The following is a 264,119-nucleotide window of genomic DNA, read 5'->3' on the forward strand; positions in this document are numbered from 1 at the left end:
CGGTTGTGTACTTTGTGAACATTCGTGACTTTATGAACATTCGTGACTTTGTGAACATTCGTGATAGGGACGACATATATGATTCCCAGTGTTCATAGTTTAGCGTCTAGAAACATAATTTGAAGCCGTTGGTTAACCATATAAACTGGACTTTGAACAGTATATACATGATGTCCGTCATTATTTGAACGTGCATGATGTCTGTCGATAATAAGGGTTACTGCTCTCAGTAACCTGTTTTATCGCTGCATCATTTACTAACCACACGTCAAATATCAGTTGTGTGTGACCTACGCATAATGTACCGAAAGAAATAATGACGTAACTTCCTTCTCCTTTTTGAAATTCTCTCAAACGGTAACGCATTTTATTCCTCCTCCAGAAATCGACCCGCCCAAAGCCCCTCGCGTTAGTTTTATATCCCTGCAGTTATATACCCAAGCTAGAAAGTTAAAACTATTGACTAGTCCTTTAGGTTACACACCACCATTGTCATTTCCTCTATAATTCAATGTGAAATGATTATTTTTAGACAACATTTAAAGGCATTTCGAGCGAATGCAGACTATGATAAACATATATATTCTTAAAGTACAAGCTTTAAATTACCTTTTAAGCCAATAAAAAACCGGGGTCAAGTTATTCCTAAGAAAAATCTCTCCACTTGAAAAACAAGCTCTTAAAATTGCACAGTCCGCCATGACAGTTCTTCCAAAATGACCGATCAACTATAGGGCAGCAGTTTATGCTTAAATCTCTATTCTAAATGATAAATCAAGCAATAATAGATACTCAAGGTATAAAAGTTTCTGGAATAATGATATTTTTGATTTACAGTGTATTGAGCATGTAAAAACATGTCTATCAGTCATAAAAACATTATTTTTTTATTGAGAATTTTCCACACAACGGAAGTACATATGACGCAATGGTGACGTCATACCTTTACTCTCGAGCCTGTAAGTTCTTATGGGTTATCATTAGCAATATCATAAAGTAAAGTCAATATAGCTACAGACCAGGTGGTTAAGGGTATCAGATGATAGTAATTGAAGCATTATTTGTTGGACCAAATCTGCGCTGGTAGTTTTGTCGTTTATTTTCAGGGTTACTAGGGGCATGACACATTTCCACTCGCGTCGTACGGCTTGAGTCTACTCGTGTCAACGAGGGCTCAGGACAGCGCCAAACCGCCATACGGAGACTTGCACCGCTGCGAAAGCTGGGGACGGGGCTCCAATCACAACCATTCTGAAAAACACTTCACCTATTACCATGCCGCTGCTCACCAGGGTCGGTTGAAGAAGGGCGGCTTCGATGTGCCAAAACATTTTACATAATTAGGAAACCGCCTTACGCAGTCCGGTACCGCTGATTACCAGGGTCCGCTGCGGACGGTGATTCTAAGTTTCAATACGTTTGTGACTTTGTGATCGGTTGTGTACTTTGTGAACATTCGTGACTTTGTGAACATTCGTGACTTTGTGAACATTTGTGACTTTGTGAACATTCGTGATAGGGACGACACATATGGTCAAGTTACGACCCCGTCTCCCGCTGTCCTTAAAACGCCGTGCATTATTTTGCCAAACCTTAAGATTAATAATATTCATATAAAGACAGTATCAATTAACATGTGTAGCCTTTTATAAATTAACTGTTAAGATATTTTGATGTGTAAGTTTGTATAATAAATACATACTGTGATGTAACGTGAACAGTCTTGATTTCTAGTGATCATAGTTTAGCGTCTAGAAACATAATTTGAAGCCGTTGGTTAAACCATATAAACTGGACTTTGAACAGTATACTAGTATACAAGATGTCCGTCATTATTTGAACGTGCATGATGTCTGTCGATAATTAGGGTTATTTCAAATCAAATTTGTGGAATTATGTAGGTATGACAGATTATATTGATTTAAAGTAAAAAAAAAAATATCGTAGCTTTATCACATCTTTTTTTCTTTTTAAATTTCCGAGGAGCCACTGTAAAATATAAACTTACCTTGATAACATTTTTTTTGGTCACAAAGCCTCTTTTTATAAAATACAAAAGTATGATATCAATATCGGTTTTCTACGATTTCAAGAAATCGATCGACTAACACCGGCACCATCAATTGTAAATTCTTATTCAGGGGCGATACCATGAATTGACGTGAGAGGGGCGTTTCTTATGTGCGCAACATGCGCCCCTAACATTTTGATCTGCACCCCTTAAATCAAAACCGAAATGTATATGGCATACAATGTTTGCACGGGGTTAGGGATTACTCCCCAAGAACGTTTTAGCCATTGTTTGTCCGAAATGGTTTATTTTAAGCGTATTTTATTACTTTTTTTTGATAATGACTTAAAAAGTCAACTTGGTCGATTTAAGTAGGCACCGGGCGCTCCGCTTCGCCAAAAGCCGTAAGTGCTTATTGGCTTTGCGCGACTACCACCGCACGCCGCTTTGACACGTAGCTTTAATTGCTTAAAATAATAGGAATACTTGACAAATGTGATTTGTTGGAAAATATGGAAAGGTATTGAAGCAAAAATAATATTACAATCTGCTTTCTGGCTTGTACATTTGGCTTCACCCTATCTTGAAATCGTTATTTAAGTGACTGCAATGCTTTAAATTCATGAACATTCATTCGAAAATTGTAGTTGGTCCAAAATGACAACGTTTGCATATACATACATGTGCATGCGTATATTTTCTGAAGTACTTGTCAGTAAATAATCAATTTATTTATTAATCTTAGATATAATCGAGTTAAATATTCTTCTATATGTGTTTTTTTAGGGATGGCAACGAGTACCCGAGTACTCGATCGATCGTACGAATACTCGAGTACCAAATCAATACTCGAGTAATCGGAAAAAAATTCTATAAAAATCACCAAATACACGATTTACAGACGAAGTAACAGATCTGGTTAGTTGCCAAGAGGACAATATACGGTCCCTCTAATCCCCGCTGTGTACACAATTGACCCTAATAAATTAGTTGAGATTTGCAAACTGTCAACAAAGGGCCCTATTTCCAATTAGAACTGATGTCAATTAGCGAAGTTTTGATAGCGGAACTTTCACCTACACAATTCTATTGTTTACATATTAGAGACCTTTCGTCAAACAATGGATGTTAACGAGCGAACGAGTAGCGACCGTTACGAGCATTGAATTCTTAATGGGCGTATTTTAACTATTTTTGTAATGATTATCACAATTGATTGGTTGATATCTTAAATCAAGAATTATGAATATTAATGAGGTAAACAACAATAATACAGTACTATTAAAGGCAAAATGTATCACGCAATACAGGCAGTTTATAAGAATGTGACTTGCTGCGTCAAGGTAAATGGCATGCTGTCAGAATGGCTCAACATAAAACTAGGTTTAAGACAGGGGTGTATTTTGTCCTCAATTTTATTTAATTGCTTTATGAAATTCTGATTTAAAGATGAAATTGACCAATAATACGACCAATGCACAATATACGCCATGCACGATACATGTATACACGATCTTGTCTTTCCCAAATACGAATTCCTTTTTTCCGAGTAATCGAGTACCCGAGTACTCGATCGAAAGATTGTCTGAGTACTCGAGTACCAATTTTACTACTCGTTGCCATCCCTAGTTTTTTACTCTTACTGTATCTAAACGTTACTACAGGCTCAGTTTTAGTTGCTTAGTTTTTCAATACGCAATATAAATGACGAATGTCAGCAAACATGATAAAATACGTCATATTAACGAGTGCCTGAATTTGGCAAGGCCAATGTAGTCATAGCTTTCAAGGGGTACCGGGAACCGGGTGATGTAGTCAAGAAAATAGAAAACCATTACAGTAGAAACGACCTTTCTGACATGTCAGCTCCATTCCGAATATGTGAATTGAGTCAGTCCATTTTGTAGCAGATTTCAATGAAAATCATAATGATCCATGAAACATACCTGGAATAATGTTTGATTTGCAAAATAAGTTAATGTTTTGTTAAGAGTGTGTAATATTTTGCGTATATTTACAGTTAACACACTTATAAAACACGGATATGAAAGGGAGAACTCCTATAAACTGGGAAACTCCTGGCAGTTTTGGATTGGATCTCATTGGAATAAGATTGTATAATAATTCTAAAAATAAGGTACTATAGGGGATGGAACTCCGATAAACAGTTTATAATTAATTCAATGTGATTTTCTCCCTTCTGTACTGCTTTAGCAGTGAAATTAGCTTAATGATGAGTGAGTGAGTGAGTTTTGCGGGAGCACAACGAGCGAGAATCCAATAGCCGGAATCGTCGCTCAAGCCGTTCATCACTATCAGTGCTTTCATGTTTATAAGACAACACCAATGTAGATTGAAAACTAATTGAAAGGCCATTTACTGTTTAGGGTACTGCAGTAAAGTCGCGGGGTATTGAAGCTGTTACATAGTGTGGCAGGCTGCTTTCATGTACTGCAAATGGAGAAACCCATGAAATATAAATGCTCCAAAAATAATGTGGTACGGGAAACAGGTACAGTTGTATGTCCAATTACAGTTTATAATAAAAAAATCATGATAAATCAGAATATATATTTATATGTGTAACCTTGTTTGAACACTGTCATGCAAAAGTTTGAATAGAAGTATTAATAAATTTCTTAAGAAACAACAACAGTTGAATATTACATTTGAACAGACAAACTCGATGTCACATTATTTGTACATGATCCTCAGATGACACAGGGTATGGAGCATTTTCTCTCCCACTTACGCAACTGAAGATGCCATCTGAAATGACATATAGTTTGTTTCGGTTTCATACAGACCAAAAAAAAAGGAAGATATATCGAGAGGTAAAGGTATGTCGATAACCTGATATGGATAAACAAATGTCCAACTTGCCAGAGATGGATTGGAAACACCAGTGTTCCCCACTGACTGAGCACATATCTCATACTACAAACAAAATATCTAAAAATTTAACGACTGCAACCTTACTTAATCAGTCGCTCTACTAACTCGTTAGTCTAATATTCTTACTACAATTCCAACTCCTGTCCAAATAGTCAGTACTATTCCTGGCATAAGTAATCATGAAATAGTTCAAATTCAATTCAACACTTCTGTATGAATCCTTTCTTTGAAACCATATACATGTATCTCTACAATAAAGCAATTTGGGATGGGATGATGTAGGAACTTGAAGTGTACCATCAGGAAATGCTTGAAAAGTAAATACTCTTCTCTGTTGAACAGTTATGGGATGAGTTCCATTCCATGCTTACATTTCTTTTGAACAAATATATCCCCTCTAAAGTCTCTAGCACCAGAAATAATCTTCCTTGCATCAATAAAAAACTAAAAAACTTGCTAAATAAAGAGACAGAGCTTACCGAAACATTATAAACCAGGGAAATCTGAAGGTTCAAAGTGGCTTCTATATCTAATACCCCTACATTGGAAATCAATCAAACTATCATACAAATGCTATCTTGAAGATATTTTTAATTTTGCTTCCAATGATAAAACCTCTAACCCTAACACGAAAAAGACCATTAACGCTTCTCAAGCATTCCAAATAAGAGCCAAACTCACATAAACATAATTCTGTCCAAATAGACGATACTGCAAAGACAACAATCTTTAATGAGTGATTCCATTCAGTTTTAAACCCAAAGTATCCCAATAGTCTCAGGTAACATGAAACCCCAATGTGCAATACCAGTCATAACAGTCACAACAAAAGGGATTGAGAAACTGCCCTCAAACTTAAATCCACACAAAGCCTCAGGCCAGGGTCAGATTGAGCCTATTATCCTGTAACACTTTTGGAGTTCACTTTTGGCATGACACCAACCATCCTGAAATATCTTTTCAAGGGTCCCTTGACTTTGTATTTTTACCCCCCCCCCCAGTTTTGGAGGATGTAAATATGGCTCCTGTTTACAAAAAGGGTGAGCGTTCAGACCCTGCTAACCACTGGCCCATTTGGCATACGTGTAGTATATGCAAACCATTAGAACAAATAATCGCATCCTTACTAAGAACAATGCCTTCTATGAGCTCCGACATGGCTTTAAATGAAGCTCCTGTTTACACAGAGGGGGAGCGTTGAGACCATGCTAACCAAAGGCCCATTTTGCTTACGTGTATTCTGTGCAGAACATTAGAACATATAGTCGCATCCTTACCAAGCTCAATACCTTCTATGAGCTCCGATATGGCTTCATGGATAAGCGTTATTGTGAACCCTAGCTCCATATGCTGGTTGACGATCTTGTCATATTCCTCCATAACAAACAGCAAACTGATCTAAATTGCTTGACTTTATCGTGGCTTTTGCAAAGTGATTCACGAAAAATTTGCCCTCAAACTGATAACCGACGGCCGACTGTTGTTGTTAACAGGTCTTCATCAGAATAATACCTGTATTATCTGGATTCGACCAGTGATCTCTACAATGGTCATTACTCTTTCTTGAATACATTTACGTATTATACCAGGCACGCCTAAGACTCTCATATCCCCAGCTAAGTAAGTAATCTACAAACGTCCAGGATAGGTTTGTATATGGGCATTTATTTAATGCCGTAACAAAATTATACATCATTTGTATAAACAAGGTAAAAGTTGATGACATATGTGGCGGCAAAACCCACCACCAATATGAAATATGGGTAATCTGCTGGTCACCCCAACCTAAATTTCAAGTTTGAAGGCCATGGGTGCAGGCTTTGTCGAGTTGTCACACAGGCAAGCTTTTTGAGTTCAATGTCTCTGTGACAAATCAATAGGGCTCACCTACTGGTCAGGCCCAACCACAAAGTCAAGTTGTTGAAGGGTCATGGGTGCAGGCTTTGTCCAGTCATTATTAGAACAACCTTTAAGCATTCAAGGTCGTTTGACCCAATGACCCGTTAAATCAATATTTCATTCAATTGTCCAAATATCATTGACAACATGGCACTAATTAATGCTGCAGGTTTGAAGTTTAGGACATTAGTTTGTTTTTTCTTCAGCACCATGCAGATTTATTTCCACTTTTATAATAAGAACAAATTTGAAAACAAATTTTGAAGATATTAGTTTTTTCTTGGTATGATGCAACAGCACCATGCAAATTTATTTTCACTTTTATATCAAAGAAAGTAGAACACAAATTTTGTAGATATGTGGAATCTGTTGATAGAAGTTCTGGGAGGCATTTTTAGATTTGAAAGAGCACCATTTTAAAGTTTTATTTTTATTATGTCCCTTGAATCTTGGGTATAGTTTGTATTGTATTTGCATTTTAAAGACATTGGCTTCAACAGATCCTAATGAAATGAAGGCATGCAATTGCTTACTGAAACTGTTATAAGCGACGTCAAATAGCATATATTAAAAGCATTTCTAACATAATGAATATGCATTTAACTGATTCAAAGCGTTTCAAACTTAGGAAACTTGAATTAAGAATCGTGTAGGCCATTGGATACATGATTAATTAGGGCCTATATTTGTGCTTATTATGATCACATTTATCATTCTTCATCTACCTTAAAGAGTGTTCATCATTTGTATGAACTGATTTGATCACGTTTCATTTGAAAGAACTTAACGGTAGTGTTTGCTTGCTTCAGTTACATCACCGACAGTCTTGCAGCGCTTTCAGCGCTTTGATTTAGCGTTTCACGCAAAGCTTGTTCGCTGAAGATAAAGAATAATGGCGATAGCGATTTCATTGGTTTGTGAAAGTCACGTGATACCCGTCCTACAAGCTGATTGGTTATGAAGCCAGGTAAAATATAGTCTGGAGTTCCTTCCCCTTTCTGCTACGCAAAAACTGTATGATTAGATGCCGGGAACCAGAACAGGTAAAATAAGTCCGGCAGCGAGACCTCAAAGAACATTAACGCTTGTTGTTACCACGAAACAGTAAACTTGCCAAACCAATAAAAGAAATGACCAAGCAAGCTAAATAACTCTTATGTACCATAAATGTTATTTATTACTTTCCTCAGAATGTGTTATCCAAAGTCAGACTCCTTGCTGACGACACTGCCATTTATATAACTACCCAATCAGAGATTCTTTAGAAAAATCTTGATATCTTTAAACATTGGAGCCATGGGTGGGACATTGAATTTAACCCATCTAAATATCCTGTCGTTTACATAACAAGGGCCAAAAACCCAAAGTACACCCCTTCACTATTGCTTACTAGAATCGGTATCTTCAGTTAAATATCTGGATGATGACCTCTCCTCACATTGGGTTTTCTGAGGAGAAGCATTTAGGTACACTCTGAACCACTCTTCTGCCTTTTTATCCGTACCCACTTGAATATTGCTCCAAATATTGGTGACCTTTCACCGATACCCATATATACTAACTTGAATCCGTCCAACGTTTGTCTGTATGATATGCCAACTATGACTTCGGACAATCATCAAGTGTCACAGACATGATACCATTGCTACAGTGTTGTTAGCTTTGTCAAAGAAGAATAGATAACAGGCTCTCGTATGTACAGAATAACACATAACCTTATAGCCATCCCCATCTCTGGCTACCTTATCCCACCGACAAGACCATCTTTTCACATCTCCTATTACAGACTAGTATCTGCTACCACCGACTATTACAAATGCTCCTTCTTTCTGAGAGGTATCTTTTATTGGAACAACCTCCCACCTAATATTGTGGCCTACCCTACACTGGAGCAGTGCTATCAGGCTATCGGTCAGACTGAACATGTCTCGCCATATGGAGATATCAACTAATTTTATTTTGAGCCTAATCTGAACCTGTTATTGTTAACTTTTATAAGTTTGGTTTCTTTCACAACTCTTACCAACATTCTTGTAGAAACGCGCGCAAATGTCCTGTCCCAAGTAAGTGTTTGACATTAATGGAAGATATATAGATAGTTAGTAATACAGACTTGAAGACAAACGCGAAGCGTTTGTCTGTGCAAGCCCTCTTACGGTTTGTACGTGTATGCAAGGGACTACTTCTTTTTGCCGGAGTGATAGGTATGAAAAAATTTGGGCACCACTGAACCATGAAAATGACAACCAGAAAAGCTTGCCATACATTGTTCACTAATTTTATTTTGAGCCTAATCTGAACCTGTTATTGTTAACTTTTATAAGTTTGGTTTCTTTCACAACTCTTATCAACATTCTTGTAGTTGCGCGCGCAAATGTCCTGTCCCAAGTAAGTGTTTGACATTAATGAAAGATATATAGATAGTTAGTAATACAGGCTTGAAGACAAAACGCGAAGCCCTCTTACGGTTTGTACGTGCATGCAAGGGACTACTTCTTTTTGCCGGAGTGATAGGTATGAAAATATTTGGGCACCACTGAACAATGAAAATGAGAACCAGAAAAGCTTGCCATACATTGTTCATATAAAGCGCGTGCATGCCGGCAAGCAAATTGTACATGTTTTGGGCGGGGTTTGACCTCCGTAAACCAATGAAAATTCATCATGGAAACACACGAGGTACATGTACTTTTTAGATCGGAACTTCCATATATGGATATGAGTTAAAAATAGTACTGCATTTAATATGTAGAAAAATGGTTTTTGTCATTGAAGCAGTTATTACATCCGACAAAATCACTAAGTATCGCTGAAACTAAATGCTTATGGAATCAAACTTGAATATATTAATTCGCATTTCACGCTACAATGAACTTTATGAAGATTTCAAGAGAGCATTGAACGCCATTTTGTTTATAAGGAACACCAACAACAACAAATGGAGCAATAAACAATTCCTTAGAACTCCTAGTTTGGAAGCCGAGCAAATAAGTTTGATTTTATTGTAAAGGTGAGTTCATCTGAGATGCATGTTTTTATTTTTTTTTTATTGAATTTCATATTTTGAAAACTCAAACGGTTTACTAGAAACTTCACGCTTTATCTATCTTCGCGTTCCAATCTAGGTACGGGGTTTCCCGGATTTACGGAGATTTAGTGGCAGTAACCACTAAATTATCGTTTCAGGAGCATTCACCGATTTCGTACTTTCCGCGGAAAGTGCACTTTCCTCTAACTAGTCATACCGGTACGATATTGAATGAGTACAAATTCTCCGACATCCGTTTCCAATACGCTTCTGACACAATGTAAATATTGCCATTTCTACTTTCATTTCACAGGGTTTTCTTATATTTTGTTTGTTAGCATCCGATTGAACGGTTAAGTGTCGGTTTTACAACGATTGTTTGGTATATTAAGCTGCTAAACAAGATCTTATAGTAGGTGAAACAATTTGTTAATGTCACACCGACGGCCATTTCTGAAAGATCTGCATTATGACCCATAACACACAAAAACAAACCAGAAACGTTACTTTCTGTACTATCTAAATACGTGAGTCACAATGCTGTTCTTTTTTAAGATTGAATGTATTACTGAATGAAAAAAATGAACAGTGATTGGGCAAGTCTTATTTATTGCTGTATTGTTTTTAATTGACAGGACTGGTAAACATAGCAAATTGTGAAAGAGAAAGCGAATTTATTCAGACTATTCCAAAGAAACCGCTATTTTTGTTATTGTTTTTGGAAAATGCAGCTTCCTTAGTTTCTGCCAATGTTGTTTCTTTATCAAAATACTCATCGCTAATGTTTGCTCTTAATTCTGAGTTTTCATTATAATCTGAAATACTATATAGTGTTTTGAAATGATCATATAAATCCGACGCATTTAAATTCTCAGATTTGGGTTGACCTTTTTATATTGGCTTCTAATTTTATTCCAAAATTCCTTGGGTTTTGATTTACTCAGGTTTGCCAAAATTTCTTTTTCTTTTAAGTTAAATTTATTTTTATGTTTTCGTTTCAACATATTGCAGTAAGACTTTGCTACAATGTATTCATGTCGTAAGTTGGCACATGTTTTATTACAAACAAATTTATTTCTAGCTTTTTTAAAATGTGTTCTAGCATTAAAACATCCTCATTAAACCACGGCTTTTTATTAAACTATAGGAAAGTTTGAGGTGCGAAGAGATAATTGGTGATAATTTGTAAGTGAGAAAATTAGCGTGTTTTGTGTATAGATCAAATGTAATGTTTAATCTCTTTGATGCATACGTTTTATCAGTGCTTTACTATGGTTCTGAAGTCTGGGGGTATATGAATTCGGAAGAGGTAGAAAGAGTCCACAAAAAGTGTAGCGAATGGGTATTAAATGTATAACAGTCAACCAATACTTTGGCTTTGTATGGAGAGTTGGTCAGGTTCCCATTGGATAACGAAATACATGTAAGATTGGGTAAGTATTTCTTAAAACTTCATATAGTCAAGCAAGATAATTGCATTTTAAATGTTATATTACAGGATCAAATTTATAGTGTTAAACATCATTCTTCTACGAACTGGGCATCAAAAGTTAGGAGATTCTCTAATCATCAGGGGCCGTATTCAATAAGCATCTTAGTAATAATTATTAATGGGCAATCAGCTTGGATTTTCATAATCGATTAATCGGAGACCCTGATCGATCAATTATCCGATTAATCGGCTGTGATCGGACAGTATCACAAAAGCATCATTTTCTGATGTATATATCAATAAGGACCTTAGTTTTCATGTGTATTTCACTTCTAATGCTTCAGTCGGAAAACAGGTATTATTTCTGGCATATTGAAATATTCTAAAAATAAAAATAGATATTCAAAGGTTTGTGAAGTAAGGGAACATTTCATGGTGAGGTTAACTTGACTAATAAATTAATATTATTAAAATATTATATTATTACATAATTATGTTATTTATAAAATAATACGTAGTTGACCATGGCGTTTGGTTGATAATTCCCCAAGTGCGAAGAATAATTGCCCGAGGGTAATTAATTTTCACTGGGTCAATTATCAACCATGTCTTATCCTGTGTGATACATTTGTTTTGTCACTTGGACAAATTTGTCAATGACTTGAACCGGTTTTGAAAATTAAATTGAAAAAAAATGAGACATAACAAATTGGTTTTGGATTAGCATTAGCTATTAGAAATAACGAGTAATTGGAAATTAAAATAGCAATAAGTTTTCTCACGTATTTTCGTAGTTGGACGGCAAACATTTCCATTCTTCAAATATTTCTTGTTTTTACATCGACTGATCTTGACGTTCATTTCAATATGTGAGCATAGCTGGGGTCGATCTAGCCTAGTTTCATAAGAATCTGGGCTTGAATGACCCTAACCATTTCGCTGGAATATTTTGCACTTTTTCAGCACCTGGACGACCGATTACTAGGGTAATCAAACCTTTTGAAATCGATGTTCCCCTGACCGTCTGCCATCATTAGCGATTTGAACGCAAAGAAAAACTAAATGAAAGTACTGATAAAACTCAAAGTAGCGGTTACTTCACTTAGCTCTAAGTTACTGCGCTATATAAAGTTGGAAATTAACACTAGTTTTAAAAAAAACTTATATTTTTTTCGATTATTCGATTATGGAACGATGAGGTCGCCGATCGCCGAGTTACGAATGTCTGCCGATATAATCGATTATCGGCGATTATCGGCCCATCACTACTGTAGTAATAATTTTCAACTAAGTAAAAAATTGCCGGTGCGGGGTGATACAGGAATCCAGTGGATTTCACGTGAAATCCACTCAAAACGTGAAATCCACTCAGAACTCAGTTATTTTAATTAATAATTCATTTTATTTGTTAACATATTGGAAAGTGCCTCATGAAGGGTTTATATTTCAAATTTTATTGAAATTGGTAAAAAAATAAAGAAGTTAGAGCAATGTTTCAATTTTTTTTCCAAAAATAGATCGGAAATCGAGGTGAAATCCAGATTCCGCGATAAGTGAAATCCACTCATAACTCATTAATTTTAATAAATAATTTTCTGTTTTTGTATATTTATTAGAAAGTGCCTCATAAAGGGTTTATATTTCAAATTTTATTGAAATTGGTCAAAAAATGAAGAAGTGAGAGCAATTTTTCGAAAATAGATCGGAAATCGAGGTGAAATCGAAGTTTTCGAGAAGTGAAATCCACTCTTAACTCAGCTTTATTAATTAATAATTTTTATTTTGTGTAACCAGGCAAACCAGGATGGAGAATATAACAATTCCCAGCTTAAAGACTCCATCCTATGGTGTTACAATATGTGAAAGCGTTGCCAAGGATTGATTAAATTATGAAATAAAATAGAGATTGGTTGATCCTCCAGGGTGTATTTTATATCGTCGTGGCTGCATTCAGCGTCTACTCATTCGGAAAGTGTTGACGAGCTTTCGGTCGAATCATGTTTTGACGAAGAGCAATTTAATGGTACTGGGCAGCCAAAAGTAAATATGGCATCCGTATTGCTAGATATACATTCTGAGGTTAAATCTATAAATCGTAAACTTGATGGTCTTGAAAAGTCTGTTAAAGAGGTACAGCTCGAAAATCAGAAAATAAAAGAGCAAAATGAAACACTTAATAAAACAGTAAATGATCTATCGGGTAAACTAAAAACCGTTAAGGACAAATTAGCGTCAAACGAACAACACCAAACCAACTTAGAGACACAAATGCGAAAAAGTAATCTCAAGTTCTACAGCATACCGTGTGATTCGGAGGAACCGTTCGATAATGTCCGAAAATACATCACCGAAGTATTAGGTCTATCGCAAGAGCTGATGGACTCTATTAGCCACATATTTAAAGTTAACTCCAACACGGAAGGGCCAATAATCTTAAAATTTGCCAAGCAAATTCACAGAGATCTTATTCTGAAGACGTTTCGTTCCAAGCGTAAAAGCGGTGCAATACAGGGCCGAGTGGTTGAAGACCTACCCGCGAATGTTGTAAAAGCGCGAACAGGGTTGTACTCGTTTCTGCAAGACTGCATTAAAGATGGCAAGAAAGCCTACTTTAAACTAGATAAGCTAGTTGTAGACAATGCAGAGTATACATATGACTTTGTAGAAAAAAACCCTGTGCTTTCACGTAAATAGGGGACAGGCCGAGGCCCAGATACAAACTGTTTTGTAAATAGTGTTGCAAACAATGTTATTAATATTGCTTCTCTAAATGTACAAGGTTTAAAGAAGCATTTGACTGATGGCAATTTCATTTCGTTTTGTGAACAATATGACATATTGTGTTTAAACGAGACTTGGCAAACTAAAATTGATGAGTTCGACGGTTTCCTTAACGGCTACACTCGTCATGATAAGTTTAGAGACACTAGAAATCGGCGAGGATCCGGGGGCGTCACCGTTTTCGTGAAACACTGGGTTGATCAATATACAACACGGATATTCGAAACCTTTGAAGATTGTGTGATACTACATTTGTCGAAAACACTAACATATCTCCAGAATGACATTGTATTTGTATTTACATATGTTTCACCCGAACGTTCACCAATCTATGAAACAGTAAATGAAAATGGCATTGACATACTGAATGATAAGTTGACATCCATTTTGTCCGAATTTCCTACGGCACACTATATGATCGCTGGCGATTTAAACGCTCGAACCGGCGACCTCGTTGACTACATCCCGTCGGACGACGTTGATTTTATATTCGGTGAATGCGACTACCCATCAGATGTGTTTTCGTCACCAAGATCAAACAAGGACGTTGTTGTAAATAACTTTGGTATCGCACTGACGGAACTTTGTTGTACACACGATGTACATATTATGAATGGTCGAACCAATGGTGATGAAAAAGGTGAAATAACATGTACGGCTTATAATGGATGTAGTGTCGTTGATTACATTATAGCTTCTTCGCCATTATTTGAAACCGCACTAAGCTTCGTAGTAGGCACACAAGACTTCTCTGATCACTTTCCGGTATCATGTCGTATTAAGTGTAAAGCAGAGCAACAGATGTCTCGAAACAATGCCTTAAAGACATCTTATCATTATGTGTGGAAAGAATCTATGAAACAAACATTTCTTACACGTTTCGATGATGAATTCAACCAATTTTCACAATCTGTGACTTATGATAATGCTGTTGATAAATTATCAGACTTTACAAGTATATATGAGCGTGCTGGTGAATGTATGAAGAAATGTCGCACATATAATACAGATACTTCGACCCGGAAGCAATCCCAGCCGGACTGGTGGGATAGTGAATGTAATGACGCGAAACAAACTAAATATAGACACTTGAGAAAATACAGATTAACGAACTCATTACAAGACTTACAAACGTATTTACAATCGAAGCAAGTATTTAAAAGTATGTGTAGATCAAAGCAACGGGCACTTGAAAATAAGCGTAAGAACGATCTTATTGACTGTAGAAATGATTCAAAGGCCTTCTGGAATAAAATAAAAATGGCAAAACAAAAATCTACAGAAAACACGGACTTAATACACGATGAAACCTGGTTTAACTACTTTAAGGAGTTATTTTCAGTTAACCGCGCGCAACACTTGGGCGATAGTTCTATATTGACAAACCTGACAAGGGAGAGAAATCCTGATAGCTTAAATGAGCAAATCACGGTGGCTGAACTGCGTGATAGTGTGAAGAGTCTCCGGGGAAACTGTGCGTCGGGTATAGACGGTATTAGCATGAATATGTACAAATGCACAATACATATTGTTGAACCTTACTTAACTGCGCTGTTTAACAATATATACGAGAGCGGCGTGTTTCCATCTGCATGGAGTAAAAATATAGTTACCCCTATTCATAAAAAAGGATCAAAGCTCGAATGTAATAACTACAGGGCCATAACTTTGTCGAATAGTTTAGGGAAAATATTCATTAACATTTTGACAAAAAGACTATCGAGATGGAGTGAAAATAATGACGTTATAGACGAATCTCAGGCCGGATTTAGGAAGAAGTATTCTACTGTAGATAACATATTTAATTTACAGTCAGTAATACAAAAATATACATCGAGGAAAGGTGGACGATTTTATGTATTTTACGTCGATTTTCTGAAGGCCTTCGACGGATGCCAGCACGAGACACTCTGGAAAGCCATGTATAGAGCAGGAATCAGTGGAAAGTTTACAGATATATTTATGTCGATGTACGAACAACTTCAATCATGTGTTAAACTTTCCAGTGGTCTTACAGAGTTCTTCCCCTGTGAAATCGGCACAAAACAGGGATGCGTGTCTTCGCCTGGATTTTTTTCCCTCCTGATGAATGATCTAGTCAACTTTCTCAGAGAAAATTCACCCAACGGAATATACGTCACTGATGTAACAGGACATTTATATGCGTTCATGTTTGCAGACGATGTAGCTAGTTTTGCAGACACAACTCGTAACTTGCAAATCCAGATCAATCTCATTAGTACATTTTGTGACAGTACTGGTATTAACGTCGACAAATCGAAAGTGATGGTATATCGTAATGGCGGGCCTCTTCGGCAATATGAACGTTGGTTCTACAGAGACATACGCCTAGAAGTGGTACCGTCGTACAAATATCTAGGTGCCTTCTTTACACCGAAACTCAGTTGGACTATGACCACGGACCATCTCTCAAAGCAAGCACTTAAGGCAATATCAGTCATATTTCGATATCAGAGTTACTTCGGCTCATTCCATATTCAAGAGGCATTTAAACTGTTTGACTCTATGGTTTCACCAATACTTTGTTATTCGTCGGAAATTTGGGGGTACCAATTTTGCCATATGATCGAAAAGGTGCATATTGACTTTTGTAAGCGAATGTGTGGATTAAACAGAAGGGCTTCGAACTTCTTCGCCCTAAGTGAATGTGGGAGACTTCCAATGTCGACAATATATACTCCGCGTTGTGTGACATACTGGGCTAAAATTCTACAAATGCAAAATAGTAGATATCCAAGGCAATGCTATAATATGCTTTATAACCTAGACACTGCTGGTCGGACTAGTTGGGTAACTAACATCAAGAACGTGCTGTTTGAACATGGATTCGGTTACGTGTGGCTGGCGCAAGACGTTGGACAAATCTGTGTGTTTATAAAATCATTCACCACTAGACTGAAAGACTGCTCACTCCAAAAGTTAAATGGAGACATTATGACGTCACCTAAATCGGAGCACTACAAACACTATAAAACGCTTCTAAATCCAGAACGTTATCTGTCTATAAATATATCATACGCATTAAAGAGGTGTTTTGCGAATTTTAGATGTTCTGGACATGACCTAATGATTGAGAAAGGACGCCACATGAACATTGTGCGAGAACTGCGTTTCTGTCCGCTGTGTCTAAGATCGGGGGCCACTGTTGTTGAAGACGAATATCACTTTCTCCTCGTTTGTCCAGCTTATAACGAACTGAGGCGAGAGCATTTCCGTGTAGATTGGTGCTCACATGCTAGCCTACTATTATTCTATAATATTATGTGTTCAAATGTTACAAATGACATATTTTCACTTGCCAAATACATATATTGCGCGTTTGAAGTGAGGAAACAAAGAATTATATTACCTGTTTAAAGTAAATTGCATGTATAGCGACAATTTTCAAATTGTTCTATATTATATTATATATACTATATTTAATCGAGTAATTAAATTTAAATATTTGTATGCCGTTTTAAAGAATGTTCAAATTTTGTGTTAACACTTTGTTAATAACTAAGAATATTTCTTTAAGCTACGCATCATCGTTTTTTTTGTTTGTTTTTTATCTATGAATTGTATAAGGATATAATATGCTTAATTTCAGACTCACATAATATTATCATAATATTAATATTACTTTAATTAATCATTGATATAATTGTGTATTATTGATTAGTCTATTTTTCATAATTATTGAACGATGATCTGATAAATATAATATTATTGTCTTATACTTTGAAACAATTAGTCTGCACTATCGATTTATATATCACTACATCTCATTTCCATCGTGTTACTTGTGTATTATGTCTTAATATTGATGAAAGCATTCACGACTATAATTATAGTTGATGTATATTTTAATGTACTATCAAATATAATATTTTTGTATGTATTCTGGGCTGGTGGCCTTTAAGTACAATAAACATTATGTTATGTTATGTTATACTTACCATATCTTCTCAAATTCTTTTTGAATTTTAAGTAAACGAACAATGTTTGTAAACCAAAAATATGAAAATAAGCAAGAAAATGGTCTAAACAATACATACATATGAATAAATCTGATGAATAGTAGCGGGTATTTAAAATAAACGTTGTCAAAAATTACGAAATTCTCACTAAGTTGAAAATATTCACTAAGATGCGTTTTATGGCTTATACTGTTACTAACAATTTAAGAAAAATGCATATTAAACATCATTTTGATCAACTACAATATATAAATCTGCGATCTAATATTTTGTCAGCAATCTTTAACAGATTTCCATGGATTTTCGCAAAAATTGGTTTGTTCCAAGACAAAAAAAAACTTGCCAAAAAATTCAATCTGTGAGAGTGCAGCTTTAAACCTTTTTTTTTTTTTTTATTGTCCAATTTATGTCATAGTTTTAATTGAAACAATTGCATTTAGGTCACAACTATTTTTCTTTCTGTATTTAAATTTATGTGTGTTATTTCAGATACAACTCTATACTAGAACCACTACTGATTAGTTACAAAAAGCAAGGAGAAGGACATGGTCATGGTATAAGACTTGCACTGGAACGTCATGGAGCTTCCTTATAGATTTTACCAAGTGCCAGCATATACCTTCTCAGTTCCGCCTAGATGAGTCAGAGAACTCTACCTCTCAGCCAGTCCTGTTTAACCTGCTGAATTGAACTTGCCAATGGAATACTACTTATAATTAACTTTGAACAATGACAGAAAATACATGACCTTGATGAAACATTGAGTCAAATATTTTCATATCTGTTGACTTGCTTATTATTTCTTGTACAAATGTTTCATCATTTTTTTGGAACATAATATTATTAATTCTTATCAACTGTTGAAAATTGCTGAAATAAAGAACATAATATAATTTGCCAAGAAGCAAGTTTTTCTATTCTATATACATATAACTAAAATAAGGCAACATTTCACGTACAAGTCAATGGACAATTGGTCAAACTTTGCAAACAAATAAATGTTTATTTTGAAAGGACAATGTATTTGGTTGAAAACCCAAATCAGTCTGCCATATGGGATAGACTAGAAAGGATCATTGTTCATATAATTATATCCTTGATTTCGCTGACAAAAGGGAAAAATGTTTTTATTAACTTCAAACTTTAAATATGTCAATTGGCATAAGTGCCATGGACAAAAACCATAAATGTGGTTGTAGTATTTATTGGTATTTGGAGTAATTGCCCTTTTTTTATTTTTTACCGAATTCAGGTCTTTAGAATATCTTGAAAAAGGCTTTGAAATATTGACCGCAAACATCATAGTATATCTTGTTGTGACGAAATGCATGGCACATTACCACTACTCTGGCTGCATTATTTTAGGAGTTGTAGCTTTTTGTTTATTAATGTTCTCAATTCTTGTCTGGAGCATAACAGGAAATTGACTTCATTGTTATTATACAAATAGTGATGAGAAGTGCAGAAAATGTTATTGAGGTGAAATACAGTTTGCAGGGCCCATAACTCCGTTCTTGTCATTCAGAGAGTTATTGCCCATTGTTAAGCAATAAATTGGTATATTTTGTTGAAAGGCAAAGTGGATACTGGTTTCAACTGATATGCGTGAATGGCAGTCTGTGACATCTGTGTCTTGTATTTTATGAATGGTAAATATCTGTAAACTAAGAAAAAGGTTTGTTGTGAACAGGATTCATGTAGCTGTAATTGTATTGAGACATACAGGCAGCTTCTTATAGATTGTTAAGTCTTTTTTGTGTATATGTGGGAAACAGATGTGGTGTGAGTGGTAAATGGTCTGTGGAGGCAATGATTCGTGTCATTGTGATTGTTTTGTCGATACCAGTAAGTCTACAGTTCTTCTCTTTTCATTTGATCTTCATTTTATACCACGTACATGATTCTTTCTGTAACCTTATTACATCATGAACTTTCATAAAATTATGTACTGGAATGGACATACTGAATGTAGTATTACTAAATTCAAAATATTATACTAGTAATCATAAGTGATACAGTTTGGTAATACTATAATACAATGAGTCATGTCCTTAAATCATTTATCACTCTCTTCCCTTGAATTGACAGATGGAGAGAAGACCTAATCTGGATGATTTGACAAACATTGAAATCATTGATCGATACCGTCTTGATCGTGATGGGATCGATTATGTGGAAAACATATTATCAAGACAAATAACGCCGAAAGCGTATCGAAACCATGCCATCTCTGCAAGGCACAAACTACTAATAGCCTTAAGGTATCTCGCGACCGGTCCAATCCAACTGAATGACTGCGACATTCATGGTGTCAGTCAACCGACTGTTTCAAGAGTACTTGGAGAAATGCTGAATGTCTTGTCAGATCCAAGGCTGGTACGACAGTTCATTTCCTTCCCCACAGATGCAGCTGATCTGAGGAGGAACGCTACAATTTTTGAGGGAATTGCAAACTTCCCAAAATTGATGGGCCTCATAGATGGCACCCACATAAGAATTAGGGCACCGTCAGAAAACGAATATATGTATGTAAACAGTTTCACAGCATAAACGTGCAGGTGGTTGTGGATGGTGAAGACAAAATCATCGACATTGTAGCCCGCTGGCCGGGATCTGTTCACGATGCCAGAATTTTGCGAGAAAGTGGCCTATCCCAGCTCTTAGATAATGGGTTTGGAGGCCATGAACAGTTCCATCTACTGGGTGATAGCGGCTATCCTAGTAAGCGATGGCTGCTTACACCATATCTGAACCCCCAAGGTTTAGCACAAGAAGCTTACAACAGGTATGCAGTAATTGCTTAATTGTATTTATTTTACATATGAACATTTACTTTTTAATTTTGCTAAAAGATAAGTATGGCAAACAGTTGTATACTATGATCACAGTATAATTAAATATCAACATTTAAACAATCACAGTTCTTTGAAGTGATAATCAAAATAAGTAATAATCACTGGCTCTAAATATCACTATACTATAATATAAGTCCCATATCATCACAGAATGAAAGCTTAAAATGTACAAAATTATTAAACTGTTTTCATCTTGAAAGGGAATATCAGACATTGATAAAACATGTTCTGTCAACAAATTTCTTTGTAGATAGTTAATATTAACAATTTCTATAATTTATTCATTACTTAATACTGACATTCCTTATTAACATAACAAAAGTTCCATTAAACTTTTAAATGCATTGCAGAAGCCACAAAACAACAAGATCCAGGGTAGAGAAAGCCATTGGACAGCTGAAGAGGAGATTTGGTGTGCTCCATACAGAGATTACCCTTTCACCAGAAAAAGCCTGCAAGTAAGAAGCACCCTTATGATTCAAACAACTGTTTGACGATTATATTCTCTACATGAAATGTATATTAAGGTATCCGAACCATCACAAATGAAAACCACTTTGTTAGATTTGTATATCTAAAGCTAAAAGTTGATTGAGTTTATACCGGACTTTATTTAAGTATAGTTGTTTTGATATTGGCATCTTACTGGTTACAAATATGTAAAATGAACAACTGAATTTTATAAATAACATCAAACGACCACCAAACACACCAGAGAAATGGAAACCAGCAAACAACTTTAAAAAATTACAAAACAAATACATAATGGACAAAGCTATTGAACATTGACACCACAATGATAGGGGTCATCAGGCATCAAACACTGACATATTGTGCCAATCTGTCAGAACTTAGTTTAAGTTGACATGATTAACAACATGGCTGTTAACATTCAAATTGTTACCACTCTGAAAGATTAGTGGAAACAGTTATGATCTGTAGATCTTTTATTACTTGAATATTTTATCACATTATCAAACAGTTCATGTTTAAAGATTAACAACAATGTCGTTAATCATGTTGTTGATTTAAACAAGGTTTTGAGTGATCGGCTAAGAAGGGGTTTGATTCCTTAAAACATCATCTTTATAATGTTGAGTTATAGTAAGTGCACAATGAAGTCTCATGTACATGATGTATATATGGAAAATGTATCTTGTTGAAAAGCATTTAGATATGGGGTAATGCAATGCAAAGCAAATGGTTGTTATGACATCATATATTATCCTATGACATCATCTGTAAAAAAGGAAATCTTTCTACAATCAAACCACCAATATTCAGTAATAAATAGAAGCTTTTGGAATTGAAAATATTTCATAATAGACATAGACTTGATTTATATATTATATATATTTTATCTGTCTTATTTTGATGCTTGTTCATGAAAAAAGCAGGGGGAAGTAACTGAATGGTGTTAAAGGTTAAATCTGTCAGATGCAAATTCAAATTATACATAGAAAATGTTTTCTTATGTTTTAAATATTTAATCATTTTTATCATAGGGTAGTCATGGCATGTGCTGTGTTGCACAACCTGTGTAAAGCAAGGGGTATTCCATTTGCTGACAACCAAGATGAGGACAATGGAAATAACAACAATGGTGATCCAAGGCCACAAGACCAAATGCCCGGTTTGCGTTACAGGGATTATTTTGCTGCTACATATTTCCGTATGTTGTTAAACCCCATTCAAGTTGTTAGAGGGACTCGGGCATATTTTGTTAAACCAATACTGTCATGTGTTTAAGTGTATGTTACCATTAGGCATTTGAAACAGTTATACATATTCAATGGCACCAAAAAAGCGGAAGCAAATATAACATTGACAGTTTTACATTTTTTCTCTGCTAGTACCTTCTAATGTTTCACAAACTTCATTTTGTTATTTGTTCATGAAAGTGATGTTAAATGAATAAGTTTTACCAATGACAATACAACAACTGTTTGCAACCAAAATCTCTGAATGAGTCATTTCATCACTACAGACAGTTACATTTGAAATACTTTCTTATCCATAATTAATTTAAACATTGGATATCATATAGAGTTTGATTTGGACAGTTTTGATTAATGTAGAATGTCATTTAAAATTAGTAAGTATAGTTATGACTCATATACATAAAAGATGTTAAATGAAATTGAATACAACACATATGATGGTAGAACAATACACTATAAAATATGCCTGGTAATTATCAACTTGAAAATGTCACATTAACAAGGTAATACTTCTGCAGATATGAGTAAAATATTGTGCTCAAACAGTTTAAAAAAAATACTGGTACACAAATAATGCATGTCAATATCTAAAAAGTTTAATTTGTCTTTAATTTTTTTTCCAGCAGTGCCACCTCTAACTCCAACTTTCTTTTTTTCAGGTTGATCACTTCCAAGCATAGTTTACAGTGTGAACATTGATTGGAGCATGAAATGTCATTTGAAGAAAAGATAGTGTTCACATTTTAAGACTGGCTGGAATTCTGGAAACGTCTGTGCTTCAGAACTATGTGGAGTAACAGCATCTTCGCTCACATCTGTTATTTGGGGCAGTCTGAAATGTAGCATGTATATGCATTTTTACCTGAAACTTGTACTTCATTAAATTGCATGCAAGTGTTTCAAACCTTTGTTTACATATCACCACTAATTACAATGTTTCAAGTTTTTTATAGATGATTTTGATGTTCTTTTGCCACATGTTTTGGTAAAAATGAAACTTAATGTGTGTTGTTTCCTGTCATTTCTGTGAAATGGTGAAACTGTCGGGAACGGATTGATTATATAACGATTTTTGGGCTGAGCTTCTCGGTAGTAATTGTATAACAAAAATGAAATGTTTTCTGTTGTAATTCTTACGGATTTATATGGAAAGCAGATGTTGGTTGACTTGTTAGTACGCTTACACTGGATGGTGATGACCCAACACTGAAATATAATGCCATATAACAAAGATATTACTTCTTTTAACTATTCAATCTTTCTTGGCAGAATTTTTCAATTTTCTGACAATGTTTGGTGAATTGCAGTGCAACACATTGTGTTTTAGTACATTTATTCAGTCAGCACTTTTTGATATATAAGCATATCACATTAAAATATATGTTGTTAAGTTAAAACAATTTTTTTTTCATTCAGATATATAATATGGAAAATAGGCATTGATAAAATGTTTATGAAACTCATTTTATGGTACGCAATGATATTATCATTATGTAATAACCTGTCTTGGTGGCATCTCTTATGTAGTCACTGTACTTGGCCCGGTGTGCTTGGGCCAAGTTATCCCACTTCTTTGACAGGTCTGCAGATGACCGTGGGTAATGCGACTGTGCATTAAAATCATCTTTTATGTGTTGCCAAAGCTCTTTTTTCACTGTTGATGTTATCCCTGCAAATTTTAATGATGCATTTAAATAGTTACATAATTAACATTAAATAAATACAAATCGCCTGATATTACAAAACAATATAAAAGGACATGTGGGTAGAGAAAAGTATTCTTTAGGATAGTTTAAACTTTATATTTATTGATAAAATGTTCATCACTTATACACATAAAGTTTAACGTGTGCCCTTGTGGACTGTCAAGAAAATAGCATTCTCAATATAATAACTTATAAAAAATATACATGTACTGTATTCGAAAACAGATGGGTATCCCCTCCCCGAATTCCCAATGTGGGGATGCAAACAAACCATGTTTAGTGACCAAAAATACACAATAGCACGTCCCTTAGTACAACACAACATGTCTACTGTTAAAAATGTAAAATGTTTAACAAAATGTGGAGTACCGTTTTAAGTCAAACAGAATGTAAACAAATGTTTCAAACCTAAAAAAATACTTACAAGGAACAGATTTAGCCTTATATACGGCGTAGTTGGTTAGTTTCTTATCAACACTAGACCGTCCACCCATAACCTCGAACAGCAGAATGCAATCGGCCGGTGTAAAATTAGGATTACGATCCTTCTTTTCCGAAAAAGCGATCGGAGCGGCCATTTCGATCGTCTGCAGTCTTCGATAAGGTTCGCGCGTGCTATTTTAAACATACCGGGGAAACCTTTCGTCACTTCCAGAGCTATTAATAGAAAGAAATTCCGGCACGCACTTGCCTATGCTTGACAACGATTTCTTAGATTCGATCTTAGATTTGAGGTTATCCTTTCGGAAGATTTAGAACAAGATTAGTTTTGAATATAACTAATAAATAAGATCGACTCTAACCTTGCGTAAGATTAAGAAATAAGGAGTTTATCAAATTGTAAGGACAGATCTAAGATGTATATTGAATACGGCCCTGGTCTTTATGAAGTATGTTTACACCCTTGGTCGGTCAAAATAGACGTATCTGTTCCCGTACTAAATAGTAGACTCATATATATATATATATATATATATATATATCAGCAATTGGAAGTCGGGGTTAACCTTGTCTTCGTCTCTAGCTGTGTTTAAAGAAATCAAGACAATTTATGAACAATCCTCATACCTCAGTTTAGTTGAAAATGCGTGGTATAGAAGTATTTTATCTAAGTTACGCTTATCATCCGATTCACTAAATATAGAAATAGGTCGACACAATAAGGTTTCTCTGTAATTTAAATGATATTGAGGACGAGTTTCATTTCGTCCTCAAATGTCCAGTATATGCGGACCTTAGACGTCAATATATTTATAAGTATTACTACACTAATTATTTATTAGTCGCATTTTTTTTATTCTTGCATTTTATTTTATAGAAAACAGTATATGCTTTGTAATATTCTTATTTCTGTTGAGTTCAATTTACCGTACCATTGCATTGAATTTGAAATTAAAGATACATATGTGTAAGGTAAGATTTTAATAAGAATAAAGATGTAAATTTCTTTTATGTCCCTAAATTGTTGTACTACATTACCGTGGTCTCGCCTCCCGGGGGCAAATGCTAGCTTTGTCTGTGGGAGCCGTGCACACAACAAATTAAAAAATGTGCACGACATTTTATAATACTAAAACCTGTGTTAAACACGAGCATAGCGTTAATTGCTAATAATACGCATTCTACTATATAGAGTACAATTTTACTATATGAATTCTGGCCCGCAAAAATTGACCGCATAATTGCCCAACGAAGACGAGAACGTGCACCATTACGTCATTTTCACGATATAAAAATAGCCGACATACGTCCTTGTTTTTGGTCTAGGGCACTTTTGGCCTAGTTCATAGCGATACTCACGATATCTGCATTCTCAAGCCGCATCTAGGGGTTCACTGACGTAATGTATTCATACGCTGTATTTTGATTGGATTGCCGTTAGCGAATTTGAATAATCAAAGTAGTACTAGAACTGATTACAATGAAAAAATTCAATAAAAATAGTTCTCATAACAATTCAAGCTAACCGTATTTTCTTTTAATGAAGCACAAGAAATTCATACGTGGCGAGTGAGTTAATCGGGTTAACTACATAAATGTTCCTGCATACGGTCAGATTATATGCAATAAGAATATGAACATATTGGAAAAGTACGCATCGAAATTTTCCCGTTCAATGCTCTGTATTGATAGACTGGTTCCCTCTTTCTCTTTTATCCGAAAAGAAACCAGTATCAGATAACCGCGGTGCCCATCGCGCATTCGAAATGTCTTGTTAATTCATACATAAAGCGACTAAAGTGTGCGGTCTAAGTAGAAAACAACCAGGAAAGTTTGTTTAAAAAAGTATTGTTAATATCCTTTGTATAGAATGTTGGTATTTATTTATAAAAACGATATCCATTGTTAATAAAAAAAAATCCGAAGTCGGTCCCTGTTCTTTTTTTCGACATAAGTTGCATGTTTCCGTGATATTTTCTTTTCGATACAAAGTTTATTTTTTAACTAATCATTGCATGGCACTAAGCACTTTTTCAAACACAACATGATTTTTGGTATTTATTGTTCAAATACTATTAATGTTAACTAAAAACCCATATGCCGCGTACCTGTATAACTTTATATTTTTGAGGAAAAGTAAATCAGGGTACCAGTCTACTGTATCGACCTCATTACCCTGATCAGAGCGGCCGAAATGATTCAGACATGTATGTTATCACTACTTCCGGATGCTGATGATGTGAATTTCATACGTGTTTTATTGAAGATGTTAACCAATAAAGCCGCCATTGAATGATTACCACCATCAAACGGATTTATTTTCATCTTACCGTGGGTAGCATTTTTAATTTGACACGTAAATTTTCAAGCAATACAAGTTCGTTTGATAAGATCATGTGATTTCAATATTTCAAAATGGAGATAAAAATACCAAATATGCGCATACTTATTTATGAAGTTTCATTCTAACTGAAGCTAAATGTATGAATATGTGCACAGCATCTGGCTTATGAATAAGATGATTGTTTACCTGTGTGCATAGAAAAGTCTTGGAGCCATTCTCAGTGTAAGTACATTTTGTTCAATGACATTGTGATAAACCATCGCCATTTGCAAAACAATCTTGCCTGCTCAATTTTGATTTCCTTTCGTATAATGCACCAGTCAATTGTTACCACGGCCCCTTGAGGATATACCGGGGGGGGGGGGGAAGGGCTGTGTTTTAACCTTTCAGGTGTCCTCGTAGCTTAAGAACTTCAGCGAACACATTATATATTACCTTTTGGACTTGTTCAATGTGTTGTAAAAATAAAAAATAAATATCAACATTGAAGTTATGGAAGCCAGAACTAGTGTCCTCGCAATGCCGGGAGATTGCGGTGGTTTTGTCTTCCCGCAAATTATATCAGAAAATTGCTCTAACCTTAGATCCGGGGTGTGGGGTTATTCACGGGCTTTTACCACCAGTTCGTTCCCGCAGGGCAGGGATTTAACCGGGAACTGGCTGGACCGAAAGTCAAAGTACCTGCAGCTGTTCCCTGCGGGGGGGGGGGCGTGGTTACAATTGACTGGTGCATACTTTACAAGTTCTTTTTCTGAAGACGCTTTGTGCTAACTTTTTGTTTTCTAGCCAAGAATGAAAATCAATAATCAGTCAGAGATATAGTATGGTGATGCATAGAGATATCAATATAAATTTGTGAAATATTTGAGGGAAAGGTATTTGGTAGGGATGGAAGCGAATATCCGAGTATCCGGATATCCGGATATCACGCAAGTATTTGGATACCAAAATGGGTATTCGAATATTCGTTAAGAATTAAATTTCAATGAAATAGCTTAACAGAGACATAGCAATTGTTATAAAACTTTTCAGATGAAATGTTTCAGGTGATCAACAGTGTCTGTCGCGAAGCGAGTATGTGTCACAAATCGTCTGCTAATTGGGTGTTTGCACAAGGCGGGAAATAGTGTCCTTGTGCAGCACCCTGTGAAGTTCTATGACCTTGTTTACAATGACAAGTGTTGTTTTATGATCTCAGATGTGCTTATTGGACACTAATTGGCACTAGTTGATATTAAACGGATTGATCATTAATCCGTAGGAATTGATCGTCCAATCACAAGATAAGGGTCGTGCAATCAAAGCTATTAATGACCAATCGTATTTTTGATGAATATGCATGAAGAAATTATTGCTATCTGAACAATAAATACAAACACAAATTTGTTTATCTTTTCACTTTTCAATCAAATTTCCCTCATTTTGAATCTTGTAATTGTGTTTTGAATAATATATCGTTATTCCTGTATCACGACTACGGAAACATGCCTCCAACATTGACTTCAAGTGTTTGGAAGTATTTTACAAAATCCGAGGATGGTAAAAGTGTTGTGTGTCAACTGTGTAAGGTTAAACTGATATATATTGTGGTGGAACTTCAAATCTTAGAAATCACATGAAAAAACACCCCGTATGCAGTCCACCGACTACGCCTTCAAAGTCCACCATGAGGCAGACGACTCTTGACGTCACCATGTCCACTCCTCCGCAGTTGTAGGCTGCCACAGCCGAAAGTCTTACGCGAGCGATGTCGGAATTACAATCAACTATCAAATAACCAAAGCGTCATTTAACATGAAACCTGCTGACAAATAACAAACTCAAAAGCACGTGGCAGTAATCAAGCAACCACCTCGGCCGAAGTGACTATCATGAGTTTTATGACGTAAAATGAGTTGTTTAGCTTTGATTATAACATTATAAATTATTAAGACTGAGAAAGAATGAATGAAAAAGTGAAATTGCCATATGACGAATTATAAATTAAGTGGACAATTATGTCAAATAACAGAAGGTGGGTGACATATAATAGGAAATTTACTTATTATGAAAACATTTTGATACGAGTATCCGGATAGTATTCGAATACTTGATACGAATATCCGGATACCGATTTGGTATCCGGTTTCCATCCCTAGTATTTGGTTTTATAATTTACCTTGGGTGCGGGTGCATTTGATGGGGACTTAACCACCAGGTTATCTCCGCAGGGCAGGGAATTTAGCTGGGGTTGGCTGGATCGAAAATAAAAGTCCCCGCTATTCCGGGACCGGGGGGGGGGGGGCATGGTTACAATTGACTGATGCATTAGCTTGTGTATTCAGATTCTCAGATTCAGGGTTTTGATGCACAGTTGAAAAATTAACTAATTGTCTAATTACATATTAAAAGTTAAGAATATATATTTATCTATATAAGTTATACGTATACTATATAATTCAAATCAAAGATACATTGTACTATCCAACGCAAGAAATGTTTGTTTATTCAAGTAAATGAAGCAATCCCCATATCAAGGAACTGTAGTATTGCTAAACCAGCTTAATTGACATTATGAGTTGGAGTTCAAATTGCTGCAATTAAAAGCACATCTAGTTTTCAGAATTATTTAAACTCTAATTTAGCAACCTTATTATAGTTATATGAACTACTTTTGCAAAATGCAAGCTTTTTTAGATTTACAAGAACGGGTGAAAATTATTTGCCAAATGTACTGCAACACCTGATACATGTTGCCTACGAATCCAACAAATTCTAGGCACTCCAAATGTTACAGTACTATTCAATTCGAAGTGCCTGAAAAGAAAGCTTCTTGATTCTAAATTCAACATCTTCTTTCTGTATGACATATTGGACCAGGGAATCATGAACCTACAACCTTTTGCAACTATTGAGATAGGGAGCTATCAGGACAGTGACAGAGGACAATACAAGAATGGTCAACTGCTGCATTTATTGAGTTATCTAATGCATACAAAAAAGACGGAGAAAATAATTCTCATTTTTCCTAACTACTTCCTTAGCATCTTGTATGTAGTCTGACATGTAGTTGTCTTTTACCATGATTGTTCAAAGTTACAATGGCCCTGTGGGTTAAAGATGCTCTGTCCATGGGGTAACAGGTTTTGTACATAATAGTAGGTTATAAGTACTGCGTTTGATCCAGGAGGTTGTATTCGACTCAAGTAGATTTTTGAAGATTCGGTTTTCACAAGGCACAAGCCGAGTAAAATCAAAATCTACAAAAAAAACCTACCAGAATCGAATATGACATTCCGCCATATCCGGATCAAAACGCAGTACTAATAATCCTTTTATTATATACATTACTGATTAGATCACTTAGAAGCCACATCTTTGCATAATAAATTGCATTTTAAGGATGCACTCATTGGTTTAATGACGTCAATTTAATATTGTGCAACATACTTGTTATGACGTGACGTCACAAGAGTGGTATATGGCAGTATTGCACTGGAGCGGAATATGGGTTTAAGTATTTTGTGATAAGTATTGTAGGTGGATTGATGATGGGTATATAATAAAGAATATGATTATGTTTGGTATTCCATTCTCACAAGCAGTGTGACGAACTGCTGACATCATGTTATGAAATTTGATGGTCAATGTATTTAAAAGACATTTCAATATTTCATACTTGGATAAACGATATTCATCTCTCTTAGTCTACTCAACTTGCTTTGTACAAAAGTCTGCAGCAGTAATAAGAATAGCATGAGACAGAAGGCAGTGCCTAATATTTATCAACAGCACTAAGTTATCATGGTAACATTTTATATTAATTGAAAACAAAGCACTAATTAAGAAGGAGAAAATAATTCTTCACTTTTCAAATAAAAACTGCTTCCTAATAGCATTGTGCATGCAGTCTGACATACGTGTACAATGTAGATGTCTTTTACAAAGATTGTTCAAAGTATGGCCCTGTGGTTTAAAGCTCCCCACAGAGGTGACAGGTTTTCTATATAGTATATAGTTACATCATTGAAAATCTTCTCTGAAACTGCAAATAACAGATCTTTGATATAAAAGATTTGATCAAATTAAAGAAGTATGTGTACTTTGGTTAACATACGCCAAACACGTAAATTAATTTGTACAAGTCTGATTAAACGACTTTGAGAAATTCAAAAGAACTATGACTTTATCTGATTTAACGCTTTAGCCCCACACCCCGCCCCCACACTCTACACACACTTAACGAGATTTTTCAAATTTCCTTTGCAGCTTGCAAGCAATTTAAGTCAAAAGTTTAAGCTAGCCCATTAAACAGTGACCCCTTGTGATGTGAGCCGGTTTTTTCAATGCTTAGAACATGGTTGTCAACATTCCCCTAAATGAAGCCCTAGTCCATCAGTGCTTTCAGCACTTTGATTATTTAAGGGAAAGTATAAACTAAAAATTCGTGACAGAATTCACATCGCGAAAATGAGTGACAGAATTCTCCAGTCGTTCTAAAATCCAATCTTTGGAACCGGCCTGTTATTTTGTTTCATTTTTTTTTAAATAATAGCATTTTTCATCGATCATCCATAAAATTCATTGTCGACAATTATCTTACATCTCAAATAATCGTTTAAAAACACGCCGTTGTCCAACCGAGACTGGCACCGTTCCTGAAATCGGATTTTAGTACATTCAAGGCAGTGCTCGTCTGCATTCGGAGCTCCTCGGCCATTTTATCGTTAACAACCTCGGATGTATGCCGGGACATCAGTTGAAGTAGTTCGTAAAATTTTAAATTATATCATTAATTAAATGTAGTGTTTTAGAGTTGTGTTTATTGAACTAAGTTTTAATTGATTGCCAGTGAAGTTTATTATTGCAAACATAATTAAGATTCCCAAGAGTTAATACATAAAGTTTTACTGTTAAATAAAATTACTACGTGATCTACTTGCAGCGGACTTAAACGTACCGCTTTTTAAGTATGTAAACCGTCCAAATACATTCGAGGTTGCTTTAGCTAAAAATGGCCGAGGATCTCTGAATGTGCTCGTCTGCTTTGTACTTGAAGAGATTGGTAATTTATCGGTATAGCGTAGTATTGTATTAATAATGAAAACTGTTCGCAAAGTACCATAGTTCATTGGCGATTTTCAAAGTGAAAACAATGAATCGACAGGAACTTGCACCTAATATGAACCAATGACTACCTAGAAGTTAAAGTGTGTTACCACTGTAATTAAGTAACTATATTTTAACTCATTTGAATGGTCTTTAAGGTTTTTTTACCCTGCCATGGCAATAGGTCACAAAATATATTCACACCAACTTTACCATACCTCAAATGCGACTTTTGTGTAATAACTCATTGCTCATAAACTTGAAATGGAGGTCAATTTACTTTTAATTGAACATACATCACAATACTGCAACAATAAATGGGCAAATTTACAACGAAAACAATTTATAAAATACTAACAACTTAGCATGTACAAGTCACTATTTATTTTCAAGAAGAAAACAATTGGCGACTTAGTCCCTGAAAAATTATATTCTCGATGCTTTTTCGCAGACAAAAACTTAAAGTTAAAAATGTTTATATGGTAAAGATAGGATATGAAAAAGGAAGATACAAAAAAATGGAAAGGGTGCTAAGGTAAATTGTATCAGACTGTGAAGAACTTATATACAACCATATATATTGGATTGCTATGATGTCCATCCATTTGTACCGATTATACAACCATAAATATTGAAATGCTCAGATGTCCATCCATTTGTACCGATTATACAACCATATATATTGAAATGCTTAGATGTCCATCCATTTGTACCGATTATACAATCATATATATATTGAATTGCTATGATGTCTGTCCATTGTACCGATAATACAACCATATATATTGAAATGCTCAGATGTCCATCCATTTGTACCTATTATACAACCATATATATCGAATTGCTATGATGGCAGTCAATTGTACCGATTATACAACCATATATATGGAATTGCTATGATGTCCATCTATTTGTACCGATTCAACAACCATATATAATATATTCAATTGCTATGATGTCCATCCATTGTACCGATTATACAACCATATATATTGAATTACTATAATGTCCATCCATTTGTACCGATTATACAACCATATATAGTGAAATGCTATAATGTCCATCCATTGTACCGATTATACAACCATATATAGTGAATTGCTATGATGTCCATCCATTTGTACCGATTATACAACCATATGTATTGAATTGCTATAATGTCCATCCATTTGTACCGATTATACAACCATATATAGTGAATTGCTATGATGTCCATCCATTGTACCGATTATACAACCATATATATTGAATTGCTATAATGTCCATCCATTTGTACCGATTATACAACCATATATAGTGAATTGCTATGATGTCCATCCATTGTACCGATTATACAACCATATATATTGAATTGCTATGATGTCCATCCATTGTACCGATTATACAACCATATATAGTGAATTGCTATGATGTCCATCCATTGTACCGATTATACAATCATATATAGTGAATTGCTCAGATGTCCATCCATTGTACCGATTATACAACCATATATAGTGAATTGCTATGATGTCCATCCATTTGTACCGATTATACAACCATATATAGTGAATTGCTATGATGTCCATCCATTTGTACCGATTATACAACCATATATAGTGAATTGCTATAATGTCCATCCATTTGTACCGATTATACAACCATATATAGTGAATTACTATGATGTCCATCCATTTGTACCGATTATACAACCATATATAGTGAATTGCTATAATGTCCATCCATTTGTACCGATTATACAACCATATATAGTGAATTGCTATGATGTCCATCCATTTGTACCGATTATACAACCATATATATTGAATTGCTATAATGTCCATCCATTTGTACCGATTATACAACCATATATAGTGAATTGCTATGATGTCCATCCATTTGTACCGATCATACAACCATGTTCATCCATTTGTACCGATTATACAACCATATATAGTGAATTGCTATGATGTTCATCCATTTGTACCGATTATACAACCATATATATTGAATTGCTATAATGTCCATCCATTTGTACCGATTATACAACCATATATATTGAATTGCTATAATGTCCATCCATTTGTACCGATTATACAACCATATATATTGAATTGCTATGATGTCCATCCATTTGTACCGATAATACAACCATATATAGTGAATTGCTATAATGTCCATCCATTTGTACCGATTATACAACCATATATAGTGAATTGCTATGATGTCCATCCATTTGTACCGATTATACAACCATATATAGTGAATTGCTATGATGTTCATCCATTTGTACCGATTATACAACCATATATAGTGAATTGCTATAATGTCCATCCATTTGTACCGATTATACAACCATATATAGTGAATTGCTATAATGTCCATCCATTTGTACCGATTATACAACCATATATATTGAATTGCTATAATGTCCATCCATTTGTACCGATTATACAACCATATATATTGAATTGCTATAATGTCCATCCATTTGTACCGATTATACAACCATATATATTGAATTGCTATAATGTCCATCCATTTGTACCGATTATACAACCATATATAGTGAATTGCTATGAGTGTTGTTTTTAGGTTTTTTTAGTAAAAAATCGAACATTTCTCTTCGAAACACAGACGAGCTAAAACGTATGTTGCTCTTCGCATTATCTTGGAGAAAGCAAGCAAACTAATGTACTAAGAGCACACTGAGAAAATAACTCTCCTACCACGCGACAGACTATGGCTGTATTGATCGCAAGTATGTGCTTGATGGTTCTCCTTTGTCCTATGTCACTCTAAAGTAATTACGAATATATTTATATCTAAATTGCAGAGTAATATTTAGCCCCAAGAGCTTTAACCTAAAGCGAAATGGAGCATATGGTTTATGTTTCTTAAACATAACTTTGTTGGTTTGCATTTGCAAGGAAACTAATCGGATATGTGTATAACGTTTATTTTTTATCATTGAATAAATATCCCGCATAGTATAAGCTAACAAGCTTTCTTCTCAATTCTGTCGAGATTTCATCAATATTATTACTTCAGAAAATCCTTGATTATCGTTATGTTTTAATATTCTGTATCCTTAAAATGCTCTGTTGAAATAAATATGGTTTAAACCAAACATCGCGTGTGTCATTTGATTACTTTTTTATACTTTAAATGGAGAGGGAGCAAGTGAGAGAATTCCGCCCGTTAACAAATCAGATATCTCATAGTCTCAGCCTCTTCCCATTGACAAAAAGGTTGACTTTTGATTCCTGGATATCAAAATATATCGATATATACATTGTTTAACGTTCAACTTTTAATAGTGTAGGTGAGTTTAAGATATTTAAAAGCCAGAATGTCCTAGAAATTGTATTTATAACATGGATCACACATTTATTTTTAATGCATAATTGTTTTCACACTTCCGTTGAGAGCCACGTCTTGCTTTAAGTCTTGTCTATTATTTCCAATTGATGATTTAAGGAAGCAAACCCGTAATGAAAACCTTCACTTTAAACTCTTCTATTTTAATGCTTAGCCTATTCTGTTTTTTGTTTAACACAGGATACAAATCTTGTGGGTTTCAAGGTTTCAAGCTTTTTGAAGATTTCATTACTTTCAGGCCCGGCTGAAATAGTTGGTTAGGAATTTCAAACTCTATTTGTTTTTAATGAGACAGTTAAACATTTAGAATTTTGGCAAAATATTCCCAAAAGGTTAATTACTAATAAAGAACAGGTCATGAATATTTTTAGAACTTGTTGATTTTGCTTTAAAACGTCTATGTTCCAATTTTACACGGTCAAAACAGTATGTTAAAATTGCCATAGTATATCGCTATTTCATTACAGTTTGATTATATTTGTTGGTGATGTGATCAAATATGTATCATTTCTGAAAGCAAATATATTGCTTGTTACTCTGATATCAAATTATTACCAAACTGTTGAAAAATAAATGAAACTTTCTTGTCTCTCGGGTGATGTTGTTCTGAAATGGGGGTAGGGTAATTCAAGTTTAGATACAATTGCTATATGACGGTTAAAATCTTTTAAATCTAGGTAATGATACACATTTAGAAATTATCAGGCCGATCATAGTTTGAAATAATGCCCATTAGGGTCGTATATGTGAAAATGCGATTAAGACGAAGACTAAGTTCATTTTAGTTATCATGCATTGCATTTTCACATATTTATATAAATTTATAAATTGTATCATTAAAGACGATATTTGTATATGTTGTTATTCCGCCATTTTGTATTAAATGCATCGTATTTTGGTGAAATGTTCGATCGAATGTTATGCTTGCCTAATTCAAACAGATTAATTGAATATACTGATTCTCCGAATAAATGTTCTTCTTCGTATTGATAATGTGAATACAGTAAAGATGGCAATGCCTTCGTCATTTGGCTGTGGACTATAACACTATGTCACAACGCCTAATTAAGAAGAAAAGTCGGTTATACAAGCAGCTGCTCATTATTTATTTGCGTTCCGGTGCACAGTAAAAGAGGCTGTAATAAGTTGATGTTGCACACAGCCGACACTAGAAGACTTTTATTTTATGTTGGAAGAAACAACAATGTTAACAATTTCCCATGTTTTCAAACGTTTTGAATATAACTACCCCCCCCCCCTCCCACACACACACACACACACACACACACACACACGCACACTTCACAAAGTAAAGTGGATTACGGTCGTCGTCACGTCCGTTCGTCAGTTCTTCCGTATGTGCTCCGTCCAGTTTTTGTCCGGTTCATATCTTTCTTAATTCATGGTCGAATTTAAAAATGATTTGGCAGTAGTGTTAACCATAGCATGAAGATATGTCATGCACAACACCCGTGTCTCTACCTTCAACGTTAATGTCAAAGCAACCTTCTGAACTTATAATGTTTTGCTATATAAGCCTTGCGGATATTAGTTCGTGACCGGTATCTTACTCATTTAATGGTCGACTTTGAATATAATTTGGCAGAACTAACCACCATAGTATAATGATGTGTTGCGCACAAGATTCGTGTCCATACCTTCCTGGTTAAGGTCTTCTGAACTTAGTTTGCTTTCGTATATTAGCCTTACTGCACTGGTGATCTCCTATTATCTTATATAATCTAGTAAATAACACTGACCATTCCATTTGTAGCTTGCAGTCCAGTTTTCAATCACTTCAAAAACACTTAATATTTCACACATACCTACCAGTGAAATTGTGACGCAACTAACAAGATGGCACATCTCGAAATGCAAATTTACCTAAAGGCTGTTGACACGATGGCCATTATAAACAGATGTGCAGTACAAATTTTAAGGCTTTAGGTAATATTTCATTTCATCAAAGATCGTTGGTTTTCTCTATAGGTGTATGTGCTATCTATGGTAATACTTTACAGAACCGATTGTTTCCAATCTTCCTCATGTCTCTACATTATTGACTAATTCTGTGGCACATTACATTCAGCGAAACACGTTCCACTCTATTGCCTTAAAGTGACACTCTTATTCAAAATCAATACATACACATGTATAACAAATATAAATTCTGAGTGACAAACCTATAACTACTTACTAGATAATGCTTTGGTGAAAATATTAGCTTCTGATAACAAGACTATTACCGTGTATTTAATACCTAAAAGCGCAAAAATATTAAATGATTGGTGAGTGCTAAAATATTTATTCTGATCTGCTATCGTCTCATAAGGTAGAAATACCGTGTTTTCTGCACATTTCTTTCAAATTAAACTCGGTATCCTTCATAAGAACCATTGTTTTCGACATTTAGTCATCCTCTTTAGTATATTATCACAATTGCACTAATTGTGGTAAATCTTAATTGGGAGTAATAGCGCATCTTTAATTGTTTCATCCGGGAAGTATTTCCAACACTTGGGCGTGCAGGGATGGAATATAAATCACATTTTGTGATAGCTCTAAAGGAAAGACAACTACATGTATATATTGTTGGGATGTAATAAATAAAACATGAATGATACATGTACGAAAACCTTGTTTTAATCAGTTCAAAATCTACTTGCCTTGATCCCTCTTATCAGATCTCCGATCTGAGTATCCTTCTGTGCAGATTTAGAAATGGACCCTAAATGGCCCTGAGCCAATAAACGAATACACAGGAAATTGGCCCCTACTGTAACACCAGTGCAAATAGCAGGAAATGCACAGCAGGGGATTATCATGCCACACATTCCTTAAACTAGGCTTTTAAAGACTTGAAAAAACTGTACACAACCTCTGTTTATTGATCTTAATCTACTTGCCTTGATCCCTCTTATCAGATATCTGATCGGAGTATCCTGCTGTGCAGTTTTGGAAGTTTAATTATTAAAATGGACCCTAAATGGTCCTGAGCAGACAGACAGACAGACAGACAGAAATGTTTATTGTCGTAAACATGTTATGTAACAGTTTCTTGACAAATTATAGAAAATATAAACACACATAAAAATATTCAGTATGGTCACAACGATTCATGGCCTGAGCCAATTAAGGAATAAACAGGAAATTGGCCCCTACTGTCACACCAGTGCATTTAACAGGAGATGCACAGCAGGAGATTATCATGCCAAACATTCCTTAAACAAGGCCTTTATGATAATTCTCAATATTCATAGAAATGTTTTATATATATATATATATATATATATATATATATATATATATATATATATATATATATATATATATATATATATATATATGTTTAGCCCGTCTAATGTATGAATAGAGCGTGGAATTGTCAAACAATTCTGAAAAATATGGAAACAATCCAAAATGCAAGCAAGTATTGTATCCAGGTCAAAAATGCTTAAACATGAACATTTTGGTCCTCTTATATCGAACTATTTCTATTTTTAAAGTAAGCAAGTTAACGGACTTATCTTTATTGAATTTGCTCACTGTTCAACGTTTAATACAAAATGGATCCATTACAACAATAAATACATTATACATAGTATAAACCAAGTATAAGTTGTGAGGCCCAATTACATAATAATTACATAATAATTAGAGTCTATCCACAATTTCTTTACAGTTTCTTGCAGGTCCAATTAACGGGACAAACATTTAACACAACAGGAAAGACATTGTTAGAAACATATTTTGATATAAATAGAATATTACCTCTTTGGTAATCTTACACGAAATAATTATATATCCCGGAATTCGAGAGCTCGGTGTTTATTTATCACTATTAAACCGGTATCTTATTGGTATCTCTAATTTGGTCCTTGGGCGAGGGAACGAAAAGATGAGGATGTAAAAATTAAATCTCTCGTGTTTTTGCCGGCTATGCCGCTTTTGTAAATGACAACATGGAATTTTGAGCAGTCATTACTCATCTCAGTTCGAGACAAAGTAGTTCTCGGGGCTGATAAAGGTTGTGTTAAAGAATAATGGTTGTTCTTGTTTAATTGTTTAACGCTTTGCCATCAATGAATGTTGAATGCTCATTAGAAATCAATTTCAATATACAAGGTATGAACAAATTTAACATTGCCAACTTTGGAGGTTATCAGAACAGAACAGAACAGAATTTATTACACGTAAACTTTACATTTTTTTTTGTGTTCCATATACATATTAAATACATTACAATTGCAATTATACAAAGTAGTGTGAAATATTAAATCAATATTACTATTTATTTATGATTAAGGATGAACTGGAATAGAAAATCACAAATCAATCCAACTATGATAGTATACAATACAATAACCATTAATTTGCTTTTTATATACTAGTATATGTTGGAACAAATGATATTCCATTGATCAATTTCTAACATTAAAACAGACAAACATAGTATATATCAACATAAATGGTAACACAAAGTTACAAATATTTTCAAATGATACTACTGCTTGAGATAAATGTGTTTCCATATAATGTTTGGGTATTAAGGCTAAAATTGCCAGTATAATATAAAGTTACTCCTAGATAGTTAAAACATTTACAATGTCAACATCTTCGTTTGCATACACCCATTTTTCATTACGTTTTGTGCCACCTCTTTTGCGAAAAATTACAATTTTTGATTTAGCAATATTAACTTCTAAGCCCAAGGTATTACAATAACTGTATAAACGGTCTAACGACATTTGTAAGTCTGCCGGGGTCTCACCAAGAACAACCATATCATCAGCAAATAACAATAAAATCAAACAAATATCACGTAAAGCTAAACCACAATCGTTTCTATTTTGTAAATACAATTCTAAGTCTTCAACAAATAATGAAAACATAATCGGGGAAAGTATCTCTCCTTGCCTTAAGCCTACTGCAATATAAAAAAGTCTGAATAGCTATTACAGTGTTTTACACAGGACTTTACTGACTGATACATATTGCGTATAATACGTAATATTTTACCATCTAAAATGAATTTATACAACTTTAACCATAGCGCATTGAGATATATGGAATCAAAACAGCGTTTCATATCAATAAAACAGCAATGCAAACGTTTATTTGAGTTTACGTATTTTTGCACCTACCTCTTCGAAAACCAAACTGTGCATCAGAAATGACATTATTTTCTTCACACCATTTAGTTATTCGCTGATTAAGTACACAAAAAGTTTTGCAAAATTGCTTAACAATGTTATGCCTCTATAATTTTTAACATCCGATTTATCACCTTTGTTATGTAATGGAACGATTATACCCTTAGTCCAGGCGACTGGAAAATTCCCGGAGTTTAAAATGATATTGAAAATTTCTTTAATATATCCGCCCAATATGTCATATGCTTCTATAAAATACTCATTTAACAATTTATCATCTCCAGGTGATTTATTCTTCTTGAGCAATGATATAGCCTTACAAGCCTCATCGTATGTTATTGGGTGATCTAGGTCTCCGAAAACAGTGCTAAAATCATTAAAATCATGATTGGTATTAAAATTTTCAGCCTCCTCATTTGTATCATGAGTTATATCCGTGAACATCTGCTCGAAATGATTTTTGAAATCTTCCAAGAGTACATTTACATTCGCATTACGTATTCGTATTTTATCAGGCTAACGGCGATCTCTATCGATTTCTCCTGTCCGTGCAATAGTAGTGTAAAGATAGGCTAGTTTAGAAATTATGAAGGCTATCTATACATTAAGAATTTATGAGGGTCATAAAGTCGACCCGTCTTCTTATTATCAATTTCGATAGAAAAATTCAGTTTTGGACGATTTTAGAATTAGCCATACATGAGCAGAGCTGTTTTACAGGGGAATCATTAGTTAATAAAGTACTGAAATCTCAAATCATCCCTGCTAAACTTCATCTTATATGTGTGGTAAAATCCAAACTCAGTTAATTTGAAAACTTTCATATTATGTTTAAGAATTGAGTGCTCGAAGTGTTTAAGCAATCATGGTATGAAGGGATAAGCAATAGTAGTACTTTATGCACATATAAACTAATTAAGGAACATTTTGAAATTGAACTTTACCGAGATTATTTACCAAAGAAACTAAGAATGTCTTTGTCTAAGCTAAGATTGTCATCTCATAAAGTGCATATAGAAACCGGCCGATATGACCGAAATAGAAAAGATAGAGCCCACCGTTATTGTACTGTTTGTAACTCTAATGATTTAGAAGATGAATATCATTTCATCATAATATATCCTGTATATAATGACCTCAGAAAAAAATGATTAAAAAATATTATATTAGACACTCAGGTATGTACAAGTTTATCGAACTTATGTTAACAAGAAACGTAATCATACTAAGAAGCTTAGGTAAATTTATAAATAAAGCATTTCTATTAAGGAATTCTTTAATAAATAACATCGTTTAGATTTTTCAAGTGTTATGACATTTGTAAATAGCCTCCCATAATACTGTTTTACTCTATTTAATATATATATGTATCTCACAGTTTGATTTTGATATGTATCTTTTTTCCCTTTTGATACATTATTTTTTCTTTAATATAACTCACTTATTCCATTCTCTTTCCTTTGTATATAGGCCATGCATCGTTGTGACCATACTGAATATGTATACGTGTGTTTATATTTTCTATATTTTGTCAAGAAACTGTTAAATAACATATTTACGACAATAAACATTTCTGTCTGTCTGTCTTCTAATTCGTGTCTCTTTGAAGTCTAAAATTGATCGTTTACACAGACATTTAATTAAAGCCAGTTTCACACCTTTATTATGACAGTGTTTTTGTTCTCAAGTCATGTCAAGTTTCCTTTATTTCACTCATTCCAATACAAACATGGATAAATGAGGTAATATCATATGATAAATATCATAAAGGCAAACGTGTGAAATGCATACATATATGTATGGCTCGATGCCGAAATTTGTTTCAAATATTCTGTAAAACGTTGCTTTATTGGATGTTTCAGTTAGACCAAACCATTCATTTATAAAAAGATCATTCAACTTTTGCTTTACCGCTGCCTTCAGCCATTTAGTTTTTGCTTTCCCATATATTGTTTAGTCCACATTTGCTTAAAATCCATTTTAGATGATGGATCCATGGACATTTTCTTTTCAATACTTGCTCACTAAAGTTGACTGAATAATTGTACATACTATTATATTTTATAGACGAGAGTTTCATAATATTGTTATCAGTATTTGTTAATAATTTTGCCCAGAAGGCAGTCATTTTATCTTCAATATCAACAGAAAGCGGCATTACCCCGGTTTCACCATAAACCATATAAATTCGAGTAGATCGCTTAAGCTTTAAAATATACTTAAGAAATCGAAGTTGAACTCTTTCTAAAACATCATTTTTGCCATAGCCACAAATTTCCGCCCCATAAAGCAGTATTGGTTTCACAGTTTTATCAAATATTTCAATTTGTAAGTCTATTGGCAAGGAGGGGCGATAAGCGTTCCGTAGTAAACTGTTCATTCCTCTAGTAGCCTGGTTTGCAATATGTACTTTGCTTTTATGAAAATAGCCGGTTATACTAAAGTCTTTACCGAGGTATTTATATTCATTTACTACATCGATTTGGCTTGTCTGAAAAGAGAAATTAAATGTAACCGGTCTTCCTTTTCCGAATACTAGTATTTTAGACTTTGATATATTTAGTGTTAGTTTCCACGAATCGCAGTATTGTGAGTATGCATCGAGTGCATTTTGTAAACCTGTTGGAGTCTCAGACATTATAACTGTATCATCAGCATAATGAGGGATGAAAATGTTTTTATGAAATTTTGCAAATTTTGAATATGGTCCGGATTGGGTAAATGTACACTGCTGTCTAAATTGTTACTGATAAAATACTCGTGTAAATCGTTCAGAAACAATGAAAACAAAAGTGGAGACAGATTCCCCCCCCCCCCCCCCCCCCCCCGTCTGACGCCTATATTACTTGGGAAATATTTTGACAACTCAGAGTTAACTGTAACGCAGGATTTGATATTGCTGTGCATGTTTTTGATGAGAGTTAAACATTTGCCGTTTATATTGCAGTGTGAAAGTTTCACCCAAAGCCCTTCTCGCCAGACAGTGTCAAAAACTTATCTAAGATCAATAAACGCACAGAATAGCTTCTTTTTGTTACTGTTAAGATATTCGATTATGTGGTTTATGACATACATGTGATCTGATGTCGAGAAACCAGTTCTAAAACCTGCCTGACATTCATGTTTAATACTATAGGATTCGACATAATGTTTAAGTCTATTATTTATTACGCAGGTAAACAATTTCCCAATACAACTAAGAAGAGTAATAGGTCGATAGTTTTCAGGTTTTGTTGGGTCACCCTTATTTTTAAAAATAGGATTAATTACTCCAACAGTCCAAGATTGAGGTATAACACTATGCTCAAAAAATCAAGTTAATTAACTTCACATATATGTTCTTAATAACACCAAAAGTATTTTTAATATGTTCATTTGTTATTTTATCTAGTCCACTAGTTTTGTTAATTTTTAATGATTTTACAGCTTTTTCAATTTCTTTCAATGTAATTGGAATATAAATTTCATCATTAATAACCACGTTTACACCTATTTCACCAGACTGGTTACTTGTTGGTTGTATATCTTTATAATTAACGCTTTTAAAGAAATTAGACAAGTCTTTAAGACCTGTATCACTTTTGCTCTTAATTTTATTGTTTAGAATTTTCCAATGTTTACGAGGCTCTGTGACCTTTAGATTTCGTAATGTTAATATATCTTTATTTTTATGTTTATTATGAAACGTTTTCATTGTATTTTTATACAATTTACTTTTTTTCGTTTAAGTTAATCCTATCAAGTTGTTTTAAAATATACTTAAATTTATGCGATTTAAAATTTGTATGAATTCATATTTTTTGTGTTATCCCATAATTTCAATGTTGGCTCGATAGTTTCCTGGTTCTGTTTACATTAAGACAAATTAAAATTGCACGTTAGCTATATAGGATTATGTGCATCAGAATAAAGAGAACAAAAGTCTTGTATATTTAAGATAATATATATCCTTAAACATATTGGCGATGCACAAAAAATAGTCCACAGTACTTACTCCTTTACATGTTACTTTACCTTGAATATCACCCTTCGTTCTACCGTTTAGAATATATAAATTAGTTAACTGGAGGAATTCAATAAATGGGTTTCCATAATTATTAGCAGATTTGTCCCAGCTTTCTCTGTTTAATTCTACATTTTTGGTGCTCTCAAATTGATTTATCTCATGTATATACTCATCATATATCTCTTCGTATTGGTTTACTTTACACAAATCTCATAGTAGTGTTAAACACAATTGGATAAGAATATTCGGAAAGGGAAAGATAAAATGAAACATTAACTGCTGTTGCTATCATTTAGTACCAGACTTTTACACAACAGTCAAAATGCCATTTATGTTCAGATAACGTTAAAACATTAACTACAAACAGATGCATGAAGGGGAGTATATTCCATATTCAACATTTTAATCAATGACTTCCACATCTCCGGACAAACATGAGCTTTGCACTTTTATAATTCAAAACGAATTTATGTAGTTGTGTTCAACGGAATAAAAAAAAATCAATAAAAAGGTTCGCACACGCATGTGTCCGTGATGTATTACCTATGGCTTCATGGTCTTCTATCCTATGTATTCTCAATTAGACATGCCCTGTTCCTTTCATAGCACGCTTTCATTAATTCATGAATATATATAATTACCCAGCACTCAAAAGAGAGAACTATATTCTTCAATAACACATTTTTAATAGTATAATTAAAAAGCACATATTAAGATATGTATAATCTATGTATTGATTGATATGAAATTAAAACATATATTAACTCATATTACAACACTTTTATTCACACGCATTTACTAAATAGGAAGCAGCATCAAAATATGTCATTATATCCATATCGCCTGTTTGCAGCTGGTGCTAAAGACTATTGAGCCTTTGCTTCCAGCTCACGGTAGACCCGCCTGAGGAACGACACTTCGTTGGCGAATAACGCCAATTAACCGGGAATTTACGATTTTCGCCGATCTAACTTTGCATTTTTTGTTGGGATTTTTTTCTGGAAATGGGGAATTCGAGAGGCGCTTGGAAAAAATCAGGCACCGTCGCGTTAACCGGATAACACAAGAAAGACTATAAAGGCCCTATTACTTCAGCGAATACTAATAGTTTATTACAACTTCTTAAAGATTCATTTTGGGAATCGAATATTCGATCGAAAGAATTACCGAATATTTGAATATCAATTTTTCCATTTGTTTGCGTCCCTACTTTATAAACATAATGATTTTTATAAGCATTGATTGACCATCTAGCTTGTGCTCGGATACGCGTCCGTTGATTTCCGGCGTGACAGGTGGGTAAGTAACATGGAATATGGTTGTACCATAAATACTAAGTCACTCTTATTGGCACGATGTTCCGTGAGAGTGTGGTCTAGTGTTGTGGGGGAAACCGTAGAAAACTCACATGTCCAGCTTGGTGACTACCTCATGTAGTGGTCCTTTCCCCAGATAGTTAAAACTATATGCATGGGATCAAAAGTGGCTCCGCTCTTGCGTCACGAGTTTTCAATTTAATAAATATAATTAAATAAATATTGATAAAGAAAAGCAGTTTTAAAAAGATCTCTGAAACGGAAAGGCCATGACCATGACTATTCATTATGCGGCCTCATGTAGTTCAAATCAGATCACCAACACGCTTCAAGACGTTACGCTATGATACATAACGTAATAAAATGAAGTGAAGGTCACGAAATGTTTTTAATGAGATTGCATGTAGTGCCTTTTACCAAGATTGTTCAAATTAAGCCCGCCAGGACCCGGGGGTACCAGGGTACACAAATACTTATATAATCAATACTTTGAAAATTGATTTCTCTGAACGCCAATACTTTTGATTATTTGTTTATAGCCTAAAGAAGTGGCTGTAAACTTATACAGAGCGCTGCACCATCTTGTTGGTACCATATACTAATACAGGGAGCTGCGCCATCTTATTGGTACAATATACTAATACAGTGAGATGCACCATCTTGTTGGTACCATATACTAAATCAGTGAATCGCACCATCTTGTTGGTACCATATACTAATACAGTGAGCTACACCATCTTGCTGGTACCATATACTAATACAGTGAGGTGCACCATCTTGTTGGTACCATATACTAATATAGTGAGCTGCACCATCTTGCTGGTACCATATACTAATACAGTGATGTGCACCATCTTGCTGGTACCATATACTAATACAGTGAGCTGCACCATCTTGCTGGTACCATATACTAATACAGTGAGGTGCACCATCTTGTTGGTACCATATACTAATACAGTGAGCTGCACCATCTTGCTCGTACCATATACTAATACAGTGAGGTGCACCATCTTGTTGGTACCATATACTAATACAGTGAGCTGCACCATCTTGTTGGTACCATATACTAATACAGTGAGTTGCACCATCTTGCTGGTACCATATACTAATACAGTGATGTGCACCATCTTGCTGGTACCATATACTAATACAGTGAGTTGCACCATCTTGTTGGTACCATATACTAATACAGTGAGATGCACCATCTTGTTGATACCATAATATACTTCTACAGAGAGCTGGACCATCTAGTAGGTACCATATACTAATACAGGGAGGTGCACCATCTTGTTGGTACCATAATATACTTATACAGTGAGCTGCGCCATCTTGTTGGTACCATATACTAATACAGAGTGGTGCACCATCTTGCTGGTACCATATACTTATACAGTGAGCTGCACCATCTTGTTAGTACCATATACTAAAACAGGGAGCTGCACCATCTTGCTGGTACCATATACTAATACAGGGAAGTGCACCATCTTGTTGGTACCATATACTTATACAGGGAGGTGCACCATCTTGTTGGTACCATAATATACTTATACAGTGAGCTGCACCATTTTGTTGGTACCATATACTAATACAGAAAGGTGCACCATCTTGCTGGTACCATATACTTATACAGTGAGCTGCACCAACTTAATAGTAACATATACTAATTACAGGGAGGTGCACCATCTTGTTGGTACCATAATATACTTATACAGTGAGCTGCGTCATCTTGTTAGTACCATATACTTATACAGTGAGGTGCACCATCTTGCTGGTTAAATATACTTATAGAGAGAGCTGCACCATCTTGTTAGTTCCATATACTAATACAGGGAGCTGTACCATCTTCTTGTTACCATATACTTCTACAGTGAGCAGCACCATCTTGTTGGTACCATATACTAATACAGTGAGCTGCACCATCTTGTTGGTACCATATACTAATACAGTGAGCTACACCATCTTGTTGGTACCACATACTAATACAGTGAGGTGCACCATCTTGTTGGTACCATGTACTAATACAGGAAGCTGCACCATCTTGTTGGTACCATATACTAATACAGTGAGATGCACCATCTTTTTAGTACCATATACTAATACAGTGAGGTGCACAAACTTGTTGTTACCATAATCTAATACAGTTAGGTGCACCATCTTGTTGTTACCATAATTATATTAATAAAGTGAGGTGCACCATCTTGTTGGTACCATATACTAATAACGTTAGGTGCACCATCTTTTTGTTACCTTAATTATACTAATACAGGGAGCTGCACCATCTTGTTGGTACAATATACTAATAGAGGGAACTGCACCATTTTGTTGGTACCATATACTAATACAGTGAGGTGCACCATCTTGTTGTTACCACAATTATACTAATACAGTGAGATGCACCATCTTGTTGGTACCATATACTAATACAGTGAGGTGCACCTTCTTGTTGGTACCATATACTAAATCAGTAAGGTGCAACATCTTGCTGGTACCATATACTAATACAGGAAGCTGCACCATCTTGCTGGTACCACATACTAATATAGGGAGCTGCACCATCTTGTTGGTAACATATACTAATACAGTGAGGTGCACCATCTTCCTGGTACCACAATTATACTAATAAAGTGAGATGCACCGTCTTGTTGGTACCATATACTAATACAATGAGGTGCACCATTTTGTTGGTACCAAATACTAATACAGTGAGGTGCACCATTTTGTTGGTACCATATACTAATACAGTGAGGTGCACCATCTTGCTGGTACCATATACTAATACAGGAAGCTACACCATCTTGCTGGTACCATATACTAATATAGGGAGCTGCACCATCTTGCAGGTGACATATACTAATACAGTGAGGTGCACCATCTTCCTGGTACCATATACTAATACAGTGAGGTGCACCATCTTGTTGGTATCATATACTAATACAGTGAGGTGCACCATCTTGTTGTTACCATATACTTATACAGTGAGCTGCACCATCTTGTTTGTACAATATACTACTACAGGGAGCTACCAACTTGTTTGTACCATATACTAATACAGGGAGCTGCGACATATTATTGATACCATAAACTTATAAAGTAAGGTGCACCATCCTGTTGGTACCATATACTAATACAGTGAGCTGCACCATATTGCTGGTACAATAAAATCATACTAATACAGGGAGGTGCACCATCTTGCTGGTACCATATACTAATAGAGTGAGCTGCACCATCTTGTTGGTACCACATACTAATACAGTGAGGTGCACCATCTTGTTGGTACCATGTATTAATAAAGGAAGCTGCACCATCTTGCTGGTACCATATACTAATACAGTGGGCTGCACCATCTTGTTCGTACCATACACTAATACAGTGAGGTGCACAAACTTGTTGTTACCATAAACTAATACAGTGAGGTGCACCATCTCGTTGTTACCATATACTAATACATTTAGGTGCACCATCTTGTTGGTACCATATACTAATAGATGGAACTGCACCATGTTGTTTGTACCATAATATACTTATACAGAGAGCTGCACCATCTTGTTGGTACCATATACTAATACAGGGATCTGCGTCATCTTGTTGGTACCGTATAATAATAAAGAGAGGTGCACCATCTTTCTGTTACCATATACTTATACAGTGAGCTGCACCATCTTGTAAGTACCATATACTAATACAGGAAGCTGCACCATCTTGTTGTTACCATATACTTATACAGTGAGCTGCACCATCTTGTTAGTACCATATACTAATACAGTGAGATGCACCATCCTGTTGGTACCATATACTAACACAGTGAGATGCGCCATCTTGTTGGTACCATATACTAATACAGGGAGCTGCACCATTTTGTTGTTACCATATACTTATACAGTGAGATGCACCATCTTGTTGGTATCATATACTTATACAGTGAGCTGCACCATCTTGTTAGTACCATATACTAATACAGTGAGATGCACCATCCTGTTGGTACCATCTACTTATACAGTGAGATGCACCATCTTGTTGGTATCATATACTAATACAGGGAGCTGCGTCATCTTGTTGGTACCATATACTAATACAGGAAGCTGCATCATCTTGTTGTTACCATATACTTATACAGTGAGATGCACCATCTTGTTGGTACCATATACTAATACAGGGAGGTGCACCATCTTGTTGGTACCATATACTAATACAGTGAGCTGCACCATCTTGTTGGTACCATATACTAATACAGGGAGCTGCGCCATCTTGTTGGTACCATATACTAATACATTGAGATGCACCATCTTGTAAGTACCATATACTAATACAGTGAGATGCACCATCGTGTTGGTACCATATACTAATAGAGTGAGATGCACCATCTTGTTGTTACCATATACTTATACAGTGTGATGCATCTTCTTCTTGGTACCATATTCTTATACAGTGAGAAACACCATCTTGTTGTTACCGTATACTAATACTGTGAGATGCACGATCTTGTTTGTACCATATACTTATACAGTGAGATGCGCCATGTTGTTAGTACCATATACTAATACAGGGAGATGCACCATCTTGCTGGTACCACATACTAATACAGAGAGGTGCACCATCTTGTTGGTACCATATACTAATACAGGGAGCTGTACCATCTTGTTGTTACAATATACTTATACAGTGAGCTTCACCATCTTGTTGTTACCATATGCTTATACAGTGAGATGCACCATCTTGTTGGTACCATATACTAATACAGTGAGTTGCACCATCTTCTTGGTACCATATACTAATATAGTGAGGTGCAACATCTTGCTGTTACCATAATTATTCTAATATAGTGAGGTGCACCATCTTGTTGGTACCATATACTAATAAAGTGAGGTGCACCATCTTGTTAGTACCATATACTATTACAGTGAGGTGCACCATCTTGCTGGTACCATATACTAATTCAGGACGGTGCACCATCTTGTTGGGATCATATACTAATACAGTGAGATGCGCCATCTTCTTAGTACCATAAACTAATACAGTGAGATGCACCATCTTGTTGGTACCGTATACTAATACAGTGAGATGATCCATCGTGTTAGTACCATATACTAATACAGTGAGATGCACCATCTTGTTGGTACCATATACTAATACAGTGAGATGCACCATCTTGTTGGTACCGTATACTAATAGAGTGAGATGCACCATCTTGTTAGTACCATATACTAATACAGTGAGATGCACCATCTTGTTGGTACCATGAAATAATAGAGTGAGATGCACCACCTTGTTGTTACCATATACTTATACAGTGAGATGCACCATCTTGTTGGTACCATATACTTATAAAGTGAGATACACCATCTTATTGCTACCATATACTAATACAGTGAGATGCACCATCTTATTGGTACCATATACTTATACAGTGAGATGCGCCATGCTGTTGGTACCATATACTAATACAGGGAGCTGCACCAACTTGCTGGTACCATACACTAATACAGAGAGCCTCGCCATATTGCTGATACCATATACTAAAACAGGGAGCTGCGCCAACATGTTGGCACCATATGCTAATACAGGGAGTTGAAAGATATTATTCATACCATATACTAATACAGTGAGCTGCAACATATTATTCATACCATATACTAATACAGCGAGCTGCACGATCTTGCCGGTACCATATACTATTACAGGGAGGTGCACAATCTTGTTTGTACCATATACTAATACAGGGAGCTGCACCATCGTGTTGATACCGAATACACATACAGGGAGGTGTGCCATCTTGTTGGTACCATATACTAATACAGGGAGCTGCGCCATCTTGTTGGTACCATAAACTAATACAGTATGGTGCACCATCTTGTTGGAACCATATACTTATACAGTGAGGTGCGCCATCTTGTTTTACCACATACTAATACAGGGAGGTGCACCATCTTGTTATTACCTTATACTTATACAGTGAGGTGCACCATCTTCTTGGTACCATATACTAATACAGGGAGCTGCGCCATCTTGTTGGTACCATATACCAATACAGTGAGGTGCACCATCTTGTTGGTACCATATACTAATACAGTGAGGTGCGCCATCTTGTTGGTACCATATACTAATACAGTGAGGTGCGCCATCTTGTTGGTACCATATACTAATACAGGGAGCTGCGCAATCTTGTTGTTACCATATACTAATACAGTGAGGTGCACCATCTTGTTGGTACCACATACTTATACAGGGAGCTGCACCATCATGTTAATACAATATACTAATACAGGGAGCTGCGTCATCTTGTTGGTATCAAGTACTAACACAGGGAGTTGCGCCATCTTGTTGGTACCATATACTAATACAGGGAGCTGCACCATTTTGTTTGTACCATATACTTATACAGGGAGCTGCGCCATCTTGTTGGTACCATATACTAATACGGGGAGTTGCGCCATCTTGTTGGTATCATGTACTAATACAGGGAGATGCACGATCTTGCTAACCATGAATACTAATACAGGGAGCTGCACCATACTATTGGTTCCATATACTAATACAGGGAGCTGCGCCATCTTGTTGGTACCATATACTTAAACAGAGAGCTACACCATCTTCTTGGTACCATATACTAATACAGGGTGATGCGCCATCTTGTTGGTACCATACACTAATACAGAGAGCTGCACCATCTTTTTGGTATCATATACTAATACAGGGAGCTGCACAATATTATTGGTACCATCTACTAAGACAGTGAGGTGCACGATCTTGTTGGTACCATATACTTATACACGGAGCTGCGCCATCTTGTTGGTACCATGTACTAATACAGGGAGCTGGGCCATCTTGTTGGAACCATATACTAATACAGTGAGGTGCACCATCTTGTTGGTACCATATACTTATGCAGTGAGTTGCGCCATATTGTTGGTACCATGTACTTATAAAAGGAGCTGCGCCATCTTGTTGGTACCATGTACTTATTCAGTGAGGTGCACCATCTTGTTGGAACCATATACTTATTCAGTGAGGTGCACCATCTTGTTGGTACCATATACTAATACAGGGAGCTGCGCCATCTTGTTGGTACCATATACTAATACAGTGAGGTGCACCATCTTGATGGTACAATATACTAATACAGTGAGCTGCGCCATCTTGTTGGTACCATATACTTATGCAGTGAGGTGCACAATTTCATTGGTACCATATACTAATACAGTGAGGTGCACCTATTGTTGTTATCATATACTAACACAGTGAGGTGCGCCATCTTGTTGGTACCATACATTAATACAGGGAGGAGCGCCATCTTGTTGGTACCATATGCTTATACATGGAGCTGCGCCATCTTGTTGGTACAATGTACTAATACAGGGAGTTTCGCTATCTTGTTGGTACCATATACTAATACAGGGAGCTGCGCCATCTTGTTTATACCATATACTAATACAGTGAGGTGCACCATCTTGTTGGTACCACATAATTATACAGGGAGCTTCACCATCATGTTAATACAATATACTAATACAGGGAGCTGCGCCATCTTGTTGGTATCAAGTACTAACACAGGGAGTTGCGCCATCTTGTTGGTACCATATACTAATACAGGGAGCTGCACCATTTTGTCGGTACCATATACTTATACAGGGAGCTGCGCCATCTTGTTGGTACAATATACTAATACAGGGAGTTTCGCCATGTTGTTGGTATCATGTACTAATACAGGGAGCTGCCCGATCTTGCTGACAATATATACTTATTCAGGGAGCTGCGCCATCTTGTTGGTACCATGTACTAATAGAGGGAGTTGCGCCATCTTGTTGGTACCATATACTAATACAGGGAGCTGCGCCATCTTTTTGGTACCATACACTCATACAGAGAGCTGCACCATCTGTTTGGGATCATATACTTATACAGGGAGCTGCACCATATTATTGGTACCATCTACTAATACAGTGAGGTGCACGATCTTGTTGGTACCATATACTTATACACGGAGCTGCGCCATCTTGTTGGTACCATGTACTAATGCAGGGAGCTGGGCCATCTTGTTGGTACAATATACTAATACAGTGAGGTGCACCATCTTGTTGGTACCATATACTTATGCAGTGAGTTGCGCCATCCTGTTGGTTCCATATACTAATACAAGGAGCTGCGCCATATTGTTGGTACCATGTACTTATTCAGTGAGATGCACCGTCTTGTTGGTACCATATACTAATACAGTGAGGTGCACCATCTTGATGGTGCCATATACTAATACAGTGAGCTGCGCCATCTTGTTGGTACCATATACTTATGCAGTGTGGTGCACAATCTTATTGGTACCATATAATAATACAGTGAAGTGCACCTCTTGTTCGTACCAAATACTAACACAGTGAGGTGCGCCATCTTGTTGGTACCATATATTAATACAGGGAGATGCGCCATCTTGTTGGTACCATATACTTATACAGGGAGCTGCACCATCATGTTGGTACCATATACTTATACAGGGAGCTGCACCATCATGTTAATACAATATACTAATACAGGGAGCTGCGCCATCTTGTTGGTATCATGTACTTACACAGGGAGTTGCGCCATCTTGTTGGTACCATGTATTTATACAGTGAGCTGCACCATCTTGTTGGTACCATATACTTATACAGGGAGCTGCGCCATCTTGTTTGTACAATGTACTAATACAGGGAGTTTCGCCATCTTGTTGGTATCATGTACTAATACAGGGAGCTGCACGATCTTGCTGACCATATATACTTATTCAGGGAGCTGCGCCATCTTGTTGGTACCATGTACTAATAGAGGGAGTTGCGCCATCTTGTTGGTATCATGTACTAATACAAGGAGATGCACGATCTTGCTAATCATAAATACTACTACAGGGAGCTGCGCCATCTTGTTGGTACCATATACTAATACAGAGAGCTGCACCATCTTGTTGGTACCATATACTAATACAGGGAGCTGCACCATATTATTGGTACCATCTACTAATACAGTGAAGTGTACGATCTTGTTGGTACCATATACTTATACAGGGAGCTGCGCCATCTTGTTGGTACCATGTACTAATAAAGGGAGTTGCGCCATCTTGTTGGTATCATGTACTAATACAGGGAGCTGCACGATCTTGCTGCCCATATATGCTAATACAGGGAGCTGCGCTATATGATTGGTACCATATATTAATACAGGGAGCTGCACCTTCTTGTTGGTACCATATATTTATGCAGGGAGCTGCGCCATCTTGTTGGTAAAATGTACTAATACAGGGAGTTGCGCCATCTTGTTGGCCTCATGTACTAATACAGGGAGCGGCACGATCTTGCTGACCATTTATACTAATACAGGGAGCTGCGCCATATTATTGGTACCATATACTAATAGAGGGAGCTGCACCATCTTGTTGGTACCATATACTTATATAGGGAACTGCGTCATCGTGTTGGTACCATGTACTAATACAGGGAGTTGCGCCATCTTGTTGGTATCATGTACTAATACAGGGAGCTGCACGATCTTGCCGACCATATATACTAATACAGGGAGCTGCACCATATTATTGGTACCATATACTAAGAGAGGGAACTGCACGATCTTGTTGGTACCATATACTAATACAGGGAGTTGTGTCACCTTTCTAGTACCATATACTAATAAAGGGAGCTGTGCCATCTTGTTGGTATCATATACTAATACAGGAAGCTGCACGATCCTGCTGATACCATATATTAATAAAAGGAGCTACGCTATTCTGTTGGTCCCAATAAAACAGGGAGCTGCGCCATGTTGTTGGTACCATGTACTAATACAGGGAACTGTACCATTTTGTTGGTACCATATACTTATACAAGGAGATGCGCCATCTTGCTGGTAACATATACTTTTACAGGGAGCTGCGCCACCTTTCTGGTACCATATACTAATACAGGGAGCTGCTCCATCTTTTTGGTACCATATACTTATACAGGGAGCTGCGCCATCTTGTTGGAATCATACACTAATACATGGAGTTGCGTCACCTTGCTAGTACCATATACTAATACAGGGGGCTGTGCCACCTTGCTGGTACCACATACTAATACAGAGACCTGCTCAATCTTGTTATTACCATATACTAATACAGTGAGTTGCACCATCTTGTTGGTACCATATTCTAATACAGTGAGCTGCACCATTTTGTTGGTACCATATACTAATACAGTGTGATGCACCATCTTGTTAGTATGTATACTAATACAGGGAGCTGCGTCATCTTGTTGGTACCATATACTAACACAGTGAGCTACACCATCTTGTTGGTACCACATACTAATACAGTGAGGTGCACCATCTCGTTTGTACCATCTACTAATACAGGATGCTGCACCATCTTGTTGGTACCATATACTAATACAGTGGGCTGCACCATCTTGTTGGTACCATATACTAATTGAGTGAGATGCACCATCTTGTTGGTACCATATACTTATACAGTGAGATACACCATCTTGATGTTACCATATACTAATATAGTGAGATGCACCATCTTGTTGGTACCATATACTAATAAAGTGAGATGCACCATGTTGTTTGTACCATATACTAATACAGGGAGCTGCACCAACTTGCTGGTACCGTACACTAATACAGAGAGCCTCGCCATCTTGCTGGTACCATATACTAATACAAGGAGATGGGCCAACTTGTTGGTACCATATACTAATACAGTAAGGTGCACCATCTTGTTGGTACCATATACTTATACAGTGAGGTGCGCCATCTTGTTGGTACCACATACTTATACAGGGAGGTGCACCATCATGTTGGTACCATATACTTATACAGTGAGCTGCACCATCTCTTGTTAGTTCCATATACTAATTCAGGGAGCTACACCATCTTGTTAGTTCCATATACTAATACAGGGAGCTGCACCATCTTGTTGTTACCATATACTTATACAGTGAGCTGCACCATTTTTTTGTTACCATATACTAATACAGTGAGATGAACCATCATATTGGTACCATATACTAATACAGTGAGGTGCACCGCCTTGTTGTTACCATAATTATGCTAATATAGTGAGGTGCACCATTTTGTTGGTACCATATACTAATAGAGTAAGATGCAACATCTTGTTGTTACCATATACTAATACAGTGAGGTGCACCATCTTGCTGGTACCATATACTAATACAGGACGGTGCACCATCTTGTTGGTATCATATACTAATACAGTGAGATGCGCCATCTTGTTGGTACCATAAACAAATACAGTGGTTGCACCATCTTGTTGGAACTGTATAGTAATACAGGGAGATTATCCTTCTTGTTAGTACCATATACTAATACAGTGAGATGCACCATCTTGTTGGTACCATATACTAATACAGTGAGATGCACCATCTCCTTTGTACCGTATACTTATACAATGAGTTGCACCATTTTTTTAGTACCATATACTAATACAGTAAGATGCACCATCTTGTTGGTACCATATACTAATAGAGTGAGATGCACCATCTTGTTGTTACCATATACTTATACAGTGAGATGCACCATCTTGTTGGTAACATATACTTATACAGTGAGATACACCATCTTGTTGTTACCATATACTAATACAGTGAGATGCACCATCTTGTTGGTACCATATACTTATAGAGTGAGATGCGCCATGGTGTTGGTACCATATACTAATACAGGGAGATGCACCATTTTGGTGGTACCATATACTAATACAGAGAGGTGCACCATATTATTGGTACCATATACTTATACAGTGAGCTGCAACATCTTGTTAGTACCATATACTAATACAGGGAGCTGCGCCATCTTGTTGTTACCATATACTTATACAGTGAGATGCACCATTTTGTTGGTACCATATATTTATACAGTGAGATGCGCCATGTTGTTGGTACCATACACTAATACAGAGGGCCTCGCCATCTTGCTGGTACCATATACTAATACAGGGAGCTGCGCCAACATGTTGGCACCATTTGCTAATACAGGGAGCTGCAAGATATTATTCATACCATATACTAATACAGGGAGCTGCACGATCTTGCCGGTACCATAAACTAATACAGGGAGGTGCACCATCTTGTTTGTACCATATACTAATACAGGGAGCTGCACCATTTTGTTGATACCGAATACACATACAGGGAGCTGCGCCATCTTGTTGGTATCATATACTAATACAGGGAGCTGCGCCATATTGTTGGTACCATGTACTTATACAGTGGGGTGCACCATCTTGTTGGTACCATATACTAATACAGTGGGCTGCACCATCTTGTTGGTACCGTATACTAATAGAGTGAGATGCACCATCTTGTTGGTACCATATACTAATACAGTGAGGTGCACGATCTTGTTGGTGCCATATACTTATACAGTGAGCTGCACCATCTTGTTGGAACCATATACTAATACAGGAAGCTTCGCCATCTTGTTAATACCATATACTAATACAGTGAGGTGCACCATCTTGTTGGTACCATATACGTATACAGTGAGATGCGCCATCTTGATGGTACCATATACTAATACATGGAGCTCCGCCATATTGTTGGTACCATATACTAATACAGTGAGGTGCGCCATCTTGTTGTTACCAGTTACTAATACAGGGAGCTGCCTTATCTTGTTGATACCATATACTAATACAGTGAGGTGCACAATATTGTTGGTACCATATACTTATACAGTGAGGTGCGCCATCTTGTTGGTACCATATACTAATACAGGGAGCTGCGGCATCTTGTTGGTACCATGTACTTATAAAGTGAGGTGCACCATCTTGTTCTTACCATATACTAATACAGTGAGGTGCACCATCTTGTTGGTACCATATACTAATACAAGGAGCTTCGCCATCTTGTTGGTACCATATACAAATGAAGTGAAGTGCATCATCTTGTTGGTACCATATACTAATGCAGGAAGCTGCGCCATCTTGTTGGTACCATATACTTATGCAGTGATGTGCACCATCTTATTGGTACCATATACTAATACAGTGAGGTGCACCATCTTGTTGGTACCATATACTAATACAGTGAGGTGCGCCATCTTATTGGCACCATATACTAATACAGGGAGGTGCGCCTCTTGTTGGTAGCATATACTTATACAGGGAGCTGCACCATCTTGTTAGTACCATATAATAATACAGGAAGCTGCATCATCTTGGTGTCACCATATACTTATACAGTGAGATGCACCATCTTGTTGGTACCATATACTAATACACGGAGCTGCGCCATCTTGTTGGTACCATATACTAAAACAGAGAGGTGCACCATTGTGCTGGTACCATATACTTATACAGTGAGATGCGCCATGTTGTTGGTACCATATACTAATACAGAGAGCTGCACCAACTTGCAGGTATCATACACTAATACAGAGAGCCTTGCCATCTTGCTGGTACCATATACTAATACAGGGAGCTGCGCCAACATGTTGGCACCATATGCTAATACAGGGAGCTGCAAGATATTATTCATACCTTATACTAATACAGGGAGCTGCAACATATTATTCATACCATATACCAATACAGGGAGCTGCACGATCATGCCGGTACCATATACTAATACAGGGCGGTGCACCATCTTGTTTGTACCATATACTAATACAGGGAGCTGCAACATTTTGTTGATACCGAATACACATACAGGGAGCTGCGCCATCTTGTTGATGCCATATACTAATACAGGCAGCTGCGTCATCTTGTTGGTACCATATACTAATACAGGGAGCTGCGCCATCTTGTTGGTACCATTTACTAATACAAGGAGCTGCGCCATCTTGCTGGTACCATATACTAATACAGGGAGCTGCACCATCTAGTTGGTACCATATATTAATACAGTGAGGTGCACCATCTTGATGGTACCATGTACTAATACAGGGAGCTGCGCCATCTTGTTGGTACCATGTACTAATACAGGGAGTTGCGCCATCTTGTTGGTATCATGTACTTATACAGGGAGCTGAACGATCTTGCTGACCATATATACTAATACAAGGAGCTGCGCTATATTATTGTTACCATATATTAATACAGGGAGCTGCACCATCTTGCTGCCCATATATGCTAATACAGGGAGCTGCGCTATATGATTGGTACCATATATTAATACAGGGAGCTGCACCTTCTTGTTGGTACCATATACTTATACAGGGAGCTGCGCCATCTTGTTTGTACCATATACTAATGCAGGACGATGCACCATCTTGTTGGTATCATATACTAATACAGTGAGATGCACCATCTTGTTAGTACCGTATACTAATAGAGTGAGATGCACCATCTTGTTGGTACCATATACTAATAGAGTGAGATGCAGCATCTTGTTGTTACCATATACTAATACAGGGAGCTGCATCATCTTGTTGGTACCATATACTTATACAGTGAGTTGCACCATCTTGTTGGTACCATATACTAATACAGGGAGCTGCGCCATCTTGTTGGTACCATATACTAATACATTGAGATGCACCATCTTGTTAGTACCATATACTAATACAGTGAGATGCACCATCTTGTTGGTACCATATACTAATAGAGTAAGATGCAACATCTTGTTGTTACCATATACTTATACAGTGAGATGCATCTTCTTCCTGGTACCATATTCTTATACAGTGAGATACACCATCTTGTTGTTACCATATACTAATACTGTGAGATGCACCATCTTGTTGGTACCATATATTTAACCAGTGATATGCGCCATGTTGTTGGTACCATATACTTATACAGGGAGATGCACCATCTTGCTGGTACCACATACTTATACAGAGAGGTCCACCATCTTGTTGGTACCATATACTAATACAGGGAGCTGCGCCAACAGGTTGGCACCATATATGCTAAAACAGGGAGCGGCAAGATAATTATTATTCTTACCATATACAAATACAGGGAGCTGCAACATATTATTCATACCATATACCAATACAGGGAGCTGCACGATCTTGCCGGTACCATATACTAATACAGGGCGGTGCACCATCTTGTTTGTACCATATACTAATACAGGGAGCTGCACCATTTTGTTGATACCGAATGCACATACAGGGAGCTGCGCCATCTTGTTGGTACCATATACTAATACAGTAAGGTGCACCATCTTCTTGGTACCATATACTTATGCAGTGAGGTACGCCATCTTGTTGGTACCATATACTAATACAGGGAGCTGCGCCATCTTGTTGGTACCATGTACTTATTCAGTGAGGTGCACCATTTTTTTGGTACCATATACTAATACAGGGAGCTGCACCATATTATTAGTACCATCTACTAATACAGTGAGGTGCAAGATCTTGTTGGTACCATATACTTATACAGTGAGCTGCGCCATCTTGTTGGTACCATATACTAATACAGGGAGCTGCGCCATCTTGTTGATACCATATACTAATACAGTGAGGTGCACCATCTTGTTGGTACCATATACTTATACAGTGAGATGCACCATCTTGTTGGTACCATATACTAATACAGGGAGCTGCGCCATCTAGTTGGTACCATATATTAATACAGTGAGGTGCACCATCTTGATGGTACCATGTACTAATACAGGGAGCTGAGCCATCTTGTTGGTACCATGTACTAATACAGGGAGTTGCGCCATCTTGTTGGTATCATGTACTAATACAGGGAGCTGCACGATCTTGCTGGCCATATTTACTAATACAGGGAGCTGCGCTATATTATTGGTACCATATATTAATACAGGGAGCTGCACCATCTTGTTGTTACCATATACTTATACAGGGAGTTGCGCCATCTTGTTGGTACCATGTACTAATGCAGGACGATGCACCATCTTGTTGGTATCATATACTAATACAGTGAGATGCACCATCTTGTTAGTACCGTATACTAATAGAGTGAGATGCACTATCTTGTTGGTACCATATACTAATAGAGTGAGATGCAGCATCTTGTTGTTACCATATACTAATACAGGGAGATGCGCCATGTTGTTAGTACCATATACTAATACAGAGAGGTGCACCATCTTGCTGGTACCATATACTTATACAGTGATCTGCACCATCTCTTGTTAGTTCCATATACTAATACAGGGAGCTGTACCATCTTGTTAGTTCCATATACTAATACAGGGAGCTGCAACATCTTGTTGGTACCATATACTTATACAGGGAACTACACCATCATGTTAATACAATATTCTAACACAGGGAGCTGCGCCATCTTGTTGGTACCACGTACTAACACAGGGAGTTGCGCCATCTTGTTGGTACCATATACTAATACAGGGAGCTGCACCATCTTGTTGGTACCATATACTTATACAGGGATCTACACCATCTTGTTGGTACCATATACTAATACAGGGAGTTGCGCCATCTTGTTGGTATCATGTACAAATCAGGGAGGTGCACGATTATGCTGACCATATATACTTATTCAATGAGTTGCGCGATCTTGTTGGTACCATATACCAATACAGGGAGTTGCGCCATCTTGTTGGTATCATGTACTAATACAGCGAGATGCACGATCTTGCTAAGCATAAATACTAATACAGGGAGCTGCACGATACTATTGGTTCTATATACTAATACAGGGAGCTGCGCCATCTTGTTGGTACCATATACTTAAACAGAGAGCTGCACCATCTTGCTGGAACCATTTACTAATACAGGGAGCTGCGCCATCTTGTTGGTACCATATACTAATAAAGAGAGCTGCACCATCTTGTTGGTACCATATACTAATACAGTGAGCTGCACCATATCATTGGTACCATCTATTCATACAGTGAGGTGCACGATCTTGTTGGTACCATATACTTATACACGGAGCTGCGCCATCTTGTTGGTACCATGTACTAATACAGGGAGCTGAGCCATCTTGTTGGTACCATATACTAATACAGTCCGGTGCACCATCTTGTTGGTACCATAAACTTATACAGTGAGGTGCGCCATCTTGTTGGTACCATATACTAATACAAGGAGCTGCGCCATCTTGTTGGTACCATGTACTTATACAGTGAGGTGGACCATCTTGTTGGTACCATATACTAATACAGTGAGGTGCACCATCTTGTTGGTACCATATATTAATACAGGGAGCTGCGCCATCTTGTTGGTACCATATACCAATACAGTGAGGTGCACCATCTTGTTGGTACCATGTACTAATACATGGAGCTGCGCCATCTTGTTGGTGCCATATACTTATGCAGTGATGTGCACCACCTTATTGGTACCATATACTAATACAGTGAGGTGCACCTCTTGTTGGTACCATATACTATCAAAGTGAGGTGCGCCATCTTGTTGGTACCATATACTAATACAGGGAGGTGCGACATCTTTTTGGTATCATATACTTATACAGGGAGCTGCACCATCTTGTTGGTACCATATATTTATACAGGGAGTTGCACCATCATGTAGATACAATATACAAATACAGGGAGCTGCGCCATCTTGTTGGTACCATGTACTAACACAGGGAGTTGCGCCATCTTGTTGGTATCATGTACTAATACAGGGAGTTGCACGATCTTCCTGACCATATACACTTATTCAGGGAGCTACGCCATCTTGTTGGTACCATGTACTAATACAGGGAGTTGCGCCATCTTGTTGGTATCATGTACTTATACAGGGAGATGCACGATCTTGCTACCATAAATACTTATACAGGGAGCTGCACCATACTATTGGTTCCATATACTAATACAGGGTGTTGCGCCATCTTGTTGGTACCATATACTAAAACAGAGAGCTGCACCATCTTGCTGGTACCATATACTAATACAGGGAGCTGCGCCATCTTGTTGGTACCATATACTAATACAGAGAGCTGCACCATCTTGTTGGTACCATATACTAATATAGGGAGCTGCACCATATTATTGGTACCATCTACTAATACAGTGAGGTACACGATCTTGTTGGTATCATATACTTATACAGGGAACTGCGCCATCTTGTTGGTACCATGTTGTAATACATGGAGCTGCGCTATATTATTGGTACCATACATTAATACAGGGAGCTGCACCATCTTGTTGGTACCATATACTTATACAGGGAGCTGCGTCATCTTGTTTGTACCATGTACTAATACAGGGAGTTGTGCCATCTTGTTGGCATCATGTTCTAATACAGGGAGCGGCACGATCTTGCTGACCATATATACTAATACAGGGAGCTGCGCCATATTATTGGTACCATATACTAATACAGGGAGCTGCACCATCTTGTTGGTACCATATACTTATATAGGGAGCTGCGTCATCGTGTTTGTACCATGAACTAATACAGGGAGTTGCGCCATTTTGTTGGTATCATGTACTAATACAGGGAGCTGCACGATCTTGCTGACCATATATACTAATACAGGGAGCTCCACCATATTATTGGTACCATATACTAATAGAGGGAACTGCACGATCTTAATGGTACCATATATTAATACAGGGAGTTGTGTCACCTTGCTAGTACCTTATACTAATAAAGGGAGTTTTGCCATCTTGTTGGTATCATATACTAATACAGGGAGCTGCACGATCCTGCTGACACCATATATTAATAAAGGGAGCTACGCTATTCTGTTGGTCCCAATAATACAGGGAGCTGCGCCATGTTGTTGGTACCAGGTACTTATACAGGGAACTGTACCATCTTGTTGATACCATATACTAATACAAGGAGATGCGCCATCTTGTTGGTACCATATACTTTTACAGGGAGCTGCGCCACCTTGCTGCTACCATATACTTATACAGGGAGCTGCGCCATCTTGTTGGTACCATACACTAATACATGGAGTTACGTCACCTTGCTAGTACCATATACTAATACAGGGGGCTGTGCCACCTTGCTGGTACCATATACTTATACAGAGACCTGCTTAATCTTGTTATTACCATATACTTATACAGGGTGCTGCACCATTTTGTTGATACCATATACTAATACAGTGAGGTGCACCATCTTGTTAGTGCCATATTCTAATACAGTGAGCAGCACCATCTTGTTGGTACCATATACTTATACAGTGAGATGCACCATCTTGTTGGTACGTATACTAATACAGTGAGCTGCACCATCTTCTTGGTAACATATACTAATACAGGGAGCTGCGTCATCTTGTTGGAACAATATACTAATACAGGGAGCTGCGCCATCTTGCTAGAATCATATACTAATACAGGGGGCTTCGCTATCTTGTTGGTACCATATACTAATATAGGGAGCTGCACGATCTTGTTGGTACCATATATTAAATACAGAGAGGTGCACCATGTTGTTGGTACCATATACTGATACAGTGAGCTGCACCATCTTGTTGGTACCATATACTAATACAGGGAGCTGCGCCATCTTGCTTGTACTATATACTAATACATGGGGCTGCGCCATCTTACTTGTACTATATACTGATTCAGGGAGCTGCGTCATCTTGTTGGTACAATATACTTATACAGGGAGCTGCGCCATCATGCTTGTACCATATACTAATACAGGGGGCTGCGCCATCTTGCTTGTACTATATACTGATTCAGGGAGCTGCGCCACCTTGCTGGTACCATATACTAATACAGGGAGCTGCGACATCTTTCTGGTACCATATACTAAAGCAAGGAGCTGCGCCACCTTGTTGGTACTACGTACTAATACAGGGAGCTGCACCATATTATTGGTACCATATACTAATACAGGGAACTGCGCCATCTTGTTGGTACCATATACTAATACAGGGAGCTGCACGATTTTGTTGGTACCATATACTAATACGGGGAGCTGCACGATGTTGTTGGTACCATATACTAATACAGGGAGCTGCACGATCTTGTTGGTACCATATACTAATACAGTGAGATGCGCCATCTTGTTGGTACCATATATTAATAGAGGGAGAAGCAACATCTTGTTGGTACTGTATACTAATAGAGGGAACTGCACGATCTTGTTGGTACCATATACTAATAGAGGGAGAAGCACCATCTTGTTGGTACCGTATACTAATAGAGGGAACTGCACCATCTTTTTGGTACCATATACTAATAGAGGGAGAAGCACCATATTGTTGGTACCGTATACTAATAGAGGGAACTGCACCATCTTTTTGGTACCATATACTAATAGAGGGAGAAGCACCATATTGTTGGTACCGTATACTAATAGAGGGAACTGCACCATCTTGTTGGTACCATATACTATTAGAGGGAACAGCACGATCTTGTTGTTACCATATACTAATAGAGTGAACTGCGCCATCGTGCTGGTACCATATACTAATACAGGGAGCTGCACGATCTTGTTGGTACCATATGCTAATAGAGTGAACTGCACGATCTTGTTGGTACCATATACTAATACAGTGAGAAGCACCATCTTTTTGGTACCATATACTAATACAAGGAGCTGCGCCACCTTGTTGGTTGGTACTACGTACTTATACAGGGAGCTGTTCCACCTTTCTGGTACCATGTACTAATACAGGGAGCTGCACGATCTTGCTGACAATATACTAATACAGGGAGCTGCGCCACCTTGTTGGTTGGTATTACGTAATAATACAGGGAGCTGTTCCACCTTTCTGGTACCATGTACTAATACAGGGAGCTGCACGATCTTGCTGACAATATACTTATACAGAGAGCTGAGCCAGCTTGTTGGTTGGTACTACGTACTAATACAGGGAGCTGTTCCACCTTTCTGGTACCATGTACTAATACAGGGAGCTGCACGATCTTGCTGACAATATACTAATATAAGGAGCTGCGCTACCTTGTTGGTTGGTACTACGTACTAATACAGGGAGCTGTTCCACCTTTCTGGTACCATGTACTAATACAGGGAGCTGCACGATCTTGCTGACAATATTCTAATACAGGGAGCTGCGCCACCTTGTTGGTTGGTACTACGTACTAATACAGGGAGCTGTTCCACCTTTCTGGTAACATGTACTAATACAGGGAGCTGCATGATTTTGCTGACAATATACTAATACAGGGAGCTGCTCAATATTATAGGTACCATATACTAATACAGGGAGCTGCACCATCTTGTTGGTACCATATACCAATATAGGGAGCTTCACCATCTTGTTGGTACCGTATACTAATATAGGGAGCTGCGCCATCTTGTTGGTATTATATACTAATACAGGAAGCTGCGAAATCTTGTTGGTACCATATACTAATACAGGGAGTTGCGTAACCTTGCTTGTACCATATACTAATTCAGGGAGCCCCGCCACCTTGCTGGTACCATAAACTAATACAGGGAGCTGCACCATCTTGTTATTACCATATACTTACACAGTGAGCTGCACCATCTTGTTGGTACCGTATACTAATACAGTGAGCTGCACCATATTGTTGGTACCGTATACTTATACAGGGAGTTGCGCCATCTTGTTGATACCATATACTAATACAGTGAGCTGCACAATCTTGTTGGTACCATATACTTTTACAGTGAGCTGCACCATCTTGTTGGTACCATATACTTATACAGGGAGCTGCGCCATCTTGTTAGTATCATATACTTATACAGGGAGCTGCGCCATCTTGTTGGTACCATATACTAATACAGTGAGGTGCACCATCTTGTTGTTACCATATATTAATACAGAGAGCTGTGCCATTTTGTTGGTATCATGTACTAATACAGGGAGCCGTACGATCTTGCTGATATCATTTATTATTAAAGGGAGATACGCTATTCTGTTGGTCCCATTCAATAATACAGGGAGCTGTGCCACGTTGTTGGTACCATGTACTAATACAGTGAGAAGCACCATCTTGTTGGTACCATAAACTAATACAGGGAACTGCACCATCTTGTTGGTACCATATACTAATACAGGGAATTGCACCATCTTGTTGGTCCCATACAATAATACAGTGAGCTGCGCCATGTTGTTGGAACCATGTACTTATACAGTGGGAAGCACCATGTTGTTGGTACCATATACTTATACAGGGAACTGCACCAAATTGTTGGTACCATAAACTAATACAGGGAACTGCACCATCTTGTTGGTACCATATACTATTACAGGGAACTGCACCATCTTGTTGGTCCCATACAATAATACAGTGAGTTGTGCCATGTTGTTGGAACCATGTACTTATACAGTGAGAAGCACCATCTTGTTGGTACCATATACTTATACAGGGAACTGCACCATCTTGCTGGTACCATATACTAATACAGGGAACTGCTCCATCTTGTTGGTACCATATACTAATACAGGGAGCTGCACCATCTTGTTAGTACCATATACTTATACAGTGAGGTGCACCATCTTGTTAGAACCACATACTTATACAGGAAGCTGCACCATCTTGTTTGGTACCTTATACTAATACAGTGAACTACACCATCTTGTTGGTAATATATACTTATACAGTGAGATGCACCGTCTTGTTGATACCATATACTAATACAGTGAGATGCGCCATCTTGTTGGTACCATATACTAATACAGTGAGGTGCACCATCTTGTTGTTACCATATATTAATACAGTGAGATGCACTATCTTGCTGGTACCACATACTTATACAGTGAGATGCCCCATCTTGTTGGTACCATATACTTATACAGTGAGATGCACCGTTTTGCTGGTACCATATATTAATACAGTGAGATGCACCATCTTGTTGGTACCATATACTAATACAGGGAGCTGCACCATCTTGTTAGTACCATTTTCTAATACAAGGAGCTGCGCCATCTTGCTGGTACCATATACTAATACAGGGAGCTGCGCCATCTTGTTAGTGCTATATACTAATACAGGGAGGTGCGCCATCTTGTTGGTACCATGTACTAATACATTATAGGGAGATGCACGATCTTCTTGGTACCATGCACTAATACAATATAAGGAGATGCACGATTTTGTTGGTACCATGTACTAATACAGGGAGGTGCGCCATCTTGTTGGTACCATATACTAATACAGGGAGCTGCGCCATCTTGTTAGTGCTATATACTAATACAGGGAGGTGCGCCATGTTGTTGGTACCATGTACTAATACAATATAGGGAGATCCACGATTTTGTTGGTACCATGTACTAATACAATACAGGGAGATGCACGATTTTGTTGGTACCATGTACTAATACAATACAGGGAGATGCACGATTTTGTTGGTACCATGTACTAATACAATATAGGGAGATGCACGATCTTGTTGGTACCATGTACTAATACAATATAGGGAGATGCACGATTTTGTTGGTACCATGTACTAATACAATATAGGGAGATGCACGATTTTGTTGGTACCATGTACTAATACAATACAGGGAGATGCACGATATTGTTGGTACCATGTACTAATACAATATAGGGAGATGCACGATCTTGTTGGTACCATATACTAATACATTATAGGGAGATGCACAATTTTATTGGTACCATATACGAATACAATATAGGGAGATGCACGATTTTGTTGGTACCATGTACTAATACATTATGGGGGATGCACGATCTTGTTGGTACCATGTACTAATACAATATAGGGAGATGCACTATCTTGTTGATACCATGTACTAATACATTATAGGGAGATGCACGATTTTGTTGATACCATGTAATAATACATTATAGGGAGATGCACGATTTTGTTGGTACCATGTACTGATACAATATAGTGAGATGCACGATTTTGTTGGTACCATGTACTAATGCATTATAGGGAGATGCACGATTTTGTTGGTACCATGTACTAATACAATATAGGGAGATGCACGATTTTGTTGGTACCATGTACTAATACAATATAGGGGGATGCACGATCTTGTTAGTACCATAAACTAACACAGGGAGCTGGACCAGCCTGTTGATACTAATACTTATTAAGGCAGTTGCGCCATCTTGTTGGTGCCATATACTAATATAGTCAGTTGTTTTAGTTTCTTTCCGAAATTCAGTAGTCATAACCAGACAGGCGACCTGTTGGCTCAGGTTTATTCTGAATATTTGCGTCTGTTTTTTTCATGGCAGCAACTACCTATTAATGTTCCCGAATACCCATTTTTGTTGTTTTCTGCTCCAACTATAAACACTTATTGATGTTCGCACATATTTGAGCGTCATGACAATCGAGGATTTACCTCATTTACAGCATCTCCATATTGCATGGAGCAGATCTGAAGGTTAATACAATCATTGATTTTCGTATAGTATTTTGTCGGTATATATGATCTGGTACATTCGCCTATTGCCCATAGTTCGCTGTTTCCTCCGCACAAGCGCGAAGTAGGTATAATTGACAGCTAAGTGTGCCGTTATCTGTCTATAAATAAGCTTACACACACACACGCCGTATCTGGAGGCAGTTTCGTCAGGAACCTGTCTTTACAAATTATGTGTAATCAACAACCGAATCGCTTAAACAAATATTCAGCACACATTTGAAATATTTATGTGGCAAAATTACAATAAAACTTAAGCATATATATACGTCAGGGGCGTAGCTTGAGGAAAAAGAAAATATACGTGTAGTCCACTTTCTAGGGGGGTCCGGGGGCATGCCCCCCCCCCCGGATTTTTTAGCTAGTTGGTCGTAGGTGCGTTTCGACGTATATTTCGTTGTTGTAAAAACATTAATGAGAGCACATTATGTTTTACCTTAAATTAAATGTGTATGTATCTTAGCTAAAGAAGACAGGCCATAGAAATAAAACATTGAACATTTGATTAATTAAATTCCACTCAATATTACCAATGCTAAACATATGTGTATTTGCTCAAAGAATGCTATGCCTATTATCTCCCTTTCTACAGCGCACTTCACTTTTCGGGATCATGAAAAATCTAGATTCCGGCATTTTTGAGACGCAAACATTGATGACCGTTCAACATCTATGACCATGCTCTTGTGGCTGTGGATTAGAGCCATCAACATCTATGACCATGCTCTTGTAGCTGTGGATTAGAGCCATCAACATCTATGACCATGCTCTTGTGGCTGTGGATTAGAGCCATCAACATCTATGACCATGCTCTTGTGGCTGTGGATTAGAGCCAAGGATGACAACCTGTCGCTTTTCAATGTCACTCGCATGAAGTTCTATATTCATTCCACTAAACGACCTTTCACGAAAGGCTGATGTTGGTTGCATGGGAAGAAGAAACACGAATATTGTAAATATGCTAGGATACAGGTCCTTGTTTGTCTGCTTGAAGGTCTCTTGTAGTGTGAATGAACTTGCGGCTGCGATGCCCCGTCTGACCTTCCATCGTGCATAGACCATTTCCTTCTGAATTAGATTTGTCAGCTTCACGATAATACCCAATATGTGTTGCGCCACTACAAGTGAGATTATGAATTCAAAACGCATTACAGCGGCCAAATACTGGCCGGCCTTCTCGTCTCCGTCTTCATTAAGAGTTTCAAGCGCGTGGAACACTACGGGGAACGCATTTTGGAACGTTTTGAGTGCGTCCGCACGCCTGAACCACCGTGTCTCACATAACGAGCGAAGTGCGCCGGTTTATTTCCTCTTTCGTTTCGACGTCACTTTTCTAGCCCGTCCTGAAACGCTGCTAGACTTTTTGCTGAAGAATTGAACAAGAATCCAATGTCCTGAGCTGTTTTCATAGTTAGGACACAGGGAATGTTCGAACTATGGACTGCTAGATTCAAGCAGTACGACTTGCAATGAACATGAACGAGAGCCTGGAGCCCACGATATTTTCCAGACATGTTGGCGCAACCGTCATAACACTGAGCTCTGATCTTTAATATATCAAAGTTGACTTCCTGCAAGAAATCCATTATATTTGCGCATAGTGCAACCCCTTTGTTAGAAGTACACTCAATGAACCCCACAAACATCAAATGATACATAGTTTTAATGAATTTCATTACATGTATCTAGATAAAGCAACTCTTACATGTAAGAATAGGTATAAAAGCCTTCAATGTGTTTCTAGGACATACGAGTACATCAAATAATCATTCATCTATTAATAAACACATGATCTAACCGGGATGGAAACTAGAGGCATGATTGCAAAGTTCCTTTTAGCAGTTGTTGTTTGGTATCTTCATCCATTGAGGTCAAAGTGAGACATCCAAAATCAGGATACGTAGGACTATGTTCGGCCATATTGGCACCAGACTGTTTACAATTTTACCAAGCCGATTGGAAATGTTTAATGTACGGCATCAAAATGCATACTATTGGTATGCAACTTTCGATCAATTATATAAGGAACATTAATGTCGTGTGAATATGTATTTTAGAGCAAAGGAAAACAATAGATTTAAAGATGCACTCTTACTTCCAAATAAGATTCACCACAATTATAACAATTGTTTTAATTTACCAAAAAGGATGAATAAATGTTGAAAACAATGGTCCTTATGAAGGAGTTTAATTTGAAAGAAAGGTGCAGAAAACACGGTATTTCTACCTTATGACACGAAAGACGATCACAGTTTATCTTATAGCACTCACCAATCATTTAATATTTTTTGCGTTTTCAGCTATAAATTACACGGTTACAATCTTGTTATCAGTAATCAATATTTTCCATAAAAGCATTATTTAGTAAGTAGTTAAAGGTTTATCACTCAAAATGAATGTTTGAAATATATGTGTATGTACTGATTTTGAATAAGAGTATCACTTTAAAATATCCGGTTTCCGATATATTAAGGCGCATTTGTCATAATTTCATATTTCAGCCTCTCACCCCCTATGCCTTCAGTTTTTTAATGCAGATTTGGCATTTTTTTTTTCGAATTTTCTGAAAAATGTGAAGCGACGCCCCTGTACGTTAGATCTTGTACTTGTTTTGTTACTTCTTTCTTACATTCAACCAAGCAAGCACAATGCAGTACTCAAATGTGCGTTTTTTGTTGATATTCATTCTCCCGTAAAAAGAGATCAGACGTGCGTAATTGAACAAGCATAATATCATTATAAATGACAAAATTAATGATGTCACGCCAGTATCATTACTATGCAAACATACCTAGCTAATGTTCCAATTATCTACAATTTTTGTTATTTTTAACGAAAAGTAGCCTAAAAGTTCACCGCGGCGATTTAACCTTCGCGCAAATCTACCACGTGACCACAGAGAGAGAGAGAGAGAGAGAGGGGGGGGGGGGGAGCAAGTATGTCAAATAAGTGCGAACACCAAATAAGTAATGCTGCCTCGCTGCGCTCGGGTTTTGACATTCGTCATAACAGTTATTGATGTTAACTTACACTATTGCAAGTTCACAGAAGATAGAGTGGATCAATATTCAACTGATAACCGTTAATAATAGATAGGTCTATTTTCACATGGTAAACACATATGGCCAATTTATCAGTCAAACTCATGGCCAATCTATCAATCCAACTCGGTGTTTATTCCACTGTTTAATTGAAATGAATGATCCCTCATGATATACATAATTCACCGTTCTTTCTTGTATGAAAATGATAGAACAGAACAGAACAGAGTAAGACTTGTACAAGGTACATCGCAGGGGCCAATTTCTAGTCCGAAATGGTCCATTTTGAGTATTATATTACTTATTTCTCCGAAATTTACATAAAACGTATACTTGAAGGATTTAAGGTTTTATCGAAACAAATACACTATGTGACAGGAAAAATTTATAAAGTGTTACTTGGAAAAAAATGCAAGCCGAAATATGTCCACAACACGAGGTCAAGTGCTACAGCTACATTTTAATTTCAACAGGCAAAAGATTTAAAAAATCACGTTGAATTGGAAGTTCTAAGAAAACAATTAAAAGCGCATTCGCGATAAATAATGGAGGATTATTTTAATTAACTCGAGGAATACTGAATATTTTTTAATGAAATATCACAGTGAGAAAGTAAGGCCCTGGGCCCCGTTTTACTAACGGACTTACGTAAGCGTAACTCCAATATTTTCGTAAGTTTTTGCGAACGCACAATTTTTTAGCGTTACTGCGTTTTACTAAATAGTTCGTACGTACGTATGCACGTAAGTTTTTGCGTGAACCTACGTTAAAAAAAGCATCCGTAAGTTTGTTTCAAATAGCGTAAATATTTGAATGATAGTGAGGTGAAAGTAAAGTACAGCCTTATCCAGGCAGGAAATAATTGATTTGCACGACATCATTGAAGGCGACATTAAACCAAAAACCATGCGAATTTATGCCATTCAAGCGACGACAAAGGTAAAAAATTTATATTTGATGAGATAAAATCTGATGGTACAGTAATCGTGTCTATAGCTCGTTTCAATAGCTCGTTTCTATAGCATGAATTAAGTTCTTTCACGATAGCCTCCCTTTCTCAGATTTGACCTTTACCTTGGATGTGTCAACGCTTGAAACATAGTTGTTTTACAAACTTTCACAAAGCTTGCTTTTCGAACCGATTTGAAAATAAAGGCAACGGAGTAGCACATTGTAGATGTTGAATCATGGTTTAAACTTGTTTAGAAAGCCTGTGGATTGTGTTTATTAACGTAATGTGAAGCTTTTATTTTTATCCGAATGTTCTCTCTATCCGGATATATTGAAACGACTGTCTGAGATAAAAAAAAAAAAAGTTGTTTATAATAGTGTTTGTGCTTTATTCCTTTGGGTGGCATTTTAATCCCCATATGTGATATTGCGTGACATACATTTATTTGCAACTTATAATCTACAAACTGAAATTTGGAAATTACATGTTTATTCGTCGTCTTCGTCTCGGCCTCAATTAGCCGCAATAACTTCCGGTAAAACTCGTTCACCAGTAAATGTCAACAAATAAAGTCTCACAGGTACATTAGTGACATCACATTGCAGAGTTATCAGTTTGAAGACCGTTTTGTGTTTTCGACGAAGGCACTCAATTCTTCAGCTATAATTGCTCGATGCTCTTCCCATAGATCATCTTGTCCAGAAGTGAGGAGAAGGTGTTCTGTGACCTCTTAGTGCTGTATTCCAGTTATGTTGTAGAGGTTAGAGAACATTTTTTTCCCTTTCAGCACAGAAGAGATTGCAGTCAATCTGGTAATGAGAAATTGTTTCAGGTTCTCCACATAAACACCAGGGTGATTCTTTGACTCCAATTGTGTGGAGGTGCTCATTTAATTTGCAGTGCCCACTCTGAAGCTGTAGGAGAATGCGTTGGGTTTGAAGGGAGTTGAATGAAATTTTCTTCTGTTTAACAGAGCGGCGGTTGGAATATAGTGTTCTTGCTTTCTCTGAAATGTCCCATCGTCTTGCCCATTTAATGTATAGCGCATTTCTTGCTGCAGATTTGATGTCGCCTTGGGAAACTGCTGTCATCAGATCCTCATCCAGCAGCTCAGCCTCTTTTGCAGCTATTTTGGCCAGCATATCAGCTACCTCATTTCCTTGAATGTCAGCATGGCCTGGTGTCCAAGAAATTTCTACATGCATGTTTGATTGTTTACAAGATTGCAGAAGGTTTTGAATTTCAGAAATCAAGCTTTTGTGAAAAGAGATGGACCACCCTAAAGTTAGAATTCCAGCTGAGGTTTGACTGTCTGTTAGTATCCTTACATTTTGTATTTGCTTCTTCTGTGCTTCATCAATAATGCACTGTAAAGTCATTTTATTGCCACCAATTCTCCAACCAGTATTGAAGCACTCTTAGCAACTGGCTGGCTCAAGTCTATTGTAGTCAAATTAATTGTAGTCTCGGCTCTTGCCGCAACGGCTCACAGGTAAATGTCATTTCACCAGCAATTGCTCCAAATGGATGCTCTCAGGTAGGGTTTCTACTTATAATTGCGCTTTTCTTCGAAAAACTTAAGTCGCTACTGGACCGATGTTAACTTGATTACTTCCAACCTCTTCTGTCATCAACTTCCAAGTCCAAGTATCCTATTCTCCTTTTATTCCAACATTTACTGTTTCATTTTAAAAATGCATACATAAATACAAACATTAAATGCATGGAAAAAACGCAATGTACTCATTTAATTTAGTATATGGTTTGACGTCATTTGGTTAAAATTTAGTGTGATTATCATGTAAGCCTGTATCAATAAGCATTATTTTTTTTTAGTTTTTTCAATGTAAGATTGGCACTTGTGAAGCACTATTCTGGTGCTGACACGGTGGAACTTATTAAATATCTCAAACTGAAACAAACAGTTATTATACCGTATGTCTCGTGCAACATTTTAACTTAATTTTATATGTAGATATTTAAAAAAGTATAATATATCAAATTGCTTGGTCCTTTGTTTTAGCTCCTAATTACACTGCAGTCCTTGGCAAAAGGGGAGTTCTATAGTGAGGGTGGACTAGTTCATGGTGTCTCTAGAAGCTCTGTTTGTGTATCTGTTAAGGCAAGTAAGTTAAATATCATGTTGATCATTTAATGATTTCAAATAATTTATTTGGTGTTGCATGAAAATGAAATTTTAAAGATGTATCAATTTTTGTAACAGATTTTGAAATATATATAAATTGATTTAATATGTGACATGGGATCTTGAAAAATCCTATACATTTTCCTTCTAATTAGGTTCTTTCTCATCAAGAAAAGATAGGCTCTAAGCATGTGCAGTGTATGTTAATAAAAAAAAATCATAGAAAATAATAATGTGTTTAAGTTAACATAAATACCCTGGATGGGTTTCACTTTGAAGTTGTGGAAAGTGTTTTGTGAGAAACATTGTCAATGTTCCATTGACACTGTCTACTTTCAGTAATGTATTCAAACTTTATGACAGGCTTACTAAATGTTTTTTACACCTAAAATGTTTTTATACCTATAACAGAAATGCCAATTTAGAAACATTCTTATTCATGAAATGAATTAAATAACTCTTTTCGGTTAAGAATTGACATGCAGTCTTTCAATGAAGTGCATTAAAACTTGTGGAAAAGTTAAGCAGGCTATTTTTAGGTTCAAGTCTGTTAAATATTAGAATTTTACTGCTCCCTTGAAATGTTGTACCAATAATTTTAATTCTTATGTAGTGAAGTGAATTGTGTTATGAACATCCAAATAGTAAAATATCCTATAAAAATATATTTCTCTGATAAAATTCTTTAGTTCAACTGAAGGCATATTATAAAAAGCAATAAGACATTTTATCTGTTAAATGTTGTTTTCCAATGAACATTTTTTTCTATATTTAAACAACATCATTTATTTTGAAACAGATGCCTTTTTAAAGCAGGAGGAATTTTGCAGATCACCACAGAGAAGTTTGCTGCACAACACGTGCATTGATGGAGGGGTGCAGTTTGATTCAAGTTGCACCAGAAAATGCACCACCATACTTGTGGCCAGTTGACCACAATGCCCAGAAGGCAAGAGCAGCCCTCATTGCCAGATTTCAATATAAATACCCAGGATGTATTAGTTAGTCATCCAAAACATTTATTGTTATTTAAACATTGAGTTATTTTTGTGTTTCTTCACAAGTGTCAAAATGCTTACCATTCCATTTTTAATGAACTTTTGGTTATTAAATTTATAACATTGAACTGTTATTTTTTTCTTTTACAAATAATTTGAACAATTTCACCTGTTTGATTTGTAATTAATATACAGTTGAGGTTCTTTTTTTAAACATTGTTAACTTAAAAAGTACTTTGATTTTGTAATATGTCGAATGATGTTTCTCTTATTAATGTAATGTGTTTTGATTTTTTGTCCACTTGTGAATTTATTAATTTGATATGTATATAAACTTATGGACGTAATATATATGTTTGTACTATAAACTGTCTATAATCAGTCTTGTTTCCTAAGTCACTATTACTGAGTGTTGATGTGGAAAATCACAAAAGTAGTTTATGATTGAATCCAATATCTAACAGTTTGTAGGCAGGTAATTTTCCTTTGTATATGGTTAATTACAAAAACTCAAAATACTGTCAAGGGTAATGGTTGCACTTAGTTTCTTTTTGCATTGATGATGGCACCGTTTTTGCAGCATGTAATGAAGAAAAATCAACCAAGAGGAATAAAACGTCATTCTAAGGATTTTATTAATTATTCAATACAAAAAAGAAAGTGCATGTGCATCTCAATATCTTTGTAGAAAAACATGAAGTGTTTGTGCTAATATTTTAATTCAATAGATGTATCATTATTATAATTTCAACTAGGTGACAAAGACAAAGGTTAAACATATATATCTGTGAAATAAGTAATAACATTATTCGTGTGGAATTTAAATTTGATTTAAAATGTCAACATTGACATTTTACTTCCCCATCAAGTTCAACTTGAAAAAGAACAACACAGAATAGTAGCAATCATTATCAGAAAGGGACTGTTAATAGATTATTAATTTTCAAATTGTTGAAATTAAATTATTTTTACTTACATTAATGCAAAAAGACCAGAATGCAACTGCTATAATCATATGAACAACATTTAGTAAATCCAAGCCTAAAATGATTAAATTTTTAATTGCCTGACTTTGGCAAAATAGAGCATTTTATGCCATATTTTCAGAGCTTATTTGAACTTTTGTAGTGTTTTATCATTGCTACAAGCATTTTGTTCACATTTCACACTAAATGAAAAAATCAATGTCTAACCCTATAAAACATGAACAAGTCCCTTTAAAAATGATTACTGGTATACATAAATTTGATGCTGTATCATTTTGATAATCACTGACATTACTTATGAAGAAGATGATTATAATAATGAACAAAACAGTACATAAAGGCTGACGATCATAACTATGTTAAAATAGTGTTAACAGTACAAATAACAATTAAAGTATTTACAAAACACATAAACTGACATATTATCTCTCTAAACAATAACCAATTTACACATTCAGCTATTGGTAAAAAAATACCATATCATAAAATGTATGATTATGAGCCCCTATTATGTGATTACAGTGTTTGTTAGTTGTCACTTTAAATGAAAGTGCTTTTCCATATGTATTATAAGATTACTTGAACATGAATAGATTGACAGGTAAATAAAGATTTATGAAATGCAATAGGGAATAAAATATGCAAAGCTTCAAGTGTCAGCAATATTAAAGTGGATTGTGAGCTTTTTAAGAAGATAAAATAATCAAAGACTTCCAGGCATATGATTCTACTATAGGACTTCAAAGGTTTATGTAAGAATGTTTGTTGATTCGAAACAGTTGCTGATTCACATTTTATCTAAGTTATCATTTTTGAAATAGGTTGTAATAAAGGAGACTGTCAATTGTCAGTTTTTGTTGATGTAATATTTGCTCCAAGAGCTCACTCTGAAGAGAAGTCTTTTCAAGTTGCTTGTAGATGGAATCTCGGAAACTCTTGTTACTGTTGTTGTCAGTTGGTGTTGTACTGAAATATAAGAATAAACAAATTCATATGTACTTTTGAAAATCTTACTTTGTCTTTACAACGAATTTCAAATGTTAAAATATTTAGACAAAAGAGTACTGTCTGATCTATAATTTTTATGCATAAACATCTTAAAAGCATGTAGAAAAATCTGAGTGCTTAATCCGGTGTACCCTTTGGTGCTTTTAGTTTCATTTTAATGCAAAAAAATCCACAGTTTTGGGGTTTTGATAGTAACTGATTTACCTTTTGTAACCAATGCATGACTATTGGCAAGGAAGACACTGCCATAACACAGTTTGTCAGCCGCCAAGGACAATGCAGGGGACACTATGTTGGAGGTTGATTGGCATACCTCCACTGCAAGCGATGTAAATGTAGCTGTTTTGGCAGCACCAAAGATGATGGACTTGTTGCTGCAGTAAAATATATACACATATAAATACATTAGTGTTATTTAAAATAAAAAGGTACATAAAAACGACCTGTGAATCACCAATTCTTTTAGAATGACATCATTATATACTCATTTTTATTCAAATGTAATAACACTCATAATAAAAAAATATTGACAGACACATCCATGATATTCATTTGAGGCAGGTAAGAAATCTTACTATTTTAAGCAAAGGTGTCAACCCCAGAAAAAAACCTATGGCTAATCACCAATCAGCTGAATCATTTGTAAAACAATTTTACCAAATTGACAAAAAGCATCTTGTAATGAAATATTAAAGCTGCACTCTCACAGATTTACCATTTTTACCACTTTTTTTATTTTTTTGTCTTGGAAATGGCATTTTTTTTGCGTAGATATATGTAAACCATATGATATAAGATTGCTGACAAAAAAATCAGATCGTAGATTTTCATATTTTCGTTCGAAAATAAATATTTTATGGCTTAAACCGTTACTAACGGTTTATGAAACATGCATAAAACATCAATTTTGGAACTTAAATATAAAAATATGCGATCTAATATTTTGTCAGCTGTCTTATATAACTAGTTTCTAAGGATTTTTCGCAAAAAATGGCTCGTTCCAAGACAAAAAATAAAAAAAGTTGTCAAAACGTTCAATCTGTGAGAGTGCAGCTTTAAATATGTATTAACAAAACAATAATTATAACGTGATTTTAACTATAATTGTACAATTCCTGAAATATTTAAAGATGAAAGATAAGTTGCAAATAAGTTATAATTTACCTTCTCCTCCTGCTCATCTAACTTTGCAGGAGGCCCACCACCTGTCAGCGCTGCCATCTGACGCCTCCTTTTCACCGAATGCGGGTCAAAAAGGCCCACTTCCAGAAAGGCCCTGTACCAGAAAGGCCCAGTACCAGAAAGGCCCGGTCCAGAAAGGCCCAGTTTGATGTTTTATCTTTGATAACTGTCGTTATCTTAGATATATAGAAGTGAATATTTATTAAAAATGGCATAATGTCTTAAATTATCTTTTAAATCATTTCAGGAGTTCGGAATTGCACCATTTTCAGTGGGTACAGAAACAATTAAACGGCGTGACATTAACATTTTTTATTGACAGACATAATAATACATTTTTCACAAGGTTAATGCTAATGTGTTTAACAATGTAACAATATATCAGGATTGCTGACTGAGAGATGTGGCAGCAAATCACATACGCAGCCGATATACATCTCCAATCCTTCCAAGATATTCAGAAGTCCTCATGTCTCCATTCAAGTAGTCGTCTGAGATGGTGTTGTCTTGACGCAGACAACGGACGTTGCCTCCTCGCTCCAAGTCCTCCGACTCTACAGACATCTGCACGAGCTCGGCCTCTCGACGAAGAACTGGCACGAGCCTGTAGAATCCCAGCCCACTCCCTCCAGCTTTCTGATTAAGACGGTTATGCCACTCTGGAAATATAGAAAATATACGTTGATTAAAATCATTATTATCTGAAATTTTGCTTTTGATTTAATACAATGTATTATTTAAATATTGTTTGTTTTTGTTTTTGTATTACACACCTTCGACATCGTTGTTGGTGCGAATGGTCTGTCTGAACACAGACCAATCCTTCACCTCAAAGATGGGATTCCTCATCCACTGCCTCTCAATGTAGGAAGTAAGCGCACGGGTGGCTTCAGTTGTCGCTGTCACTGCCAGCTTATCAAAGGCACGGCGGATATGAGAGGCAGGCAGGAACTGCAGGGCCAGCGGCATTCTTACAAAGTTGAATACGCCGACTTTACGACGATAAGTTTCAGCTGGCCCCACGCTCTGTACATGCCGCCAAACCGCCTGGGACCAATGAAAGGCACACCCTTTCATCTCCTTTCCAGGAAAGACCTCCCTGACCGCCAGCTAGACAGCTGGAAATATTTGTACAATTGTTATATGTATTTAACAGAACATACATTTTTTCAGGCTTGTTCAATGTACAGCGTTTCATATTCATATGGAAGTGTTCTAGATTTTTTTTTTATACATCAAACCTTTCTCGAAGTCACAAACAAATCCCTCGGCCCAATGCTGGCCTAACTTTACTTGCAAAACATGCATTAAATGTGTTATATCTAACGTTGTTTGATTTTATCTGACTTATGGAGTAATTCGGACTTACTATGGGGTAATTCTTGTGAAAAACACTATACTCGCATTACAATTTATCTTAGAGTACACCTGAACGCGCAGTTCCCGGTCTGGTACACTGGGGTGCACGTGCTCGTAATGGTGATGTTGGTTAATTTCTTATTAAACTCATCAAGAGTTCTAATGCAGACACCCTTGGCATTCAGTCTGAAAGCAAATAGTTTTTCTTCAAATTTTATTATTTAAGTTATTTAAGGATATCAGAGGCGGGCGGAGGATATGATCAAAACATGCAAACAATGTATTGTGAAAGAAAGAGTTTATGCCCGAACGGCTGACACTACAAATACATGTGTAACTTACAAATTAACATATATGAATACCTTTGTGTAACAAATCGTTACACTACGTGAATAAATCAGAAAACAACTATACCAAAAGTCAGAATAAAACTGTAACATAGTATCTGATTATTATCGTTTTCCGTCATAGTCAAAGTTCCAAAATAATATTTCAAAAAATATTACCCCACCGCTCTTCATTCCTCTTCCACGATTTTTCTTCATCAACATGAGTAATGGTTAAACGTGCTTTCAATGGCACGGCTTTCATCAAGGAATGAATTCCTCAGCACTTCATGCTCTGCCCTGGACCAATTCTCTTTCCTCTTCATCTTTTGCGGCGTCGACATTGTTAAAGATTTCGCAGACCAAGTTTGTTTATTTTTGACAGGTGCGCGCGAAGAGAGATTTCTACCTCCTTTCGGAGAGTTGCGCATTATTAACTCCTAATAAATATTTACACTTACGAAATTTTAGTAAAACGAAATTTTAGTAAAACGCACTTACGCAATTCGTATTATTTACGTAAGTAGAAAATGTACGTTTAAACTTACGAAAAACTTACGAACTGTTCGTTAAACGGGGCCCTGGTGTAAAAACCAGTGATAAGATATATTTTAACGTAATAACGTTATAAAGAACGAATTCACGTGCAAAACATACTCATTAAAATCCATTCAAATAGTAATATTTACACCTCAACTTCCATTTAAGGAATGAATTGCGGGCTTGATGTCATTATTCGGACTCCACGCGTACTTTGACCAGCCCAATTGGTTTAACCCAGGAAAGTTGTACCCCGTGTATCGGTGCTTTACACCGAGCACGTAAACGAACCAAGGGGTCTCTTCGAAAAAGAGCTAGGGTATCGCACCCAGTATCCTTGTATCCCACCACTGTCTCTTCAGCGTGCTGTCCCTTCAGCAAAAACAAAAGGACCCCGTTGGAAATAAGTGCTTGCACTTTCACGGGTTATCCTTGACCGCAAGGTATACAGAAATATATACATACATACATGCAATGACTTGCAATCCGAACATATCCGAAGATGCTGCGTTTATCGATTGATGAACGCAATTGCCGAAAGGCAGTTCATTTAAGGAATGGAAGTTGAGGTGTAAATATTACTATTTGAGATGAACGCAACATCTTCGGATATGTTCGGATCGCAATTTATCGCATAACAATATACATGAAAACTAGTGATCTTGTTATTGTTTGCATTGTTTCAGCAGGTCCCGTAAAATATAAATCAACATTTTAAAAAGTGTTAATTTATTATACTTTAAATGTATTGTTGCCATAAGTGTTTAAATTTTACGTTTAAAAGTGATTTCAAATGGTTGATTTTTTCCCGCGTTATTGTGACGTCATTTGGAAAAATGTTTCCGGTTATAGTCGGGTTGTTTTATTTACAGAATGAGTAAGAAAGGGTTACTGGAAAGTTTTCCTAATGAAATGAAGTATTTTTTCACGATTCTTGATTAATGAACTATTGGTGTAAATATAAGGAATGAATACGAAATGAATGCCGATAATGACATCAACCACGCAATTCATTCCTTAAATAAACTGTACAAAAATAGCCCACTTGAGACATTTATAATTATTCTAAAAAATAATCTTCAAAAATGTTTCCGACTGGAAACAAAATACTTTTTACATCTATTTCTATTTTCTATAACATTAAACATGTTGTTCCTTATATATTTTGGGGTTTAATATTTTCCATTTCGTTAAAGTAACTCGCTCATGGCTTGTAAAAACTTTTTTATTACGAAATAAAATGTGGCCAATCATAAGGAGTGTTAAAATAAAAATACCAAAATCTGGAATCCTTCAGTAAATGTTGTTATTTGCTCAAATATCGTCTTTGAAGACCATAACTTTTATTAGCGCTTATAACGCGATTGAAAATTAATTCCGGCTGTGGTGTTGCTTGATTGGTTGATTGACATTATAACGTGATGTTATCAATGTATCGTTAACAGGTCAACATATCCACCAATTTTGTTATAGTCCCGGTGGCCGTGTGGACTAGCCGACTGTTTTTACTTTTTCCTTGACTTTACCGGTGTGAGTTTGAACCCCACTAAAACCAAAATACATTTTATGCTATAACTGTATTTTTTCTGCAATTTCTATATCATAGAGTAAAATAATGATAAAGAAAGTTTTCAGATGCATTAACGGGAAAACTAATTTTTGGTCCAAAAACATGAGTGAATCATTTTCAGTGGTAAAAATCGATAATCATCCGCTGGAAGAAAAACTATTCTCCCACCTCAGATTAATAGATCCAAAAATTTAACCATGCTAGAAATCCTTATCTTGCCCACGGGCAAAGATAAAACAAGTACCCGTATGGAACTCCTTTTTAATGGTCATCACATTGTAATTACCTCCCTTGTTGAAGACAGTCGTCTGTAGCATCACAGAAACCTTGTCTTGTGGCAATATTTAGAATGCTAAATAATTATTTCGTGCTTCAAATGTCACCATAAAAAAGTTTTCATGCACCTTTCAAGAAATAATGCTTCACTCTTCTCAGAACTATTTAAAGACTGATTTGACTATTAACATACTCTGAATCACTGCGCGCATATCCATGACAACCACGAATTATCACATATCCATACGCATTTATTTTCACTACGCACAAAATAGTTCCAGCAAAAAAATACATTTTTCCTTAATTTTGTTTAACTGAGGTGGGAGAAAAAGCATCTACCATAGCCGCTCGTGTAAGAAAGGTTCATCCCGACCCTCGCACTCGGGTCGGGATGAACCTATCTTACACGAGCGGCCATGGAAGATACTTATATTGAGTAACCTGGTGCAGTTGCTGCAGATAAATTACTCATTTTTCAAAGAAAACTATTAGTTTCCTATGCTGAGGTATCATTTGAACACACAAACTATCATTTGAAAGAAAACAATCATAACTGAATAGCTATTTATAGGGCCGCGATGTTACAGGAAGTTTAAATTAAATGTCCATGTGCTTGAGGAAAATTAAAAGTGTTGTTCAACTGAGTTAATATGCCATGTCTAAATTCAACACGTTTAGAGGAGAAATAGTACATTAATATTGTAAGCGTTTATTCGGGCAGTATAGGGGAAAATCGTTTGGGTAACAACTTGTTTTAAATTGAAGTCTGCAAATATTTGGACAGCTTTCACCATCATAAATATCTAGGTTTAAAACAGAAAACAGTAAATATGAAACCATTTTCTGTACAAAGTAACTAGAATTAGTCAGGGTAAAAACATTCGACTTAAACATATAGCAATCTACTACGGAATAAATTGATCAAAAAGAGTGTGTCCAGATCATTACCAGAGACCACACAAAAGGACCATGCAATAAAGCGAAGAAACATTTAAGACCAAACCTATCAATCGTATCTGAATTAAATTTAAGGTTACCAATTAAGTAGATTATTTGGTTTAAATCGGTTTTAAGGACTTTCCAAAGTAAAGTCCTCAGATAAACCTGTATAAAAGCATTCAGAATTCACATTTCAAAGTAACATCAACTTAACTTAACTATTGTTACAATGTAAAATCAGAGATTGTAAAATCAGAGTTCTTTATTTCATGTGTTTTATTAGTCAAATGAGCTATTATGTTCCTTTTGTCATGACTATTAATGGGGCTTTTAGCTGTGCGGAATTGATCCGTTGAAGGCAACAGCATACCTTGTCATGTAACTGCTAAATATGGCTTTATTCAGCACCAATTACCGGGAAATATCTTTTGCAAAAACACGATATCGTAACAATATCTCTCATCGTAATGGCATGCACTTGGAATCGACACCTTTCATCGCCAGCCAATCATGCACAGTAGTACTGATAAACTATGCAGATTCGCGACGACCTCGACACTGGCTAGTAATGACGACAATCAGCCAGCTGTGTCTTCCTCGCACCGCAGTGTGTGTTTTTCTTCTAGTTTTCTAGCCTTTTTATCAGCAAATCAATGATCGCTTGCCGGCTTAAATGTACAAAGCATATGAAACATCACAATGTCTATTGCGCACATTACACACTTCCTTTACGGAAGTCCACAATACCGTTGTTAGGCGACCTCGTATTCTGCCTTTTTCTATATTGGATTCTCCGTGAGCTATGTGGTTGGTCACAGAGGGCTGGCGCGCGTTTCCTTCTGTCGTGGATTTCTGAGTCTCGCACGTATCGAATTTTATAGCGGCATTAGTGATTTTAGCGGATTTATCAAACCCGACACTGGATCTAGGCTTAAAAGAATACCGACACGCAATCACGGAAATTGGCGAAACAGAGCTTACAAATTAAAATTTCATTAAAAGTATCCTTGTTTTATAAAGAGTTTAACGAAGGGATTTGTCGTAAACGGGACTTTAAAACTGGAACAACACTTTATTTCATGGTTGAACATCTTTTTTTTTGTTCTCCTATTTTTACTGCAATGGAAACTCATCTTAAAAACAACTAAAGTTCACTATGGACAAAATCATATTTTAACATTAGCAAAAACTGCGGTTGAAAAAAGAAATGCAGGTTTTGGGAGAAGATGCTGTATGGTTGATGCTGTATGGTTGATATAGTTTGTTGACATTCGTGCGTTTTTCAGTCTTTTGACGTTTCATCTGTAATACACAACACGCGCCGGAAAAAAAGTTTAATTATGCAATGTGTTAAGACAAAAGGGGAATTTAATGATACACTTCAATTTGAATTAATTGTTAATTGATACTCGCTGACATATAAATAATGTACGAAAGGATTTATTGTTGACAACAATACGAATTGATCGACTAATGGATATACTTTTAAGCGTGACTACGACAAGCTACGAGATTCACCATTGGCACTATATTGATATTGTTTTGTGAATTATTAATGGACTTGTCTTCAATTTCTCTCTACGCTTCGCCGTTTTATAACTTGCGAAGGTAAGTGTCTACTTTGTCACCTGCACAGTTTTTGCTCTGTTATACTTTGATATTTCAATATATATTTTGATTAAATGCATGCTCTTCATAATTTAGAAGTGTGGTTTGTTTTGCTACAAAGCAAATCGCTCATATCTGTCAACTGCGTAACTTATGAGTCTGCGAGTAGAACTTTAAAAGGCAATATGATTTTAAGAGTAATTGTGGGAAGCATATATTCTATTTCCATAAAACCACAAGCACTTCCGTTTTGTTATCAAATATATGCAGCCCGGTGGTTGTAATAACATGAAAAAAAACAACACCTAGGCTAAACTTCCTGGTATTAAAACACCTGTTCATAGTTGTTTAAATCTGTCAGATGCTCTCGAAAAGTTTTTATTTCTTCCTTTAAATTAAAGCTTTTCTGAGAAACGTTTACAATCTGGACGAAAGCGTAAACACGCCCTGTAATGTATAAGAAAATCAGATGTCACGTACGTTCATTTATTCCATTAACGTCGAATGTTGTTTAAACATTGTGAACTTGCCCCATTTTGCCGTTTGATTCAGGGCGTTTTTGTTTGTAATAAACTGGTTTCGGTTTTATATCGGTTTCACTAACTGTGTAATTGTTGTTATAGTTTCAAATAAAACCAAAAGCAGTTTAATCGTTTTTTTAACGAAAGCCGAAACCGGTTTTTGAAACTATCGAAACCTCTACAAAAGGCGGTTTCATCGGTTCTTCCATCCGAAAACAAGTTTACTTTGAAAACAACATGGCGGAAAGTGATCAACTACGTTTGCTGAAACTCAATCTTTTTTGATGAAATGAAAAAGGTAATATTAAAATTAGAAATAATCGCTACATGCAGTAGCTCCCACATGTTGTTACAACTGTATACAAAACCATGCATTTGTTACTTCAAGCAAAACTATCAAAACCGGATTTGAAACTGCTGAAACCATTGAAACCGAAACTGGTTTGATATCGACAAAAACACCCTCATTGTAGATTGTGCATAGTGACTGAAGCACGACCTTTATGATCAATCAAGATCGCGGTAGTGGGTTACGTACATACAGAGACAGACATACTATTTATTTAAGTGTCACTTTAATAGACTCATGAAAAATACATACAGCACATTCATTTCTAGGGGTGAAAGCGCGAACATTATATCTGCTTCTTTATTCAATGTTACATGTATATAGAATGTTTCCGATTTTATATCTCGATTTGTAACGTTTACAACTACCCTTTAAGAGTTATGAGAAAAATACATGAATTGATACATTTATCAAAAATTAAACACATATCTCAACACTGAAAATGAAGTTGCTTGGTGTGTTGCCAACAACGAAAATGAAGTGGCAAAAACGTGTATATGAATCATGTGTTTGTAAATTTTGCAACCTCGTGTATGATAATTTTACGAAATGTACGATTCATAACAAAGGGTCATGTTTAGAAGCCTTATTATATACGCCTGCTATTTGTTTTCGCTATATCATAAAAAACATTCAATTATCCATTATTTGATATTATCGTATATTTTAATTGAAAGTTAAATTTTCTTTCATGCTTTATGATGAAATATGGGGTTTTAACAGTGAAATAACAACAGTGAAAATATCAATTTGATATTTTCACTGCAAAATAAGGAGTGAAAATATCAATTTTCAGAACTACTTTTAAAATCCTTTGTTGTTACATGTACAGTACTTTCCTTGGTCACAGTACTTGCCTTGGTCAAAACAGAACACTGGACTTCAGTAAATTATGTCAAAAAATGTTAAAAAAAAATAAAGAAATATTTTATAAATTTAAATAAATATATAATTGGAAATTAACAACTTACCGTTTATTACCGGTTATCCCGTTTATCAAACATTTTACTGATCTTTGAAGCTGAATGTTCGAACATTTGCTTTCATTCCAAACAAATTACAGATAAAAACAACTGTTCGAACATAAATAAAATTATATAGCATCGTTCAAATGTATTTTGAACTGTTAACCGTTGTAATACGTAAAATGAGCTTCCTTGAGAATTCACACAACAATTTACAGATAGATCCGATATTTTTTACCCCACCCACATCTCAAAATGTGTCAACAAACTAGCGTGGCATTTACTCTTCTGGAAAACAAACATTTTAAAGCGAAACAGACTGGTCTTTGACAGTAAGATGACTGAATATTAACTTACTATAAAAACACGCGTATATGCAGTCTTAAACTAAGAAGAATGGTTAAAATCCAATGAGTATCCACATTTGTTTTGCTAACACATTTGACCTTCCAAATTTTCATTCTATAAATAGCGGCGTAGTAATTTGGTTAAAATAAAGTGTTTTCATTATTTTTTGGAACATTTGTGCACTAATAATACTTCATTTTTTACTGTTCATAAAGCTTTGCAAGAAAAACGAGCGAATATTAAGCTATAAGAATGAATAGCAGAGAACTATTTCTCAGCAAACCGATAGTAGAAAAGTTGACAGCTATAATTTTGCATGAGGGGCGCTCCACGGGTAGCGGCGTAAAGTCCACCCTTTTCAAAAAGGGGGTAATTCAGAAATAAATAAAAAAAACAAATAAAACTCCGAAAATAAGCATAAAAGAAACAGAAAGTTTGTTTATTTCAGTGTAAGATCGTATTTAATTTCACTCGTGATCATAAAAAACTACATTTTCACTCGTGGCTTCGCCACTCGTGAAAATATGTTTTTCTATGACACTCGTGAAATAAAATACGATCTTACACTGAAATAAACAAAAATCCTCTATATATTAATTTGAAGAAAGGGAAGCTATAAGACAATGATACGGTCATGGGTATTGCATAATTGGGTTTCGTACAGTTTCTACACTATACCATTCATACTTGTCTATTTTATGAACTGTCATTGAATTTTCAAGTTAACCCATTTATTAAAAACAAATTAATATATATATATGCAAAACAGCGTCAGGAACATCCTCGGAAACATCCTCCGAGCTTCAACATGAAAATCTGCGATCTGATATTTTGTCAGCAGCCTTAAATCACTGGTTTCCTTGCTTTGCGCATAAATTGGCTCGTCCAAGGACAAAAAAAATGTCAAAACGTTCAATATGTGAGAGTGCAGCTTCAATGGCCATGTTTGTATATATATATATATATATATATATATATATATGTCACATTTTCGGTTAGTGTCAAAATAATCAATCATTTCTTCTGAAAATCAAATGTCGCCAAAAAGAGTTACTGCTAAAACATTGGTGTAGCCTTAAGGAGTTCCTAGGTGCTGATAAATAAACTAATTGAAGTACAGCCATCGTTTCAATGTGAAAACCTAAAAATGTATTAAAAGCATAGAAGAAAGTTTATTCAAAGCAATACATGTATTGATATACAATACAAATTTAAAAAGGGCAAGATGACTCGTGATCAAATTAATTTAATACAATGGCTTATATATACATAATTATATGGCGGAACAGATTTATAAACGGGTTTATTTATATCACATTTTTAACACAAATTATTATGGAATGTAATTTAAAACATTGAAACAACATCAAACAACATTTCTGGCTGCTTGTCTTCGACTTAGGTGCATTTAAACAAGATTACAGCACATTCCTGCTTCCTTGGCTTAGTTTTAGGTATATTTCGACTAGATCACCGTACATTTCTGGAAGCTAGGCTTAGACTTCGATGCATTTAACAAGATCAGAGAAAATTTCAAGCTGCTAAGCCTAGACTTGGGTAAATTTAATAAGAACACAGTACATTTTCTGGCTGCTGAGCTTATACTTAGGAACATTTAATAAGAAAACAGTACATTTTTGTCTGCTAAGCTTAGACTTAGGTACATTTAATAAGAACACAGTACGTCTCTGCCAGACTTAGAACTAGGTATATTAAACAAAATCACATTACATTTCTGGCTTCTAGGTTAAGATTTAGGTGGAATTAAACAAGTTCAAAGTATATGTCTGTCTACAAGTCTTAGACTCAAGTGCATTTAAAAACTAGATCGCACTACATTTCTGGCTACCAGACTTCGACTAAGGAGCATTTAAAAGAAGATCACAGAACGTTTTTGCTTGCTAAATTAAACTAAGGTGCATTTAAACAAGATCACAAACTATTTATGACTGCTTTGCTTAGACTTAGATTAACTTGAACAATACCACAGTACATTTCTGAGTTCTATGCTTGGACTAAGATGCATTTTAACAAGATCACAGCACATTTCCGCTTCCTAGGCTTAGGTTTAGGTCCATTTAGACAAGATCGTCGAACATTTATGGCTGATAGGCTTAAACTTAGTTATATTAATCAATGCCACATTACTTTTCTGGCTTTTAGGTTTAGACTTAGGTGCATTTTAAACAAGTTCACAGATCATTTCTGGCTACAAGACTTAAACTTAGGAGCATTTTAAACAAGATTACAGTACATTTCTGGCTGCTAGGCCTATATTTAGGTGAATTAAACAAGATCACAGTACTCTTCTTCCTGCTAGGTTTATACTTATGTGCATTTAAACAAGATCACGGTACACTTCTTGCTGTTAGGTTTATACTTATGTGCATTTAATCAAGATCACGGTACACTTCTTGCTGCTAGGTTTATACGTATGTGCATTTAAACAAGATCACAGTACACTTTTGTTTCATAGGCTTTACTTTAGGTATATTTAAACAAAATTACAGTCAATTTCTGGCTGCTAGGCACGGTCCTGTAATTAGTTTCCATTTTATCAGAAAACGTTTTAATGACATTAAAAGTCCGATATAAAAACAAGTAATACATTAAAATTGAGACTGACTAATATCAAGTTTCTACCCCAAAACATGTCACAAAGAATGTATATTTACTCCCGAAAAAGAACGCTCCTTAAAACTAAATAAAACATGACTTTTTGAAACGTTTTAATTTTTGGACTTCCCCAGCCACTTTTGCACTGTGTGGAAGGCCCTTAAACATGACTTAAAGGGGCTGAGTGAATCAATTTCAACTTAAAAACATTTTTGAAGATGATTTTCAACCATTCCTTTGTATTCATTCATTATTCAGACCATGCTTCGGCTTGTTTTCATAGTGATTTTTTTTCTTTGAAAGTTATTCTTTCTCTAAAACGCCGGTCAAATTCGGCTTGAACACGTTATTTTTTCCTGATCATCAATCGATACATTTCCAATTTCATACAATTTACGGGAACTCTTCTCATTGGTGGAGTCATATTTTATTGGCGTGCTGTACTACAAAGATATAATTACAGACCCGAGAAGTCTTGAATTATTGATAGGTGCAGTCTGCAGCATCAGTGCGACAGAAACGGTACTGTTTTGTTTTTTTTAATTTGTCTGCAGGAAATATGCAGTCTGCTGAAATCTTGAACAAAAATAAGAGAAAATGCAAAATTGCATTATTTTCCCCTTTAGAGCTTGAAAATGAAAAGCAGTTTTCATGAAAAAGTATAATGTGACGCCTCACCATTGCCCCCTAAGTTATTTTTGACCGTGTGTTAAAAGTAGATAAAACAGGCAGTGTTAGCCCTAGCCTTTGAAGTTTGTAGACAATTACAATTAGGTTGCAAGCATTGATGAATTTAGGTTGCAAACATTGACGAATGTGACGTACCCCGACCAATAATAGAAAATATACAGAGCAACGCGCAATATTTAAAATCGTATTTTTAGCCTATTATTTAATAACCCATGATGTCCTTATACTTGTCTAAGTACTTTATTCAGTTCAAACTTCGTCAGTCTGTTTCCGGCCGCTGGCCAGACTCAATGATTATACGGTAGTCTAAAATGGGATACTAGACAGTTCACATTGCTGGGACAAAATTGACACTTACATATTAAGTTATAATTCTGAGTTTAACCTTTCTGATATCTCCTCTGTGTTGGCGTTGAAAAAGTGAAATCTAGTCTTGACGGAAATGTCAGGTATTCACATCGATGGGACAAAAGTGTCACTCGCTTATAAAGTGATCATTTTTAGTTCTCACCTTGTGGGTTTCTAGCCTCTCGTGTGTTTACGTTGAAAGTCAATCCCTGAACACTTGAAGTGTTCGAACTAAGTTCTTTTAAAGACAATCGGGTTTAGTACCACAGTATTTGCGTTTTGCGTTTGGTTTTCAGAACGCTATGGTGTTCGGTAATAAGCTTTTAAGGCTCTAAAGGTGACTCAGCAGGAGCATAAACATTGGTACTTTGCGGAGTCCTAAGCGACAAAGCAAGCGTTCCAGTAAAGGAAGTTCTACCATTACAGAGGCTAGAGAACAGTCACTGTAACTTTTTAAGTTGAATACAGAACAGGCTTCTGGTTCGGACCTCCTGTTTGGCACAGTACCGTAGGTTTTTATCCGCAAATGGCAGACACCGGAGCTGCCTTTATTTGGAGAGCTTAGTCGCTCAATATTGCAAAAATAATATAAAACTTGGCCATGAGCTATTCTGCAAGAAGAATTTAGTCGTTTAAATTGAGGTACTTGGTTTTGCAAGCTCTCTTTGTTATGATAAAAAGTTGAGTCCTAATTAACGTTTGATTTATTTTGATTTTTATGCGAGCGTTTAACAATATGATATATTATGTGATTTGCAAATGTTGCTTTGTCCTTGCCTACACATGTGTGGTATGTTTACGCCGCAGGCCTACAGATTTTAGTACCGCAAATCAAGTATTGTCAGATCTACTTTCTGGTTTAAACATATTTATGTTTTCTATTTTAATCTATTAAAGAACAATTATCTAGTACTGCACTTAAATCTTTAATTTAGTCAACAAATACACAATACATTTGCGTAAGCCATTTTTTCAAATGTGAATATATTAGATCAATATTTAAATCAGATTGTCCATAAATGAAACATTACACTTAATCTACAATCCAACTTCACACTCGCTCACAAAGATATGCTAGGCCAGAGTAAAAATCAGAGATAAAACTTCAGTCCAATTATGAAATGTAAAAGGCTGTGGAAAACTGTACCTTCCACACCCTGCAGCGATTATGAACAAAAAACACGTATGCCGTGTTTGTTTAATTTTAACAAATTCAGATCGACATGAATTTTTAATGCACGTTTATTAATAATGTCCATAAATATTTTCGAATTATAAATGTCTATGCACACCCAAACGCTTGAATGGTTTAAAGTCCTAAATCATTGTAATGTGATGTCCTTCGGAGTTTGAGAGTTCTGTGACTTTTAGCGTGAATTCTGATGCAATTCATCCGTTCAAAATCCTAACAGCAAGGAGTATGGAACACGATAGTTTCAGTCCATAAGGTAATGTCAACGTTGAATGTTGGCTTCAACTGAAACGAAACCAATTTGACCAATGAGCCACTTAATGTATACAATTCGTTTGAACTGTACCGACATGCAATTGTCTTACTCTGTTCTTCTAACTGATCCCACATTAATGTATTAATAATAGTTAATGTTTTAATAAATGTCAAACTGAAATGAAATATGTGCATGCGACAGGATCTAACATATATATATGCAACAAAAAATATATGTAATTGCAATTCAAATGTATGCACACAGGCACTGATTCCTCCGAATGGGTAGCCAAAATGAATGGCTCAAAGTTCTTATACACAATGGATTAATGCTTCTGTATTTTGGTTATGTCTGGAATCAATGGCCATTCACAGCTCTCAATAAGAACAAACTTCGCACTCATACATTGGTAACGAAAACAGTAACAAACTGAAAATAATGTTTATGTGTTGATGATACTCAAAAAACAACTACATCCTAATTATGATAATGAAAAACGCTTTTATTTTATATCTACATAAGTACTCCACCCTGCTTTCTGGTCGAATGATTTACCAGATCAGCATATCACTAATTACTAGTTTTTACCCGAGGAAAATGTAATAATTTGTATAACCAATACTACCGTATCAAATATAAACGCACTGCCGATATGAAATACATTTATTTCATGAAAATATCCAAGTGACAACATATATTTCATTCTAAATATTCAAGAATTTGATCGGAATTTAAAGCTTATAAAGATCATCTTCTTTTCTACTTTTTATATGACAATTATAAATATGTCTTGGTAGGGAACCGATTGGAATAGATAATTACCCACAAAATGGAAATGTGTTGACTTCAAATAGTCAAAACGTCCTCAGCCAATACCGGGTTTCATTTAAGTTACTTTCCACTAGCAATAAACTATTGTATTTAAAATTCATCAATTTACATAACCTATTCTTGGGTAATGGCAGGCATTTATCGGTTTCTGTTTATGGCGACTCAAGATATTTTTTGGATTCGAGTGTTGTTGCCGATTAACAGAATTGTAAAATAAGTAAAATCACGCTTCTCGCGCCTTCAAACTTTCAACGCTTTCAGCGCTTTTATTGATAAAGCGAACAAGGAGATATAACGCAAATAGTTCATGAATGAGTCTTATCTGGGCTTGAGTGACTTAATAAAAGGGCTTTTCTGGGGAAATATTTTTTCATCACTTATGATATTCATGACTTGCGCCGCTGTTCGCTATGAATGACTTAAAACCTATTTTATACATGGGCGTTGACCCAGCGCCATTGAGCGGGTTTATGTTTTGTTTTTCGACTGCTTGACTTATTTCTGTAGGTTTTAACATAAATATTGAACATTCGAGCCGTGATCACGACATTTAATAACGCAACATTACTGAGAACGAAATGCAACATGTGAACAAGTATTATGATAGTTTTTGCCCATTTGTACATGTCTTCCATTGAGATAATAAAACCCCAGTTACCTATTCATGACTACAAATAAGTACAACTACCTATTCATTATTAAATAAGACTCCAACTTCCTATTCATGACTAAATAAATCTCCAACTATGCGTTTACAACTTGATAAAACTCCTTATTCATGGGTTAATAAATCTCATACTACATATTCTTGATTAAAACAAAATCCAATTCCATATCCGTAACATAGCAAAAATTCCAGCTTCCTATTTATGGCAAAATAAAACTCCAACTTCCGATTCAGGGATAAACAAAATATCCAGCTTCCTATTATGGCCTTAACAAAACAAAAACTCAAACTACCAATTTATGACTAAATGAAAACCAAATAACCTATCAGCGTAATAAAACTCCAACTCCCTATTAAATACTAAATACACTCTTTACATTATCATTCATAGCTAAATAAAACTCCAACTCCCTATTCAAGACTAAATACACCCCTAACTTCCCATTCATGGCTAAATAAAACTCCAACTCCTTATTCAAGACTAAATATACCCCTTACATTCCCATCCATGGCTAAATAAAACTCCAACTCCATATTCAAGACTAAATACACCACTTACATTCCCATTCATAGCTAAATAAAACTCCAACTCCCTATTCAAGACTAAATACACCCCTTACATTCCCATTCATGGCTTAATAAAACTCCAACTCCCTATTCAAGACTAAATACACCCCAAACTTCCCATTCATGGCTAAATAAAACTCCAACTCCCTATTAAATACTAAATACACCCCTTACATTCCCATCCATGGCTAAATAAAACTCCAACTCCCTTTTCAAGACTAAATACACCACTTACATTCCCATTCATAGCTAAATAAAACTCCAACTCCCTATTACATACTAAATACACCCTTAACTTCCCATTCATGGCTAAATAAAATTTTAATTCCCTATTCAAGACTTATTACACCGCTTATATTCCCATTCATAGCTTAATAAAACTCCAACTTCCTATTCAAGACTAAATACACCCCTAACTTCCCATTCATGGCTAAATAAAGTTTTAACTCCCTCTTCAAGACTAAATACACCCCTTACATTCCCATTCATAGCTTAAAAAACCTCCAACTCCCTAATCAAGACTAAATACACCACTTACATTCCCATCCATGGCTAAATTAAAACTCCAACTCCCTATTCAAGACTAAATACACCCCTTACATTCCCATCCATGGCTAAATAAAACTCCAACTCGCTATTCAAGACTAAATATACCACTTACATTCCCATTCATAGCTAAATAAAACTCCAACTCCCTATTCAAGACTAAATACACCGCTTATATTCCCATTCATAGCTAAATAAAACTCCAACTCCCTATTTAAGACTAAATACACCGTTACTTCCCATTCATGGCTAAATAAAGTTTTAACTCCCTCTTCAAGACTAAATACACCACTTACATTCCCATTCATAGCTAAAACAAACTCTTACTCCCTATTAAATACTAAATACACCCCTTACATTCCCATTCATAGCTAAATAAAACTCCAACTACCTATTCAAGACTAAATACACGCCTAACTTCCCATTCATAGCTAAATAATATTTTAACTCCCTATTCAAGACTAATTACACCGCTTATATTCCCATTCATGGCTAAATAAAACTCCAACTCCCTGTTCAAGACTAAATACACCCCTTACTTTCCCATTCATGGCTAAATAAAACTCCAACTCCCTATTCAAGACTTAATACACCCCTTACATTCCCATTCATGGCTAAATAAAACTCCAACTCCCTATTAAATACTAAATACACCACTTACATTCCCATCCATGGCTAAATTAAACTCCAACTCCCTATTCAAGACTAAATACACCCCTTACATTCCCATCCATAGCTAAATAAAACTCCAACTCCCTATTCAAGACTAAATACACCCCTTACATTCCCATTCATAGCTAAATAAAACTCCAACTCCCTATTCAAGACTAAATACACCCCTTACATTCCCATTCATAGCTAAATAAAACACCAACTCCCTATTAAATACTAAATTCACCCTAACTTCATATTCATGGCTAAATAAAATTTTAACTCCCTATTCAAGACTAAATACACTATTTACATTCCCATTCATAGCTAAATAAAACTCCAACTCCCTATTCAAGACTAATTACACCGCTTATATTCCCATTCATAGCTAAATAAAACTCCAACTCCCTATTCAAGACTAAATACACCCCTAACTTCCCATTCATGGCTAAAAAAAGTTTTAACTCCCTCTTCAAGACTAAATACACCCCTTATATTCCCATTCATAGCTTAATAAAACTCCAACTCACTATTCAAGACTAAATACACCCCAAACTTCCCATTCATAGCTAAATAAAACTCCAAGTCCCTATTAAATACTTAATACACCCCTTACATTCCCATTCATGGCTAAATAAAACTCCAACTCCCTATGCAAGACTAAATACACCCCTTACATTCCCATTCATAGCTAAATACCTCTAACTCCCTATTCAAGACTAAATACACCCCTTACATTCCCATCCATGGCTAAATAAAACTCCAACTCCCTATTCAAGACTAAATACACCCCTTACATCCCCATTCATAGCAAAATAAAACTCCAACTCCATATTCAAGACTAAAATCACCCCTTACATTCCCATTCATAGCTAAATAAAACTCCAATTCCCTATTCAATACTAAATACATCCCTTACATTCCCATCCATGGCTAAATAAAACTCCAACTCCCTATTCAAGACTAAATACACCACTTATACATTCCCATTCATAGCTAAATAAAACACCAACTCCCTAATCAAGACTAAATACACCCCTAACTTCCCATTCATGGCTATATAAAATTTAAACTCCCTATTCAAGACTAAATACACCGCTTATATTCCCATTCATAGCTAAATAAAACTCCAACTCCCTATTCAAGACTAAATACACCCTAACTTCCCATTCATAGCTAAATAAAACTCCAACTCCCTATTCAAGACTAAATACACCACTTACTTTCCCATTCATAGCTAAAAAAAAAACTCCAACTCCCTTTTAAATACTAAATACACCACTTACATTCCCATTCATGGCTAAATAAAACTCCAGCTCCCTATTCAAGACTAAATTCACCCCTTACATTCCCATTCATAGCTTAATAAAACTCCAACTCCATATTCAAGACTAAATACACCCCTTAAATTCCCATTCATAGCTAAATAAAACTCCAACTCCATATTCAAGACTAAATACACCCCTTACATTCCCATTCATAGCTAAATAAAACTTCAATTCCCTATTCAAGACTATATACACCCCTTACATTACCATTCATAGCTAAATAAAACTCCAACTCCCTATTCAAGACTAAATACACCACTTACATTCCCATTCATGGCTAAATAAAACTCCAACTCCCTATATAAGACTAAATACACCCCTTACATTCCCATTCATAGCTAAATAAAACTCCAACTCCCTATTCAAGACTAAATACACCCCTTACTTCCCATTCATAGCTAGATAAAAGTCCAACTTCATATTCACGACTTAATAAAACTCCAACTAATTATTCGTAACTAATAAATTCCAACTCCCTGGTGTGTTTTCTACTATATCTTACCTTCAATTCTCTACTCATGACTAAACCACCAATTTGCGACTATTTGAATAATGATAAGTTCCCATTATTGTCCGTTTTCGCCAGATTCATTACTGCTCGTGCATTTTCATTGTAGCCAACAGGATTTCATATTCTGGAAAATGAATTTTAGGATAAATGGAAGTTAAGGAATGCGTTCATATCATTCGCATTTAAACTCAGGAATAAAACTAATTCTACTTTGAAATACCGGATTTCTGTCTGTATACTTAGTCACACACGTGACACTACACGAACCATGAAAGCTTTTGTGAACAGACACATGTTACAAGAAACAGTTCATAGAAATTAATAAATATTACTTTTATCAAAAAAGCGGGTTGAAGTCTTCAAACTTATACTGTATATTTTTCTACATAAAAACTGTCTAAACGCTTGTCACATCCTATGATTTACACTATTACTTTATTATATATATTCCTCATGTAAAAATCAAGGTAAAAATTACGGAAAAATACTTTATGTTGGTGGACTCTAATATTATGGCCGTGTTTATCCACAGAGATATAATTACAGACACGAGAATTTTGAATAATTGATGTTGGAGCAGTGATTATTTTGAAAGGTTGCTTCAAAGACTTCCCGGTGAGCTGTGATAACTTGCATAATACCCTTCTATACAATATGATATTATTTGAAATGTAGTTCGTTGTTTATAACCAATGTAATATTTGTTAAGCCTTGTTTACTTAAATGTACAGACATGTATACATGCATTTATCGGATATCTAGATACATAAGAGATTCGTGCGACAAAGGAAATAGTCCCATCCATTAATTGAGTTACATCCTAGATGTGATCCAGATGTTGCACTGACTGGACTTGATCAAGCGACCATGCCGCGAAGACCTGCAGCATACACCATTTTTTTCATAAACATATGTTACACATAGAGCTCGATATAAATATAAACAAGAGGACCATGACGGCCCTACATCGCCACCTGAGTGAAAGTTTTAAACCTTTGTTTTATTTGAGCTTGAATGAGTTTATTGGTTTATGGCAATGCATCTTAGGGATTAAACTATTATCGCGTATTGTCAAGTGTTATAGTCTTTAAGGTCATCCAAGCACAACATTGATATTTGTTTTCAAAACTGTACACATGGTTCAAATTTCATTGCTGTAGTTTCAAAAATAAGAAAGTAGGTCAAATGGGATAGGCCAGCTTTTACCCCAGGGGCATTATTTGAACTTGGTAGAGGGCCACCATATGATGCTAAATAACAGATACCAAAGGTCTGGGCCATGTGGTTTGAGAAAAGAAGATTTTCAAATATAAGTCTAAGGAAACTTGTGAAACCCAGGGCGTGGCTAGTTTTTTTCCATGTGACCCAGCAACCGAGCCCGTTTTGACCACAGGTGCAACATTGATATTTGTTTTCCAAACTGTGAACATGGTCCAAATTTCTTTGAAAGAGCTTCAAAAATAAGACAGTAGGTCAAAAGGGAGGGGGCAGCTTTGACCCCAGGGACATAATTTGAACAAACTTGAAGAGGACTTCTATATTATGCTGATAACATATACCAAGGGTAGCGGTTGCAGACAATAAGACTTTCTAAGATTTCTCTATATAATTCTTCAGAAAACTTGTGAAACCTAGGGCGTGGCTAGTTTTGCCCCACAGGGGCATAATTGAAACAAACTTGCATGAGGACCACTGTATGATGCTTTATACAAAATTTCATGGGTCTGAGCCTAGCGTTTTCAGACAAAGTTCTTTTTTATATTAGTTTATAGGAAACTTGTGACACCTGGCGGGCCAGTTTTCACTCCAGGGTCACGATTTGAACTTGATAAAAGACAGCTATATGTTAGCGTTTCGGGGTTTTGAAGCATCGAGTTTGCACTAAAACCAAAATCTAAGACCGCTGTATGAGTCATTTTTATAAGATCGACAGCGTATTAACTTTGTCGATCTAATCAGTCTTAAAAGTCCTACATATCAATATTGCCCTTTGGGACATAATGTTAAGTACTTGTTTATAACTGTGATAATACATTTGGCTGCACTTACCAATGCAGTCAACGAACAATCTGAATCAAACCGGCTGTGTTTTTTTCATACTTTGCATGTATTTATCGCTTCCAAAGAATTCACCCTTCCAGATTTTAACAATGTGCTATCATTTGAATTTAAAATATCATTTAAAGAGATACAGTCTTACTCCGTGAAAATAATATTTCATTCCTGGTGTTCCTTACCTCGTTTTCAATTCTTATTGGATATAAGTAAATCTTTGATTTTTGTTATATATTCATCCAATGTTCCAGAGTGTGCTAGTTTTTGTGTAAGTATATATATATATATGTATATATAGTTAATTAATACAAAATGAGTGCCAAGTGAGAGACATTAAGACAGGGGAGAGATTTCATTCTGCTTATTGGTGCAACCAATGACACTAAAATGTTGCATAAGATCAAGAGAAAGATCATATTTCAACATGATATCTTGAATTGATGACTGTTGGGTTTATCTGGAGTTTAGTTAATATTCCATCACGCAATGTGATAAATATATTCAGAAACCTAACAAGCAGCCTGTTTCCATAATCTTGTAAAAACTGGACCGAGTAGGTTTCGTCAAGACTTTACTGTTTTGCATTGTAACTTTCAACTTTGAAATGTGACAACAAACATAACTTTATAATCACATAGACTATACGCTTTAGCATTGTCGTTAGATTTTCAGCCAAATAAGTTATTTTGTACATTGTATTAACTTTAAAATGGATGAAGATACACTCCATGTTGAAAAACGTCTTTATGAATGTCTGAGACCAAACTCTAAGATATTTAAAAAACTGTTTTAATCCTTCCTGAGGAAATCATATAAAATTACTATAACGTAGTTTGTTTCAGTTTTGAGACTGTTGATAATCCGGGCCACTTCGTACGATATGCTTTTACATCCTTATTTAAAACCAAAAATAAACCCTAACATATACGATGTACGTTTCTGCGATTTGAAACCAGTACATCAAGTGGACTGTTCTGATAGTTCGGGGAATCCACTGACAACGCCCATGGGGTTTTCTGTACCATTTGATGGAATATCTAACAACTCTGCCGTCTTCTCAAATTGTAAGTCCCGATATCTCAATATTTTCCTTAAAGTCTCCCATGAAGGTCGCATAATCTCATAATAAAGTGATTATTTGTTTCCATATTGATGGTGCGTACCCTTGTGGTTCGTGTGCCCTTGGTTACCAAAAAACACCGTATGAGCATGACGATTGCCATTTCTTTCCTTTTCATTAAATTAAAGTTAATTAAAATTAATTTAACCACGAGCAAAGCTACATACCTAATTTTTCCTTTCTTAACTATGTTGATATGCATGCGTAAACCCATATGGTATTTAAGTATTACTTTGAAACTGTTTGGCAATAAGAGATGAATAAATTGGACAAGCCCAGTAGCTCAATGTCTTAACGAAGTCCCTGTTTAAAGACACGAGGCTTTGTAGGACCTTATTATTCCCAGATCATATTCTTCACAGGTCTGGGAAAAATAGGATCCTATTCTTCACAGTTTCAAACTGTGACGTATATGATTGACCATAATGGTGGTAAGGAAGAGAATCATATTCTTCACAGATTTTGTCGATGACATGGCTGTTTGATAAATTTGATATTAAAAAATGTAATAATAAGAAGAAATAAAAAAAATAATAAAAATAAAATTAAATTGTAATAATAATTATAATAATAATAATAATAATAATAATAATAATAATAATAATAACAACAACAACAACAACAACAACAACAACAACAATGATAATAAGTAGTGGTGGTAGAAGTTGTATGAGTAGGTTCAGCAGAAAATGTAGGTGGTGCTGGTGGCGGTGGCGGAGGCGGTTATGGCAGCAGCAGCAGCTGCAGAAGTTGCTGCCGTAATAATAGTAGTCGTATAACGGGCTGGTTCGAGAAAAGTTTGCGGTGCATATTGAAGGAACATAATCACTACACGCCTTAACTGAGGTTAAAGTGCTAGTTGAAAATAACATATTTTTAATATATTGTTATACTATCTCTTCCTCTGTTTCGAACAAGAACAAATTAAATTTGAAAGTTTTACCTTAAGCCTGCTGAGTACAAAATGTTTTTTGCGCATACTTAACAACAACACGTATTCTTAAAACTACTCCTTATACAAAAACAATAAAACATATTCTTACATCAACAATAACAACAACACCACCACCAATTCTTAAAACTAAAATTTTCTCTATATTTATCTTGGTCGGATTGTGTCCCCGAGGGTGAATTGTTACACTATCGTAAATGCTCGACCATATCAGGCAGGCTCGGAACAGAACTATCTTTACTATCTTTACTGAATACCCGAAATTAGCCATTGAAAGCGTTAGAAATAATTTTTCCAGTACATCTGTCTATGTCAACACAACTCACGACAACAAACACAATACCATCTACCTTTACTAGGCATACACCAACTATTACGGTGCCAACAAGAACCAATACTTTTTCTTCTTAAACCACTAATACCCGTAAGTATATCTGCAATACTGGAGATACAATCTGTGACAAATGTCACTCAGTTGTAAAATTTACTTTTTTGTTAAAAAAAAAATGATGCAATTTTTGACCTGTGAGGAATGTGACTTCTTGGTACATAAAAAAACCGGCTTCGATCACAAATTTCCCAGGAGCTGTGACATATATGTTCGAAATGTGTGACAAATGAGATCTTAATTTTCCCAGCTGTGGAGAATAGGATCCTGTTTTTCCCAGGTGGGAAGAATATGATAGGAATAATAAGGTCTTACAAGGCTTAGAAGTCAGTGGGTGTATGCCACGTGATAAATTGCGTCATAAATGCTACGTCGGAAGGCAATATTTTGCTTCGAATAAAGACTTTAAACAAAGATAACTTCACTATTTCTTCACCATTTTTATTGAAACATAGCGCAGTCTACGCCGCTTACGGAGCACCGCATTCGGTCATTTACAAAAGTTTGATTGAGAGTTTAGTTTCTTAAAACGCTTCAACAAACCTTTTCAAAATACGGCCGTCTGACGGAGCACTATCAAAACATTTTTTTTTGAAAACAGGTTTGTCGAAGTGTTTGGTAAAACTAATCACCTTATCAAACTTGGGCAACAAAACGAAGGCGGGGCTATTTAAGCGGCATAGACTGCCCTTTGTTTTATTTAAAATGGTGTAGTAAAAGAAAAGTAATCTTTGATTTAAGTCATTATTTTAAGCAAAATGTTGCCTTCCGACGAAGCATAAATGACATAATTAATCACGTGGTATACGCACACTGGAAGTGCCTAAGATACGTTGAACGAGAGAAACACGACGTACAAAAACGCACAAACTTACCATACATACATCAAAACATTTTCAGTTATAAATGTTGGGGTTAACCGCCCTGGAACGTTCAGCGAGACGGGTTCTCTTGGGGTAAACCGCCCTCGAAAGTTCAGCGAGACGGGTTCTCTTGGGGTTAGCACCACTTTATGAGAAATCAACCTGACACTTGTCCCCTGTGTCAGTTATTGCAAAATTAAAAATAAAAGCTTAATCGGATTCAGCATCGAACGGAGAAACAAATAAAATTACAAAAAAAACGTACCCTATAAATAAAATTCAGGTACTCAACGACCAGTTACAAACAACATATGCAAACGAATTAAGAACATGCATTTTGTTTTATGAAATTAACGAGCTAAATTATATTAATTGCGGATTAAGTTTATGAGGAAATTAATTGCGTTCCATATTCCAGATGAAAAAAACAAACATAATTTCCAATTTTCTTGGAGGTCTTACATTATTTTGTTGTTGCCATTTTACAACATTTTTTCTCTACGAATTGAATGCTCCCATGCACTGCAAGCAGTATTATTTATGTGTTTATTAGACATTCAAACTTCAACTATTGTGAGTCCAATACCTCATGGGGTCGATATGCAATGTCTTTGCATGTGTTTAAGTATAATGAACAAAATATCCTCTGACCAAACTTGTGTTCAATTGATGTTTGTTCATGACTTTAATATTCATTGATCGAGGATTGTTTCTGTTTCACCAGTCACAACGGGTTGATAGATGTCAACAACAATGTTTCTAATGAATTAAGGATCTTGAGTTCAATTTGCTATTAAGAATGAACATGATAAAACATGGTATTTTTGCCTTGTGATACTATAGTAGACCACAGTAAATCTTTAAGCAATCACCAATCATTTAATATGTGTCATGCTTTCTGCTATTATAAACAGGGTCACAAGCTTGTTATCAGTAAACAATATTTCAGTAAATGCATTATTTAGTAAGTAGTTATTGTTTTATCAGTCAATTTGATGTGTGTTATAAATACAATTATATGTATTGATTTCAAATAAGAGTTTCACTTTAAAGATGCTCATTTAAAGATAATGAACAGACACACAAAAACTAGACACATTTGATACTAATGATATAAATGATTATTGTTTACATGTACCCTGATTTGTTATGAAGATATTCATAAAGGGGTGTTCTTCATGTTATTATACTAAATACTTGATTTAGTATTGCTTTTCTGGTATATATTCATTTAATGCACAAAGAAATTATTTTAAGTGTTCAGTATCACTTTCACATATTGTTTACTATTATTTTTTTTGCATATTTGGCCTATTTATGCTTATATGTGCATTGTTGTATTTCAAAACCTTTGTGAAAAATAGAAACAGTTTTATTTCTTTCATACATAGTCTGATACATATTCAGTTTGAATGCGTTATTTTCATCATATTTGAAATATTTGCCATTGTCCAATAAGACACATTCTGTTTTTGTGTTAATATCATTATCAACTAAAAACATCCATTTTCAACTCTTCTTTGCCATGTAAATGAAGAAGTTAACAATATAACTCCATTGACCAGATTTTTATGCAATTTTACATTAAATTTTAGTATTATTAAACAGCTTAAAACAAGGCATGTTATGTTATAAATGCATTTCATCTAGTAAACAATGTTCACTTTTTATATAACAGTTCAATAATTATGTTCTATTTATGTTTGCAACTTTCAGACGAAATGATAATGTTACTTAAAGTACTACAAATATTGTTAATTTTTTTTTATCACTTCTGTATGATGAATGAGGAAACTTATTCTTCCCTACAAGTTGTCATTCCAGCATGGTGACGTTGCCCCCTCCCCCTATATGATTAGAACTGCAGTGTACATGAACAATAACTCTATTTCAGTGTATTGTAAGAGTTATTCCCTTTGTACCTTTTCCTGTCCGGAGCATAACTAGAAAACTACTTTTTTGGAATTTCATTAAACATCATTCAATGGTATTCAGCACAACGAGAGGAAGTGCAGTGCACACTGACTATAGCTGTATTTCAGCTAATTACATAATTATTGCCCTTTGCCGCTTTTTCTTGATCAGAGCATTACTTTAAAACTACTTATGGTAAAACTTGGGATATGGATAGGTGGCAATGGCAAAAGGTACAGTGCACAAGTACCCCAATTCTGTCGTGTTCATTAATGTACCACACCCCTAATGAAATGTTCAACTTGAAACTCTTCAATTTCAATGCTTTTGCCTATGTTGTCAAGCAGAATATTACAAATATTTTGAGAATTTAATGGATGCGGTTCGTTGCACCATAATATGCTTGTTGGCCTTGACATTCCTTGTTTTTCAACATATAACAAATGCATAAACTACGGCGCCCTTTGATGCTTTGCATCAATGGTCTTTCTTGTTTTGTACTTGTATTTGAATTCTTTCAGCTGTAGGTTTGGTTTGTTCTATCATTCAACAGTAGAGCAACCAGCACAGGTGATATTCAATATACATCTATAACAATGTTAATGCCGCTCTTACAAAGGAGGTAGTTGTCAGACCATAGCAGTCCGGGTTCCAAGTCCTCATTTTTGAAAAAAAGGGTCCGACATGTTATACAAATTATTTTTATATGTTGTGTTAGGAGAATGTCTATTGTTTATGAAAAGTGCCTTTGGCCACATGGCGGCTCTTGCGAATTCGCTAAATTCAAGATGGCGTTCAAAATGGCCGCCAAAATTTGTAATATGAGAAATAATCAAATAATAGGTTGATAAGATATTTTGAAAGTAAATATTAAAACCAAATCACTTTTAAATATATACATACACTCACTACTGTTCAGATTCAAGTTTATTTACATTTTTATATTTTAAAGGTCAAGGTCATTTTAGAGGTCAAAATGTAAATTTTGAGAAAAATACACTATCGGACTGGCTTCTTTCTTTTATTATTTAAAAATGATAGTGTGTATCAAGCTTATATATATACCAAAATGAACTGCTATGTATGTTCTTTCAATATTTTATTTTGAATGCACCCTATATGCTGTTTCCATGGAGATATTCAAAATGGCGTACAAACAGTCACTATTCAGAATAAGCAAAAAATGATAAAAACAGATGGCTATTATAAATTGCTAATTCGGTAAAAATGTAATGTTTGAATATATGGAGAAACATTCTCGTGGATATGTCTCCTCTCATAATGTTCTTCAAATTGACATACAGCCTTAACTACTTCAAGGTCAAGGTCATTTTTTGTCAAGGTCAAATAATAAAATGTACCCGAAAAATTGATTTTTTTCTTGCAATATTGTTGATTTATTTTAAATTTATGTGTAGTTTGTGTCAAAAAGAGGCCGCAGAACTGCAATTTGTATCGTCCTTCATTTTAAACATATTAATTACGTAAAGGTTTCGATTTTGTTGAATAGGTGCAGATTTAATACTATCACAGAGTGCCAAAAGTGTTGATATTGCTGTAAGAGTCTTAATAATAAGGCAAATTGTGCAAGTTTTACACTCTAAGTCTTAGTCAATAGTATATCTAAATGCATGGAATGCATCTATTTCATAATGTGTTTCATGTTACCATGCGTGAATGATCTCTTCAATGTCAAGGTCAAGTTCATTTCAAGGTCAAAATACAAATACGCAAAATTTTTGTATCTTTAAGATATTAAGTCTATTGTCTATTTTCTTCTCTTTTTAAAGTTTACTATTGCATGTTCATTTACAACGTGTGATTGCAGAACTAAATATCATGAATATATATCAATATTAGGTCAGTTTTCAGAGAACAGTGTCAGAGTTTCTAAAAACATTTTGGTGCCATAGCAGTACACGTTGCATAATGAAAGTGCAGAAATTGGCGTTACCATTAAGTTTTCCAGTTAAATTTTTTACTATATACCTCTGTCTTTAATCTAAATACAAGCAGTGTTTCTATTTCATAATATGCTTAAAAATTACATATAATGGTTATTATAAGGTCATAACACAAAATTGTACCTTGTTTGAGTGTTTTCTTTGTTTTCGTCTATAAAATAACTCCGAAATCTGAACGGTAACCAGTAGGCGGATCCTAACCATAGAGTAACTTGAGTCAAGTAAATAAAATAACCAATTCACTTATATACATGATATTTAATGACATTTTTCCTTGACAACAAATTGGTCACCATTTACACTAATTATTGAAATATATATAAGGTTTATGATACACTAATACATACCTTACTCTTAGAGATTGCCAATCTATATACTAGTTTTATCGTTTTGAAGATATTTCAAGTTCAGTTTGGTTAAAAAATATTGCCAAATTCTGTATTTCTACTTCATTTTATTTAATTTATACTAATGTGTAAAGAGAAAGCAGTTTTTAATTGAAAGGTGGTCGAATGTTTTGAATAAAAATGTGGAATGAATGGAAACTAGTCAAATACGAAAAAAACTTAAAGGATATACAAGTTAATTTAAAACGAAGAACAAACTTCGGATTTCATTGGACAAATATATCATATCATATAAATATGAATCTCCTGTTATTGTCTTGCTTGGGTTTGTTTTGCTCTAAATATACTATATCGTTCCGAAAATGTTGTCTTAAGGGCATTGTGTATGCTTACTTAGAGCTTCACATGGGTTTGTTTGGATCTAAATGGGCTCTATGGTTTCCAAAATGTGGTCTATTTGACACTGAGAATGCTTACTCAGTGCTGCACATATTTGCCAAAATGTGGTCTAATGGGTACCGGTTAAGCTTATTTAGAGCTGCACATGGTTTTGTTTGGCTCTAAATAGACTTAATGGTTGCCAAATGTGTATTTTTATGACACTGAGTAGGTTGAATGAGAGCTTCACATGGGTGTGATTGGTTCTGAATGGGCTTAATGGTTTCTAAATGTGGTCTATTTGACACTAAGTAGGCTTACTTAGAGCTGAACATGGGTTTGGTTTTATCTAAATGGGCTTAATGGTTTCCAAAATGTGGTCTTAAGAGCACGGTGTATGCTTATTTAAAGCTTCAAATGGGTTTGCTTGGATCTATACGGGCTTTATGGTTTCCAAAATGGAGTCTATTTCACGCTGGTCAAGCTTACTAAGTGCTGCACATGGGTTTGTTTTTATCTAAACTGGCTTCATATTTGCCAAAATGTGGTCTAATGGGTATTGTGTAAGCTTATTTAGAGCTTCACATGGGTTTGTTTGGATCTAAACGGGCTTAATGGTTGCCAAATGTGGTCTATTTGACACTTAGTAGGCTTAATTAGAGCTACACATGGGTATGTTTGGCTCTAAATAAGCATTATTGTAGTCACAATTGACTTGATAGATAATTGAACCTACTTAATTATAGACCTATCGAGTTTTAACCTATTGATATGCTTGACTGTACACTGGTACTGGTACTGTTTCGGCTCGTATAGAACCTACATGGGCTTGATTATGGCAACTTTATGGATCACTTGACACTCGATTGGCTATATACGGTCTATATTTGGCAGATATCAGAAATGAAAAAGTTTATTGGACACAAAGTGGACTTGCGAACAGCCATAGTGTGATGATGGTCTGGAAGATTGGGTTAGGTTACAGCCCAAAAGCGGTTGAATGACCACTGGCTTGGCTTTCGTAGAGCCCGTATGTGTTTATTTGATAATGAAAGCGTTTGTCTGTTACCATAATAATGATTTTTGAGCTCTTGACGAACCCTTCTGTAGTAAGAAAGGTACAAAATGGGCTTTATTGCAATCATTCAGAGGGCTGTTGGGGACCTTTTGTGTCATGTGGATTCTTTTTTTGACGCTTAGAAGGGCACAAAATGAGCCATAATGGGGTGTCGGGCATTCAGTAGGCTTATATATATAAACACTTTATGGCCTGCTTAGCAGGTATTATACCTAGAATGAACTGATTTTGGATTATGATATCAATACATTAAGTTGGCAAAACATTTGATGGACTTGAAAAGGCTGGATGTGCTTACATGGGACTCATAAAAATATATGTCAAGTAGCATGTTTAAATTGGCTCAAGAAGGGACATTTTCTGGTTGACTTGACTTTTAATATGGGAAATATATTAACTATATGGTTAAAACTGCTTGGTGATTTTGGTAATGTATAGACGTTTTTAGATCAAATTTAACCAAAATATCAATAAATTAAATAATAACAACGTCGAAATTGAACATATTTGCATTTTGACATTCAAATGAGTTTGACTTTGATTTTGAAAAGCTTAATTTTGTATTTCAATGTGAACTACTTTATAAAATAGTTAACATCTATTCGTATGCATATTGTTTAAAAATGAAACAGTTACAATGTACTAATAATGAAATCTCTTGGAATCAACAAATTGTTGTAACTGCCTTGGGTAACATGTACAAGGACGACACCTAGTTGTCTCCATATCATCTTTAAAACATTTCACTGAAAAGTAACTAAACAGAGATCAAAATAGAGAAAACTATCAATTACTTTTCTGCAAACACGAATTAATTAACAAAATTTAAAAAATAAAAAGGCGAAAATAACAATATTCTCTGTTTGTGTTTCAATATATTTTGACCTTGAACTGACCTTGACCTTGAAGCAATCAGATAAGTATGTCAACATGAAGCACAGTATGAAATTGATACATGCCATGAATTAAGATATACATATTAATTGACTGTTACACTAGCACAACTTGCCATAAGACTCGTTCAGCAAAACAATCTTGCGATCACCTTTAATTGGCACACTCTAACGGTATGATCATTGGTGGTGGCGGTTTCAAAAAATAAAAAAAGTTATACCCTAAACAATTGTTTTAAATAAGGGAACATATAATTTACAATTCTGTCTACGCCTTTAGACACATACTAAATGTAAATTGAAATGAAAATGGAAAAAAGTATATAGAAAAAAAAATATTTTGAGTTATTTTGCATATCTTGACCTTGAAATGACCATGACCTTGAAATGGCTGAAATAAGCTTAAACTTGACATGGGAGAGGTCAGATGGATATGTCAACATAAAGCATACAATTTAATAGATACAAGCCATGCAATTAGACTTTCAGAGTAACACTAGCACAGTTTGCTATAAGACTCTTACAGCAATAGCAATCTTGCGACCACCTTTGGCATTCTTTTATAGTATGAACCTTTGGCGATTTCAAAAAATATAGAAGCTATATCCTAAAATATTGTTTTAAATGAAGGAACATACAATTTACAATTCTGCCAGCACTTTTTGACACACACTTAACATAAATGAATTAAAAAAGAAGAAAAGTGAACGGGAAAAATAGAATTTTAGGGCATTTTTTATAATTTGACCTTGAAAATGACCTTGACAATGACCTTGACTTATTTAAGGTTATATGTCAATTTGAAGTACATTATGAGAAAAGTAATATCCATGTGAATATTTTTTCTTATTTATTTAATGAAAATAGCTATATTCGAACATAGTATTTTTACTGAAATGGCAATTAATGGCGGCCATCTTGGGCGCCATCTTGGATATTTCCTTTTCGCAAGAGCCGCCAAGTGGCCAAACGCACTTTTTATAATCAACAGACTTTAACCTACAATTTGATACCAAATTATTTTGTATAGCAGAGGGGTGCAGTAAATTTCCTTATTTTTCACATTTTTCTGCCTTGGAACCCAGACTATAGTGTTAAAATTTGATGACTGGTGAAATAACATAATTTTGGTATCCTTTGAAAGGGTGTTGCTTGCTGATCTTAAATAAATTAACTCATGACTTGTTTGGTGCATTGTACGTGATTTTCACGTCTATGAGGCTCAGTCGCTTTTAGTGTGGTTTGAAACATTCACATGTTTGTGCTTATCACTATTTTAATTTTGCGAATGCGTCTCCGTGACCTAGTAGTTAAAGCCTCCGCCCTTCGGAGCGGGAGGTCGGGGGTTCGATCCCTGGCCGCGTCATACCGAAAGACGTTTAAAGTTGGTACAAGTAGCTCCCTTGCCTGGCGCTCGGCATTTAAAGGGTAGTGCTTGGAAAAGCACTTGTTTAACCCAGAAAAGTTGTACCCCGTGTATCGGTGCTTTACACCGAGTACGTAAAAGAGCCAAGGGGTCTCTTCGAAAAAGAGCTAGGGTATGGAACCCGGACTGTCTCTTCCGCGTGCTGACCCTTCAGAAAAAACAAAGGACTGCGTTGGAAATTAGTGCTTGCACTTTCACGGGTTATCCTTGACCGCAAGGTCTAAAGAAATACATACATACATATTTTATATAGCCTTTAGGGACAAAGAAATTATGTTTTTTCGCCTTTTCTTTGAAACGGATATGCTCAGATTCAGTGAAAACGATCTCGATATAACTGTGAAGATGATGTAAGCTTGCGTGGCTCGAAGCGTTTTTGCACAACATATTGGTGTTTATAAGAATACGATAAACGCGTTATGAAATCGTGGCCGGCACAATGTTAATACCTATGACCGGGCACGCTTCGGACAATGACTTGATACGTAAGGACGTCTAGACCTGACTTTCGCATCCCACAAATCGGTTTCAGACGGCAACCGTCGCTGCAATGAACTTTCGTCGTTTTACACTTAGAAGTCCTAGAACCATACGCGATCGTTTTCGCGAGCATGATATAAGGTCCCAACGTCCTGCAATTTGGCCTCTTAACGTCAATATCACCAATGAACGCGGTAAGCTTCGTGTCAGCAGGTCTACGTTAATTCGAAATGACTGACCAGGAGTTACGTTCTCTGATAAATCTATGTTTCATTTGGATAGTAGTGCCGGTCATGCTATGGCGAATCGGCGTTCTGAAGAACGTTTTAGGAACGCCTATGTCATACAATGTCGGTTTTCAAGCGAGCGTTGGCAGTGTTTTGGTTTGGGGCGGGGATACAGCACATGGCAGAACTCCACTTGTGGTCATTCCAACGACTTTGACGAGAGTTATCCACAGGGAATTTCATTTGTCCCCAGTATGTTTTTACAGTTATTAGTGGCATTGATGTTCTAACAGATCTTTCAACAAAAACCTATCTCAATTAGCAGGAAGACATCTATACACTTCTTATTTGGCAGGGAACATGTTCACTTCATTTTTGACGAGGGAAACAAGTACATACGTCTTAGTAGAAAAGGTACACACGCCATGGACACATGTGCAAACAGTGAGCAGAAAAACTTCTCAGTTAGCAGGAAAACATGTCTACACTTCTTATTAAGCAGGAAAACATGTGCACTCTTTTCAGTCAGCAGGGAAACATGTACACACTTCTCAGGAAGCAGGGAAACATGTGCACACTTTTAAGTAAGCATTGAAACATGTAACACACGTCTCAATAAGCAGGAAAACATGTACACACGTATTAGTTAGCAAGGAAATATGTGCACACTTCTCAGTTATCAGGGAAACATGTGCACATTTCTCATTTAGTAGGGAATTATGTGCACACTTCTCAGTAAGCAGGGAAACATATACACTCTTATTAGATCACTGGGTTACATGTGCCAAACAAGTGTTAAATAACGGAAATGATCATGGACTACCATAGTCTACTTCATTGATGTATATATGTGTGATGTTATGTGTGGAAATAAACTTGTTTTCTGTTCTGTTCTATACACATTTATCAGTGAAAGGGAAACAAGTGCACATTTCTAGTTTAGCAGGGACACGTGTACACATTTCTCAGTTAGCAGGGTAACATGTACACACTTCTCAGTAAGCAGGGAAACATTTGCACACTTCTCAGTTAGCAGGGAACATGTACACACGTATTAGTTAGCAAGAAAACATGTACACACTTCTCAGTAAGCGGGGAAACATGTACACACGAATTAGTCAGTAAGGAAACATGTGCACACTTCTCAATAAGCAGGGGAACATGTGCACACGTATAAGATAGCAAGGAAACATCTGCACATTTCTAAGTAAGCAGGGAAACATGTACACACGTATTAGTCAGCAAGGAAACATGTGCACACTTCTCAATAAGCAGGGGAAGATGTACACACGTATTAGTCAGCAAGGAAACATGTGCACACTTCTCAGTAAGCAGCAGTGGAACATGTACACACGTATTAGTCAGCCAGGAAACATGTACACACTTCTCAGTAAGCAGCAGGGGAACATGTACACACTACTCTATTAGCAGGGGAACATGTGTACACTTTCAGTTAGCAGGGAACATGTACACACTAACCAGTAAGCAGGAAAACATGTGTACACTTTCAGTTAGCAGGGGAACATGTACACACTTCCCAGTAAGCAGGAAAACATGTGTACACTTTCAGTTAGCAGGGGAACATGCAAACACTTCTCAGTTAGCAGGGAAACATGTGCCCATTTCTCATTTAGCAGGGAATTATGTGCACACTTCTCAGTTAGCAGGGAAACATATACACTCTTTTCAGATCACTGGGTTATATGTGCCAAACAAGTGTCAAATAATAGAAATGATCATGGACTATCATAGTCTACTTCATTCATGTATACATGTGTGATGTTATGTGTGGAAATAAACTTGTGTTCTGTTCGGTTCTATACACACTTCTCAGTGAGCAGGGAAACAAGTGCACATTTCCTGTTTAGCAGGGACACATGTACACATTTCTCATTTAGCAGGGTAACATGTACACACTTCTCAGTAAGCAGGGAAACATGTGCACACTTATCAGTTAGCAGGGAACATGAACACACTATTAGTTAGCAAGGAAACATGTACACACTGCTCAGTAAGCAGGGAAGCATATAAAAACTTCTCAGTAAGCAGGGAAGCATGTACACACTTCTCAGTAAGCAGGGAAACATGTAGACACGTATAAGATTTCAAGAAAACATCTGCACACTTCTCAGATCGCTGGGTTACATGAACACACGTCTAAGTAAGCAGGGAAACATGTGCACACTCCTCAATTATCCTCAACTAGCAGGGAAGCATGTACACACGTATTAGTTAACAGGGAAACATGTGCACACTTCTCAGTTAGCAGTGAAACATGTGCACACTTCTCAATTAGCATGGAAACATGTACTCACGTATTAGTTAGCAGGAAAACATGTGCACACTTCTCAGTTAGCGAAGAAACAGGTACATACGTATTAGTTAGCAGGGAAACATGTGTACACTTCTCAATTAGCATGGAAACATGTACACACGTTTTAGTAAGCAAGAATACATTTGCACATTTTAAAGTAAGCAGGGGAATATGTGCACATTCGTCAATTAGCAGGGAAACATGTACACACGTTTTAGTTAGCAGGAGACATGTGCACACTTCTCAGTAAACAGGGAAAATGTACACACTTCTCAGGAAGAAGGGAAACATGTACACACAACTCAGTTAGCAGGGGAACATGTACACACTTCCCAGTAAGCAGGAAAACATGTGCACACTTCTCAGTTAGCAGGCGAACATGTACACAAGTATTAGTTAGCAAGGAAACATCTGCACACTTCTAAGTAAGCAAGAAAACATGTGCACACTCCTCAGTAAGCAGGGGAACATGTACACACGTATTAGTCAGCAAGGAAACATGTGCACACTTCTCGGTAAGCAGCAGTGGAACATGTACACACTACTCAGTTAGCAGGGGAACATGTACACACTTACCAGTAAGCAGGAAAACATGTGCACACTTCTCAGTTAGCAGGGGAACATGTACAAGTGTATTTGTTAGCAAGGAAACATCTGCATAGTTCAAAGTAAGCATGGAAACTTGTACACACGTATTTGTCAGCAAAGGAACATGTTCACACTTCTCGGTAAGCAGGGAAACATATACACACGTATAAGTTAGCAGGGGAACATGTGCACACTTCTCAATAAGCAGCAGGGGAAGATGTACAAACGTATTTGTCAGCAAGGAAACATATGTACACTTCTCAGTAAGCAGTGGAAGATGTGCACACTTCTCAGCTAGCTGTGAAGCATGTGCACACGTATTAGTTGGCAGGGAAGCGTGTGCACATTTCTCATTTAGCAGGGAAACATTTGCACACTTCTCAGTAAGCAGGGAAACATGGACACACGTTTTAGTTAGTAAGGAAACATGTACACTCTTTTCTTTTAGCAGGGAAACATGTGCACATTTCTCAGTAGACAACATGTACATACGTATTAGTCAGCAAGGAAACTTGTGCACACTTCATTTAGCAGGGAAACATGTGCACTCTTCTCAGTAAGCAGGGAAGCATGTGCACATATCTCATTTAGCAGGGCAGCATGTACACACGTATCAGATATCAAAGAAACATATACCCACTTCTCAGTGAGCAGGGGAACATGTACACACTTCTCAGTAAGCAGGGAAACATGAACACACTTATAAGTCAGCAAGGAAACAAGTGCACACTTTTCAGTTAGCAGGGAAACATGTATACACTTCTCAGTTAGCAGGGAAACATGTATACACTTCTTAGTTAGCAGGGAAACATATACACACTTCTTAGAAAGCAGGAAAACATATGCACACTTACCAGTTATCAGTGACATGTACACATTTCTCAGTTAGCGGGGAAGCATGTACACACTTATTAGTTAGCAGGGAAACATGTACACACGTATTAGTCAGCAGGTGAACTTGTACACACGTATTAGTAAGCAGGGAAACATGTGCACACTACTCAGCTAGCAGGGAAACATGCGCACACTACTCAGCTAGCAGGGAAGCATGTACACACGTATTAGTTAGCAAGAAAACATGTGCACACTTCTCAGTTATCAGTAACATGTACACACTTCTCAGTTAGCAGGGAAAGATATACAAACTTCTCAGTCAGCAGGGAAGCATGAACACACTTATTAGTTAGCAGGGAAACATGTGCACACTTCTTAGTAAGCAGGTAAACATGTGCACACTACTCAGCTAGCAGGGAAGCATGTACACACGTATTAGTTAGCAGGGGAAAATGTGCACACTTCTTAGTAAGCAGGGAAGCATGTACACACGTATTAGTTAGCAAGGAAACATGTACACACTTCTCAGTGAGCAGCGAAACTTGTACGCACTTCTCAGTTAGCAGGGAAACGTATACACTATTCTTAGATCGCTTAGTTATATGTACAAAGAAACATATGCACACTCCTCAATTAGCAGGGAAACATGTACACACTCCTTAGTTAGCAGGGGAACATGTACACACGTATCAGTTAGCAGTGAAACGTGTGCACATTTCTCAGTTAGTAGGGAAACATTTATACACTCTGCTTAGATTGCTTGGTTACATGTACTCCTCAATTAGCAGGGAAACATATACACACGTATAAGTTAGCAGTGAAACATGTACACACTTCGCAGTTAGCTGGGAAACATGTACACTCTTCTTAGTTCGCAGAAAATCATGTACACACTTCTCTTTTAGCAGGGAAACATGTACACTCTTCTTAATTTGCTGGGTAACATGTACACACTTCTCATTTAGCAGGGAAACATGTACACTCTTCTTAGTTCGCAGAAAAACATGTACACACTTCTCAGTTAGCAGTGAAACATGTACACTCTTTTAAGTTCACAGAGAAACATGTACACTCTTCTTAGTTCGCAGGGAAACATGTACTTACTTCTTAGCAAGGAAACATGATTACACTTAACAGTTAGGAGAAAAACATGTACACACTTGTCAGTGTTCATTTCTTTTATTCATTGTATAGGTTTCGCAAAACCATGTGCAATAATTTTGCATCCGGATCTGTGGCGCAGGTGTTTGAATAGACACCGCTTTAAACCAGCGAAACGCAATAAACTAACCGGCGATTGATTGTTTCCGCTGATACTTCCTTGTTATTTTTCTGTAAACATCACGCTAGGCCCGTTAACAATGCGGTATATCAGCATTGGAAAGTATTGATATGAAATTGTATCACCAAGGTTATTGAAAATTACCATTTAGAGGATATGTCTCTGCAATTACCAATCGAGCTAATGGCAGAGTAAATAACGACGTATCGATTCGCCTTTAATATAAAGCATTTCTATCTAGATATAACCACATAAAAGACATATGCAGTGTAGCATCTTTAAAATGGAAAGTTGCTATTGTTTTGCCATGAGGCAAACGCAAATGTGAATATGATACAATATCAAAAACATGTTCAAGCTAAACCGATGCCTGGTATGAAGCCTTATTTTACAGAAAAACAAACAGCAAATTTTATAAATACATATTGTATGTCTTTGAAACCATTTAAATTAAAACCATTTTATTTGAGCACGAAAGTGAAGACAGCTTAAAGCCGAGTTGAATCCCTCTCGAGTCCGTTTTCGTGGTAAACTCCTTTCTGGTCGAGGAGACTAGACCACTCTCACCCCGTTTATTTATTATGACGTTACAAATATTCACGACATTATTACATAACATGCTGGTTGGTGCCTTCCATCAACAGTTGTCCTGAAAAACATAAAAATAAAAATATCTTTAAGCTTATGAAATAAACAGAGACATGTTATTCCTTTGCAGAGTGTGCTCCTCACAGATTACTGAAGCTTGATCAGCTTAACAAACCCTGCGGATCGATATAATCCTGAACTACTTTTATCTGCATGCCGGAATATAGAACGGCCACCGCAAAACTAATTGGTGGCTTTTTTAATCTTACACTACTGGAAAAATATTGGGAACGATTCCCTCGTGCCGACAAGGTAATAAATTGGATTCATCTAATGCATTACTGTCCCCAAGCTGTTCCACTCTTAAAAGCCTCTAAAACTAAAAATTCAAGGCCTCTTGCAAAATAAGTATCTAGTATTTCCCCACATGCACTTCATTTGCACACGCAAATGTATCAAACGAGAATGCTTTCTGAAGATGCAGTTTACAGCTACATTCAGCAAATACTTCTGGGATCATTTGTGTACACTCAATGCATATATATGTGATTATATATATAAATGTGTACACCCTGAATATAAATATTTCAACACTTCAGATTGTGCAATTTTCCCAGATTCATTTACGAGATTTTAAAATTTAGGGTGATCAGAAGTAATAAAACACATCCTTTCACAGTAATAAAATACGTCGTCATGGCAACAATGTGTGTTCATACATCCTTTATGGGAAAATATTATACGAACTTATCATTGTGTACAGCTTAAAGTCTTGTTTAAAGATAAGCAAACTTGTATATATTATGACGTGAAAATATATTCAGGTAAAATAAAGCATGTAACCAATTTGGTTAGAACTAATTGATACCAAGACATTTATAATGGCGATGTAAGAGCATAGCACTGCAATTGCAAAGCCTTAATAGTCACGGCACGCTTGCAATTACGACGTCAGAGCCAAGCAGTAAAGTTGCATGGAATTGACTGTAACGGTACTCTTGCATTGTCGACCCAAGAGCTAATCAATGGAGTTGCGATGCATTTATAGTCACGGTACTCAAGCAATGCCGAGATCGGAGCCTAGCATTACGTAGCCTAGCATTGCAGTTGCGATGCCTTTATAGTCACGGTACACATGCAATGGAGAGATCGGAGCCTAGCATTGCAGTTGCGATGCCTTTATAGTCACGGTACACATGCAATGGAGAGATCGGAGCCTAGCATTGCAGTTGCAATGCCTTTATAGTCACGGTACACATGCAATGGCGAGATCGGAGCCTAGCATTGCAGTTGCGAGGCCTTTATAGTCACGGTACACATGCAAAGGAGAGATCGGAGCCTAGCATTACAGTTGCGATGCCTTTATAGTCACGGTACACATGCAATGGAGAGATCGGAGCCTAGCATTGCAGTTGCAATGCCTTTATAGTCACGGTACACATGCAATGGAGAGATCGGAGCCTAGCATTGCAGTTGCAATGCCTTTATAGTCACGGTACACATGCAATGGAGAGATCGGAGCCTAGCATTACAGTTGCGATGCCTTTATAGTCACGGTACACATGCAATGGAGAGATCGGAGCCTAGCATTGCAGTTGCAATGCCTTTATGGTCACGATACACATGCAATGGCGAGATGGGATCCTAGCATTGCAGTTGCGATGCCTTTATAGTTACGGTACACATGCAATGGCGAGATCGGAGCCTAGCATTGCAGTTGCGATGCCTTTATAGTCACGGTACACATGCAATGGAGAGATCGGTGACTAGCATTACAGTTGCGATGCCTTTATAGTTACGGTACACATGCAATGGCGAGATCGGAGCCTAGCATTGCAGTTGCGATGCCTTTATAGTCACGGTACACATGCAATGGCGAGATCGGTGACTAGCATTACAGTTGCGATGCCTTTATCGTCACGGTACACATGCAATGGCGAGATCGGTGACTAGCATTACAGTTGCGATGCCTTTATAGTCACGGTACACATGCAATGGAGAGATCGGAGCCTAGCATTGCAGTTGCGATGCCTTTATGGTCACGGTACACATGCAATGGCGAGATCGGTGACTAGCATTACAGTTGCGATGCCTTTATAGTCACGGTACACATGCAATGGAGAGATCGGAGCCTAGCATTACAGTTGCGATGCCTTTATGGTCACGGTACACATGCAATGGCGAGATCGGTGACTAGCATTACAGTTGCGATGCCTTTATAGTCACGGTACACATGCAATGGAGAGATCGGAGCCTAGCATTGCAGTTGCGAGGCCTTTATCGTCACGGTACACATACAATGGCGAGATCGGAGCCTAGCATTGCAGTTGCGATGCCTTTATGGTCACGGTACACATGCAATGGCGAGATCGGAGCCTAGCATTACAGTTGCGATGCCTTTATAGTCACGGTACACATGCAATGGAGAGATCGGAGCCTAGCATTACAGTTGCGATGCCTTTATAGTCACGGTACACATGCAATGGAGAGATCGGAGCCTAGCATTACAGTTGCGATGCCTTTATGGTCACGTTACACATGCAATGGCGAGATCGGAGCCTAGCATTACAGTTGCGATGCCTTTATAGTCACGGTACACATGCAATGGAGAGATCGGAGCCTAGCATTACAGTTGCGATGCCTTTATAGTCACGGTACACATGCAATGGAGAGATCGGAGCCTAGCATTGCAGTTGCGATGCCTTTATAGTCACGGTACACATGCAATGGCGAGATCGGAGCCTAGCATTACAGTTGCAATGCCTTTATAGTCACGGTACACATGCAATGGAGAGATCGGAGCCTAGCATTACAGTTGCGATGCCTTTATCGTCACGGTACACATGCAATGGCGAGATCGGAGCCTAGCATTACAGTTGCGATGCCTTTATGGTCACGGTACACATGCAATGAAGAGATCGGAGCCTAGCATTACAGTTGCGATGCCTTTTTGGTCACGGTACACATGCAATGGCGAGATCGGAGCCTAGCATTGCAGTTGCGAGGCCTTTATCGTCACGGTACACATGCAATCGCGAGATCGTAGCCTAGCAATGCAGTTCCAAGACCTTTATTGTCACGATACTAATGTCATGCGAGGTCGGAGCCTAGCATTGCAGTTGCAAGGCAATTAAAGTTACGATACTCTTGCAATGTAAGGTCGGAGTCTAGCAATGCAGTTGCAAGGCCTTTATTGTCACGATACTCTTGCAATGCGAGATCGGAGCCTAGCAATGCAATTGCGATGCCTTTATGGTCACGGTACACATGCAATGGCGAGATCGGTGACTAGCATTACAGTTGCGAGGAATTTATCGTCACGATACTCTGGCATTGTCGACACCAGAGCCCATAAATGCAGTCGGAGCCTAGCAATGCAGTTGCAAGGCCTTTATTGGTACGATACTCTTGCAATGCGAGATCGTAGCCTAGCAATGCAGTTCCAAGGCCTTTATTGTCACGATACTCTCGCAATGCGAAGTCGGACCCTATCAATACAGTTGCAATGCCATTATAGTCACGATACTCTTGCAATGCGAAATCGGAGCCTTGCAATGCAGTCGCAAGTCCTTTATTGTCACGATACTCTTGCAATGCAAAGTCGGAGCCTTGCAATGCAGTTGCAAGGCCATTATTGTCACGATACTCTTGCGATAAAGAGTTGGAGCCTAGCAATGCAGATCCAATGCCATTATTGTCACGACACTCTTGCAATGCAAAGTCAGAGCCTGACAATGCAGTTGCAAGGCCATTATAGTTTCGATGCTCTTGCATTGCGAGATCGGAGCCTAGCAATGCAGTTGCAAGGCCAATATCGTCACGAAACTCTTGCGTTGCGAGGTCGGAGCCTAGCAATGCAGTTACAATGCCTCAATAGTCTATATACTCTTGATATGCGAGGGCGGAGCCTAGCATTGCAGTGGCAATGCCTTTATTGTCTCGATACTCTTGCTATTCGAGGTCGGAGCATAGCATTGCAGTGGCAAGGCCTTTATTGTCTCGACACACTTGCAATGCGAAGTCGGAGCCTAGTATTGCAGTTGCAAGGCCTTTATTCTCACAATACTCTTGCAATGCGAGGTCGGAGTCTAGCAATGCAGTTGCTAGGCCTTTATTGTCACGATACTCTTGCAATGCGAGGTCGGAGTCTAGCAATGCAGTTGCAAGGCCTTTATTGTCACAATACTCTTGCAATGCGAGGTCGGACTCTAGCAATGCAGTTGCAAGGCCTTTATTGTCACAATACTCTTGCAATGCGAGGTCGGAGTCTAGCAATGCAGTTCCAAGGCCTTTATTGTCACGATACTCTTGCAATGCGAGGTCGGAGTCTAGCAATGCAGTTGCAAGGCCTTTATTGTCACGATACTCTTAAAATGCGAAATAGGAGCCTAGCAATGCAGTTGCAAGGCCTTTATTGTCACAATACTATTGCAATGCGAAGTCGGAGTCTAGCAATGCAGTTGCAAGGCCTTTATTGTCTCGATACTCTTGCAATGCGAGGTCGGAGTCTAGCAATGCAGTTGCAAGGCCTTTATTGTCACAATACTCTTGCAATGCGAGGTCGGAGTCTAGCATTGCAGTTGCAAGGCCTTTATTGTCACGATACTCTTGCAATGCGAGGTCGGAGTCTAGCAATGCAGTTGCAAGGCCTTTATTGTCACGATACTCTTGCAATGCGAGGTCGGAGTCTAGCAATGCAGTTGCAAGGCCTTTTTGTCACAATACTCTTGCAATGCGAGGTCGGAGTCTAGCAATGCAGTTGCAAGGCCTTTATTGTCACAATACTCTTGCAATGCGAGGTCGGAGTCTAGCAATGCAGTTGCAAGGCCTTTATTGTCACAATACTCTTGCAATGCGAGGTCGGAGTCTAGCAATGCAGTTACCTGGTCTTTATTGTCACGAAACTCTTGAACTTACAATGCCTTTCATGTCACGATACTCTTGCAGTTGCATTGTCTAAGCTGATCAATGCAGGGCAAACTGAGTTACTCGATGGTATGAAATGTTCAATTCCGTCGGATGGCAAATTATCTGATAATTGGATCAACAAAACAGTTACGGTGCAAATCGATTTTACTATTATTTATGCAGAAGTTTACTGAATGAATCAGTCTCCTTTTTTATAATATTCAGACGTAGCTAGTGTCACTAATTTCAATACACATGACACAGAGAATTCTATTGTGGGATTTTCTGGGAGATATTCAATCAGTTCGAACACCTGATGTAAAGGTAGTGTGCTATGTCGAAGAGAAGTTAGACTTTGATATTCACCAAAACAGTAGTAGAATAAGAAGTATCCGTTTTACTTCCAGAATATGTAGATAAGGAACAAAATAATTCAGTTTAAACAATATTTATTTCATGACGATAATGAAACACATACCATACATGACTCATCGTAAGGATTGAGGAGATAACTGAAAGCTAATATTTTCTTTCTCCTTTCATAAGAAATATATAAATGTTGCAATAAATAGTGTTTACAGTATAAATACAATTATATCATATCGAAAATGGCATTGCAAAAATTGTGTAAACTACGTTACATGGTATTATTAGTGTACATATTTAAAATATGGTAATAATAAACTGCATTAGAAACTGTAATAGAGTCGCTTTCGATGTTGATTGGTAGTTAGAGGTGAAACACTGGGAATATCTTGTGTATTATTGACTGATAGAAGAACTATGATAGCATCGGTGTGTGAAATGGTCTTGACTCGAAATCAAGGGGATACGGAGTAGGCCTCGAATAAATTAAAGTGGCACTCGGATTTAAAATCGATACATACACATGTATAACAAACATACATTTTGAGTGACAAACCTTTAAATGCTTACTAAATAATGCATTTTTGGAAATTATTTATTACTGATTACAAGATTGTAACCGTGAATTTAAAGCCTCAGTGCCACTACAAATTAAAAATATATCAATAAGAAAACAATAAAAGTGAGTATATAACTATGATAGAGTCTCATATAATGTCTGATAAATTCCCGAGGTCCACACCATGTTCTGTTAAAAAGAAATGTTAAGGAAATACCAACGAAATTCCAAATTGTTCCAATGACTCACTTTATGCTAATGAGGCAGATATGTGGGCGGAATATAGCATCGATGTTGTTAAGTGATAGGTATCTGCTCAATTTTTTGTAAAATGCCCTTTTAGAATATGCCGAAATAAAGTGTGGCAAATCATAAGGAGCGTTAAAACTAAGATACTAAAAGCTGGAACCCTTCAGCAAATGTTGATATTTGCTCAAATATCGTCTTTGAAGACCACAATTTTCATGATTTGTTGTTCTTTCGTCATTGGTTGATTAATTGAAAACGCACATATATTATATGACTGGTGGTTCCTGACAAATTACAGTGATCAACTATCGTCCCATAAGGTAGAAATACGCGATTTCTGCACCTTTCTTTTAAATTTAACACGGTATCCTTCCTAAGAACTTTTCGATTAAATAAAACAGCTGTATTAATTATGGTACATCTTATTTGGGGAGAAGAGTACAGCTTCAAGATAATCTCCATGTGGATGATATGAGTTTGTGAACATGGCTCGTAATGGATCGGTTTGTACAATCCAAATACGTAGGTTTGGATTGTGATAGGTTGACTTAGTTGTTTATTTGAAGAAGGATGCGTCTGTGCTGGTGATAGATCATGCAGTGAAAGAAATTGTTTTCAGTTGATTCAATTTGACCACATTTACAAAATGAACTTGGAATAATGTCCTTTGAAAACAAAGATGTTCCTGATGGAGACTACAATGTGTCCCTATGCGTGTACTGGGGCTTCATGGTTGCTTTCGGAGAAAAAAAAACACCGGTACATTAAATAACTTTTACATAAATATTAAGACATCTTAAATCATGCTTGGAATGGGAGTTTGCATTGTTGTTTTATTATGTTGTTATTATTAAAATGAACTTATTATTTCCAATTCTTTGCTATACTTTATCATATTTTGATACATACAACTTGTAAAGGATTTTTGGTGGATTTATATCTAAAATATTGTATCAAATAAAATGTCAGATTTTAAGATATAAATGTTTTTAAATGTTCGAAGAAAAGTGCAAGCGCTATGTTTTAATTTCTTCTGATACCTTCATCTTCACATTTTGTCCTTGTGCGTTTAACGAAGTTATGAAAACAATGTAAAATTGAAAGCAATTATTTCTGATGGGTCACTAAGAATTGATGAAGAAGCATGTTAAAAACAGGCTCAAACACGCCACGTGACATCAGACCGCCTTGTTATTTGATGCAAGTACTGATAAGCCACGTTTTACTTTGTATATGCCGAAATAGGCCGAAACACGCCGCATGACCTCTGACCGTCTTGACATTGGATACAAATATTGCTAAGCCACGCCTTACTTGTATGTTGTGACTCAACTTAACTCACCTTTATTTCATCCAAAGTCGGTGATATTCATTATAAATGACAATTTAGTTATATTGTCAGTAACAAAAGTCCGTTCGTGAGGGAGTTGGTTTTCGCAATACGCATTCGAATTTGTTGATATAAGTGGGCTTTCTGCAAAGGTCGGGGCTATCGTTGGTGCCGGGTCCGCCATGCTCATACAGCTAGTAAATATGGTGCGCACTTGTCGCCATGATTAGCTGATTACTGTTCAGCTTGGCTAATTAGCCTGTTGAAGTAGAACGCGGTTTCGGTTCCCGGTACGTGCTGAGTCGGGCCAGAGGTCAGAGTGACCGTTAATTTACTGCTCGATTTACACAATGTTCATGCTTTTTTATGATGTTGGACACTTCTTGTCCAGATTGTAGGAGCGTTCTTCTGATAAATGACACTGACTTTCACAGCACCCGAGACAGATATGGATGCTTGTTTACTGTGACTATGTCGGGTCCCAGTCTTTCAACGTTTAATTTATCAATTGCGGTAGGACTCAACTATTATTTCAGAGCGTCTGGCTAGGACCATTCTCAGTGGTCCATTCATTTGAAATTCATTCTGAGATTTGGTGTTCTGACATTTGACATTACAGTCATTGATGTACAGATAGTAATAGAGAAACATAGAAAAACAGAGACATTCGCATCCTTACCTGATGTCACTGAGAACATTTCTCTTACACTGTTAAATTTCTTCTAACGTACTAAAAAACAAACAATAAATTGCCTTATTTCTCTCCTTGCAGTGTTCTTAGAATGGTTTTATTTTGATAATTTTAATCAGGACCAAAACTTTCTGAGCAAAATTGTTCTAAATATTGAATTAAAACGAATTAAATTGTTGTTAAATGCTCTAGGGGACTTCCAATTTTCCCCATTTCTTTTCTCTAAAATGAAATAAGACAACGATAGCAGAGAAATGGTGGTACCTTGCGTGATAAAAGATGCTTTACAGTTGTATCTTGAATGAATTATATTAATAAACAGTGTAACGGAAATTTAAAACAACACATTCAATGGTTATTTATTTATTTACGATACAACGTATGACTACGTTATGATATACTATTTCTATGCGGGTAATACAGGATTTGTAGAATGCAGCTATAAAATAAAGCGTGATGTTTTTATCTCTTTTAATTGCAATAAAGGACTTAAATCCTGCATACGCAACATTTTGTCTACACTTTGTTTTCTACAGGCCATGTTTTTAAATAAGAAAAAGAAATAGATATAAAAGCCAAATGGAAGCTCATGTTAATGTATGATTAAATATTTTCAGAACCATATATGACGATAGCAATCAACGTTGTGAACTAGGTTTTCCTTTCTTTTAAATAACTTTCCCTTATTTCATGCTTTTTGGTGGTTTTTTAAAAAAGGGTGGATTATATTCTAATAAACTCATCGTTTGGAACGATTAGTATTTCGAAATATAATTCCACTGATTTACCCATTTAGCCCGTTTCACTGTAATAAACAACTGTTTACAGTGCTTGGTTGAAACATCAATGAAGTCATTTCGCTAACATTGGGCTAAATTTTTCTAATTATATGTAAATTAATTATCATTTTGATATTTCTTTTAGCATAAAATAAAATGAAAAAAGCGTTTGTTTCAATGTAAGATGACAATATCCTACTGTGAAACGAACGATGGTCCCCTACATAATTACTGGAATGGTGTTCTTGTTATTTACTCTGGTGTAAAGCTCATCTTACTTTTATGTTCCATTTTAGCACATATGCCGAATTCAAATTTCCTGAGGGAGAAGAGCGGCAAGAATTTTGAAAAATATGACGTAATCGATAGCTTTGACTACGTCAACACAATACCCGTTACCATGGTAACCACATGAAACTGGAAAAAATGCAAAAGAACATTCGCTTTAATGAGAATCAGCTCATCTATCTAGTAGGCAAAGCCCGTCGGGAAAACACAAATGCAGGATTTTTATACAAGAAGAGTTCAGACACCGGCAAATGGCAACAACGGTACTTCGTGTTGTACCAGAACCTCATGTTCTATTTTGAGAACGAGAATACGAGCCGTCCACTCGGCGTTGTTCTGTTGGAGGGAAGCTACTGTGAGAGGATCATCACTCCCCTTAAAGGCAAGGAGTCGGAAAAACAGGTGAGGCTCATATCGTGTAGTTATTAAATATAGTACAATATATGTGCTTGTACGCGTTAATTTATGTTATGAACATTGTGGTTAATACATTATGTGGTATGCCAACAGCAGGTCATCGACAATCAACAACAACAAGAAGAACAACAACAACAATTATAGTGTTTGTGCATTTGAAATGGTGCGCCCTGTTGAGGTCATATGCCTGGGACAGATTCCGGCTCATTTCTCACATTTCTTACATCAATAATCTACTAAAGAAATGCACCAAAACTGTCTTTTATGTTTGTTTTGTACACTATTTAAAGTGAACAACATACTCTTACCACAATGGGCCATATGATCTGTGCGCTACGTCAGGTATGTGCACATAATATACTTTAAGAATAAAATAATCGATACCACGAGGACAGTGATTTATATGCATACCGGAGTAAAATCCACTAGAATTTCACAAACCACTTTTAAATCAACTTTTACAAGTACGTGTTCAGTTAACACATACATGTACAGGCCGTGTCTCGCAAACTCTATATTGTCTTGTAACTTTATTCAACGATACTTATATCAAGAAAACAAATCAAGATGTCTTTACAAACAAGTAGTTATGGCGATATGAATCAAAGCGCTTAAAACGTTTTAAGGCTTTCGGCCTGCTACGTTTTGTGAGTATAGTAACGTTTTTTTTTTAACATATTTGTTGTTGCGTAATTGGTTGATTGACATTAAAACGTGATGATATCATTATTTACGCTTATTTGAAAATTTTCAGTCTTCAAAAACGATATTTGAGCAAATGTCAACATTTGCTGATGGGTTCCAGCTTTTAGTATCTTAGCTTTAACACTCCTACTGATTTGCAACACTTTATTTTGGCATACACAAACAAGTGTATCTTACAAAAACATGAGCGAATATTCATCTGCGATTTTTCACTAAAAAACATTGATCATTATTCATTCGACATCATTGTTCATCTGAAAATACTTGCATCACATTTATTTTAGAAACAGAAGCTTAAAGTTTTTTTCTCCAGTATATTCCGACAACTGCTCAAGTACGGTTTGCTAGCGCTATGCTCCGCCCACTTATATATACCACATTAGCATATAGTGAGTCAGTGGTCCAGTTTGGAATTTCGTTGGTATTTCCTGAACATTTCTTTTTACTTAAGCATCTCATGGACCTCGGTAATTTAGCAGACATTATATGAGACTCTATCATAGTTATATACTCACTTTTATTATTTCTTCTCTATGTATCCTTAATGACACTGAGGCTTTTAACAAATTAACATAAACCTCTAATGATAGTTTATGCTTGCTGATGAATTCCTTCGCAATTACTGTTAGATTTTTATGCTAATACTCAATTAAATCAAAACCATTTAGTCTAAGTCACTTGAAATACTCATGTAATATGTGGAATACCCAAATTATAACTAAGGTAAGGAGAAATACTAAATTGCATATGAATTCTTATTTTGGTTTCATTAACATTGCATTGCAACGGATAAAGCATTCATACATTTTTTGGTAAAATCTACTCTAAACTTCAAACATGACTGAGTCGCATTTAATTTATAACCAGGCTATGACCGCTAAACCAAATGCGTCCAACAAAACGAGTAGTACTTAATCTAACAAAATGCATTGGACATGATTATTGAGTTTATGTTTATTTTTTTTTATTTTTTCTACAATGACAGGATCCTCGCGCTAAATTCATCTTGATCGAATCTCCCATATCCTCTTTATTCCATGTATATATCTATGTATCTTAACAGTGCCCTCAACTTATGTCAGTCGAGGTTAAAGGTTGTTAGTATGTACTTAAACAAGTAAATTGTTTGATGCGATTCAGTCGCCGAGTCAGAGCCGATTAAGCCTATTTTAAGCATAAAAATATACAGGGTTTTAACGAGTTCTACTGGTAAATTTTCGGGGAACAAACCTATCCGATAACCAAGATTCTATTTTTAACCGATAGTGCATGTATCTAGTTCCCGAGCGCGCCCAAAATCTTAACAAAGATATATATACATGTTCATAGTTCGATTCAGTACGCGTTCATTTTGAAACTATTTGCGTATTTTGCTTTTTTAATTGCCTTTTTTAACTCGTCGATATTAGAATAATTGCGTTTTCTATGAGTTTGATTACGCAAAACGCATTTTATTCGCACTATGTTAACACAAAATACACATTATGAATAATCCTTACAGCGCTAATTTTAGCAAGCAACTTAATTTGCACAACCCATTCCGTAGCTATTGGAGCAGACTGGAAACTAGATAATTTAGATGTAAATGTTAATGCAAATTAAGTCGTTCACCACCGCTGTTCTATAACAGCTGGGGTTGATACTCCCGTGCGCACATAGTGGCGTAGCTACATATAGGCCTTGCAGGCATGGGTATACAACTTTTTTAAATTAAAGCGCTTAAAGCGTTGAATGGCTTTCGGCCTGCAACGTTTTGTGAGTATAGTAAAACATTAAAAAATATTAACATAAAAATCTAAAGGTAGTATATGCTCGCTCATAATTTCCATCGCAAAAACTTTTAGAGTTTTATGTTGATTCTCAATTATATCATGTAGTATAAGTCACTTGAAATGTGGATAGTTACTTATAAGGTATGGAGTAATTCTCAATATCATATAAAACCTTATCTGGAGCTTTGGTTTCATAAACAATGCACTGCCACGAATAAAGCATTTAGGAATTTTAGTAAAATCTACTCTACAATTCAAACTTGACTTTAATTTACTTCCAGGCTATGCCAGGTTAATCAAATGCATCCCAACAAAATGCATTGGACATGTTAATTAAGTTTATGCTTAAGGCTTCCTTATACAACGACAAATACCTATGGATCGAATCACCCGAATACTATTTATTCCCTGTGTGTTTGATGTATATGTATCTTAATTATGCGCTCAACCTATGTCACAAAATGAACAGATTACACATTTATATCAGTGGTTTTTAAATATGCATATGCATTATGTTACATGCTCAAGACTTTGGTCTGAAATTACTGAGACAAACTGAGAAATATTCACGCACTTTCCGTTTCATTCGGCATTACATGACTATGACACAAATTGAAGCAGGTTGATAGCCTTTCAACGCTTTACGCGGTTTGATTTGAATGGTAAAAGTGTATAATATGCATTTATTACTGGTTAAAGGTTGTTAGAATGTACTTACACAAGAGAATGGTCTTATGCGACACACATTTTAAAAGCACAAGTACAAACTAACAATCATAATAAAAATGTCAAGTAAGAGCCAATTTAAGCAATTTAAAACAATAAAAAGAATATATTCTTATATATATCACCAAAAATAAACTGAGTGTAGGGTAAAATGAAGTATTATAATTTCACTTAAAACATTATGGTTTGATATCTTACGCCTAATTAGCATTTAATTGCATCATAATACAATCCATATTTTTTCCGGGTTTTAACGAGTTCTCAGAGTTTATTTCCGGGGAATAAACCTGTCTGAATGCGATGACCCAGATTCTGTTCTTAACTACAATGCACATGTAATTTATCGGTCCTCGGCCAGAGCAAAATCTTAACACAGGTATATAATACATGTATTTATTTGATTCAGTACGCGTTCATTTTGAAACTATTTGCAGATTCTGCTTTTAATATTGCGTTTTGTAACTCGCCGATATTGAAATAATTGCTTTGTGTACAGTTTAATTGCGTTATATTACGCAAAATGCAGCTTATTCGAACTATATTAACCGCATAACATAGATTGAATACTCCTCTCAGCGCTACTTTTAGCTAGCTAATCAATATGCAGAACGCTGTCCGTAGCGATTGAAGCAGATTGCTTACTAGATATTTTCGATGTTAATGTTAATGTAAATTAGGTCGTTGACCAACGCAGCTCTAACTGCGCTGGGGTTCATACGCCCTTGTTATGTCGATCTGCCGATGCGATTTCCGAGATACGGTTATAAAAGTCTGCAGGACTAGCGGCCTACAGCCTAAAAATAACAACATTTAAGTAACCCAAAAATGCGATAAAAACTAATAGCTTTGTATGGTGTGTATTTAAACTACGTGCAGGGTTTATTGCTTGATCTTATTGAAATCACTGCAAATATAATTGTGTGCAATGCACATATAAAAGTTCTCAAACTCACATAGAACCATCGGGCCTACAATTTTTTAAGGCCTAGCTACGCCCCTGGCAAGCCAACTAGCCTGAAGTAATATTGCAAGTTTGTGGCTCTGATCAAATTTTATATTAACATGTCGTCCCTGATTCCCATTTTACACAGCTTTGATTCGCTCCTTATTGAAAATAATGAAATCGCGATTGGAACTTTCAGATAAATGGACAGTTCATGTAGCGATTTCGATGTAAAATCCAGCTTAAAACGGTATCTGTGAAAAATATTATACCGCGAAAGCGAATTTGCTACCTTAGTTACATTGACATACAATCAAATGCAAAGTTTAATTAAAATACCAGTCATTCAGTATTTAAGTCTTCTGACACTTCGTGCTCAATATGTGCCTCGTAGAATACACACATCTGACACAACGTATGTATAAGATAATGTTTATTGCATTAAAGCAACTATAACATTTGTCAGATTATCACCATTTTGTCATCCGGTCCGCTACCCAATGACGATCCCTTAATTTAAAGCTCCGGGATTCGATGACCTTTCCGTCATGAACATGTGACTTTGAAGCTTACAATTTTTTAGCTAGTGTACCGTAAACCCTGAATAGAGTTTCACAAAATGTCCAATCGTTGTAAAAATAAATAAGTTTTAACAAAATGTCCATTCTTATGTACTACTGTTTGCGAATAAACTTCTGGAATCGGCTCATATGTCAGTATAATAAAGAACGACCAATTTGTACCGCCCCAACAGCGGATTCGAACAGTTAGTTTCAACACTTAAAGAGTATCGTTAGTTACCGCACTGGTCTTGCTCTTAGATTTCATTTGTCGGTTTAAGTGAAACAAATGCCAATTGTGCATATAAAGGTTCGTTGCGGGGTATGGATCGTGGTACCAGTTTATTGACACGCTATAGATGTTGCAATTCATTTGAAATTCACTTGGCTTTAACATTTAACTAGGGGCTAATATAGAAGTTGCGTTCGTCGCGTCCCGTCGCGTTCAATATTTTTATCGTATGTAGCTCCAAAAGTATTATACCTATATGAATGAAACCTCGTTAAGTATTTTCATCATCATGAGCTGATTTGCATCTGCCATTTCTGTCATATTTCACATTTCAAGATCTGAAATTGTCTGAACAAAATGGTGTCTCATGTATCACCAAGAGTATTTCACATGACATGTTGGTCATAATGGGAAATTGTGCAAATGCAATATTTATGACATTTTACCTACAATTGTTATGGGCCTTTCATATGTAAAACATGGTATGAAATTCTTAAGTTGCATGTAGCTCCCAAAGTAATGCATATACAATCACAAAACTCCCCTGAAAGTTGTACATCTGCTATTTGGTTTTACATTTCATTTTGTATAACAAGAGCTCTTTACAAAGTAAAACATGTCTTAGAAATATTATGTCGATGTAGATCCACAAGTATTGCACCTACACACATTTTACTCTGTCAAACAAGAGTTATGACCCTTGAATAACTACAAAAGTGGCCTAAATGTATTCTGTCGAATGTGGCACCGAAATCAACGCACCGATAGTTTTCATTGTTTTATTATCAACTGTTTAGACATATCTTATAATGAGAACTCGGAGTAATGGCCCATTAGCCTTAACTTAATCGATATCCTGTATAAAGGCACAACACATAACAAACACTAAACAAGATACACAACGCTACAAGACATGAAACACCAAACAAGATACATAACGCTACAAGACATGAAACAACAAACAAGATACACAAAGCTACAAGACATGAAACAACAAACAAGATACACAACGCTACAAGACATGAAACAACAAACAAGATACACAACGCTACAAGACATGAAACAACAAACAAGATACACAACGCTACAAGACATGAAACACCAAACAAGATACACAACGCTACAAGACATGAAACACCAAACAAGATACATAACGCTACAAGACATGAAACACCAAACAAGATACATAACGCTACAAGACATGAAACACCAAACAAGATACACAACGCTACAAGACATGAAACACCAAACAAGATACACAACGCTACAAGACATGAAACACCAAATAAGATACACAACGCTACAAGACATGAAACAACAAATAAAATACATAACGCTACAAGACATGAAACACCAAACAAGATACACAACGCTACAAGACATGAAACAACAAATAAAATACATAACGCTACAAGACATGAAACAACAAATAAAATACATAACGCTACAAGACATGAAACACCAAACAAGATACATAACGCTACAAGACATGAAACACCAAACAAGATACATAACGCTACAAGACATGAAACACCAAACAAGATACACAACGCTACAAGACATGAAACACCAAACAAGATACATAACGCTACAAGACATGAAACAACAAACAAGATACATAACGCTACAAGACATGAAACAACAAACAAGATACACAACGCTACAAGACATGAAACAACAAACAAGATACACAACGCTACAAGACATGAAACAACAAACAATATACACAACGCTACAAGACATGAAACACCAAACAAGATACACAACGCTACAAGACATGAAACACCAAACAAGATACACAACGCTACAAGACATGAAACACCAAATAAGATACATAACGCTACAAGACATGAAACACCAAACAAGATACACAACGCTACAAGACATGAAACAACAAACAAGATACACAACGCTACAAGACATGAAACAACAAACAAGATACACAACGCTACAAGACATGAAACACCAAATAAGATACACAACGTTACAAGACATGGAACAACAAACAAGATACACAACGCTACAAGACATGAAACAACAAACAAGATACACAACGCTACAAGACATGAAAAGATACACAACGCTACAAGACATGAAACACCAAGCAAGAAACACAACGCAACAAAACAACAAATCCCAAACAAGAAACACAACCAGTCTGCCAACTTCACGAACATTACAAGACAACTAATCTAAAACTAGATACAGAACGCTATAAGACAAGACATCCCAAACAAGATACAAAACCCTACAAGACAACCATTCCAAACAAGATACACAACGCTATATGATTACAAAACAAGAACTCTCAAACAATATTCACAATGCTACAAGATAACCATCCCAAACAAGATACACAACGCTATAAGACAACAAATCCCAAACAAGATACACAACGCTAAAAGACAGCAAATCCAAACAAGATACACGACGCATCAATACAACCATCCAAAACAAGATACACAACGCAACAATACAACCATCCCAAACAAGATACACGACGCTATAAGACAACCATCCCAAACAAGATACACGACGCAACAATACAACCATCCCAAACAAGATACACGACGCTACAATACAACCATCCCAAACAAGATACATGACGCTACAATACAACTATCCCAAACAAGATACACGACGCTATAAGACAACAAATCCAAACAAGATACACAACACTACAATACAACCATCCCAAACAAGATACACGACGCTACAATACAACTATCCAAAACAAGATACACAACACTACAATACAACCATCCCAAACAAAATACACGACGCTACAATACAACCATCCCAAACAAGATACACGACGCAACAATACAACCATCCCAAACAAGATACACGACGCTATAAGACAACAAATCCCAACAAGATACACAACACTACAATACAACCATCCCAAACAAGATACACGGCGAAACAATACAACATTCCCAAACAAGATACAGGACGCTATAAGACAACAAATCCAAACAAGATACACAACACTACAATACAACCATCCAAAACAAGATACACAACGCTACAATACAACCATCCCAAACAAGATACATGACGCTACAATACAACTATCCCAAACAAGATACACGACGCTATAAGACAACAAATCCAGACGAGATACACAACACTACAATACAACCATACCAAACAAGATACAAGACGCAACAATACAACCATCCCAAACAAGATACACGACACTATAAGACAACAAATCCCAAACAAGATACACGACGCAACAATACAACCATCCCAAACAAGATACACGACGAAACAATACAACCATCCCAAACAAGATACACGACGCTACAATACAACCATCCCAAACAAGACACATAACGCTACAAGACATGAACTCCCAAACAAGATACACGACGCAACAATACAACCATCCAAAACAAGATAAACAACGCTACAAAACAACCATCCCAAACAAGATACACGACGCTACAATACAACCATCCCAAACAAGATACACGACGCAACAATACAACCATCCCAAACAAGATACACAACGCTACAATACAACCATCCCAAACAAGATACACGACGCTACAATACAACCATCCCAAACAAGATACACGACGCAACAATACAACCATCCCAAACAAGATACACGACGCTATAAGACAACAAATCCAAACAAGATACACAACACTACAATACAACCATCCCAATCAAGATACACGACGCTACAATACAACCATCCCAAACAAGATACACGACGCTACAATACAACCATACCAAACAAGATACACGACGCTATAATACAACCATCCCAAACAAGATACACGACGCTATAAGACAAAAATCCAAACAAGATACACAACACTACAATACAACATTCCAAACAAGAAGAACAACGCTATAAGACAACCATCCCAAACGAGATAGACAACGCTATAAGACAACAGAACCTTAACAAGATACCCAGCGCTGCAATACAACAACATTAGCAAACAATTAAAATATCGTCATTGGTAAATGCTCGAGTTAATGCCTTTGAACGGTCATTGAAAAGTAAGTAAGAAACTCTTAGTATCTGGGGGTTGAACGGGATATTTATCAATGCGTGCACCAGCTTGTAGGTAATGACGTATAACACTAATATTTGTAGCTCCATGGTAGCAGACATTAACCTATCAAAAAAGGCTACAGATACTTTTTTGTAGAATTAGATACAGACAATATTGCAATAAAATACTTACGAGTACATAACGTGCTTAGAAAAGTAGCTAATGACTTAAACACTACAATGCAGTTCTTCTCGATTCAGCTGTTCATATCATTTTAATTTAATTTTAAATTGCGGTTGGTGTATTGTTGAAGTCTTACGGTAAATTCAATATTTTCTGATCATGATTCGCATCACGTACGAGAGATGGATGTTCATGGCACTTACAAACGTTTTGTCTTGAATAACAGAATCTCGATAGGGATTATTCATTTGAATATTCCTAACACACAATAACTAGGCGACGGGAAAATAAAGTCATTTTGTATACAAGACAAGATTAAGATTCTTCAGGCTTCAGCAAAAATGCAAAGCAAGAGAAACAACTGCACATATTTTTGAATACACAAGGTATTTCTTGAACAAAGGTGTAATAGGATATCATGTTTGCAATCAATGGACAATGTATCACTAATCTCTCAAATACAACCCTGTGGAAAAATAGTCTGTGCTGACCGTATATGGTGTGCCATATAAAATTACTTTCGATTGATATAAGCCATTTTCTGCTGCCTTCGTAATTGAAACAAGATGACAACGCGATAAGATCGTTGCCACGGGCGTCTTCCATAGCAACGGACTAGTCGTTCTCTATTAAAATAAAGCAGGAGGAAATGTGCGGGTAATAGTAAACACCGCGAAAATACATGGCACTGATGATACTGCTGCACAACACTGTTATTAAGTGGAAATGTTCAGAATGTTTTGAAGCTTTTTTGTCAAAAAAGCAACTAAAACCATTGTTAGATAAACTACTTTTCCGATTATATAACAAAGCAATAAACAAGGTAAAACATACAGATTCAAGGAAAATAAAAAATATATTTACAACAATTACTTGGCATTTCTACCGAGTCTGAGGAATAACATAAACACATTCCGCTTCGGTAAAAATGCTTTTTTCGTTATAACTGAATTATATTTCGTAATAATGGAACAATATTTCGTTTCAACGGAACAGTACTTTGATATAAATGATCACGTATTTTCGAACACATTATGAGTGCTACGCACTCGGGCTGTAAACCATTTTGCGGGCCTTTGCAGATGGTAACGACCTCAAAAAGGTGTATTAACCCTATGATATCAGCGATCAATTTGTTAAACATAATTCTTGAAGAAAATAATCAAATGAATGCTGTTTCGAGCACTGATAGGACAACACACGTTTTCTTCTCTACAAAAACACAAACAAGTGCGTTAAGGAATCAATGGGTATATAACTATTGCATGGTTCTGAAATAAACCGAAACAAGAGCCTGTTTACATCAAAGAAGTATGATGTACTCGTATAAGGTTATACTTACAGTTACAAAGTATTGAGCAGAGTATAATTTATCTTATTTCGTCGGTATAGTTCAGAGAACGTGCGATAAAGTCTTGAAATATGGCATAAGAACTTGTATTAGATACACATATCTAGAAAGATCTTCCCAAAACTGTTTTTTCATATCGCAATACAAAACAAGAACAAATTGATCATGAAACTGTGTGTCGACGCCATTTTATACCTGTAAATATTGTAAACACAGCACATTTTTACTTTTTTGTGTACACGTTTATTTCTTTTTGACATATAAATACCCAGACAACCTTCTTTGAGGTATGCAGATTATGTATATGTAATCATTTTAAAGAAAAAAATGTATTGCGTTTGAATGTATTTCGTTGACTTGCACTTTGTGTTTATTTCCATCTTACTGTATAGCTATCCACTAAGTAAGTGCGGGAAATGATGCACCAACTATGACTCTGTGTTTGTATGGATGTTTTGTTTGTCAGTTTTGTTCAGCATCCTCTGCTACTTCTCAAACTCTATTTTCTATTATCATCATCGATTTTTGTGTTATAAAAATCCATACACGCATTGCAATTATTATATCACCAATAAATCAGATTTTTTTCTGGAATTCTATGCAAAAGACAACATTGAAATAAACCGGAAACACTCCTGACCACCGTAGAGGTGATTGATCACCTGAAAACACGCTCGCTATTAATTTATAGCAAATAAAGCAAGACATTATTTAATGAAGAAACATTATTGTGTATGAAGTGTATTGCAAAAAAAAATAATTTCAAGACATGGACAATGTAACGCGAAAGAATGCGAAATAGAAATGGAAATGTTTTTTCCCTTACACTTAATGAACTGGGAACAACATGAACGGATTTATACGGGCATAACCTTCTCGGACATTGACATTGGCTACCCGGGCAAATACAGCAATACCATGTACTGTGCGTAGTTTATCGGGTGTTTGAAGACAGCTTTTGTCACCTGAAACTTGTTGAGGAAAATAAAAGGTGTGTTTCTTTCTAAGTGCATTTTCATAGATGACGTGCTATGACGTTTGCTGCTGAGGTCACATTAACAGAAACAACATGTCATTTTTGTCATCAGAGTACCTGGGTCCAAAATGTCTACTCGTCCATACCTTTAAATTAAGATTTACGGTTTAACGGATTGTTCCTGAATTGATAGTGATTTAGGAGTGTTAGGAAACAAATTACATGTGTGCGTGTGTGTGGGTGTGTGTGTGTGCGTGTGTGTGTGTTTACTGTGTCCATATTTATTAACACTACACTTTCCGTGGCTTTCCCTATGATTTTTTCAGTCGACTCGCTTCAATAACACTCTTAGGAGGCACCCTGTTAAGGCCTTATATACACAAAACGAGAAACAAACAATGTAACCAAACAGCAAAGGCTGACTTCACACGATTAGAATAGTTCTAATAATAACATAAATAGATAATTAAACATTTTCGATATTCGTGCAATGTGCAGCAGACAACATTTTTCATGACGTCTTGTGGTGTAAATGGCTGCCGGTGTTAAAACAAACTGTATAGGTTCTCGAACAAATATATAGACAATCAAGTGGTTTCTGAATGGTGTAATTTCTGTGTAGAATCTTGATATCCTCAAAAGGTCGCTTAAATCTAAATATAAGAAAGATACAGAGAGAACATAACACAATCTACTTTCTGTAAGGACATCGCGCAATGCAACTTTTTACTGCTACATCGTCAACAAAAATAACCACAGACCTTAATGTTAACAAAATCACCTAATATGAAAAAAAATATATATAGGGATGACGAAAATGACCAGTCACTCGCACTTTGTTATGACACAGTCTCTTGACGAAGATCGATCCTCGCTTCTCTGCGTGATTACAGTGAAACATTGTTCCAGAATTAATAAGTTTATGAAATATTCAATGAATATTTTATGGAGCGCTTGTTTGCATCAATTCAAACCGATACAGTAAACAGGATCCTGGACATTGATCGCTGCCAACATATTGTAATCATTAGCAACACAATCGCAAGGCGCCCCTCGAGGACACTGTTTCTGGCTTTAAGCGGCACCAATGGATACCCTCAGTAAAGATACACAATAAATGAATATATCCAAATGATAGTTTCTCATATAAATATGTTTTGTACGGTGCATATCGCGTTGCATGTGTGTATATATATATATAACAGTATTCGTTATTTTAAACAACGATTAAAATACTTCACAATTTGTTAGCAAATATCATTATTTTTCTCAGATGCTTTAAAAGAGCTGCGGCTAGTCAATATTGGCTGTTAAAATCATCATTTCCCATATCCGTTTGTGTACAATTAAGTCGTAAACGTATTGTTATTTTTTTAATATAAAGTAACACAACTTCATTAAAAGGATTTTCTGGCCTCTATTAAGTTTTAGTTAAAAACAAATACAGAGAAGTTCAATAGATAAGTATTTGATCAGATCTTCAAATGTTCAGTAATTATTTCAAGACATGTCACTAACGTTATATATTTTAATTACAATTACAACTAAATTTTATTTCGGAATTCGGCGAAAATACTGGTATGACTATTAATCAGAGGAAAACAGAAATAATCGTGTTTAGAAATGGCGGGCCTCTGCGGTCATACGAGCATTGGTATTTTAATGGCACCCCAGTAAATGTTACATCGGTATGCAAGTACATGGGACTCATATTCACGCCAAAATTATCCTGGACAAAGGCAAAATCAAAATTAGCTGCGCAAGCCCGGAAGTCAATTTATGCTATAAAGGCCTACCAGATGGCTTTTGGAAACTTTTCTCACACTGAATACTTTAAGCCTATAATTATTTACGGTGCTGAAATATATGGTACGGAAATATCTGATATTCTTGAACAGGTACAAATTCAATATTGTAAGGAATTCCTTGGGGTGAATAATTATGTTAACGATTGTGTTGCATTGGGGGAATGCGGGAGGTTTCCTCTATGTATTGATCATCATGTAAAATGTATTAAGTACTGGTGCAAACTGCTATACATGTCCAATGAACGTTATCCAAGAAACTGCTATATAATGCTTAAACGACATTATGATATTGGAAGAAAAAATTGGGTTACATCTGTAAAGAATTTATTATTCAAATATGGTTTTGGTTTTGTTTGGCTAAGTCAGGAAGTTGGAAATGTTGGCGATTTTTTAATATCATTTAAGCAAACGTTAGTTGATTGTAAAAGACAAAACTGGTTCGAAAATGTGGGAGACTCATCACGATGTGACACATATAAGCATTTTAAAACTTTGTTAAATCCAGAAAAATATTTATGTATTAATCTACCATTTTATGTGAGAAAATCGTTAGCGAGATTCCGATGTTCTAGCCATAAATTGTGTATTGAGACTGGTCGACATTTGGGTATCGAAAGGGAAAATAGACTGTGTAGATATTGCTTAATTAATTTTGATATCAGATGTGTAGAAGATGAATTTCATGTATTCTTTTAATGTAACAAATTCAGGCAAGAAAGGCAATTTTATATCTATAAATGGTACACGGATAGGCAAGACTTCCAAAACTTCATAAATCTTATGCAAAGTCTAAACGATGACCGAATAAAAAATATAGCATTCTTTGTAAATGTAATAATGAAACAACAAGATAAGGAAAAATGAATGCCATTAAGGAATCACAACTCTAAAGATCTTATGCTTTGTATTGTATGTGTTGTATTATGGGTCGGAGGCCTTTCTTTACAAATAAAATTTGAATTTGGATTTGAATTAACCTGTCTAGTGTATTGCTTTCATTATGTATAAATTGTATATTTTTTGCAAACGTTGGGATAATTTTGAAACAAGTACACACTATTGTGTGTAATTATTGTTGATACCAAAATTCTAGATTTAGCCTTTTATTTACTATGATAATTGCATACCATCAATGTAGATGGCAATGAACCACAATGCATATGTAATAATTTCCAAACATTTGCAACTTAAAAGTTATTCGGACATCCAGAACGACCCTTGTTACCTGGTGAAACTCTTAAGACATTTAAAGCAGTCCTCATATTTTTCATTTAGTGAATCACTTGAGATATCTAAAGCTGTCCTCAGACTTTTCTCTTGATGAATCTCTTGAGAAAACTAAAGTGGTGAAACACTGAGACATCAAAAACGTTCTTCATACTTTTCTCTCCGTGTAACTCTTCAGATATCTTAAGCGGTCCTGAGACTTTTCTCTTGGTGAAACACTCGAGACATCTAATGCGAACCTGAGACTTGTCTCTTGGTGAAACACTCGAGACATCTAATGCGATCCTGAGACTTGTCTCTTGGTGAAACACTTGAGACATCTAAAGCGCTTCACCGACTTTTCTCTTGGTGAATCTCTGGAGATATCTAAAGCGGTCCTGAATTTGTTTCTCTTGGTGAAACTCTTGTTTTTCTCTTGTAAAACTCTTGAAACATCTTAAGCGGTTCTGAGTTTTTTCTCTTGGTAAAACTCTTGAGACATCTAATGCGGTCCTAAGACTTTTCTCTTGGTGGAACATTTAAAAGATCTAAAGAGGTCATCAAAGTTTTCTCTTGGTGAAACTCTTGAGACATCTATAGCGCTCCTAAGACTTTTCTTTTGGTGAAACACTTCAGACATTTAAAGCGGTCGTCAGACTTTTCTCTTGGTGAAACTCTTGAGACATCTATAGCGCTCCTAAGACTTTTCTTTTGGTGAAACACTTCAGACATTTAAAGCGGTCGTCAGACTTTTCTCTTGGTGAAACACTTGAGACATTTAAAGCGGTCAACAGACTTTTCTCTTGGTGAAACACTTGAGACATTTAAAGCGGTCGTCAGACTTTTCTCTTGGTGAAACACTTGAGACATTTAAAGCGGTCAACAGACTTTTCTCTTGGTGAAACTCTTGAGACATCTAAAGTGCTCCTCAGAATGTTCGATGAGTTAAAATATTCTCTTGGTGAAACTCTTGAGACACCCAAAGCGGTTCTAATACATTTATCTTGATGATTCACTCGAGACATCAAAATCGGTCCTCAGACTTTTCTCTTGGTGAAACTCTTGAGATATATCTAAAGCGCTCCTCAGACTTTTCTCTTGGTGAAACACTTTAGATATATAAAGAGGTCCTGAGCCTTTTCTCTTGGTGAAACACTTGAGATATCTAAAGTGGTCTTGAGACTTTTCTCTTGGTGAAACACTTTAGATATCTAAAAATGTCTTAAGACTTTTTTCTTGTTGAAACACTTGAGACATCTAAAGTGGCCCTGAGACTTTTATGTTGGTGGAACACTTTAGATATCTAAAGCGGTCCTGATTCATTTCTCTTGGTGAAACACTTGAGATATCTAAAGTGGTCCTGAGACTTTTTTTCTCGGTGAAACACTTTAGATATCTAAAGCGGTCCTGATTTCTTGGTGAAACACTTGAGATATCTAAAGTGGTCCTGAGACCTTTTTTTCGATGAAACTCTTTAGATATCTTAAGCGGTCCTGAGACTTTTTTGGTTGAACTCTTCAGACATATAAAGCGCTTCTCCGACTTTTCTCTTGGTCAAAGACTTGTGACGTCTAGAGCGATCCTCATATTTTTCTCTCATTGAAACTGTTAAGACATCTAAAGAGCTTCTCAGACTTTTTTTCTTGGTGAAACTCTTTAGATATCTTAAGCGGTCCTGAGACTTTTTTGGTTGAACTCTTCAGACATATAAAGCGCTTCTCCGACTTTTCTCTTGGTCAAAGACTTGTGACGTCTAGAGCGATCCTCATATTTTTCTCTCATTGAAACTGTTAAGACATCTAAAGAGCTTCTCAGACTTTTTTTCTTGGTGAAACTCTTGAGACATCTAAAGCGGTCTTGAGGCTTTTCTCTTGGTGAAAATTTGATATATCTAATGCGGTCTTGAGACTTCTCTGTTGGTGAAACATTTGAGACATCTAATGCGATTCTGAGACTTTTCTCTTGGTGAAACACTTGATATTCGCTGAGTTAAGATTTTCAGACATCTAAAGTTCTCCTCAGACTTTTCTCTTGGTGAGATTCTTGAGACATTAAAAGGGCTCCTCAGACCTTTATCTTGGTGAAATTCTTGAGACATTAAAAGGGCTCCTCAGACTTTTCTCTCGTTGAAACTCTTGAGATATCTAAAGCGGTCCTGAGACTTTTCTTTTGATGAAACATTTGTGTCTACTAAGGCGGTCCTCGAGACTTTTTCCAAGGATGCACAAAGCAGTCATTTTGTTTTTCTTTTAATATCATAGATATACAGGCATGTTAGAATGTAAAATAAGTGAACCGGTGTTGATAAAACGAATATTTATGTTTGGTAAGGTTCGTACACTTGACAACACGTGATTGATTTCATCTGCCACTGGCATTATCTTTAGCAATAAATAATTCGATGGGCCGAGAACTATGAATAATTTTGCATGATAAACCGAAAGTCCCATGCATTTGATATTTGCCTGGAACTTTTATCCTTCAATTTAGTTTGAGGTGTGATCTATCTAAAAGCTGAGTTGCGGTACATTTTTACATAACATGTCATGTGGAAATCAGCCAAAGGCCCGTTAAACTGAAAAATTTAATAGTCCTAGATAGAACTTATCTTAGTGTTATAATTTCTTTTCTTTTTTGCTATACTTTGTATTTGAAACGAGGAAACGAAAGAAGAATTGGTAACTACCATTTTAATTTTAACGAACGTACCTCACAATTACGAACCTCACAATAACGTACCTAAGAATAATGTACCTCACAATAACGTACCTCACAATAACGTACCTCACAATAACGAACCTCACAATAACTTACCTTACAATAACGTACCTCACAATAACGAACCTCACAGTAACGTACCTAACAATAGCGTACCTAACAATAACGTACCTCACAATAACGTACTACCTAACAATAACGTACCTCACAATAACGTACTACCTAACAATAACGTACCTCACAATAACGTACTACCTAACAATAGCGTACCTAACAATAACGTACCTCACAATAACGTACTACCTAACAATAACGTACCTCACAATAACGTACATGACAATAACGTACCTCACAATAACGTACTACCTTACAATAACGTACTTCACAATAACATACCTAACAATAGCGTACCTAACAATAACGTACCTCACAATTACGTACCTAACAATAACGAACCTCACAATAACGTACCTTACAATATCTTAAAGGCGGGAAACCCATCCTTCGCAGACGACATTGCGCTAGTCGCTTTAGCCCCCCTCTTTCTTCAGATTATGATTGACATTGTTTACAAGTATTGTAAAACTTGGAAGATGGACATTAGTGTTGCCAAATCGAATATCATCGTATTTTCAAAGCGCAGGTCCATACCTGTCGCAGGGATCATATATGGAGACAAATTATTACAACAAGTAAATAACGTGAACCACTTGGGTATAAGGCATGACTCGAATTTGAACTAAACCATGCGAATACAAGATAGGATACAAAAGGCCAGAAACGCCTTCTTCTCTATGGCAAGCTCAAGGTGTCAACCCGTATGGTGCAAACCCCTTAGTTTGTGTCAATTTGTTTTCAAAGATAGTAAAACCAATTGTATTATATGGATCTGAGCTATGGTGTAATTTAATTAAACACAACGTGTACTTGATTGACAAATTCCAACATTTCATTGTTAAGAAAATACAGGGATTCCATGTTCGTACAAGGTCAGATATGTGTGAATCAATGGTTGGGTTGCACAAACTTAGTTGTGATGTTACTGTAAGGAAGCTTATGTTTCTACACAAACTTCTAAGCCTAGTTTGTAAATGCACCTGTCGTAACAACTTTATTCGACGATACTTGTTATTTCTATCATGTAATACAAACGTGCGGTACGGATTCGTACCCGATATCTGTAACATTCTTTGCCAACTTGGCCTCCATTCTCTTATTAATAATGTTCTCATCAATCCTTCTTCGTTACCTACCAAGCTGTTGTGGAAAAGGACTGTCAGACAGCTTGTGTACTCGGTGGAAGCTCACAGTTGGAAACATAGGGTAATGACGGACTCCGACTTTACCTACTTCAGGGTACTACAGCCAACCATAACTCCATCTGTTGTATACCAAGTGTGCAACAGGACTGATCATAGGAACATGATGCATGCGGTTGCTAAAATATGGTGCCGTGGAAATCAATGGACGGACTTGGTCGTCTGTGAACGCTGCAACCTCCAGATATCGGACACAATTGTGCATGTTATTAGCGAATGCGAATCGACAGTCTTATTGAGGTCTCAACTACTGAGCGACAGTTTGTTTTGTGGCAGTGACTTTGTATCAGGGTTATTGAACTTGAGCCAAACTATGTTTGCGTTAAGACTCATGGGTGCTCCGATACAGCCATAACTTGAAGATGACGTGAACATGACATTCTTACTGATATCATTTCTGTACATCTCCAAATATGTTCATGGAGTTTAAGTTGAATGTGACACCATATGTGACTCAATGAAGAGTACATATGGTAGACTAATCACCCTTATTGGGCACATGTTGTACATATTTGTAATGCTCCATTAGAATTTTGAATATTGACTTTTCTATGTGTATATAAAATGCATATCTCCTACAAGGAGGAAATAAAGATATTGAATTGAATTGTTTAATTCAGTATAAGATCATATTTTATTTCACGAGTGTCATAGAAAAAACATATCTTATATATAGATTTGCTATGATCATGAGTGAAATAAAATACGATCTTTCACTGAAATAAACAAATTTTCTGTTTCTGTATGCTTGTTTTTGGTGTTTTATAGTATTTGAATTTATTTTCTTAATTACCACCTTTTTTGAAAAGGGTGTTGTTTTCGCCGCTACGCGTTTGCCGCCCCTCACGCAACATGGTGACGAAGCTGTCAATTTATTTTTCCGGTTTGTTGAGAAAAAGTTCTCTGATATTCTTTTTATAGTTTATTATTCGCTCGTTCTTTAGGGTAACGATTATATGAACAGCTATCAATGATGTTTAATAAGTGCATATATGTTCCAAAAATAAACGAAAACACTTTAATTTTAAGCGGGGCATGAATACATAACCAAATTACTACGCCGCCATTTATTGAATGAAAATTTGAAAGGTCGATAGTGTTAGCAAAAGAATGCGGATAATCATTAGATACAAAAGATTTTTCTTAGTTTTAGAGTGTTTTTCATGATACATGGATATTCAGTCATCTTACTGTCTGTCTGTCTTACCAGTCTGTTTCGCTTGAAGACAGGTCGTTATCCAGGTTATAATGAGGACCACACTAGTTTGTTGACAAATTTTGACAGCTACGTCATCAGCTATCAGTGTGTGTATACCACGTGATAAATTGCGTCATAAATGCTACTTCGGAAGGCAATATTTTGCTTCGAATGAAGACTTTAAACAAAGATAACTTCACTATTTCTTCACCATTTTTATTGAAACATAGCGCGGTCTACGCCGCTTACGGAGCACCGCATTCGGTCATTTACAAAAGTTTGATTGAGAGTTTAGTTTCTTAAAACACTTCAACAAACCTTTTCAAAATACGGCCGTCTGACGGAGCACTATCAAAACATTATTTTGAAAACAGGTTTGTCGAAGTGTTTGGTGAAACTAATCCCCTTATCAAACTTGGGCAATAAAACGAAGGCGGGGCTATTTAAGCGGCATAGACTGCCCTTTGTTTTATTTAAAATGGTGTTGTAAAAGAAAAGTTATCTTTGATTTAAGTCATTATTTTAAGCAAAATGTTGCCTTCCGACGAAGCATATATGACGTAATTAATCACGTGGTATACACACACTGGCTATTATATATAGATAATTTGCGTGAGAGGCGTCCCACGGTTAGCCGCGTGAAAAACACCCTTTTCAAAAAGAGGGTAGTTAAGTAAATACATTAAGATACTAATAAAACTCCGACAATAAGCATAAAAGAAACAGATAATTTGTTTATTTCTGTAAGGTCGTATTTTATTTCACTCGTGATCATAGAAAAAATATATCGTGAAGATATGTTTTTTTCTATGACACTCGTGAAATAAAATACGAGCTTTCACTGAAATAAAGAAATATCCTCTATATATTTATAGTATCCCGGAACAACGGGTTTTCGACCGCCTAAGGATTATTTACATTTTAAACATAAATAAGTGATAATAAAAAATAAATGTTTGTGTGTACCATTTGAAGCAATCATTCATCTTTAAAAAAAACAAAAATAAAATAAAATCTGTTTCAATCGTCTTTAGTTTACATTTTGAATCCAAAATGGCGGCTGTCACATGTTGTATTTGACCTAGATACAACATGCTTTCGACCATGACCTTTAACTATACTTCGCAACAAAATTTTGTGCACAATATTTTTTATTTTAATTTGTATAACTTGTTTAAACTGTTTAATGTATTTATTGTTAAAAATAGTAATTACATATATACATATTTGCCATACAGTCACTTTTTAGTTACTTATCACCACAAAAGAGGCAAAGGAATGCATCATCCCTTCTAATGGCTTTCACATGGGTACAAAATGATAAATTCACCCATCATGAACCCTGTTATCACTGGTCCAACTCTGAATGAGCCTCGTATGACCTGCCTAGGCTTCAATATGTATAATTTTATGGTAACTGAGCGCCCAAATGCAATTAAATATAGTTACCTGTAGATAAATTTCATTAATTTTAGAATAAGCAACATACCATATTTTAATGCGCTTTTAATGTTGTGCACTATACTTAGAAAACAATAGGGCATAGGTTGTAGGCTTTGGTAGATATGTAAGATCTGGCAAACAAAAGCAACACGATTTTAAAGAAGTATTTTACATGTGAAATCATTTTAAACGAATGGTCTAATTTGGCATTAATTAAAAATGACAAATTGGTGTTGTTTCAAGTATAACTTAAGTTTTTTTAACACTACCATTCCCTTTCTTTTTCAAATGAAGTTTTCTGACAGTTCTACTGTTATGGTTAACAATTGGAGCTTATTTTTACCGGAAGTGACGCAAAATAGAAGTGTTTTACCCATTTTCAGGAGGCGGTCGAAAATAGGTTGTGGACGAAAATAGGTTGTTCCGGGATATTATCTTGTTTGGTCTTCGACCTTGTGCGTATAAAAGAATCTAGGTTCAATTTTAGGCGACTGTGCTTCAACTGTACTTGTTTCCATTGTGCTATTGACATAATATGCAAGACAGTATTGTTCTGGAAACCTCATTTTTGTTAATTTAAAACAATAAACAAAAGAAAAAAAAACAATTACTTTATCGCTATTGCTAAACCAAATGAGGAATAATACTGATCGTACTTTGGATATTTTTTCTCACTTTTTTGTAAAGCTGCTATTAAATCTTTTGAAAGACAGAGCTTGACAACTTTATATTAGAAAATCCATAGTCTGCTGTGCATTTTCTTCTCTGCAATGGTATAAAAACAACGCGTTAAGTTAGTGGTCTTTGCAGAGAATGAAACTTAGTAAATTGCTTGTATGTTTTCTGCCGTCATGAAATTTGACTGGTAAGAGGCAATAATTCTGACCTCATTAGCTGGAAACTTAGCACATGAACTTGACACAGGAAAATTTGCACCCTGCTGTGACACCAGGGCAATAGATTGGGGATGCATAGCTAAAGAGGCTTGTTAAACCCGAGCTATTCATCCCCAGTTAATTGCCCTGATGTCACAGCGGTGTGCCGTGTTGCCTGTGTATTTTCTATTGGCTAATTGCCATTAAGGGCTGTGTTCTAGGAAAAAGAGATGACATAACTTTGTCAGCCCTGACGCCGGTCATTCTGTTGATTCGTCTTCGTTGACAACCATTGTCTTCCTTCTCTTCACTCCCCTTCCTCTGCCAGGCATGATGTTATTCGATAAGAGTGATATGATAAGATTTAGATCGAAAATTATCAGGAGCGGCAGCTCCCGCTGAATGACGGTGCAAAAAAGCGAGATCTCGCGAAAGATTGAAAACACGTGATCGCGGTTATCCGAATTCCTTAGAAACGGCGTCGTGTAATCCGGGGCTATTTCTTAGGCAAATAGTAAGGATTATTTTTATTAGAAAATAACCGCCAATGTTATTGCTTTAATTAAACAAAATAAGAGAAATTTACACTGGTTGACTGACTTTACGTAATTAGATGTTTCACAAAAAAGCTACTTTTGTCATTCTGCAAGTTAACTGTTCCTTGTATTAAATAGGCTTTGGCCGATTGATATAATAGACTGAAATGTATTTTCTTCTTACATTTGAAAAGGATGGGTAAGTAGTACGTAATGGTATTCATTAACAGGGTTAACAAATATGACAGTATATTTCTGTGTAGTAAACATAATCATACTTTCTTATTTTTATCGGGAATTTGTGGTCCGCTATGCGGAATTTACTTCAATAGAGTTTCAAATTAGGTGAAAGATTTAAGAAGTACTTTACTTATTCGAGAGTATCCGTGAACAGTGAGTAATTCTTGCCTTTAGAAGGGTAATTCATTTCAGAGTGTCACTCTTGTTTGAACTGGTCGGTTAGGACTTGTTTAACACATTTGTGTAAATTAGGGTTTACTTTTGTATATTGTTCTTATAAACCATATATTGGAAAACCCTTATCTAAAATTGATTTAATGTGATCTGTCCATTTTAAAGGGAATTATCATATTTCATAGACCTAAAACAAATATGTTATAATTTAGTTTGTTTACCTCGAAGGATGGATATCCAAAACAATATAAGCAGGCTTGCTCATTTTAGTTTCTGTTATTTTTATGAAAAAAACTAAGGTGAACTTGTTCAATATTTGTTAGGTTTTCATAGCCCCGTACTTCAGCCGAGTATATTAGTATTGGCAAGATTGTAAGGTCAAATAATTGTAATTTTAAGTCTGTCGGTAAATCTAGATTGTAAATACGTGATTATAGTAAATGCGTGGCCTTGTTGGCCTGTTCAACTAGATGTTGTTTTGTGTTAAGAAAACTAGAAAAGATTACTCCTAAATATTTATATTTTGTTACCGTTTCAATTACACTTTCTGAAATTATATCGGAGTCTGCCTATTCAGTGTGTGTATACCAAGTGATTAATTACGTCATTTATGCTTCGTCGGAAGGCAACATTTTGCTTAAAATAATGACTTAGATCATATAACTTTTCTTTTACTACACCATTTTAAATAAAACAAAGGGCAGCCTATGCCGCTTAAATAGCCCCGCCTTCGTTTTATTGCCCAAGTTTGATAAGGTGATTAGTTTCACCATACACTTCGACAAACCTGTTTTCAAAATAATGTTTTGATAGTGCTCCGTCAGACGGCCGTATTTTGAAAAGGTTTGTTGAAGCGTTTTAAGAAACTAAACTCTCAATCAAACTTTTGTAAATGACCGAATGCGGTGCTCCGTAAGCGGCGTAGACCGCGCTATGTTTCAATAAAAATGGTGAAGAAATAGTGAAGTTATCTTTGTTTAAAGTCTTCATTCGAAGCAAAATATTGCCTCCCGAAGTAGCATTTATGACGCAATTTATCACGTGGTATACACACACTGCTATTAGTGCCAAAATACCTTTGTTTTATCGATATTGACCTTTAAATCAAATGTATTCACTATTGTATATACTATTATTTACACAAACGGTGCGACGTTTACATTGTATATATATCCATTTATTTCACTTACTTAGTTTTATAGCATATGATACAATAACCATCATTCTACCCAAACATAGCTTTTGCGCGATTGCGATAATAACCGGTATGAGACATTTCCGGATCTAGCGTCTCAGGTATTCCTGACTACAGAACAAGAGACATAGTGTATGTTGTCTTCCATGACGTACACAGATTTTATAGGAAATAATTATATTTCTTACGAAACTGAAATAAGAGATATCAATATTCTGTTTAGTGCATACTCACTAGTTGATACGATGGATAAGGTATTGTTGAGCTAGTTGATACGATGGATAAGGTACTGTTGAGCTAGTTGATACGATGGATAAGCTATTTTTGAGCTAGTTGATACGATGGATAAGCTATTTTTAGCTAGTTGATACGACGGATAAGGTATTGTTGAGCTAGTTGATTCGATGGATAAAGTATTGTTGAGCAAATTGATATGCTGAAGAAAGTATTGTTGAGCTAGTTGATGCAATGTAGAAAGTATTGTTGGGTGAGTTGATACAGTAAAGAAAGTATTATTGACCTAGGTTATACGATGTAGTAAGTATTATTGTGCTAAATGATACGATGTAGTTAGTATTATTGAGCTAGTTGATACAATGTAGTAAGTATTATTGAGCTTGTTGATACGATGGAGAAAGTATTGTTGAGCTAGTTGATACTATGTAGAAAGAATTTTTGAGCTAGTTGATATGATGGAGAAAGTATTGTTGAGCTAGTTGATACGATTGATAAAGTATTGTTGAGCTAGTTGATACGATGAAGAAAGTATTATTGAGCTAGTTGATACGATGTAATGAGTATTGCTGAGCTAGTTGATACCATGTAGTAGGTATTATCGAGCTAGTTGATACGATGTAGAAAGTATTGTTGAGCTAGTTGATACGATGTAGTAATATTGTTGAGATAGTTGATACGGTATAGTAAGTATTGTTGAGCTTGTCGATACAATGGTGGAAGTATTATTGGGCTAGTTTTCCTTTCAGTATGGTTTAAGATATTTTAACCCCTATTGCTTCTGATCATTGTGGGGTCAAGCCGTAATGCAGCTAATGGCAGACCTTTATACACTTTATAAAAGGGTATTGTCATATCGTTGATGTCGTCGTTTTTTACTTTTGATCCTACCTAAAACAAATCATACCGATGGTATCAATAATAAGTGTAGCAAGGCCCAAAATCCTATAAGAAAATCATGTCATTATTCAAAAAGCAACTTGATAAGGGCAGACGAGAACATATAGTTTGTAAAAAAGAGCCCCAAACTTAAAACCCATACAACAAATAAGTTTATCAAAGATATATATTTTATGATCAGTGGGGGTGGGGGGGGGGGAAATTACGTATTAGCTGAACTATTCTCCTTATTTAAAAATAGCCTTTGCGCCCTACCATATAGCGTTTTGTGAAGCTCTACAAAAAAACTAACCAATATGTGGTTCTTCAAGTTCTTGGTACCGAGACTATAAAAATCTCAAGGGACATAATTTACACGGCACAAGCAGTTACGAATTCTTTTTCTCCGTCTGGATGACCGTTTTTGTACGTGTTTACCACTTTTTTTCAAACATGCAGTTCTTTACTCGCGTGTTGTCTCGTCATAACGAAGCCAAGGCCTCTTGAGTGTTGGACCACTTGGTTCCCGCATCAACTCATATATTAGTGCAAGCATTTTAGTTCCAATCTCGCATTGCAGATTGTTGTGTAAACAATTTGGGATTTTGGTTCATGTATGCAATCAACTCCTACATATCTTGCATCTGTCGGGGTGATGAGGGCAGTGAGGGCAGTATATGGGTGAAAGAGTTCCATTCACAAATCTTTTATTGAGATATAATAAGAAAACAAAAATTACACGTGCTCATGGGACCGTTGAAGACGAAATGTTCAACTTGCTTACCTATTTAATGTCTGTAAGAACTCGTTTGCGTTCATATTTCGTAATGAGAAGTATACATATATATCACTAATTTACAACATGTTTAAATGGCTGTACTAACGACTAACTAACTGGGAATCATGAGCGCTATAACTGAATTTACCTTTCCATATCCGTGTTTGTCTCTTTGAGGCAGCCTTGTTCTAAGAGGTACGTGTTTTGATGTGTTTACATAAACACTTCACTCGCGTGTTATCTCGTCAAGAAACCATCGAAACTTATATATATTTGCATTTAAGTCATACATTATTCCCCGAATGTTTTTAAATCGTGCATTACAGATTTCGGAGAAAATGGATGCACTCACTAATTTTATTTTTCATTTAAGATTTAAAATTATTAGTATACAGATTAAATTTAGGAAAACATAAACATTACATCTAGACTAGAATGCGGAAAGGTTCTGTATGTCTCTTTATTATAAGTTACAAGGAACATATTCGGTTTCAACCCTCGATATAAAGAATTAAAATGCTCATTATCGATATACTCAATTTCCAATTGTCGGTAATTCATACTATTTAAACGCAATCGATGACGACCATTGAAGCAATAAAACGCTTTTGATTTTTTTCTTGAAAAAAAACAACCTTGGAAGCACTACAAAACACTGCAGAAAGAATCTGAAAAACAAGTACTTTTATCATGTCGTACACGTGGACTTATGTATATCAGTGATGTATGCTCAAACGCCGAAGGCCTATAAGCACCAGATGAAACGAAAAAAACACAACAATTACCAAGAACACTTTTCTGTGGCAATAAAATAGAGCAATATTCGGTTTCCCTCGTTTAACCGGAAAAAATCATTGCTCGCTTTTTTCCGAAAGATCGATTTGCTACATACTAAAATGTACTGTAAACGACGTATCTTAATGTCGTGTAATTCAGCAGTGGGGAGAAAAGAAAGTCTGATAATCGGTTGAACTACCAATAAAAGTCTATTGACTAAACGTAAGAGGACAGAAAAGGGACATTTTAAGTGTCGGAATCCGATTTCTAAGACCGTCTGGGGACAGCCTTCAGAAACAGAAGATTGCATAATTATACGTCAACGTTTTGCTTTATATGTTGGGTCAGTAGGTGGTTGTGATTAAACAAAAACGTTCTTGTTCGCATCCGAATAAAATTGTTCCATTAGTTTTCGTCCTTTTTAAACCTGATCCTAGGATTTATTATGCATAATATACAGTTACTCCTACAATATAGAAGTTGGTAGGTGGAATAATACAATTTTGGAACAAAGACTTTGCCCACATTGTAATGTCTTATAAGACGAATTTCATTTCTTGGTTGAATGCAGCCTGTATACAAATATTAGACCTCAATATATTCCTAGATATTATCGTACTAATCCAAATATGTTTATAACCATAGAATTGCTGAATACAGATCATACTGATTTGTAAGAATCTTTCTATTTTCGTGTGTAAAGCATTTGCTCAGAGAAAGAATTTCATTACTTTACATGATACATGATTATTATATGTTTTAATACCAGCCGTTATATAGTTGTAATAAGGATTTATTCGTAATAATTCTTCTTTTGATTAACATTTGCTACTATTTTTGTTACTGTAAAATATCTCAACTAGTTAAAAAACATATATTCACCGCCAAGCAAGTGTTAAATAATGGAAATGATCATGGACTATCATAGTCTACTTCATTGATGTATATATGTGTGATGTTATGTGTGGAAATAAACTTGTGTTCTGTTTTGTTCTTCTCCATTGCCATTGATATTAAGACACATGGATAATTGTTATGGGTCGGGTTTTATACAGGTTTTGGTAAATATCACTCGAATTATTATGTAGGTATTACAAGAATAGAATGAGTGAAAAATAATTCTTAATACATTAACTGCATTGGTTTCTTTCTGAATCATGTCTCATCTGTGTTCTTTCCATTTCGATTTACATTCGGAACTCCTCGGCCACTTTTCTCGAAAACAACCTCGGATGTATATGGACAATTTACATACTCAAAAATCAGTTTGTTTAAGTCCGCTTGCAAGTAGATCGCATAGTAATTTAATTTAGCAGTAAAACTTAATGACTTAACTCTTGGGAATCTTAATTATGTTTGCAATAATACACTTCACTGGGCAAAAAATTTAAACTTAAATCAATAAATACAAGCTAAAACTCTACATTTAATTAATGAAATAATTCAAAATTTACGAACTACTTCTACTGATGTACCGGCATACATCCGAGGTTGTTTTCGAGAAAAATGGCCGAGGATCTTCGAATGTCAGATCTAACGTTTCTGCATGCTGTGATACCATTTACTTGCCTAAGCTGAATAGTACGTTTAGAGAAATGTGATCTTCTTGGCATATTTGATCTGATTGTGAGTTCTTTTGTAGATATGTACAGAAAAAAACAATACCATATACATTTTTGTTCGCAGAATACATTGTCACATTTGTTTATTAAACCATATGTTCCAATAGAAAAAGGCATTCATAACCCTTCCCACTAGCGACAGCGGTATTTTGTCTCTCGTAATCAATATTGTTCTGAGCAGAGTTGAAAAAATACGTAATGATTACCTTCAGTATTTGCACTGGCAACTACGTAATCTCCCTACTCTGCCGAGGTGTAATTACAGGAGTCTCAGAGTGATTTATAATACAGCACTTAGCTGTATGAGCATTTCGATCCATATAGTTACACTCTGAGTAGTTGGTAACAAACCGTCTGCACAAACCGTCCATCGATGCATTTGCACGAACGAATCATTGGTTATGTCAAGACAATATCTTAAGTCTGAAGGTAAATTCATCTTGCTATGTGCCAAAGAAGTCGTCATGTGTGGGGGCCTTTTTATGTTGGCGTATATACTAGTATGTATTAACGTCCTTAACGGAATACGATTACAGTGTGTGTGTGTGTGTATACCACGTGATAAATTACGCATTGGCATTTGTCGATATGACAACCGTTGCAACGGAATGATTCCTAGAATCATCAAAATCTTCCGGTATGCATCTACTGCCGACCAATATTGACGGTGTTATTTAAGACGCTGGGACGAAGTATATAACAATCTGGCGGCGAAATTGCTGACGTCTTCACTGCTTGGTTGGTCAGATGGATATATATATATATATACAGTACCATGAACATGACCAACCAAGCAGTAAAGACTTACCATATACTAGCAGTAAAGACGTCAGCAATATGTGTAACGAACGGTCAATGACATATATGTAAGTAAGTAAGTTAGTAAGTAAGTAAGTAAGTAAGTAAGTAAGTAAATAAATAAATTAATTAATTAATTACAACAATGTATTTTAATTCTTTGTTAGGTTATGAAGCAACATAGACATTGTCAGCCTGTTTGTCCGTCTGCAATAGCAGCATGTAGACGTACCGAAAAACACCTCTTGCTCTTTGATGTTCCAGACACCATCCATGTTTCAATTTCGAAGCGCAAAATAAGTAGTAGCATGACATCTGTTTCACGACACTGAACAACCACTCGTTCATATCTCCTTGTAAGAATCGAACCCTAACTGCAGTAATTAACAGATCGGGAGAGATTTCGTCAGAAACAACGTCTTTTGTTGCTACAGGTATTAGTTTTTCATCAGTAGATTTGTTTGCTGTCCGTGAGATTGTTGTTAGGCCCAAGACACCCCAAAAAGCAATAAGTTTTATTTCCTTTTTATCAAGTTTTTTATTCAATGTTGATACGTGTAGGTTAAAGTCGTTCGTCTCTTTATCATCATCGAGTAGTCCAAAGAGATTAAGTGTTTCGTTTGAAACTGCGACCGTCGGTCCCAAGTGATGCAGTACTAATCTCTGGCTTGATCGTTTCTAGCAATTCCTATGATCCCTCCAGCAGTCTTACAAACTTTGTTGATCCACTTTGTGGCTTTATGTGTTGGAACTTAATTGAACATGTTCTCAATTCTCGTAACTACGAAGTTCCCAGCTAGAAATTTATTGTAAACTTTAGGCGCAATATGTGGCAGGGCTTTCACATCTGAAATGTACACTGGTTCCCACCTTGCATAGTTCGTTTGATCGTTAACTGATCGCAAAGTTCTCCATGTGAAGTAGCCAGTTACCAAATCTCTATGCCTTAATTGTATGAATGCCACTAATGCAACTTTCTTGATCTTCATCACCTCAGAATAATATCGATGCAGCAAGCTTGTGAGTACTTTTCTATAATTTTGTCTGCCAACCTTGTTGTAGTTTCAAGGACGTTCTCCTGCTTTAGAATAGTCGCAAAGGTAAGTTCTATGTCATCGATCTCACCTTCGGGCGATGGCTTGTCCCTTTTCTTTGTACTGACCCAGCCAAAGAAAAATCGCCATTTAATTCGCCACAGATTCTCGTAGGTACGTTGGTGACCACGAACAGCTTTGTAATATTCTTTTCCGTCCAATACAGCGGAAACAGTAATAGGGCCATAAACACCTGTTTCAATCCATATGTCCTCCAACCCTGAACAATCCATGTGTTGACCAATCGCTCGCAAGGAATTAGAAAAGAATATAGAGACAACCCATTACAAAAGTGACATTTTCAAGAGTCTGATGATTCTGCAAAACGAGTTCCTTTCCTTTGCTATACAATGTTTGGTCGTTTTAAAAGTGTAGCATGCCTTGTAACGTACCATGCCAAGTTATATTTAGCATGCTGTTGGTTGTCTTTCGTCAACCAAACATTCATGTTGCAATTATTCATTTTTGGTGGTGATGGCTGCTCACCACCTATAACATAAGCTTTGTCCAGAGTTTGGTAAACTTGCATAGTTTCCTTGTCTTCTAACAGGTTGTCAAGATCACTTGATAGGTCTCCTGATAATGACTATCCAGAGCGCCTTAGCCAAGCTACCATTTGGGCTTTATGGGACGTATTCGTTCCATCCAAGACGCACTCAAGAACATCAATGTTATCACAAGAGAAGTGTGTTGCAATTCAAGGGGATACATTTGGTGGAATGAAGTTGTACCCGTTGGCCTTATACAGCTCTATTATTTTATTTGCTATAGCGTTTTCAAAATGACGCACTTTTCTAATAGGTATACAGCGGTTGGCAGCGTGGACAGGATTTACGAGTTTCTCATATCGTGCTGCTTGATGTAGTCTTAAATCCAACCCTACGTGTTTTTGTGTTAACTTAGTTTCTATGGATAGTCCGTAGACAGTATTTTGCACAACACTCGACACTCTTTACTTTGTATTTCCATCACTAACACCAGCAAAACCTTCAATAGCTGACATTCCTCCGAATACCAATACAAAGAAAAGTAATACACTGTTCGGCACTATTTCTTTACCATTACTATTAGAACCTAGTTTTTGGTTATTCATGTTTGTTATCGGGATAAAAATAAACTTACAAATATTGCATAATAATTATTTTCTGTTCTTTGCCAATTTAAATCAAACTGACTCTGGTAGGTTATACTATAAAGTGTTTGGTGAAGGGTGAACATGTCTACCCATTAGTTCAGGCATCTTATAAGCAAAACTAAAACATTGTATATACCTGTGTTTGTGTTGTATAAGTTCTATTTTAAAACCGAAATATTATATAGAATGAGACGAAAGACATACCTGTTTATGGTGCTTATGATGAATGGCGGAAATGTTTTTGCCCAGTGTAAATATTGGATAAAACTCGTTATCAAAGCTATTACTTGGATTATATTTGGATTAAAAGTGTATATAAAGTGTATATGAACGTGTACGAACGTCACTATATTTGCGCTTGTATTCATAGATATGGATAATTAATAGGACAATTAGCAGTGAACTTTTTATCAAATGGGCGGGAAACGAAAAACCCTTTCACCCCAGCAACAACAGCAACAACAATTGGACCCAAAGCAAGTAGCTTTATCGACTAGCAATACGTCAATTTCGGGCATGCCGCAAGGACAAAGTAATGGAAATTCAGGGCAGTTTGGACAGTATTATGCTTACCATTCTTTGAATCAGTCTGCTAATTGTTACCAATGTCAAGGCCAAGGGTCACCGTCATACCTAGCGCAGTTCAACTACATGAACATGGTCACACCAACAACGCCGGCGGCGAATATGATACCAAACCAATACACAAACACACCTGTTACAATGCCGACACCGGGAATGGACCCGCTATCCTTAATCCTCAGTCGTCTAGACGCCATGGACAATAAATTAGAGCAACTTGACACAATACAGAGGACGGTGAACGGAATAACGGTTAAAGTGAACGATCTCTCAACCGAGAAAAAAAAGTAGAAAACCGAGTAACCATCCTTGAGACCAGTCGACAATACGACAGTAAAACCATTTCTAAAAGAGAAGCACACACAGTTTGACGGGTTCCACAATAAAATGAAACGTGTTGAAACTGAGAAAGAGGGTTGCGAAAGTTTGCTTAACCAATTAAAATGAACTGAGCTGAAAAACAACCTTTCGTTTTTCAAAGTCGAAGATAGCGAAACGGAGGACCCTGATGCATTAAAAGCAAAGATCGTGGACATAATGAAAAATGACATGGAAATCACAGAAGACGATACAATTGAAATAGTGAAAGCGGAGAGAATGGAAGGTATAGACAAGACAATACACGGCCGTTGATTATTACGTACAAGAACTACCATGACAGGGAAAGGTTAGATTCGCGGCCAGGAAACTTGCGAACAAGCCTATTGGGGTGAGCCAACACTTCCCGAAAGATGTTGCTGATAAGCGGAAAGCACTGGGGCCCGCTCTTCGAAAGGCAAAGGCCGATGGGGTTAAGGTTATGCTTAAAGTGTACAAGTTGTTTATCAATGGACAATTGTACGAGCCGGAACTTCAGAAATAGGAGTGCAGAGCGGGCTGTGTCTAAATTAAAGCGCACATCACATGATTTACGGACATATTGTGTTGCAACGATATAATCTGCTTGTCGGAGGCATGGACTTTAAAGTCGTCTAGGATTGACCTGACGGAGTTTAGCAGGCCTACCCATTCATATAGGCGGTTTCAAAACAGGAGATCAAAAAGGTGGCTTAATAATATACATCAAGAGATAATATCCGCAAAGGCATCAATTTACTTAAAAATGAATTTGACTGTATAGTATGGTTGGAAATGGACATTTGTGTACAAAGAGTACATAGACTGGGTTCAATTGTAAAGGCGAAAAGTTTCTCTCAGGTGCCACGCAGGCCTATAATAGTTGCCTTCAGAGATTACCAAGACTCAGAAATTATCCTTGAAAACGCGTACAAACTACACGGTACCAATTTCGGAATCGACCGGGACTATCCGAAAGAAATTGCCCAAGCTAGAAAATCACTATGGGAATACCAAAAGGCTACCTGCAGTACTAGGGATAAAGTTAAAATTCTGTACCCAGCAAAACTCGCAGTGAATGGCAATGTAGTTAAGGATGAATTTCCGGACTGGTTTGAAATTTTGAACCAGCATAGACTTCAGTTATTTCGCTCACCAGCCCAAAATATCTCATTACCAGCACGATCGGCATCTAGAAATACACCTTCTCCAAACAGAAACCTCCCTAGTCATAGTGTATACTCGGTCGACACGGAAAATAGTCAATCGAGTATAAGAACGCCTACTCCGCATTCTACGACGCAAAATATCAAGTCTCCTACTCTGCAGTATATTCCGCAAAAGGGAACTGTCTTGAATGTAAATACTAACACGTGGTCGGGTATAAGCGTGCCTAACTATGCTTCAGTGCAGAATTTATCCGAGGAGGAATTTCCATCCCTTACGGCAGTAGGTCAATGTAGCAACACATCGGGATTTCAGCAGCGAGCAGACGACTTCGTACAGGTTAACGGGAACCAGTCAAGCATAAGCGACCACTAGGACGACAGGGAGAGACGGATTATACGATTAGTTTTGTTAAATATACAGTGTTTAATATCCAAAAACGTGAACAAATTAGAGCAAGAAGAATTGCAGAATATTTTTAGCCAAAACGATTTAGTTTTTCTAACTGAGACGTGGTCAAGTGACTTAATTGACATGACTTACAACGGTTTTACCGTTTATTCTTTACATAGATGGGAAAAATTGAAAGGTTCAAAAAGGTCATCCGGTGGTATTTGTTGTTATGTGAAAAATAGTATTTCTGAGTATGTGCAATTGTATTTATCTGATAGTGATGATATTTTGTGGCTTAAAATTTCAAAGCGTTTACTGAATGTGGAACATGATTTATTTGTATGTCTTTGCTATGTTATACCACAGGGCAGTAGTCGAGAACATTTTGTCGAAGCCAGTGTATATGATCGGATATTATTACATATGGTGCAAATATCAAACGAAACAAACGATACATGCTCGTTCATGGTCATCGGGGATTTAAATAGCAGGGTCGGGCATTTAAGCGATTTTGTGCCATATGATTTTACAGATCCTAAAGTAAATGTTTTGCCAGATGAGTACATTTCTGATATTGAACTGCCAAGGAAATCCCAGGATAGCCATGTGAATCAATATGGTAGATATTTAATCGATTTTTGCAAAGAGAGTCAATTAAGAATAATGAACGGGCGTGTAGGTCAAGACGCAGAAATAGGTAAATTCACTTATGTTGGAAAATTGGGTAGCAGTTTAATTGATTACGTCATTTGTAGCCAATCTTTAATAAATATGTTCTCATCATTTTCTGTCGGGGATCCGAACATATTGTCGGACCATTGCGAGGTGTATTTTAGCTTGTTAGGGCAAACACGTTCTTCAAATAATTCAAAACATGAAGATGATTTCAAAACACGCGATTTTAAATATGTCTGGAAAAATGATAAAGCAGATGACTACAAATTAAAGTTAGAACAAGAAGATTTCCAGAGGACTTTACATAGTTTAATCGATTCAGTTAATTGTGCGCCGGACGGCACTTTTATCGACCAAAATGTTTTAGAGTTTTCTTCTAAAATGGGTAATGTGTGTGAGCCATTGTTTAGAAAATGTTCCGGCAAAAAGTATATTCCGAAGAATTCTTCCAACCAGTCATGGTTTGATACCGATTGTCGTACAAAACGGAATAAATTTAACGATCATCTGAAAAATTACAAACGTAATAAAAATGATGTAAATCGAATTCGATTATCAGAGTCGCGATCAGAATACAAAAAGTTGATTAAGAAAAAGAAGTATGAAAGTAGGAAAACTGTTACCAAGAAATTAGTAGACGCGCGTTTAACGAACGCTAAGCAATATTGGAAAATGTTAAAGGATTCTTCAGTTAAGAGGTCAAGTCCAAACTTAAGTGCAGACAATTTTGCGGCGTATTTCAAGGCTATTAATAATCCGGAAAATCATTTCTATCAAGCCGACGAAGACATTTTAAATTTTAATGACAGATATTTGGATGGGGAACTCCAGATTATGTTTGCAGAGTTAGACAAAGAAATTACATTAGAAGAAATAGATAAATCTATTAAACAATTACGAAAAAACACTAGCGGCGGGGTAGATTTATATTTGAATGAGATGTTTTTATATGGTGAAAAGTATTTAATACATTATTTTCATGCCTTATTTAATTCGTGTTTAAAACGAGGACATTTCCCAGAAATCTGGTCTGATGGGTATTATTGTCCCGATACTCAAAAATGGTGATGAAAATGATCCAAGCAATTATAGAGGAATAACATTACTTAGTACATTAGGAAAATTATTCACACGAATTCTAAATAACAGGTTAAATGAATGGCAGAAAAATACTCAGTTTATGTAGAAGCTCAAGCAGGTTTCCGTAAAGGCATGAGCACAGTGGACAACATATTTATACTGCACTGTTTAATTAGCAATTGTTTAAGTAACAACGGCAGGCTGTTCTGCACATTTGTTGATTTCCAAAAGGCTTTTGATTTTGTGGTAAGAGATGTGTTATGGTTTAAATTACTTAAATATGGGGTGAGGGGTAACATACTGAATGTAATCAAATCTATATATAAGAATGTTAAGTCAAAAGTCAAAATGTGCGATAACCTAAGTTATTCTTTCACATGTGATTTAGGGGTACGTCAAGGTGAAAGCCTTTCACCCTTTTTATTTAGTATGTATCTTAATGACATAGAAGAGACATTTATTATACAAGGAGTGCAAGGTATCGAACTAGGAGATTTGAAATTATTTGTGTTATTGTACGCAGACGATATTATATTGTTCGCAAAAAGCGCTCAGGAACTACAGAATTCATTAAATGTTTTAGCTGATTATTGTGATAGATGGAAGCTGTCTGTAAATATTAAAAAAAAACTAAAGTTATGGTTTTTCAAAAAGGCGGTAGACTACCACAAAATTTGTCTTTCAAATATAAGAATGAAGAAATAGAAATTGTAAGTAAATTCAAATACCTTGGGATTTTATTCACCACAGGAGGTTCATTCAATGAAACTGATAAAATGCTAGGAGGCCAAGCACTAAAGGCTATTTTTAAAATGAATAAATACTTATATAAGTTCACCGATATTTCACCAAAACACATTCTTGATCTTTTTGATAAACTTATAACTCCAATTCTCAACTATTCAGGTGAAGTATGGGGATTCAATACTGGATCTCAGGTTGAGCGCACTCATGTAGCATTTTGCAAAAGGTTGCTTGGCGTTAAAATGTCAACGCAAAATGACTTTATTTATGGTGAAACAGGAAGATTAAATGTAATAAATGGAAGATATTATACTATTATTAAGTATTGGTTAAAACTGTGTATGTGCGGAGATAACAAATACATTAAACACGCGTATAATATGTTAAAAAAATCACTTGATGTAAATCCTAACCAAATAAATTGGGCTTCGAAAGTGCAAGTATTACTTTCCCAGTTAGGGTTTTACGAAGCTTGGTTAAATCAAGGAGTAGGGAGTACTAAACTATTTTTACTGCTAGTTAAACAAAGATTGCAAGACAATTTCGTCCAAAATCTAAATGCAACTATACATGAATCATCTAGGTCAATGTTTTACAGAAACATTTTCAATTTTAAGTTTAGCGAGTACCTCAACCTTGTAAACATACCAAAATACAGAAAAGCTTTATCTAGATTACGTTTGTCGTCACACAGGTTAGCTGTGGAAACTGGAAGGTGGCGTAGACCAGAAAGTTTACCATATCACGAACGCAAATGTATGAAATGCGGGGTATTGGAAGATGAATTTCATTTTGTTCTGCAATGCGATAGTTATAAAGATATCAGAAAAAATATATAAACAACTACTTTTGGCGTAATCCAAGTTTCTTCAAGTTTATGCAATTGATAAATAGTGAAAGTTCAGTCAAATTAAAAAATCTTGCCACATTTACTTTTAAGGCCTTTGAAATAAGACGCCATTTAGTATATGACTGACGTGCTTTTACCTAATACAAATTGAATCGAATACATGTTGTCTCTCCCGACATGAATTTTTTTTCCTTCAAGTATATAAGTTTCATATTGCTATTTTGAATATATTATGTAAACTTACTATGCCAGATGACATCTGTACCAGTATATTATTATTATACGTTGTTGTTAATTCTGCTATGCTATGGATCTTGTCAGATTTGTTTGCATAATAAAGTCTTCTCTCTCTCATTTATGGTAACAATGAAGATTGGTATTTGGGTATCACATATATTGCACCAGAATGTTCTCCTAAACACGCATTCTATGATCGGGATATATTTGAGACGATAGAGCAAGATATTGCACAGTTCTCTAGACAGGGACGTACGGTGATGTTTGGTGACTTGAACAGTAGAGTTGGCCGAAAGATTGATTTCATTGAAAATGAAGAATTTAACGGCCTCGAATTCAGTGAACAGCTAAATGAAAAGCCCGCGCGGCGGGCGTCAGCAGATCAAGGGAGTAACAGTTATGGTCCATCCATTCGCAGAACTCTTTAACCAGATTTTTGACACCGGTGTGTACACAAACAATTGGTCAATCGGAGTTATTATTCTACTCTTAAAGAAACAACCTGCTGACGATCCCAACAATTACAGGGGGATAACTCTGATAAGTTGTCTTGCGAAGTTATTTACTACTGTTATAAATTAGCGTTTAAACAATGGGCTAATACAAATGATAAACTTCCAGATGCCCAGTTTGGATTTAAGCAAAAGCACGGAGCATCTGATGCTGTTTTAGTTTTGCATGCCTTAATAGAAACGTGTCTTACTGACAAGATACCGTTTTATGCTGCGTTTGTGGACTTCCTAAAGGCATACGATTTTGTCTTTAAAGTATCATTGTGGTACAAGTTAATTAAAGCAGGAGTCGACGGCACGGCAAGATGTTTGCAATATTGCAGGATATGTATAATGACGTTAAATTATGTGTTAAATACTGTGAAAATGTCTCCGAGCTCTTCGCAAATAACATAGGCTTATTTCAAGGGGAGATTACTTCCTGCATAATGTTTTCCATTATCCTAAATGACTTGGAACACTCACTTCAAGATAACGTGTTTTCTGGATTATCAGTAGACGAAATAAACATTTTCCTTATATTGTACGCCAACGACTGTTTATTGTTGAGTGAAACACCGGAAAGGCTCCAAGGCCACATCAACTCATTATCACGTTATTGCGACAGATGGAAACTACATGTCAATGTAGAGAAAACAAAAATAGTTGTTTTCAAAAAGAGGGGGCGAGCAGCTTTGAACAACTTCTTTTGGACCTATAATGGCACAGCGGTCGACGTGGTGAACGAATTTATTTATCTTGGCTTCATGTTCATTTCGAACGGTTCCTTTAAAAAAGGAATAGATGCCTTAGTGTCTAAAGCGGAACAATCTTTACACTCGTTGTTTGACATTACAACGGGAATTGAAGTGCCGTTAAACATTATGATAAACCTGTTTGATTCATATGTGACATCAAGTTTGTGCTACTGTGGCGAAGTATGGGGGTTCTCAGCAGCCGAAAAGGCGGAAATGGTCCACAGGAAGTTCCTTAAACGAATTCTTGGTGTCAAGATGTCAACACTGAACGCAGCGGTCTATGCGGAGACCGGACGCTATCCGCTTATCATTGCTAGGCAATGCAAAATTATTAAGATAAGATACATTTATTTTGATTTAAGCATATACAGCTTATCATCATATACACATATCAGTAATTCATGAATACTCAAATAATGAAAAATAACTCAATCACAAGTTATAGCACTAAGTATCTTCCTTATGCGTAACATGTCACAAACTACAAAAGTGAAGATGAACAGAACAGAATTCTTATTCTTATTTTATGTATGTTTACTATCATGCACTGACTTGAATGTTTTCGTTAACTTTGTACATGCATTCATTATCGTATCTATTTATTTGTACATTTCTTGACGTTATGCCTAAACTTTCTATTAAATCATCGATATGTTGTATATGCATACGATAATAAACATTCTGTTCTGTTCTGATACATATAACGGGAAAATGGCTAATTTGGATGTTAGAGAGGTACTTGTCAATAAATTCTTCCCTAGCGCACAATAAGTGTGCTTGAACAATATGTTATAGCTTTTAAAAAGGACGGAACATTAATGAATAGTGATATGCTTTATTACTAATTCTTTATCAAAATGATACTTCGACTTTTTTTTAGATGTACCATATATTATAAAAAGAATCAAATGATATACTGAATATATATACTAATTTTGTTTTTGTGGTGTGGTATGTTTCTTTATAGATCATGTGCTTAAACAACAACAACAGTAAAACAGTTCGGATTGAAAATTCGACCATATGTGTTTTTTACAGCTAAAATAAAGGGAAAAAACGAGTCGGACTATCAACTGAAAACCAGTTGTTCCTTTGATTCAACTATCTATTAGATATTCTCACTAGTTCTCGACACGCATTAGTGGTTCTGTTGTAGATGACGAATGAAGCAACCTCAGCATATCATATATCACCTTATATTATAATTTCAACACGGTTGTTTAGGCCCCGTATACATTTATAAGACAATTTGATTGGTTCCCGCATATATTTCCAACTCGTTGTGATTTATCTCCATGTTTGTTTTCATTACGTTTTGATTGGTTCCTTAATATATTTTCAACACGCCCTTTTTGTCACGCATACATTTTTTACGACGTTTAGATAGGGGCCCACATATTTTTAAAATATGTTTTGGTTTGTCTTTACAAAACTAATGTTTGTACCTGGAAGCCCGCCCATACATCTGAGAAATTTTGATGTACGATGTACCACACATATTTTTGTATCCGTTGTACAAAACCTTAGAATGTTAAAGGATTATCTATGTATTTTACTTATATAATGTGAATCGTTTGATATTTATATATTTCAGATAACATGGAACAATTTTAAGATCGAGGTAATGACGCGCACATACAACTTAAATGTTCATTGCTGTCTTGCACAAACACTTTTATAAGGAATGATTAATATGTAAACCGTGTACTAATGTTATTTAGCTAACACACTTCCCTAACAGTACTTGCACATTTGCTTGCACTATAAATTGCACATTATTTTCTTCCTTTTTTATATTTCACATAATATATTTTTCCATAAATCATACCCTTTCGATATTCATAGAATATTTCTCGGACACAATTTTACTATATCGCTCATGCAATTGTACTGGTAATTTTTTTGCATTCCCTTATAATCTTTGCATAAGCTCACGATTTTTTTCTGGAAATGTAAGAAATGGTAATTAAAGCAGTGCATATGCTCGTATTTTTCATCTAATACTTTTCACTAACTGTCATAAGCTTGTACCACCCTAACGCTGTATTGTTCTTTGTTTGTGTTTCTATATAATGTTTGCATACACTTACGATACTATTCCACCGTCATCACGGAAAATGCCAATTTTAATGGCAGCATTCAAACTGCACTCGGTCTAACTCCTAAAGTTTATTATTAACCCATACACTACAGTGTGCTACAGTGTCTTATATTCATATTTCATATGATTAGTAAAGTGTTTATATACATTCCAGTACAAAATTACCCGTTATTTTCATATATGCCTGTGTCCAAAAATCTATTGCCTGTCGATCAACTTCACACTTCAAAGTAACGACTGCAGCCGTCAGCGATTATGCATATACGTTTACATATTACTAAAAACTCACTTCTGAAGAGGCGGGATCATATCCCAGCAAAGCATCCATTCGTGTATATTTTGCAATCGGTTTAAATTTAAAATACCAGTTAGGCCACTACATTTATATAAATTGGTTTACAAAACCGGCGGGTCTAATTTTCCGAAAAGAACAAAAAAAATAAAAAAATGAATTTCAATTTTTTTTCCCGACCATATTGATTTTGGTGCGAAACAAAAGAAAAACGAACAGATAAGAGTACGAATGCAGTTGATCTCGACTGTTTTGTTGTTCCGTAGCCGTTTTCGCCAATTTATAGTAATAACATGTGAGCCAGTCAACTGTTGTGGCAGCGCCGTTGGAAATGGCGGAATTGACGATAGCAGTCATTCTTTGTATGAAATAATTTATCAAAATATGCAGGAGTTGTTAAAATAACAATAGCAATAAACATTGGCAAATTTAACAGCCGACACAAGCAATAACTGTCAAGTGATTGTTGTTTTTCACCACTAATTTAGGTCATGAAAATATTGTTGTTTATAGATAAAAAAAGTGTCAGCGACTACCATCGAATTAGTAGAAGCAAATATCAGTAAATTATGTGACTGTAAGAAAAACATGTTATAACATTTTATGGTTAAATATCAAATAACAGTGCACTAAGTGTGAGCGGTGAAATCGAAAGTAAAATTTCTAAGTTGACACCGGTGGCCTAGTTTCGCAATTTCGGTCGGTGGTGTTTATGGATTTTAAATCACAGAATGGTTTGGAAATACTTGTCATTGAGTCAATTTAAAGCTTGTTTTTATTCTAGATTACATGTTTATTCATGTTTGGGTTAAAAGTAGAGTAAAAATAATGAAAGAGTTGAACACATGTGTCAACGACATTTACTATTTAAATGCGGGGAGTTGTAACTGTGCAAAACATTTAGATAAAATAACACGGAAAATTAAGTCCATTTCAATTTGTAAAGAGCTTGATATTTCACTATAAATGAGATTTGTTGTTGTTGTAACCAATGAATACTTTTTAAAATGAAAAATAAACAATCAAGTAAAGATGTCATGTGCACGCATGTATACACAAAATGGCGGAGTTGAGAGAAGATGAAAATATCCGATACATAATTATGGATTTCTCTGTCAGTTTACTATCATTGGTACATAAAGTTAAGTCACATGCTTGATTTATTATTATGCTATGTGATTTTTATGTTTTGATGTGGTAATTTGCTGCAAGACTTTAATTTGAAATGGATTTGGTGAACATCCCATGATAAATATCCCGGTCTGAAAATATCCGGACTCATTCGGAGCTCCTCGGCCATTTTATCGAAAACAACCTCGGATGTATGCAGGTACATCAGTTGAAGTAGTTCGTAAATTTTTGAATTATATCATTAATTAAATGTAGTGTTTTAGGGTTGTATTTATTGATCTAAGTTTAAATTGATTGCCATTAAATTGGTGGAAACTCACTAAACCGGATCTCCACAAAACCGGAATCCTCGGGATACCGGACTTTTTTCAGAGTCCCGGTTTTCCCCTTCTATTTTGAATGTAAAATAATCCCTACAAAACCGGAACCTCGGAATTCCGAATACCGGACAAAAAATCGAGAAAATTTGTTAGTTGTCAACGTTATTTTACCTCACAAAACCGGACGTATATTTTTTCAAACATGTCAAAATAATTTTGTGTATTAGGAATTCGCGAATCGCGTGTCACTTTGTTTTGACAGCCGGTGCGTCATTAAATATTGCACCTGTGATGTTGTGTTAACTCGATAATGATGATTGCGCTGTGGATTGACTGCCGCGCGATAATCAAACGATAATCAAACTTGTGAGAAGAAAATTGATTGAGACATTAATGTGTTTGTTGCAGAAAATAAAGAAATAGAAACGGTTATTTTAAGTGATTATTTTGGAGGGTTGTTTTATCTAAAAACTTCTATGATTGAATCAAACTGTAGCGGTGTGTTAATAATACTATCAAACATACTTAACAAGCATTAAATTAAGCGTGTTGTTTTATTTTAAGACTTGGAAAAAAAGAATGATGTGCTTGAATCAAGTCTCAGCCTCCGTCTAAACGTCAACTTCCCTTTAAAGGTTAACTCAGTTAATATTTTGAGTAAACTTACTCCGGACATCAAATCCTCACTAAACCGGAATCCTCACTAAACCGGAAATTTGCCCAGTCCGGACCTTGTCCGGTTTAGTGAGTTTCCACTGTATTATTGCAAACATATTTAAGAATCCCAAGAGTAATGTCACAAAGTTTAACTGCTAAATAAAATTACTGCGCGATCTACTTGCAGCGGACTTAAACGTACCACTTTTTGAGTATGTAAACCGTCCAAATACATCCGAGGTTGTTTTTAAAAAAAAATGGCCGAGGAGTTCCGAATTTTCCGGACTTAGCATGGACCGGGTTACACACAACTAGGACCCCGCATGGTAAGGGTTATTAAACCTCAAATCTAGGTCTTGTTGGATTTTAGTTTTTCAGGAATTATTTTCACAATATTAAAGCTCAAATGCCTTCTTAAAATGTTACTTCATTTTTTACAAAATTGGTAATTATTTCACTTTATTGACATTTACCAATATTGAAATAACTGAAACAACGTCTACAAAATGTACTGTATTGTTTTAATACGGTGTAGTTTTTGTGTAGTTTAATGCGTAAAATTCGCCTTACAATTTAATATTGGTCAGTTTTTAAGTGTTCTGCATTCACTTTTGCTTTAGCAATACTGCATACCCTTAAAGCTAAACAAATGTCTTGCTTCAATGTATCTTTGATAAAATCTTGTAAACCAAAAAATAAAAAAGAAGTGGCCTTATATTGTAGCTTTAAATTACGCTCGCCAGATTGAGAACGAAACGATGGAAAACGATACTCTTCGAAGCATCAAAACTGATTGTTGGAAACAAATGTTTCGGCATTAACAATACCTGCAAAATGGCATTGCGAATGTGCTTGATGCGTACGTTTTTCTACAATCATTAGCAAGTTTTCTTTTTACTGATTTACGAGTACGTTTCGGTAAGAGTATTTTAAACACACTAGTAAAGCGGTTAGGTGACGGCAGTGGGAAAAAAAGAAGATGACGGAGGACCGAATATGTAGCGATGGGTAGGGCAAACGCTTTAAAGAGAAAGGATGCGAATGACATCGTTAGTGCTATGAGAAGAAAGTATGCGAACGGAAGAGCGAGCGCTATGAAGTGAAAGTATGCGAACGGAAAAGCGAGCGCTATGAAGTGAAAGTATGCGAACGGAAGAGCGAGCGCTATGAAGTGAAAGTATGCGAACGGAAGAGCGAGCGCTATGAAGTGAAAGTATGCGAACGGAAGAGCGAGCGCTATGAAGTGAAAGTATGCGAACGGAAGAGCGAGCGCTATGAAGTGAAAGTATGCGAACGGAAGAGCGAGCGCTATGAAGTGAAAGTATGCGAACGGAAGAGCGAGCGCTATGAAGTGAAAGTATGCGAAGGGAAGAGCGAGCGTTATGAAATGAACGTATGCGAAGGGCAGGGCGAACACTTTGAGAATAAAGCAAGGCAAAAACAGAGATGGAAGTAGTGATATAAAGTTGTTGGATAAAAAGGTGTGTATAAAAAGGAAAAGTGAGGGAAAACTAAAGATAAAAGCATGGCTATAAAGATAATTTAAGGACAAGATGCGAGTGGTTTGAGAAGTAAGAATGTATTAGAAGTACGAACTAGGGCTATAATATAGAGAAACTGGTAAGGATATAATTAAAAATTTATGACAAGGGCGAGTAGCTAGAAAAGACAGCGTGTATAAGGACGAGTAATGAAAATGCATTAAGCAGAATATTGGATGGAAGTCAGGCGCGTAGCAGCCCTTATAAATGCAACAAAAACGAGAAACAATGGTGTTAGGTAAGGGTAACACTTTATATGAAGGATAAATGTTTTGAGCATTTTTTTGCTTTATTCTGTAGACACAATAAGTGCACAAAAAATGTAGATTTGCATCATACATTCAAGTGTCTGTGCGAAAAACGGCGTTCTGGGGAACTTTTTATCATTTGATTTTTTGATTCCATGTAACGCCACGGCTGCCAACAATTGTAAATCATATTCAATACACGTATCAAGTATTATAAGAGTTAAATTACATTCCAATATCTCAAGTCAAACAGTATTTAAAAAATCTAACATATATTAACCCTGCCAATAAAACAGTATTATAATGACTATTTTTGCCATCATTATTTACATCTTTTAGGCACCTGCTCATATTTTCATGCCTAATTTAAGACTCGGATTTTTTTTTTTTTTCTAGGAAAACATTTAGCAAAAGCTCAATAAAGGATCTGATATCAATAATCTTGTTGAATGGCTTCTGGTATTGTAAAAATGGGAACCACCGGCCGCGCATAAAAACGATGCGCTGCATTCGCCACATGTGTCCGTTACATTGCTTGGACATTAAACTCAGGAGTTGTCCTAAGCATTGCCAAAAATTTCCTAAATAATTGGCAAAATCACATTATTTTACACTGCCAGAAAGGTAAAAGATTACGCTACGTGAAAGTTTTAACTTATATGCTAGTTCCTGCTACATTTCTAAAAATCAGACAAAACGCGCAGATTAAACACTGAAAACGCGAATAAGGAAACAATGAAGATGTTAAAAAAACGAAAGATTCCCCCTCAAACACGTTAAAAGCAGACTTACATTCAAATTTTGAGCCTGCATTATAAAATGTAACGTCAAAGCGAAATATGTTAAAATGTGTTACCAGTAGCTCCATTGCCTAGCGCACGGCATTTATTAAAGGGTAGTACTGGGAAAATGGTGTACTCTTTTTAAATATGATATCTAACTCTGTTTGTTCAAGTCTTTCAATGTCTCGATTTGACTTCGAATTGCTGTCATTTTTATCTCTTGTCACTTACGGCATTTAAACAATATTTAAGTCGGGATGGCGTCACGGCGTGGACAGGCCAAAATGCAGCCAATGCGCACGGGCAGACCTTGATAAAAACTCATATAAACAAACAAACATCCCTTTCGTTGTGAACTCGATGAATAAGACACGTATTTATCCGAATCGAATGTATTTTTTGTTGCGGTAATTCTTCTTTCACTTTCGACCGACATTTGACAGCCATCTTAATTCAAGGAATGAATTGCGGGGTTGATGTCATTATCGGGGTATGAACGCAATTGGGTTGGTCAATGTGTGTGGAGTCCGAAGGACTCCACGCGTACTTTGACCAACCCAATTGCGTTCATATCCCCGATAATGACATCAACCCCGCAATTCATTCCTTATATTTACACCAATAGTTCATTATTTCTTTCAAGAAATGCTAAAAAAATAGTTCATTTCATTTAAGAAAACCTTTCAGTAATCCGTTCTTACCCATTCTGTGAATAGAACGACCCGACTATAACCGGAAACATTTGTTTTCAAATGACGTCACAATAACGCGGGAAAAGATCAACCACTTGAAATCACTTTAAAACGTAAAATTGAAACACTTCTGGTACCAATATATTTAAAATATAATAAACTAACACTTTAAAAATGGTGATCTATATTTTACGGGACCTGCAGACACAATACGACCAATAACAAGATCAATAGCTTTCATGTATATTGTTATGCAATGAATTACGATCCGAACATATCCGAAGATGTTGCGTTCATCGATTGATAAACGCAATTGCCGCAAGGCAGTTCATTTAAGGAATGGAAGTTGAGGTGTAAATATTACGTCATAAACGTTGTAAATGTCGATTTCTTTGGTCAACAATAAAAAGATGATCGAAAGTTCAAGACGTAACCAAGTGAGCGGTCAAGGTCAAAATTGCAAACGTGATTTAAAGTGAAAGTAAATTTCTGCAACAACAAACACGTCCGGTTCGCGTCTTATTGATCGAGTTCACAACCGAAGGAATGATGTATCAAGAAAAGTTCTTAAACTGGTAACGCAATATCATTATTGCTTTTAAAACCATTTGAAAGGATCGAATGGCTATATTTTGGTGTCCAGGCTAGGTGACGAAAACTCGTGATTCTTACTATGCCCTATATCATAATGTGTGACCGAAACACAAGTGACACTAAAGGGCGTTGAGGGAAAACATTTTTATTATTTGGGCGTTTTAATACAACTCTCAATTTTAAATCCCATTCCAAAAAAATAAGTATTCTTTAAGGTAATCAGCCAATCATTAATATAAAAATGCTATTGTTAAAGTTTCATTTTAAGGTGACAAAATGTTTAGTTTGAATATTTTCACCGAGACATTTTTATATAGACATTTTGTTACTCAAGAAACACATTAATAAAGATTACTACACAGAATAGTCATATTAAAAATTTGTTTTATTACCTATTTTTATTATATCATAACTTAACAGTAGCGTCAATAAGACGTAAACATCTTTGAATTTTTACGATGGATTGCTTACATTAAGCTTTAATTTTTTCAGTCATTCATTCTTTCAAAATCACGTAAATAGTCATGTTCCGATGCAAGGGTAACTATTGTCAGGTAACAAACTAGCACGTTCATAATGATATTACACGCAGTAGTTAATTATATGAAATACACGACAAGATTTGAAGATGCAAATATATCGTTTAGATCTTTATTTCTATATGAAAAACAATTGAATTCAGTTATTTAATATGAAATGAAAATTAAAATGGTGTTTTAACTGCTATTGTTATCAAAATGTTATCATAATCAAAGTTTCCTCATATGTAAACTGTATCATAATATAGGGCTTATCAGCTAGTACATTGGTTTGATGCGACAGGGTCGCATAAGAATTTATTTTGTGTAAGTACAAACTCACAATCTTAAAATATTCAAGGAAGAGCCGATTTAGGCTCTTTTAAACATAGAAAAATATACTTATGAATGAACTTCAATCACCAAAACAACTGATTACAGAATAAAATACTTTAATTTCAATTCATTTAAAATATTTTGGTTTGCTATCTCACGCCAAATGAGCATTTAATTGCATTTTCAATACGATCCATGCATTTTCAGGGTTTTAACGAGTTTTGCGATGACACTAATATCTGGATTCCCGGTCGCGGCCAGAATCTTAACACAAATATATAAATGTATTTATGTTGATTCAGTACGCGTTCATTTTGAAACTATTTGCGTATTCTGCTTTTTATATTGCGTTTCGTAACTTGTCCACATTTATTCTTCAAAAGTAAAAAACAGCCTAAAATAGCTTATAGGACTGCTCAATAATTGGGTCAGTAGATGTAAGTGCCTAGTATAGAGCTGTCGATATATTCATATCGCGGTGAGGTCAGGCTTATAAAAGCTAACAAATTTCAAACTGTATTAGTAGCTTTGGAATAACTATGTGTATGTGATTGTGAATTAAGTGTAGAATGAGAAGTCATTGGATTTGCTTGCGTTTTAAAAGTTTCATGTTGTTTTATTTTACTTTCATGGTGATAGCGCGAAAATAAAATGACATTAAATTGTTCTGACCTATTCAGCCATGTAAAAAGGAATGTATCAAGAAACATCCAACTTGAATAAAGAGTTTCAGTTTCTAGAACTAAATAGGTTACGGGCTGTTGTTTATATTCGCTTTACGATGTTCAATTTTATTGTGTTTTATGAATTAGAGGCACTCGGAAAAAGCTCGATTTTTACTAAAAGTATAATTATGATTTACAATGCACTTGTATAAAGCAATAATAAAGATTAGATAATACTTCCCTCTCTTGGTTTTGAGTGTATTTAAGCATTATGATTTTATGCAAACAATTTTAACTACCCTAAATAAACACTAAACATTGGGCCATAGTTTGGCTCAAAACGTCCAACGTGATCGTTTTACTCCCACTAAACACAACGATGTGTACAAGGAGTGTTTCTATTCGGTTAAGCTATACTGTGTGTGTATATATATATATATATATATATATATATATATATATATATATATATATATATATATATATATATATATATATATATATATATATATATATATATATATATATATATAACTGACTTATTGATGTTATGACAGTTTTCAAATTTCGGGACATACTAGTTAGAACAAAAAGTTCCTGTTAATGATACGTCATGAAGTCTAATCGAAACATATTATTGGGAAAAGCACATAGGATTGTGTTTGACTGTTTCTGCATACCATCTTAATATAAGTAAGTGCACATGAACTGACTGTTATAAATCATATGAATTTCCTAAACAACATAGTTGGCAAAAGCCAAATGGTCTAGTGGATAGGCTACTGCTTTAAAGGGACTCGCTCATGTTTTGGCACCATTTTGTTCCCGGATATGCATCTGCAAACACTTCTATTGTAACTATTTTACTCATTGATACCGAAATGGCAGGAAAGAAACATACTTGAAGTATAACCAAATGTTTTGGTTTTAGTGGGGAGCGAACCCACGCCGCTAAAGCCAATAAAATATTATGAAACTGACAACAAACCCACACATCCACAAGGACCCATACACAATTCAAAGGATAACTTAACCTTTAAGCCTTTTGTTGACTAACGATATTCAAGGTCGTGGACTTCAAAGACAATGTTTGAACATATATCAAAATCTGTTGAAGGGTCCCAGCTGTTTGTTTATTTGAGTTTATCAAGGTCTGCCCGCGCCCATTGGCTGCATTTATGGCTTGACCCCCGCCGTGACGCCATCACGACTTAAATTGTGTTTAAATGCCAAAAAAAGGTGACATGAGATAGAAGTGACAGCAGTTCGCAGTCAAATCCAGACATTGGAAGACTTGAAGAAACAGTGAGATACAAGAGATCCGGGTGCGATACCCTAGCTTTTTGCGAAGAGACCTTTTGGTTCTTTAACGTGCTCGGTGTAAAGCACCGATACACGGGATACAAATTTCCTGGGTTGAACCAGTACTGAGTACACCACTTTTCCAAGCAATACCCTTTAAATGCCGAGCGCCAGGCAAGGAAGCTACTTGTACCAGCTTTTAACGTTTTTCGGTATGACGCGGCCCGGGATCGAACCCACGACCTCCCGCTCCGTAGGCGGACGCCTTAACCAAAAGGCCACGGAGACGGTGAAGGTTCCAGCTGTCGGTATCTTAATTTAAATACTCCTTTATACGATTTGCCACACTTTATTTCGTTATATTAAAAATGGCATTTTACAAACTAACACGAGCGAGACCCCTTGAACACGTACGGTCAAATCCCAATTTGGATTACATTTTCAAAGCTGTGCATTGCCTAACGGATCGCAGAATTGCAAAAGCAATGTTTACCGCTTAAGGTAGTATTTGGCTGTTCTTATTTTACCGTTTTTCCTGCGTTGCTAAGCGTATAATGTGCTACTCTCTCACTTTGTGGCAAACTCCGTGCGATATATATACAACAATATTGAGCAGATAGATGCTCGTAATATTGCACACAAAAACGTTCATAAATGTGCAAGATCAATGCAGCTGCCCTTATTAAATTCATGACTAATGCAATGACGTCACACTCTACACAATCCGAAAGCAGTGAAAACATCAGGAGCGCTTTGGTGACTAAATGTTTCTTATTGACAATCCTGATGGAAACAAAGACATAAGGTTAGGCATGGGAATATACTAGGGATGCAAACGAATATTCGATCAAACGTTTGATATTGAATATCAAAATCGGTATTCGAATATTCGAAAAAATATGTTGAATGAATAGAATTAAAAAAAACTATTGCCTTCAACTCTGTTCTTGTGTATAAAGTTTGTTTGTCTTGTTTTTACAACAATCGGCCCCTAATGACAGAGGTGTGAATGTGATGACAATAAACTATACACGCGCGATATGTAATTTAGGGACATATCTTCGGGTCCTATAAACAGTCCCTGTAATTTTTCAATAACTGCCAAGACAAGTGACATCAAACAAGTTTGAATAATTTTTATAAAGTGCATCACCAAGTTATATGTATCATCGGACTTTTCACAGTTTTGGATGTAAATTTAAGCTGTGCAACATTGCTCAAATCGCCGTTATGATATGAATGACATGTGTACAATAATGTTGTTACATGTACGTGCATGTGCTTTAAACTGTTTTCAATGTTTCGATACAATGTTTGTGATTTAAAATGTAACTGTATAGTAAAGCGTTTTAGGATATGTTTCCTATATTGATGTACAATAGAAGAGTCCAAACCCTCATATATATTCGTTTAATCGTTTTACTAGTTCCCGCGTTTTTTCATAGTTATTTTAAGCAAAGGCCAATCCCAGAACGAGGCTTCTCGTACTACGGAAATACCTTTCATTGGCGCATTACGCCATTTGACCAGGAATCCATCTAATTTCACATTTTTTACAAATATGAAGGCAACACAATTGAAATTATTCGATTCTCTTTTTAGTTTTTTCATAATGTATTGCTTGTTTCTTTCTGAAAATAGGGAATTCCAGCGACTCATTTGGGGAAATCAGGGTCCGCTACGACTAAGTATGGTTAAATGCCCCGGTTATTACTTAAGCGAATAATAATTACAGTTTACTGTAAAACTTCTAAAATATGTATATTAGTAATCGAATATTCGATCGAAAGAATCAGCGAATATCAATTTTGCCACTCGTTTGCATTCCTAGAATAAAGACAGGTGCTAGTCAGTGTCCCCGGGTTAATATACTTAACAAGTACAAAATTGCTGTAGGATACAGCAAAAAAGGCTCGGTCTAAATCGATCCATAGCAATGGTTTGTTTTATTACATATATATATATATAATGCAAACATGGAATTGAGTTCACAAATCGTATTCAAATAATGCAGGACATTTTTCAAGCTTTATTTTACTTTAAGACAGATTTTGAGTAATATACATAGAAACGTTTTGTTATGAGAACTTTGTTTGAAAAAATAAAAAAAGCTGCATTTTGTGTATTTTAAAGGGTTGAAATTAGAACGAATAGGCACTATAAAAGACTATAAAGCTAATTTGTTCTAGTCATGTTAGTCAGGACGCAATATAAAATGGGGCGAAATGAACTGAGAAATAAAAAGTGGCACTTTTATTCAAAATTTGAAATTGAAACAATATAAATGCAAGTTAAAAAAAGGAGGGACTGGAAATGAGTGTGAAATGATATTCAGAATGCAATCAACAATATATGGTATTGAAACACAGATGTGTCCTTCAAGTATGAAATATGCAATTTGTAATACACAGTTTCATAACATATACTGGTACTAATAAAAAAATTAGAAATAGCAAACTTAAAGTCTTAAATGAATAGTTTGAAATGGTATGTATTGATGTTAACATAGTGTTTATTAAAAACATTCAGACGATTGCAGACCTGGTCAACGTTCAGTACTCATATCCCGTCAGTTTACAACAAATAGACGAAACAACGCAATAACTTAATCCGTAAAAGAAAGCATTACTTTATTTCAGCTTCTTCAATCCGAATGTAAAATCCGGACCAACTGAAATCTCCGAACTGTTACGGAAATCGTTCGGTAGTTTACCGAATTTCCGGACCAAATTAAAATACGCATTGCTTTGTTTCATATATATTTTATTTTTATATTGATATATTTTATAATGTTAAGTTACAATAATAATAATAATAATAATAATAATAATAATAATAATAATAATAATAATAATGATAATGATAATGATAATGATAATAATAATAAAGACAGACAGACGCACAAACAGACAGACAGACAGACAGACATACATACATACATACATACAGACAGACATTCATATAGACGCACAGACAGTTTCACAGACAATCAAACATACGGACATACATACATACGGACGCACATACAGACGCCCAGACAGCCGCACAGACAGACATACATACAGACAGACATACATATAGACAGACAGACATACTTACAGGCGCACAGACAGCCGCACATTCAGATGCACGTACAGACGCACATACAGACATACATACAGACAGACGCACAAACAGACGCACAGACAGACATAATAAAATATATTTTATAATAGATTCAATATCTATAAAACATAGCAATGCGTATTTTAGTTTGGTCCGGTCCGGCCAGTTATTTTTATACCAACACAAAATTAAGAAAATTCCGAACGATTTCCGTAACAGTTCGGAGATTTCTGATGGTCCGGATTTGGTCCGGTCTGGCCAGTTTTTTTTATACCGAACCATTCTTTGCGCTTGCGCAACAATTGAAGGAGTTATTGGCTTCCGGGCCTTTGTTTATACGCACCGAAATCGACAAATTACACTTTTTCCTTACACCTTTTTGCCAATAAGGTAAAAGAAAAACATTTTTACATGATAAATCGAAATCACTCTAACAGTAGTCAAAATAGTATCATTCTCTAATTCTAAATTTTACAAAAACACTTTTCTGTGCATACACTTACAATCGAAAGGCTAAAATCAATCATTTCCGTCTCCAGTACGATCTCATAAACCAATCACTAAAAAAGGCTCGCTCTGTGGAGCGAGCATAATAATATTCCGTATACCTTGCGCATAATCATTTCTATAAAGACGCCAGTATCCACCAATTTCAAATGCACAGGCAATAATATATGTATAACGCAGTGGCATTGATACAGTTGTTTAAAACCAAAGCATTCCGGGTCTAGCTATAATATGCCCTGTATAGCACTTTTTGGTGCTGCGTAGTAGACTTTGTTTTCCGACACGCTTCTGAAATACGGCCAACATATGTGTTAGCAATGACTACAAAAAAGTATCTGCTTTCTTTGAAAATTGTCCGATACGGTAAAATTGGAAACATTAGGGTAAGAGTGATCTAGTCGTAAGCCTCTCACAGAAGAGATTATGGGTTCGATTCCCACAAAGGGAACTTGAAATTTCTCATTGCCTCTACAAATGGATATCCGTTAATACACACACGGCGCGCCAAATACGTGAACCTTGTGTAGAATTGTTTATTTACTTATTGATATATGTGTAACTGTTAATAATCGACCCACAACCTGGTTATTTAGTTATTAGTTTACTTTATTATACCTGTAGATATGTGCTAAGCGTACCAATAAACTTGTCTTAACTTGGCATCTACCCAGGAAACGGACTCGGCTATCAGCTTTTGTCACAATCGAGCTAAAAGAAATTAATACAAATTAATAGTTGCTGCATTATAAAAAACAACAACAATTCATGTTTCAGTACATATTCACTATTACCTACAAGAGCGAGGGTCAGAGGAGCTATGAGCTGCGCACAGACACAGAGTCGGAGTGCAATGCCTGGATTGATGCAATCAGGAGGGCAAGGTAACAGGCTGTCACTTAAAACAGTTTCTAGTTTATAATGTACGAGGGTTGTTATGAAAGATTTCAGTTTACAAATAAAAGGAAGGCGATGAAAATAATCACCTCCCTTAAAGTCTTCACTCGGGAGACTATCTACGGAGCCGTTTGGCACAAATCCGTATGCTATGCTAAGTAGTTCAACATACATATATGCACTGCATATTTTCTGCTATACTGTCTTAGGTAAACGCATTTTGTCAACCAAAGTAGTATTCGTATTAAAATGCAGTTTTACCATATGGCAAAATAGCGAAACATTATTTTTCACAACTTGTTTCAACTTAATATATGAAGTTTTGATGTTTTTACACGTATTTATTTATATATCAACACAGTTCTTTACCAAAAAGGTTAGGTATAGTTGAATGACAATTGTAATTATTACGAAATATGTTTTTCTTATATACTTAAAATGTATCCATAGACACTTTCCCATTGAAAATTGCAAACATGTATTGCTATAGATGCGGCCTTCAGGTGGCGTCTCAAAATTGTTTTTGTTTTATACCTTTAATGTACTCTTTTTTAATAATACTATGGAAGCTATATGACAAGTAAACTAGCCAACATTTTACAAAAAAAAACATGTATAATGACACACAGCTAGGCCTAACAGACACTTTAAGTCCAGGTGACATCACTTAACCTTGTTGACATATTTTAACCCCCAGGATGATAAAAATGCAATGTATCGCAATTACAAACATGCAACAAAATCGGAAGTATATTCTCAAGTTTGCACACAACGTCATTACGAAAATTGGATATCACGTGACCTATTTATACAAAAAAAATACTATAATGCTTTATATATTATTAATTTTGATATTTTAACTAAGAAGTTTTTAGTTTTAATAAATAAAAATCCTTCACCTTTATTTTCATAAAATATTTCAATTGAAGGCTAATTTCATTAATATGAAGCTAATGGACATACTATGTCCAATTGGTATTTAACAGATGAATTTGGTGATTTTTCACTTAACAACATTGATATTTATTCCTTCCAAAATGATTTCGTCTCATTTTTTTCAGAAACAGGAGCTTTTCGTGTGAAATTTCAGTTAAACATGTTCAGCATTTCTCCAGTCTCAATCTTCAAAAAGAGTCCTGAATTGGGCACCTACCCAGTACTGTTTACTAAGCGTTATGCCCCCTCACTTATTTACTTTTTTAGCATATAGCGAGTGAGTCGTCGTGTAAGTGATAGTGTTTAATACATCATCGGGTGAACCTCGGGTTTTAATCAAACATCTGAGACTCTCTATCATAGCACTTTTTTATCTTATTATTTAACCATAAAATATTCTGGGCCTTTAATGGGACACACCCACGTAAACACAAGACGGACAGAGCACACATGGATACTTAAAAGTTGGGGCCACCGCATTGGGACAGTAAGCGAAACTACATAAGCTTTGAGAGGCCACATTTATCAATAATAATTTTGGCAAACTTAATCTAAGTACTGAAAGTATCTCAGGGGACATGTGGCAAGATGACATTGTCCTCTGTGGTGTTGCCTGGAGAGGCAGATTGAAATATGTTCATGGTATGGAAAATAGTAATGATAATAAGAGCTAATGTACCGTTCTATTATATATATGCATATACATATATACTGATAAATAACGTGTGGTCATTGTATGAAATGTCCAAAATATATTGGTATGATTGGAAAAAACGTCCAGAGTATATCATCGAACGTGTCTAGATAGTGTGAACATATGTTATGAAAGACAGGAACACCTAAGACAAACATAAACATAGAATGAATAAGCATCATACGTGATTTAAGAACAATACAAACTATTGAGTACACATAATATGAATGCTTAATAAACCAAATTTGTCCATAGTATTTAAAGGATTAATAAACATTCAAAACAATAATGAAATAGCCCCAATGGTATGAATAAAATCATAGTTCTGGCGAAAACAAAAGTCTAAACCATAATATTCATAAAACGAATCACCTGCCATCATTATTTTAACTACTTTGATTTTTTAAATGAATACACATCAAGTTTAATGCTATGAACATGATGTTAGAAATTGTACGTACTATTCAAACGCTTATTCTAGGTATGTGGTGTTGATTACAACTTATATTTACATTTGATTATGGTCAAAACTATGCCAAAAGTAAAATTTATAAAATATGATAGCCCCACAAATTTACAATGTAAATGTAAATGTGCCACATAGGATTAAAATAATTAGAGAAAAAATGAGTGTATAACTATGATAGAGTCTCATAAATTGTCTGATAATTTTCCGAGATCCCCACGATGCTTTAGCAACAAAGAAATGTTTGGGAAATACCAACGAAATTCCAAACTTGATCACTGAATCACTGTTTGCTTATGAAAAATGAAAACAGTACCTGGGCATTAGTCGGAATAGACTGAAGAAATAACTAAAGAAATAATGAACATTTTTAAATAGAATTCCGCATAAAGAAGCTCCTGTTTCTAAAATAAATGTGATGCAAGTATTTTCGGATGAAAAACTATCAAAGCTGTTTAGTGACGAAAAGTTGTTGATTGGTACTCGCCAGTATTCTTGTAAAATACATGTTTTTGTGTATGATGATATTGGTGTGAAAAATCATTAGGAATGTTAAAACTAATATACCGAAAGCTGGAAACCTTCGGCAAATGTTAAAATTTGTTCAATTTTCTATATCGTTTTTGAATACCACAATTTTCATATAAGCAGCTTTGTTGCTGCATAATTGTCTAATTAACATGATCAAGTGATGTTATCACATGTTATAAAATCCAATGCTTATATGAAAGTCGTGGTCGTCTAGTGGTTCAGGGGTTCATTCACTAGGTTATTTGTTCTTGAACTTACCGGCGTGGGCTCACACTCCACTATAACCAACTTACTTATTTGTATTATAACTGTATTTTTCTGCAATATCGATATCATAGAGTAAAACAAGAGGCCCATGAGGGCCTACACTCTACTGGCATGGCTCTTGTGGTCATTTTCAGAGCATGTATGTATGAGTAATAGGCAAAAAACATATAGTTCACGTTTTGTGTTTGGGTTAGCTGAAAACGTTGCGTGTTCAACATCTGAGGACATAAAGTGTTGTACGCAGAATAGTTGCATGAACTTCTTTAATATGTGCCAAATAAAGGTCATCCGAGGAAACATAATATTTATTTTCAAAATATACTCATGGTCAAAATGTCACTGCTGTAGCTTTAAAATTAAGAAAGTAGGTCAAAAGGTCACAGTCAAGGTCATCCGAGTACAACATTGATATTTGTTTGCAAAACTGTACACATGGTACAAATTTTATTGCTGTAGCTTCAAAAATAAGAAAGTATGTCAAAAGGTCACAGTCGATGTCATCTGAGGACCATATTGATGCTCGTTTGCAAAACTGTTCACATGGTCCAAATTTCATTGTTATTGCTTCAAAAATAAGAAAGTAGGTCAAAAGGTCAAAGTCAAGATCATCCGAGGACAACATTGATGCTGGTTTGCAAAATATAAAAAGGTAGGTCAAAAGGGATGGTGCCAGCTTTGGCCCTAGGGGCATGATTTAAACTGTTTTGCCAGACAGTCATGTATATGATGCTCCACAACAAATATCAAAGGTTTGAGCCTTGTGGTTTGAAACAAGAAGATTTTGAAAGTTTTTCTTAAGTAAGTCTCTAGGAACTTTGTGACCCCCGGGGCAGGGCCAGTTTTGACACCAGGGACATAATTTGAACAACCATGGTAGCGGACCGCTTAATTATTACTCAAAATAGCAAGGGTCTGCCTAGCGGTTTCAGACAAAATGATTTTCAAACATTTCCCAATTTAAGTATACCAAACCTGTGAACCCGGGGGCGTGGCCAGTAATGACCCCAGGGGCATAAATTGAACAAACATTCACAAGCAATTGTGTTTAGATGGATACGCGAAGGACAGACACTACTGGTCTTTGGCCAATAGAGCTAAAAATGGCCTTTGGCTAGTTTAACTAAAAATCAACCAAACCCTTTAAACTGTAATTTTGATCACTTTCAACAAGGGGCAAGGGAGTGTACAACATAAAACCAACTGCACAATCAAAAAAACAAGTTGTCTCCCTTTACTCCTAAACTTTGCTTCACATGTAGACTTGGCTTAAAAAAGGCATTTTTTATACTTTCAAGGGCCATAATCCTGCCATGTAATCGCATAAGCTCTTCTGGCCTTTGGCCTTTGGCAAGTAGATCTAATATAATAACGATATATAAGTGTTTTCAGATGCATAATTGGGAAAGCTAATTAAGCCCCAAAAATATTAGCTAAAAATGCAAATCAAAAGGTATTCACAAAGTCACGAGATATGCAAATTTTGTAATGACGTTGTGTGCGCTAAATTTAGATTAAATACTAACAGTAACTTTCGGTTTTGTTGCATTTTTTTTCATGCGATAAACGTAATTTGGGCGGTTAAAACTGTGAAAAAAACAGAAGTTAACCTTTTTTATATAAAAATACAAACATATATGTTTACATTACTAAAACATGGGATTTAAAGTTTATGCTAAATCATGCAACGATAATGTCGCGTCCTTGCATTATTTTCTGATTATTCGAAGCTGTAGGTAGTATTAAAACATATGTTTTCAGAAACATTGTCTTTTGAGCAGGCACCGCGACCGTCTGTGGTCCTAATTGTTCATGCCAGTTGAAGACAAAAGTTCTCCTACATTTTAGTATAGTGTCAAACCTTACAATCAGAAGTAGTTTCTCAGCTTGAGGTTAACAGCATGTTTCTTAGCATCGGAACCAATTGTTTACTAAAAACTACTTTAGATAACGTCTTCAACCTTTTAGGACGTAATCTTACACATTTTAGTGACATATTAGTATGTCAAGTTATAGCATGGACCTATAAACCTGGTTTATAGGTCCGTGGTTATAGTAAGTACATAGTTGTGTTGTCATCGATATCTGAAATTTTGATGCAGCATTTGCTAAAGTATGCCCGTTTTCTACCATTAATGTAGATTACATTGCACTTAATGTTTACCCATTTACCATAAACATCAACACCATTAAATGTATGCTTTTTAAGTTATAATTCATTGAACTTCCAGAACAATCCTTTGGCGGATGTTAAATTTTAAAAATGTAGCTTCACAATAGTATAAATAATGTAATGCTCGAGATAAGAGACATGAAGTTGAATGAATATTTCCAAATACGTTTAACTATGAGATAAACAACTATTTCCGTGTATTGCTTAATATGTTAGTAAGTTGTTAACACACTGATATTTATACCCCTATCACACCAGACGAAGACCATGAATACCACATTACATCCTAGCAGTTTCGACGAACGCAGAGAGGACGCGGTCAAATTCTTAAAAAATGATTTACACAAGTTCCTTTTTCGTCCTTACTGCGTCTTTGACAGGCATTTAATGCGTCTCACACGTTCCATACGTTCTTACTGCGCGCATCTTCACGCGTGCACCGCGTCCAATGCGTTCTTTATACGCGCGCACCACGTTCAAATGCTTTCTTTGTACCTTCTTACTACGACCAGGAAGATCGCACAACACGCTTACCAAGTGCGCATCACGTCCTCATAACGTTCTTATTACTTGAATTAATTAGTAAATGTGATCGAGATGGAATTACCGTGTTCAATTTAAAACTGGCCTTTCTCATTAATGTCTAGTGTTGGTATAAAACGAAGTTATAGAGGAGTTAAATCCTGTGTTTATATATGATCATTGTTCAGAACCTGACAGGACGTGGTAAGAACCTGATACAAACTTGTCTAAGACGTGTTAAGCACCTAAAGAACGTATTAATAACCGAATGAGGTCTTCAACAACGTTGCACGAACTTACCATAGTCGTAGTAAAAGCGTGGAGAGGTTGTGGTGAGAACTCCATTGATGTAGCAAGAACGCATATGACAACCTAGAGAAAATGCAATGAGAACGCCATTCAATGTTCAGTCCAGTACCACGCTTGCACTACGTCAGTCAAGATCCTACTAGGTTTTATTTACACCGTCACTACGTCCAAGCCGTCGTTAATACGTTCTTTTTTTAAGTTCTTACTACGTCTTGATTCGACCACGTCCTCACTACGTTTGTTTTGAACATTTTTAAAGTCCGCTCACGTCCTTCACGTCCATAAAGACCATACAACGTCCTTATCGGTGTCTACTGCGTTCCTTCTACCTTAACCAAGTTCTGACTGAGTCTTGCCAGATTTTAGAGGACGTAGTGGGAATGTGGCCTAGTGTGATGGGGGAGTAAGTCCAAAATATATTTTGTATGTGCATCCAGACTGTTACTAAATAAAAATACCCATATTGCTTTTCAGATATTTCTTGAAGAAAATGAGTATAATTGTAAGAATCCTGAATCGGTGTTGATATAAATATAACAGATGCAAATACAACTTTGTTATTGAACACTTAAATACTCCAGATAATCACCACAAGGTATTCATGTTACACATATTACTCACATAACTCTACTTTTTATGTAAGTTCAAAGAGACTAACTGGCGAATTTTAGGTAGGCATTTTGTTTTTAAATACCTTTATTAAAATTAAGTTATTTTACTTACAACTATTAACACATACAAACAGGAACTGGGTTAGATACTTGAATGAGGAAAAGTATGACCAGTGAGATTCATGAATGAGGAAAAGTATGACCAGTGAGATTCATGAATGAGGAAAAGTATGACCAGTGAGATTCATGAATGAGGAAAAGTATGACCAGTGAGATTCATGATTGAGGAAAAGTATGACCAGTGAGATTCATTTATAAGGAAAAGTATGACCATTGAGATATATTAATGAGAAAAAGTATGACTAGTGAGATTCATGAATGAGGAAAAGTATGACCAGTGAGATTCATTAATGAGAAAAAGTATGACCATTGAGATATATTAATGAGGAATAGTACGGACAGTGAGATACATTAATGAGGAATAGTATGACCAGTGAGATACATGAATGAGGAATAGTATGACCAGTGAGATACATTAATGAAGAAAAGTATGACCAGTGAGATACATTAATGAAGAAAAGTATGACCAGTGAGATATAATAATGAGGAATAGTATGACCAGTGAGATACATTAATGAGGAATAGTATGAACAGTGAGATATATTAATGAGAAATAGTATGACCATTGAGATATATTAATGAGGATTAGTATGACCATTGAGATATATTAATGATGAATAGTATGACCATTGAGATACATGAATAAGGAATAGTATGACCATTGAGATATATTAATGATGAATAGTATGACCATTGAGATACATGAATGAGGAATAGTATGGCCATTGAGATACATGAATGAGGAATAGTATGGCCATTGAGATACATGAATGAGAAATAGTATGGCCATTGAGATACATGAATAAGGAATAGTATGACCATTGAGATATATTAATGAGGAATAGTATGACCATTGAGATATATTAATGAGGAATAGTATGGCCATTGAGATACATGAATAAGGAATAGTATGGCCATTGAGATATATTAATGAGGAATAGTATGGCCATTGAGATACATTAATGAGAATAAGTATGACCATTGAGATACATTAATGAGGAATAGTATGGCCATTGAGATATATGAATGAGGAATAGTATGGCCATTGAGATACATGAATGAGGAATAGTATGGCCATTGAGATATATTAATGAGGAATAGTATGACCATTGAGATACATGAATAAGGAATAGTATGGCCATTGAGATACATTAATGAGGAATAGTATGGCCATTGAGATATATTAATGAGGAATAGTATGGCCATTGAGATACATTAATGAGAATAAGTATGACCATTGAGATACATTAATGAGGAATAGTATGGCCATTGAGATACATAAATGAGAAATAGTATGGCCATTGAGATACATGAATGAGGAATAGTATGGCCATTGAGATATATTAATGAGGAATAGCATGACCATTGAGATATATGAATGAGGAATAGTATGGCCATTGAGATACATTAATGAGGAATAGTATGACCATTGAGATACATGAATGAGGAATAGTATGGCCATTGAGATACATGAATGAGGAATAGTATGGCCATTGAGATATATTAATGAGGAATAGTATGGCCATTGAGATACATTAATGAGAATAAGTATGACCATTGAGATATATTAATGATGAATAGTATGACCATTGAGATACATGAATAAGGAATAGTATGACCATTGAGATATATTAATGAGGAATAGTATGACCATTGAGATACATGAATGAGGAATAGTATGGCCATTGAGATACATGAATGAGGAATAGTATGGCCATTGAGATACATGAATAAGGAATAGTATGGCCATTGAGATACATGAATGAGGAATAGTATGGCCATTGAGATACATGAATAAGGAATAGTATGGCCATTGAGATATATTAATGAGGAATAGTATGGCCATTGAGATACATGAATGAGGAATAGTATGGCCATTGAGATACATGAATAAGGAATAGTATGGCCATTGAGATATATTAATGAGGAATAGTATGGCCATTGAGATACATGAATGAGGAATAGTATGGCCATTGAGATATATTAATGAGGAATAGTATGGCCATTGAGATACATGAATGAGGAATAGTATGGCCATTGAGATACATGAATGAGGAATAGTATGGCCATTGAGATATATTAATGAGGAATAGTATGACCATTGAGATACATTAATGAGGAATAGTATGACCATTGAGATATATGAATGAGGAATAGTATGGCCATTGAGATATATTAATGAGGAATAGTATGGCCATTGAGATATATTAATGAGGAATAGTATGGCCATTGAGATACATGAATGAGGAATAGTATGGCCATTGAGATACATGAATGAGGAATAGTATGGCCATTGAGATACATGAATGAGGAATAGTATGGCCATTGAGATACATGAATGAGGAATAGTATGGCCATTGAGATACATGAATGATGAATAGTATGGCCATTGAGATACATTAATGATGAATAGTATGACCATTGAGATATATTAATGATGAATAGTATGACCATTGAGATACATGAATGAGAATAAGTATGACCATTGAGATACATTAATGATGAATAGTATGGCCATTGAGATACATGAATGAGGAATAGTATGGCCATTGAGATACATTAATGATGAATACTATGACCATTGAGATACATGAATGAGGAATAGTATGGCCATTGAGATACATGAATAAGGAATAGTATGGCCATTGAGATATATTAATGATGAATAGTATGGCCATTGAGATATATGAATGAGGAATAGTATGACCATTGAGATATATTAATGATGAATAGTATGGCCATTGAGATACATGAATGATGAATAGTATGACCATTGAGATATATTAATGATGAATAGTATGACCATTGAGATACATGAATGAGGAATAGTATGACCATTGAGATATATTAATGAGGAATAGTATGACCATTGAGGTACATTAATGAGAAATAGTATGACCATTGTGATACATTAATGAGGAATAGTATGACAAGTGAGATACATTAATGATGAATAGTATGACCATCGAGAAACATTAATGAGGAATAGTATGACAAGTGAGATACATTAATGATGAATAGTATGACCATTGAGGTACATTAATGAGAAATAGTATGACCATTGTGATACATTAATGAGGAATAGTATGACAAGTGAGATACATTAATGATGAATAGTATGACCATCGAGAAACATTAATGAGGAATAGTATGACAAGTGAGATACATTAATGATGAATAGTATGACCATTGAGATATATAATATTAATGATGAATAGTATGACCATTGAGATACATGAATGAGAAATAGTATGACCATTGAGATATATTAATGATGAATAGTATGACCATTGAGATACATGAATGAGGAATAGTATGACCATTGAGATACATGAATGAGGAATAGAGTATTATGACCATTGAGATACATGAATGAGGAATAGTATGACCATTGAGATACATGAATGAGGAATAGTATTACCAGTGAGATACATGAATGAGGAATAATATGACCATTGAGATACATGAATGAGGAATAGTATAACCAGTGAGATACATGAATGAGAAATAGTATGACCAGTGAGATACATTAATGAGGAATAGTATGGACAGTGGGATACATTAATGAGGGAAAGTATTAGAGCTCGGAAATTACTTTAGATATTGTATGAATTCCGGCCCTGGTTTTATAGCAACCTTGGAATTGGAAATAAAATATTTCTTCATGTCACCTCAAAGCTATCTTCTGAATCCAGCTGAAATGAATAAGCATAAACTAAAAATATAACAAAGGTGTTTACGGTTTCTTACGCAAAAATATATTTTGGTATCTATCAGGGGATTTTTTGTACAGTTTTGTTTGAACAATGTAAAAAATAATACCCAAATGAATACGTCATAAGATTTTTTTTGTCCTTCAGATTTTGAAAATAGGTTATTTCAAGTCCATTTTCAGTTAAAATATTGAGTTATCGTGCCAACAGTTATATACAGGTGAGATTTTTTTGTTGTTTAGGTGTTCGATTTCACCTAAATATTATTAACAAACTTAGTATGTTGGTCAAACACATCAACAATTTAGTAATAGCAAATACACAAACTTTAATTGCTTTATGTGTGATTTGTTTTCGTAATATTTGTTTTAAACATTAGTAATCAGCAAGCAAATGTGTTCACCAGGAATCAAAACTTCATATTATTGAGAACAATCTTGTTTTTTAGGGTCGGATTCTTTAATTGCATCACAATTGAATTCCTTTTTGCAGCTACAGCAAAGTCCTGGAGCAGAAGGAAGAATTGGAACAGAAACATCTCCATGTTATTCAGGTTGGTTTTCAACTTAGGTAATTGAGATAAAACAAGCTCTGTAATATAGATTTTACTGAATGGTGTGGATGCTTTCAACTTAGGTCTTCAGATTAATAAGTTCATATGTTTTACTAATTAGTGTTGAGGTTTATACCAGAACTTCTTGAAAATGATTGCAATGAATTAATAAATTAATTCTGGTCCATTATTGTATTTCGTTGTATCATCAGCAGAAAGTGATTGTTTCATTTCTGCATGATTGATATTAATTCCCTTGATATCAGCACTTTGATTTATATAGCCTCAACGTATTTGTAAGACAAAAGATTAATAAAATGAAAGAACGTGTTCATCATTTTTGTACTCCTTTTACAAAAGTGATGGCCTCCGACATGTATATATCCGTTGTTTATTATTTTACGTTATCAATTTACATCTGTTTAGAAGATTTAAGTCCATTATATTTTTTTGTGCTAAAATTGAACGTTTGCAGAAAGTCAAGAATAAAGGAATGATCAATAAGATCAAATGCTTCTGAAACTCTGCAAAAACTGTTGTTTAATGATGTTGTAAAATTTTAAAAGCCAACAAATAAATGGGTAAGAAGCGTGTTTGAGTATAACCTCCATAAATGATTCATAAACAATTCAATTTGCAAAAAAGCAATACAAAACTTACTTATTCCAAGGGTAGAGGCCATTCTCACAAAACACCAATAAAAAACCCTGCAACTAGAAAATTCCTCATTCCTTGCAGCTTTGACAGATTGTTCATAATGGCATTTTCTATGATTTATTTACTAAATAATTGATTATTTAAATGCCTACAGATCCTGGAAAGTGAGAGGCAGGCAAAGTGGCACTATGTCCAGCAGACAGAGGAGCTTGCCACTGAGGTTAAAAAACTCAAGGCAGAGGTATGCATTACAGGTTGAAGATATGCTGTCATTGCCAATAATATATAGAGCCAAATATGTATGTATTGATGAATGTTTAGCATGATAGCGATGATATTTCATGAGTGTTTTGTTTCACTAAAATAAAAGGTTCACTGGTCAGAGTAGAGAGTTTTCCAATGGTATAAGTGTCCACCTCTCACCACCTTTCAAAATTTACGCAGTATGGGTTCCTACCCAGGAAACAGACTCCAGAGTGATTCATATTAGCTTTCTTCACATTTTAGCGAAAATAAATTAGTTTATCAATTGCTTTCCGGTGGTTTATAGAGATTTATCAGTGGAAAAAATATGTATTTTCTGTTTTATTGGTGAACATATCAACTTGGTATTTTTCAATGTTCTGAAATTTTAGCCTGTTTTCAATTAAATCAATCTTCAGCGTGCACACGGGTTGGACGAATGCCGATGAAGTCATTTCTGAAATGACGTTACGTTCACACACAATTTGCCTGTCTGTGCCAACATAGCGGTTTTAGGGGAGAATGATGGCTACGTATTCTAATAAAAAACGTTTTGAGGGATTTTTAAAGAAGGGAAAATACCATCATAAACCTCAAATGTTAATAGGTCTGTCCGTCTGTCCGTCACAAATCATATCCGCTAAATATCTTGAGTCGCTTGAAGGATTTTGAAATGACTTGCCACAAATGTACACCATACTGAGACAATTTGCAAAGTACATGCTACAACCTGTTAAGTTCAAGGTCAATGTCACATTTAGAGGTCAAAGGTTATATGACTACATTTCGTGTCCGCTCCATACACATGTATATATTGAACCGCTCGAAGGATTTTGAAATAACACACCACAAATGTTCGCCATATAGAGTTGATATGCGGAGTGCATGTATCAACCAGTTTAGTTCAAGGTCAAGGTCACTTTTAGACGTCAAAGGTCATATGACTATGCTGGGACTCTTTTTCATGCCCGCTCCATATCTCTTCAGATATCGCTTTTAAAAAGGTTTTTGGAAGTACCCACAAATGTTCACCAAGTTAAGACAATATGCAGAGCGCATGTTTCAACCAGCTCGGTTCAAGGTCAAGGTCACAAGTGAGGTCAAAGGCAATATGACTATATTTTGTGTCCACTCCAGATCTCTTGAACTATTGGAATAATTTTGAAATTACTCGCTACAAATGTTCACCATATTTAAACAATGTGTAGAGTGCATGTAACAACTAGCGCAGTCAAGGTCACAGGTCATATGACTACATATCCGATGTTCACCATATTGGAATGATATGCAGGGAGCATATTAGAACCAGCTTGGTTCATGGTCAAAGACACACTTAAAGGCCAAAGGTCATATCGCTATCGTCTCTGCTCCATATCTCTTGAAACTCTTAAAGGATTTGAAATAACTTGCCACAAATGTTCACCATATTGAGTGTGTATGATAAAAACAACCGTCAAGTTGTATACGGTACCCTTTTAAGGCGGATATTAAAATGAAAAATTGTTTGTTTCAATGTAGAATCGTGAAAAAAATCACTATGCCACTCGTGATATATAACTTCTGGTGCTCACTCGGTGAACTATAGTGCGATTTTACATTAAAACAAGCAATTATTCATAAATATAGAACTGAACTAAGGACCACATCTTTAATTGTTTTGTTGTTGTTTTTTGCAAAAAATGTGAAAACGCTTAAAAGATATTATTAAGATTGGTAAATATATATTTTTAGTTACAAAAGTTCAAGAAAGACCGTTTTTCCAACCACAAATTGGAAGATGAAACGGATGAAATAAAGAAAATAAAGAAGGTGAGTTGCTTGTCTCTGCCTGTACTATATGTACTACATGTAAGTGAATTATAATGCAGAGTTGAGCTGTTTTGCAAGGAGTAGTAATCCTATTTTGAATTAGATCGGCTTGGATCAGGCTTGGTCGTGTAGCTCATTTGAACGCAAACGTTTGGAAAGTTTTATTATGGGAATTTAGTCACTAAATTGCCTGGTATTGATGTATGTGTAAGTCAACTAAAAGTTGTATGTTGGCTAGAGTTTATACAGCGTTATTGACATGACGCCAAACCACTCGATAAATATTCATATATTCAATGGAGAGATGTTCTAGTCATATGATAACCCTGGAGAAAACAATTACACATGGATTTGAACTCAAAATATAACTTTGTTAAATAAAGAAGGTAAGGGCAGTGGTTATCTGTTAAGTGCCTTATCAAGTATTTTGCTTGTACACTGAAAACCAGCTGCATCACGTGAACAGCACATTGACCTGAGGTTTTATTAACCAGCCCGGGGTGATATTGTTTGAGCATTTATTTGAGCAGTTATTTTGTATTTTTCTATCATATATTTCTTCTTTTAATCACATGCGGCAGTTGCATTGACATGGCGGTACCCACCCTATGGCTACACCCACTTAAAAAAAATCAGTCAAATTATTTTTTTCCAGGACCAAAATTATTTTGAACATAATCAGCTGTCACAAAACCCTATATATCAACCAAATATGCAAATGTTTTTTTTTACAAAAAAAATCTAATATTCTAATTAAAGATAGACATGTTAAGAACCTCATACGGACGATGTTGTTTTCTTTAAGCTCGTAACTACAGTAACTTTTTTAACCAATTGTTTCCAAACAACTTGCATAGAATATATCAAAATTTTAGAAAATGTATTGTACAACTTCAAAACATTTCCATCAACAAAATAGATATTTTAAGACCCAAACTCAGAAAAAACGTAGCCATTCTAAAATGCCGTACAGGCTTTTTTGTTTAATGATGTTTAGCCTGCTCATTTCTAAGAAAAAAACCTAGGTAGGCAATTCCTAATCACCATCGGAATCTGTGTTTTAAAAATAAATAAAAATCAAATAAACTTTGCTCGTTTCGTCAAATAGATCAAATTACAGGGCATGAAAACTGTCGCAGGCAATACAACAAAAGGTAACAACCTACTCACACCCATAATCTATTCCAAAATCGCTACCAGGTCAGTATAACATTAATTTTGTTTCGACCTCAATTGTCCTGAATTCGGATACTGGGAACTGGTCATTTCGTTGAAAACACAGATTCCGATGGTGATTGGGGATTGCCTACCTTTAATTAGAGGTAGTATTTTTAACTAATTTTTCAAGGAGGGGGTGTGGCCACATGGTGGGTCATGTCAACGCATCTGCCGCCTGTGCTTTTTATATAAAAAATGGGATCGGGAACAAAGGTATCGCGTTACAACGAACGATCAGATAAACCAGGAAGAATCTGAGTTAGAGTGTAGTATGTTGACAAATGACTTGCATGTACACATATACAGTATGATACATTTCCTGTTACTCAAAATACAAAAAGAAAATCATAAGTATATTCCTTGCAGTACAGCATGCAAATTGTAAAGTTGGCATTTATCCTTGAACATTTCCAGCTTTCTCAATGGCTTCCAATTGGTGACCTGTCAGTGCTGTTTTGTGATATGTTTGTCAGTTTGCCATCAACTCTTTGGGCCAATTGTGTGTTGAACGAATATATTTTTGCCTTGTCAACCAGCATTTCCTTTCATTGTATTTGTTGTCGTGAAAAAGGTTGTCTATTTCGTCATTTGTCATATTTGCTAAGTGTGTAACTATCAAATTTTGTTATTGAATCTTTTTCATATAAGCACATCTTAATCATGCCTTTTCTTAAATATGTTGAATCTCTTTAAACTATTATAGTAGATTTTATCTGAAGTGTTCTGATGTTTCTCATTGTACTTTTACATAGTCTTCTACTCTCATTATTATCAAGGAAAATGGCAATTTACAAAGAATAATGGCTGGCAGGCAGTCCTTCATTGTCAATGTGTAGATGTTTACAAGGGAAGAGGTCACAGATAATGAAATATTTGATTTCCTACAGCTTATAACTTGTTATTGCAGCACAATTTCTTAGACATTTTTAAGTGTAAGTTTTTTATTGTTAAAGTATAGTTTTGTTAATGTCTGGTTTAATGTATTTGTTTTTTTCTGTCGGACTTTCAAACCAGAAATATCAAAACCTCAAAATGTTATTGTTTTGCAAAATAAAATGTGAAATCATTGTTTGTTTTTATCTCATATGTTTATGGAAGAAAACGTCAAGGTATTGTGATAGCCTTGGTGGTGTGCAAAACCTTTAAGCTTGACCATAACTCAATAACAAATTGAAACTTGGTACACATCTTGCGAGACCTTTGATTATCAAGTTCCATTAATACGGTTATTCTCTAGGTTATTCCCCTTGTTTGACTAAAATTTAACAGATTAAGTGTGGCGCTCTTGTTGACAATTCAAATAATTCTTTCCATGCATGTTTTACAGTAGGAAAAGGAACAACCCATAACGTTTATTTAAACACAATTTATATTCCTAATCATTAAAGCAAAGTATTCTGGGAGCATAAGATAAAAACATGAGTCATTATAAATACTGAAATGTACAATCAATTGTTTTACTCAGTGACCAACTGCTTCTTTGGGCATAATATAGTCACATATTGGGGTGCATTGCTTAAGATGTTAGCTGTTGAGCTCTGCATACCAATTCCTATGCAATGGTATGTGAGAGCTTTTTCTAGATAGATGTGGATAGAATTTTGCTGCCTCGCTCAGTGCCGCTCAGTGCATTATTTTGATTCAAGTCATTGTATAAAAAGACTGCATCTTAAATACACTGTAAAGACCATGTGGACTTTCTGTAACAGGAATTAACATTTCATACTCTTTTTGTATTCGCTCATTAATACTTATACTGCTGTCATTTGTTAGGTTATTTGGTATTCTCAAATAACACTCGGCCTTAGCAAATCACCCCAAGTGCTGAAGTTTTTGGAAAACGTACTGTCACCACAGTTGCATGATGTGCTTAGGTAAGCTTAAAACCTAGCTTGCTTTAATTCTGTATTTTTATTGTTGCATTTAACAAAAACAGCCTATTTCATTGTCTGTGCCCTGTATGGTTAAACTTCAATGTGCAAATTTATGACTATTTAAGCCAACAGTTCAGGAATAGTTTTTTTCAAAGTTTGCATTTTCCTGACAATTGTAATTGCAAGATCCAGAAGGCTATTGAGAATGCTCCTAGAATACCTTATGCTCATGGAATTTGAATTTATACCTACCTACCTTTTGTAGCAATATATGTTTACTCATACCTGATGTTAAAGACATTTAACGGTTGAAAGTCGTAAGTGATTAAACAAGCTGTGCTTCATGTTACTGCCTTATCTAAAGGATGCTCGCCCTTCACTGCAGGACACAGACAACGAACAACAAGTGATATTGAAAGTAAGCCTCCATGTGCACTCTGTGAAAACCACATAGAGATTACCCCACCCACTGTATATCCTCCTGTTGTAACTTATAATAGGGCCAGCTCTCTCTCTCGCGCGTGCGCTTACTGTGCCGTGTCACACCATCTTCAAATTTTGTGCTGACTCATCATGGATACAAATTTATTGTTCAAAATAAATTATTTCTCATGTTTATCAAAGGAAATATATTTTTCCATTACACACTAACATATATATATTCATCATCGAAATTGACCATTAATTTTCAATGTCATTGGTTTATTAAAAGATGTCATGTTTACAGTTTATAAGGTCACAATGAAAACCGTCCCATAAAAATTATTCTTGCAACTGACATTATCAGACACCGATCCACCCTGATATAAATATGTCACAATGAAAACCGTCCCATAAAAATGATTCTTGCAACTGACATTATCAGACACCGATCCACCCTGATATAAATATTTATAACTGTTTAGCTTATGGAGAGATTTACTAGTCCTGGACAAGCAAATGCATGTGGACTGTGATTTAATAAATTCTATTCTTCTATTCTTAAACAAAGTAGGTAATTATAAAGGGCGAAATTGATCTGATTTAGCATCATGTCAATTGAAAGGTCAAGGTCAAAGCCACTATTACTACTTGTAGTTAGGTTCTGACAAGAAGACGACCCCAATTTGAACAATATCATCATAATGTTCCAACAAATAGCTACCTGAAAAATGTTGGTATGCCAGGACCAGTTTATGATTCTTTTTGACAGCCAATACGTCAATGTCTTAGTATTAATGTCTTTGAATGGTATATCTCTAGCTTATAGAATTTTAGTAGGTGAAGGTCGCATTTAAAAATCTTGTGGCAGTGACTACATATTGAATAAACCTATAATGGTCATGAAATTTCAACAGCTACAAATGATCATGCCTGTACGAAATTTTCAACTGTAAAAGACCTGTAAAGGACCTGTGATTTTTCATGATTTTACATCTGTAATTCTAAGAATTACAGCTGGAATTCACTTTAATCAAAGTTCATTTACAGGGGTAAAAGACCTGTAAAACAGGTGTAAAAGACCTGTAAAATGGCGCGAAATATTTAAATTAGGCGTAATTCTCAGCAATATTTTACAGGTGTAATTTCCGATTTACAGGTCTAGAATTTACAGGCGTAATTATAGATTTAAATGCGAAGAATTTACAGGCGTAATTTCAGATTTACAGATGCAGAATTTACAGGCATAATTTCAGATTTACAGGTGTAGAATTAACAGGGCTACAATAATGCAGTTAAAACATTTATTCTTGTTTATAATTTAAAAAAACGATAAAAAAAAACACAAAAAAATAACATTAGTCATAATTTTTTGCATGCATTTAACAAGAGTATTAATCTTTATTGAATTTCAAAACTTAAAAAGGTAAAGGAGCTCACACAATGAAATTAAACATCCTAAATTTGTACAAGCAAACAAAATCAATGGCATTTTTATAGTCACTTTTTATAATTGACACTACACTTTTAAACGTTTTTCTGAAATCTTAATATGTATTCCCCTAGCACAGTGGATTGAGGCATTATAACTCAAATGCTGGAAAATTAATTGGATAATGAAAATGCCAGACGAGATCATTATCAAACAGAATGCATAAATGTTAAAAAAATGTTGGTCCACTTTTCAGTTGAATGCACTGTCCTTGCTGCAGAGCACGCCTTTCTTTTAAGATCGCCTTTCTTTTAAGATCTCCGTCTATCAGAATATGACTGTGAATCTTCTCCATTTCTTCTACAGGCTACACACCACCATTGTCATAGCTATATTGCCTGACCTTTGAATGAACTGATCAGCCCAGGGTGTGATATACCTGGACTCATGGAGAGAGAAATTTTGTTTAACATGTTACAATGGTAAACTTTTCAGCACTTTACTTATTGTTCATTAAGATATAGATGTTCATTGATATAAAATTAGGATTTTCTACTATTAATATAACAAATTAAATCATGATTATATTTAGAAATATTACCGGTACCAAGAAATTACATTTATAAGAAATATAACAAAATTGATTTGTTGTATGCAATCATTTATTTAAGCACCAATAGTGTAATTTGTCAAAAATTAATTCTGAAATTAAACAGAAATTAAAAATATTTCTCAATTTAAGTCATATTAAAAAGAGTTTGAATTTGCAGAATATTTTAAATTTAAATGTTAACTTTACAGTGAAATATTTACACCTCAACTTCCATTCCTTAAATGAACTGCCTTTCGGCAATTGCGTTTATCAATCGATGAACACAATATCTTCGGATATGTTCGGATCGCAGTTTATCGCATAACAATGTACATGAAAACTATTGATCTTGTTATTGTTAGAATTGTGTCAGCAGGTCCCGTAAAATATAAATCAACATTTTAGAAAGTGTTAATTTATGATATTTTAAATGTTTTGTTGCTAAAAGTGTTTCAATTTGACGTTTAAAAGTGATTTCAAGTGGTTCATCTTTTCCCGTGTTATTGTGACATCATTTGAAAAAATGTTTCCGGTTACAGTCGGGTCGTTCTATTTACAGAATATGTAAGAAAGGATAACTGAAAGGTTTTCTTAGATGAAATGAAGTATTATTTTAACATTTCTTGAATGAAATAATGAACTATTGGTGTAAATATAAGTAATGAATTGCGGGTTTGATGTCATTATCGGGGATATGAACACATTTGGGCTGGTCAAACCCTTCTCAAAAAAGTGTGGAAAACGCGCGTTAAACGCAGCGGTATTGGCACTGTGTTTTAAGCATATTTTTCTTACCGAGTGCGTAAAAAGTGAATAAAATTACAAAAAAGCGTATTTTTCTGCGCTTTTTACAAATAACGCACTTGAGTGTATTTTAAGTTGAGTGCGTCTTTTCTAGAAGTGCATTTTTTACCTCCAAAAAGCGCAGTTAAAACGCGCTTGAGTACGTTTTTTGGGAAAGAATACGCACTTCTTGAAAGTGCGCTTTTTGGAGGTAAAAACGCACTTCTAGAAAAGACGCACTCAACTGCGTTTTAAGTGCGCATTTTGGGGTTAAAAACGCAGTTAAACGCACTTCAGTAAAGAAGTGCGTTTTGATCCCTAAAAAACGCACTTCCATTTTTACTGATTAAAAGGGAAACTTTTGCACCCAAATTTTATGAAAAAAAATGTGTTAAAAGTGCATTTTTTTCTGCGTTAAAAGAGCATTTTTCTGTGTTAAAAAAGAGCACAAATTCACTCAGGTGCATTTTACCTGCAGGTGTCCATTTTTGCAAATATATATATATATATATATATGTATATATAAATATATTGAACCATCAAAAATAAAACACATTTGAATAAATTAATACACATTTTGTTTCATTTAAATTTCCTAAACATGAGTTTGTGTTACATATATAAAAAAAAAATCTCATAATTAATTTAACATGACACCTTGTAACTGGACATAATGTATTTACAGTCAGACAAACAAGTACATATTTGTCAAATTTAGCAATAATAAAATAACCTTTTACTCAGTGGCAAAAATATTTGATAGAAAATCATAAAACTGTAAGCTACAAAGTGGAAAATGACAGTCTCAAGGATCTTTTGTTATATTTTTGTCAAATCTAGAGATTCCTGACAGCTCTGGAATAAAACAGGGTATCATATTTTAAATAAGTAATGACTTTATTAGTACTTAACTTAAATTGATAGACCCAATTTGGCCAGTATCCAATAACTGGTAAGCCATGTGGAAGATGGCAGTTTTTATGACCCCTCCAAAAACCAACACTGTAATCATTTGTATAACTTTAAAGGTGCTAGTGTGCATATTTATGGAAACATGGCAATTTCAGCCTAATATGTTAATATTATATTAACATAATATATAAGGATAAAAACAAGTGCATCTTCATAGAGTTTTAAAACTACATCTACTATCTGGGACCAATAATCCTACTTCCAGCTACTATCTACAACAGCATTGTTATTTATTAAAATATGTGCACTAGATTGAAAGTTGACAAACAAAAGTCCCCCAAGTAGTCAAGTGTCAAATTTCTGTTCTGTCATAACAGTGAAATTAACAACTGAAATTAAGAATACATACCATGACCTGAGTGCTTTCACATGTCAGTTTATCACAATTCATCCAATAGTGGTATTGTCATGTTTCTAATCATAGTTCATATTCACCTGATCTATTTTAAAACATCATCAATATTATTTTAATGAAATCCCAACAAAATGGCTACCTGAGTAGCTTTGATTTGAAATTGGCTCCCTAAATGCTGAGATTTAATTGGTCCTTGGTACAATCAGATAAGATCAGGCTTATCATGCATGTTGTAAAATTGGAAAGGAAATGACAAAGAATTTGGTAGTCATTACAAGAAACTTAAGGAATAATAATTCTATAAATGTTGTAATTACATGCAATTGATTCTTGCCTATAAGTAAAATGTGTTCTTTTGATTACACAATAAATAAGAAATGATAATATATTTTTGATTTTTAAAATAATCTTTCTTTTTATTTCATTATTTTATTTATTTTTATTTTGAAGGTATATCGATCAATAATAAAATGCTTATTTACTGGTTGATTTATTCATTCATTCATATTCTTGTATTTATGTGTGTATTTCATAAATGTTTTTTTGAGAAGGGCATGATTCACATTAATATTAAAAAAAGTAAAAGATTCACTTCTTAACAAAAAGATGCACTTAAAACGCACTTACTGGTGGTCAGAAAAATATCAAAATAAAAGACGCACATAAAATGCACTTATTGGTGGTAAAAAAATAAATAAAATAAAAGACGCACTTTTCCCTTAAAAGATCCACTTAAAACGCACTCTGCTGAAAATGGAAACCTAAAAGATTCACTTTTAACGCACTTCTGTATAAAAAGCCCACTTATTGACAGAAAAAATACACTTAAACGCACTTCTGTTAGAAAAGACGCACTTATTCACACAAAAAACGCACTTTAGTTAACAAAAGATGCAGGAAAAATACACTTATTATAGAAAAGATACACTTATTACGCAGTTATTCATAAAAATATGCAGAATAAATACACTTTTTCAGAAAAACGCAGGAAAAATATGCTTTTTAGTGCGTTTTAAGCGCGTTTTGGTAAAAAGTGTGGGGTTTTTTGAGAATGGAAAAACGCGTGGAGTCCTTCGGACTCCAATCCAATTGCGTTTATACCCCGATAATGACATCAACCCCGCAATTCATTCCTTAAATAATTAGTTTTTAAAAGATATTCTAATGCACTGCTTATATAAAGTACTTGATAAAAGTATTTTTAAAATCATTTTCCAGTGTCATCTTTTATTCTCTATAAAAACACCTAAGTTTAAATTAACAGCAGTGTATTAAATAAGTTAACTTTTTTTTCTACACAATTAGGCTCAGAAAATTTCTATGTTCAATTTTACAGCTGTATTTTTTTTACAGGTCCAAATAGCACCACTCTGATGTAAATTAAGTCATGAAAGTATTCGAAGTTGAAATTTACAGATTTTTTTTACACCTGTAAAATAAGAAATTCTGCCTGCACTATGAGAAATTACGCCTGTAAATATCATGCTTTTCCTGCTCAAATTCAGTTTCCAGGCGGTTTACACCTGTAAATGTGACTTTACTCCTCATTTGCAGGTCTTTAAAAGCTGTATTACAGTTGGAATTTTTGTACGGGTGGATGCATTGAAGACTTTACATTATTTTCCCAGCTCTTAAATCATGACATTTATTGTGATCAGTACATATCTCAAGGTCACAGTCATTAATGGCAGTAAAACAATATTTGTAATGGCAGTAAAACAATATTTGTAATGGCAGTAAAACCATATTTGTAATGGCAGTAAAACAATATTTGTAATAGCAGTAAAACCATATTTGTAATAGCAGTAAAACAATATTTGTAATGGCAGTAAAACAATATTTGTAATAGCAGTAAAACAATATTTGTAATGGCAGTAAAACAATATTTGTAATGGCAGTAAAACAATATTTGTAATGGCAGTAAAACAATATTTGTAATGGCAGTAAAACAATATTTGTAATGGCAGTAAAACCATATTTGTAATGGCAGTAAAACAATATTTGTAATGGCAGTAAAACCATATTTGTAATGGCAGTAAAACAATATTTGTAATGGCAGTAAAACAATATTTGTAATAGCAGTAAAACAATATTTGTAATAGCAGTAAAACAATATTTGTAATGGCAGTAAAACAATATTTGTAATGGCAGTAAAACAATATTTGTAATAGCAGTAAAACAATATTTGTAATAGCAGTAAAACAATATTTGTAATGGCAGTAAAACAATATTTGTAATAGCAGTAAAACAATATTTGTAATAGCAGTAAAACAATATTTGTAATGGCAGTAAAACCATATTTGTAATGGCAGTAAAACAATATTTGTAATGGCAGTAAAACAATATTTGTAATGGCAGTAAAACAATATTTGTAATAGCAGTAAAACAATATTTGTAATAGCAGTAAAACAATATTTGTAATGGCAGTAAAACAATATTTGTAATGGCAGTAAAACAATATTTGTAATGGCAGTAAAACAATATTTGTAATGGCAGTAAAACAATATTTGTAATAGCAGTAAAACAATATTTGTAATGGCAGTAAAACAATATTTGTAATGGCAGTAAAACCATATTTGTAATGGCAGTAAAACAATATTTGTAATGGCAGTAAAACAATATTTGTAATGGCAGTAAAACAATATTTGTAATGGCAGTAAAACAATATTTGTAATGGCAGTAAAACAATATTTGTAATGGCAGTAAAACAATATTTGTAATGGCAGTGAAACAATATTTGTAATGGCAGTAAAACAATATTTGTAATGGCAGTGAAACAATATTTGTAATGGCAGTAAAACAATATTTGTAATGGCAGTAAAACAATATTTGTAATGGCAGTAAAACAATATTTGTAATGGCAGTAAAACAATATTTGTAATGGCAGTAAAACAATATTTGTAATGGCAGTGAAACAATATTTTCAAGAAAAAAGAATTTAAAAATATTGAGTCTGTATTGAGGGACTGACACTTATTTACTGACCTCTTATCAAGTATGAAATCCTTTGATAAAGATGCTTTTATTGTAAGTGCATGTCACATGGATCTCTGAGTCAGCCATATGAGATAACAAGTTACTTCAAGAAACTAAGAGTTTCCAAAACGCTGCCCAAGGTGAACAAACCTGTACTAGACCTAATCATAGCACAAAATCTTACCTAAACCAGTGGTGTGTAAGTTTAATTATACTCTCACTCGGCCTTTTCAATTCAGGCGAGTGCTCTACTAAACTTTTCACTGCTGTTGCATTTATATGACATGAAATACCCCTTGAGGCAATTTACCAGTCTGAAGTCATATGGCAAATTTGCCTCTGAGAGTTTATTTACCTCATCCCTATTAATATATATATGATGAGCTTACTTGCTCTTGTGGCAAATTTGCCCACATGGGGAAATATTATCATGTGGACTTAGACGTGACTTAAAAAATTATATAGTTTTTATATTTTCTAAATTCTCTCACTAACCCATCTTGTCCTTTGGAATGAACTTGACTGGATTTTCAATGGGTATATTAACAACATTGTGACACTATCTTGTAATTTACCTGCAACTGTTTGCATAGTTCCTGAATTTATTTCCACCTTTTCCAATTTTTACCAGTTTTCCTTCCTTAACTGGTGTAATGCAGACTTAGTATTCTAGGTATGGGTAAAATGCCATGGTTCTGTTGTATGTAGTTATGATAAATTATAAATGTTATGTTTCTTCTTTACACAAGCATGCTTGCACATCAATAATAGATATACATAGAGGATTATTTCTTGAATTTCTGTTTAAGATCAAAATTTATGTCAAAGAGTCATTCGGAACCCCTCGGCCATTTTTATCGAAAACAACCTCGGATGTATGCCGGTACATCAGTTAAAGTAGTTCGTAATTTTTTGAATTAAATCATTTTAGTAATGTAGTGTTTTAGAATTGTATTTATTGATCTAAGTTTAAACTGATTGCCAGTGAAGTATATTATTGCAAACATAATTAAGATTTCCAAGAGTAAAGTCATAAAGTTGAACTGCTAAATAAAATCACTACGCGATCTACTTGCAGCGGACTTAAACTTACCTCTTTTTTAGTATGTAAACCGTCCAAATACATCCGAGGTTATTTTTGAAAAAAAATGGTTGAGGAGCTCCAAATGCAAAGAGTGATCACTTTAAGCACTATTTTCACAAGTGATGCATCTCTGAGTGTCACATTTAATTGGAAATTGAATAAATCTTTACAACAAGCATTGATTTATGTTAAAAATCCTCTCATAACTCATTACATTAGTGTTATTTTTCAGGCTATAAATGTTTTTATACTACAATGAGATGAAACTTATTTTTAGGCAAAAAAACAAACAGTGCATAAGTGGTATTTTCAAAATTCTGGACAAAGAGATGTGGTTTTAGCCCCACCTGGAAGGGGTCATTTTCTAGCGCTAGGTTTTTTTACCAAGGAAAATGACTCAAGAGTGATTCATATCAGCTAAAATAAATAAGTAAAGTAATCATGATCTGGGTTAGGTGACACTCTTATTCAAAATCAATACATACACATATATAACAAACATCAATTTTGACTGAAAAACCTTTCACTACTTACTAAATAATGGGTTTATGGAAATATTAATTATTGATAACAAGATTGTAACTGCATATTTAATAGCAGAAAGTGCAAAAATATTAAATGATTGGTGAATGCTAAAATATTTACTGTGGTCTTCTATATATAGTGTCATATGGTAGAAATACCATGTTTGACAGATTTTTTATGATTTTTGATATGGCAAAAGAATCCCGTATAACACTTCTATTATTTTAGACTATGCACTTACTATGATGGGACATTAATGCTCATTTCTTTCAAATTAAACTCAGTATCCTTCATAAGAACCATTGTTTTCAACATTTATTAATCCTTTTTGGAATATTAAAACAATATATTAATCGTGGTAAATCTTATCGGGGAGTAAGAGTGCATCTTTAAAGTTTCTATCCTTCCCTACAAATAAATAATTGAAAAGCAAAAACTAAATCATTAAAACTAACTCAGATATGAATATAACTTAGTATAATTAGTATTAACATGTGTTGGTGTTTCTTTAAATTTATAAGTTTTTTTCAAATAAAGCTTTCCTTTGAGGAAATACTTTTTGGAGAGCAGGCAAGCTGTTTACTCATTTCACAATATCATTCCCTAATATGAGAAAAAACATGGTAAGATATTTTCATTTGTTTGTAGAATTAGCATAGCTTATAAGTAACTGTGTTGTATTGTGTATGAACATGGGGCTTTTGTTGGTAGTAATAGTTTTAGAATTTAAAATTTAAACAGTTAGCTTGTCTGTTTTTCGAAGAAAAAAAAGTAACAGTATTTTGAAAGCCTCGTTGTTGTCAGCACCATCATACTGCATAAACTAACCTTGCCCATAACTCAAAATATAGTTCAAGATATTCAAATGAAACTGTTACACAATCAAGTTGCTGGATCGAGACAATATGAACATGTATAGCAAGAGCCATAACTCTGTCTTAATTATATAATTGTAATCAAGTTACTCTCCTTTTTGACTGATAACAACAACAACATTAGGATCACAGTATACATCACTTATTAGCCATATCAGTAATGGATATTCCGTAAATGTATGAATTCTTCCAAATAATTTTGGTTCTCAGAATGTTGTAAATCATATTTAGTAAGTTGTTTTTGAATTTGATAGTGTTTAGTTCACTCAATAACAGACACCTTCAATGCCAGTGTGCCATTTAGCTAGGAACAGTCATCTTGTGTTCTCTTTTTTTATGAACTAAAATCACTAAGAAAATATCTTTACCATAATATAGTATGTAATAATTGGATTCAAAATTACTTGCTTAAAAATCATTTGATTAGTATATTACAAAAAAGTGCTATTCAGTATGAACAATTTAATTTCAACTTTCCCTCTCTCCCTTGCTTTTCATTACTTTAATATTTAAAATATTTTCATGCACTAAAATACTCAGTTGTGAACTAAAGGTGAAAACTGTGGTGACACTCAACTTCATGATTTCATCTTCAAGAATTTATAATTTCAACTCATATATTCGCAATTACAGTCGAAACTCGATGGCTCGATATTCTAGGGACCGGCCAAAATACTTCGAGCCTCGAGAATATCGAGCCAAGTGGGATTGCTTACAGAATGTTATTTTTTTGTATTCGTTACAAAAAGTCTTGTTTACCTCGTTTGTTATTGGCTACGCTATCTCAACAAGAAAAGAGTATTTATTGAACATAGTACAGTTTATAACATGACTTATTCGATACTTTGAAAATATCATTTGATTTTTTTTTTAATATTATTATAAAAATACATTTATGCGAAAACAACAAACAAGCAATTTTAAACATTGAGTAACACAAACATAGCTTATAAGTTATATCAAAGTGCATTGACAATTTTTCATGGATAACAATTAGAGACAGAACCTAAAGTGATGGCCTGTTTATTCAATCAGTTATACCATTTAAGTTTGATAATAATTATATTAAAATCAAGCAATTTTTATTGATTAGCGCCTTGTGCTAAATGAAGCCAAGCAAACAAATCAAGGTGTGAGATTCTTACCTGAACCCTTGAAAATGACATCGACCCAAGCAAACAAAACAAAGTGTGAAATTCTTACTTGGAAACGCGAAAATGACATCGAGCGTGGAGAAATATCGACCCTCAAGATATTGAGCCATCCGATCGAATTTTATATGAACATAGAGTAAAAAAAAATCGGTCCTTTTAATCTGGTTCGAGCCAATGAGGATATCGAGCCATGAGATATCGAGCCAACGAGTTTCGATTGTACATGAATTAATGAGCTTACTAGTTCCTATTTTACAAATTAACCATTTCACGATTTCATAGTTTTCATGATTTAGCTTCCACAGTTTCATAAATCCAAACATTTTCTTCACATGTCATGATTTAACTCATAGATTCATGATTTAACAATTAAAAAAATAAAATCATGATGTTGAAATGCCACCACAGGTCAATCTGTTTATATCACATCCCAGTGTTGCGGGTTTCAGGTACAGAGTTTTTTCCGTGGATGGTTGTGTCGACGGCGCTGGAAACAGATTGTGGAGCTCTACATCCGCTCACCGCATGCTGAGAGCATGAGAAAACGTAACAGTATTGTCTTCAGGTACACATATAACTCTTGGCTTACCTTAATGCTAAAATCATAAGCCTGTTTACTTGTTTAACACACAGGGCAAACAAACACGTTTACAAGACCTTGCATTCATTCCTTTGATATGAAACTTGCAGATTGTTTATGGTCTGCTTCTTTTGTGTACTTAGTCCTATATTGAGATTGAGTTTTTATATGTATCTGTACTGCTTTATTGGGTTTTTATATGTATTTACTGTTTAATTGAAATAACATTAGGGTTTTATATGTATTCGTTTACTGCTTATTTTGGATTATACTAGATTTTATATGTATTTACTGCTTAATTGGGCTTACACTAGGTACTCTTGAGTCTTTATATGTATTTGCTGATTAATTGGGATTACACTAGGGTTTTATGTGTATTTACTGCTTTTTTTGGATTGCACTAGGGTTTTTATATGTATTTTCTGCTTATTTGGGATAACACAAGGGCTTAATGTATTTACTGCTTATTTTGGATTACACTAGTTTGTGTATGTATTTAATTACTACTTAATTGGGATTACATAGGGTTGTATGTGTATCTACTGCTTAATTGGGGTTACACTAGGGTTTTATGTGTATTTACTGCTTAATTGGGATTACACTAGGGTTTTATGTGTATTTACTGCTTAATTGGGATTACACTAGGGTTTTATGTGTATTTACTGCTTAATTGGGCTTACACTAGGTACTCTTGAGTCTTTATATGTATTTGCTGATTAATTGGGATTACACTAGGGTTTTATGTGTATTTACTGCTTTTTTTGGATTGCACTAGGGTTTTTATATGTATTTTCTGCTTATTTGGGATAACACAAGGGCTTAATGTATTTACTGATTATTTTGGATTACACTAGTTTGTGTATGTATTTAATTACTACTTAATTGGGACTACATAGGGTTGTATGTGTATCTACTGCTTAATTGGGGTTACACTAGGGTTTTATGTGTATTTACTGCTTAATTGGGATTACACTAGGGTTTTATGTGTATTTACTGCTTAATTGGGGTTACACTAGGGTTTTATATGTATCTACTGCTAATTGGGATTTCACTAGTGTATGTGTAACACTGGGTGCTCTTGAGATTTTATGTCAATTTACTGCTTAATTGGGATTACACTACGTGCACTTTAGTGTTATGATGTTACTGCGTAAATGAGATTACTCCAGGTGCACTTGAGCCTTTATGTGTATTTACTGCTAAGATGAGATTACTCTAGGTGCACTTCAGCCTTTATGTGTATTTACTGCTAAGTTGAGATTACTCTAGGTGTACTTGAGCTTTTATGTGTATTTACTGCTTAGTTGAGATTACTCTAAGTGCACTTGAGCTTTTATGTGTATTTACTGCTAAGTTGAGATTACTTTAGGTGCACTTGAGCCTTTATGTGTATTTACTGCTAAGTTGAGATTACTCTAGGTGCACTTCAGCCTTTATGTGTATTTACTGCTAAGTTGAGATTACTCTAGGTGTACTTGAGCTTTTATGTGTATTTACTGCTAAGTTGAGATTACTCTAGGTGCACTTGAGCCTTTATGTGTATTTACTGCTAAGTTAAGATTACTCTAGATGCACTTGAGCCTTTATGTGTATTTACTGCGTAGTTGAGATTACTCTAGGTGCACTTGAGCTCTTATGTGTATTTACTGCTTTATAAGTTGAGATTACTATAGGTGCACTTGAGCTTTTACATGTATTTACTGCTTAATTGAGATTACAAATAGGCTACACAGAGTTATTAATTTTGGCATTGGTTGGGGCACCAGTGGCGTCTGCAAAACATTGTACAGACAATAACTTCTGTATTTACTGTTTTTGGACAGATTATAATACACCAGTCAATTGTAACCACGGACCCCCCAGGTCCGGGGAATAGCTGGGACTGTGACTTTTGGTCCAGCCAACCCCGGGTAAAATCCCCGCCCTGCCGGGACGAACAGATGGTAAAATCCCCACCAAATGTCCCCGCACCCCAGAGACCCTAGGTAAGGCCCATTCCCCGCTATATTTTGCGCAAAGACAAAACCACCGCATTCACCCGGCACTTCGGGGCCACCTGAAAGGTAAAAACACGGCCCATTTCCCCGGCTATCCCCGGACCTGGGGGGGGGCGTGGTTACAATTGACTGGTGCATAATATGCTGGTCTACATGATCTGATTTATTGCTCTCATTTCCTCAAACATTAACAATGACAGCTGACATGATAAAACATCGGTATATTTTCATGCTAAGCTTGTTAAACTTACCATCAATAAAGTGCTTAGTTTAACTTGATGTGATTTTCATGACATCAAGTCAAATTCTGACGTCAACCTTCTGGGAGTCATTTTGTGCCAGCTGAAAATGAGAGTATGGAGATACAGCTTTGAAGAAATCAGCGATGTGTTAGTAGTATGGAAGGATCCAAGATGGACAGCAGAGTGTTAGTGTTAGACTTCCTAGCAGTCGACCAGTGTCAATTACGTAAATTTATGTCACGCAATAGAACTGCTTTACAAGGAACATTTCACAACAATTCATGAAATTTAAGCAAGAGTTGAACTGTAATAACATAACTATGTAGAACAGTATCATGATCAACAATATAAGAGGAAAATGTGTGCCAGATGGATTGTAAGATACTATTAAAGGTGATCGGATGCAAGAAAGTTGACTATTTATGTGCCATGTTACACATTGAATGACATTGCCATACAGACTGCTTTCCACTTATTTATTGGTGTATGAATATTAGTTTTTGTTGCATCAATATGCCATATCGTAAAACTTTCAGTGTGTTTCTTTATGTTTGAAGAAATGAGAGCAACTTTCTGCCTTTATTAATAGGCCTGTATATTGTAAACAAACCAATATGTCAATGTCTTTTCAGCATGGTAGAGTGTGAAGAAGAATACAATCAACAGCTGTCTACTTTGGTCTGCTGCTTCCTGCGGCCTCTCCGCATGGCTGCCTCCTCTAAGAAGCCTCCCATCACGCATGAGGATGTCAACTCCATCTTCCTTAACAGGTACACCAAGATAATGTTCAAAACACATTGAAATTTGTTTTCTTAAAATTGTGTAACTTTAATTTCTTTAAAAAGTATGTTACAGTGCTAATGGCGTGACTTTCTCCAAGAGCCCCCATAATACACACAAGAAAATACCGGTAGTGATTAAATGAGTTTGAACCCCAGCAGGGTACATCCCTTGATTTCTCAAAAAAAGAACACCACATTTCTACCCAGAAAACAGACTTGAGCAAAATTCATGTGAGGTTATGTCTGTCTTCACAATTAAGCTAAAATTAGTAATTATAAACTAAATTTGGGAGAAAATTCAATTTTACGCGTATTGTATTTCAGTGAGACACTGTTGTTCCTTCACCAGATCTTCTTCAAGGGCCTGTGTGCGAGGCTGGAAAACTGGCCCACCCTGGTCCTTGGTAAGTCTTTGACATAAATGGGTTTCATGACAGTTTACAGTTTTAATTTGTAACCGTCCGCTGTAGACTGCAGATGTGCATTCATGATAGTATAACATTCCGTTATAAACGGAAGTACGTTCATAGTACATATGTTGACTTGGTTGGTAAGATGCAAATTAGCAAAGTCCGGGCTCTGTGTGGATTGAGAATTTACTTTATATAAAGACCAAGGGACCCCTTCAGGGTCTAGCATGCTTTTCTCTGAAGGGATCTGTTTGCCTTGTTGATGTCGCACATTACAAATGGTGGCAGCGGTGGGATGTTGACAATTGCCGAATCGGAGTTGCCTTACCCACGAGTTCCCCAGACCAAGACTCAAGATGAGTCTTCTCGAAGGGGAAGGTAATGTAATGGTCTGCTGTAGGCGGCGGATGTGCGTTATAGTATAACATTTCATTACAGATGGAAGTACATTCGTTGTATGTATGTTTACTTGGTTGGTAAGATGCAAATTAGCAAAGCCCGGGCTCTGTGTGGATTGAGAATTTACTGTATATAAAGACCAGTGGACCCCTTCAGGGTCGAGCATGCTTTTCTCTGAAGAGATCTGTAGGCCTTGTTGACATCGCACATCACAAATGTTAAATGGTGTCATACATAATTTATTTATGATCAATATTTTTTTAACTTTAATACTCATCCATGATTCTTTCAATTTATTATACTGTCTACTTTTGTAAGTATTAAACAGTTTTCATTAAACTTTTTATAATCAAAGAACGAAAATATTGAAGATACTGGTACATGTTTTTTTTGTTATTTTTCAGGAGATCTGTTTGATATGTTGCTGCCTATGTTGTGTATATACCAGGAATATGTAAGAAATCATCATTATAGTCTTCAGGTAAGTTATTGTCTATGTTGTATATATAGTACAGGAATATGTAAGAAATCATCATTATAGTCTTCAGGTAAGTTATTGTCTATGTTGTATATATAGTACAGGAATATGTAAGAAATCATCATTATAGTCTTCAGGTAAGTTATTGTCTATGTTGTATATATAGTACAGGAATATGTAAGAAATCATCATTATAGTCTTCAGGTAAGTTATTGTCTATGTTGTATATATAGTACAGGAATATGTAAGAAATCATCATTATAGTACTCAGGTAAGTTATTGTCTATGTTGTATATATAGTACAGGAATATGTAAGAAATCATCATTATAGTCTTCAGGTAAGTTATTGTCTATGTTGTATATATAGTACAGGAATATGTAAGAAATCATCATTATAGTCTTCAGGTAAGTTATTGTCTATGTTGTATATATAGTACAGGAATATGTTAGAAATCATCATTATAGTACTCAGGTAAGTTATTGTCTATGTTGTATATATAGTACAGGAATATGTAAGAAATCATCATTATAGTCCTCAGGTAAGTTGCTGTCTTTGTTGTATATATAGTACAGGAATATGTAAGAAATCATCATTATAGTTTTCAGGTAAGTTATTGTCTATGTTGTATATATAGTACAGGAATATGTAAGAAATCATCATTATAGTTTTCAGGTAAGTTATTGTCTATGTTGTATATATAGTACAGGAATATGTAAGAAATCATCATTATAGTTTTCAGGTAAGTTATTGTCTATGTTGTATATATAGTACAGGAATATGTTAGAAATCATCATTATAGTTTTCAGGTAAGTTATTGTCTATGTTGTATATATAGTACAGGAATATGTAAGAAATCATCATTATAGTCCTCAGGTAAGTTGCTGTCTATGTTGTATATATGATATTTTATGGAAAAACATAAAATCATTTATAAACTTAAACAAATAAACTATTAGTTGTGTGTCACCTTTTTAACCGTTAGGGTATTTTCTTAGCATTGTTTATTATTTTTAACCAATCATTTGACTAGATTTCATCACGTGACACGCCTAAGCCAATGACATTGTTCTTGGCTATTCTCAGATATTTTTCGGCGTGGGCGATTGCCTCGCCAAACTAAATGAATTTTTGATTACCTCCTCCTCCCCTACTCCTCCTATGAGAATATTCTTATTTCATATTATTTACATTTTTTCCTGTTCATGATTTCTGTGTGTAACTTTTATTTCCTTTATGTAAAAACTACATGTGTATGTATATTAGTTCTTAACACTTTTATAGGGCGGTTTTATCCACCCAGATATGATCTCTTGGAAAAACTACATGTGTATATATATTAGTTTAGAACACTTTTATGGCATTTTGAATGAATGCCCTTTTTTCATTCAATCAACGTGTTTGTTTTTCCCTTCGTCCATACAAGTTCGCCTTAGACTGGTTTTCGTTCTACCTAACCTTGGTCAATATATAACTAGTACCAGGAATATGTTAGAAATCATCATTATAGTCTTCAGGTAAGTTGCTGTCTATGTTGTATATATAGTACAGGAATATGTTAGAAATCATCATTATAGTCCTCAGGTAAGTTGCTGTCTATGTTGTATATATAGTACCAGGAATATGTTAGAAATCATCATTTTAGTCCTCAGGTAAGTTGCTGTCTATGTTGTGTATATAGTACCAGGAATATGTTAGAAATCATCATTATAGTCCTCAGGTAAGTTGCTGTCTATGTTGTATATATAGTACATGAATATGTTAGAAATCATCATTATAGTACTCAGGTAAGTTGCTGTCTATGTTGTATATAGTACCAGGAATATGTTAGAAATCATCATTATAGTCCTCAGGTAAGTTGCTGTCTATGTTGTATATATAGTACAGGAATATGTTAGAAATCATCATTATAGTCCTCAGGTAAGTTGCTGTCTCTGTTGTATATATAGTACCAGGAATATGTTAGAAATCATCATTATAGTCTTCAGGTAAGTTGCTGTCTATGTTGTGTATATAGTACAGGAATATGTTAGAAATCATCATTATAGTCCTCAGGTAAGTTGCTGTCTATGTTGTATATATAAGTACTGGAATATGTTAGAAATCATCATTATAGTACTCAGGTAAGTTGCTGTCTATGTTGTGTATATAGTACAGGAATATGTTAGAAATCATCATTATAGTCCTCAGGTAAGTTGCTGTCTATGTTGTATATATAGTACAGGAATATGTTAGAAATCATCATTTTAGTCCTCAGGTAAGTTGCTGTCTATGTTGTGTATATAGTACCAGGAATATGTTAGAAATCATCATTATAGTACTCAGGTAAGTTGCTGTCTATGTTATATATAGTACCAGGAATATGTTAGAAATCATCATTATAGTCCTCAGGTAAGTTGCTGTCTATGTTGTATATATAGTACAGGAATATGTTAGAAATCATCATTTTAGTCCTCAGGTAAGTTGCTGTCTATGTTGTATATATAGTACCAGGAATATGTTAGAAATCATCATTTTAGTCCTCAGGTAAGTTGCTGTCTATGTTGTATATAGTACAGGAATATGTTAGAAATCATCATTATAGTCCTCAGGTAAGTTGCTGTCTATGTTGTATATAGTACCAGGAATATGTTGGAAATCATCATTTTAGTCCTCAGGTAAGTTGCTGTCTATGTTGTATATAGTACAGGAATATGTTAGAAATCATCATTATAGTACTCAGGTAAGTTGCTGTCTATGTTGTATATAGTACCAGGAATATGTTAGAAATCATCATTTTAGTCCTCAGGTAAGTTGCTGTCTATGTTGTATATATAGTACCAGGAATATGTTAGAAATCATCATTATAGTCCTCAGGTAAGTTGCTGTCTATGTTGTATATATAGTACAGGAATATGTTAGAAATCATCATTTTAGTCCTCAGGTAAGTTGCTGTCTATGTTGTATATAGTACCAGGAATATGTTAGAAATCATCATTATAGTACTCAGGTAAGTTGCTGTCTATGTTGTATATATAGTAAAGGAATATGTTAGAAATCATCATTATAGTCTTCAGGTAAGTTGCTGTCTATGTTGTATATATAGTACAGGAATATGTTAGAAATCATCATTATAGTACTCAGGTAAGTTGCTGTCTATGTTGTATATATAGTACCATGAATATGTTAGAAATCATCATTATAGTCCTCAGGTAAGTTGCTGTCTATGTTGTATATATAGTACCAGGAATATGTTAGAAATCATCATTATATAAATAGTCCTCAGGTAATTAGTTGCTGTCTATGTTGTATATAGTACCAGGAATATGTTAGAAATCATCATTATAGTCCTCAGGTAAGTTGCTGTCTATGTTGTATATAGTACCAGGAATATGTTAGAAATCATCATTATAGTCCTCAGGTAAGTTGCTGTCTATGTTTTATATATAGTACCAGGAATATGTTAGAAATCATCATTATAGTCTTCAGGTAAGTTGCTGTCTATGTTGTATATAGTACCAGGAATATGTTAGAAATCATCATTATAGTCCTCAGGTAAGTTGCTGTCTATGTTTTATATAGTACCAGGAATATGTTAGAAATCATCATTATAGTACTCAGGTAAGTTGCTGTCTATGTTGTATATAGTACCAGGAATATGTTAGAAATCATCATTATAGTCCTCAGGTAAGTTGCTGTCTATGTTGTATATATAGTACAGGAATATGTTAGAAATCATCATTATAGTACTCAGGTAAGTTGCTGTCTATGTTGTATATAGTACCAGGAATATGTTAGAAATCATCATTATAGTCCTCAGGTAAGTTGCTGTCTATGTTGTATATATAGTACAGGAATATGTTAGAAATCATCATTATAGTACTCAGGTAAGTTGCTGTCTATGTTGTATATAGTACCAGGAATATGTTAGAAATCATCATTATAGTCCTCAGGTAAGTTGCTGTCTATGTTGTATATATAGTACAGGAATATGTTAGAAATCATCATTATAGTACTCAGGTAAGTTGCTGTCTATGTTGTATATAGTACCAGGAATATGTTAGAAATCATCATTATAGTCTTCAGGTAAGTTGCTGTCTATGTTTTATATATAGTACCAGGTATATGTTAGAAATCATCATTATAGTCCTCAGGTAAGTTGCTGTCTATGTTGTATATATAGTACAGGAATATGTTAGAAATCATCATTATAGTACTCAGGTAAGTTGCTGTCTATGTTGTATATAGTACCAGGAATATGTTAGAAATCATCATTATAGTACTCAGGTAAGTTGCTGTCTATGTTGTATATAGTACCAGGAATATGTTAGAAATCATCATTATAGTACTCAGGTAAGTTGCTGTCTATGTTTTATATATAGTACCAGGTATATGTTAGAAATCATCATTATAGTCCTCAGGTAAGTTGCTGTCTATGTTGTATATATAGTACCAGGAATATGTTAGAAATCATCATTATAGTCCTCAGGTAAGTTGCTGTCTATGTTGTATATAGTACCAGGAATATGTTAGAAATCATCATTATAGTCTTCAGGTAAGTTGCTGTCTATGTTTTATATATAGTACCAGGTATATGTTAGAAATCATCATTATAGTCCTCAGGTAAGTTGCTGTCTATGTTGTATATATAGTACCAGGAATATGTTAGAAATCATCATTATAGTCCTCAGGTAAGTTGCTGTCTATGTTGTATATAGTACCAGGAATATGTTAGAAATCATCATTATAGTCCTCAGGTAAGTTGCTGTCTATGTTGTATATATAGTACCAGGAATATGTTAGAAATCATCATTATAGTCCTCAGGTAAGTTGCTGTCTATGTTGTATATATAGTACCAGGTATATGTTAGAAATCATCATTATAGTCCTCAGGTAAGTTGCTGTCTATGTTTTATATATAGTACCAGGAATATGTTAGAAATCATCATTAAAGTCCTCAGGTAAGTTGCTGTCTATGTTGTATATTGTACCAGGAATATGTTAGAAATCATCATTATAGTCCTCAGGTAAGTTGCTGTCTATGTTGTATATAGTACCAGGAATATGTTAGAAATCATCATTATAGTCCTCAGGTAAGTTGCTGTCTATGTTTTATATATAGTACCAGGAATATGTTAGAAATCATCATTATAGTCCTCAGGTAAGTTGCTGTCTATGTTGTATATAGTACCAGGAATATGTTAGAAATCATCATTATAGTACTCAGGTAAGTTGCTGTCTATGTTGTATATATAGTACAGGAATATGTTAGAAATCATCATTATAGTACTCAGGTAAGTTGCTGTCTATGTTGTATATAGTACCAGGAATATGTTAGAAATCATCATTATAGTCCTCAGGTAAGTTGCTGTCTATGTTTTATATATAGTACCAGGAATATGTTAGAAATCATCATTATAGTCCTCAGGTAAGTTGCTGTCTATGTTGTATATATAGTACCAGGAATATGTTAGAAATCATCATTATAGTCCTCAGGTAAGTTGCTGTCTATGTTGTATATATAGTACCAGGAATATGTTAGAAATCATCATTATAGTCCTCAGGTAAGTTGCTGTCTATGTTGTATATAGTACCAGGAATATGTTAGAAATCATCATTATAGTACTCAGGTAAGTTGCTGTCTATGTTGTATATAGTACCAGGAATATGTTAGAAATCATCATTATAGTCCTCAGGTAAGTTGCTGTCTATGTTGTATATATAGTACAGGAATATGTTAGAAATCATCATTATAGTCCTCAGGTAAGTTGCTGTCTATGTTTTATATATAGTACCAGGTATATGTTAGAAATCATCATTATAGTCCTCAGGTAAGTTGCTGTCTATGTTTTATATATAGTACCAGGAATATGTTAGAAATCATCATTAAAGTCCTCAGGTAAGTTGCTGTCTATGTTGTATATTGTACCAGGAATATGTTAGAAATCATCATTATAGTCCTCAGGTAAGTTGCTGTCTATGTTGTATATAGTACCAGGAATATGTTAGAAATCATCATTATAGTCCTCAGGTAAGTTGCTGTCTATGTTTTATATATAGTACCAGGAATATGTTAGAAATCATCATTATAGTCCTCAGGTAAGTTGCTGTCTATGTTGTATATATAGTACCAGGAATATGTTAGAAATCATCATTATAGTCCTCAGGTAAGTTGCTGTCTATGTTGTATATAGTACCAGGAATATGTTAGAAATCATCATTATAGTCCTCAGGTAAGTTGCTGTCTATGTTGTATATATAGTACCAGGAATATGTTAGAAATCATCATTATAGTCCTCAGGTAAGTTGCTGTCTATGTTTTATATATAGTACCAGGAATATGTTAGAAATCATCATTATAGTACTCAGGTAAGTTGCTGTCTATGTTGTATATAGTACCAGGAATATGTTAGAAATCATCATTATAGTCCTCAGGTAAGTTGCTGTCTATGTTGTATATAGTACCAGGAATATGTTAGAAATCATCATTATAGTCCTTAGGGAAGTTGCTGTCTATGTTGTGTATATAGTTCCTAAAATATGTAAGTAATCATCAATATAGTCCTCAGGTATGTAACTGCCTATTTCGTGTATATAAATCTGAGAATATGTTAAAAATCATCTTTATATATATATATATTAAGGATGCAAACGAATGGCAAAACTGATATTCGAATGTTCGGTAATTCTTTCGATCAAATATTCGAATATTCGATTACCAAAATACATATTTTACAAGTTATAATAAACTATTAATATTATTCGCTAAAGTAATAGCCAGAGCATTTTAATCCTACTTCGTCGTAGCCAGTTCTCGGACCCTGATTTTCCATAAATGAGCCTCTGAAATTCCCAGTTTTTGAAAAGAAGAAAGCAAAATATTATTTTGAAAAGAAGAAAGCAAAAGATTATGAACCAACAAAAAATATCGAATTATTTCAATTTCACTACCTTAATATTTGTAAACAATTTGAAATTAGATTGATGGCTGGTCAAATGGCATAATGCGCCTTTTGTAGGTCTTTTCGTAGGACGAGCAGCCCCATTCTTGCATTTACCTCTACTAAATATAACTATGGAAAAGCGGCTATTGAATTGCGATTTCAGCAATGTTGCACAGAAGACAGCACATTGGAGGCCGATTCATTCAATCCTTATTTTGCAAAGGCATTTAGATTTACAGAAAATGATTAATATTTTAGATGTCACTTGTCAAATAGCCAAATATTGTAAAATTAGAAGGGTCTTTTATAATACCCGACCATACGTCCTTAAATGACATATGATGCATGTTTAGTGTATTGCCATCTAATTCACACCTCTGGCATTATGGGCCAAGCGTTGTAAAAACAAGATAAACATACTTTATACACAACAACAGATTTGTGGGCAAAATTATTATGAATCTATTTATTAACCAAAAAAAAAATTATTATTCGAATACCGATTTTGACATTCGAATACCAAACGCTTGATGGAATATTTGAATATATTTTTGCATCCCTAATATATATATATAATCTTCAGGTAAGTTACTGTCTGTGTTGTGTATATATAGTACAGATAATATGTTAGTATCAATATACATGTAGTCCTGAGGTATTTATTTTTAGTTTCTGTCTGTGTTGTGTGTATAGTTCCTGAAATATGTTAGAAATCATCATTATAGTCCTCAGGTAGGGAACATTCTTAGCAATGGTCATTAGCCGCATCGCGTGATTTTGGGTGTTTGGACTTCTTTATTCCAAATGAAATAATCCTAGTAAAAAATACCAACAATTTTGTTTTCAACGTTATTTTATTGTAATTTCTACTGAGCTTTTTCCTTTTAAAGAATTGTCATTGGCGCATCATTTTCTCAATGATTTATGACCAATACTTTACTCATGTCAATAATGTACTTTTGTTATGACAACCTGTATGTGTGGTCAAATTTAGAATTCAAAATGCGCAATACATGATCTCATTTGTAAACCCGTATCTTATGCAATATAAGTGATATCATCATGAAATTTTCAGTATTACTTTCTGAAATGTTATCATTATTCAAATACCAAATAAAATGTATGTTCGAAAGGCCCCAAATTGCGCGATGGGGGCTCATAAGTTGTTGTTATGGTTTTGTTGTTGTTTTTTTAAAAATGTTTGAGGTATTATGATAGCCTATTATGATAGCCTTGAAGGCAACTGCAGTAGTGTGCACACACTTTAGCCAAAAAAGATATTTACAAGAAAATTGATACATACTTTTAAAATGTTATTGGTATAATAAAAGTGGTGGCATCTGCATGCAGGCCTCTTATCTTATTACTTCATTGAATGCAAAATAATTAAAAAAAATGATCAAGGGAGTACTCATTTTCCACCAAGACTCATTATGGTTCATTTATCACTAATGTTGTCATATCTCATGTAAAGCAAGGACTATATTTAGATGACTGTAAATAAATTGGGATTGATGCTGCCTTCAATTCTTACTTAGGTACATGTAGGCAGAAAAAAGGTTATTATGATGAAAACTTACTCCAGTTATCACATCAATGGACTAAATTATTACATTAATGATAACTGTCTTATATTTCAGCTCTGCCAATTGTTTGAAATTGTTTGATGCCAATTGCTGGTATTCTTTCGCAAGTGTTGGCCAATTTACTAACAGAAACCAAAGTTTGTTCAAGCCCATAGTATGAGAAGCCAGCATGTTAAAACAGAACTTTCCATTAATTTAAATAAAACATAGTCAATAAAATGTATAATTTCTTTTAAAGGTGTTGGCTGAGTACAAACAGAAATCTGAGTTTAACAACCTGCTCAAGCGTTATGAGGAGAAGCCGGCATGTGAGACCAGAACCCTTGAGACCTTCCTCACCTATCCTATGCATCAGGTATGTCCAAGAATCACCTTAGCCCTTATAAAACATTTTCTATTATTCCCCGAGTGGTTTCATTAGAGTGGACTAAAGAATTACCCTCTGTCTGTCAGTTTGTTTGACAGTCTGTCCGTCTGTCTGGAAAAATTGGTGTTACAATAACTCACAAGTTTGCAACAGATATTGTGGTTGCTATGGCAATTAAAACAGTGAAATCATGTTCTTGATTGCAGTCTAAATTATTCAATGCTTATTTATATCTATTATTTATCTGTATTCGCTCATTCTGTGTTTTTCAAAATGTGTAGGATGTCATTTGATGATATTGCTCCTGTTAACCGAAAAGACACTGATGATCATCTTATTATGTAAGGAAATATTTACTACAAATGCATTTTACCAGATCCCTCGTTACATCATCACCCTGCATGAGCTGTTGGCCCACACACCTCATGACCATGTTGAGCGTAACAGTCTTGAGTATGCCAAGAGCAAACTCGAGGAACTATCTAAGGTAACTTATTGATTTCAGTAACTGAGTCACTTTAGTAACAGTATTTTATTATAGATTCAAAGTAAGCTAGGATAAATATGCAGGGCAAATAGGGTTAGAAAACATATAATATTTCCGAGGCATACTTTTGGTTATAAACTGGCCCCGCCACAGGGGTCACAAGTTTTATACATATCTATACATAGGGAAGTCTTTGAAAATCTTCATTTTCTGCTTTTATAAGGGTTTCATTGAAAATCTTATTGATTAAAACCGCCGTGGCCAGACCCTTGAGATCTATTTTTTTCCCCTATGAATGGGGAGACATATTGTTTTTGCCCTGTCTGTCTGTCAGTCAGTCTGTACGTCACTCTTCATTTTTGCTCAATAACAAAAGAAGGCTTGGGCCCTGAGGCTGAGAAACTTCATACTTAGTATGCAGGTTGGTCATGACTAGGTAATGACTCCTATTGATTTTGGGATCAGTAGATCAAAGGTTCAAGGTCACAGCGACCTTGAGATGAAAAACTGTTTCTGCTTAATAAATGAAGAACCTTTGGGTCCAGGAACTTCATAATTGGTATGCAAGTTAGTGATGGCCAGTACATAACCCCTATTGATTTGAGATCAGTGGGTCAAAAGACAGGTTGCTGTGACCTTCAGGTGAAAGACTATACATCTATTTCAGTGAATGTAAGTTCTTGTCTGCAGTGATTTTTTTATACTTTCAACACTGTTAAAATGTCGAAAGGGGCGGCAGGTCCTCACATAAGAACTGTCAGTGTAAAAGGGTGTATTTTGGAGTATTCAATGTATTCCTTATTTTTATTTTTGATATGCTCAAAGATCCATTGCCTGACAACTGCCAGGAGGGTAGGCATAGACCACCACTGTTTTTAAAACATAGTTTCATGATTTTTGTGGTATAATAGATCAAGGCCTGCAATGGACTCGTGAAAAACTGATAAAATCATAATAGCATAGATAGGACGCAGGCACTTTTTTAGGCAATAATATGGGGTAAAAAAGTGTGTCTTATGCATAGTTTAATACAGTAAGTCAAAGGTCAAGGTGACCTTGAGGCAAAAAAACACTAAAGAACACTTGCACCCAGGAACTTCATACTTGATATCCAGTTGGTCATTACTAGTAAATGATCTGTACTGATTATAAGGTCAGTAAGTCAAAGGTCAAGATGACCTTGAGGTAAAAGAATGGTTTCAGCTGAATAATTAAAGAAAGCTTGGGCCCAGGAACTTTGTACTTGATTTGCTTGTTTGTCTTGATGTAGTAGATGATTCTTATTGATTTTGGTCACCAGTCTCTGCATCACACTTCTTTCCACTCTATACCTAATAATAATCAAAGCGCTTAAAGCGTTGAATGGCTTTCGGCCTGCAACGCTTTGTGAGTATAGTCATGCAATTGTAGAACATAATATTTAACATCTAAAGATAGTATATTCTCGCTCATAATATTCTTCGCGAAACGTTTAGAGTTTAATGTAGATTCTCAATGAGATCATGAAGTATAAGTCACTTGAAATGTGGAATACGCCAAATAGTTAGTTATAAGGTATCGAGTAATTCCCAATATAATATAAAACCTTATCTGGTGTTTTGGTTTCATAAACAATGTACTGCCACGGATAAAGCATTAATGAAGTTTAAGTAAAATCTACTCTTCACTTCATACTTGACTTCGGCGTATTTGATTTACTACCAGGGTATGCCAGCTAAACCAAATGCATCCCGACAAAATGCATTGGACACATCAATTAGGTTTATGTTTAAGGCTTCTTTCTACAACGCCAAATACCTCTGGATCGAATCACCCATATACCATTTATTCTCTGTATGTTTGATGTACATGTATCTTAGTAATGCCCTCAACATATGCCAATAGTGGACAATATGATCAGATTAATTTTTTTATATGCATATGCATTATGCTACATGCTAAAGATCTTGGACTGAAATGACAGCGACAAACTGAGAAATATTCACATACTTTCCGTTTCATTCGGCATTTCATGACCATGACAAAAATTGTAGCAGGTCGATAGCCTGTCAACGCTTTACACGATTTGATTTGAATGGTAAACATGTATATAATATTCATTTAGTAATGGTTAAAAGTTTGTAAGTATGTATTTTCACAAGAGAATGGTTTAATGCGACACAGATTTTACAAACACAAGTAAAAACTAACAAACTCAATAAACATGCCAAGAAATCCTATCCAATTTTCGATTAAGAAGGAAACCCCTGTATGCCAGCATATACCTGGATTTTAGCAGCATATGCATTATGTTCCATTCAGTAGTTTTGTGCTAAGGGTTAACGGGCTGACTTGGTTCTCAATGTAATTTTTATCAGTTATCTGCTGTAACAGCTAATTCATTTCATTTAATGGCCATTACCACCAGCATGAAATTCAGGGGAGCAATGATTTTGGTCATTTTTCGGAAAAATCTTTCTATAGTGCATGTTTCTTAGGTTTAACGCTTCATCTCATTTTGTTGAGTACGACACTTGTCAAAAATAAAACAAAAATTTCAATAATAGTTTATTATTAAGTATTGACATGATTTCTTAACTATAAAAAAGTATAATTATTAATTAACTAAGCTAAGCATTACATTTTTGATATTGTTTATGAACAATCTCCTTGATAACAATATTTAACCATCTAAACCACACTCTTGAATTATGTTTAAAGATTGAAAACATCAAGTACAAATGTACTAACTATATTTCTTAGTTCCCCAACAGCTAAATATTTTCCTCACCCCGGCCAAATCCTAATATAGCCTCTTATAGAACAATACCGTAATCAAGTCGTTTAATTTAACAACTTGATTACGGTATTGTGCTATAAGAGGCTATTAGGATTTTGCCGGCATGAGGATGTATTTTGACCCAAATAGAACCACGAACCCCAATCAAACTTATCGACTACCGGCTCAAAATGTTATGATTCATGTATATTTAATAAAATGATACCGGGGAGTCGTTTATCTGTGGATGTCGAAAATCTTAAAGGGGCTGTACTCTGTATGATAAAATAGCGGGGAAAAAGAAGAAAATTGTCGAGAACTGACATAAACTTGGCATCGATGTGTACAATGCATTGAAACTTACTAACTGAAGTACCACATAGTTTACAATTTATTTAAGTTTAGCAGTTTTTTCGTATTTTTCCATTAAAAAGATTACTGGATATGTCAACCAGGTAGAATTCATTCCTTATGCCTGATTGGCTAGTCGGTGTTATCACGTGATATTACCGAGGTACGTGTATAGCTTAATTATGTAATTAATAGAGTTAGCCGTTGTAGCTCAGTGGATACGACGCTGGACTGCAATTTTGGCAACACGGGTTCGAACCCGTTCTCCTACACATTTTTTTTTACATTTTGGTACTTTTTTTACAATTATGATATCTAAGCGTAACACATTCCATTAGATAATTGTCCTGAGATTCGTTACAGAAAAAAAACTTTTTTTGGTGCAAATCTGGTGTACAGTCCCTTTAAGGGTTCATTGTACTTTGCGCTCATTATAAATAGATTAATGAAGGGTCTTCGCATTGATACAAAAATCTTAGTTCCTTCATTCACAGCAACATATAGTTGATTAACGCGAGATTAGCAGCATCAGTAGTAGTTATATGATAGTTAGTAGAAGGAATAGTAGTAGCTGTTGTTGTAGAAGTGGCAACAACAACAATTCAGCAGGAGCGGCAGTAGTTTTAGGGGTATCATCATTATCATCATCATCATCATCATCATCATCATCATCATCGGTGGTGGTGGTGGTTGTGGTGGTGTTGACAATGGCAATAGCAGAAGCAGTAGTGGTAGTATTAACAGCAATAGCTGCAGGATTCCCACCTGTATTACTAAGACTTAAGAGCACACGTATTAAATGACCAACATAGTCGGTTCTGTTCGGTGGGGTTAAATACCTATTTACAGTAACGACTGTTGGGGGTCATGTTATTATTTGGGGTGTGGGTGGGTGTCAATATTTTACAGAAAAGGAGTCACTCAAGGACAGCGACCATTGTCGTGATTTTATGTGGGTCAAAATATGTTTTTTCACTGGTCACGGTATGGAGACAATGCCAGATGAACACAAAACTAAGCAATTTTCTAGATTGAAACATTGCAAAAACAAATCGCAATCAGTTATACGAAAATGCATTTTAAACACCTCAGAATGTGTTCATGATGATATGAACAAAATTGAAGTTAATTTAACATTCGGAGATTCAGTTTCGCCAATGTGATGTATTTTTTCAAGTTTCGTTTGTATTTTCCATTTTTCATGGTGTATACAAAATTAAAGTTAATTTAACATTCGGAGATTCAGTTTCGCCAATGTGATGTATTTTTTCAAGTTTCGTTTGTATTTTCCATTTTCCATGGTGAATACGTATACTTACGAACTCAATATTTTTTACAGTGAAAAAAACAACAAAGCTTTAAAAATGAATAATAAGAGTGTGTGTTTTTGTTAAAAAATGCGAACCCAATAAATCTGACATTTTAAAATCAATATCCATACGCTTTTAAATATAATTCGATCTATGAGACGGCCAGATTCATATATAATGTAATATAGGTTACATTTTCATTCCAAATAAAACGGTTGGTTAAGCATACCATTTTCATTAACATCTGTCATATGTCTAAAAAATAATGTTACTCATTAAAACAACATATTTTTGTTTAAGAATAAGTAAATAATAAGTTTTACTAAATTAAGTACTCAGTAATTATGTCTAACACTTGATACTTCTTCACGTCTTTCTGGGCAAAATTAAATACATTCTTCCAAATCTTGACCCGAACTACAGCAACTCCCTAGATATGATAACATGATTAAACACATGATTAAACACATGGTCAGATTCTCGGTCAATTAGAGGTTAATGTGTAGCTGAAATTGACTCTTGTGTAGAAATGAAAAGTGGAAAAATTGGCTGGTATTTCTTGGCATGAAAAACGTCAAGTAATAGCAGCTTTAGGCAATTTAAAACATAGAAAATTTGCTTATGAATGCACTACAATCACCCAAAAAAACTAATTGTTGGATAAATTAAATTATTTTAATTTCGTTTAAAACATTATGAATTGATATTGTACGCCTAATTAGCATTTAAATGCACCATGATATGATCCATAAATTTTTCCGGGTTTTAACGACTTCTCGGAATTTATTTCCGGGGAATAAACGTGTACGAATGCGATGACCCACATTCTATTCTTAACTACAATGTACATGTAGATATTATCGGTCCTCGGCCGAAGCAAAATCAAAACACAGGTATATAGGATTCTGCTTTTTATATTGAGTTCTGTAACTCGCTGATACGAAAATATTTGCTTTTTGTACAATTGAAGGTTATATTACGAAAAACGCAACTATATTAACCGCCTAACATAGGTTATAAACTCATTACTGCGCTATTTATAGCAAGCTATTAAATATGCAGTGCGCAGTCCGTAGCTATTAGAGCAAATTGTTTTCTAGGTATTCTGAGATTTCCTAGATACGGTTATAAAAGTCTGCAGGCCTAGCGGCCTACAGCCTAAGAATGCTTGGACTCAGGAACTTCATACTGTATATGCAGGTTGGTCATAACCAGTAGATAAGTTCTTATGTTTGTTCGTCTCAAGTCCAAAAGTACAAATTTCATGTCAAACATTGTCGTAGGACAGTGCGCTCGACTACACTGCTTTGTCCTGGAAAACAATACAATAGTGTTATATGTGCCTATTAAAAGCAATAAAAAAGCCAAATTAAAAATTAGACAAGAAACCCCATGATGTGACAAAACCAGACTTTGTTGTGAGACTCAGTTTCAACTGCATTTTTCTATTTTTGCTAACAGTGACCTTGACCTTAACCCTTGGGGCCCCAAACACAATCACATGGAAGTCCTCCAATAAACTCATTCTACATATCAAGTTTGGACATAATATGTCAATCCTAACTAAAGTTATTTAAGTACCACACTGTTATCTATTTTTAGTAACAGTGACCTTGACCCTTGGGGCCCCAAATGCAGTCCCATGAAAGGTCCCCATAAACTCTTCCTATATACCAAGTTTGGCCACAATAGGTCAACCCTTACTGAGTATTAACTGTTTTTCTATTTTTAGCAACAGTGACCTTGACCTTGACCATAATTCTCGGGGTCCAAAACACACTCTCATGAAAGGTCTCCATAATCTCTTCATATATACCAAGTTTGGTCGCTATATGTCAGTTATTCAATACCAAACATTTTTCTAATTATAGAAACAGTGACCTTGACCTTGTTCGTAAGAGCCTCATATGCAATCCCATGAAAAGTCTCCATAAACTCTTCCTATATACCAAGTTAGGTTACTTTATGTCAAACCTTGATAAAATTATTCAATACATAAGATGACTTTGACGCTGCCCTCCCACCAGCCCGTCCGAACAATGACACAAGTCATTGTTATAACTAGTTTTCCCTGTGAAAACCTGTACAAATGTGCCTGTCACAAGAAATACAAAGAAAAATGATGAAAAGATGAATCAAGGGCCATAATTTTTATTTAGGGTTAAAATGGAGTTAGGCCAAAAAAAAAAACAGCCTGTGTTTCCGGTGACCCGACCGACCCTATTTTTTCCTCGCCGACCCTAATCTTTGTTTTAGACATAAAAGTAAAAAAAAAAAAAAAATTTTTTTTTTTAAATATATCGTCATTATTTTCGTTCTTTGGATTTCTATGTACCCGGAGAATAAACTTTCATTCCTTATTATGTATTACCGAGACGCTTTGTCAACAGGAATACAAAATGGCGGAGGGCGGCGAACCCTGTCCGATATCTTCAAATTGGCAAACGCATGTTTACGGTCCAAACACGTGGTTAATCACAAGAGACATATTTTGCAGTCTTTAAAATGAAAATATTTAGGATTATAGCTCGCGGTGTTATTTATTCATGTCCAAAATAAAGGTTTCTTTTTACGATTAGGCATTGCGTATATCATGCAGGCTTCTTACGATTAAGCTTTGCTCCATCTAATGCAGGCTACTTGCCAGGTTCCAATACACATTTCACTAATCGTTACATTAATTTATCCGCAATTATCAATGGTTATTTATTTCGCCTTATTAAAAATAAGTCCCATCAACTGAAATCCAATTAAAAACCTTCGAAAGTTAACGACACATTTGTTTGAATGTGTCGGCTGCAGATCAAACGGTACGATTTGTGACGTCAGTGCACGAGCGGTGATAAAATCAAAGGCGCGTGGCTATGGTTTGTATTTAATTCAGTCAGTCGGATACTGTACGATCCCATTTGATTGCCAAGATTTCGCCTAGGCTGGTAAGAAAATACCATACGATCGAAAAAATAATAATCAATAATCGTCGTCTGGGAATCTTATAACAATGACCGAAATGTTTGAATTCACTATAAATATGAATGAAACTTTGATTGTACGAAAATAAGATAAGTAAAATATATCCATATCCGCGTTTACTTGTTCTATTTTTAACCTACCTCCACTTGAAGTCCTAGTTTAAGGAGCTCACAGTTGACAAGAAAATCGGCATTTTCCTCATGCAAATTAACAAATTAGTTGATAAATGACTGTTTGGGTAGAACATTATCACAGATCTGTAGAAATTGAAGTCCTGGATTTGTTTTCTAAAAACCGATCGCGACTTATAAACGAGTATTGTATACAAAAAACACCAGATTTCATGGGCAAAATTGTCGGGAAAATACGGTAATCAAAGGTGTTTTTCTGTGACTTTTTGTAAATTATGAAACCCTTAGATATAACATAATTGTTATGATTCAACAGAAATTTGCATGATATGGAAACTGTAAAAAAAAAAAAAAAAAAATCCCGACCGACCGACCCTATTTTTTTTTAGCCATGTCACCGGAAACACAGGTATTTTTTGGGGGGCCTTATGTTACCCTATTGTTAGATGGTCGTCAATAATTGTGGGTAGAGAAGTTGTTTTTATAAAAATCCCAACTTGCCCTTAAACATTAACCTGCCCTAATACTTTAACCTAAGTTCCTTAGTCAATGAGGGGCCATAATTTGTATAAAGGATAATATGGATTTATTTTTACCTCATTGTGTGATGGTCCTGAATAACTGTGAATTGAATGAAGGGTATTGGAGTGATAAACGAAATTTGCACTAAAACTTTAACCGGACGCTGACGCTGGGGCAAGTAGTATAGCCCTAATTATTCTTTGAATAGTTGAGCTAAAAAGCAATATTTAGTTTGTATGTAGCATCATAGTAGTAGTCCTCTACAAAAACTGAAAATATTTTTGTCTAAAACCACTAGGCCCTGACCCTTGATATTTTGTATGTAGCATCATACAGTGGTCCTCCATAAAATGTGTTCAAAATATGCCCCTGGCAACAAAACTGGCCACACCTGGGGGTTCACAAGTTTCCTATAGATTTATATAGGGAAATCTATGAAAAACACTAGACCCAAACCATTGAGAAGGCTTAGTTATATCAGACCGATTTAAAAAATCTTTTTATCTGAATCTGTTAGGGCCAGACCCTTGATATTTTGTTTATAGCATCATACAGTGGTCCTCCCCAAAGCTTGTTAAAATTATGCACCTGGCGACAAAAACAGAGGTTCACAAGTTTCCTACAGACTTATACAGGGTAATCTTTTCTCAAACCACAAGGCCAAGACCTCTGATATTTGATGTATTGACATATGATGGCCTTCCACCATGTTTTTTTCAAATTTTGCCCCTGGGTCAAAGATGGCATCACCCTTTTTTACCATAGTTTCTTATTTTTAGCTCACCAGAGCACGAAGTGCTCAAGGTGAGCTATTGTGATCGGTCTTTGTCCGGCGTCCGTCTGTCAGTCCGTCCGTCCGTCCGCCCGCCCGCCCGTCCGTCCGTCCGTCCTTCAACAAATGCTTAAAAAACTTCTCCTCTGAAACTACTTGGCCAAATTCAATGAAACTTCACAGGAAGCTTCCTTGGGTGACCATCTACAAAAATACAACAAGAGGTCACGATTGATCAACAACAGCAACAACAACAAAATGGCCGACTTCCTGTTTTGCTTTAAAAAAACATCTCCTCTGAAACTACTGCTCCAAATTCAATGAAACTTTAGAGGAAGCTTCCTTGGGTGGCCCTCTATAAAAATACAAGAAGGGGTCACGATTGATCAACAACAGCAACAACAACAAAATGGTTGACTTCCTGTTTTGCTTTAAAAAAACATCTCCTCTGAAACTACTGTCCAAATTCAATGAAATTTTACAGGAAGCTTCCTAGGGTGACCCTCTACAAAAATACAACAAGGGGTCACGATTGATCAATAATAACAACAACAGCAACAAAATGGCCAAAATGTTAAAATCTGATAGTTATGTTAAGTTTACGCTTGAAGCAGGGCAGCAAGTCTTGCTATATGGTCTCCCTTTGTGTTGGAGATTCCACTACTTTCTATTTTTAGTAACAAGGGAATAGATTTTAAATTTTATTAAGTCTTCAACATAGTCACTTCTAAGGTAATTATTGTTCTTTTTTTAGGTTAATAGATTCAAATAATTATTATACACTTTATTCTTTAGAAGAAATTTCATTTTTACTTAATGATAAATTTAATAATCAGACTTTTCCATTGAACTTCATGTAGTTCATTGTAAACTTCATATTGATTATTCTAAGCTACAATCTTATCTTCTGTGTGGATAGTGAATAAGTCTTAATTTATATGAAGACCAATTCCTATACAAATGTGTGAAGGAAGGTGATGTAGAACTAGATGAAAGAATAGATAATAAAAGTTGAAGGTATTGAATGTGTTCCTTAAATTGATTTTTAGAGCTTAGGCCAGAGTTTTTTTATTTTTCGTTTTACGGGAGCGCCGTACCTAAATATTGCAAAACCCAAAAAAGAAAAAAGATTCAATTTCCTAACATTATTTTTTCCGCCGCCCGTTTCTTTGATCTCCGATAGAAAATAAAATTTAGTGTTATTTAACCTAATGCTAATTTCACAACAACAACAAATTATCGCGCACAATTTCCAAGATGGCGGAAGCCGGCGCTTCTTGCTTATGGTTACACACCACCATTGTTATTCCCTATATAATTCAATGTAAAATTATAATTTTTAGACAACATTTAAAGGCATTTGAGCGAATGCAGGCTATGATAACCATATATATTCTTAAAGTACAAGCTTTAAATTACATTTTAAGCCAATAAAAAAGGGGGGTCAAGTTATTCCTAAGAAAAATCGCTCCACTTGAAAAACAAACTCTAAAAATTGCACCGTTACAGTTGAAGAATATATTTACATTGGTGTGAATCAGTTGACTTGTGGCGTTTAGGGAGTAAAATGAATATACAAATGCTTAAAAAAGTTCCTTAAACGAGCATTATGCACCAGTTAATTGTAACAGGCCATGTTTTTACCTACCAGGTGGCCCTGCAGTGCCTAGTGAATGCGGTGGTTTTGTTTTTGCGCCGAAAATAGTGGTGAATGGACCTTACATGTACCTTGGGGTGCGGGGGAATTTTGGTTGGGATTTGACCAGTAGCTTGTCTCCGCAGGGCGGGGTTTAGTCCAAATAATTGTACGTTGACGGATTTTTTTTACATTTTTGATATGGCAAATCCTTCACGTACAAATTGTTTAGTATCGAAAGTGGGTAGTTGTTCCGATCAGGATTCCGGGTTAGAGCATATAGCGTCTATAAAATATCATAAAAACAAGAAATATTACCAGATAATGTTATTTTATATTAGTTCCGTACACAAAAAAATAAATATCCAACTTATAATTATAATTATGAGTTTGACGGCTTTTTTTCATTTCATTCTGTCATAACGATATATACATGAAGGGCACCTGCAAGGCTTTAGGGCACAGTTTTAAATCGCTCGGAACATTTCGGCCATGGCCGAGTTGTTACGATTGTATAACGAGGTCTATCTCGAAGCTTTGTCGGAGGAAGCCGAGCTATTACGATTGTATCGAGTTGTTCCCCTTCGCATAATTGTTGTCTGTGTCAGTCAACTTTCGTTTTATTGGAAAGGTAAACAACTTGTTTTAATGCATTAAATGCTTGTTTAGTGCAAAATAACATTTCACTTACATGGTAAAATATGAATATAACTCTTTATGATCAATTTCAACCATAAAATACTTCACTTAAAACAATTTCAATATTTTTAAAACACCCCCGTTTTTTGCACATTCCCGTTTAGACGTTAGGGATTGGAAGAATCCCGTATAACACTTCTATTATTTTAGACAAGGCGGGGTTTTACCAAGGATTGGCTGGACTGAAAGTCAAAATATCCTCTATTCTCTGGGCCTGGGGGAGGGCATGGTTACAATTGACTGGTGCATTATTGTGGCTACTTGAAAATGACATCTTTGTTTGACTTTATTGTACAGATCTATTATACAACAGGCAGTATGGAGTACAAAACAAGTGTGCACAACTTCAAAACATACATTCTATAAACGTTTCCGAAAAAAAGAAAAAAAAATACAAAAAATCCATCTTATTTTTATTTATTTTTCTCAACGCTCATTTTTCGACATCTTTTTCTTTATTTTATTCCCTCCTCCTGGCGCTTATTTTTGAAAAATTTCCCGTAAAACGAAAAATAAAAAAACTGGCCTTAAGGCAGTATATTGATTTTATTGGATGGTGCACTTTTTGTTGTTTGTGTATCTATACTAAAAGTTCTTTCAGTGTGCAAGCAATTTAACATAGTTCTGTCAGTGTGCAAGCAACTGAACAAACTCCTGTCAGTGTGCAGTCAATCACCAAGTCCTGTCTGTGTGTCTGGCTCAATACATTGTGTCCGGTCTGTAACTTTCCCTTGTTTTGACAGATAACTTGCCACATGTGTTTGACATACCTATGTCTAAGGTCAAGGTCACACATAGTGTTTATTCACAATGGAATGCTGCTTATAAGGACATAGAGTATAGGTTGTCATGTCCAGACTGTAACTTTCTCTTGTATGGACAGGTTTTAAAATGACTTGCCACATGTGTTTGACATACCAAGATGATATGTCCCGTGCAAGACCTGTGTCCCTACCTTTAAGGTCAAGGTCATACTTAGGTGTCTTTTTACAATGGAATGCTGCATATAAGGACATAGAGTATTGGTTGTCCTGTCTGGGCTGTAACTTTCCCTTGTATGGACATACCAAAACGATGTGTCGTGTGCAAGACCCGTGTCCCTACCTCGTAAGCATTCCTTGCTTTATATTATTATGAAATGCTGCATATAAGCACATATATGTCATAACCGGGCTGTAATTTTGTCATGTATATGACAGATTTACAGCAAAAACTTGGCACATGTGTTTTGCATATAAAAATTGTGTGTCGTATGCAAGATCCACATGCATACATCAAAGGTCAGTGTTTGATCTTAAACTTTTCATGGACTGACCTTGTTCATAGGTCAATGTCACATTCAGGGGCTTTCGTCACATACTGTGACAGCTCTTGTTCAATATTCTTTGAGAACAAATATCAAGCTATATTGATGACAAAGGTTAATCTCTTTTACTCAGGTGAGCGATTTAGGTCCATCATGGCCCTCTTGTTGAAGTTACAGCAATGAAATTTGGACCATGTGTACAGTTTTGAAAACGAATTTCAAATTTAGGCTTGGATGACCTCAAGCACTACAACATTTGACAATACTTGATCATCTATAGTTTCATTGCCATAAACCAATAAACTCATTCATTCTCATTGAAAACGAAGGTTTAAAACTCTCACTTCTTGGCCCTCTTATTTTTAATAAGTGAAATGTTTTCATACTTTTATTGTAACTAAGGCCACACCAAATTAATGTTTAGTTCCTTGGATTTTCCAAAAAAAATTATATAATTTTGTCAGTTTTCATAAAATCCGAAGCGAGCGATTAGCGAATATTTTTTTTCTTTGTTCAATAGAATTGCCTTTTAACCCATTTGAATGCAATCTTGAACTGAACCTTTAAAGGACATTGGAAAATGTCCGAATACACACTTTTTATTCATCAGTTTTTAGTATGTACCTGAATCACTTAAACATCTTTTGCAACTGTATTTAGACATTCATATTGCTTTCGGATGTTTAAAATATAAGATTTTACACTGGCATCATCAAACATCAGACTCCATAATATGCATTTAAATTTCTTGACTTTTGTTTTGAATATCACAGTAAATGCAATGGCATGTGCTTATCAAAACAAAAAGAACAAGGGTATGTGCAGAGTACCTTTATGGTCAATTTTATGCACCAGCCAATTGTATATGGCCCCCCTTAGTCCGGAATAGCGGGGACTTTCACTTCTGGTCCATCCGATCCCGGTTAAAAAGACTTGCAGGGACAAACTGCTTGTTATCCCTGCCAAATGCCCCAGCACCCCGGGATACCTAGGTAAGGCCCATTCCCTGCTATTTTCGGAGTGAAGACAAAACCACCACATTCACTCGGCACTGCGGGGCCAATTGGGAGGTAAAAACATGGCCCATTGCCTCTGCTGTCCCCGGTATACCCCAGGACTAGGGGTGGGGGGGGGGGGGCAGTGATTACAATTGACTGGTGCATTTTATAATTATATAAAATTTTACTTAGTTGATCATTCCAATTTTCATCCAAAACGAGTCACTATCAGGGGCGGATCCAGGAATCAACGTTAGAGGGGGCGTAGCTTAGGGGCGCAACCTTTTGACATGCACCCCTCCCTCTGAACCGAAAGTGTATGGCATAAACTGTTTGCATATGGATTGGGGGTTAAGCAATCAAGAAAAATTAACAATTTGTAGTTGGAAATGATGCATTATGGGCGTATTTTATTATTTTTTATCTCCTTAATTGACATAAAAAGTAAACTTTGACGATTTTAGAGGGGGCGCGCGCCGGATGCGCCCCCCTCTAAATCCGCTAGTGACTATCAACGCAATATAAATACCAGTCTCAGATACACATGCTTTATTGCTTTAATTAATGATCCTTTAATGCATGAGGTGATGAACAATGACTTCAAGCATGCTCAATACATTATACATATTTATTGTCAAAAATAAGATTTAATTTCCAAAATTCAAGCCACATTGTTAATACTGGAAGCCACCTTTTTTATTGAATTTATTGAAACCACTGCTAAACTGATCGCTATACAGTGTAAAAACACCATGCATCGGTAGCTTCCCTTTACAAAAACACGTAAACTAGCGAAGAAAAATTATAATTGATTATTTTTCAGCCTTTTAATAAAATATTGTCGGAAAAAATCTGGCTGGCAATCAAAATGTAGGTGCGGGGGCACAAAAAAATATATTTTTTTTTACATTTTCAAAAAAATTGGAGAAGTAAATCCGCGGAACGAAACATCAATTTGTTGTGGCCTAAGAAAGAAGTTGTGATTTTTATGGCAGGTTCAAGTTTTGGCTCTATTATTTTTTTGCTTCATTCTGTGAAAATTTTAAATGAAGGGACGAATTTAATAGTTTGAATAGATGTTTGATTAGGTACTTTTAAGTAGAATTAAGGTATTTAAGCATATGCAGTTTGTTTTTTTGAGCTTTTTGAACTTAATATTAAATTGATGATGTTTGAACTTGAAAATATGTTAAAATGTTATTATTCCTTACGTTTATTATTTGGACATTTTGTCTTATTAAATATATTTGCAGAGTCCATTTATTATTTTTATTTTAAAGGGACCTGCTATTGTTTTTGTAAAATGCACTCTTTTGTATGAAGATATAGAGGGTGGCAAATCATTAGTAGTGTTAAAACTAAGATTCATACCAAAAGCTGGAACTCTTCAGCAAATGTTGATATTTGCTCAAATATCGTCTTTGAAGACCACAATTATCAGCAATTCATTATTGCATGATCGGTTGATCAACATTATCACATGATGTTATCAATATATTGTTAAAAGGTAAAAATATCCATCAGTTTTGTATAAGTCCTGGTGGCCTAGTGGTTAGATTCTTTTTTCTAATTTTTCCTTGACTTAACTGGATTGGGTTCACACCCAACTAAAACCAAAATTCTTATTTTTACTTTATTTGTATGTTTTTTCTGCAATTTGAGGGATAAAAGTAAAAGAGATTAAATTACGGATGCATATCTATTAGATTTGTTCTCATCTGTTTTTTAAAGAAATGATATTGTCTTAGTCTTATCATCAACGTTTATAACTCGCCATTTTAACTCAAAAACATTCAAGATATTCAAATGAAACTTGGTACACATGTTGTAAGAGACAAAACATGATGTGAGCTGAGTAAGATGCATCTCTATTGAAACCATCCTTGGCACCAAGCGTATCATAACCTAAATGATACCCTGGGGAAATCAGCTGTAAAAATTTTGTACTCATGAATAATTTAATAATAAGGTGAATTCCAGCGGCTTGATTGGTCGCATGAGACACACCTCATACGGTGCGGTAATGGCTGAGAAGTTACGGATGTAATCTCGGTTCGAAATAATCCAATGAGATCATGGCTTACAAATTGTTTTAGGAAGGATATTGTTAAATATGCTGATAGCTTGTCACAAAGGAGATTCTTTCCTTTTTATTATCAGATATTTTACTGGTCAGAAAATGCTAATGAATATTCAAGATTTACAAAGTTTCCCTAGCCAATTTGCCCAGGGTATCAGATAGGTTATGATATGCTGGGGTTCCGAGGATGTGTTGAAACATACAAATGTCTGTACGATATCCCACCAGAATATCAAAACCTTGTAGCATTAAGACAAGTAATTTTTATCTCAGGTATGAAAACTGTGTAGAGTGATGTGCCATCTGAGTTAAAACAAACAGATATGGGAAGAACTCTTTCCCCTTTGAGGCCACCCAGGTGTAGAACAGCCTACCAAAAGATGCTCTAACCTAGAATTTAGAAGGCTGATCCACTTTCCAACAGGTCCCTCTGGTAAATGTTAGATGTGCAAATAATGTTATTACTTGAAGAAATTGAGAATTATAAGTTGGCTTACTGAATATATTTATTCCATCGTCTTAACGAAAGGCGAGTTTTGATTTCAATGGTGCGGTTTATACCCTGGACAAGATATGGTATTCAAAAACCAGAAAAGATTTTAGCTGGCATTTTTAATATCAATTGTCAAACTATAATTTTAAGGGATATAATGTCATTTTTTTGTTTGTTTCAAATTTCTATACCTTAACCATTTATTTGATACAACTACATGAAAAAAAATCAGCAAGTTTTTATAAAGTCTTACAATTTGGTAATTATTTAAATAACATTTTTTCATTGTGGTAGCTAGGTGCTGATATTGTCAGGAAAGTAGTAAGTGGCAGAGATTTGGATGTTTGCCTGTAGGTAGGAATTGACCCAATCACAGATCGAAGCAACGTCTTTAGATGTCTTTGCTCATTAATGTTTCTGATAATGTCAGCAAAATGTATTAAAACTACTTAAGTATGCATGACTTTCTAAACACAGCAATACTTTCTAAACACTTTTTCCTCCAAGCTATAAGAAAAAGTAATCAAAGCGCGAGGACTATCTGCGGGCAAATATGTGAGAGTAGCAAATTTTATTTGAACTATGGGAATGGGTGAAGGGCACATACATAAAAGTGAAAAATGTGCCGAGAGCGCTTGTGCCCACACTCTGCGAGGAAACAAACATATCTATATCTTTATGGCGTCTTGTGTCATTTTGTTTTTGTAAATGTCACTTCAATCGTCGTAATCCCCCATCCCCATGTATTTAGTGTTACAAAGGCATGCCCCATTTCATTCGTTTCTAAAGGTTTTTCGTTGCTTTGATTAAATATCATACGATATGAAAATACAATACATCATATATATATATCATTTCCTTTTATTAACATACACGTTTAGGGAAAATCATTTCCCTAAACTTCAGCAATAATTCCATTCAAAATGCATAGCTTATCAATACAGTCGACGTATCCCCATGTATTTGAAGTGACAATAAATGCTCTTTTCAATCGCGTCTAAAGGTTTCTCGGTGCTTTGATTAGATAGCATGCGTTAGACAAGTTTTATGAACTTACACGTTGTAATCCTTTAAGGAAAATGATTCTATTTTTACGAGCAACTTTAGCAATAATACCTTTTAAAATGCAGAGCTTATCAGATGGTTGTTTTCCCGCGATGAGGACAACATGTGGTCAGTTAATGTATGTAGAAACTGTTTAGAATATCGGTCAGTTAATGAAGTTGAAACTATTTTTAGATTATCGGAACTTGTCTGTTTTATGAATGAGAATATGATTGTGCTTTTTAAAGTTTATTGATAAATTTAATGGTATTAATGTTTTATGTAAGTACCTGTGTAGAAATAGTACTAGTGCTGTTATGAATGCTCATACTCTTTGGATGTTAAACAGGTTTAATCCGAACTACTTTGCTTCACCAAACGTATGCATGACTCACTGTCGTATCAGGGCATGTGTGCTTATATAAATTGAAAGCCTAATGTCTAAAACTATGCCAAGAATACACCGGAACGAAGCTTTTATGCAAAAAATGAAAACATCTCATTAGAAATATAAACGCCTAAAATCATAGAATGAATAGTATTTTGTTATTGTGTAGCAGGTAAATTACAATGTATAGTATTTGAAGCATTAGCAATGCGAAACCTGAGATACAACTATTTTAACACTTAGACAATTATTTTTGTTTCTTATCTCATAAAAGTCAAATAAAAAAGCACCATTACAAATAAGCGTGCTTCAGGGTCACGTCAGGTTATAATAACAAATCCTGCAGGCGATGGGACACTTGCGGTCGGTAATAATTTCTGCAACAGCATGGGCTAAACTAAGAGTGAATATCAATATGTTATCTTCCTACCAGAGCCTCCATTGTCTTGACCCTCATTAATCTGATAAATATAACGATCTAAAAATAGTTATATTCTGCTAAAAATAAAACGCCGGGATACATAATTACAGCGCGGAAATAGCTTAACAAGCAAAAACTCATACTCGGACTGCAACACAACTGATCTATTTTTATGGTGTCGACGTCATTTGCTAAACATAGAGCGCATTGAGACAAAAAATGGGTTAAAACGACATGACTAGAAGTAGTTCTTTGGAGTTTGTGGTCTTAAGACTACCTGCGCGCATGCGCAGATAGTCTAAAAACAGCACTTTTTTATCAACAACACATTACTATACCATGTTGAAAATCCAAAATCACTTCCAACTTTGCTGTTCGCTGTTAACATGCCTATGTTTTTGTAAATTGCACATTTTTGTATGACTAATTAATGTGTGGCAAATCATAAGGCCACTACTTTTATATAAATTGGTTTACAAAACCGGCGGGTCTAATTTTCCGAAAAGTACAAAAAAAAAAAAAAAATGAATTTCACTTTTTTTTTCAAAATTATTTTCCCGACCGTATTGATTTTGGTGCGAAACGAAAGAAAAATGAAAAGATAAGAGTACGAATGCAGTAGATCTCGACTGGTTTGTTGTTCCGTAGCCGTATTCGCCAATTTATAGTGATAACATGTGAGCCAGTCGACTGTTATGGCAGCGCCGTTGACAATGGCGGAATTGACGAGAGCAGTCATTCTTTATATGGAATAATTAATTAAAATATGCAGGAGTTGTTAAAATAACAATAACAATAAACATTAGCAAATTTGACAGCCGACACAAACAATAACTGTCTCGTGATTGTTGTTTTTCACGCCAATTTAGGTCATGAAAATATTGTTGTTTATAGATAAAAAATAAAATTGTCAGCGGCTGCCATCGAATTAGTAGACACAAATATCTGTAAATTATGTGTGAGAAAAACATTTTATAACATTTTTTGGTTAAATATCAAATAACAGTGCACTAAGTGTGAGTGGTGAAATCGAAAGTAAAATTTCTAAGTTGACACCGGTGACCTAGTTTTACAAGTTCGGTCGGTGGTGTTTATGGATTTTAAATCACAAAATGGTTTGGAAATACTTGTCATTGAGTCAATGTAAAGCTTGTGTTTATTCTAGATTACATGTTTATTCATGTTTGGGTTAATAGTAGAGAAAAAACAATGAAAGTTGAACACATGCAGGGATAATTCTATGTAAGATTTTCAATGAGAGAATTGCTCCCATTTGTCCAAAATTGGTGAGAGAATTTTAATTTTAGTGAGATTTTTTATAATACATGGATAACGCAGTGAAAAATTAATGCATAACAGTAACTTTATTCATATATATCAATACGGTATATTTACAAGTGTACACTATATAGATAAATAGATATGATATATACATTTGTTTGACTAGAAGAAAACACCTGTTAACAGTTTCGACATCATGAACATTCATACTCATCATACTTGAGCTAAAAAAAGGATTTAGCCATCTTAGCTGATAGGTGCATTGACTTTTTTGGGGGGAGATGAAGGCTTTCCATTTTTGTTTTCATCTGAAGCTGGTATTTTATTTTGGTCCAGAGACTTTTTTCAAGGAATGCAAACAACGTTTTCTGATTTGACATTTTGACGCTTCCGATATTGTAGACGCCTTTAAAATGCAGTGGTAACCCGTGTAAACAAAATTATTCCGGGTCGCAAAAACGCTTGAAAACAAGTGCGTGGACGATATCGAGTAAAACATTCGATAACACAAATGCGTTCAATGTAGGGGAGGCAATTCGTCCGTAATTCAATTAATATAAACAAAAAGCCATCAGCGATTACGATGCTTTATTTTGTAAAACAACAAAAGGGAAAAGACACAAAATACACAAACTGCGATCAAGCGCGAGAATATCTCGCATTTATATGATTTGGATGCGATTTGAGCGATTTTTATGCGAGAAATCGCGGAAATCGCTTACTAGAATTATCCCTGCACATGTGTCAATGACATTTTACTTATGCCAGGAGTTGTGTGCAAAACATTTAGATAAAACAACACAGAAAACTATTTAAAATAAGCCCATTTCAATTTGTAATGAACTTTATATTTCACTATAAATGAGATTTGTTCCTGTAACCAATGAATACTCTTTAAAATGACAAATAAACAAGCATGAAGTATAGATGCCCTGTGAATGCATGTTGTATACACAAAATGACGGTGTTGGGAGAAGATGAAAATATCCGATACATAATTATGAATGAGTACATAAAGTTAAGTCACATGCTAGATTTATTATTTTGCTATGTGATTTTTATGTACTGATGTGGTAATTTGCTGCAAGATTTGAATTTGAAATGGATTTAGTGAACATCCCATGGTAAATATCCCGGTCCGAAAATATGATCGAACTTAGCTTGGATCGGGTTACACACATCTAGAACCCCGCATGGTAAAGGCTATTAAAACTCAAATCTAGGTCTAGTTTGGTTTTTAGTTTTTCAGGAATTGTTTTCACAATATTAAAGCTCAAATGTCTTCATAAAATGTAACTTCCTTATTTACATAATTGGTAATTATTTCACTTTATTGACATTTTCCAATATTGAAATAACTGAAACAATGTTTAAAAAATGTAATGTATTGTTTTAATACAGTGCAATTTTTGTGTATTTAAATGCTAGAATTCGCCTTCTCTTCTTTTTTTTCAATTTAATATTGGTCAGTTTTTAAGTGTTCTGCATTCACTTTTGCTTAAGCATACCCTTAAAGCTAAACAAATGTCTTGCTGAGTGATATTCAATGTATCTTTGATAAAAAGTGTAGTTTATATATGTAAACATGTTTTATAGTCAATTTCATTGATGTTTTATATGCACTGTATGTAAGATTTAAACTGTGTGTTTAATTAGAACTTTGAAACTCTGAGTGAATTAAAACATGCATTAATAGCAGTTTAAAAAATTAAAATGTCAAGTAAATTATATAAATTTTCAATTTTTTTTTATGTTGTTCTCTGATTTTCACCCTTTAAGAGTATGTTTTGTGGCTTTTTTCCTTTTTTTTTTTTTTTTTTTTTTTCGACCACCCGGCGGACATTTTTTCCAAAAATTTCTGTAAACCAAAAAATAAAAAAGGAGTGGCCTAAGGAGTGTTAAAACTAAGATACCAAATCCTGGAACCCAAATGAACCCTAGAAGCAAATGTTGATATTTGCTTAAATATCATCTTTGAAAACCACATTTTTCATTACCCTAAACTATGCAATCCCAAAAAAGGTTAGCTAAAGCTTAGCTAAAAGCAAATGCAACTTAAAGCATAGTAAAAGCATAGCAGTATTTGCCTCAAAAAGCAGCTATTATGGATGAAATACACGGCTTTGAAAAAAATCCAAAATAGCTTATCTTTTAACCAAAATAGCTTAGCATTTTTCCAAAATAGCTTAGGCCACACCAAATTAATGTTTTGTTCCTCGGATTTTCCCCAAAAAGAAATGGAGCGAGCGAGCAAAAAAAAATAAAAAAATGTGTCAGTTATCATAAAAACTGAAGCGAGCGAAGAGCGAAAAAAATTTTTTTTTCTTATAATCAATATAAATAAGATTCTTCAATAAAATTGCCTTTAAACCCATTTGAATGCCATCTTGAACTGAACCTCTTATGGACATTGGGTTAATGTCCGAATACATACTATTTATTCATCCATTTTTTTCAGCATCAACGTCATACTGTAAAATTCTTTTCACTTGAATTTTGACTTGAATCAAATAATACTTAATTGAGTCATTATTCATCATTCTGATTTCCATCGAAAAAGAATCCCTAATAACCCAATATTATAGCTACCAGTGTCAGATACACATGTTTTATTGCATAATTATTGATTCAATTAATGATCCTTTTAGTGCATGAGATGATGAACAGTGACTTCCAGCATGTTCAAAACACATTTATTGTAAAAAAATAAGATTAAATTTCCAAACTTCGAGCCACAGTTTTTATATCCTGGAACAACCTGTTTTCAACCGCCTAAGGATTATTTACATTTCAATCATAAATAAGTGGTAATAAATAATAATAAGTGGTTTGTGTGTACCATTTAAAGCAATCATTCATCTTTGAAAAAAAAAAAATCTGTTGCAGTCGTCTGTTGTTTACATTTTGCATCCAAAATGGCGGCTGTCACATGTTGTATTTGACCTAAATACAACCTATTTTCGACCATGACCTTTAACTATACTTCACAACAAAAGTTTGTGCACAATATTTTTCATTATGATTTGTATAACTTGTTTTAACTGTTTAAAGTATTTTTTTAAAAGTAATTAAATGTTTACATATGTGCCATACAGTCACATTATAGTTACTTATCACCACAGGAGGGGCAAAGGAATGCATCCCTTCTAATGGCTTTCACATGGGTATAAACTAATAAATTCATCCATCATGAACCCTGGTACCACTGGCCCAACTCTGAATGAGCCTCATATGACCTGCCCATGCTGCAATATGTATAATTTTTATGATAACTGAGAGCCCAATTATAATTCAAGATAGTACCTGTAGATAAATTTCATTAATTTTAGAATAAGCAATATACCATATTTTGATGCGCTTTTAATGTTGTGCACTATACTTAAAAAACTATAGGGCATAGGTTTTAGGCTCTGGTAGATATGTAAAATCTGGCAAACAAAAACAACACGATTTTAAAGAAGTAATTTACAAGTGAAATCATTATAAATGAAGGTTTTAATTTGGCATTAATTAAAAATGACTAATTGGTATTGTTTCAAGTAAAACTGAAGTTTTTTTAACACTAGCATTCCCATTCTTTTTTTAAATGAAGTTTTCTGACAGTTCTATTGTTATGGTTAACAAATGGAGCTTATTTTTACTGGAAGTGACGCAAAATAGAAGTGTTTAACCTATTCTCAGGGTGCGGTCGAAAATAGGTTGTGGTCGAAAATAGGTTGTTCCAGGATACCAGAAGTCGCCAACCCAATCAATATACAGTATAAAACACCACGCATTGGTTACTTCCATTTACAAAAACACTTATACTAGCGTATATTTTTTTTTATTGATTATTTCTTCAGCCTTTAAAAATATTATTTCAACAAAGAATTTGGCTGGCGATCAAATATAGGAGTGGGCGCACAATAAAAATTAATTTTGTTTTTACATTGTCAAAAATTAGGAGCGGTAAATCCGCGGAACGAAACATCAGTTTGGTGTGGCCTTAGTTAATTTTTTTTGAAAAACTCCAACTGACAAAAAAAGCTAGGCCTTTTGTCCAATTCTGCAAATAGCTTAGGCCCCCCAAAAAGCCTGTGTTTCCGGTAACCCGACCGACCCTATTTTTTCCTCGCTGACCCTAATCTTTTTTTAGACATAGAAGTAAAAAATCAAAAATTAAATATATTGTCGTTATTTTTATTGTTTGTCTGTCTCTGTTCCCGGAGAATAAACTTTCATTCCTGATTATGTATTATCGAGACGCTTTGTCAACAGGGAAACAAAATGGCGGAGCTCGGCGATCCCTGTCCGATATCTTCAAATTGGCAAACGCATATTTATGGTCCAAACTCGTGGTTGATCACATGAGACACATTTTGCTGTCTTTATAATGAAAATATTTAGGATATAGTTCGGGTGTTATTTATCCATGTCCAAAATAGAACTTACTGTTTTTACAATAGGCTTTCCGTATTCATGCAGGCTTCATACGATTAGGCTCTGCGAATTAATGCAGGCTTAATTGCGAGGTTCACATTTCATTAATCGTTACATTAATTTATTTGCAGTTATCAATGGTTATTTATTTCGCCTAATTTAAGTCCCATCAACTAAAATCCAAACAATAACCTGCGAAACAACACATTTATAGGAATGTGTCGGCTGCGAATCAAACGGTACAATTTGTGACGTCAGAGCACAAGCGGTAATAAGATCAAAGGCGCGTGGTTTGTATTTAAACTGGTCGGTCGGATACCGTATAATACCCCCCCCCCCACAAACTGGTGGGAATAAAACTCCTCCTTTGGCCTCAAAAATATGTCACACTAGGGGATGTGACGGGCTCAAGCCATAATGCAGCCATAGCGCGCAGGCAAACCTTTATAACCCCAACAATAACGACATTCAGTAGTGTAGAGCTGTGGGACCACCCTAGATGTCATTCATCGCCGGTTTTGCAGCACTTTGGATACAAAATGACTCCTTTGGCCAATATCCCATCAACCGATGGGAGTAAAACTGCCCCTTTGGCTTCAAAATTCTGTTTTAGTCACGCTTGGGGATGTCGCGGGGTCAAGCCATAATGCAGCCATTATAGGGCGCGGGCAGACCTTTATAAACTCAACAACAACAACAACCATATGATACCATTTGATTGCCAGAATTTCGTCTAGGCTGGTAAGAAAATACCATACGATCGAAAACATGTAATAATCAATAATCAATAATCGTCGTCTGGGAATCTTAAAACAATAAACGAAATGTTTGAATTCTCTACGAATATGAATGAAACTTTGATTGTTATGAGAATAATGATAAATTATAAATAATAAAATAAGATACGTAAAATAAATCCATATCCGCGTTTACTTGTTCTATCATTAACCTACCTCCACATAAGAGAGCTCAGTTGACAAGAATATCGGCGATTTCCTTCAAGCAAATTAACAAATTTAGTTGATAAATGACTGTTTCGCTAGAACATCATCATAGATTTGTAGAAATTAAAGTGCTTGATTTGTTCTAAAAACCGATAGCGTCTTATTAAGGAGAATTGTATACAAAAAACACCAAATTTCATGGGCAAAATTGGCGGGAAAATACGGTAGTCGAAGGTAAGAAAATGATTTCAGACATTAAACAATGTTGTTTTTTTCTGAATTTTTGTTAATTATGGAAAGCTTAGATATTATATAATTGATTTGATGCAACGGAATTTTGCATGAAATCGAAACTGTAAAAAAAAAAAAAATATCCCGACCGACCTACCCTATTTTTTTTTCGCCATGTTACCGGAAACACAAGTATTTTTTGGGGGCCTTAGCTTTTTCAACAAATAGCTTAGGTTTTTTTTTGCAAAACGCATAGCTTTTTTTCTGAAAAAGCACAGCCCTTCTTCAAAAAAGCGCAGCTAATGCAAGTGGTTTTTGCGAAAAAGCTTAGGTTTTTTATGAAAAAGCGCAGCTTATGCGTTTTTCATAAATGAAAAAAAAAAACAGCTTCCAGGGCCCTCCCCTGGGCTGTGGTTGCAGAATTGTTTTACACAAATAACATTTAATAAAAATACATCACTTAATTATATAAAGTAATATAATAGAGAAATCTCTTCTAAATAAAAAATGATAATAAAAACCTTGTTATTCCTGTGTAATGTGTCCAAACTGTGAAATATTTTTTTATTTCTCTGATAAAATTCTTGTTCTTTAAGTTTAAAACCAGTTAGGAAAACAAAGAAGAAATGGTTTAAATTAATATTTTATAGTTCATTATTCTTATAATATTGTCTTATTTATATCATGCAAAATAAAATTAACGAAATGTAGATAAGTTAACTTTTGTTAATGAAAATACTTAGACATATACATATATACATATGTACAAACTATATTTATCAAAACCTTAGAAGTGGCAAGTTTTGGCCGCAGAGTGACGTAAAATCCTGTCGGTCGTAAAAACGCCGGTAGGAGCATCAACAATGTTCGTAAATGCAAAATAAGAAAAACTGTTCACAGAGGTTAAACCTTAGAGTTGTCAATGAGCTGGAGCTAGCTCAAACTAATTTATTTATATAGATATATATATATGCGAGCTAGCTCTAGCTCGGGAGCTGGCACTGGCTATGACAAAACAACTTTAGCCTTGACACATGGTACAATATCAGGATGACCTTCATGCCTAAACTAACTTGAACAACATGTTTCTTAACTTCATTTAAAAAAATTGGTAGACTTTAACCTCTAAACCAATGTAAAGGACATGAGGACATGAGAACGGAGCCACGCTTAATGGCTTGTAGAGGTCACAAATCCAGTAGTCATTATTTTATAATCTATAAATGATTTATTGTATTAGAATGATTAATATCTTATTGCCAACAGTCAACCAACAGAATTTTACGCCACTTGCGTCAGACTATTTTGAATCAAATTGCAATATAATCAGTTTTATAGACACACACTTTAAATACATGTAAGATGATCGAATCTTATAGTGATTGGCACACACACTGTCAGTGCACACCCTGTTCTTGCGACGGTACTTCTGCATGAAAAAGTTCTTAACTATAATGTAACAAATAATGGTGTGTCCCGTTGGTGTTCTGAGTCATCCTTCCAAAGCTTACGTCTTGGACCAACATTTGCGGTAGGGTGACTTGTACTGGACACATGCAGCCATCCAGGTTATCTGTTGGTTGTGGTGAACATCGACAGGTGGACTATCCCCATGGGGTTCTGACTGAAACGATAAACTATATATAATAACGTTTGATGGGGTGTGGTGGGTTGGAGTGATTTTGAAATGTAGTGGCCGCTACAGTATCAGCAAAGATCGTGGATAACGATGACAAGCAAATGTATCTGAATGCCTTAGAAATGGCATCATGTAGCTAAGTAAAAAGAACTATTTCTTAGAAAATAATTTGAATTATGTTTATGCAATCATAGTTGCTATTATTTGTATCATGCGCAATAAAATTGACTAAACATCAATGTTTACTTTTATTAATAAAAATCCTTAGACATATACATATATACATATGTATGAACTATATTTATCAAAACCTAAGAATTTGCAAGTTTTGGCCGCAGCGTGACCTAAAATCCAGGTTGAGCGTCAACAATGTTCGTAAATTGTTCACAGAGGTTTGTTTTAAAAAAAATTACCTAAGAGTTGTACATGAGTTGGCACTAGCTCAAACTAAAATATATCCGATATATATATATGGGAGCTGGCACTAGCTGCGAAGCTTGCACTGGCTCGGACAAAACAACGTTAACCTTCACACATGGTACAATATCAGGAATGTCCTTCCCTACGGCCATGCAAGACTAAATTAACTTCAACAACATAATTCCATAACTAAGTGTATTGGTGGACTGTATACTCTAAACGAATGTAAAGGACATGTGACCGGAGCCACACTAAACGCTGGTAGAGGTCGCAAATCCAGTAGTCATTAATTTATAATCAATAAATTATGTATCATATTAGAATTATTAATATCTTTGTGCTCACGGTCAACCAACCAACAGAACTTTACACCACAAAAACTTTAATGAAATAAATTTATCCTCCAAAAATCTTATGCATTATGATCAGTGGTTTCATACATGTTTTACGAGGATGTGAATGAATCCAAATAACACTCTAATCCTACGTCAGAGAGAAGAGTAGAGCAGATTAAACCCCGGTGTAGCAGAATCGATATCAATTGAAAGAATGTCAAACTGTCGCAAGACCAGTAGCCCTACCTTTACGGAAGCTATGGGCTTTGTAAATGCTTGTGTCAAGCCCCGAGCGCTTAATACATTTTTTAAGACCACAGTAACTAAGAACGGATGCGGCGTCCATGTGACAAAAGGTAGTATGGGACATTGGCGCTACAGCCAGGTAATCAGTAGTCGCTTTAACATGGCATGGACCAATGCTTTGTTTGGGTATTTTAAAGGTGATTTGCGGACCACATTGACAAGTTTTGGATCTGACCAAGCGTACGCCTATTCTTATTCCTTCCTCAAATAAGTAAAACTCACCCCTGCAGATTTGGTTACCTGTCCATGCGTGTGCAGGGGTGACTAGCTTGCTAATGCGGAAAAGCTCAAAGTATGCCAACGTAAAAATAGCTTTGAATAATTTAGATTCGAATGCGTCAAAGCACACAAAATGAATTGGCCCCCGTTACTAACATAAGAATACGAAGTGTGATTGAGTGCCTTTTTCAGATTCTTCCACAAGCCGACATGCCCTGCTACATCCCTCTAACAGTTTGTTTACAACAAAAACTGTAGAGAAATCCCTAAAATTCTGCAACTTATAAATGTAATTAATGCCTGCCATATATGTCCTGATCGATTTTGCACTGCAGTTGTTTTGAAAAAGTGAGTTATGAACATTACTATATGATGTTCGAGAATTGGCTATACATTGCCAAAATCGTGTTTCAGACAGAAACCCCTTAGAGCATTTAACCCTGTTCTATATGTTTATTGTGTGTTTGGGGCAATGACATATCGAAAAGATTGACAGCTCCACGCTGAGGACGTTCCACAGATGTACCGAATGTAGCTGTGGTTCAAGGTCTGCTTCCGGAGCTAGGCGTCTGAACCTGTCCATCTGAAACCAGGACAAAGCATTGCATATTCCGTTGTTAGTGCCTTCTACATGCTGTGCTCTAATAAAAAAGATTAAACTGGAGTGATTTCAGAGTAATCAATACTCTGTCAGATTTCGATGATAGGGTGTAATTTGTACCACAGCCGAGTTATCGCAATTATTATTATTTATTATTATACCAGATTTGTTGAGCGCCCTTTTCATAAAAATATACGTTCAAGGGCGCTTTACAATTAAACATGTGACATATCGCAGATATGTGGAAATCACAAAAATGACATATTTTAACATATTAAACCAATTCAAGTGAAACTCAGATCTTGTAAAACACACACACACACACGCACGCACACACGCACACACACGCACACACACGCGCGCGCGCACACACACACTCACACACACACACACACACACAGAATGTCTTAAAATGCTACATGCGAATAAAATAAGCATAAAAAATAAAATAAGAATAAGCAACGTCAACAACATGAACAACAAATATATATATATAAATATATAGTTACTGTAGTTCTGTATCATAAAAGTTAGTAGGGATAAAAAAAAAAAACAGTCACAGTTGTTATCTATACGTTGTGGCACGTTTTGAAAAGGTATGTTTTAATAGCTCTTTTGAATGAATTAAGTGATGAATCTTTTCTGAGATTGTCCGGGAAAGAATTCCAAAGTTTTGCGGCAGCAACTTTGAAGCTCCTATCACCGTAAGAGACCAGTCGACATTTTTGTGGCACAAGGGTGGTTGCTGCACTTGCTGATCTCAGGTTTCTAGTTGGCAAGTAAACCTCTACTAAGTCTCTAATTCAAACCGGCGACTGCCCATGCAAGGTCTTGAAAGTTTGAATGATAATTTTGTACTTAATTCTATCTTGTATTTGAAGCCAGTGAAGATCTTTAAGGATTGGTGTTATGTGTTCAAAACGGGTTGTTTTCGTAATGAGACGTGCAGCTGTGTTTTGAACAGTTTGCAGTTTGCTTGTTGTTGATTTTGGCACGCCATACAAGAGAGCATTGCAGTAATCTAATAGTGATGTCACAAGCGAGTTTATAAGAGTCTTGGTGGCATCAGTTGTCAAATATGGCCGAATGTGACCAATCTGTCGTATCTGGCCATAGCATGTTCGAGTCACCGAATTGACATGCTGGTCCATGTGCATGTTCGAATCAAGCATAAAACCAAGGTTTCGAACAGTTTTTGTTGGTTTTATGCTCGAATCGCCAATTTCCAGTTCTATATTTTCAACAAGTTTGGAGTGTTTTTGACTTGAAAAAAGAATTAATTCAGTTTTGTCTGCATTCAATTTTAACATGTTTGAATTCATCCATGAGATGGAGATGATTGTTTTTAGGCATTGTTCAACTCGCATGATTGTGACTACCTTTGATGTTTGGTCAGCTGGTTTAAACGATAGATAGAGTTTGGAGTCGTCTGCATAAAAAAGGTGGTTTGGACCATGGTTTTTGCAGATAGACCCGACTGGCTTAGTGTACATCGTGTAGAATTTAGGGCCCAGTACCGATCCTTGAGGAACACTAAATGACTAAAGGACCGGTTCAGAGAGTTTGCCGTCGATGCATACTGTTTGGTAGCGGTCTGTTAGGTATGATGTAATCCATTAACGAGGTTTATCAGCAAATCCAAAGTCATATCCGAGTCTTTGAAGAAGGGTGTTATGGTCAATGGTGTCAAATGCAGCCGACAGGTCCAGCTGTGACATCACCTGTGTCTAGGGATTCGAGAATGTCGTTCTGAACTTTTACCAATGCGGTTTCAGTTGAATGAAATTTCCTGTATGCTGACTGGTTTATTTCATGTAATTGATTGTTTGTCAAATGTTCCTCAATTCTTCAGTTTACCACCTTTTCGAGGATTTTTGAGAGATATGGCAAATTTGAAACTGGTCTGTAGTTCTTGAGTATGTTTTTGTCAAGACTAGGCTTTTTTAACAATGGCCTTATTCGTGATGCTTTAAATGATTTAGGCACGATTGAACTTTGTAGAGAGCTGTTAACAATTTTCAGCAAAATTGGTAGATGTTCATTTATACACGATTTCAAGAGCCATGGAGGAAGAGGGTCTAATTCACAAGACTTGTTAGCTGACTGTTGAACAAGCTTTTTCACTTCTTCCTCTATTGCTGGAAAGAAACTATCCATTTGCACAATATCACGTAGTTCTGTGCGTCGATCTTCTGAAGGTACTGATTCACTCTGATTGGCCCTTTCACGTGTTGATACATGCCACAAGATTGAAGCACACTGTTAAATATGATGGTGTCGCGATCAGAAAGATTGTCCAAATGAAAATTCAGATCGCCGGTGATAATGACATTGTTGTCAATTGTGGCAAATTTTGATAAGAAATCTTGCCATTCGTTATCCAGAAAAACTTGTGCATTCAAGCCATTCTTCTTTGATGGAGGAGGTCTGTACATAACGGCCATGAGCAATGTATAGTTGTTGATACTTACATTACACTCAATATGTTCAAATGTGGAAAATATATTGTCACATACATCAAATACAAGAGACTATTTTAACACCAATCACCGATTTATAGATCAGGGCCACCCCACCTCCTCGCTTACTACCTGGGCGTGACACATGCTTGATTTTATACCCATCCGGTAACAGTTCACTTAGACATGCTTTATCGATGGAGGTGCCTAACCATGTCTCAGTCACAGCAATGAGATTTAGATCTATCGATAGTATATAGTCACTAAAAGATATTGTTTTGTTTTTCAAGGATCTTGGGTTTATGCAACAGATTTTTATGTTTTTCTGGCCCTATTGTTTGAGATTCATATTTAATGTAGGATAAATCCATTGTTCTCTTAAAGTCCAGCATTTCTTTGTTGAATTTTTGTTTTGGCTTTGATGTACATGTTGATATTACAGTTGGAATAGCTTCAGGTAATGTTCTAATATTTTCCAAATTGATCCCTTGATTGTCATCCCAATTTCATATAAGCTGATAATGCCCGCATCTGGCAGATCTGTATGTCAAAATATCATAATCCTTTAATATTTTAAATGTTTCTTTGTCCGGTCGTGAAAACCTTCGGGGTATATTTTCCAACTTCAATAATTGGTCTCTATTATATTTTATAAAGCACATTATGTTTGTGAGATTGTGTTCACTAAAATAACATAAACTATTTTACAGGTAAAAGCAGCCTATTTCATTGTACATCCAATTGTTCTATCCACTATCGAATAAATGAATCCAATTTAAAATCACACAAATGTTGTCTGCACATATTCATCAAACACTATGCAAAAAATCCTGGTTCTAAAGTCATTCATTTTTACACAATAATCAAATTATCAAGAGCACAAATATCTGCTGCCTACACTTGGCGCAACTAAAACTAATTAAATATAATGCGCTTATTCCTAAGGCGTGGGCCCCAGATACATATAGCTACTAAAATAGGAACTATTTCTAAGATTGTGATGTCTTTTGTTATACCCTCGTTTTGCCATTCGTGAGGCCAAGCCACTGCTTACCACTGACCCTGAAAAAACAAACGGAAACCACGACCTCGCCCTCCTCCTCTCTCAAAAAACCAGGGCCACATAGCCAGATCTAACCTAACTGCTTTTTTAATTTGAACAAAATAAAATGGCTTGGAGAAACCACAGTTTGCATGAATGAGACGTCTGCAAAAAGGGCGCCTGGCCAATGGCCCTTCACCTTCACCTTTGCTGGAGTAAAGCCTGGATTTTAGATATGACCTCCTTCACTTTATCCACCATTTGCCTAGTGTCCAATTTCTAACCCAGAAAAACAAGAACTTCCGCTGAGCCTTCCGTCTTATAAGAAGCCATGGGTACATTTAGTTGATGCATGGTGTTTTCAAATGCTTTCATCACCTGCGAACAAGCGGATCTTGACCTATCACCACCCAGGAAACCATCTAGGTATTGATCAACAAACCAGATGACAAACGACACTTAACACAATGTTCTAAAAACAGTGCGAACACGTTCAAATGTTACGCAACTGATCAACGCACCAAAAGGCAAAGTTTTATCAAAGTAAAAGAAGCAGAAATAGCATAAAATCTTGAGGTTCTAGTGGAATGAGATTGAATGCATTTTTTACGTCCATCTTAAACAAGTGACAGCATTGGCCAAGCTCTTGTTATAGTTAAACCGCTTTATCAAAATTGGTATAATGCACAGATGTCAGAGTAAGATCTATGAAATCATTAACAGAGTTGCCATGAGGGTGAGATAAATGGTGTATGATCCTGTACTTATTCGGGGCTTTTTGGCGACACTATAAAGTTTGGCAGTGGCTGAAATGTAAAAGGTCCCACTTCTCTGCCTGCAGTGATTACTTTTTAAATTTGTGCTGTTTTATATGCAGATTTGACATTGCTGATTTCGTTTTTTTTTGACGTACGCTCCTGTCTAGGGTAATGTAGGCTTAAACCTTGTGTGAGGCCTTTAAGCAAATATAAGGCCTCAGACTCATTATAATTTGAAAGAAGTTTCGACAGTGTGTTAAGGTTGATTGGGGATGGGGCAATTTCAGTTGCATTCAAATTACATGGAAGAATATCAAATCTGGTGTCGACCACTGTTATATTGGACTTGATCTGGTTGCCTCATCTGGGAGGCACAAAATATTGCACCCGCAGGGTAACAGGGGATATTTGGTATAGTTGTGGCTTAGGCCAGTGGGCTGCCGGTTGGCTTTCCCTGCATTTGGCACATGAGTGTTAGTATTTGCAGTTCACCCAGTGACAGTGACCCACAGTAAAATAATTTCACACCAGAGTTTTGCGGATGGGATTTGGGGTATCCCTGACTAACAGCCAACGCCACCAGTTCATCTTAAGCACGCCACGTGAAGCCAGCTTGCGTGCGGCGCATTCTCTAAGGTCGCGCATATAATAGGACAAACCCTGGGTTGCATCTTTATGAATGGATAGATACACTGCACTGTATATAATGAATGCATCAGTCCATTTCTCGATAGTCGTGACCTTATCCTTGCATTTTTTCAGACGCATCTCAAGCCAGCCTTCATTATAATGATGTGCAATGGCTCCGCCACAAAGGTCGGATAGCTTGACCGAGCCTTTCAACAGAAGCACAAGGTTAAAGTTATCACAGTTAATAATTTGGCGCCTGAGTGATTTGATGGCACATGCACGGCAACATAGTCGCCCGCCAGGCACAGATAGTAGGGACTAATTGGTTCAGCTTATTTAGCGACGCTAAGGTTAGACTACGTAGTGTCCTGTAATGGCTGTACATTACTACTACTTGCCTCATCCACACCCATTTATTATATTAGACTCCCTTATTATAGATTCGAAATCAATGACACTTTGGGCGGTTAAAGTCGCTACCTTTAACTACATCATTACGTTGATCAGGCACCTGAGACTACTGTTTTGTCCGGGAAAGAGAAATAATTAACGCGAGATCTCGTCACTTGGTCCAAATTTCTCTCGTTTTGGGTGGAATAAAATCTCGTGGATAACAATGACAGGCAAATGTATCCGAATGGCTTAGAAACGGCATTATGTAGGTACGTAGAAAGATCTATTTCTTAGAAAAGATTTTGAATCATGTTTAGGCAAACATTATTGCTATTATTTTGTTTAACTCTTCTTAATCTAAATTTAAAAAACAACAACTCCAGTTCAGGTGTTTCTAGGGGCAATTATAACAACCTTTTAGAAAGATTACATTATTGTGAATATAATTAATCAAACTTTAATCTACAAATATGAAAATGACTGTCCCCACATTTTTCTTTGTGTTCAACAAAGCAGTCTAATTTTGCTTCAATTTTTTTAGATATTCTTTTAAAACAGCTCTGTTATAATTGACACAGAATGAACTACAGTCGAAACTCGTTATGTCGACTTTTTCGGGACCTAGTGAAAAAAGTCGAGATAACGAAAAGTCGACTCATCCGAATTACAAAAAATATCACCAATCCAAACACGTTTGAGTTGGATTGTCCGATGTTTACATCCACAATTGAACGGTCTTGTTAGATATTTTCGTCGTGAAAACAGCAAACTTATTATTGAAAAATAAAGTGACACAAAAGAAGAATTATTTGTGTCAAATTTATTTCTTTTACGTTTATGGATCACACAAAACCACAATTGCATACATTTGTACATTGTAAGAAAACGGTATAGCACATATGACAACAACTTTTATAAAATAGCACGTTCGTGTTTCGTTTATACACAGCAATATAGAACAATCTCAAAAAGCATTCAAGCACTATTATTCATAGAATTAAGATACAGGATTCATGTCGCCAGCACGGTATTTCAATTTAATCTGCTCTTTAATTTTGAGCCAGGTTGATAGTGTGTTTGAGGGGAGGCCGTATTCTGCCGCTATCTGCTTCTTTGTCTTGATACCCTTCTCGACTTCGATGATGGCTTGGTACTTCTCGGTGTAAGATTTCGATGACAATTTTCTTTTAGAACCCTTACTCCCAATGGCCGATCCAGATATCCCCCCGGATTTTATACCGGGTCCTTCTCTGAATTGGTCGACCAGAGCAGTGGAACTAAGATTTGACATTTTGAAGTTATTCTTTCTGTTCCCATTCGGGATTGATATCTAATCAATAAAATGTTCATGTTTTATACAATACCAAAAAGAGCTTGAGCAATAAATGTCTCTTTAATTAAATACATAAAGAGACAACTTTAATTATTAGCACTTACCAATTACATTTTTGTATCCCCCAATTTTGACAGTTTGTTATATTGACACGCACGGTATTTTGCGACATGCCGAACACTGTCATGAATATTTTCCCACCTACGTCTCGATCTACAGTTCGATATAAAGGACATGTGAAATTCAACCACTGGGACTGAAAAACGATGTCGACATAGCGAAAAAGTCGAGATAAAAAAATCGACATAAACAGATTTATTTTATATAGAATAAGAAGGAATAAATTCGGGACCGGAAAAAAATTCGACATAACCGGAAAGTCGACTTATACGACGTCGACATAGCGAGGCTCGACTGTATTTTTGATATAATTTTAATAGTGAATTTCTTTATTATGCCTCTTATTGTACATTACTGACAAAGATTGCTTATTAACTTAAATAAGAAATACTTAAAGGAAACCTACCTGATCACTTGAGGAATCTTCAACTTATATCAAAACATCAAGTTTTGGAATTATCATGTTCTAAATCATAGTTTATGTTCACCTAATGATGATAAAATCATAGATTTATTTCATTAATCCCTATAATTATCATATTCTTCATCTTACTATTATTTATTAAATGATAAATTGATTCATTGAATGATTGATTGATTGATCCATACCAACCATCTATCCAACCATCTATCCATACATTGATGATCCATTGATCGATCCATCGATCCATTCATTCATTCATTCATTCATTCATTCATTCATTCATTCATTCATTCATTCATTCATTCATTCATTCATTCTTATTGATTGATTGATTGATTGATTGAACTCACTGAAGCCACTTTTGGATAAAAGAATTAAAAAAAAACAATTTTGTATATTGGACCTGTTCGAGAAATGGAACTCATTATAAAAGACATTAAAGAAGAAAACTATATTAAACAAGCATAATTTTTTTAGACACACATTATTTCTGTTGTTGTTTTTTACATATATCTAATGTTAATTTTCAATTAATTTGAATTTCAAGTAAGTAATAATCAAAAGCTGGAATAGTGAATTAAAACTTTTTCAAAAATAAACCTTCATTTTTTTCAAAAGCTTATAGTCTTTTGTTTGAAAAGCTGTCCTTTGAAGCAATACTTAAATTTTGGAAAAGACAGATCATTTGTTGAAAAAGATGAAGCTTTGATGAAAGAGATGCAGTTTTGGAAGAAAAAAACACAGCTTTTCTTTAAGAGAATCTTTTACTAAATAAAAATAGAACCCACAGCTTTAGCGAAGCTTTAAGTAAAAAAAATGCACCTTCATAAACAAAAAGCACAGCTTTGGACGGAAAAAACACATAGCTTTAGTGCAGCTTTTTTAAAATGCTCAGCTTTTGCTTATCTTTCTAAAAAAGTGCAGCTTTTGCTAAACAGTTTAAAATTTTAAAAATAGTGTAGCTAAAAAAGGATAGCTTTATGAAAAGGAAAGCTTTAGCTAAGCTAAAGATGCACTATTCAGGTAGCTGCACTTATTTTTGGCCCGTGATCGGTCACTTAATAACAGCTTTGTTGTTGTATGATTGGGTGATTGATATTTATAATCATGTGATGTTTTCAATTTGTTCTAAAGAGGTCGAAATATCCACCACTTTTGTTAGTCCTGGTGGCCTTGTGGTTAAGGCGTTGGTCTTTTAGTTATTTCTTGACTTTACCAGCATCGGTTCACACCCCACTTAAACCATAATACTTTGTCATACTATAATTGTTGTTGTTTTTTCTGCAATTTATAAAATAATGATAAAATAAGTGTTTTCAGATGCGTTACTGGGAAAACTAATTTTTGGTCCAAAAACATGAGTGAGTCCCTTTAATATTGGGAGTATCCTGCTAAAGTATTGAGTGAGCATGATGTCAATTGTTGACATTTTGATAATGTTAATATCAATTGGTTTCCCTACATGGAAGACTTTGCAGGATACCACTGTTTGTACATACATGAGGTTACCTCAATCTAAGAAATATATACTGCAAAATGATATGCATATGAAATGCATATGAAGCATAATAGTATTAATATTTTCTTCCCCATTTTTCATACCTTGCATATTATTTATTATAGTTTACAATCTATGGCCCTGGTGGTGGCAAAGGCATTGTATAAAAACTCGATGCTGACTATAAAAAGGAAAATGTTATTAATAGCATGAAACTTGATAAATATCTTTAAAATGTCAATAGAGTTTTGCCTCTTAGTTTAATCTTTTAACTTAACTCACAGTGTTTGTAAATAAATTTATATCAACTTATGGTCCAATTATGTTATGGGTGTGGTGTTCTGTTGTGGAAGGAAACTTCAGGAGTACCTGGAGAAAGCCTACTTGTTGGTAACCACCAATAAAACTCACATACACCCTTTTAGGGAAACAAAACCATCTGAGAAGTCTTGTGAGAGGCTCTGTCCATTGACCAATGATGAAAAAGGGATGAGTGTAGGCACCTGCTTTTTATCTGATATTATTGTCAGGTCAGTGTATTTATGATGGCCATTTTTGATGCACCCGAAGGGTGGCATATACAAATTGGACCATCTGTCCCCAAGGTTTCCTATTTATAACTTAAGAACACTTAGGTCTAGGAACTTGGTTAGCAGGTTGATCATGCCCTGGACCAGAAGAACCCAATTGATTTGAGGTCAATGGGTCGAAGGTCAAGGTTGTGGTGACTTTGAGCTGAAAATCTGTTTCTGATCAATTACTGAAGTAAACTTGGGACCAGAGATGTCAAACTTCGTATGCAGGTTGGTCATGACCAGCAGAATGATGAAGCCTAAACAATTGAGGTCAGTGAGTTTACGGGTAAAGTCAATAAATGATGAACACATCATGCCCAACTATCTCATTTACAAGTACCACATACATGAAATGACATCACTCAATTTTGCAATGACTTATCATCTTCAGATACATACTTTGCACTTTAAAATTATTGGCTATCAATAAACTTCATTGAAATTCATTTTAATTAATGAAAATAGGATTATATACTGGCCATCTGTCCAAATAGGCCCAAATATTAATGGCTATCTGTCCAACAGGCCTTTTGGGGCAATTTATATGACTATACCCCCAGCAGAGCTATTGAAAAAGTGTCTTCTTACGGTTGTAAGTGGACCGTGCATGAGAATTTGAAATAATCCCACTAGCCGATACAATGTATTAAGAAAAGCCATGATAATAATCTACTGTTTATCTTTCTGAAAAATATTTCTATTTATCTATTTATAAATCTGTATTTATTTATCTATTAATGCATTTATTTGCTCAATTATATATGCAAAACACTTATCTTCGTATTTCACCACTTTCCATGAGGAAAACAAAAACTCAAAAATGTTCAGACATTTTGGGGAGATTCGGACAAGGGCTGGATGAGTATCTTAAAATATTTTGAAGCTATATTTTAGATCATGCATGATGAAGTGAGTGAGACAGAGAACATTCGTAAGAACTTGTCTATTGAACGGATGATCATCGAGGGCTGTGACATTCTGCTGGACGTAAACCAAACATTTGTCAGACAAGGTAGGATATAGTCCGTCTTTCTTGATATTATGGGCATATACTAGTGAGAATATTCTGAAACACATGTGTATTGAGAATACAGTCATCGAAGGCTGTGACATTTTGTCAGATGTTAACCATTTAACATTCTTCAGACTTGTATGGCTATTTTTAGCTTATCTGGTTTTGG

General features: G+C 35.4%; 1 protein-coding gene and 1 pseudogene across 1 annotated transcript; both read left to right on the plus strand.

Annotated features, from left to right (window-relative positions):
• The first annotated feature begins 20,114 nt into the window (after positions 1–20,114).
• Positions 20,115–23,266, plus strand: LOC128225994 (putative nuclease HARBI1; annotated as a pseudogene).
• A 63,785-nt stretch (positions 23,267–87,051) lies between these two features.
• On the plus strand, positions 87,052–226,373 carry LOC128225995 (ras-specific guanine nucleotide-releasing factor 1-like). Its single transcript, XM_052935888.1, has 15 exons — positions 87,052–87,161; positions 128,417–128,810; positions 169,229–169,255; positions 183,200–183,306; positions 194,151–194,211; positions 195,023–195,109; positions 196,843–196,920; positions 200,398–200,430; positions 211,630–211,745; positions 214,632–214,769; positions 215,106–215,185; positions 215,995–216,071; positions 224,814–224,930; positions 225,319–225,429; positions 226,341–226,373. Exons 2-15 carry the CDS (start codon positions 128,532–128,534, stop codon positions 226,371–226,373), a joined length of 1,344 nt encoding a protein of 447 aa, XP_052791848.1. The 5' UTR covers positions 87,052–87,161; positions 128,417–128,531.
• The last annotated feature ends 37,746 nt before the right edge of the window (positions 226,374–264,119 follow it).

The sequence above is a fragment of the Mya arenaria genome, chromosome 3 (genome assembly GCF_026914265.1).
Source record: "Mya arenaria isolate MELC-2E11 chromosome 3, ASM2691426v1".
NCBI lineage: Eukaryota > Metazoa > Mollusca > Bivalvia > Myida > Myidae > Mya > Mya arenaria.

What these genes read in the sequence shown, in the direction of transcription:
- LOC128225995 (XM_052935888.1), top strand. Translation starts at nt 128,532, where the DNA reads ATGAAACTGGAAAAAATGCAAAAGAACATTCGCTTTAATGAGAATCAG. An exon ending in CGTAACAGTATTGTCTTCAG is followed by an intron (nt 211,746 to 214,631) that starts GTACACATATAA and finishes ATGTCTTTTCAG; the next exon opens with CATGGTAGAGTGTGAAGAAG. An exon ending in AACTCCATCTTCCTTAACAG is followed by an intron (nt 214,770 to 215,105) that starts GTACACCAAGAT and finishes ATTGTATTTCAG; the next exon opens with TGAGACACTGTTGTTCCTTC.